This window comes from Mytilus edulis, chromosome 7, assembly GCF_963676685.1.
Source record: "Mytilus edulis chromosome 7, xbMytEdul2.2, whole genome shotgun sequence".
NCBI classification, from domain to species: Eukaryota; Metazoa; Mollusca; class Bivalvia; order Mytilida; family Mytilidae; genus Mytilus; species Mytilus edulis.
Genome location: NC_092350.1, coordinates 92,578,406 through 92,863,132, shown reverse-complemented (window position 1 = coordinate 92,863,132; position 284,727 = coordinate 92,578,406). Strand labels below are relative to the sequence as shown.

General features: G+C 32.2%; 6 protein-coding genes and 1 pseudogene across 6 annotated transcripts; 4 read left to right on the top strand and 3 right to left on the bottom strand.

Moving 5' to 3' along the window:
• The first annotated feature begins 30,469 nt into the window (after nucleotides 1-30,469).
• LOC139483509 (uncharacterized) lies at nucleotides 30,470-31,723 on the top strand. The gene has a single exon (XM_071267529.1). It carries the CDS (start codon nucleotides 30,470-30,472, stop codon nucleotides 31,721-31,723), a length of 1,254 nt encoding a protein of 417 aa, XP_071123630.1.
• A 40,762-nt stretch (nucleotides 31,724-72,485) lies between these two features.
• LOC139483508 (uncharacterized) lies at nucleotides 72,486-196,983 on the top strand. The gene is made up of 11 exons (XM_071267528.1): nucleotides 72,486-72,539; nucleotides 75,167-75,305; nucleotides 81,064-81,109; nucleotides 82,824-83,008; nucleotides 85,253-85,564; nucleotides 87,516-87,821; nucleotides 91,550-91,767; nucleotides 92,821-92,923; nucleotides 98,772-98,825; nucleotides 101,349-104,801; nucleotides 196,962-196,983. Exons 2-10 carry the CDS (start codon nucleotides 75,170-75,172, stop codon nucleotides 104,645-104,647), a joined length of 4,659 nt encoding a protein of 1,552 aa, XP_071123629.1. The 5' UTR covers nucleotides 72,486-72,539; nucleotides 75,167-75,169; the 3' UTR covers nucleotides 104,648-104,801; nucleotides 196,962-196,983.
• LOC139483506 (uncharacterized) lies at nucleotides 110,812-113,007 on the bottom strand. The gene has a single exon (XM_071267527.1). It carries the CDS (start codon nucleotides 113,005-113,007, stop codon nucleotides 110,812-110,814), a length of 2,196 nt encoding a protein of 731 aa, XP_071123628.1.
• LOC139483505 (membrane-associated tyrosine- and threonine-specific cdc2-inhibitory kinase-like) lies at nucleotides 133,711-155,554 on the bottom strand (annotated as a pseudogene).
• LOC139483504 (uncharacterized) lies at nucleotides 161,846-196,807 on the top strand. Its single transcript, XM_071267526.1, has 8 exons — nucleotides 161,846-161,945; nucleotides 163,526-163,947; nucleotides 164,283-164,402; nucleotides 169,228-169,396; nucleotides 170,765-170,961; nucleotides 174,877-174,904; nucleotides 190,048-190,101; nucleotides 194,301-196,807. The coding sequence occupies exons 1-8, from the start codon at nucleotides 161,846-161,848 to the stop codon at nucleotides 196,805-196,807; spliced, it is 3,597 nt and encodes a 1,198-aa protein (XP_071123627.1).
• A 15,319-nt stretch (nucleotides 196,984-212,302) lies between the features above and the next one.
• On the bottom strand, nucleotides 212,303-213,268 carry LOC139483503 (spindle assembly abnormal protein 6-like). Its single transcript, XM_071267525.1, has one exon. It carries the CDS (start codon nucleotides 213,266-213,268, stop codon nucleotides 212,303-212,305), a length of 966 nt encoding a protein of 321 aa, XP_071123626.1.
• Nucleotides 213,269-226,161: 12,893 nt separating this feature from the next.
• On the top strand, nucleotides 226,162-280,490 carry LOC139483502 (uncharacterized). Its single transcript, XM_071267524.1, has 14 exons — nucleotides 226,162-226,280; nucleotides 226,955-227,178; nucleotides 227,570-227,755; nucleotides 228,214-228,294; nucleotides 259,748-259,796; nucleotides 261,893-262,080; nucleotides 264,576-264,887; nucleotides 265,353-265,658; nucleotides 267,924-268,141; nucleotides 269,921-270,023; nucleotides 274,129-274,182; nucleotides 276,697-278,442; nucleotides 278,674-279,194; nucleotides 279,639-280,490. The coding sequence occupies exons 1-14, from the start codon at nucleotides 226,162-226,164 to the stop codon at nucleotides 280,488-280,490; spliced, it is 4,959 nt and encodes a 1,652-aa protein (XP_071123625.1).
• The last annotated feature ends 4,237 nt before the right edge of the window (nucleotides 280,491-284,727 follow it).

Genomic DNA, 284,727 nt, shown 5'->3' with positions numbered 1-284,727 from the left:
TTGGACATACAAAATTATGGGCCCCCCGCAAGACAGTCGCGGGAGGGGGCGGATAAAGAGAACTTTGGAAAACAGAGACAAACATCAAGAAACAAGGACTGAAACATAAAGCGGAAGAACCAGGAGACCGATACAATTTAGTGAACATTAAAGAGACTATTATAATTTATACAAATTGAGAAAGTGAACATCTATATTTTATTTATTACAAAAACATTAGTGAACAATACAGAGAATGTGATAATTTAATTAATGTAAACAAACTTTATTTTACACATTTTAATTTACATTTATAAAGTCATTTTCTAATTCAAAGTTAAGGAGGAATGTAATATCTGCGATTATTCTGGGAACGTCACGCACAAACCTTCGGGACAATTACTTGTTACGTAACGTCGCTACAGCGATACCAATTGTATATTTGTCAGCCATTATTAAATTACTATCTGAACCATCAAGTCTTACTCTGATCTTTCAGCAATCAGATCATATCACATAATTTTACTTTTGTTGATAGTTGTCTCATTGGCAATCATACCATACATTCTTATCTTTTCTTTGGTGGATAGTTTTCTCATTTGCCAACATACCCAATTTCCTAGTTTTACTTTGGTAGATAGTTTTCTTATTGGCAGTCATTTTTTTTATTTTGGTGGATAGTTGTCTTATATCCAATCATACCACCTCTCATTCTTATCACATGGCTGGATAATCTGATTGGCAATCAGATCATATCACATAATTTTACTTTTGTTGATAGTTGTCTAACTGGTAAATATATCCCATATCCGTAATTTTACTTTGATAGATAGTTGTGTCATTGGTAATCATATCCCATTTCCTTATTTAAACTTTGATGGATACTTGTTTCATTGAAAAGCTGTTTCTTTTGTAATTTTACCCAGATCTCCATCTTCGTTTTTTTTTTTATAAAATAATATACAATAAATGACAAGCAGAAAGCGTGCATCAGTATGTTATGCAAAATAATTAATGTTACGTAAAGATCTTTTTATATATATTTAGTATAGTTAATAATTCATATATATATTGATTTATGGAAAATCCCATATTTCCAAGCTTCCATTATATTGTATATAGATGCTAACAACATGGGATCTTTCATATCATTAGATCAGAACACATGTTTTATAGAAATCTTAGCAGAAGGTAAACATTAATAACCCATTTTTAAATTACCTCTGTTCAAGTGACCCCTTTTGATATATAAGTCACACTCAAATGTGATCAATACCAGCGTCTGTGTATACCTTTATATAGAAATGACCCTCTTGGATAGAAATTATGAATTATTGCTACATAATGATGGTTCATGTTCTACTCTGTATGCATGTCATCATATACACTGTACATGTATATATACTGGTAAACATATTTATGTATGTGCCTGTCCCAAGTCAGGAGCCTGTAATTCAGTGTTACATATTTTATTTTTTTTATTATTTTTTTTTTCGTTCATTTTTTTACATAAATAAGGCCGTTAGTTTTCTCGTTTGAATTGTTTTACATTGTCTTATCGGGGCCTTTTATAGCTGACTATGCGGTATGGGCTTTGTTCATTGTTGAAGGCTGTACGGTACCCTTTAGTTGTTAATGTTTGTGTCATTTTGGTCTTTTGTGGATAGTTGTCTCATTGTCAATCATACCACATCTTCTTTTTTATATATATATATGAGACTTATGCTTGCCTTTTTATTTCTGGCCTTGAAAATGTTGAAGTAATGAAACTTTCTAGTATAATTTTTGTACTTTGACTCTGAAATGAAGGAAAACAATCAGTCCCTTGCTTAACTGTTTCTAACCAAATTTCTAACTCTTAGTACTAAGTTGAGTTTTATGGCGGAAGCCCTGGTTTAGTGGTGTTATTGGAATACCGTAAGAATGTCTTATGTGTTACGTTCCAGTATTATAATATCATTTTATTATTTGTTTCATTTTTTGCTATGCATGCTGATTCTTGTTTTCTTCTCTACTTGTATTACATAATACGTTTTACCCAAACTGTACACGTGAAGCTGCAAAGGTACCAGAGCTTCGTGTAGATGTAAAAAATGTTAAATGAAGATGACAAAATATCTTGTAAAGTGTCTTTAAACAACCATGTCAACAAACCCTTGAATTTGTGAATATATAATTTACTAAAATTGACAGGTCATTGTTTTAATCAGTGGTACAACAAATGTTGTCGTTATGCAATGGTACTGATTCTTGTTTTTTGACATATCAGTAATTAACAAATTGGTATGTGGTGGAATTAATACGTTTGTTTTTTGACACAGTGTTATGCAATAGTATTAATTGGTTGTTTTTTTACATTAGTGATTCACAAAATCATGACATGATATTGATATATTTGTTTTTTTGGCATATCAGTGATTCACATTTGATGCAATTTAATTGATTATTTTGTCTTTTGATATATCAGTGATTCACGGTATGTTTTTGTCTGACGATATGGAAATGTATCATAGCAGAGATGGGTTTTGTCAGTGTCAACCGTTTTGAATAAACTGTCTTTTATTTTAGAAGAAAGCTGAGCTTGATACAATACTTTTTAATTTTAATTGAAGTTTTGAAGGTTTGGTAACTTTTTTATTTTAAATTATTAAAATGTAGTGTGTATTGAATTGATGATGTTTATTTAAAATTATTTATTTGTCAATATTGTCATTACTGTCAGACATACGTTACAAATTTGAGGTTTTGATTATATTTGTTTTCCCGGTGTTGTTAATAATATGTGATGTTTAGACATTTGCAAAGTAGTAGGAATACACATGTAACTAATTATTAATTGCTGTAAAAGAGGGACGAAAGATACCAGATGTAAATCATATATTTGGTAACCATATTGTAGAACTAAAAGATATTTATAAGAAAGATTTAAAGTGATATGAAATAACCATAAACTCCAAAGGCAAATATTCTTTTGTATATTTGTCCATGTCACATATTTTGTTTCTGAGTGTAAACAAGGAATTGAATTGAATTGATGAAATCGAGTCTTACGATACAGGAAAAATTTGATAGTAACACATAATATTTTACTTGTTCTGTTTCAAATTATATATTAAGCTTATTGAATATCGGTGTATGAAAACATCAGTGTCCTCAATTGAAATTTTTCATATTTTTCATATAGTGATCTTAAGATTATTTGGATTCTTATGTTGATCTTGGGAGATCATGGTAGACTTTCGTCTTAGCTTAGTAATTATACTGACTGTGTACTATAAATAAATCTCTTGAGAAAATTTGAATATATTTATAATTTATTATTTTAAGATATTTACTGATTTTTTGTATATTTTGTGTAATTTGAATTATATTTTGTTTACATTGTAAAAATATAAATACATGTATGTGTTGATATAGTTTGAGTCTGACAAAAAATAGGTATAATAAAAATATTTATCAGTATTTATTATTTGTTTGACCAAACCATTTTGGTAAATACTTTCAGATAGTGTCATCTTTGGTTGAACTGTTTATTTGTTAAAAGGACTATTTCAGAATGTGTCATCTTTATTTGATCTGTTAATTTTTGAAAGGAATCATTCAGATATTTGTCTTTAGTTGTTCTGTTAATTTGTCAATATGTCCATTCTCAGTAATTGTAATCTTTTGTTGATTTGTTAATTTAATAAAAGGACCATTTCAGAATGTGTCATCTTTGGTTGATCTATTAATTTGTTAACAGGGTCATTACAGATAGTGTCACATGTGTCAATCTGTTAATTTGTTAAAAAGGCAATTTAAATATGTGTCTTCGGTTACTATTTGAATTTGTTATAGGTTCATCATTTCAGATAGTGTCATCTTTAGTTGATCTATTCTATGTTGAAAGGGTCATATTGAATTGATATAATAATTTGTTAAGAGGATCGTTTCAGAAAGTGTCATCTTTAATTTATCTATTAATTTGTTAAAATGATCATTTCAGAGAGTGTTATCTTAAATTTATTTGTTAATTTGTTAAAGGGATCAACTCAGAAAGTATCACCTGTATCCTCTCTAATTTATATGTTAATTTGTTAAAAGATTATTTGAGAAAGTGTCATCTTTTGTTAATATGGAAATTTTTCTTTTTGCGACAAAAATGTCGGTTATTGATTTGGGGATGTACGGCAGGCGGCCGGGCAGCCGGGCAGTCGGGCGGGCGGGCGGGCGGGCGGGCGGGCGGGCGGCGGCAACCAAATGTTGTCCGTGCATTAACTCATGAACCGTTTAACCAAAGCTTTTAAAATTTTAATATGTTGTTACTGACAACAAAATGGAGGTCAAGTTCAATAATAACCCTTTTGACTTTTACGGTTCTGGGGTTATGGTTCTTGAAAGATTGAAAAATGGTGTTTCCAGTCCTGTCCGTGCATTAACTCATGAACCGTTTAACCAAAGCATTTAAAATTTTAATATGTTGTTATTGACAACAAAATGGAGGTCAAGTTCAATAATGACAATTTTGACTTTTACGGTTCCGGGGTTATGGTTCTTGAAAGATTGAAAAATGGCGTTTCCAGTCCTGTCCGTGCATTAACTCATGAACCGTTTAACCAAAGCATTTAAAATTTTAATATGTTGAAACTGACAACAAAATGGAGGTCAAGTTCAATAATGACCATTTTGACTTTTACGGTTCTAGAGTTATGGTTCTTGAAAGATTGAAAAATTGTGTTTCCAGTCCTGTCCGTGCATTAACTCATGAACCATTCAACCAAAGCTTTTAAAATTTTAATATGTTGTTACTGACAACAAAATGGAGGTCAAGTTCAATAATGACCATTTTGACTTTTACGGTTCTGAAGTTAAGGTTCTTGAAAGATTGAAAAATGGCGTTGCCAGTGCTGTCCGTGCATTAACTCATGAACCGTTCAACCAAAGTTTTTAAAATTTTAATATGTTGTTACTGACAACAAAACGGAGGTCAAGTTAAATAATGACGATTTTGACTAATACGGTTCTGGAGTTATGGTTCTTGAAAGATTGAAAAATTGTGTTACCAGTCATGTTGTTGCATTTACTCATGAACCATTCAACCAAAGCTTTTCAAATTTTAATATGTTGTTACTGATGACAAAATGGAGGTCAAGTTTGATATTGATGATTTTCACTTTAACCGTGCATCATTTATGGTTCTTGTAATATTGAAAAATGCCAGGACACGGATAAATATTAATTAATCCGGTTTGCTGTCGCTCTGACAGCCTCTTGTTTTTATTGATTTAAAAAGGACAATTTGTTGATTGTGTCATTTTTTGTTGTCTTTTGAATTGGTTAAAAGGATAATTTCAGATATGTGTCTTTGGTTGATATGTTAATTTGTTAAAAGGACTATTTCAGATAGTGTCAACTTTTGATGATATTTCATTTGTTAAATGGACCTTTTCAGAAAGTGGTAATTTTGATTGACCTATAAATTTGTTACAATGACCATTTTAGAAAATGTCATCTTTGGTTGATTTGTTAATTTGTTAAATTAACAATTTTTATATTTTTTGTTAACAAAATTTTTGACACTATCCCCCGGAAATACGTGAAAATTTAGAAAAAGACATTCATCATTTATTTAAACTTCAGGTAAATGATAGATCCCATTTTTAGTGAAGCTGCCAGGAAATTTAACTAGGATTGATGTATGATGAATAGTTGCCAGTGAGACAACTTTCCTTTAGAGACAAATGGGCTTGTTTAAAGGCTATTGTAGGCCAACGCCTGCGACAAAAGCCGTAGAATGCGAGACATAGGGGTATAAATCCGATTTCATTAAGGTGTTATGTAATTGTTTCATGCTTTATATTTTAAAGAAATGGATGCTTCAGAAACCATATATTATGAAATTTTCTACTGTCATGTGTTCATTTGCCTTGGCTTCATTTTCATGGTTCAGGAAGTACACCACTTATTAATGGCCCCATTGCTTTCTATGTTAAATTCCTCAATTTCGAGTGGTCACAGCTCTTTTATCTTAAGTTCAAATAAAGTGACAATCATTGCATGTCAAAGCAACACCTTCTGGTGTCCTGAACTGAATAAATCAACATACCTTACATTGCATATAAGAAAGAACTGGTTCCCTGAACGTACCCTCCTTTTTAAATTTCATGCCATTTTTTTATTATTCAAATTTATCAGTCAAAAATTGTTCTACACTGATCACCAGTCATGCAGCTTTCATTTGATACCAAAATTAATAAAATACTCTAAATATTTTGAAATTTATGTCCATGCGTAGGAACTATTTTGTGTTAAATATGTACTACTTTCTGGTATGTGCTTTCTGGCCGGGCCCGAATTAGTGGTGTTACACCTTCAGCGATTGCTTTTTTTTTTGTCATGCAAATTTCTCACATTTCATGTGTTTTGATATATGGGTTCCTTGCAAGGTCTACAATATCAATCAGACGGGGTTCAACTGACCTTGACCTCATTGCATAGATCAGTGATAAAGGTTACGGTTATGTTGCCTAGTCCGTAACTCAGAATCTATAAGCAATGGGTCAACTACATTTTGTATATTTGGTGTATGGCATGATTGTAGCATGTACAAACCTTACTGACAGATTTCATTCAACTTTGACTTCATTTTCATTGTTCTTTGGTCAATGCAGAGACATACAATGTCTCTGAACAATGTTATTTTTATCTGATTTCGTTCATTTGTCAGATACTATATATATAAGTAATAGATCAACTATATTAGGTGTAAAGACTGATTGTGAGATATATCTGTCTGTCTGGCAGTTTTCATCTGACTTTGATTTCATTTACATGCCAATGTCACATTCATATGTAATTCAAACTTTTAAGGCAAGACATTCCATCGGGTTTACTCTCGTTAGTTGATATATTATGATAACACCCTGTGAAATTAACTCCTCAGTATCTTGTCTTAGGGAGGGATAAATCATTCTTTGTAAAGAATCACACTGATTCAAACAAAAAATTCTCTGAAACCGATATTATCAAGATGCTTGATTTCTTGATTGACAACATATTTGTAACGTTCGCAGGACGTGTTTTTCAACAGACTGTCGGCATCCCAATGGGAACAAACTGTGCCCCTCTACTTGCCGACTTGTTTCTTTATTATTATGAGGCTGACTTCATGCAGGAACTTCTTAGGAAGAAAGATAAGAAGTTAGCAATATCCTTTAACTCTACTTTCCGCTATATAGATGACGTTCTTTCACTAAACAATTCAAAATTTGGCGACTATGTGGAACGCATCTATCCCATCGAACTAGAGATAAAGGATACTACAGATACAGTTAAGTCGGCTTCATATCTTGACTTGCATCTAGAAACTGACAATGAGGGTCGGTTGAAAACAAAACTTTACGACAAAAGAGATGATTTCAGCTTTCCAATTGTGAACTTTCCATTTCTAAGTAGCACCATTCCAGCAGCACCTGCATACGGGGTATATATCTCCCAATTGATACGATATTCCCGTGCTTGCATTTCCTATCATGATTTTCTTGATAGAGGGTTACTGCTCACAAGGAAGCTATTAAACCAAGAGTTCCAAATGGTGAAGTTGAAATCATCCCTTCGTAAATTTTACGGACGCCATCACGAGTTGGTTGACCGTTATGGAATAACCGTTTCACAAATGATATCGGATATGTTCCTTACGTCGTAACTACAATCCCCTTCCCTTTCATGAATGTGACCTACCGAATTAGACTATTTACCGGATTTGTAATCACATAAGCAACACGACGGGTGCCACATGTGGAGCAGGATCTGCTTACCCTTCCGGAGCACCTGAGATCACCCCTAGTTTTTGGTGGGGTTCGTGTTGTTTATTCTTTAGTTTTCTATGTTGTGTCATGTATTGTTTTTCTGTTTGTCTTTTTTTATTTTTAGCCATGGCGTTGTCAGTTTGTTTTAGATTTATGTGTTTGACTGTCCCTTTGGTATCTTTCGTTCCTCTTGAATCGCTTACAATGTAGCAAACACTAAACTAAGTGTGTTCTGATAGGCAATCGTGTAACCTTCAAGCGAATTATTTCATGAAACTGACATTATGTCGATTGCACGAAGAAAACAATATGATATGATAACTAATGTATAAGGCAAAACATGGCTTAGCTCCAGAATATTTGTCCATTTTTATTTTATCAGCTTCTGTAAACCAAAAAATGCTATACGAGATTTTCGTCTTCAGATAAATTTATAATTGCAAAACCTAATATAAGTCTATAGCTTCTCGTACAATGAACCAGCAGTATGGAATGCTCTTCCAAATACTATTTAAAATGTACATTAAATGCCGCTATATAAACAGTACTTTTAAGAAACATCACTAATCAGTACATTAAATGCCACTATATAAACAGTACTTTTAGAAAACATCACTAATCAGTACATTAAATGCCGCTATATAAACAGTACTTTTAGGAAACATCACTAATCAGTACATTAAATGCCGCTATATAAACAGTACTTTTAGGAAACATCACTAAACAGTACATTAAATGCCGCAAAATAAACAGTACTTTTAGGAAACATCACTATTCAGTACATTAATTTTTATATCATTTTCAGTAATGTTGAGAAATAGTTGTTTACAGTACTGAAAATTTCAGTCATTTTACAGTACTGAAAATTTCAGTCATTTTTCAGTACTGAAAATTTCAGTCATTTTTCAGTACTGAAAATTTTAGTCATTTTTCAGTACTGAAAATTTTAGTCATTTTTCAGTACTGAAAATTTTAGTCATTTTCAATACTAAACTTTTTGTCATCTTTAAGTACTTCTAAACATACAATATCAGGTCATTGTCAGAAAAATATATAATGTTTTTTTATTCTGCAAATAGTTCTGTTTATTTCATATAAAATATAGTAACACAGCTATATTGTGTACGATGTCAATTTCATCATGGAACACTTTCTCTACAATCAGGGGTCCATTAAGGGATGAAAATAAGTTTGACATTTGTGTTACGATTTGAATAGCTATCAATTTATTAATTTAAGTTGCAGTTTAAAAACAATATTAGGTCAATGTCAGAAAAAATATTTTTGTTTGTACTCCTCGCAAAAATGGGGAAGGGCTCAGTCTTCCCCAGTTTCTCAGCCTCATACAAAAAATATTACTGAAACTGAGAAACTGGGGAAGGACGAGATTTTACTGCGCCCTTCCCTTCCCCAGTTTTATTCGGAATACCAAAAAGTTTATATCTTTATGACATTGACCTAATATTGTTTTTATACTGCAACTTAAATTAAAACATTGATTTTTAAATCGTAACTATCATATATTTAAAATAGCATAAATATCAAATTTAGTATTATCCCTTGATGAACCTCTGATGGTAGAGAAAGTTTTCCATGATGAAATTGACATTGCACAAAATATAGAAATCAACGACAACAGAAGCCGAACATGAACGGTGTTTTAATCTTTTGCTGACGACAAATTCTAAATCTACTCAGGACCAGGATTCTTTAAGGTAAAAAGTTACGAAATATATCAAAGTATTTCACATTTGAGTATGGTGGTCCTGAAATCAAATAAGGTGTTCAAACTTGGGGTATTTTAGTTGGGTGCAAAACTATGGAAGGGAATATCCGCCAAAATTATACAATTCTTAATTTGTGAAATGGCATGCAATTTCTTATTCGTATAACATATGCAATTTCTTAGTAAAATGTCATTTCTTAATTTGTAAAATGTCATTTCTTAATTTGTAACATGTATTTTTTCCATCCGTTACACGAATTTCTACATTACTTGATTTGTGAAATGTAATTTCTTGATACATGTGTAAACACAATTTCTTAAATTGTAAACGTATTTTCTCCATTAGTTTCATGAATTTCTATGTTTCTTAATTTTTTAAATGTAGTCACTTTGTTTTAGTCACGTTTTGTGAGATCGCGTCTGTGTAATAGTTACCGCTGCCAGCCAAAGAGAAGTTGCGTTTCTAAAGAAAAATACAAGTTACAAATCAAGAAGTTTGACAAGTCAAAAGTTTTACAAATCTAGAATACAATAGCTGTGGAGCCATGTCAACTCGTACCTTCGCAAACTCGTACCCAATATTTACCAACGTGTATTTCTACCATAATATATCTCAACTTAAAAAATGAAACCCATTTTCACACATTTCAAGTATATTTAAATAATATTTATAATTCATTATGTAAAGTTTACGGAAGTGTTTCCCGATTTTTGTTTGGAAAAAAAATTATGAATATCTGGTGCCATCTAATACTTTCGAATAGACCTATTTTTTCAATAAATTGTGTGTCAGGTTATTTATTTTCAAACTACCACAGAACAAACCTTTGATTTTTGTGATTATCAAGGCTTAGTTATTTATTTTCAAAATCCTCCCCCCCCCCAGAATATCAAGTAGTCGTCCCCTTAGTAGGACACTATAAGGACAACTAGCTGGCTAAATAATAAACACACACGGACAATTACAGTAAGGGTTCGACCTTTTGTTATTCTAAGGATGGGAATGGGGCCGGCAGGAGGATCTTTTGCGAAATTTTTTATTCATGTTAAAGATTTAACTTGTCGTTAATCATGCCTATTTTTTCCAGCTCTTACCAGCCCACCATATTCATATTTAAAATACTCCTGCCACCTCCCCCTTTTAACCCAACAAATCAAATGATTTTCTCCTTATTGAACACGAGTTTAAATTGATTGTTTGTTAGTTGTTTGTTTTTAACGTCAAGCGACTAATATTTCATAAATGTTTAGACAAGACCCGAAACTAAAAGTCATGTATACAATATCATAACAAGTAAGAAGATGTGGTATGACTGCTAATTTGGCAACTATCAACTGAAGTTCATCGAAGTAGTATTATCAATTATAACCAACCGTGCGGCCTTAAAAAAGGACAAATATCCATACTGTATAAACGTTGTGCACGATGTTCCTACAACACGACGTTACACTAAAAATGCGGCGTCAAAGAGGTTTTTTTTTACTTTGATTAATTTTTTATTCGTTTTTTTATACGACCGCAAATTTTGAAAAAATTTTCGTCGTATATTGCTATCACGTTGGCGTCGGCGTCGTCGTCGTCGTCGTCGTCGTCGTCCGGCGTCCGAATACTTTTAGTTTTCGCACTCTAACTTTAGTAAAAGTGAATGGAAATCTATGAAATTTTAACACAAGGTTTATGACCACAAAAGGGAGGTTGGTATTGATTTTGGGAGTTTTGGTCCCAACATTTTAGGAATTAGGGGCCAAAAAGGGCCCAAATAAGCATTTTCTTGGTTTTCGCACTATAACTTTAGTTTAAGTTAATAGAAATCTATGAAATTTTGACACAAGGTTTATGACCACAAAAGAACGGTTGGGATTGATTTTGGGAGTTTTGGTCTCAACAGTTTAGGAATTAGGGGCCAAAAAAGGGCCCAAATAAGCATTATTCTTGTTTTCGCACAATAACATTAGTTTAAGTAAATAGAAATCAATGAAATTTAAACACAATGTTAATGACTACAAAAGGAAGGTTGGTATTGATTTTGGGAGTTTAGGTCCCAACAGTTTAGGAATTAGGGGCCAAAAAGGGACCCAAATAAGCATTTTTCTTGGTTTTCGCACCATAACGTTAGTATAAGTAAATAGAAATCTATGAAATTTAAACACAAGGTTTATGACCATAAAAGAAAGGTTGGGTTTGATTTTGGGAGTTTTGGTCCCAACATAATAAGGGGCCCAAAGGGTCCAAAATTAAACTTTTGTTTGATTTCATCAAAATTGAATAATTGGGGTTCTTTGATATGCTGAATCTAACTGTCATGACTGTGTATGTAGATTCTTAACTTTTGGTCCCGTTTTCAAATTGGTCTACATTAAGGTCCAAAGGGTCCAAAATTAAACTTAGTTTGATTTTGACAAAAAATGAATCAGTTAGGTTCTTTGATATGCTGAATCTAAAAATGTACTTAGATTCTTGATTATTGGCCCAGTTTTCAAGTTGGTCCAAATCGGGGTCCAAAATTAAACTTTGTTTGATTTCATCAAAAATTGAATAAATGGGGTTCTTTGATATTCCAAATCTAACTGTGTATGTAGATTCTTCATTTTAGGTCCTGTTTTCAAATTGGTCTACACTAAAGTCCAAAGGGTCCAAAATTAAACTTAGTCTGATTTTAACAAAAATTGAAATCTTGAAGTTCTTTGATATGCTGAATCCAAAAATGTACTTAGATTTTTTATTATGGGCCCAGTTTTCAAGTTGGTCCAAATCAGGATCTAAAATTATTATATTAAGTATTGTGTAATAGCAAGTCTTTTCAATTGCACAGTATTGCGCAATGGCAAGAAATATCTAATTGCACAATATTGTGAAATATCAAATTTTTTTTTAATTAGAGTTATCTTTCTTTGTCCAGAATAGTAAGCAAGAAATATCTAATTGCAAAATATTGTGCAATAGCAAGATTTTTTTTTAATTGGAGTTATCTTTCTTTGTCCAGAATCAACTTAAATCTTTGTTATATATACAATATACAATGTATATTCACTTTTTACTACCAACTGATAAATTAAAATAATCTTTACCATTCAGTGATAACAAGCAGTTTTTTTACATCTTAATATTTTATGATGAATTTAAATGAGTAGTTATTGTTGCAAACTCCATTAGAAATTTTAATTGAGATTAGTTTTGGAATAAGGGAAAGGGGGATGTGATTAAAAAAATTGGGTTCAATTTTTCTCATTTGAAATTTCATAAATAAAAAAGAAAATTTCTTCAAACATTTTTTTGAGAGGATTAATATTCAACAGCATAGTGAATTGCTCTAAGAGAAACAAAAATTTTAAGTTCATTAGAACACATTCATTCTGTGTCAGAAACCTATGCTGTGTCAACTATTTAATCACAATCCAAATTTAGAGCTGAATCCAGCTTGAATGTTGTGTCCATACTTGCCCTAACCGTTCAGGGTTCAACCTCTGCGGTCGTATAAAGCTACGCCCTGCGGAGCATCTGGTTTATTATTATAGTCACTGGCATACATTATTATCTAAGAAGAAAAACATATTTTTTTGCTGTATATTTATCTCATTTAAAAAAATTGCACAATTTACGTGGCGACGGGGTTTTTTTTTTTACCAAAAAAATTTATAAATCTTGTTTTTAGGACATTTTTTTATGATTGTTTTAATTAGATTTTTTTGTTAATGAATGGACCACCATTAATTATACATGTTTTATTCAGTTTTGGTTTGATATAGTCACTAGCGTTGTGTCAAATAAACTGGCGTAACTAAATTTTCTAATAAATTATCGTAAACTTTGTTTATGTAATCCAACATAAAAAAAAATGTGCTATATTCGACGGCAAATTGAATTGTTGTTTTGTAACTTCTTCATCATAATATCTCCTGAAGAAGTCCTGATTCATTTTTTTTGGACTATTCAACAGAATATATTCTGGAGATATACAGAAGAGACCAATAAAAAAAAATGTAAAAAACGCCCTAGGTCTGTACATGAAGAGACATCTATATCAGCAGTTGAGTACTAGTGCTAGTCGCAAGTATTTTTGGGGCTTGTCTGTCTGTCTGTTTACGGTCCTTGGACAGAAAATTCACTTAAATTATTTCCGCACTTTTGCATTATGCTTGACGATATTTACTTGATATTTGTTATATTCAATGTAGTTTAAAGAACAAGTTTAACCGATAGGCGACTATATATATTGCCATGCAATAGACAACTTTCGAGTTCGATGCATTTCCGTCAAAACTCTGGTTTTAGTGAACATCATTCGTACGTTTAGGGGCATCGTCACTTCCGTTCCAATGTTGAGCGAGTGGTTGCAAAACTACATTGCTTAATTGTACAAATTATTCGGCAAATAAAAATCCTCATAATTGACAATCAGCATTGCTGTCATAAGGTGACTATGATTAAGTACTTACAAAACAAACTTTATTTTTAGTTTATCCTGTATAATGACGATGATGAACGGTAATAGTGCTGGAAACAGGCAACCCCCTCTATCTAGTAAATGACGTCAAAAAGGCGTGCATAACTGACGGGTTTAATGCCTAATTTCACTTATTGACGCCGGTGGCGGATCCAGAGGGGGCGTAGAGGGCGTACACCCCCCTTTGCTTGGACTTTTTTTTTTGTAAAATGATTAATCAGACTTCGTGAATTTTGCCATTTCCTGTGTATTTCATTTTTATGCGACAATTCTTTACTTATAAAGATAATTTCGCTGGTATTTACTGATTGTGTCAAAGTCATGTGATTCTCTATGGTGGAGTTGACCAGTGCGTAAAAAAAACCGTCACTCAGTCATTTTGAAATTCAAACTACAGTAACACGTTGATTAGGCTGAGGATGACAACCATGCATGAAACCTTCAAAGCGACACAGATTTGACCAACAACGTAGTGACTTCTATTTCACTATTCAACCAAACAGAAAGTAAAACTCTATTACACTCTCATGAAAAAAATAATCCGCAGCAATATTATTTACCAACGAAAAAATGTTTAACCCCAAACGCCCCAGCCCTATTTTAAAATAACATGATAGTTTAAATTGACATAATAGCTGAATAATGATCCACATTCAGTATATTAAGCTCGCTCTGGATAGCTTGAAAGTCTAAGGTACGAACCATTTGAATTGAGGAGGCAGTCTAAGGTATTTGAGAGAAAAAAATCTGACTCTTTATTTTTGCATTAAATAAAAATCCTGGACGTATCTGGATTGAAAACAGTAATCTTATCAACTGTTTTGCTATTAGAAACGGAAATTTCCAACAGAATTATTTAGCATTAAATGAACATGATGAATAAAAAACGGGCGTATTTTTTTGAGGCCGGGGTTTGCATATCTGACCGGAATGTCTGTTTCGCCGAACTGTTATATTGAATACTTTTTTTCAAGACTGCAACCTGACTGCTGAGTGTGGCCTTTATCACGGTCTCCATTTATCGACCGTCATTCACAAATTCCTTGTCATTTCAGACTCATTCGTATCCTTTGGTTGATTTGGAACCCCTAACCTCCCTTAATTTTGTTGGGTGAAACATATCAACCAAACATTTAGATAAAAATTGCTTGTTTGGATTTTTTAACTCGTGTCGGTTGTATTCTAAATGTCATCCAATAGCCCGGTGTATTTCTTGTCCATAACAAGAAATATGTGAGGTTATGCTAACTTAACATACAACAAACGAGAATTTTCCATGTCTATTTTATTGACAAGTCTCACATCAAATATATCAGTGTTTATACTGCACTCGTTCTATTTGAGCAGTCAAAATGCGTTGACCGTATATTTCTATGTCATATACAGTCACTGACCTGATATCACTTTTCCTCATGAATATTTAAATAGAAATTGTCGAAATTATGTTTAATAATTCATACGACCTCTTTAACCTGTTCTTGTTTTTAATGTAAACAACGATGCCTTTAACGACTCAAACTTGTTTCTTTTGCAATTTTCGGGAAAACATATTTCAATTTTTAATATTTTTTTGTTTGCAACCTATAAATCATTATGTTTTATGTTTATTGTTGATATTTTAGTCTGCAACGAATTCGTTCACCATTGATTGCGGTAATGATGTACATTTCATCGTGTTTTATATTTCTCCGTCTGTGTGATATGAGGCCTTTTTAAAGGGGTATTTTTCCCAATATTTAAATAAAAAAAATAACATTAACACAATAAACAACAATTGAAAATGTTTTTTTTTTAGATTGCAGTATAAAGACAATAATAGTGCATTGACTTGACATATCAACGATATAAGGATTCGGCCCGAAACGGGGAAAATGCTCGGCACAGCCTCGCATTTCCCCGTTTCTAAGCCTCATCCTTATATCGTTGATATGTCAAGTCAATGCACTATTATTGTCTATATATAGCTTTGGATCCATACTCATGAACATTTTATGATAGACAATCAATAGGGAGAATACAACATAAAAAATGTCCAACTAAAAAATGTCCAACCCTTACACTTTACAGCAACTATAGAATATACATGCCCCACGCCAGGAACCATTTAAAAAGTGCATTTTACACTTATTTTATGTTTTTTAGCCAAAAAAGGTCCCAAAAACTTTTAAAACCTCGCCCCCCTTTTAAAATTTCTAGACACCCCACCCAGTATAGAACAATTTTGTCATGAAATTGTATCATTTGAAAGTATGCAAAGTGCATGCAGGTCATAATTTAATTTGTTGAATGATTTTTATACGACCGCAAAAATTTTAATTTTTTGGTCGTATATTGCTATCACGTTGGCGTCGGCGTCGTCGTCGTCGTCGTCGTCCGAATACTTTTAGTTTTCGCACTCTAACTTTAGTAAAAGGGAATAGAAATCAATGAAATTTTAACACAAGGTTTATGACCACAAAAGAAAGGTTAGGATTGATTTTGGGAGTTTTGGTCCTAACATTTTAGGAATTAAAGGGCCAAAAAGGGCCCAAATACGCATTTTCTTGGTTTTCGCACTATAACTTTAGTTTAAGTGAATAGAAATCAATGAAATTTTGACAAAAGGTTTATGACCACAAAAGGAAGGTTGGGATTGATTTTGGGAGTTTTGGTTCCAACAGTTTAGGAATTAAGGGCCAAAAAAGGGCCCAAATAAGCATTATTCTTGGTTTTCGCACAATAACTTTAGTATAAGTAAATAGAAATCAATGAAATTTTAACACAAGGTTTATGACCACAAAAGGAAGGTTGGGATTGATTTTTGGAGTTGAGGTCACAACAGTTTATGAATTAGGGGCCAAAAAGGGGCCCAAATAAGCATTATTTTTGGTTTTTGCACCATAACTTTAGTATAAGTAAATAGAAATCTATGAAATTTAAACACAAGGTTTATGACTATAAAAGGAAGGTTGGGTTTGATTTTGGGAGTTTTGGTCCTAACAGTTTAGGAATAAGGGGCCCAAAGGGTCCAAAATTGAACTTTGTGTGATTTCATCAAAAATTGAATAATTGGGGTTCTTTGATATGCCGAATCTAACTATGTATGTAGATTCTTAATTTTAGGTCCCATTTTCCAATTGGTCTACATTAAGGTCCAAAGGGTCCAAAATTAAACTAAGTTTGATTTTAACAAAAATTGAATCCTTGGGGTTCTTTGATATGCTGAATTTAAAAATGTACTTAGATTTTTAATTATTGGCCTAGTTTTCAAGTTGGTCTAAATGGGGGTCCAAAATTAAACTTTGTTTGATTTCATCAAAAATTGAATAAATGGGTTCTTTGATATGCCAAATCTAACTGTGTATGTAGATTCTTAATTTTTGGTCCAGTTTTCAAATTGGTCTACATTAAGGTCCAAAGGGTCCAAAATTAAACTAAGTTTGATTTTAACAAAAATTAAATTCTTGGGCTTATTTGATATGCTTTATCTAAATATGTACTTTGATTTTTGATTGTGGGCCCAGTTTTCAAGTTGGTCCAAATCAGGATTCCATATCAAGTATTGTGCAATAGCAAAAAATTTTCAATTGGAGTTATCTTTCTTTGTATAGAATAGTAGTTGATAATATATGTTGGAAATTTGCCAGACATGACTATGATGTCATTTTCTATTTTTATTTGCCAATAACTTTATGTAAATAACTTCATTGCAAATTTGCCAATATAAAATGTTGCTGATGAAGCTTTTTTTCCTTATCTTATCTAAAATGTTTTTAGATAATGTATGTTGGACATTTGCCAGACATGACTATGATGTCATTTTCTATTTTTATTTGCCAATAACTTTATGTAAATAACTTCATTGGAAATTTGCCAATATAAAATGTTGCTGATGAAGTTTTTTTTATTATTTTATACAATAAACAATGTATATTCACTTTTACTACCAACCAATCTTTACCATTCAGTGATAACAAGCACTTTATTTTACATTTTAATATTTTATGATGTATTTAAAAGAATAGTTATTGTTGCAAACTCCATTAGAAATTTGAATTGATATCAGTTTTGGAAAAAGGGAAACGGGCATGTGAAAAAAAAGGGGAGGGGGGTAAATTTTTCTCATTTCAGATTTCATAGATAAAAAGAAAATTTCTTCAAACATTTTTTGAGAGGATTAATATTCAACAGCATAGTGAATTTCTCAAAGGCAAAAAAAACCTTTTAAGTTCATTAGACCACATTCGTTCTGTGTCAGAAACCTATGCTGTGTCATGATCAACTATTTAATTTTAGATTTAAAAAGTTTGAAGAAGAAATCTTTAATTGATTTGTAAAATCTTGACATTTGTTTTGTGTAAAAAAAACCCATGTAATGTCAAAAATTTGATCACAATCCAAATTCAGAGCTGTATCACGCTTGAATGTTTTGTCCATACTTGTCCCAACTGTTCAGGGTTCGACCTTTGCGGTCGTATAAAGCTTCGCCCTGCGGAGCACCTGGTTTGTTTTTAAAGTAAATTTTATTCTTTCAACACTTTTTTAAATTGGCCCTTCTGTGACTAAAATTATCGGGAAATTGGCCCTACCTCAAATTTTATAAGTTAAGCCACAATGTAAACTATAGGTGATTTTTTATACGACCGCAACAAATTGTTTGGGATCGTATAATGGTATGACGTCGTCGTTGTCTGCGTCATCCGAAGATACATTGGTTTCCGGACAGTATCTTTAGGAAAGGAAAATAGATCTTTATAATTTTTTGTAGAAGGTTCAATACCACAAAAGGAAGGTTGGGTTCGACTTTGGGGATTGTGGTCCCAACCGTTTAGGAATTAGAGGCCCAAAAGGTGCCCAAAGCAAGCATTTTTCTAGTTTAAGGATAATAACTTGTGTAGTAGTATTTCAATTGCTCTGAAATTGTATCACAATGATAAAAACCACCAGTAGAAGGTTTAGATTAATTTGTGGGGTTATGGGTCCAAAGTTTAGGAATTAAGGGTCAAAAAGGGATCAAAAACAATCAAGACAATAACTTACAAGTGTGTAATTGTATGGAACTCTCTAAAATTGTACCACAATGTTCCATATAACATGGGGGATGCTGGTATTAAGTTTTGGATTAATTGCCCAAAATATGTAGGAATTAGGGAACAAAAAGGGACCAAAAAGAAGCATGTTTCTAGTTTCCAAACAATAACTTGTGTTTAAGTGAATGGATATCTCTGAAATTGTACTACAAGGTTCCATACTACAAAGGAAAAGATGAGATTGAATTTAAGGGTTATTGCTTAAGGGGGGGCAACAAGTTGGGAAAGGGGGGGTTTTTGTTTACATTTTTTTTAAGGGATTCTTTTTTTTTCAAAATTTTTGAACTTTCGAATTTTGAAAAGTTTCAGAAGAAATCTTCTATTGCACAGTATTGTGCAGTAGATTTTTTAGATCTTTGACCACATTTATTTTGTGACAAAAACCTTTATTATGTCACAAATTCGATCACAATCCAAATTCAGACAGTATCAAGCTTGAATATTGTGACCAAATTTGCCCCAACCGTTCAGGGTTAGGCCAATGCGGTCGTATAAAGTTGCGCACCCGCGGAGCACCTGGTTGTTGTTGAGGGACCCCCCTTTTTGGGAAAAAAATTGGTTGCTTAAATAGGGAATCACTGAAGCTTGACTGGAACGGGCCCCGTCTTAGGCAGTCAGTGGGCCCCACTTATCCACGTAATCATTGTCCGTTAACTTATCTAAAATTGTAAAAACTGTTTCTCCTCTAATATTCTTATGAGCTTAATTATTTTACCAAACTAGGGCACAAGAAATCTTCATAGGGATATCTAGATTGGACATTTTCTAAGGGGATCCACAGAACTGTGATGTTGACTTAAAAAGTGAGTATATTTATCAGTAAAATACAGAATTAAAAGAATATATATAGGTGTATAAAATACTCGTATATAAACTACGGTTTTTATATACTGATAATAAAATCAATGTTATACCAATAACAAAAATATCTACGTCATATATAGATCTTATTTAAGGGGTAAAATTGGTATAAACTTATTAGAAAATTTTTCTTGTTCTAGTTTATCATGGAGAATGCAATGATAAATTATAAATTACAAAAATTCCTTAATCTCACCATTGCACATGTCAGAAATGCGAAATATTTGGACTCATCTTTAAAATTCCTTAGTAATAACCCTGATTGGTAAGGTTACCGTAGTATTTGATTATTTTACGAAAATTGTACCCTGAATTTTATTTTTAGATTGCAGCAACAGAATGAAGAATTCCAAGAGTCTTTTCCCTGAGTAATTTGTTTCAAAGTTGATCAACAAATACAACTAAAATCCAGGATGCGAGTCATCGATGTACATGACATTGCTTGTCTTCTTGCTGTATTGTCGCGCCTGTGACATGCGAAAGATACAGATAACAATCCTACGGTGTAAGCTATTTGTATTGAGCCTGATATTTTATATGGTAATTGACTTGAACTGGAGGCTTCATACCTTGTGTACAGATGGCTTATACATGTATAACGAAAGTCTGTAGTGTGTCTGTTGGCCTTGACCTCATTTTCATTGTCAAGCAACTGCTTGAAAACAAATTTCTATTTTTGTTATGTTTATTTCTCACTTACCTATTAGTGAACTACCGAATTGGACTATAATTTACCGGGTTTGTAATAACACGGGTAACAGGATGGGTACTACATTTATATGTGGAGCAGGATCTGCATACCCTTCAGGAGCATCCGAGATCAAACCCATGGTGGGGTTCGTGTTGCTTAGTCATTAGTTTTTTATGTGTCTTGTGTACTATTATTTGTTTAATTTGCACAGGTCATTGGTCAATGTTAAATTTATGGTTCATTGGTCAATATGTAATTTTCATGGTTTTGTCTGTTTCTTGTTTAAGATATGGGAGACTTTTTTTCTAATTTTTTTTGTTTATTTATCACTAAAATTCAAACGACTGTGGTTTATCTCACATTGACTTCATTTTCATGGATCTTTGACAATGTGTGGTGTATGTGACACTTGTACTAAAACTCTATCAATGGACTATCAGCATAAAATAATTCGTGAATAGAAAAGCAGACGAGACGATTCAGCTTGAGCATTCTTGTTACATCTTATGTTATAAGTTATAAGTGAGACATTATTGGTTAGAGCTTACAAGACTGACTGATTGTTGAGGACCAAGAAATTTGAACAACAAGAAAGAAATAAAGAAAGGTTGTATAAAACATGCTCACTACAAAAAAGAAAACATATTTACTTTCTATATTATTATCTAAAATATGTTCAGTTACTGTTAAATTCATGTGAAGGCTCGATTCGTGTTCATTTCCCATAAAAAAAAATCATGTGATAGCTCGATTCACTTTAATTTCATAGGTAGAAAATTTGTCTGTAGTTTAGATAATTCTTTTACACTAACCGTGATTTTGAAAGTGCTTTAAGTCAAGGACAAAAAAAATGCAGTTTTTTGCAATTGAACACTCTTTTACTTGTAATGTAAAAGATGAAGAAAACCGAACTAGACTCCATATAGTAATAGACTGAAATATCTTTGGTAGAAGGGTTACTGTTTCGTGAGAATTTAACTAATATTTCTTTTTATATTTAGAATATGTATTTTAATTGGATTCTGCCATACTACCCTAAAAATTAGTCCAGCTTTTCATTCAAAATCTACTGCTGTCAAAATGTTTATGCTATATATATATTAAAACCACACAAAGAACAAAAAGAAGCAAAGTTCTATTTTCTTGCCGTTGAATAGAAAATATCAATGTTGTTCAAAATAAGAAATGTGGTTATAATTTTCAATGACAAATATAATTCACCAAAGTTTTAGTTAGATATACGCAATTGTAGTCAATTGTACGGCCTTGATAGATTGAGTAAAAGTCGCTATAAAAGGTTTAAACATGTGAAAAATGAATATGAAACAATTCATAGGAGAATTTTAACTGCCTAATGTATAACAAAACAATTTACAAACAACAAATATGACCGAAATGAACCAACCACAACCACTAGACTACAGGTTCCTGACTTGGTCCAAGGTTCATGTTATAAAAATATCTTGAAACGTGTGCTTATTCTTTTAAATTACTTTGAAATTATTACTGATAATAAACTGTCATGGTATCAGAAGGATCTTTTCTTTCTATGGGAGAAACGTGAACTATATTAAAGACTTCATTGCAATTCAAGTGCTACAAGAAAGTGTGAAAGAGCAACAGTTTTAATAAAGACGACTGCATATATAATCTACATTTTTAGTTCTATTAATAATTACATTAGATGTATGTTTCATTATAATACTTTATTCTGATTAGCTAACAGCACATCACGTGTTATTCCGTAAGCAATTGTATCACTCAATAAAACTTTTCATTCATGATAACACGTGGTCCCACAATAAAGTGTATATACAGGTGAATTAAATAAAAACAATATAAAATTCGTTTTTTCTTGATCATAGCTAAAAAAATGTAATTATAAGTATTGAATGCTTCTTTTTGTAACTTTATAGGGTTGTAAAAGCGTTGACCGTGCGTACATTTTTAGAATGAAGCGCTTCCGCGCTTCATACAAAATGTACTTCGGTCAACGCTTTTACACCCCAATAAATTTACAAAAAGAAGCATTCAATTCTTAAATAAAACAAGGAGATGTGGTATGCCTCCCAACTAACAACAACATAACAATAAAATTGAGAAAGGAAATGGTGAATATGTCAAAGCGACAACCACCCGACCATAGAGCAAACAACAGCCGAAGGCAACCAATGGGTCTTCAATGTAGCGAGAATTCCCGCACCCGTAGGTGTCCTTCAGCTGGCCCCTAAAATATGCATAATAGTACAGTGATAATGGACGTCATACTAAACTCCGAATTATACACAAGAAACTAAAATTTAAAATCATACAAGACTAACAAAGGCCAGAGGCTCCTGACTTGGGACAGGCGCAAAATTGCGGCGGGGTTAAACATGTTTATGAGATCTCAACCCTCCCCCTATACCTCTAGCCAATGTAGAAAAGTAAAAGAATAACAATACGCACATTAAAATTCAGTTCAAGAGAAGTCCGAGTCTGATGTCAAAAGATGTAACAAAAGAAAATAAATAAAATGACAATAATACATAAATAACAACAGACTACTAGCAGTTAACTGACATGCCAGCTCCAGACCTCAATTAAACTGATTGAAAGATTATGTCTTCATCATATGAATATCAGGTACAATCCCTCCCGTTAGGGGTTTAGTATCATACTATCATAAAATATATGAGAAGAACATAACCCGTGTCATGCCAACAACTGTTTTTTTTAGAAATAAATGTGTTTAGTTCCGATGCAAAGACCCTATCAGTGAATAAATGTTAAAGCCAAAATATGCAATCTTTAATGACCTGACAACAGTATCGTAATTATATCCCCTTTTAATAAGTCTATTTAAAGGTTTTGTTAGTTTCTGAGGAGAATACTGACATTTTTGTGCTTTATAAAGAATATTTCCATAAAATTTTGGATGTGAAATACCTGAACGTATAAGATGTCTGCATGTTGAGTTATATTTACGAATTATTTCCTTATACCGGTGATAATATTTAGTAAATGTTTTGACCAGTTTGTGATATCGAAAACCCTGGTGTAATAATTTTTCAGTAATACATAAATTTCTCTCGCTAAAATCTAATACATTGTTACATACACGAGCGAATCGTACAAGTTGAGATATATAAACACCATAAGATGGTGACAAGGGAACGTCACCATCTAAAAATGGATAATTAACAATAGGAAATGAAAAATCATCTCTTTTATCATAAATTTTTGTATTAAGCTTCCCGTTTATGATATAGATATCAAGATCGAGGAAAGGGCAGTGGTCATTGTTATCGTTAGCTTTATTTAGGATACTATATATATATATAACCATAATGTTCAACGTCAGCCGTCGACAAAATCGGTTCAACCCGCCACATTTATATGCACCTCTGCCCCAAGTCGGACAAAGTCATGTTATAGATATGTCTTTGTGCAGTTATACATTTAGTTTGATGAACGATATTCTGACATTGTGCTGTACATCTAGATGACATCTACTTTTTTTTGTCGCAGCTATTCAAAACTTCTTGTATGGTGTTGACTGCTTAATATTGAAGAACTGTATTGGTGACCTCTGTCTGATGGTTTTGTATTGTTGCTTATGTGATTGAATTTTACTGTCTATATGTCAGCTCCTTTTCCGTCTTTCACATGAATCAACAATAAAAACATCATTGCTCATGGAAAGCTGTAAAAGTCTACTTGATAACTAGTGAAACTAATCGTAAGGAAAATAACGCACTGATCTACGCCAAAAACATTGAATAACACAAATTATGACATACAACACATAACGACAATCAAAAATGAGAAGTCGTGGCTTGAAACAGGCACATAAAGAATGTTGTCATAAAGTTCATCAAAAGAATCCTCTTCAATGTATTAATGTGTTGATATGAAAGAATACATAAAGCCATGGAGTTTTAAAATAAAATACTTGTTTTTATCCCAAACCAACTTATGATATTTGTTGATGATTGATTGATTGTTGTTTGCTTTATGTCCAGTGGCAAATATTTCACGAAGGTTTAGGACGAGAACAAGTTAACAATAAATACAACAGGTACTAGTAGGTCTTGTAATAATAGATGCCCACCGGGATGATGATCGGGATGAATTTCGACTTCCACTGGAAAATAAAGGTATATTAGATAGGGACAGAAATTTTGCCATGCAACAGGAAGAGTTGTTGCAAGGGTTCTTAACGTGCAGAGATTTGTCACTCTCCTTACACGAGGCATTGGATTTAACCTCCCCATATGCATTCTGACAGGACGTAGCTGCAAACTTGATGCATCTTGCACAGCCAGACGGACGCCCCACTTTGGGAAGCTTTTTACTGCTGGTAGGAACAGGACCAAGTGACCATATTTCTATTACCAACTCCCCCTTGGGGCTTATGATGTTTGTGATAGCATAACCGAGTATTTTTTATCAGGTTTTGAATTTGACTACAACTTTCTGTACTTAAAATGATTGAATTTTCAGTACTGTAAAATAACTGAAATTTTCAGTACTGGAAAATGACTGAAATATACAGTACTGAAAAATGACTGAAATTTTGAGTACTGAAAAATGACTGAAATTTTCAGTACTGAAAAATGACTGAAATTTTCAGTACTGAAAAATGACTGAAATTTTTAGTACGGAAAAATGACTGAAATTTTCAGTACTGAAAACAACTTTTTCCCAACATTACTGAAAATGATATAAAAATTAATGTACTGAATAGTGATGTTTCCTAAAAGTACTGTTTATATAGAGGCATTTAATGTACTGTTTAGTGATGTTTCCTAAAAGTACTGTTTATATAGCGGCATTTAATGTACTGATTAGTGATGTTTTCTAAAAGTACTGTTTATATAGTGGCATTTAATGTACTGATTAGTGATGTTTCCTAAAAGTACTGTTTATATAGCGGCATTTAATGTACATGTAAATGCTAGTCAAATTGTTGGTAGTGTACAAATCTATGTACTTATAACATTACCATGATATTTGCACGGTATTTGTTTAACCAACGTTCATGTATTTATTTACGGAGTTTTATTTGTAATTCTGATACGACATTCTTTTAAAATTGAAATATTGCTTGTAGTTTTGATTCTATTATTTACTTTTTGTTCATATGTAAAAGTAAAAAAAATTATAAATAAAATGTTTGAAAGAAAGGCCAACATAGTAAGCTTAGTTATTACTAACACAATTCTATATTAATATTCTTGTAATTTTTTAAAATACATCAAATAACATAATTAGGAACCTAATCTTGATTTATATCTAATTTCTAGAAATTTACCTGTGAAGTCGCTTTTTGTGGCATTGATCTATTCGTGTTACAAACATACAGTTCGTAATTCTATTAAGCTGGTTTTACGTACTGTCCTAAATTAATTTTAGTTATTTGTTGTTATTCTTTGGTTTACATGTCGAAAAATACTATCATATTATTCATTCATGTGTGTTCTCTGAGTTTGGCGTTCTTTATTTTGTTTGTACTGTAATCCCGTCTTGAATGTTGTCATTGTAACGGTATATTTGACATTGCCATAAAGTGCAAACTTCGGATATCCACAAAAACAGGTTCAACCTACCAATTTATTTCTTAAAATGTCACGTACCAAGTAAGGAGTTAAGAAGAATTAAGTAAGGATTCGGAATTATAGGCTTACAGTTCTTCCTTCCTACTTTTCTTCGTACACTATATATATAGCTAGCACAGGTTTTGTTTAAGTTATGACATTGTCGGTCATATAAACTCTAAACATTCGTATGAGACTTTAGATTTCAAATATGCTTGCTTCGAACATCACTGATGAAACATTAATTTTCAATATGTGGATCTTGTGCATAAAATTGGTCTCGTTGATTTCAACGAAAATCTAACTCCGCCTAATACAAAGCCGGGATCACATTATGATCCTATCAAAATAAGAAGATGTGGTATGATTGACAATGAGACAACTCTCCACCAAAGACTAAATGATATAGATTTTACAATATTGGCAGTCTGTGTGTGCAAAGTCAAAGTCACTGCTGGATACGATGTTTTATAACTTTTTGTTTTGATATATGAATGGTATTGCAATACTTCTGAGCCTGACGCGTTGTTGCGTTTAGGTTGGGTTGTTGTGTAGTATGAATAAGGATATTGAAAGTGTGTTAGGTGTCCTAGAGGAAGACAATCGATTAACTACATACATGACATAATTGTTTCTTGTTTCTACATTTGTTACTCGTCACTAGTGTTGGAATGCATGGCTTTACTCCGCCTCATTTTTGCAATCGAAGTAGTTAATTACCGACTGAGATCTTCCAAAATACATGTCGTTCTTAGATAAGAGTCAGAGGTTTTTATACGACCGCAAAATGTTTTTTTCGTCGTATATTGGTATCATCGTCGTCCGAAGCCGGATGGTTTCCGGATGATAACTTTAGTATAAGTGAATAGAAATCATGTTTTTTAACATAAAGTTGATAAAGGAAGGTTTAGATGGATTTCGGGGGTTTAGGTGCCAACAGTTTAGAAACAACGGACCCACGGGTCAAAATATGTATTTTTCTAGATTTTAGACAATAAAAGAGGGACGAAAGATACCAAAGGGACAGTCAAACTCATAAATCTAAAACAAACTGACAACGCCATGGCTACAAATGAAAAAGACAAACAGAAAAACAATAGAACACATGACACAACATAGAACACTAAAGTTCGTTGATTGTGACCATTATCTGGCAGAAGCAGAAACAGAAACTGTTTAGGAATTAGGGGCCAAAAAGGGGCCAAAACAATACTTTTCTAATACTTTGTATAAATTGCCTATTTCTTGACCAATTTCAATGGGATTGCAATCTTGAATTCTTGGGGTTTATGAAATATGCTGAATCTAACCGTTAATCAAGTTATTGGAAATTTACCTTGTTTTTAATTGGTCCACATGAGGTCCAAAAGGGCCAAAATTATACTTTGTTTGATTTCACCAAAAATTGAATTATTAAATTCTTTGATATGCAGAATCTAACCATGTATTTAGATTTTTAATTTTGGTTCCCGTTTTCAGATAAGTCTCCATTTTGGTCTAAAGGGTCCAAAAATAAAACTTAAGTTTGATTTTAACAAAAATTGAATTATTGGTGTAATATTGTAACTTTCATTCATTCATAAATATCTATACAGTTTCAGAGTTCACGCACGTGTTGTGTTGATGGACATAGCAGAGAAGGTCGCGTCGTATTGCTTAATGTATTTGTGTTGATTACTTAGCTCGAGCATTATATTAAAGTATGTTAATCAGTTCATATGGCTTGTCTCTTAGTTAATATATATATGCTACCAACGTTAAAATTGGGGTTCATTGATATGCTGAATCAAACCATGTATTTAAATTTTTGATTAAGGGCCCGGTTTTCAAGTTGGTCCAAATTGGGGTCTAAAACTTATTATGGATATTGGACCATAATAGGTAAATTTGATTTTGTTATGTTCATTAGACCACATTCATTTTGTGTCAGAAACATACGATGTGTCAACTATTTAATCACAATCCAAATTCTATGCTGTATCAAGCTTGAATGTTGTGTCCATACATGCCTAAATTTTCATGATTCGACCTTTGAGGTCGTATAAAGCTGCGCCCTGTGGAGCATCTGGTTATTGTTGTCAATATAATTATTTCACTGCAAGAAAGTTCCGGCTTTGGGTTACATATAGGAAGAAGATTTTAAGGGTTTGTTTTGGAAGTAGATCCTGGACATCAACAATATCTCCACGATCACCTATACACTGATTCACGTATCTCTGAAAATCAACAGGATGAAAGGTGGCTAATCGTCAAAACAAGAACGAGATACATTATATGAACATTAGGAATTAAACTTAAAAAGAAACAAAAAGTCACTATTTTTTAACTAAAACTGGAAGTTAAAACCTCCGTAACCCGCACATATTCAGCATTTAGTATGACATGAAAACTAAAAAAGGGAATTCTTGAAGTTGAAATGGATAACATTGGATCTTATATATAAGAAGATGTGGTATGAGCGCCAATTATAGGTAAAAGTACATCATTCAACACGGAACCTTGGCTTTTACCAAACAGCAAGCTATAAAGGTCCCACAAATGGCTAGTGTAAAATAATTCAAACAGAAAAAACAACGATCTAATTAATTTAAAAAAAAGAAAAATAAAGAGAAACATTTATGAACATCATCAATAAACGGCAACCATTGCGCAGGCTCCTGACTTAATAAAGATGCAGAGGAGCATGAAAATGCAGCTGGTTTAAACGTGTTAACAGTCGCCAAACTTCACCCTAACCTGAGAAAGATGTGTTACATTACAACATAAAAAGACACATTTTAAAATATCAATTGAAACTGCTAAACTCGATCAAAAAGACATCAAAAAACAATTAAACATAAACTAAATGAATAAGTTTGAGTTATGCCATAATATCATGTTATACAATATTGAAGCGTATAGTTCATGTAGTTATAACACTCGATATGTAAATTATCTGCGTGTTGTTGTTACTATTTGTCTTTTTGTCATAGCACAGCCAGTTTGTCTTCGCTTTTATTTTTCTTTTAATATCTCTTTTGGTGTCTTTCGGCTCTCTTTTATTATTGACGATTTAATGGATATTGCAATATATATGTAAACATATACTGTTACAAAGGAGTAAACGAGTTCTCAGTCACTTACCAGACAAATGAATACATCATTGAAATAAAGATAAGTCAGATTATAACATATGGATTTCTTTACAAATACATCCTGTAGTTTTCACCGGTTTTTTTTTCCTATAAAAGTTTAATACTATTTATGTTTCTTTTTTTGCGTAAGATGTTATTATTTTCCATTATGGAAATAAGGGATTTGTTGCTTTGTGTATGAAGGTAGCAAACAAATTTCTTGTGATAAGAAGAAATTGATTTAATGCTAGGCTTATCTTACAGCTTTCTGATTCATCCTTAAAGACCAGTATATATACTCAGTGGCAGTCAGAGTGAAACAATAATCATTTCTCCTTTCTCGTGAACAATATGTTCATTTATGGAGGTACATTGACTGATTCAGTGGCAAATACTTCCAACAAACATGGGGAATGGATTTTTGTTTTTCCTACTTGGTTTACATGTTTTATGTGGAATTAATTCAAATGCATTAAGTAAGTTTATATATTTTTCGTTTCTTGATCCGGAATCTACCGACCTATTGGTTATGTATATTTCATTTTTGTTGATTCGGATTTCAAGAGACTATCAATAATGTATAATTAGTTTCTTGATTCGGAATATAAAAAAGTAAAAACACAAAAATACTGAACTCCGAGGAAAATTCAAAAAGGAAAGTCAAAAATCAAAAGGCAAAATCAAAAGTCCAAACACATCAAACGAATGGATAACAACTGTCATATTCCTGACTTGGTACAGGCATTTACTAATATAGAAAATGGTGAATTGAACCTGGTTTTATAGCTAGCTAAACCTCTCACTTATATGATAGTCGCATCAAATTCCATTACATTGTCAACGATGCGTGAACAATACAAACATACTCAAAGAGTAAAAATGTCAAAAATAGGGGTACAGCAGTCAACATTGTGTTATCATCTTAATCACTATAAAACAACAAATGTAACGAAGAAGCGAATAAAGGCATACATCATATTTAACATCCTCACTTGCTTATCTTAAACGATTTAATTTATAAATGTAAAGTCTACCCGTAAAGGATGGAAAATTTTCCAGCACTGGTGTAAAATTGCGCGTTTAAATTCGGACAGGTAGACATAAAATAATTTTGTCGTTCAAAGTATGACGGCATAAGGAACTGATAGACGGTGAAAATAGATTACAAGCCATACATATTCAACAAGGAGACAAACCAATATGTCTTATAAATGTATATATGCCATCAGATAGCAAAAATGCAGACATCGAATACAAAGACACATTGGCTCAAATTGATGAAATGATAGAGAAATATAAAGACACACACGAAATTATAGTATGTGGAGACATGAACGGGTCACTTGATAGAAGCTCGACACCTCATGATAAAATCCTAAAGACATTCTGCAAGGAAAAATGTATAGGAAATACTGAGAAATGCCCAGTAAAAGAGACATTTTATCACCAAAATGGTATGTCGAAAGGACAAATTGATTACTTCCTCTTCAAAAGTAACTCCGAAATCATTAACACAATCAGACAAATTGATGTCCTTGATACTGACCTAGAGAATACCTCGGACCATGTACCTGTTATCTTGACACTAAATAGTCAACTGAAAAAAGTCAGGGAAAAAGCAACAACTATCATAGCAAAACCTAAATGGACTGACTGCGACCATCAAATTTATAAGGAAGTCATCAATAAAGATCTACCAAAACTCATGCAAAAATCAAAAGGAATCATTGAGCAAGATATAAGAAATCTAGAAAAATTGCTACATAAAGCCGGAGAAGCAGCAATCTCAAAGTATAGAAGAAAAATCAAAATCAAATCAAAGGGAAAGGCGATATGGAATGAACAAATAGATAAGGCATCAAAGCAATCAAAAAATGCATATAAAGTATGGAGGCAACATGGAGCACCTCAAGAAAGAAGTAATGAGCTCAAAATCAAAATGACAGCTGCAAAGAGAATACTTCGAAAAGCACAAAGACAAACCTATGCCTCGCAGAGAGAATCAACAGCGGGAAAAATTATGAAAGCTTCAAATGCAGATACAAAACTTTTTTACAAGCTTATCAACATGCAAAGAAAAACACCACTTACTAATACCAAGATACTGAAACTAAATGAAAAGACTGCAGAAGATGGACCAAGCATAATGAACATCTGGCAAGAACATTTCCAACAACTAGCTACACCAACAATAGAGGAAAATTTTGACACTGAAAAACTAGAGCTAGTAGAAATACAAAACAATATAATAGAATCCATAGAAAGGGAAAAAGGTCAAGGCATAGATCTTGTTAATGTAAAGGAAGTAAATAAAGCTATAGAAAAACTTAAAGCAGGAAAAGCACCCGATGAAGATGGAATTTCGACATCTGCTAAATTTAATCTTAACATATTTGGATGTACCAATCTTCCTAAAGACAGGGATTCTAACACCAATCTTAAAGAAAGAAAAAGACAAAACATTACCATCTAGCTACAGAGGAATAACTGTAACTAAAACCTTTGTAAAAATATTACAAAGTATATTGAAGGATAGAGTTGACTCTGTATTTAACAACATACAAAACTCCCTGCAAAGAGGCTTTACAGAAGGAGTATCATTACTATGTGCAGCATTCCTCACATCAGAAGCAATCGAAGAAAGTAAGAAATTAAAGATACTGCTGATCTTAATAACTCTTGATGCAGAAAAGGCATTTGACAAGCTAAACCATGAAATACTATTCAACAAACTGTACCATTATGGAATAAAAGGAAAACTCTGGATATTACTGAGAAACTTGTATAAAGGAATGAGCATTAAGGTTAAATGGGAAGGGCAATGTACAGAAGATGTAATGGTGCTACAAGGAATTCAACAAGGTGCAAAACTATCTACAACGCTATATAAATGCTACAACAACGTCATACTGGATAGCATATTAAAAAGTGGACTTGGAGCATGTATTGGTGATATACAAGTCCCTGCGCCAACATGTGCCGATGACATTGCTGTTCTGGCAAATAGTACTGCAGATGCACAAGGAATATTAGACATAGTGCAACACCATACAAGCAGAGATCTAGTCAAAATCAATCCAACTAAATCTGAAGCTGTTCTATACAATGCAAAAGGCTCAAACATATCAACATTGCAATTTGAAGAAAATGACATCAATATAACCAATAAAACCAAACATCTAGGTATCAAAAGAAACGAGCAAAACCGTGCAAATATCTCAGAAAGAATAAGAACCGGTAGGGCAACAATATACAGCCTTCTTGGAGCTGGGTTACATGTCAGAAGGGGATGCTCACCCATGGTCACATACAAGCTATGGAGAACATATGCAGTACCAAGAAGCATATACGGACTTGAGGTGATGAACCTACTTGCAAAAGAAAAGGATATGCTAGAACTGGCAGAGAGAAAAATCCTCCGACAAATTCAAGGGCTTCCAAATAATACAGGAAATATGGCTGTCTATACCCTAGTAGGAGCAGAACCTATTGCCATCACATTAGACAAAAATGTACTTACCTTCTTCATGAATATTGTTCGAAATTCAGGAACCATAGAATGTGAAATTCTGCGCCGACAAATAGTATTTTCAGACCAAAGAGGAAAAGACTTTATCAACAGAGTAGAAAAAACTCTATCAAAATACAATTTGAAATCTAGCAGCTACTACATAGAAAATCCACTGAATAAAATCGAATGGAAAAGACTAGTAGGAATAAAGATCAAGGAATACTGGAAAAATGAATGTCATAATGAAAAAATGGAAAAAACATCACTTAAATACATAGAGATACAGAACAATCCATTAAATGAAGCTCACAATATATGGAAAAGTGTAAAAAACAATAGTAAAGATGTAAAGGCAGGAGAAATAAAAGCAAAAATAAGTACTCAAACGTACATATTCCAAGCCAAAAGAGCTAAGTTCGATCCGAAAGTTAACCCGATGTGTACAATCTGTGAAAAGGGAAATGAAGATCTAGAACATTTTATTCTACACTGCAAAGAATTAGAGCAAATAAGATCTAAATACTGCTCAAAAATTGAACTGACAATGGATGAAATTGATACCTCAACATACAAGAAGATCATACAACAAGGGAATTTACTGCAGCTCATAATGGACTGTACTAGCAAAGACATAAACTGTTACTCAACTGTGTATGAAAGCATTGAAACTCTGGCTAGAAATATGTGTTATGAGATTTTTGTGCTGCGCACAAAAAGAAAAAAAAAACTTGATCACAAGTACAGTATAAGCAAACTTTTTAAAATAAAACAGTTCATTACTAATAGTATATCATCTTACTATTTTATGACTTATAAGTACATGTAATTAAAAATAAATCTTCTCTTTTTAAAATTGTAAGATATCAGTTATAATTTAAAGAATAATGACAAAATCCCCATATAGTAAATTAAACTGTGAAGTAAATTTATGTATATATATTAGCTTAAATTTTTCCAAACCCCAACCATTTTACATAAGTCTTATAAAATATAATTTTCATTATAGTTCCCGATGTATTTATAGCACTCTTAACTAATAATTATAAGTAATTTTAATTTGAGACCATTTTAATTCTTATTTGTAAATATATGCAGTTGTCTCTTAAAATTTTCTTACAACCCAGCACATATGAATTATTATATATCTTTTAAAACTTTATGACGACAATCCTATGAATTAATTATGATATTTATCATCTAGTGATTATTATAACCTAATTCAGTCATCTGTATATAATTATTTGTTTCCTTATGTTTTAAGGTGTACATAGTTGCTAAAACTATACCCTTTGGGTAGTGCTCCACAATTAATGGAGGAATATACAAGAAACTGAACTGGCATACATAAATGCAGAGTCACGTAAAGTAGATATAACATAAAACAGACTTAACAGTAAAAGTAATAATAATAAATAAAATAATTGTGTGGTTCAAAGTATGACGGGATACACAAGTACAGAGTCACGTCAAATGTATATCATAAAAAACTGGCTTAACAGAAAAAGTAGTATTAATGAATAAATAGTTTTGTCATTCAAAGTATGGCAAGATCTATAAGTAAAAGTAATATTAATAAAAGAAATAATTTTGTCGTTCAAAGTATGATGTTTTACATAAGCCCAGAGTTACGTCAAATGAATATCTCAAAAAACTGACTTAACAGTAAAAGCAATATTAATAAAGACAAATAAAAGAATACCATAACACGTTATTAAGATGATAACCAGGTTAACGTCAGTACGCAAAATCTATACTTCAAGACCATCTTGTTTTATTTATGAAGTTGATACGGAATATTTATCAACAAGTTCCTGATACCTTCCGATGAACTTTTTTAGAAAAAGGACGAGACGTTCTTTGACATACCCCTGTTTTATCAACTTTCTGCTCAGACACTGGTGACGTTTTACAAAGTCTGAATAGGAGCTGCAAGCTCTTGAATACCGAATAAGTTGGGAAATGTATATTCCATATGCAGGTGAAGTTGGTATATTACAACTAAGGTGGGGGAAATTGATAATTTCAAAATTAAAATCATCTCGTTTGTCATAGATTCTGGTACTGAGATGACTGTGTATGTCAAATTCGAGGTATAAGTCTAAAAATTAGACAGAGGAAGCCGTGTCTGTTGTCTCTTTAATTTCTAGTTCTGGTGGGTATATAAATGGAATCCAATCAGAAAAGTTGGGATTGTTAATGGAAAGAACATCATCAATATATCTGAAAGTGAAATTAAATAACCTGGCTTCTTTGATCTTCTTGTTTTTGACAAGTGTATGAAGGAACTCCAATTCATATGAAAATAAGAAGTCGGCAAGGAGAGGCGCACAGTTCGTTCCCATGGGAATACCGACAATTTGTTGAAAAAGTCTACCTCCAAATTCAACAAATATGTTGTCAATAAGAGACTCCAGCATACTGATCACTTGTTCCTCTGTGTAGTATGTTTTACCCTTTTGTTCCTTATTAACAAAATATGCCTTATGGTATCCCAAAGTGATAAATTTATAGCGTATGCTACCATATGTATGATGAAAAGCATTGTGGATTATTTCTTTTAGAGGGTTTTTCAATTTCACATGGGGAATGGTTGTATACAAGGTTGAAAAATCAAAAGTTTTGATAGAACTAATTTCAGAAAAAGACCGAGATTTAAAATTATCCAGAAGTTCTTTTGAGTTTTTAAGAATCCACATATGGTTAATACCACTACGCGAGTAAACAGTTTCACAGTATATCTGAAGACCCTCTTTAACTGCGGACAGAATTTTAGTCAATCTGATGGACAATTCATCAGTAGAACATGCAGATGAGCCGGCAATGTACCGTTGTTTGTACGGAATTTTGTGAAGTTTATGTATCCAATACAAACAAGGTAAGTCCTCCGATTTGTTGTTCAATGCAATGTTCATAGAAGCCATGAAGGACTTATGATTCGCCAAAATCTCATCCTTGTCAAATGATATGTTTTTGTATGTGGGATTACTTGAGTGCTCATTTATTCCTAATTCTTTTATAAGACACTCGTAGTAATACGATTTACATATTAAGACAATATTATTTGAAGCTTTTTCCGCAGGAACAACAACATACTTATCTTGAAGAGATGATAGACATTTTACAGCCTATTTGTCACTGAAAATGGACTTAGGTCGATCATTCACACAGTTTTTCAACTTATGAATGCGACGTTTTACCAGAGACCTGACACTCGGAAATGTATACTTCATTTCTTAATTCGGAATCTACCGAACTTTCGGTTATTTATCTTTCATTTCTTGATTCAAAATTTACAGACTATCGGTTATGTATTGTTATATATGAATCTGATTATTTTGTTACTCGGATTTCGTCCTTGGGTAATATGATCTTAGCAGTTCTATATTAAAAGTTTTGACTGAGTCGAAAATGAATAATTTAGCCATCATGGTTATATTAAGTATCCAAAAATAGAAAGATTACAGATTCATCAACGAGTGAAACAATAAGTGCTCACATATTGTGAGAATGGACTACGTCTGAACAAGTCTTAAAGAAAGGTAATTTGCGTTTATTTAAAAAAAATAAGGCTCATCGATACAATGAATCAGATAAAAGGCAATTGGAATAACATTCTTTCAAATTAAAAAGAAGAATGATTTGAAATGTTTACTTGAAATTTTTGACACTCTTTTAAAGATATAATCGGTATACCTTTCCGGAGTTTAAGTTTTCATCGCTCTTGGCCTTCTAACTGTTTTTGATGCTAATGCCGCGAGTCTCATGAAGAAGATACTATCGCATGCACTAATATCCTGGTATCTTTAATGAAGTTTTAACTGACCACAGACTCATAACATTTTGTATATATACGCCAGATGACTTTTCTTTACTAAACATCACCACAAACCTTCAATACAATATACTAGTACATGCAAATCAAGGAATATCTTATCATTCTTCCAATTGATAAGATAATCCCGGGCTTGTTCTTTCTATCAAGATTTTCTTGATTTCCAAAATGGTGAAGTTAAAATCGTCTATCCGTAAATTTTACAGAAGCCATCACGAGTTGGTTGACCGTTATGGAATATCCGTGTCAATAACTAACTATAATCCCGTTCCCTTTTCACAAATATGAGACCTAACGAATAAAAAATTTACCGGGTTTAAAATAACATTAGCAACAAGACGGGTGGCACATCTAGAGCTCCTTAGATCACACCAGGTTTCTGGTGTCGTGTTGCTTAGTCGTTAGTGCTTTATGTTGTTTCTAGTTTTATTTTATTTGTCTGTTTGTCTTTTTCTGTTTTAGCGCGTTGTCAGTTTTTTTTTACATAGATGAGTTTGAGTGTTGTAAAAAACTCATATTTAATGCTTCCTCAACAAATGTACATATTGAAGACCTGTTGGTGACCCTCTGCTGTTGTTTTTTATTTGGTCGGGTTGTGGTCTCTTTGACACATTCCCCATTTCCATTCTCAATTTTATATATATGCAATGTAATGTAAACTAATGTGTTTTTCTGTATATCTTTGTCCAACTTAGGTGATACCAGAATGAAATAATATAATAATATAATAAAGTGTCCCTTTAGCCACTCTCTGATATACAAATGCTTGAATATGTGAATATATATTACTAAAACGAACACGAAAAGCACAAGCATTTTTAGCGAAGGTACATTTTGCCTAAACGTTTTGTATCTTTAGTTTTTAACTGCCATATATACAAGAGCGAGGCTAAGCTAGCTTTAAAACCAAGGTTTACCCAGCACTTTATTCGGAAATTGACAGTTCCAAGTCAGGAATAATGCAGTTGTTTATCGTTTGTTCCATTGCATTATACCGTTTGACTTTTGGCAGTTTTTATGGACTTTCCATTTTTATTTGTCTTTGTATACAAGTTGTATTTTTCTAAATAATTATTAATTTGTCGACAGAGAATTAGTTAGTGGTGTTTTTTAATGGTTGACACGTGGTCATTATAACTAGTCTTTAAAAAGTTTCCGGAATAAATATATTCAATACGGATGCAAATCACATTTAAGGACTGTTTTAATAAATCTGCTGGAGATGAAACGTAATTGGTTACCAATTATCAGTTTATTTTAATATTTTGTCTTTTTTGTTCTTTTTATAACTTATACCTCACACTGTCAACGTATATTTGTTCCACCTAACAAAAGTTCCATTGGAAACTTTGTTATAAACAATGTCATAATACCTGTTCCTGTTGGAACAAATATTCTATACCATTTATTCCGTTAGGAACATTTACTGTAATATTTATTCCAGTGGAAATATTATTCCAGAATATTGTTTCCATTTGGAACTAATGTTATGAAGGAACTTCTATTCCGTGACAACACAACAGTTTTCATCGAACACAAAAGATAACTGTTTAATCTTTGGTTTGAATTAACAATGTTTTGATGTTTCGCGCGTCTTGACCTTTTTTCTATCGACTGTATTCTGTTACCTCGATTCTTCTAACCTATTTTACATGTTTTTCACGGTTTTATCTGATTTTATTTTACAACTTGATTTTATTTGATTTAACGAAGAAAACAATCCAAATAAGTATTTATAATTTGAAATTCAATTTTCATTATCAATTCATGTCATTCTCTCTTGCAAGCTATACCACCAGAAGAGGATAATATAACATTATTTGGTAAGTACAAATTGTATAGTATTAAAAGTATGTCTAAGGAAAATACATCCAAACGTAAAACGAAACTTTGCTAAGCTATGAAAATAGACCAATATCGTTGCTGATTTAAGATGATCAATCGATTTCAACGATAAAAGTCAGTAAAATAGCAACTTCTAAGCGAGACAAATTAAAGAGTAACATCAGCTTTCCTTTTCACTTTGGCGCCTATATAAGTGCCTGATATTTAAAAACCCTGATACCACATTTGATTTCTATCTTAATTTTCAAAGTCAATGGATAAAAAGTAAGCATTTCAAATCACAAGTCGAAACAAGACAACCCATGGACAATAAGAACATGAAGGACAAAGACAACCCATGGACAATAAGAACATGAAGGACAAAGACAACCCATGGACAATAAGAACATGAAGGACAACCCATGTACAACAAGAACATGAAGGACAAATACCATTGCAGAACAAAATACTAATTCAAGTACAAATTGAGCAACACGATGATATCACATTACTGAAAAAAGTCATATAACAAAAATACCGAACTACGAGGAAAATTGTATACGGAAGTCGCTGAGCAAATTGTAAAATGTAAAGCGCAATCATATCAAACGAATAAATAACAACTGTCATATTCCTAACTGGCTATGAGTTGATATTTTTCAGCCTCTGTTGGTACCCGGGATAACCTTACGATACAAATTATTATGGAGGATGTAGACTGGTTCACAGCTGAAGCATACTGTAAAAAGAACGGATCATTCAACCAGCGAAGCCAGACTTTAGTGAAATATATAACTACATTTCTTAAAGGTCAAATATTTTGTGAGTACATTTTTCTCTCTCATGAATTTATATATTTTGTTAAAAGTGAACGTATTGACCTTTATCACTTGGTTATACCTGTAAATGGTTGCTTTGGTGGAACATAAGGCATCCATAGTAAAAAGGGCTCTGGAATTAGACTGAATATAGCATTATATATCAAGAACCTGTCATATGATATATAAACACATTAAAAGAAAATGCAGAAAAAAACAAGGAAAATTTTAATTACACAATGAGCATTGTTTACTTACACTAGTACCTTCAAAAGTTATAATGTTCATTTAGTAAATGCTTCCTACTATTCAAAGACAATAACGATCAAAACCAAGGGTAAACAAAGACTAAAAAAACCAAAGGACATTTACATCAACAGTTATGAATAATAACTAAGAAACAACACGAACTCCACTAAAAACCGGGTGTGAAATTATGTGCTCTGGAAGGGTAATCATTTCCTTTAAGGTATACGGCACCCGTCGTGTTATTTCTTTGTTCAGTTCGGTAATGATTCCAAATTGTGGAATCTGTATCTAAAGAACACCTGTATTAAGAGACCACTTTTGTCTTCTTTCTTGGATTGTCACTTAATACAAGTTTGACTGTATATATATCATGGTAACGGGAATCATACAGGTTTAACTGTATATATATCATGGTAATGGGAATCATACAGGTTTTACTGTATATATATATCATGGTAACGGGAATCATACAGGTTTAACTGTATAAATATATCATGGTAACGGGAATAACATCTTATAAGATCACCAGAACTTTGACATTTTTGTTTCTATTTTTAGCTTATCAGATCCATGGTTTGGGATTGGTATGATCAAAAATCATACTAATACAGATTTCTACAACGCAGATTGTGAATTATCAAATTTTTTTCCAGCTCTGAAAAATTTGAAAACCACTTCCAATGCTTATGAATGTATTGAAGCAGCCGCTAGTAACACAACTAACCTTATAGACGTCCGAAGTTGTAGGGAGAAACATCCATACATTTGTTATAAATCTGGACGTAATGTGTTGTAGGGGGCTAGTAACACAACTGACCTTATAGACGTCCGAAGTTGTAGGGAGAAACATCCATACATTTGTTATAAATCTGGAGGTAATGTGTTGTAGGGGCGCTAGTAACACAACTGACCTTATAGACGTCCGCAGTTGTAGGGAGAATAATCCATACATATGTTATAAGTCTGAAGGTAATGTGTTGTAGAGGGCGCTAGTAACACATCTGACCTTATAGACGTTCGAAGTTGTAGGGAAAGTCATCCATTTATATGTTATAAGTCTAAAGGTAATGCATTGTAGGTGCGTCTAGTAACATACCTGATCTTATAGACGTTCGAAGTTGTAGGGAGAATCATCCATACATATTCTATAAGTCTGAAGGAAATTTGTTGTAGGGGGCGCTGGTAACACAACTGACCTTTAAGACGTCCAAAGTTGTAGGGAGAATCATCCATACATATGTTACAAGTCTGAAGGTTATGTGTTGTAGGGTGCACTAGTAACACAACTGACCTGATAGCAGATTTATGGAGAAACATCCAAACATATGTTATAAGTCTGAAGGTAATGTGTTGTAAGGGGTGCTAGTAACACAACTGACCTTATAGACATTCAAAGTTGTAGGGAGAATCATCCATACATATGCTACAAGTCTGGAGGCTATGTGTTGTAGGGTGCACTAGTAACACAGCTGTCCTTATAGACGTTGTAGGGGAAAACATCCAAGCATATGTTATAAGTCTGAGGGTAATGTGTTGTAGGGGCGCTAGTAACACAACTGACCTTATAGACGTTCAAAGTTAAAGGGAGAATCATACATTCATATGTTATAAGTATGAAGGTAATGTATTGTAGGTGGCGCTAGTAACATACCTGATCTTATAGACGTTCGAAGTTGTAGGGAGAATCATCCATACATTTGTTATAAATCTGAAGGTAATGTGTTGTAGGGGGCGCTAGTAACACAACTGACCTTATAGACGTTCAAAGTTGTAGGGAGAATCATCCATAATTATGTTACAAGTCTGAAGGCTATGTGTTGTAGGGTGCACTAGTAACACAACTGACCTGATAAAAGATTTAGGGAGAAACATCAAACATATGTTATAAGTCTAAAGGCTATGTGTTGTAGGTTCCATTAGTAACACAACTGATCTTATAGAAGTTGTAGGAAGAAACATCCAAACATATGTTATAAGTCTGAAGGTAATGTGTTGTAAGGTGCTCTAGTAACACACCTTACCTTATAGAAGTTGTAGGGAGAAACATCCAAACCTATGTTATAAGTCTGAATGTAATGTCTTGTATTGGACGCTAGTTACTGATCTTTCAGATGTTCGAAGTTGTAGGGAGACTCATCTATACATATGTTACAAGTCTGGATGTAATGTTGCCGCTAGTAACATAACCGACCTTATATATGTCCGAAGTTGTAGGGAGAAACAACCAAACATATGTTACAAGTTCATTTGAACATTAATCAAAATGTGTTTTAGATATATAAGCATGAAGTGAAAAGTATTCCGACAATGTACGCACATATTTAACTTGGACTAACTTAGTCTAAGTATGTAGCTTTACCTCTGATATTTACAGAATATAAATATAATCTATCTTTATATCTTTATATTGAATACAATTTCCCAGTTATTCATGATATTCATGGGTGTATTCAGTAGATTTCTTTGATACTATTTATGAAAAGATTCCTGCAGTGTTTGTTTACATTAATTAATTTGAATTTTCTGCATTATAAGGTTATATAAGATTTGACCTCTACCTTTTATGAGAACATGTTTTTTTTTCTTTTCTTAGCGTAAATATTTTGTGCCATGCATTATCTTTATTTTTGAGTGTGAATTCACATCACTTTAAGACGTGTCACGGTACTTATCTATCATAAATTCATGTATTTGGTTTTGATGTTATATTTGTTATTCTCATAGGATTTTGTCTAATGATTAGTCCGTTTCTGTGTGTGTTACATTTTAATGTTGTGTCGTTGTTTTCTTCTTATATTTAATGCGTTTCCCTCAGTTTTAGTTTGTTACTCCGTTTTTGTTTTTTGTCCATTGATTTATGAGTTTTGAACAGCAGTTAACTACTGTTGCCTTTATTTAACAATGTGTCGTTTGTCGTAACAGGTTACATAAGTGAGATTACAGTGGTACATACTGCCTTCATCAAACCATCGGTGTCTGCACACGTCCAAATCTCAATACCAAAAGTTGGTTACAATACACATAACATCTGCATACAAAAATGTAGACTTGGATTTCAATATGTTGCTGCCATGTTTTACCATGACAACACTTTATGTTTTCTGATCAAAGACACTTCAGATGATTTTTATGCTGAACACATTGTGTATATATTGAGGACAAACGATAATATAACTTCCATTGTAATAGAGAAGGGGCGATGTAAGTAGATAGTATATGTTAATTGCAAATCATTTATACGATGTGTTGGTAGATCAATTCGCAGACGATTTTTTTAGTGGTCTTAGGTCTTTACATAAAAGTATAGTCTATTAGTTGTACCGATAGTGGATTCACATTTCGGGTAGTGTATGCATAGTAGTAGACACTAAGGGGAATTCCGTTCTGAATTTTCCTCGGATATTAGTATTTTTGTATTTTCACTTTTAACTTAATGACACACTTGATTTCGCTAATTAGGAGTTCAAACTATTCATTTCCCTCATTAAGGAGTTCATACGATTTATTTCCCTCATTCTGGAGTTCATACGATTCATTTCCCTCATTATGGAGTTCATACGATTAATTTCTCTCATTATGGAGTTCATACGATTCATTTCTCTCATTATGGAGTTCATACGATTCATTTGGTTTTTGTTTGTTGCTATGATTTGTCTCCTTAATCAATTTTGATGTTTAAGCCTCGATAAACTACAGTTGTCTATATAAGCCCATCTCCCGCTAAAAAAGCGGCATGTTTCTAATCGTTCTAGGGTGAAAATAAGGTCGACAAATGGATCATATCAAGGACACCGATTTAATCCAAGAAAGACATATTGCTTTTCAAATTTTTAAGAAGAATTTACTGATATTTCTAATTTCTGTTTCAGCAAGAATCACGATAATTAAACCAACAGAACAATATCTAAAGACGAATACATTTTCATGTGAGTAAAACGAATAAAAAAGTTGATTATCATTTTGAAACATGAGATGGATATTATACTTTATATAACGGGAAGAAACCGGAAGTATATCAACTTTAAAACATAATTTTGTCGTTCCATGTGATATTAAATAATGATTTACAATATTAATTCAGCTAATAAATCAATAAGTAATGCCAAGCGCCTGGTATGCGATGGAAGGCATAATATCAAAATGATATGAAACTATATTTTAAAGAACCAAAATAGATATTCAAAAAATCATCGGTGCAATAATGTATAATATTTGATATGAAACAAAACTTGTAGTTGAATGTCACTTGGAAAGTAAAAATTGTTAGCTTTTTAATATATTACGGAGAGATAAATCGTACTTTGTTAAAAATCACTGTGATTCAACATGTTCAAAGAAATAAATCAACAAATAATCGGCCTTCCCATGGGAACCACCTTCACTCCTCTAAGTGCCGACTTGCTCCATTATTCATATGAAGCTGACTTCAAACAGGAACTACTTTGGAAGAAAGAAGAGAAGTTAGCAGTATACAAATCTTCACTCGCTTTCCGCTAAATAAATTACATTCTCTCAATCAGACATGAGAAATGCATTGTAGTCAGCACTTTTTGTGCTGACATGAATTATCATTGATATGGTTATATTTACAAATTAACTGTTTACAAAATTTTGAATTTTTGGAAATACTAAGGCTTTTCTACCTCAGGCGTAGATTGCCCTTAGCTGTATTTGGCAAAACTTTTAGAAACTTTGGTCCTCAATACTCTTCAACTTAGTATTTTATTTTGTCTTTTTAACTTTTTTGGATTTGAGCGTCACTGATGAGTCTTTTGTAGACGAAACGCTCGTCTGTCGTAAATACAAAATTAAGTCCTGGTATCTATGATGAGTTTATTGTAATGCATTACATTTTTCCAAGTAATTGCATATAATGTGTAATGCAGCAATTTTTGTCATTTAATGCATTACCTGAAAAAAATAGTTGTGTTATTTCATTACATTGCATTATATGGCATTATTTTGTTCACATACTATATAAAAATATTTAACAGAATGTTTTAGATTCAGCTAAAGCAAATTTGTGTGTTAATTAAGAACATAATCATTTGGATAGTATTTTGTTTTTATTTGAAAAGCATCACTGTAAAAGTACTTAATTTTTGTTCAACCAATGCATTACCTGAAAAAAATAGTTGTGTTATTTCATTACATTGCATTATATGGCATTATTTTGTTCACATACTATATAAAAATATTTAACAGAATGTTTTAGATTCAGCTAAAGCAAATTTGTGTGTTAATTAAGAACATAATCATTTGGATAGTATTTTGTTTTTATTTGAAAAGCATCACTGTAAAAGTACTTAATTTTTGTTCAACCATCAACGGATACCTTGTCATGAGTAAATAACAGAAAAATTGACCATTGTCATAAAACACTAATTAGTTTGTTTTACAATCAATCTTTTCACCACTTTGAAACTGGGTCATGAATTAATCTCTTTGTTCATTATTTACTTAGGAAAGACATTATCGGTAAATATTTTGATTGGAATTAAATGAACTGTTTTTGTATTGCTATGAGTTACAATTAATGACAAAAATAAGCGAAGAGCCATCGAAACAACATCTGATAAACAAATTTAATAATACTTTTAGATATTTGGATGATATTTTGGCTCTCAATAATGACGACTTCAGTATGTATATTAAAGAAATTTATCCTGTTGAACTTACTTTAAATAAAGCTAATACTAACAATGACCTTTCCTCGATCTTGATATCTATATCACTAACGGAAAGCTGAATACTAAAATTTATCATAAAAGAGATGATTTTCATTTCCTATCGTTAATTATCCATTTTTAGATGGTGACGTTCCCTTGTCATCATCTTACGGTGTTTATATATCTCAACTTGTACGATTCGCTCGTGTATGTAACAATGTTTTCGATTTTAACGAGAGAAATCTATGTATTACTGAAAAATTATTACACCAGGGTTTTCGATATCACAAACTAGTCAAAACATTTACTAAATTTTATCATCGGTATAAGGACATCATTCGTAAATATAGCTCAACATGCAGACTTCATATACGTTCAGGTATTTCACATCCAATTTTTTATGGAAATATCCTTTATAAAGCACAAAGGTGTCAGTATTCACCTCAAAAAATAACAAAACCTTTGAATAGACTTATTAAGAAGGGATATAGTTACGATACTGTTGTCAGGTCATTAAAGATTGCATATTTTGGCGTTAATATTGATTCACATATAGGGTCTTTGCATCGGAACTAAACACATTTATTCAAAAACCAGTTGTTGGCATGACACGGGTTATGTTCTTCTCATATGTTATGATGGTATGATACTAAACCCCTAACGGGAAGGATTGTGCCTGATATTCATATGATGAAATCATAATCTTTCATTCAGTTTAATTGAAGTCTGGAGCTGACATGTCAGTTAACTGCTAGTAGTCTGTTGTTATTTATGTATTATTGTCATTTTGTTTATTTTCTTTGGTTAAATCTTCTGACATCAGACTCGGACTTCTCTTGAACTGAATTTTAATGTGCGTATTGTTGTGCGTTTACTTTTCTACATTGGCTAGAGGTATAAGGGGGGGGGGTTGTGATCTCTCAAACATGTTTAACCCCGCCGCATTTTTGCGCCTGTCCCAAGTCAGGAGCCTTTGTTAGTCTTGTATTATTTTAATTTTAGTTTCTTGTGTACAATTTGGAAATTAGTGTGGCGTTCATTATCACTGAACTAGTATATAGATATAGGAAGATGTGGTGTGAGTGCCAATGAGACTACTCTCCATCCAAATTACAATTTAAAAAGTAAACCATTATAGGTTAAAGTACGGCCTTCAACACGGAGCCTTGGCTCACAACGAACAACAAGCTATAAAGGGCCCCAAAATTACTAGTGTAAAACCATTCAAACGGGAAAACCAACGGTCTAATCTATATAAACAAAACGAGAAACGAGAAACACGTATATATTATTTAGGGGCCAGCTGAAGGACGCCTCCGAGTGCGGGAATTTTACGCTACATTGAAGACCTTTTGGTGACCTTCTGCTGTTGTTTTTTTCTATGGTCGGGTTGTTGTCTCTTTGGCACATTCCCCATTTCCATTCTCAATTTTATTTAAATGTATATTTATAAAAGTGAAGTAAACATAAGTTAAATTAAATATTAAACCTCCTCTTTTTTAGAGAAAAAACAGAGAAATATACCTTGAAATCCTCATGATTTTAAAATGCAGTAGTTGTATTGAAAAGACATTTTACATGATATGTATACTTAAGTTTTGATATGTATAAGGAACAGTTATTCGATATTCTATAATCTTTTGTGACTTCATGTTATTTTTTAAAATGTTTTGATTTTTCTCCTGTTAATGTTAACATTTACATATGTAATGTGTAATACAATGCATTACTTTGCAAAAGAAATAATGCATTAATTTGATAAAAAAATGGGAAAACAACACGTTTAATAATTTCAATGCGTCCGAAGCGCTTTTCTGGATTTATCTTCATCTGGAACGCTCAAAGTCAAACATTTGTAATTCGAGGATGTATAAGTACCGAAATCGTCTCTTCATTAATGATACAGACGCCATCACGAATGGTTTGACTTTTAATGGAATACTGGTGACGACGGATATGTTCCAGTTATTGCAACTACAATCCGGTCCCCTTTTCCCGAAAGTGGTTTATTAAATTGGAATTATCACCGGATTTGTACTAACATGAGCAACACGACGGGTGCACATGAATAGTAGAATTTGCTTACCCTTCCTGTGCACTAGAGATCATCTCCTGTTTTTGTTCCGTCTTTTGTTTTTGATGTTGTGATTTGAGTTATGTTATGTGTATACTTGACTTTTCTTTTTTAGTAACATTTGGCGTTGTCAGAGTATTTTAGAATTACGAGTTTAAATGTCAATCGTGTATCCTTTACTTTTCTTTATGATTATTTCATTTCATCAATGATACAAGTAAGACCAGACTCAAGATTTATGAATATGAAAATAAGAAGATTTTGTGTGATTGCCAATAAGACAAATTTCCGTACGACACTATAGATCTCCCTAAACCGTTCAACAATGGACAAACTCAACCGCAAGTCTTTTCCGAAACGTATGTTGATAAAAACCATTCGCACAGTTGGTTGAAGAGGTCAAACATTTCATTTCTAAAGTTTCATAGACCCCTTTTGAAATTTACCTTGCAGTTCGTTACTTAATTTGATCAACGGGGGCAAATTTTACTTCATTAGATGCATATCTCGACAATTAATGTCTCTTTCGTGATGCGCGATGCCAAAATCCTAAAGAAAATCCTAAGACTTATACACGTAAGAGAGCGTTGGTAATAAACACCAACAACAGAAATAACGTAAAGCATATAGTTCATTAATTAGTTATCAAAAGTACCAGGATTATAATTTTATACGCCAGACGCGCGTTTCGTCTACATAAGACTCATCAGTGACGCTCAGATCAAAATAGTTAAAAAGCCAAACAAATACAAAGTTGAAGAGCCTTAAATTGAGCATGTACATCTTAAACACTTGATAGATAAATAGAATAACGCCACTTGTGTGGCATTCGGCAAACAAACAGCGGAGACGAATTGAATGTACGTGGATGTGGGTAGTTTGGTGCACAATTATTTGCCTAAAATATAAGAAATAAAACATGGTTTCATTGCTCATAAACTTCCTACTTTATCTTGGCCTTTGTGACTACATTTTATTCAGGCGTTACTGATGTTAATTTTATAGACGAAACACGCGGTCTCGTAACCAAACTTTAAGCCTAGTATCGATTATGAGTTTAATTTAATTTATTTCGACACTAAATTAGCCGAAATAGTTATTTTCTCAATAACTCAATATGTAGACACATCCTGGGGTAATATCATGTGACAAGTTTAGCTTTCAGATCTTATGTTGTTGCATCGTGAACGTTAAAATTACAAAAGGTCATTTTTTCCAAAGAAGACCCACAAATACAGACCGGAAACACTATACCACTTCCTTCAAACAAATGTTAATAACGAAAAATAGATTTTTTCCCAAATTCGTTAGACATATCTTCACTTTTATTTCTGTTTGTTTTGATCACCCATTTTCATACATTTCAGAGGATTATCTAGCTATAAAACCAGGTTTAATCCTCTATTTTTTACAAAATTCATGTACAAAGTCAGGAATATGATAGTTGTTTACCAATCGTTTGAATTGATTTGAATGTTAGTTGTAAATGTTTTCGTTTTTAGTAGGTTTTGACACATCCTTACCGACGACAACTAAAGGTAATTTTGGCTAACTTAAAAACAATACAGAAATACAGAAATAGGCTAAACGTACCTTCATTACGACTATTTGTGGTTGAAAAATGGCAAGGAAATACAGAACCAGTTCATTCACATGACATATATGTATATGTTACAAACCGTATGAGTATTTGGACCGTACGTGTACGGTCTGGACCGTATGCGTACTTTTTCAAAATACTCATACGGTCGGACCGGACCGTACGCGTACGATCTGACTAACATTAGGAAAGTTGTCAAGTTTATTAAATACAAATGCATATAACAAATCAACATAGCTTAACTCCCAAAGAAATATTAAAGTTCAATTGTAATTAAAATAAAAACATTATATTCTAACTATTAAAACAATTCACGCTAATCAAATCTGGTAATCTCTTGTATTTAGCATGTCGATCAGTAATACGTTCACTGAAATTGAAGATATCGGAAGTAAACATAACGTGGCAGGACAATTGTTTTAGAATATTGAGCAACTTTATAAAAAAATATGCAAATGCAAAGGTTCATACATGAACTGCAAATATGTAAATGTAAAAACAAATCACGTTACTTGTGATAGCAAGTGTCACCTTGGGCGATAGTACCAAAATAAGATTCAGATATACAATTAAACAAAACATTTTATTTTAATTGTTCGTTTGTTCATTTTATCTATCTAATTGTAATAATATCAATTTGTAAAACTGAAATAAAGATTGTAATTAATGTTTACTAGAATTGGGAGATTTAAAGACGTATCGTATCCGTATCTGATACGTTGACGTACATAAACGTATATATGGGTTATTGCGTATAATTGATTATTTGTGTGTTTAGAAAGTACATGTATATTTGTGTTTTTTTTTTGTTTTTTGTTTGTTAGATGTCTTTCAGTCATTAGCACACTTTTTTATTACACGATAGTTTTCAATCGATTTATGTTTACTCGTTTATAACTAAACAGTCGATATTTAAACCTTGAAATGCCACTGCTGGTAGACGTTTCGTCTCCGAGGTTATCACCAACCCAGTAGTCAACATTTCGGTGTTGAAATGAATATCAATAATGTGGTCATTTTTATAAATTTCCTGTTTACAAAACATTGAATTTTACGAAAAACTAAGGATATTCTTATCCCAGGCATAGATTACCTTAGCCGAATTTGGCACAACTTTTTGGAATTTTGGATCCTCAATGCTCTTCAACTTTGAACCTGCTTGGCTTTATAAATATTTTGATATGAGCGTCACTGATGAGTCTTATGTAGATGAACCGCGCGTCTGGCGTACTTAATTATAATCTTGGTACCTTTGATAACTATTTACACCACTGGGTCGATGCCACTGCTGGTGGACGTTTCGTCCCCGAGGGTATCACCAGCCCAGTAGTCAACATTTCGGTGTTGACATGAATATCAATAATGAGGTCATTTTTAAAAATTTCCTGTTTACAAAACATTGAATTTTACGAAAAACTAAGGATTTTCTTATCCCAGGCATAGATTACCTTAGCCGTATTTGGCACAACTTTTTGGAATTTTGGATCCTCAATGCTCTTCAACTTTGAACCTGTTTGGCTTTATAAATATTTTGATATGAGCGTCACTGATGAGTCTTATGTAGACGAAACGCGCGTCTGGCGTACTAAATTATAATCCTGGTACCTTTGATAACTATATTAAGACATAAATTCAGTTCTCGGTGAAAAAAGACAAGTTAAGAAAAAGTATGAAAATAATGAATGTGCATGTAAACTCATAGAAAAAATTCAACGTTTAACCAAAAAGAGAATTTTTATTCAAACTATCAATTAGAGAATTAATGTTTTTCGATGAATGGAGCATGCTATAAGTGAATTGCTGTTTTAACTAACTAAACTCTTATGTCTTATGGTAGCATGCGATTTAATAATGAAATTCTTTTTAGGGTTGTGTCAGTTGTTGCGATGACAACAACAATATAGTCGGACAAATGACAGACAGACATACAGGACATTCACATTAAACCCTGTTCAACTTTGTAGCAAGGGATATAGTTAATTTAATTCTTATATATTTCTTTGTAGAACCTGAATGTGACTGCAGCAGTCAGTGCTTGTCATTACAAATACGCAACACCACACACAATTTCCCGCCATTACAAAGACTTGATAAAAAGATGCTATCATCATTTCGTAGGAAGCATACATGTGCCGACGATAATAGGATCTCATCGTTCGCGATTGGACTTTCTGCTGGCGTATGTCTGGCATTAGTATGCATAACCATTGTTTTGTTAGATGTTTTTACATATTGCATAGGACATTCGAAAATTAGATTAGGAGTTTCAAAGACGTATAGGTTGAGAAGATGTTTATTCTAAGTCCATGTACATTTCAACTACTTGGAATATCCATCGTGAAACCATGATATTTGTTGTTATAACTATGTTATAACTAAGAAGAATGCTTTATTTTCATTGATGTATGGGAAAGTCGAAAACTCATGGATAAAAATAGTGTTTGTGAAAGCTGTGTATATAAATGAAAATACAACAGACATGTTTATCATCAAGATCATCTTATGATCTTAAGACAACTTATACTTTTAACTGCTCATTTAGTCCAAATAGTTATGACGTCTTGCAAGGCTTTTTTTAAACTTTTTCGTGACGCCTTCCTTGGACTAACTGCTCATCATATTATTTTTCGTTTTGCACAAAATTCAACTTATTGGGATTCGATGTATTTTTATGCACGAGGACACAATATACCTGTTGCATATTTCAACTCCCTCGGGCAAAGTTGACCTCAGATACATTTGGCCATCTTTAAGTCCGTTTTGATCGAATACCTCTCCAAACTGTTAAGTCTAGACTTGGCTTTCAATTATTCGGCTTTGCCTGTTTCTGGTGAAAGTAAATCAGACAATCGCTTCGGACGCAGAAAAGTTATAACATGTTGTTTTAATATTTTGGATATTTCAAATACAATTAACAGACATAAATGTTATATCTGAGCTTGGTTATGATTTTTGATTTATGTTATTCTGCATTTGAAATATTCTTAAGATAGATAATAAAATTGAGAATGAAAAGGGGGAATGTGTTAAAGAGACAACAACCCGACCATAGAGCAGACAACAGCCGAAGGCAACCAATGAGTCGTCGATGCAGCGAGAAACTAGCTCCCACACACAGAGGAGTACTGCGGCGGGTTTTAACATGTTTTTTTAGAACTCCCCTTATACCGCTAGCCAATGTAGAAAAAACAAACTCAAAACAATACGCATAATTAAACTCGGTTTAAGAGAAGTCCGAGTCCAAAGTCAGAATAGGTAGCAAAAGAAACTGAACGAAATGACAATAATACATTAATTAACAAAGGAATACTAGCAGTTACTGACATGCCAGCTCCAAACCTCAATTAACTGATTGGTATCCCCAAAAAGGTTGCAAAAAAAAAATTAAGTCTATATATAAGTTCAATTCACCATAAACCTATAATCAAACAGAAAAAATTGAGTTCAGAAAGAAATGCACTATTTGGTTTCCCTCCATGTTTTGACATGCACCGGAAACTTGAGTTGTAATACAAGACTGGTACCTATAACAATAATGACATGTCTTAAAAAATAAATCATTTACTTAGTTTCATTAAGTTGCCATATATAAACATTAAAAAATGCCATTTAAAGAACCTTTGGCTGTATAATTAAAAATAACCCCACTATTAAAGCAGTAACCCTTTCTCAAAACAGGCAAAATTTGGAAATCAGTCAAGTCTTTACACTGATCTGTAAATCACATTTTAGCCTATTTTATGAATGTTTTCTTATTATTTGGATACTGTGAAGCTAGAAGAGTATTCTTATCTATTATTTTATTTTTTTCCTCCTGTTAGATTGAACCACATTCAATAGTTTACCCCTCTCCCTTTTTCAATGAAATTTACCCAAGTGGGCCTCTTGTTCAAGTCAAAATTGAAAAACTACCCAAAACTTTTTCATATTGAAGAATTTGCTACAATACAACTGTGTAAACACAAGAAAGACCATACTTTTCTCTTTTTTGACTATACTGGTCTTTATCTCATGGTTTTTAGACTGTACTTTACAAACCAATGCATATAAAATTTTAAATAAAATTCAAGAAAAAACAAAATGAATACTCAAGTTGGTGAAAAATCCTTGTCATGATGGATGGTTTTAGAAAAATTCTACTTTTTAAACAATTTTTTAACCAAAATATGGAACCATGCAGTGCCGCAGACAGGAAAAGAAGTATAGACTCATGAAAAATGAACATTTTGTGAAAATCTTTTCACCAAAATAGATATAGGAAGATGTGGTGTGAGTGCCAATGAGACAACTTTCCATCCAAATAACAATTTATAAAAGTAAACCATTATAGGTCAATGTACGGCCTTCAACACGGAGCCTTGGCTCACACCGAACAACAAGCTATAAAGGGACCCAAAACCAACGGTCTTATCTATATAAAAAGATAAGTTCATTTTATACATATTCAACCTAAATGTCAACAATTGAGCCATAAAAATAATAACCCTAAAGAAAACAAAAATACTTTTGTATGTAGCTGTCTCTTCAACTTTGCACTAATTTTCAATAAAACTGTGCAACTAGAAATTTCATCACAAGAAGAATATTTCATTGAGAAAAAAATCTTTCTATGTTTTTTTTATTGAAAATCATGCATGTAATACCATGAAATTCTCAAATTGCCTCAAACTGTTGTGCTTTATATCTATTAATACCTTTGAATGGTGTCTAGTATAAAACAGCATAATTATTACATATTTTCAGTTTTTCCAGTGTAACTTGATACCCCATGAATTTTTTTCTCTTAAAAAGTCCTTAAATCATAATGTTTTATCATTCTGGGCACACAAAAATCCCCATGAGCTTCTTCCTTGCAGTGAACATATAAAAAAAAATACCCTAAGCAGGTTGCAGTCTTGTAAACGACTGCTCCATAGACTTACCTGCAAAACAGCTGATCTTTGAAAACTTTCCTGGATTGATATTCCCAAAAAGATGCAAGATTTTTTTAAAGTCTATATATATATGTTTCAATTCAGCAAAACCTATAATCAAACAGAACAAATGCACTATTTTGTTTCCCTCAATGTCAATCTTCAATGACCTGCTAACAGTATTGTAACCATATCCCTTCTTGTTAAGTCTGTAAAAAGGTTTTGTTAGCTTTTGAGATGTATACATACATTTTTGTGCTCTTTCAAGAATATTGCCATAAAAGATTGAATGTGAAATACCTGAACATATAAGATGTCTACATGTTGAGTTATATTTAGGAATGATGTCATTGCAGCAGCTGCATTGTGATGGATAAATGATTAACAAATGTTACATTGTGGTTTTATGATTTACTATACTATCAACTGAATGCTTCTCCATCATTTTGAAAGAAATAGAAAAGTTAAATCAAGGTGGTTACTGGTAAAATCAATTGGTTTCCACGGTTTCGATAAATTTGATTGAACTAATACTGACTACATTCACAGAAAGAGTGAGCAAGCTAAAAGGCTTTGCCTGCATCATTCATTATAACTAAATTTGTATTGAAAGTCTGTTATATGAAGATTTGTCTACATGTATCAAATGAACTTCATTCTGTAATTCAGTGGTGTTCTTGTTTATTCTTTTGTACATAAATCACTAGTTTTCTTGTTTGAATTGATTTACATTTGTCATCTAAAAACCTTTTGAAGCTTATCTGTGGTATGAGTTTTGCTGATTAGTTGATATACAGTTGTTACTTTCTACAGCATTTTAGTTTCTGGTGGAGAGTTTTCTCGTCGCATTGCCAATCATACAACATTTTCTTATTTTCATATTAACTTTATTCGAAGTTCCATGTATCAGTATTATTACAGGCTTAGCAATTAGAAAAACAATGTATGAAGTTTAATTTCTTTATTGTGACATTCTGTTCTGGTCTATAAGTTAGAACACAAAGTGGTTTTACTGTTTATATGAAACAATATATCAATGGTTTGCCCTATTGCATTATAAGTTATCAGTAATCAGATGAAGGAACATTCAATGGTATTAGTAACTCAGTATTTACCACTGATAGTGAATCAATACAAAATCATACATTTTGATAACTGGTTAATTTACAAATTGTCAATATCCAGACTGCAACATAGCTAGGTTTGATATAATTTACCAGTATGGATAGTTTATGTACATTACTACTAAAAGTAACATATAATTTCCTACATCTGTTATATGCGATCAAATACAGAGATTTTTAAGCTTGAAGTGATTAAAGATTTTTAAAATAAACAATTTTCTGTGGATGAAGTTTTGCAATTTACACTTCCTATAGAAGAAAAACTTAATACTTCGTAAGAAACCTTAATTTATTTGACAAAACCATACAATTACTCAAGTCAATAGGACTTCTTTAATACTCAAAGTTTAAGAGAGAGAGTTCTATCATCAATCATAAAACTTTTAACATGTTCTCATCGGACGTTTACTTAAATAATCACAACTTCCATACCTCCTCTTTATAATACGATGTTTATCTTTATAATACAATGTTTATCGTTATAATACAATGTTTATCTTTGTAATACAATGTTTTATATATCCTCAATACAAATATCCTACACAGCCAATTTTGCATAGGTACTATTTTTGTATTTAAAATCTGTAGTACTGATTTTTACAGTACTTGATTTGTATTTAAAATTTTGGTTCAGAATAAAGGCAACAGTAGTATACCGATGTTCAAACTCATAAATCCATGGACAAAAAACAAAATCGGGGTAACAAACTAAAACTGAGGGAAGCGCATTAAATATAAGAGGAGAACAACGACACAACACTACAATGTAACACACACAGAAACGGACCAAGCAACAGACAAAATTCCACGAGAATAACAAATATAACATCAAAACCAAATACATGAATTTGGGATAGACAAGTACCGTGACACGTATGATACCAAAAGCGATCACAATATTCCATGCTTGAAAATCATAATTTTAAGAGATTTGAAATAGACATACTATCAAAATGATGAAAATGTAACGTTGTAACCAAAAATATGTAGTACTTAAATTTTCAAGTACAAATAACGTACTGTAAAATACAGGTACCTTAATATTACAATAATTTTAGAGTAACAAAATAATACTGAATATTAGAAGTAGATTTCCAGTACTACAGATTTTTGGTACTGACATAGTACCTATGCAAAAGTAGCTGTGTAGGTTCAAATTAAGAAGACCAGTATTCTTTATTTATCATTTACAGAACCATAGGACTAACTGGGTCAGTAGTAAATCTTCATTTATCATTTACAGAACCATAGAACTAACTGGGTCAGTAGTAAATCTTCATTTATCATTTACAGAACCATAGAACTAATTGAGTCAATAGTAAATCTTCATTTATCATTTACAGAACCATAGAACTAATTGAGTCAATAGTAAATCTTCATTTATCATTTACAGAACGATAGAACTAATGAGTCAATAGTAAATTTTTATGATATTGTAATTAATGTATTTATTTATGTTGGCCTGATTTGTATTGTGTGGCCTGATAGTTGTTTACAGAATAATTTTAGAATTGTGCAGTTTAGAAATCTCTGGAACAATTACAGAATGATTGGAACTTTCCAGAATGATCCTAATAAAAGATGCATTATATCAACTTCTACATTTTACTAGAAACTTCTGTTGTAACTTTCTAGGATGTTCCATTATAGACTGTTCTAGAATCTTCCATGACAAATATATATATATACAGACACTAAAGTTAAACTCACTCTTACTCTTGGACTTGGACTTAGACATCGATAGACATTAGCATTGACAGCATTTGGATTGACACTTTTATTCTAACAACAACCTAATACTGGATTGTGACCTTAATAGTGAACGTAATATTCAGATTGGATTCAAAAAGATATCCGGATACAGATAAAGATAAAAGATTGGACTCATATTTTGACAGTTAAATTGACAGTTATATTTGTGTAATACTTCTTGTAAACTTTTGTATAATAAATATTGTTAAATTTTGCTATTGATTTGTGTCTTTTGTTGTCTACAATTTAAAGGCGATTTCTGGCCGTAACAAAATCTTCATTTATAGTTTACAGAACCATAACTAACTGAGTAAATCTTTGATTCTCATAGTTTAAGAGGGTTTCATAATGAATCATAAATGAGAAAATACTACTTATGTACAAAGCGTCATTTTGGATCAAAAACCAATTGACAAAATCTGTAAATCCTAAATGAACTGAAAGCACTATTAAAGAAATGGGAATGGATTGCAATAAAAAAAAAATCCAATACAAGATTAACTGAAACATATAATTATTAAAGAAAAGGCACTGTATATGGTTGACATAACATCATTACACTACAGTCACACTAACCTTATGTATAATTTCTAAACACTTTGTTATATTTCATAATAATAAATAATTCATTAGTAATTATGCACCAATAATTATTACACAATTTATGTTAATTCCGATTATTGTTAAACCGTAACTGGTTGTTTGAAGCATCTGAGTGAAAACATGGTTCATAAAGATGTATTCTTTTTTTTTCTTCTTTTTTTTTGATAATATCTTTATTGCACTTTTCTTTGCTGTTGTTACAAATTACTCGACCTACAGCAGTTGGCCGAGTATCCCTGTGAATTAGTCACTGGATAACCAGGGAATTTATGCAGTGAATTCATATTTATAGATAGTTTGTCTGTTTTACAGTTCATGGTTATTACAAACATTTTACAAACTATATTGTTTCATGATTACGGAAAGTGTACAGTTTTGTCCGGTTTTGTTTCTAAAGATTAAAACTTTATGATCATTGACCTTTATTAACCTTTTTGATGAAAACCGTTGAGCTGGTTGATCAATTGTGCGGATTAATTTATACGTTTTATTGATACTCACGAACAACTTAAACTTAAGTTAAAAATTATATGTGGTAAGTTTCGACATTGTAAATGGAAATTCATATGATTAAGTGATAAAGTGTGTAATGAATGCGTTTTGAGACAAAATTCTGTACATTTTCACGAAGCATGCTGTTTTGGTTTATTACCACGTGTTCAGATATATTGTCAACTTTTGCTACATAAATTTTATACATGAAAATATTTTAAATCCAGCTATTCATGATCATATGTATCTTTTTACATCATTTAAAAATTTGCTGTTTTTAGCATTAATATATTTGTTAATTTCGTATGTGTTTAAAAATTCATTTAAGCGTCTATGCCTTTTTGTTTATAATTTGATATATGAGTACTTTTATGAACTGAATATATTAAGACAGTTAGGAAGAGATTATCATTATACATAGGATCATGTATTTTATAGCCCAGTACTACGGTTTTAAAATTAAAAATATGTGACCCAATTTTGATTTTGCTTACAAGTACATATATTTTCTTCCAAAATTCATGAAAGAATTGACATTTGAGAAAAAAAAGTGTTCGTAATCTTCAGTCAAGTTACACAAGTCACACATACTTGTTTCTTGTATGTGCCATTGTAGTAATAATTGTTTACATGGGAGGATGTAATGGAGTAATTTCCATCTTAACATTTTATATTTGTTATTTATTAAATAGGTAAACGTAAATTGAAGCACATTATTCATTGGAAAATCCTAGTGGTCTCTCATCATTTTTGTTATTTAAATGGTTATATATATCTTTGGATGACATATTTTCAATTAATTTTGATTTTTTTGTTTACAGTCAAGGACAAGTTTAATTTTGTTTTTATAGAAGTTTTCAAAGATTTGTCAGATCTTAATGTACTAACCCATTCTTTTGGAATACAATTTTTCAATTTTAAAAGTTCGGAGATCCAATAAGTTTTTGAGGTTAGTTTCTCCAATATTACTTTTTGTGATATGTGACCTTTTTGATCAATTATATCGTTAATGAAAATAATACCATCTTTTATCCAATTTAGGTAAACTAAACATTTTCCTTTAAATTTTATGTTTTTATTACCCCACAACATTTGCTGCCTAATATTTCTAAAATTTATGATAGGTGTATTACTTGATAGTGTATTATTTGCTTCGTACCAGCTCTTTAACATGTTCAAGTAAAATGAGGGTAGTATATTACTTAAATTAGGTAATGATTTTATGTTGTCAGGCATCATATGAAATATAAGGTTGTTTTTACCAAATTTATTGAAATAATATGTTGGAATGACTTTCCAATTAGCAAATTGTTTTTGCGGTTAATCGTTTAACCCATGAAATTTGTAATGCATTCAAAAAGTAATCAATGTCTGTCATTTTTAGACCTCCATTTGTGTAATCTTTGGTAAGTGTTGAACGTTTTACCTTTTCTTGTTTATTATTCCATATAAAATTGTATATGAGTTTTTTAAAATCTTTTATGTACATTTGGGGTATTGAAACAACCGAAGCTAAAAAAGTAAGATTAGGTAAAATAAGCGACTTAACAACTGTTATTCGACCTTTCATTGTTAAATTTCTTTTTTCCCAATTAAGTATTAATTTTTTTTACTGTTTCATTGTTTTTTTAATATTTAATTTGTCACATTCACTTTTATTTAATCCAAAGTAAACACCTAAACTTGTAAACTAAGATGTATTCTTAAACAGCAGCTTATAGGAACGCATGTCATAACAAAATGCACCTGGAAAATATTATCGACATTTTAAGGTGATCATAAAAAACAATAGAGTATATCATTATATACAAATGGTGAGCACTTTAACAGGTGTATATAATCAGCGGTTAAAGGACAGAGGAGAGAGAAGATAGTCATAACTTACATGATTTTAATTAGCATAGCATGTCTTATTTTAAGATAGAGGGATTTTTTAGTTAACAGCTGTCTAGTGGAGTTTCATGGCCTTGGACACATTTTATCAAATACAATTTGGTATGGCATAGAGGTTTAAACTTAGTACAAACAGTAATCAAGGTTGTAACTCAAATATCAGTTGTTGTTGGTTTTTTTTTATCAATAATTAATAATTAACACAATGGGGATAAAAGAAATATTAAGTGTAAAGAGATGAAACATATATCAATTAAACAGATATTTCAATTACGTCTTTAACAGTATTAGGGTTGTCAAATGAGTTATTTATGGATATTTAAAACAAAATTAAAGCAAAATGGATTATACATAAAAAAAATCAGTAATTCATCGATAACTTTGCAGTGATGGGGTTACTATAATTATATATGATCAACCTCTTAGCCTAAAACAGAGTGCATATAACAACGTGATGCCTTTAAGAGTGTGTAAGTTGTATGTATCTGATCCCTTGTCTAGGTCAAAACAAAGCCTTTAGAATTGGTAAATCAGATTCAGCAGTTTATTGATAGAATGACCCATAGTCATATCATAAATAAAGAGCCCTAACACCATTGGGTTGATTGTACTTGTTATATGGAGTAGCCCTAATAAGTTACATTCTCAAAATTGTCATCCAATGATATAAACAACAAATATAAAGTATACTATGTCAAGCAATGACTTTTAGATTATTTCAAATCTCTTATAAAAGTTATGATTTTCAAACATGAAATATTGTGATCACTGTTGGTATTATTCATGTACCAATATATTAAGTACAAATCAAGTACTGTAAAATACAGGTACCTAAATATTACGATGATTCCAAAGTAATAAAATAGTACTAATTATTAAAAGTAAATTTCCAGTATTACATATTTTAAGCACAAAAATAGTACCTATGCAAAAGTAGCTGAGATTAGGAGTTGCACAGTCATATAGGACGAATAATTCTTAATTTTTAGTCAATGTACGTTGCAACTTATCGGTATATTCAGCGTGTTGCCATGCTATTTGTCGTTTTGATATTTTATCACTAAGAAAACTGCCTTTCTTTCATTCAAGAATGGGGAAGTCGAAGACTCAAGACTAATGGGCAAATGAATTATTTGTAAAGCGTGACATGGGTATGTTCCAGCTTTCCAATTGTGAACTTTCCATTTCTACGTAGCAACATTCCAGCAGCCCCTGCATACGGTGTATATATCTCCCAATTGATACGATATTCCCGTGCTTGCATTTCCTATCATGATTTTCTTGATTGAGGGTTGTTGCTCATAAGGAAGCTAATAAATCAAGAGTGGAGCAGGACTTGCTTACCCTTCCGGAGCACCTGAGATCAACCCTAGTTTTTGGTGGAGTTCGTGTTGTTTATTCTTTAGTTTTCTATGTTGTGTCATGTGTACTATTGTTTGTCTGTTTGTTCTTATCATTTTTATCCATGGCGTTGTCAGTCTACTTTCGATTTATGAGTTTGACTGTCCAATTGGTATCTTTCGTCCCTCTTTAACTTAAATGAGACAAGTATATAGTACTGAATGATCCTCATTTTATTTAGTGATTTGCATAAAATACGATTTTTATTTTTATAAATGAAGATGAAGACACATTATACCAGTTGCATATTTCAAATACTACTGACAGCTAAAAATGTTTTAGAGATTAGCTATGGTTACTGATATATAATAATGAAATACATATTATACTTTTTTTGATAAATAAAATAAGTCACTACTCTCTAGAAATGGTTTAAAACGCCTCATTTCTCTTTCAATGGCAAATGCTATATTTTCATTTGTTTGACTGCGAAATTTTTAAAGTAGAAACAAATAAACTCATCATAGAAACCAGGAATGAAATTTCATATTCACGCCATACATTTTCCATACGTCTACAAAAGATTCATCATTGACGTTGGAATCAAATAATGTTTAAAAGCCATATTAAGTACGAGCTTGAGGTTCAAATCGTTCCATCGTCTTTTTTCGTTGACTACATTACTAACTGAATGCTACTGAAGCAAAATGGTTTTGAAAGTAAACGTTTGTGCGTTCTATGGTCACTCTCATGCTAGCAGACATTCAATAAACATCAGTAGGAATACATTCATCTTAACATTGCCCATGTCTCGGAACTAATTGGAAACATTTTTATCTCCTTCATAATTAACTATCTGATATGGTCATTATAATACTTCCGTGAATATTCTTAAAGTATTGCGAGGTTTTTATCAATGCAAATACTGCGAATCTGTGCGTACGCAAAATAATATGAACTAGCATTGTGATTTTTTTCATGAATCTCTATGCAGATGTTACTGAATTCGCGATGATTAAACTCTCATTTGTGTCCATTTTTCTAATAATTTCTGAATGTACAGTATCCTGTCTGGTGTGGCCATAATGATAATTGCGTCATAGTAAATCTGTTCGATATGGCGATACTTCACATTTTCGTTTGAGAGTCATATAAATCTTCCACTTGCATGAAAGTCGTTTATAGTTTATATGAATATAGCTACACCTGATAATTGGTAGCGTTGTTTTTTGCCTTATACTAAAACATGTAGTTTCAATATTCTTTACATTTATGTCTGTCTGTTTATTACTGAAATTTCACAGTAAATAAAAGAGTATCAATTAAAAGTATGACAATAAGTTCAGATGGACAATATTGCATCCAGACAATAAAAAAGATTTCTCCAGTTTAGTTCACATTTACGTGGTAAGTTCTCAGAAGAAAACTGCTGTAAACGGAAACAAATAGTTCTATAATAATTTAAAGAAGTCCCACATTGATGTTTTGAAATTTGAACCACTTTAACAAGTATGATAACTTTAAAAGTAAACGTTAAAACTAAGACTTAGCAATTTTCTTTTAATTATTTTAAAGCAAACATTTTTAACTTATTTTTATTTGTACGGGTTCAATGTCTCCTTTATTATAACATGCCCATTTATATAAATTTTGATGTTGATCAGTGAATTTAATATTTCAATTTTATATGCCATTTATTTTAAATCTGTTTGTTTTAGGATCTCATAACATGGGCTTTCATATTTTATTGTTAATACTTATATATGTGTATGAATATGTTGTAAAGCACTAAGGGTAATTTTTTATATTATATAATGCGCTGTTATAAATACTGTATAATACTCATAATAATAATAATAATAATAATAATAAATTGGTCTGTCAAGTTAGATAGTAATCGTCTGTTCTTTGCACGGTACAACTAGGACTGAATGTTGGTCTGTCAAGTTAGATAGTAATCGTTTGTTCTTTGTACGTTAAAACTAGGACTGAATGTTGGTCTGTTAAGTTAGATAGTAATCGTCTGTTCTTTACACGTTTAGATACAGGACTACGTTGAAACTAGTAATCGTCTGTTCTTTACACGTTGAAACTAGGACTGAATGTTGGTCTGTCAAGTTAGATATTAATCTTTGTTCTTTACTCGTTGAGACTAGGACTGAATGTTGGTCTGTTAAGTTAGATAGTAATCGTCTGTTCTTTACATGTTGAAACTAGGACTGAATGTTGGTCTGTCAAGTTAAATAGTAATCTTTGTTCTTTACACGTTGAAACTAGGACTGAATGTTGGTCTGTCAAGTAAGATAGTAATCGTCTGTTCTTTACATGTTGAAACTAGGACTGAATGTTGGTCTGTAAAGTTAGATAGAAACCGTCTGTTCTTAATACATAGATTACCTTACCTGTATATGGCAACACTTTTAGGAATTTTGGATCTCAATGCTCTTCAACGTCGTACTTTATTTGGCTTTTTTATAACTTTTTTGGATCGAGCGTCACTGATGAGTTTTGTGTAGACGAAACACGCGTCTTGCGTATATATAAAATTTAGTCCTGGTATCTATGATGAGTTTATTTACACGTTAAAACTAGGACTAAGTGTTGGCCTGTTAAGTTAGATAGTAATCGTCTGTTCTTTGCACGTTAAAAATAGGACTGAATGTTGGCCTGTTAAGTTAGATAGTAATCGTCTGCTCTTTACAGACTATAGTATAATTTAGGCTGACAGTTGGAACTTATCATTGTAACATTAACTGGAAAACCACTGAAATAGTTTCAACAAAGCCTTGGGATAATTTAATTGATTTAGTTTCTAACAATTTGATTATCATATCAGTCATTAAATAAAGCAGAAGACTCAATTTTTCAAACAATGATCTTGAGAACTACGTGAGAGTGAAATCCTGACAGGATCAACATACCCAAAAGGCTTTAGTACTTACTTTGGCAATGATATGAGTTCAAGAACAAATTATACTTTGTACCAAATTAGTTACTATACTAATTGAATCAAGAGATAAATTGTTCTGTTGAAGATTTTGCGGGAAAAAAAAATATAAATGTGTCACACTTTGTCTGAGACTTAGTTTCATTGAAAGATTTTCAACATAACGGTATGATATCCGGTTCTTTTTTAACAGAAGGAACACATTTTTTGTCTTTTCGAATAAAGTGTTCAGATGTACCCCATTATAAATCCATGAATTAATTATGGAAGGTTAATATAAAAAAGTAGATTTTGTATGATTGAGATTGAGACAACTCTCCATAAGAGACAACAATGACACAAATATCAACAACTATAGGTCACTGTACGGCCCTTAAAAATGAGCAAAGCCCATACCGCATAGTCTGCCCTTACCAGCAAATCGTTAAGGCTTTTGGGCCAGCGGAGAGCCTGTACAGATGGGTCTTGAAAGATCTCGTATAGTTTCGGATGTTTTACTACATCTTTCCAATTTTTCTTGGAAAATGTGTGATAATTTGTCAAATTAAGGAGGAGAAATAAAGGCATCAGTAGTATACTGCTGTTAAAAAGTCATTTATCAGCTGAGAGAAAACAAATCCTGGTTACGAACTAAAACCGAGAGAAACACGTCAACTATAAAAAAAGAACAACGAAACCACAGAAACACTGAAGTTCAATAAAAGGCACACGTCAATGCAACATACATCGAAGCGAACTATAAGATAACAACTGCCATTTTCCTGACTGGTCGCAGGACATTTAAAAAAAATGTGGGTTGATCCTGGTTTTGGGGCTAACCAAACCTCGCGTTTTTTATGGCAAAGTTGAATATACTACAAAAATGACAACATTGCATGACAGGAATGCAGTACAAATATATGGAGGAACATTCAGGACAGAAAAATGCATGCATAAATAACACCTAACAGTGCATTACGACATGTAAACCACAGAATAACAATACGTGAAATGATTTAGGACATTACACAAAAACAGAATTATATAATTACGAACTGTCCGTCACACGAATGTATCAACGCCACAAAAAAGTGACGTCGCAGGTAATTAAAAAATGTATATAAATCAAGATGAGGTTTGTAATTATTTTCTTTGATATTTTATAACAATTACAAGAATATCCATAAACATATAGAATTGTGTTAGTAATACGTTAATTAATCGCATTATATAGCTATGTCGGTATTTCTTCTGATTCTAACTGTTAAACAATTAAATCGTGTACATATACTTGCTTTACACTAAAATCATATTAATGAGCTGGGAGATTATTTATTATTACTTTAACATACGGATATAAAAAAGAATTACAACTACAAACGATAAGACATATAACAATATCCGATCAGAATTATAACATGTATACATACAACATCATAACTAAATAATATATGAATGTTGGTTAAAATATTCAGTGACATGTCTAATAGCAATGCGAATTCACACTCAGCAAAACATTCATATTCGGGCATAAGTCATGTTCGATACTTTAAAGATCAGACGACGTAAATCGTATATAACTATAACTTAAGACGTGGTAAAAAATATCTAAGTTAGTTTAGACACAGACACATCGAATGGATCAACTTATTCATGATGGTGTCCATAAAATATACGAAGTATCATTTTTAATCTTTCCTCCTTATTACTCATAACTTTGTTGAAACAATTTCTGTGTATAGAGGACACTCTTTTGTATTAAGTACGTGTGAACATGCAAGAACATAACGTTTCTACTGAGATATGAAGGGGCGGAGGGTAAGGGGAAATCAGAAATTCACGATTAAGAAGTTGAAATCGTCCCGTTCGTCGTAGATTTCAGTGTGAAGTCAACATAAACGGGACACTTTATTTGACGTTTGCAAGGGTGCGATAATAGAACACAGTTTACTAACCCACCCTTTATGTACATATTTTAAATCTTAAATCTTCAATTTCGAAATATTTAAAGGATCGTTCCAATTTTGTTTTTATAAAGATATATTTACAAACATAGAGGCAAATATTGTAACGTTGAGATGCATTGCATTTAAATACACATCCGGTCTTTTTGTAGGAACCATCCAGGTTACCCTCCCTATCTTGATTTTTCGTAGCACCTCTGTCTATTGACTTATAATGTCCCCTACAAGCATAATCCTCAAAAGAAAGAAAGTACATAAACACACAATCGTAGAATCAGATCGTCCTCGGTTTCACAATATGTAAAATGCAGCCAAGTTTTACATGGAAAGAGAGTATATAGGTTGATTTATATCTCCGATTTAGTAATTGGTTTATTCATAGAATAGAAAGGACTCCTAACAAGGGCTGTAAGATAGAAATTTAAGCCCTGTATTTGCATGTCCCGTGAAGTTAGAATGTACGTGAATTTAAAAATCTGATATTGAAGGTCTGTCAAAACAAATGTTTATTCTGGAAGAGAGCAGACTACTGTAAAAAAAAATGCGTGCATTATCTCATACTTTTAAGATCCGAACCATTCGAATTGACACAATAATGTGTATATGCTATGATACTACACCCATAGCTTAAATACTTTCGTATCGAAAGAGAATCAAGAAACGAAGTAATAGCTACGGTAAACAATTGATTAAATGCACTGGGAAATATTTGAAGTAAATATGTTTTATAAATCTTTAAATGTTTACGAAATCTAATACTACTACACTTAAATAACTTGGGTACAACATAACAAAAGAGCCTTGATGTTTATTCAATCGTTGATCCTTTAAATGAATAGACATTAGACAAATAGGTTGTGCGTAATGGATAATTAGTTAGTACACCTATCATTGTGTTACTGGAATTTTATATATCAAATTCGACCATATTGAAAGGATTGAGAATCATTTACTAACATCGTGTACATGTTCATATTAATGTTGATGAAAGTTCAAAAGATGTAAGTATGTCTACATTTTTATCACATAAGTTGATTTTAACAATTAAAATTAAATGAATGTCAGGGTGGTATATATTATTCCATTTAGATATGAAATACACAAAAGAATTAATAATTATCGTATATTGGCATTGATATGCCAGCACTATAATTTAACTATACGCTCCCCTCTAATACAGATGATGTCTTTTCGCTGACAAAAAACTCAGATACGGAATCATTCATATATTTACCTTTTCTAGAAAATTGCAAAGGTATGAATCTTATATAATTACAGAAAAGAGAATATCATATTTTTTTCAATTTTTAACTGTGCTACTTCTGTGTAGAAATATTTCATTAGATCACACATTTGCAGTATACATTTTCCAGTAAATATGATATTCTAGGGCTCATATTTTGTTATCATAATTTTCGTAACGGTTACTTTTTAAGTAAAAGCTATTGCATTCAGGGTTCCAAGTCCATGATAAAGTAGAAGTCATCCCTACGGGGGTCATACAGACGATAATATGATATGATTGACCGGTATGGACTATGTTTGTAAGATGGCCACATCCATAAACTACTTATCATACAACTTTCTCGACAGAGCGCAACATGTTTAGCATACTATAGTTATGCAACTGATATCACCGCGTTTTTATTTGGGATAAGAGTTGCTTATATTTAGCTTTCTATGTTATGTTACTTGTCTTTTCCTACATCATAATTTTTGGTTATAGTGTTTTCTTGTTTTCGTTCATTTTTCATATTTCAATTGTTCCTTTTTAATCAACTGTTTTAAATAATTCGTATTCCTTTATCCTCGAATTTGACATCAGCGATTTAAATTGATCCTTGAAATGTTAGCTACATAATCAACACGACGGATACAACATGTTCAGCAGGAGCTGCATACTTTACTTGAACACATTATATCAATAGATGTTTGATCTTGAAATGTTCTGAGCAGCTGAAATAGATAAATAAAAGTTACGAAAACTGCGGTGATGAGGATCGAGGTACATATACTTATAGAGTACAAAGACTGAAAATGGAAGAGTTAAGCTCTGTATTTTCATAAAACCTGGACAGTTTAAGTTGACAATCAATTGGCAGAACAGAATATTTGAAGAAAAGAAATTACATGCATATTTACATTTAGTCTGAATCTGTCGTTATTTTGTGCATACTTTTGAGAATGCAAACATCCGGCCATCAGACAAATACAATACATGCAATGAGAGCACAGGCACCCGCAAACAACTTACTCATCAATTTGTTGCAACATACAGTGGAGTAATAGTCATTTATTTAAGAGTGAATATGCACTGGAAAATATTAGGGGATAAATACATTTAAAGTTTTTCTAAATGTCCACAACAACTAATGCTTTGTTTAAATTCTTTTGGTGTTATAACATAAATTCATTGATGTTCATTCAGGCTTGTAACCTTAAATGAATAGAAGAGATACGATAATGGTCGATTATTTTGTAACACGATACACGGTTATGTAGCTAGAATTTTAAATTCTAAATTTGAAAAAAAATATTGAAAAGTTTAAAAATATTTTTCTTGTATATCAATATAAAGGAAAAATATAGGGAGCTCTAAGAACATATTTGTTATTTCTTTATCACATGACTAGATCTATGTATTTATATCAATTTCAAATATATCATTGTATTGTTGTAATAATATCTTTTGTTTTTGGTTGTGCATGCAACCAATGATTTGAAACTGCAATTACACGATAAATGAATTACATATTATTGTAAAGTATCAAAGTAAAAATACACACTCACATAAGTGACGAACAAACATCAGTGGGCTGTTTGTTGTGTAACCAATTCACAATTTTATTACCCGATTAATTTTTTTGATTTAAAAAAATAATGACAGCCGTAGATGAAACATGTATCAGTGTTATGTCATCTTCTGTGTCGACAGAACACATTTCATTTGTCGACAGAATATATTTCTTGTGTCGACAGAACACTTCTTGTTATTAAACGAGCGCATTTTTCGACTATAGCATATCATACTGTCTGTATGCCGTCAACCATTGTTATACCAATATGATATTCTCACATTATTCCATGGCAGGAAAAAGCATTACACAAACACATTTATCTCTATACTGGACAAGTAGTTCATATTGTCTTTAATATACATTTCATATAATTTCTTATAATTTTGTTTCATTGTTGATGTTTCCTTTCCAATTGCTTTCGGTCGGGTGGATATAAGGCTGGCGAAGAGTACCAATCCAATAAGAAAATAACAAACTGTCAAGTTTTTATATTAAAGGAAATAGACATGAAAAACTGGTCAGGAAATATTAAAATTTTATCGCATTTGAATATACCCTTTAGCAGCAACATACCATATGCCCCATCGTGCATATTTCTATTAAACAGTATATACTATGTATGTTTGTCAAAATGTTGACTCTAATCCAAATAATTCAAAGAGTCTTAATATGTAAAACAGGTAATGCATATATAAGAGGAGAGTTTGTACATCCCATCACGCTCTTTTTGTTTCAAGATAAATCATCGAATACCTGTTGAGTCATTTTAAACTTGCATTCATGAAATTCAGGTCATATTCGGATTTTTTTTTGTAATCGGCTTTCATTTGGAGTTTAATTCAGTTAAGTTTGAAACATTTGTTTTGCTAAAGCGAAAACAGTAGATTTTACAGACGATGAAATATCAAAATATATATAGTTTAAAATACAAATGTTCGTCATTGCCAACAACTAACAGGCTCAGTGGGCAAAATAAAAGAAAATAACAGTACAAACATATTGAAATAGGAATGTTACTCGTAGTCAATCTGTTGGATTACACAGTTGATCTATAAATGTACAAAATGAATAAACATACAAATAGATCATTCGAAGACCAATACCTTTGAAGGTAGTTTTTTAAATAACCAAAGTTAAAACTGATCTACGGAGATAAAATATAACCTTTTATATGTATCTGTTAACGTATCTAGTAATATTCTTTAGTCCTATTCTAAACTTTTATTTAATTCAATGTCATTGTCAAAATATCTTTGTTGTGATACCATCTATACATTCCATAATACTAGGAGACCAACACAAATTCTACCTTATTACAATGTAATTATCTGACACAATTGTAGGACAAAATAATTTTAACAATTATCAAAGTATTTGAAATGTTTAATTGTCCATATTCTATACATTAGGGGTAAAGTAAGGGTTGTTTAACATGATGTCGTGTGTCTCTTTAATTAATCTACGACACAAGCAAGTTGAGAAATATGGTGATTATGCACTTAAGCTAAACATCTCGTACATAAAAGTCAAGTGTAAAACTGCTACTAATTAACATATTGCTTTTCAGATTACCATGAATCCTAATAAAATCTTAAAATCATCAATATGTTTGCTTACGCACAGTAGCGGCACCGTGATATAGGCTGGCAAACATGTTATCAACATGTTTTTGATTTGTTCACCTCACAAGTCAAGTTTGAAAATCAATTACTCCTCATTTAAGATTAGCTGAATCTGTACAAAATCATTAGTTTTGTTTTTCCGTCATGATCAACGTTCTTGGAAAAAAGTATTACATTGAAATGTACCTTGCAAGAATATACTGCAGTGTAAGACATAGTGTTAGCATAGGTCATGAATCTAGTTTCGGTAAAATGACTTGTCGAGGTGAAAACAATGGAAAGCAATTTATACGAACCAATCAAATTCAAGTATGTGTAGATATTAGGGATGTTAAAAGATCTGAAATTTAATACTCAAGTACTCGGATAAATCTTTAACGTCCAAAAACTTTCGAGGTTACAAATAATCATTTCAAATAAACACTTCGGTGTTGACATATCAATAATGTGGTCATTTTGATAACTTTCCTGTTTACTAAACTTTGAATTTCTCGAAAAACTAAGGATTTTCTTATTCCAGGCATTTTTGGAATTTTGGATCCTCAATGCTCTTTATTTTTGTACTTGTTTAGCTTTATAAATACTTTGATATAAGCGTCCCTAATCAGTCTAGTGTAGACGAAACGCGCTTCTGGCGTACTAAATTATTATCCTGGTACCTTTGATAACTATTGTCCCTCTAAATAAGATGCTTGACTTGTTGGTTGACAACATATTTGTTACGTTTTGAGGTATACCTTACCTCTGAATAAGATGCTCGAATTGTTGGTTGACAACATATTTGTTACGTTTGGAGGTATACTTTACCTCTGAATAAGATACTTGACTTGTTCGTTGACAACATACATGTATTTGTTACGTTTGGAGGTATACTTTACCTCTGAATAAGATGCTCGACTTGTTGGTTGACAACATATTTGTTACGTTTGGAGGTATACTTTACCTCTGAATAAGATGCTTGACTTGTTGGTTGACAACATATTTGTTACGTTTTGAGATATACTTTACCTCTGAATAAGATACCTGACTTGTTGTTTGACAAAATATTTGTTACGTTTGGAGGTATACTTGAACTCTGAATAAGATGATCGACTTGTTGGTTGACAACATATTTGTTATGTTGATGGTATACTTTACCTCTGAATAAGATACTTGACATGTTAGTTAACATATTTGTTACGTTTGAAGGTATACTTTACCCCTGAATAAGATGCTCGACTTGTTGGTTGTTACCATATTTGTTACGTTTAGATGTATATTATCCCTCTAAAAAAGATGCTTGACTTGTTGGTTGACAACATATTTGTTACGTTTGGAGGTATATTTAACCTCTACATAAGAAGCTTGACTTGTTGGTTGACAACATATTTATTACGTTTGGATGTATATTGTCCCTCTAAATAAGATGCTTGACTTGTTGGTTGACAACATATTTGTTACGTTTCGATGTATATTTTACCTCTGAATAAGATGTTTGACTTGTTGGTTGACAACATATTTGTTACGTTTGAAGGTATACAGTATAAACGGATATATTTTTTTTACAAAATAAATAGTAAAGTTGTTCATACATAATAAAAATAAATAGTACTAAATAGAGAGATATAACCCTAAGTAAGTAATTTTTTTTGGAAATTCAAAATTTAATAAAGAAATTGTGTTTACTCAATCGCCTAAAACATTTGCTATACATGAAGTTTGTTTCACTTTCAGGAGAATGAATATTGTCCCTGTAATTAAGATGCTTGACATGTTGGTTGACAACATATTTGTTACGTTTGGAGGTATACTGTACCTCTGAAGAAGATGACAGCAAACTAGTTTTACCCTGCCCACATTTTAAGTTTCTCTATATGTCTGTCCCAAGTGTGGAGCTTGTAATTCAGTGGTTGTCATTTGCTGCTGTATATCATGTTTGTTTTGTATTCATTGTTTTGTACAATAGCTTATATAAGGCCCGATATAAGTTCATTAGTTGATGACATTAAATTAGTCCATTTATGTAGATAAGGCCAGATCCATTGAATTATTTTTCATTTGTCATTTCGAGGTCTTTTATTGTTGATTATGCGATATGAGTATTGTTCACTACCTTGCTTTCTTTGTAAACTTCTATATCATTTGTTCTCTGGTGGATTATCAGTTTCTTTTATAGGCAACCATACAATATATTCTTATCTTTATATGATAAATTCTGTATGCTTAAAAAATATAATAACAATTTGATTTCAGAGCAATGGTACAAGACAACCCAATGACCCGAATTATTTTCTGAACCTGACATGTAAGAAAGCTAATTTTATTCATATCATAATTATTTCATATATGTTATCACACACTGTATTGTATGACAATTGTATTCTGGAGGTGTGTTATAACAGACATTCTGCATGTGTTTGATAAAGCAATTTAGGTTTTCTATAGTGAAAACATTTTACAAATCCCAAATAAAGGGTTTATCAGATTCTTCATAATACAGGTTCATGTGTTTTGTTTCCTGTTCTAAGTCTGGAACATGTTATTCAGCGGTTGTCGTGTGTTGATGTGGTTCATAAGAGTTTTCGCTCTCTCGTTTTTTTATATAGTTTAGACCTTAGGGTTTCCTGTTTGAATGGATTTCCATGGTCATTGATAGAGCCCTTTATAGCTTGCTGCTCGGTGAGAGCAAAAGTAATGTGTTGGAGGCTTTACTTTGACCTATAATGGTTTACTTTTACAAATTGTGACCTTGAGGGAGAGCTGTCATTAGCCCTCATAACACAAATTATTACATCTATGAATGTTTGGAAACACTTTGGCCAATGTTATGGTCTATTAGAGTAAGGACAACATGGACCAAAGACTAGTGTGACAAAGATATTTCAACCAATTTGAAGACATTTCAGTTTGAAACCTATTAAGAACCATCCAAACGTCGTGTATTTTTACCAGATTTCAGACAACATTTAAATATGTATCTACCTGAAATTTACCCAAGGTTCTCAATAAGTAATCAGTGTTACAAATACCTACTATACCATTTTTTTTCTGATTATAGAATTGAATGGTTGATGGGTTCTGACCAGTGTCAAATATATCATGCTTCGCTCTCACCCCATATGGAATTTACTGATCCTGTATATATCAGGTCACTAACACACTATGTAACTAATAATAACCTGCTATCTAGACTGAAACCCTGGGCCGTATTGTAACATGCTAGCCCACCAGAATGACATAAAAGTCTGCAGGAAGAGCACACTATTATGATTCTGAGAAAACATTTAGGAGATAACTGTATTGTATTTTAAGCTCCGACGGCATCAATTGGGGATTTGACGGTCGCAAATTAAGTTTACTGGCGACGCGTTAGCGGAGACAGTAAACGGGTATTTGCGACCATCAAATCCCCAATTGATGCCGTCGAAGCTTAAAATACAATATTGTTATCTCCATTCTAATGAAACTGACTGAAAACAACGTTAAAACATGTATCTAAAGTTTGCCATAAGCCGTCTGCGCTTGCGCGTACGTCCCATAGCATCAATTGTCAATTGATGCCATGTAAATATGTGACGTTATCCAATCAAAATGAACGTTACAAATTAGTTGCATTAGAATCTTTCATCTTACATTTAAATGTGTATTAAGAAGTAACGAATAATAAAGACAGATATTCACTACTTTCCTATACAAATTTGATAGTTTATAGAAGAATACCTACCTGTACTTTAAAGCAATACTGTAAATATATTATATATATATATATATATATATATATATTTGGAGAATACAACCTCCTTTAATCAAACGTTTCTCACTACTAACCTTGGCATACATTTTTATAATGATTAAAATTTACCATAGTTCGTCTGTACATACACAGCTACTTATTCAAAGGTACAATTTCTGTACTAAAAATATGTAGTACTGGAAATTTACTACTATTTTGTTACTTTTAAACTATCGTAATGCTTAGGTACTTGTATTTTACAGTACATTTTTTGTACTTAATATTTTGGTACAGAAAAATATACCATTAGTGATCACAATATTCGAAAATCATAACTTTAAGAGAATTTAAATAGAAAAACTTTCAAAATGATAAAAATGTAATGGTTGTAACCAAAAATCTGTAGTACCTAAATTTCAAGTACAAACAAAGTACTGAAAAATACAGGTACAAAAGAGGGACGAAAGATACCAAAGGGACAGTCAAACTCATAAATCTAAAACAAACTGACAACGCCATGGCTAGAAATGAAAAAGACAAAAAGACAAACAATAGTACACATCACACAACATAGAAAACTAAAGAATAAACAACACGAACCCCAATCTTACAATAATTTGAAGTAACAAAATAGTTCTGAATATTAAAAGTAGATTTCCAGTACTACATATTTCTAGTTCAGAAACATTACCTATGCAAAAGTAGCTGTGTATGTTAGAGGCGTATGTCCCAAAATTGGTTTCAAATATGAGTTTGCATCAAATGTTATGAATAAACTATAATGCAATGTTTAATTAACAACAAAACATAGATAAAGATTGAATTTGGTGGCTTAACTTTTACTGTACTTTTACAAATGGAAACATTGCCGATTGTTTTTGTTTTTGTTCTCTAATTAAGTTTGCATCAAACAAATGTTAAGTAACGTATACACAATACTTATAACATTACCACAAAACACAGCTTAAGTACAAATTTGTGCAGTATCACATTTATCATTCTTGAGCTATGTCCCTTTATAATTAATCTTATCTGCAAGCGGGTGCATCATCTGTGTCTCATGGACACATTCCCCATTTATGTATCATTAACTCAATCTATCTATCAATGTGATGGTCAAGTTCGTGCAGTTTCTTTATTTCATAAAAGATACAAAGTCCAATATGTCATTGTTTTCTTGTCTACTTATTTTAATGCAGAAAATGTCAGAAGGTGAGAGAGACAAGGATTCGTCCCAAAAAAGTCGGACATATTTATTATCTAGTCCCGAGACAGTTGAGAGAGACAAGGATTCATCCCAATGTAGTAACACAGATTTATCACCAAGACCTGAGACAGGTATTTTTTTTAATTTTTTTGGCAAAAACAAAAAAAATTATTTTAAATTCAATAAAACAATTTCAAATATCCATCTGAGGAAACCGAAAAAAAAATCTCTGAAATACAATTATCATCAACATCAATGAGCTGTTTTGGATAGAAATTGACATTATGCAAATAAATATCAATACATCTGTTAACCTTTATTGTGTTGAAAAAAACCTCTACAGAATGTTTCGCTCTGACTGTTTGAAAATTAAGTTGATATGTTAGAACCCTACAAAACAGATCACAATTCATTTCGTGTTCAAATGTTTCAATCAAAGTCTTATAAATAATCAAACAAAATATCAGAAGATGTGGTATGATTGTCAAATGAAACAACTCTTAACAAAATACCAAATCACTTGGAAATTGATAACTATTATGACTAAGGTCACCATACGACCTTTAACAATAAGCAAATTCCATACTGCATAGTTAGTTATTAAAGGTCCAAAAATGAAAAATGTATACCAATTCAAACGAGAAAACTTAATGCCTGTACACATCCACTTGCATATAAAAGGCTGATTTCTACCAGATGCAGCCCATTGGTCAGTGTGTTCCTTGGAATATATTTTTTGTGAATTATATCTGAGTTCCCCAACAACCCTTCCACAAATCTGTCAAATCTACAAAACAAAACTAAGTAAACATAATCAATATAATTATCTAAATAATGATAGATATAGGGTGATATTGCTCAGAATGTTAAAATCTTTCTACATAACAGTTTTACAAAAACGTTTTAAAGTTGGGTTTTATTTTTACTCAACTGGTCCATTATGCCATCACTAGCTGTATGTCATTTTCAATTATGACATTCATACTTAAAAAGAAATCATTTTTTCCTTAAAAAATCTCATGAATTTTATTTTATTCTAACAAAAAGAGTAAATTGTGACCTTTTTAACTTGTTTTGGATTCGAGCGTCACTGATGAGTCTTTTGGAGACGAAACGCGTGTCTGACGTATGTATATAAAATGAGTTTATTGTACTAAACATTACTAAATGGATAACCTTTAGACTACAAACAATCTAATAATTTTTCCAATAAGATAATATAATTCTATAAAACAATTCAGGTGCCTCAAATTTGAGCTAAACTATACAATAAAATAAATTACAAAATTAAGCCCAGTAAATGATTAGAATTATTAGAATGATTAAAGTACATTTTAACTAAAAACATGGATAAACATTCAAACAAAGTAACATGATTATTAACCATGTTTACGTATTGATAAAATAAAATGAATTTGGAAGCCATTGTGACCTGGAGAAATTCAATAATGTTATAGTACTTGGTCTATGAGAGACAACTCCCGATCGATTTTATTACATATTTTTCTTTGCATCATTTTCAGACTTCATTGATATTTTCTAAAAGTTTCTTTCGTTTTATAATATGGTTACATATAATTTATCATTAATTGGCGAAAGTGACTCAGTATGAATAATGAATATTATGTAGTTTTATTTGTAGGTCGCACAGGATGATAAAATTTAAATGTGATTTTATTAGATATACGTTTAATTATTTATAGACATGCTAAAATCAGCTACTTCATTATGGAAGACTGATATTGTTTATACATGTTATATTTGACATTAACTTTAGATTTTTTATATTTCCGACTAACTTTTGGGTGTATCTTTATGCGTAAGATACATTTAAACGAATTTTGAAATATGAAATAACACTCACACAAAAAACATTTTAAGGCATATTTCGTTGTTATGTAATAATTTGAAAAGGAAATATTTCACAGCCTTTCCACCAAAAACTTTCAATTATTATCAATGTTTCAATTCTGTCGATCAATCATCAGAAAGGAGATAATTTAACTAGCTCTCACCTTGGTCTATGCGCATATTCAACAAAAGACACAATTGGATTAATTAGAAAATTGTATTTTGGTGATGGTGATGTGTTTGTAGATCTTGCTTTACTGGACATTCTTGCTACTTATAATTATCTTCATCTTAAATGAACTTGGTCCATTAGTTACAGAGGAAAATATTTTGTTAAAAAACAAAAATTTACAAAATTTATGAAAATTGTAAAAAATTGACTGTAAAGGGCTGTAACTCCTTAAGGGGTCAAATGACCATTTTTGTCATGTTGACTTATTTGTATATCTTACTTTGCTGAACATTATTGCTTTTTACAGTTTATCTCTATCTACAATAATATTCAAGATAATAACCAAAAACGGCAAAATTTCCTTAAAAATTACCGATTCAGTTCTCTATCTCTATCTACATTTTACCCTCTACGTTCTATTTTTAGCCATGGTGGCCATCTTGGTTGTTTGGCCGGGTCACGCCACACATTTTTTAAACTAGATACCCCAATGATGATTGTGTACACGTGTTGTTAAATTTGGCCCAGTAGTTTCAGAGGAGAAGATTTTTGTAAAAGATAACAAAAATTTATGAAAAATTGTAAAAAATTGACTGTAAAGGACAATAACTCCTTAAGGGGTCAACTGACCATTTTGGTTATTTGACTTATTTGTAGATCTCACTTTGCTGATCATTACTGATGTTTACAGTTTATCTCTATCTATGATAATATTTAAGATACATTGTATTAACCAAAAACTGCAAAATTTTCTTAAAATTGCCAATTCAGGGACAGCAACCCAACAACCGATTGTTCAATTTGTCTGAAAATTTCAGGGTAGCTAGATGTTCACTTCATAAACAATTTAACCCCGTCAGAATTGCTCTAAATGCTTCGGTTTCAGAGTTATAAGTCAAAATCTACATATTACCCCCTACATTCTATTTTTAGCCATGGTGGCCATCTTGGTTGTTCGGCCGGGTTACCCCACACATTTTTAAACTAGATACCCAAAGATGATTGTGTACACGTGTTGTTAAATTTGGACCAGTAGTTTCAGAGGAGAAGATTTTTGTAAAAGATTACAAAAATATACGAAAAAATTGGTAAAAATGACTGTAAAGGGCAATAACTCAATATGGGGTCAACTGACCATTTTGGTCATGTTATAGACTTATTTGTAGATCTTACTTTGCTGATCATTACTGCTGTTTACAGTTTATCTGATAATATTTAAGATATTAAACAAAAACTGCAAAATTTCCTTAAAATTGCCAATTCAGGGACAGCAACCCAACAACCGATTGTTCAATTTGTCTGAAAATTTCAGGGTAGCTAGATCTTGACTTGATAAATTTGTCAGATTTGCTCTGAATGGTTCGGTTTCAGAGTTATAAGCCAAAATCTACATTTTACCCCCTATGTTCTATTTTTAGCCATGATGGCCATCTTGGTTGGTTGGCTGGGTCAGGCCACACATTTTTTAAACTAGATACCCCAATGATGATCGTGTCCAAGTATTGTTAACTTTGGCCTAGTAGTCTTTTGTAAAAGATAACAAAACTTTACGAAAAATTGGTAAAAAATGATTATAAAGGGCAATAACTCCTTAAGGGGTCAATTGAACATTTGGTGATGTGTTTGTAGATCTTGCTTTACTGGACATTCTTGCTACTTATAATTATCTTCATCTTAAATGAACTTGGTCCATTAGTTACAGAGGAAAATATTTTGTTAAAAAACAAAAATTTACAAAATTTATGAAAATTGTAAAAAATTGACTGTAAAGGGCTGTAACTCCTTAAGGGGTCAAATGACCATTTTTGTCATGTTGACTTATTTGTATATCTTACTTTGCTGAACATTATTGCTTTTTACAGTTTATCTCTATCTACAATAATATTCAAGATAATAACCAAAAACGGCAAAATTTCCTTAAAAATTACCGATTCAGTTCTCTATCTCTATCAGCAACCCAACAACCGATTGTTCAATTTGTCTGAAAATTTCAGGGTAGCTAGATGTTCACTTCATAAACAATTTAACCCCGTCAGAATTGCTCTAAATGCTTCGGTTTCAGAGTAATAAGTCAAAATCTACATATTACCCCCTACATTCTATTTTTAGCCATGGTGGCCATCTTGGTTGTTCGGCCGGGTTACCCCACACATTTTTAAACTAGATACCCAAAGATGATTGTGTACACGTGTTGTTAAATTTGGACCAGTAGTTTCAGAGGAGAAGATTTTTGTAAAAGATTACAAAAATATACGAAAAAATTGGTAAAAATGACTGTAAAGGGCAATAACTCAATATGGGGTCAACTGACCATTTTGGTCATGTTATAGACTTATTTGTAGATCTTACTTTGCTGATCATTACTGCTGTTTACAGTTTATCTGATAATATTTAAGATATTAAACAAAAACTGCAAAATTTCCTTAAAATTGCCAATTCAGGGACAGCAACCCAACAACCGATTGTTCAATTTGTCTGAAAATTTCAGGGTAGCTAGATCTTGACTTGATAAATTTGTCAGATTTGCTCTGAATGGTTCGGTTTCAGAGTTATAAGCCAAAATCTACATTTTACCCCCTATGTTCTATTTTTAGCCATGATGGCCATCTTGGTTGGTTGGCCGGGTCAGGCCACACATTTTTTAAACTAGATACCCCAATGATGATCGTGTCCAAGTATTGTTAACTTTGGCCTAGTAGTCTTTTGTAAAAGATAACAAAAATTTACGAAAAATTGGTAAAAAATGATTATAAAGGGCAATAACTCCTTAAGGGGTCAATTGAACATTTGGTGATGTTAAATTATTTGTAGATCTTACTTTGCTGATCATTATTGCTGTGTACAGATTGTCTCTATCTATAATAGTATTCAAGATACTAAGCAAAAACTGCAAAATTTCCTTAAAATTGCCAATTCAGGGACAGCAACCCAACAACCTATTGTTCAATTTATCTGAAAATTTCAGGTTAGCTAGATCGTGACTTGATAAACAATTTAACCCTGTCAGATTTGCTCTAAATGCTTAGGTTTCAGAATTATAAGCCAAAATCTACATTTTACTATTTTTAACCATGGCGGCCATCTTGGTTGGTTGGCCGGATCACCCGACACATTTTTAAACTAGATACCCCAATGATGATTGTTGCCAAGTTTGGTTAAATTTGGCCCAGTAGTTTCAGAGGAGAAGATTTTTGTAAAAGTAAATGACGACGACGGACGCCAAGTGATGAGAAAAGCTCACTTGGCCTTTTAGGCCAGGTGAGCTAAAAAAAAAAAAAGAGAAAATGGGAATTGTTAAATTGTTAGATTTATATTTATTATACAAGTTCAATTATGAATTTAAGTACAATAACTGTTATGAACTGGATCTTTTGTATTGGCCCTGTTATAGACATTCCGTCAGCATTTTGACTTCCACTCTTAAAGTGTCAGTACAGCTTACCTCTAACCTATAACAGGCCCAATACTAAGTGAGGAACAGCCAAATGATTACACTAAAATATATGCCAACTAAATGATGGACATCAGTGTTCTTGAAAACTGGTGGTCTGGGATTTTGAGTGAATTGTTGGTTTTGATGCCGTGCTTATGTTCAGGTTTAATTATTTTTAGAGCCGTCTATTATCTAGGATATTAATATTTGAGAAGACTGGTACAGGTGCACTTGGATCAAAAAAAAATCGGAGTTACCCACCACACCCTTTCGTAGTCATAATGATAAACCTGCCAATTTACATCTGATCTAACTTGTCTGTATAAAGGCATGCGATGATAGTTGCTATCTTCTTCATTTGTTCTTGAGTTAACCTTGAGGCTAAAGTTATTATGTAGACATAAATAATATGCATGGTTGGATGTTTTTTCAGGAACTGCTCAAAGAAGGACACATTTTTCACCAATGGAAGAACCGTCGTAAGTTAGTTTACAACACAATTAATACATTCATTAAAGTCATATGATACTTTCATTTAAAAAAATAACTTTAAATGTCTCACTGTAAATAACTGGATGTTCTGCATAAACATGTTGTGTAAAAATGATGATATCAAGGTTTACAACTATGTATCGTTACATCCTTTATTAAATACACGGTAAGATAATTTGTGACCGGTTATACGCCTTTCTCCCGTAGGTAACCTCAGTGCTACATTATTTGTACGGCATGTAGAACAAAACCCACCACCACGAATGCACGAATATATGTACACTTTATATTGAATAATAATATCCACCACAGTGTTATAGTAATGCTGATTCATTAATTTGTATGGTATACAAATAGTAAATGATTGTGTGGAAGGAAAGTACAAATTCAAATACTAGTCAACATAAAATTGAGAATGGAAATGGAGAATGTGTCAAAAAGACAACAACCCGACCAAATGAAAAACAACAGCAGAGGGTCACCAACAGGTCTTCAATGTAGCGAGAAATTCCCGCACCCGGAGGCGTCCTTCAGCTGGCCCCTAAACAAATATATACTAGTCCAGTGATAATGAACGCCATACTAATTTCAAAATTGTACACAAGAAACTAAAATTAAAATAATACAAGACTAACAAAGGCCAGAGGCTCCTGACTTGGGACAGGCGCAAAAATGCGACGGGGTTAAACATGTTTGTGAGATCTCAACCCTCCCCCTATACCTCTAACCAATGTAGAAAAGTAAACGCATAACAATACGCACATTAAAATTCAGTTCAAGAGAAGTCCGAGTCTGATGTCAGAAGATGTAACCAAAGAAAATAAACAAAATGACAATAATACATAAATAACAACAGACTACTAGCAGTTAACTGACATGCCAGCTCCAGACTTCAATTAAACTGACTGAAAGATTATGATTTCATATTATTATCATTATACATATTAGAAGTTTCTTTGCTTGGAACAAATCATGAAACAACAAAACACCTCTAATAATTATTGTGTGTCTTGTCTACAGATAAAGTATATGAGGGCGAAATTTGGGCATGCTGTTTACTGCAGTGAGAAATGATGAGTCTGTGGAAAGGGCTTTTTAAGTCCTATGAGTTTCCTAATAATAAATCAATGATATTTGTAAATGTTTGAGCATTGCCATATCTCTTCTACGGAGATTTTTGGTCCCTCTTCTTTATTACTGGTACCTATAGATTATATTTTATCCCATATTCATAATCATTATAAAAATTGTGAAAGAAAATAGGGAATATATCAAAGATCAGGAACAATCCCAAGGCCACCAATGGGTATTCAACAAAGCAAGAAAATGTCGCACATTGACAGGCTTCAGCTCACCCCTATACATATACATGTATATTCTTATTTTCACTATTTTCTTTTATTATAATTCAAAAGAGCTGTAAGCACACCTCCTACTTTAGCATGTTTAGGCTAAATTGGCAATTTACCCTACCAACCCTCCATTTTTTTTGTCTTAATGACAGCCTATTGTAATTTTTAAATAGCACTGTGTGTCTGTTAAAGACAGAATGTTGCTATCCTAGACTCAATTTAAAAATAACAATAAAATAGAAAAAAAAATCTCTATTCTAAATACCTTTCCTTACTTGTTATAAGTTGTATCTGGAACCACACATACTATTTCATTTGGCCTTATATAAAAGTTACTCTGTATTTATAGAATACCAACAGAAGACCACCGATTACAAGCAGCCTATACTGTCCTTTATACTGTACCTAGGGCTATAGAACACTACATCGACAGAGGGTACAAAGGTGGTTTTCTCCAAGCTATCCTTGATCATAAAGATAAATTGAAGGACAAACTCCGATCAGAGGAATGGGATTTACTCAGCCAATTAATAGGTACATTACTAATCAAGCATGAGACTCATTAATAAGATATCAGGTTCTGATATACAGGACAGATAAAAAAAGTTGCAAAAGATGAGAATACTTTTAAGTAAGATGACATCCAACATTGTTAAACTAAATTATAATGTGCACATTATTAAGAAAATGAATGGTATTTACATGTCATTTATTATATTGAGTTTTACTGCAACTAAGTATATGCATTAGGCATAAGGTTTTACAACTGTCGTTCTGTATGTACGTCTGTCCCAAAGATGCAATTGGTTTCCATTCTCTACTTTTGCTTCAACCAAATGTTATGAAACTCATACTCAAGTGCTTATTATCACAAAATTACACAGATCAAGTTTGAATTTTGTGGCCTCATTTAACCATTCTAGAGTTATGCCCCTTGAAAATGGAAAAAAATGCATTTTTTTAGCTCACTTAGGACCAAGTGAGCTTTTCTCATCACTTCGCATCTGTCGTCTGTTGTCTGTAAACTTTTACAAAAACCTTCCCCTATGAAACTACTGGGCCAAATTTAACCAAACTGGCCACTATAATAATTAGGGTATCTAGTTTAAAAAATGTAGCCGATGACCCAGCCAACCAACCAAGATGGCTGCCATGGCTAAAAATAGAACATAGGGGTAAAATTTAGGTTTTGGCTTATATCTCTGAAACATAGGTAAAATTGTTTATCAGGTCAAGATCTATCTGTCCTGAAATATTCAGACAAATCGGACAACCTGTTGGGTTGCTGCCCCCGAATTATTAATTTTAAAGAAATTTTGCAGTTTTTGGTTATTATCTTGAATATTAAAAAAGATAGAGATAAACTGTAAACAGCAATAATGTTCAGCAAAGTAAGATCTACAAATAAGTCAAATGTTCAAAATTGTCAGTTGACCCCTAAAAGAGTTATTGCCCTTTAAAGTCGATTTTTACCCATTTTTCTAAAATTTTACTAATCTTTTTAAAAAATCTTCTCCTCTGAAACTGGGTGGCCAAATTTAACCAAATTTGGCCACATTTATCATTGGGGTATCTAGTTTAAAAATGTGTCCGATGACCCAGCCAACCAACCAAGATGGTCGCCATGGCTAAAAATAGAACATAGGGGGGAATGTAGATTTTGTCTTATATCTCTGAAACCAAATCTGATGTGAGTGGCTCAACTATTTATCAGGTCAAGATCTATCTCCCCTGAAATTTTCAGGTGAATCGGACAACCCGTTGTTGGGTTGCTGCTCCTGAATTGGGAATTTTAAGGAAATTTTTTTTAGTGTAATTTTGGTTATCATCTTCAATATTATTATAGATAGAGATAAACTGTAAACAGCAATAATGTTCAGCAAAGTAAGATCTACAAATAAGTCAAATGACCAAAATGGTTAGTTGACACCTTAAGGGGTTATTGTCCTTTACAGTCAATTTTAAACAATTTTTCGTAAAATTTTGTAACCTTTTACAAAAATCTTCTCGTCTGAAACTACTTGGCCACATATAACAAAACTTGGCCACAATCATCATTAGGGCATCGATGGAAAAAGATGTGACCATGCCTGCAAACAAAGATGGTTAACATGGCTCGTATTTCTTTAAAACCAAAGCATTTAAAGCAAATCTGATGAGGTTTAAGTTGTTCACAAGGGCAATATCTATCTGCCCTGAAATTTTCAGACCAATCAGGCAAGCCATCTTTTTGTCGCTACCCCTGAATTGTCAATTTTAAGAAACTTTTGCATCTTTGTTCTGATATCTCGAATATTAGTATAGAAAGAGATAAACTGTAAACAACAATAATGTACAGCAATGTAAGACCTACAAATAAGCCAAACATGATTAAAATGCTCAATTGACCCTTAAGGAGTTAATGCCCTCATATTCAATCTTAAACAATTTTCATAAACTGTGTGAAATTTTTGTAAATTTATACAAGATATTTTCCATTGTAATTACTGGGTTCATTATAGATAGATAGAGATAATTGTAAGCAGCAAGAATGTTCAGTAAAGTAAGACCTACAAACACATCACCATCACCAAAACACAATTTTGTCATGAATCCATCTATGTCCTTTGTTTAATATGTACATAGACCAAGGTGAGCGACACATGCTCTTAAAAGCCTCTAGTTAATATTTCCACTCTGCCAATGATTGTGTAAGTTCTGTGGTGATATTATAATGTACAAAATCATACATAACTATCTTTATCACCATGGTAACCACATGTTCTGTTTCTTTTCTAGTTCACCACAGATTGTACCATTTCTATGATAAGATAATACAAGACACTGTCCTAGATAAAGATGTCCTTGATAAACTGATATCCAAATGTATCCTTAGGATAGATGACAGAGAAGAGATAGAACACCATACCAGACAATCTGACCGCAACAAATGTATTTTAGACCTTCTATTTCAAAGACCACAAGAATCCTACTGTGTATTATTAGAAGTTCTTAAAGAGTCTCCTACTTGTCCTAGAGACCTGATAGAATGTATGGAATCTAGAACTATCCATCAAGAAGTTGATTCCCAGTCCATGATCAAGTCAAGTAGTGAGTACTTACTTTACATGTTGATTATTTGTAGGAATTTAACGCAGTGCTTTATTAAAACTTAAATGAGACAAAACTATAAAAAAAAATCGACCTCTATTTTTTATTCAGTATATTGGATTAACATTTAAGAATCACTGAAAGAAGGTTGGTATATATGTTACAGTGAATTTGTATAATCAGTGATTATGTAGAATCCCTGAAATTTTCAGGCATTATGTAGAATCACTGGCTGTTTAGGGATTATATATAATCACTACAATTGTCAGGGATTATGTATAATCACTAGAAAAAACGTCAGGGATTCTACATAATAACTGGAATGAAGAAATAGTTTTATTTATAAAGAAAATGAATAAAATTGAAATTACTTATTCTAGAAAATCACATAAAAGCATCATTATAAACTAAAATAAATTGTAAAATGTTAAGCACAATATATCAAAATGATAACCCATTTTTTTTAAATGTTAGGCACACTACTTGAAAATGTGAAACACATTATATCAAAATAATATGCTTCACATCTGTTATTACCACAATATCCACATTTTATAAAACCTTTTCCTGCACATATCGTATCAGATTTTAACGACACGCCTAAGTGAAATAAATATTTAGTGAAACATCTGAATGTACCCCCAAACAAAAGATGGGAATTTGCAACCTTGAACCGGTTCGAGCAAGAAAGATACCATGTTTTGTAGTCAGGCGATATCCTTTTTCAGTCTTTTTTTTAAACAATTGTCATTATGTTTTTCGGATTTCCCTTTGCTTTTTTACCATGTGGAATTGCTATGAGAATATTACACCAAATGCAAGCTTCCTCTAAAATGTGTTTCTATGTGTCAATCCTAAGTTCTGCCTGCTTTTCCTACATTTAGATGCCTAAGTTCTCACAGTTTTAATGTCTTGTTCATTTAAAGAAAAATAAAAACACACAAAACAGATGCTCCATAATCTTCTTCACCATTTGCTTTACATGTATCACAAATAACATGCTTTGTGGATTTAAAAATAGAGCATAAATAAGCTGTTAGTTTTCTCGTTTGAATTGTTTTACATTGTCATTTTTGGGCATTTTATAGCTGACTATGCAGTATGGCCTTTGCTCATTGTTGAAGGCCGTACGGTGACCTATATATGTTAATTTCTATGTCATTTTGGTCTCTTGTTGACAGTTGTCTCATAGGCAATAACACCACATCTTCTTTTTTACCTGAATATTCATTTGACGCTGGCTTTTAATAAACAAACAGTACATGTAAAGCCATTGCTATAAAGGGAATGTTGATATTATTAATTTTGATGTCTTCAACTTTATGTCGAAACCCTGTGTTGGTTATATCTTTTAGATCATCCTCTGTGTTAAAAAGCAAAATTATTTCATCTGGCAAGGAATAAATGAAAGAAAAAAATATAATTTGTCTATATTTTTTTTTTATCAAACAAAGGATCATTAAATTATTCATAATCCCTGAAATCATATTAGGGAATTTGTAGAATAATTATTAAAATATTCAGTGATTATGTAAAATCACTGGTCATTTTCAGGGATTATATATAATAACTAATGATTTAAGTGATTCTACATATTCCCTGAAAAATCAGGGATTCTACATAATTCCTGATTATACAAATTCACTGCAACATATATAGGGAAAACACTTTTACTGTTAAATGTATACAGTATAAAAATAATAAAAACACCAGTTCTTAGTAAGAAATCTTTAATGAATTTATATATTATATTTTATATTCACAGAATGCGTACAGTTACTGTAAAATACTTATAACGAGCTATGAAAACACAATTTATTAAAAAATGATAATTTGTAGTCATATGCATTTCAAGGAATTATTTCTACAGAAGATTTTTTACCTCGTATTTCTTCAAAAATAATTATGGTGACCTATACATATACAATAATGTTCATATATGTATATATAGTTACAGGGAACCATTCAGTCAGGTTACAAAAGAACTACCACCATCTGACTCAGAATTTATCTGATGTGAGAAATGTCATTGATTCATTAATAACAAATGGAGTTTTAGAACCCGACGACCAAGCAGATATAGCTTCCAGTGGAGTGCCAGCTGAAATGAATAGAAAGCTAATAGCTAAGATCAGAAGTGAACGAGATTATCTGTTCTTTCTGGAGGCTCTCAAAGAGGACCCTGGCAATGAAGAACTGGCATCTGACTTAGAATCAACTGATGTTAGCAAAGAGGAATTAAACCTTGTTCAAACAGGTTCGGTTATTTTATGACCTATTTATGAATTTACCATGCTACATAGAATGCACAACTGCAAGCATAATAAACATAAAATCATCTACAACTTCCAAGGGATTAGGGAGTAATTCTTATATACCACGGATAGGGTTTAAAACGGGAACAAGAAGGTTAAGTTGCTGCTTTACTTGGTCAACCGGTGAAATTTGCCAGGAGTGTTGATTACTGTAACTGGTTTACAGAAATGTGATGATGGTTTGATTTCAAAAGAGTAATTTTGGTTTTCCATACTTGCTGTATGGTATATTCATGAAAAGTTCATTTGTAATTTGAAAGTAATAGTATGTTGAGTAGGAACTTTAGTTTAAGGTATTTTTAAGGTGTATTCTTAAAAATTTGCCTGGATGGGTATATATATTAATATATTAATATGTTACATTTTTTCACTATAACTGTTTTTATTTTTTTTCCCATTGCTGCCTCAAATTTTGCAGGAAAATAACATATCTTACATTTGAAAAATATTAAATGACATTTATAAAAAGAAAATTCCATATGCATGTAGGCAGTAGTTATATACAGTTATTGCACTACTTATTCATTAGAAAACAACATATCATTGTGAAATTGAGAAAAGTAGTTTCTGTTAGTTCATAATCTCTTACGATGTTTTTTTTTTTTTTGGTGAAAATTGAAAAATATTCATTTCACAACATTATCAACTGGCATATTTTTGTACTCTTCATTTCCTGAAATCTCAATTATTTCAAGAGATATGTTTCTTGGAAATATTTGTTATATGAAAAATGCATCGTAAGGTCCCTTAATGGGTACAATTTTTGCCAGATGTTAATAAATTGATATCATTGGTTTAAAATAGCAATGTCTTAGACAAGTTTAGAAATCTGTACCAATTTCTCATGTTTCTGTTGAGCCTGCAACTTTTGTCACAAAAAGATCAACATAGGGATATTGATCCGGCGGCGTTGTTGGCAACAGCTTTAGTTTACATAACTTCTAAAATAGTATTATATTTTAGAGGCTAGAAGACCTGGATGCTTCATACTTTGTATGTAGATGCCTCATGATACAAAGTTTCAGTCTGTCACATGTTCATTGTCCTTGACTTTATTTTCATGGGTCAGTAACTACTTGAAGAACAGTTAAGATTTTTTGTAATGTTAATTTCTGTCTTATTATGAGTAATAGGATAACTTCTTTGATATGTACAAATATACCTAGCAAGGTCCTCATGCCTGTCTGACTGTTTTCACTTGACCAGGACCTCATTGTATGGATCAGTGAAAAAGGAAAAGTTTGGTGGGCAAGTCCATATATCAGATACTAAAAGCAATAGGTCTAGTATTTTTGGTGTATTAAAGGATTTTAAGGTGTACATGTCCAACTGGCAGGTGTCATCTGACCTTGACATTATTTTTATGATTTTTTTGTCTAATACTATATTTCGTGTATGGAAATATTTTCTGATGTACATGTCAGTCTTGCAGGTTTTATTTGCCATTGACCTCATGTTCATGGTTCATTGCTCAGTGTTAAGTTTTTATACGCCCGTCAAAATTTTGACGGGACGTATTATGGTATACAAATGTCCGGTGTCCGTCCGTCTGTCCGTCTGTCCGTCTGTCCGTCTGTCCGGCGTAAACATGTCGCACCGTAACTTGAGAACGACGTATCCAAATTTCATGAAACTTAATATAGTTGTTTCTTATGATGGTCAAATGATCTGTATACTTTTTGGTGAAAATAAGATTTAAACTTTTTGAGTTACGGCACTTTGTAACTAAAACAGGGGTGTGGTTTTTTTCACATGTCGCACCGTATCTCAAAAACGTTTCTTGATTATTGCTTAAAACTTTACACACTTCTTAGTTATATTAATCTTAATATCTGTATACTTTTTGGTGATGATTCAAAATTTCATTTTTGAGTTATTGAGTATTTTGTAAAAAAGGGGGAGGTTTTTTTTACATGTCGTGCCGTATCTCAAAAACCATTTATGATTATTGCTTAAAACTTTACACACTTCTTTGTTATATTAATCTAAAGATCTGTATACTTTTTGGTGATGACTCAAAATTTTATTTTTGAGTTATTGAGTATTTTGTAAAAAAGGGGAGGGTTTTTTTTACATGACGCGCCGTATCTCAAAAACAATTTATGATTATTGCTTGAAACTGTACACACTTCTTTGTTATACTAATTTAAAGATCTGTATACTTTTTGGTTTGATTCAAAATTTTATTTTAGTGATATTTGTAAAAAAAAAACAGGGTGTGGGGTTTCACATGTCCCGCCGTGTCTCAAAAACAATAAATGGTTATTGCTTAAAACTTCCTCAGAAACTATTTATGATTATTGCATACAACTTCCACACAAGACGTCGGGCGTATCATGCGCTCATGGCGCAGCTGTTTATTATGTTTTGGTGTGTTTTTCTTAAACTAATAATAAGCATTAGGTCAATTATAATTGTTGTATGGAAGGATGTTAAGCTGTCTGTCTTTCTGACAGGTGTCATCTGACCTTGACATAATTTTGGTGTTTCATTGGTCAATGTTTATTTATCTTGGTTATAAGTTTGTTTCTTAGAAACTATCAGCAATTAATACAACTATAGTTAGTGTATGGAATGATTGTAAGGTGTACATGTATTAATTTCTCCTTTGGTTTATAATCTGACCTTAACCTCATTTTCTTGGATCATGTTAATTACAGGAATTTCTTAGGAAGAAAGATAAGAAATAAGCAATATCCTTTAAAAATCTACTTTCCCCTATATAGATGGTGTTCTTTCACTAAATAATTCAAGATTTGGTGACTATGTTGAACGCATCTATCCAATCCAACTAGAGATAAAGGATACTACAGATACAGTTAAGGCGGCTTCATATCTTGACTTACATCTAGAAATTGTCAATGAGGGCCGGTTGACAACAAAACTTTACGACAAAAGAGATGATTTCAGCTCTCCAATTGTGAACTTTCCATTTCTAAGTAGCAACTTTCCAGCAGGACCTGCATACAGGGTATATGTCTCCCAATAGATACAATATTTCCGTGCTGCTCACAAGGAAGCTATTAAACCAAGAGTTCCAAATGGCGAAGTTGAAATCATCCCTTTGTAAATTTTACGGACGCCATCACGAGTTGGTTGACCGTTATGGAATAACCGTTTCACAAATGATATCGGATATGTTCCTTACGTTGTAACTACAATCCCCTTCCCTTTCATGAACGTGACCTACCGAATATGTTTATTTACCGGATTTGTTAACACATAAGCAAAACCATGGGTGCCACATGTGGAGCAGGATCTGCTTACCCTTTCAGAGCACCTTTGATCAAACCAAGTTTTTGGTGGGGTTTGTGTTGCTTATTCTTTCGTTTTCTATGTTGTGTCATGTGTCTGTTTGTCTTTTTCATTTTTAGCCATGCCGTTGTCAGTTTATTTTCAATTTATGAGTTTGACTGTCCCTCTGGTATCCTCTATTAATGCGACAGTTGTATAGTTAGGACTATCAACATAATATCAATGGTTAGTAAAAATGGTAAATTTCATTGTGTGCACACTTGTAACATTATAACATTTTTTGAATTTGTTTGGTCTCAAGCCTTCATAAATTCTAATAAATATTTATATTTCTGAAAGAACAAAAAATAATAAGTGCAACGAGTTGACATTGGAAGTCTGTTATTGTATTTTTATATATGTATTTTTAAAACAGCTACAGTTCCATCACTAACAAACAGACCAGGATTCCAGACACTGGTTATATTATTATCTATGGTTAAAGATGTACAGATTGCAAAAACAGAACCAGAGAGGCATGATACCAGTTTATCGGCAGACTTATATAGACTACAGTTTTGGTACAAAAAGATCATTAACATGACAACCATGGAATTACAGGAATATCAACAATTTGTTGAAACAACACAAGCAGTAAGTTTTTATTCTATGTATATTAAGTGTTTGTTTGGATGTAATCATTTGAAACACAACCTTGTCAATCTGTTAAAAAGATGAAGACATTAGTATTATGATTAAGAATTGACTGTAATATTTTTTCTGTCTATGAAGAAATAACATAAAAAATGTGGTGCAACTTTAGGTTGAATCAACCAAATGGTATGAAACTGATATGCAATTCTAATGACCACAACACACAGATCAAGTGTGAATTTTGGTGGCGTCACATTTACCATTTTAGAGCTATGCCTATTTACATACTGAAAAGTTACTGAATTGTTGCTTTCATTCTATAACTTTAGTTTGTCCCACCCAAATGATATGAAACTTATTTGCAGCGGAACTGTTGTTCTGTTGATAGTCTTGGACATTTACGAAGGGATGATTTCAACTTCACCATTTGTAACTCTGGTTTAATAGCTTCCTTGTGAGCAGTAACCCTCTATCAAGAAAATCATGTTTTTTTGTGGGGTTCGTGTTGTTTATTCTTTATTTACCACAAAACAAAGATCAAGTTTGAATTTTGGTGGGAAATTCACCATTCAAGAGTTATGCCTCTTTACAAATGGAAAATTTGCTGATTTTTTTGTTTCTGTATTTAACTATACAGTTTGTTTCTACCAAATTTTATGAAATATATACACAGTGCTAATTATGACACTTATACACAATGCTAATAGTGACACTAATACACAATGCTTATAATGACACTTATACACAATGCTAATTATGACACTTATACACAATGCTAATTATGATAAAACTTTGTTCGATTATGAATTTTGGTGGCATCAGATTTACTTTATAGGGTTGTGCCCCTTAACAAATGGAAAAATTGCTGAAACTCTTCGTTTCGAATCTCTATAATACTTATGTTTGTCTCTACTATGTATTATGATATGTATATATAATGCTTATTACCACAAAACTCAGTTAAAGTTCAAATATTGGTAGCATCACTTTTACAGTTCTTGAGTTATGTCCCTTTTAATCAGTTTTTATGATTTTTGTTTTGTTTGTAATCAGATTTTGATGAGAATGAGTGGCAAGAACAATCCTGATTATATAGAAATTAGATTGAGTCCTGTCCTGTGTAAGCAAGTTAAGAAGATTCTTGACCATTTAAAAGGTAATCTACGGATTTATTAAATATGACTGAATACATTATATGATACTTGGATCTTATTAAGAAGATATGTGATTACAAATAATTTATAAACCGTTTGTTTTAATATGAATTTCACTATTATTGACCAGCTTCTTGCAGATCCTGCTGGTATCCTATCCAAAAAATACTAAGACACAAGCTCTTAAATATAACAAAGAAAATTAAAAGTTCACTATATTGAAAATTGAAGTGAAGTTTCTCAGTCAATATATATATATATATATATATATCAAACGTCTGAATAATAGTCAACGATTTTTCCCACGTGGGAGCTGGATCGTTACAAGTAACGATACATGTACACAATAAAATAAATTATATAAACGACTAAAAAGTGTACATAACAACACCAATGATATAAAAAGGAACTATAAATGTAATTATTTATAAATATTTCGGATAACAGATACGAAGGATATCTGTTATCCGAAATATTTATAAATAATTACATTTATAGTTCCTTTTTATATCATTGGTGTTGTTATGTACACTTTTTAGGCGTTTATATAAGTACGTCTGAATCAGTGACAACTCTACAACAGATGTATCCATCGGATCGCCATCAATGATGGTGATCCATGGCCGTGTACATAATGTATATACAACTCGTCTAAACATCAACCCAACAATGTTAGATCTGTAAATTTGCTTTCGCAAATTTTTGGTTCTTCCCTCGCCGGGATTCGAACCCATGCTACTGTGATATCGTGACACCAAATCGCCTGCACTGCAGCCGTCCTGCTAGACCACACGACCACATGGGCTCTCAAAAAAGAGCTTTCGCTGGCCGTGTGTTACCTTTCCACGTCAGTTTTAATCTAGCGGCGTACTACAGTACATGATATATAAGGCATGAAGATGTTATTGTTACAGATCAGCTAAATTATCTATAGTAAAGGATCCTACAAATTAATGTAATATACAGTCACAGAAAAAAATTATATTTATAAGTACGTCTGAGTCAGTGACAACTCTACAACAGATGTATCCATCGGATCGCCATCAATGATGGTGATACATGGCCGTGTACATAATGTATATACAACTCATGTAAACATCAACCCAACAATGTTAGATCTGTAAATTTGCTTTTGCAAATTTTTGGTTCTTCCCTCGCCGGGATTCGAACCCTTGCTACTGTGATATCGTGACACCAAATCGCCTGCACTGCAGCCGTCCCGCTAGACCACACGACCACATGGGCTCTCAAAAAAGAGCTTTCGCTGGCCATGTGTTACCTTTCCACGTCAGTTTTAATCTAGCGGCGTACTACAGTACATGATATATAAGGCATGAAGATGTGGTCGTGTGGTCTAGATTGATTACATTTCACATCTGACAACTAAAACTGATAACATTTCATATTTGACAACTAAAACTGATTACATTTCACATCTGATAGCTAAATGTGATTACATTTCACATCTGACAACCAAAACTGATTGCATTTCATATCTGACAACTAAAACTGATTACATTTCACATCTGACAACCAAAACTTATTACATTTCACATCTGACAACCAAAACTGATTGCATTTCATATCTGACAACTAAAACTGATTGCATTTCATATCTGACAACCAAAACTGATTACATTTCATATCTGACAACCAAAACTGATTACATTTCATATCTGACAACCAAAACTGATTACATTTCATATCTGACAACTAAAACTGATTACATTTCATATCTGACAACCAAAACTGATTACATTTCATATCTGACAACTAAAACTGATTACATTTCACATCTGATAGCTAAATGTGATTACATTTCACATCTGACAACCAAAACTGATTGCATTTTACATCTGACAACTAAAATTGATTACATTTCATATCTGACAAGTAAAACTGATTACATTTCACATCTGATAGCTAAATGTGATTACATTTCACATCTGACAACCAAAACTGATTGCATTTCACATCTGACAACTAAAATTGATTACATTTCACATCCGACAACTACACTGCTACTTTTGCATAGGTACTATTTCTGTACTTAAAATCTGTAGTACTTGAAATATATGTGATTACATTTCATATCTGACAACCAAAACTGATTACATTTCATATCTGACAACTAAAACTGATTACATTTCATATCTGACAACTAAAACTGATTACATTTCACATCTGACAACTAAAACTGATTACATTTCATATCTGACAACTAAAACTGATTACATTTCATATCTGACAACCAAAACTGATTACATTTCACATCTGACAACCAAAACTGATTACATTTCATATCTGACAACTAAAACTGATTACATTTCATATCTGACAACTAAAACTGATTACATTTCACATCTGACAACTAAAACTGATTACATTTCATATCTGACAACTAAAACTGATTACATTTCATATCTGACAACTAAAACTGATTACATTTCATATCTGACAACTAAAACTGATTACATGTCACATCTGATAGCTAAATGTGATTACATTTCACATCTAACAACCAAAACTGATTGCATTTCACATCTGACAACTAAAATTGATTACATTTCACATCCGACAACTACACAGCTACTTTTGCATAGGTACTATTTCTGTACTTAAAATCTGTAGTACTTGAAATATACTTGTAATATATAGTATTATTTCTTTACTTTGAAATTATTGTAATATTTAGGTACTTGTATTCTTCAGTACTTGATTTGTACTCAAAATATTAGTACAAAAATGATGCCAACAACGATCACATATCCCATGTTTGAACATCATAACTTCATGACATTTGAAAAAGATAAACGGTCAAAATGCTGAAAATTTAACCGTGCAACCAAAAATCTGTAGTACTTAAATTTCAAGTACAAATCAATTACTGTAAAATACAGATACTAAAATATTACTATAATTCATAAGTAACATAATACTACTGAATTTCAGTTGCTAGATGTCAAATGTTATCAGTTTAAGTTGTCAGATGTCAAATGTTATCAGTTTTAGTTGTCAGATGTCAAATGTAATCAGTTTTAGTTGACTGGTATCAAATGTAATCAGTTTTAGTTGTCAGATGTGAAATGCAATCAGTTTTAGTTGTCAGATGTCAAATGCAATCAGTTTTAGTCGTCATATGTCAAATGTAATCAGTTTTAGTTGTCAGATGTCAAATGTAATCAGTTTTAGTTGTCAGATGTGAAATGCAATCAGTTTTAGTTTGGTGGTGTCAAATGTAATCAGTTTTAGTTGTCAGATGTGAAATGCAATCAGTTTTAGTTGGCTGGTGTCAAATGTAATCAGTTTTAGTTGTCAGATGTGAAAAGATGTTAAATGTAATCAGTTTTAGTTGTCAGATGTGAAAAGATGTTAAATGTAATCAGTTTTAGTTGTCAGATGTCAAATGTAATTAGTTTTAGTTGGCTGATGTCAAATGTAATAAGTTTTAGTTGTCAGAGCGCTTATAGTATTATGTTTATTAGATAGGCGCTATATAAAAGCTATGTAATAAATAAATAATGTCAAATGTTATCAGTTTTAATAGTCAGATGTGAATGCAATCATTTTAAGTTGGCTGGTGTCAAATGTAATCAGTGTAAGTTGTCAGATGTGAAATTTAATAAGTTTTAGTTGTTAGATGTCAAATGTAATCAGTTTTACTTGTCAGATGTCAAATGTAATCAATTTTAGTTTTTAGATGTCAAATGTAATAAGTTTTAGTTGTCAGATGTCAAATGTAATCAATTTTAGTTGTCAGATGTAATAAGTTTTAGTTGTTAGATGTCAAATGTAATCAGTTTTACTTGTCAGATGTCAAATGTAATCAATTTTAGTTTTTAGATGTCAAATGTAATAAGTTTTAGTTGTCAGATGTCAAATGTAATCAATTTTAGTTGTCAGATGTAATAAGTTTTAGTTGTTAGATGTCAAATGTAATCAGTTTTAGTTGTCAGATGTCAAATGTAATCAATTTTAGTTGTTAGATGTCAAATGCAATCAGATTGAGTTGGGTGATGTCAAATGTAATCAGTTTTAGATGTAAGATGTCAAATGTAATCAGTTTTAGTTGTCAGATGTCAAATGTTATCAATTTAAGTCGGCTAACTTTAAATTGCAATCATTTCTAGAAGGCTGATTTTAAATGCAATCAGTTTCAGAAGGCTTATTTTAAATGAAATCATTTTTAGTTTGCTGATTTTAAATTGAATCATTTTTTTTGGCAGATTTTAAATGCAATCAGTTTAAGTTGGCTGATGTCAAATGTAATCAGTTTTAGTAGTCAGATGTCAAATGCAATCAGTTTGAGTTGGGTGATGTCAAATGTAATCAGTTTTAGATGTAAGATGTCAAATGTAATCAGTTTTAGTAGTCAGATGTCAAATGCAATCAGTTTGAGTTGGGTGATGTCAAATGTAATCAGTTTTAGATGTAAGATGTCAAATGCAATCAGTTTTAGAAGGCTGATTTTAAATGAAATCATTTTTAGTTGTCAGATGTCAAATGTTATCAGTTTTATACAGCTACTTTTGCGTAGGTACTATTTATGTACTGTTTATGTACCACAAATCTTTAGTACTGGAAATCTTCTTTTAATATTCAGTAGTATTATGTTACTTATGATTTATAGTAATATTTTAGTATCTGTATTTTACAGTAATTGATTTGTACTTGAAATTTAAGTACTACAGATTTTTGGTTGCACGGTTAAATTTTCAGCATTTTGACCGTTTATCTTTTTCAAATGTCATGAAGTTATGATGTTCAAACATGGGATATGTGATCATTGTTGGCATCATTTTTGTACTAATATTTTGAGTACAAATCAAGTACTGAAAAATACAAGTACCTTAATATTACAATAATTTCAAAGTAAAGAAATAATACTATATATTACAAGTATATTTCAAGTACTACAGATTTTAAGTACAGAAATAGTACCTATGCAAAAGTAGCTGTGTAGTTGTCGGATGTGAAATGTAATCAATTTTAGTTGTCAGATGTGAAATGCAATCAATTTTAGTTGTCAGATGTGAAATGTAATCACATTTAGCTATCAGATGTGAAATGTAATCAGTTTTAGTTGTCAGATATGAAATGTAATCAATTTTAGTTGTCAGATGTGAAATGCAATCAGTTTTGGTTGTCAGATGTGAAATGTAATCACATTTAGCTATCAGATGTGAAATGTAATCAGTTTTAGTTGTCAGATATCAAATGTAATCAGTTTTGGTTGTCAGATATGAAATGCAATCAGTTTTGGTTGTCAGATGTGAAATGTAATCAGTTTTGGTTGTCAGATGTGAAATGTAATCAGTTTTAGTTGTCAGATGTGAAATGTAATCAGTTTTAGTTGTTAGATATGAAATGCAATCAGTTTTGGTTGTCAGATGTGAAATGTAATCAGTTTTAGTTGTCAGATATGAAATGTAATCAGTTTTAGTTGTCAGATGTGAAATGTAATCAATTTTAGTTGTCAGATGTGAAATGTAATCAGGATTAGTTGTCAGATGTCAATTGTAATCTATTTTAGTTGTCAGATGTCAAATGTTTTCAGTTTTGGATGCCTGATAGAAATGTTTTTAGTTTTAGATGCCTGATAGAAATGTTTCCAGTACCATACACCTGGTATAAATGTACATAGTAACAGATAGGTGATGTAACTGTAATCAGTATCAAAATTGTTATAAATGTTGGATGATTTGATGTATATGGAATAAGCATGTGATTCCATAATTTAACATGTAACCAGTACCAGTATTTAAGTAATATTAATATAACATTTGTGACTGCTGCTTGATAATTTTTATTAATTACTTTTTTTTAATAGTCTATATTTCATTATTCTAGAGAACAAGGAAAAAGAAACTGAAGAGGAAGAAGTTATCCCAAGGAATATAAGAGGTATGTTAATAGTTCATGTAGTGTTGATATTTTCTAACTTGACAATCAAAATGACAGCACTGATGCAAAGTATGGAAATTCTATTGCAGCATAACGGCCAAAATAAGTTTTTAATTTTATTCCAATAGTTAATATTGTAGATGGTTGAAGAGAGAAAAAATACATTAAAGTGATATTCAAACCAATAAAGCGATAAAATAATCTGACAATGCCGTGGCAACGAACAAAAACAATGAGAAGACAAATACCAATACACAACACGAACTGCATAACAAACACATTAAAAACCCTTAAGAAATCCAGTGGTAATTTCATGTGCTCAGGGAAGAGTAAAAGTGTTACACCTTATTTTGAAGAAATCCGTGGGTTGTTGTGCAGTTTTGATACGTCTACAAATCGATTACTGTGATGAATAATGCGCATGTGCCTGTTTGATGTAACATCGTTTCATGTGGCATGCCACTTCAGGAGTGATCATTCGGTGTGCCAGTATCTCTTAGACGAGTCTTAAGCCATGCAATAGTCATTCTATAAACATTAAAATGATTTGCCACCTGCACTTGAGTAATTCTTGCTGGGAACATACCAATAGCCCATTCTGTCTAATTTTGAAATAGACGTGGCATTGATTTACATGTAAAAGAGGGACAAAATATACCAGAGGGACAGACAAACTCGTAAATGGAAAATAAACTGACAACACCATGGCTAAAAATGAAAAACACAAACAAAAGTACACATGACACAACATAGAATAATAAAATAAAGAATAAGCCACATGAACCCCACCAAAAACTAGGGTTGATCTCAGGTGCTCCGGAAGAGTAGGCAGATCCTGCTATACATGTGGCACCCGTCGTGTTGCTTATGTGATAACAAATCCGGTAAATAGTCCTAATTTGGTAGGTCACATTCATGAAAGGGAAGGAGATTGTAGTTACGATGTAAGTTTCTCTATTTTCTAATGCGACCCTTTTGTTAACAATCGTGTTCCACAGAATTAATAACCAATAGGAAAACTTGATTCCATCTTTATATACATGTAATTTTTTTTTTAAATCTTTGAAATCAGAAAATAATATCACGTCATTTCCTATATTTTTACAAATGAGTAAATAAGGTTACTAGTTTTAATCTTGAAAATATTTGAAATCAATATATGTGATTTTTTTTCAAATTAAAAACCAATTTAATGTTTCTTTTTGTTTTTTACCTAGTATATATGACAATATGGATGAAATCGTCATTCTCCTTATTTTTTAAATTGTGTCTTATTCTTCTAAAACCGGTAATGATTGGTGATGTAACTCTCTTGAGCTTCTATGTTTGCTATCCATGTATGCTTTATCTGATATTCGGTCACTTTCTACATTGTTCTAAGTCTCCTAACTTTGAGATATATTTTTGTCTTTCAGTGATTCTCATAATATTATGGGCAATATCGTTATAAAAGGTACCAGGATTATAATTTAGTACGCCAGACACGCGTTTCGTCCATATAAGACTCATCAGTGTTTAAACATATGATTTGCTCAGTGTTAACTTGTATTTTTTTTCGAAAAAGGGAAATCTCTATTTATCTCTGTTTGCAACTTTAATGTATTAATAATAGAGGGTAAACATTATCAGTACATTTTGGTGCATCATGATAAAATGTACACTTCCTTTTTGAAGATAAGAATTCGACTGATTTTGAATCATGTTATTTTGGGATAAATGATAAATATTTCAGATCTCTGAAGAATCTCCATCAGGATATTTTGACGAATCAAAGTAAAATGTTAACCAATTTGACACTAATGGTAATGTTAAAATGACCGTTTGACGCCTGACAGTAAAGGGCATTTCTACCTTTATACTAGATTAAAGAAATAATTCATGGGGGCGTGAATATATCGTGATTTTACCACGGGTTGCCGTTGGCCCTTTATGCCAAATATTTTACCTTGAGCGATAGCGAAGAGTAACATATTAGCACAAAGGAACAACCCGTGGTGAAATCACGATATATTCAAGCCCCAATGAATTATTTCAAAATACAGCAATTGTTTTGGATTGAAGCGCTCTAGGTGAAGGCTTTATTTGCTGTTCCAATAAATAAACGCACTTTTGAATTGACACAAAAGAACGGAGCAAACTGAATAAGTGACATGCTTAAACTATTTACAATAACATATTTGTTTGAATGAATCTAATTGACAATTGTACTTATATGTCTTATAAGTATACACAAATTGCTTATATAACACATTTTAGCATCGTTGGTTACATTTCATTGTTTGTGATGATTTTCGAATTCACAAGCGTGTATTTTCACGTAAAATGCTGATATTCTGACTTCATAGTTCTATGACGTCAGGTAGCTCATTCATAAAAAAGCATATGACGTGGGAGTACGATCGGAACTGCCCAAACAATATATTTATATTTTACCACGGGTGTGTATTCAAAGCTTTTGATGGACGTTATGTTAGAATGTTGAATTGATTTTCTTTTATTGATAAGAATCATATATATTTTCAGAGCAGATAAAAGGTCAAATAGAAGACTGGGAACAGAAAGATAAGAAGTTTGTGTCAACAAGAGCCAGTGATTACGTCATGGAAACTGTACAGGACAACAGTTGTGTGACTTTAACTGCCCCAGCAGGAGTTGGGAAATCTTTTATCTGTAGACATACAGCGCTTGTTTTACAGAAGAAAGGATACAAAATAATACCAGTGGAATATCCAACAGAGATAAAGACTTATTATCAGCCTGGTAAACAGACTGTCTTCATTGTAGATGATATTTGTGGAAATTACACTGCCAACCAACAACAGATTAATAACTGGAAACAACTGTTACCTGTGATTGATAGAGTTATTGCAGACAAATGTTGTAAGATTATTGTATCTTGTAGGTTACAAGTCTATAAAGATGATAAGTTTAAGATATTAACACCTTTTAAATCTTGTGAATGTAACTTGGTATCAGATGAATTATGTCTTACATCTGATGAGAAAACAAAAATAGCAAAAACCTATATTGGAACAAATGTAAAAGATATTGATGATTTATCACAAAACAGTGATTTTTTTCCACTTTTATGCTACTTATATCATGAAAAAAAAAGTTCAGATATGAAAGATTTTTTCAGAAATCCTTTTGTGGTCTATAAAGATGAGCTAGACAGGTTAAGTGAGAATGGGGATGAAGGGAACTTTAAGATATGTAGTCTTGCTTTGTGTGTTCTCTTTAATAATCAGCTAGAAGAAAAATGGTTCCAGGGTAAAGCGACTGGTGAACAAAGACAGATCATAAATGACACATGTGAGGCTTGTGAGTTCAATAGTATACCAAAGGCAAAATTAAAGAAAGAACTTGACACTCTAGATGGTACATTTATATGTAAACAGAATGGAATTTATAGAACTGTACATGATAAACTGTTTGACTTTCTTGCTCATTACTTTGGTCAGAAAATGATTGAATGTTTGATAGATCATGGTGATAGTGATTTACTACATGAACGTTTTATTTGGCAGAAATCACCAGATGACATGAACAGTAACATAGACTTTATTATTGATATACCAGGTGATTATTTAAAATCATATCTACAAAGGTTGATAAAAGACTGGTCAGCAGGAAAGGTGTCAGATGTGTTTGATAACAATAATATGAAGGAATCATCATTCAGACAACAGTTATTACAGTACTTACAACAACTAGATGTATCACAACAAGTAACATTAGCCAGTACCAAGGATACAGTGAGACCAAAGGAGGAGGAGTATGGATCAGGTAATACTCCACTAATAGACGCTTGTTATGAAGGTTATCATGATATGGTAGAATGGCTGCTACATAATGATGTAGATGTGGATCAGAGTAAAGATGATGGGATTACTGGACTGTGCATGGCAAGTATTAAAGGACATACTGAAATAGTAAAGTTACTGTTAGAGAGGAATCCTAATGTTGATCTATGTAATAATGATGGCTGGAGTCCTCTGTATACAGCAAGTTCTAAAGGACATACTGATATAGTAAAGTTACTGTTAGAGAAGAATTCTAATGTAGATCTATGTAACAATAATGGCTTAAGTCCTCTGAATGCAGCAAGTCACGAAGGGCATACTGATATAGTAAAGTTACTGTTAGAGAAGAATCACAATGTAGATCTATGTAACAATGATGGCTGGAGTCCTCTGAATACAGCAAGTGATGAGGGACATACTGATATAGTAAAGTTACTGTTAGAGAAGAATCCCAATGTAGATCTATGTAATAATGATGGCTGGAGTCCTCTGTATACAGCAAGTTCTAAAGGACATACTGATATAGTAAAGTTACTGTTAGAGAAGAATCACAATGTAGATCTATGTAACAATGATGGCTGGAGTCCTCTGAAATCAGCAAGTACAGCAGGACATACTGATATAGTAAAGTTACTGTTAGAGAAGAATCCTAATGTAGATCTATGTAACAAGGATGGCTGGAGTCCTCTGAATTCAGCAAGTGCTAAAGGACATACTGAAATAGTAAAGTTACTGTTAGAGAAGAATTCTAATGTAGATCTATGTAACAATAATGGCTTTAGTCCTCTGAATGCAGCAAGTCACGAAGGGCATACTGATATAGTAAAGTTACTGTTAGAGAAGAATTCTAATGTAGATCTATGTAACAATAATGGCTTTAGTCCTCTGAATACAGCAAGTCAGGAAGGACATACTGAAATAGTAAAGTTACTGTTAGAGAAGAATTTTAATGTAGATCTATGTAACAAGAATGGCTGGAGTCCTCTGAATTTAGCAAGTGCTAAAGGACATACTGAAATAGTAAAGTTACTTTTAGAGAAGAATTCTAATGTAGATCTATGTAACAATAATGGCTTTAGTCCTCTGAATGCAGCAAGTCAGGAAGGACATACTGAAATAGTAAAGTTACTGTTAGAAAAGAATCCTAATGTAGATCTATGTAACAATGATGGCTGGAGTCCTCTGAATACAGCAAGTCAGGAAAGACATACTGATATAGTAAAGTTACTGTTAGAAAAGAATCCTAATGTAGATCTATATAACAATGATGGCTGGAGTCCTCTGAATACAGCAAGTGACGAAGGACATACTGATATAGTAAAGTTACTGTTAGAGAGGAATCTTAATGTTGATCTATGTAGCAATGATGGCTTTACACCATTGATCTCCTCGTGTATCAATTATCATACCAGTATAGTCCGGCTATTAATTAAACATAAACCAAACATTAATGCCCAGACATTTGATGGAGGTAATGCTTTATATTTCAGTGCACTGAATGGAAACATAGAGATAACAAAGTTACTGTTAGAGAACAATGCTGATTGTAATATCTGTATATACAGTAAAAAGGCATTAACAGATATATTCACTATTCAGCCAGGGTACACATTAGATAAAGGAAAACAATTAGTATTTGATAGCCTGGTAAATAATACATCATCACGTGTAACAGAATACGTGAGTAAGAAGTCGGTAGAGTATGCCTTTGATGTAGTAGCTGGTTGTTCTCCATTACATATAGCCTGTTTTATGGGTAGAATAGATGTAGTCCTTTGTCTTCTGGACCACACTGCTAACATTAACATGACAAAAGATGATGCCACCACACCATTATGGTATGCATGTGAAGTAGGACATGAGGATGTTGTACGTTTATTGTTAGATAAAGAAGCAGATACACAGATATGGAGACTTGATGAAAAATCACCTTTACAGATTGCTACGGATAATGGACATACATCTATAGTAATGATGTTAAAAAATCTCACAAATAAGGCGGAACCAAATTTTTCTTAACTCTTTTTCTTTGGTCAATGATTTTTAACTCTTTATCTCAGTTTTACACATACATGACAGTCATCTTTTCATATATACCTACCAGTTTGAAAATGATCATACATTACTGTAAATGCTCTTCGTTCGCTAGTATGATCTGTTATTTATTGAAAAGGTTGATATCTACTCCTGTTACACTACTCTACTCTGTTTTCTAATTTTACAACGCACATGCAGCTTATCGTTTTGTGTTTTCACCACCAGTCTATAGTGTTACCGGTATTCACACACACACACACATCTGGGGTTGGGGTCAACATAAATATTTTGGTACAAACGTCTGGTTTTTTTTAAATCACCCAATTAAACTCAGAAGTTATTGTCGTATAAATCACCTTACCGGTATACTATTTGTGCCTAAATTGCTTTTTGGTAGATAGTTGTCTCATTGACAATCATACCATACCTTCTTATCTTTTCTTTGGTGGATAGTTGTCTCATTGGCCAACATACCCAATCTCCTATTTCTACTTTGGTTAGTTTTCTTATTGGCAGTCATATTTTTATTTTGGTGGATAGTTGTCTAATATGCAGTCATACCACCTCTCATTCTTATCACATGACTGGATAATCTGATTGGCAATCGAATCATATCACCTAATTCTACTTTTGTTGATAATTGTCTAATTGGTAAATATATCCCATCTCCTTATTTTTACTTTGATGGATAGTTGTATAAAATGACAAGCAGAAAGCATGTAACATTATGTTAAACAAACTCACTATTGTTATGTATAGATATTTTTTTATATATATATAGTATAGTTTATACTACATTCATATTGATTTATGGGAAATCCCATATTTCCAAGCTTCCATTATAATGTTTATAGATGCTAACAACATGGGATCTTTCATATCATTAGATCAGAACACAGGTTTTATAGAATACTTAACAGAAGGTAAACATTTAGGAATAGCCCTCTAGAAATTACGAATTGTTGCTACATACAGTTGGTTCATGTTCTACTCTGTAGGTATGTCATCGTATATACTGTACATGTATATATACTGGTAAACATATATATGAGACTTATGCTTACCTTTATATTTCCGGCCTTGAAGTAATGAAACTTTCTAGTATAATTTTTGCACTCCGACTCTGAAATGAAGGAAAACAATCAGTCCTTTGCTCTAGTGTTTCTAACCAAATTTCTTACTCTTAGTACTGAGTTAAGTTTTATGGCCGAAGCCCTGGTTTAGTTGTGTTATTGGAATACCGTTAGAATGTCTTATGTGTTACATTCCAGATTTATAATGTCATTTTATTATATACATATTTTTGCTATACATGCTGATTTCTTATTTTCTTCTCTTCTTGTATTACATAATACGTTTTACCCAAACTGTACACAAGAAGCTGCAAACGTACCAGAGCTTCGTGCAGATGTGAAAAATGTTAAATGAAGATGACAAAATATCTTGTAAAGTGTCATTAAACAACCCTTGAATTTGTGAGTATATAATTTACTAAAATTGACGATCATTGTTTTAATCAGTGGTACAACAAGTGTTGTATTATGTAATGGTATTGATTGTTTTGTTCTTATGACATATCACAGGGACGGATCAAGCCATTTTAAAAAGGGGGGTTCCTAACCCATGACAAAAGGGGGTTCCAATTACATGTCCCCATTCAAATGCATTGATCGTCCCCAAAAAAAGGGGGAGTTCCAACCCCCGGAACCCCCCTCTGGATCCGCGCCTGTATCAGTGATGGATTTAATGCGTTTGTTATTTGACACAGTGTTATGAAATTGTATTGATTGCTTTGTTTTTGACATATCAATGATTACACTGTTATGCAATGGTATTAGTATTTTGTTCTTTGACATATCAGTGATTCAAAATGTTATGCTATGGTGGTGATTTTCATACGCCAGTTTACTGGACGTATTATTGTATAATGTTGTCTGTCCGTCTGTCATCAACATGTCAGACATTAACTCAAAATACTTAACCAATTTGCATGAAACTTAAGTGACTAGTTTATATCTAATAAGATAACCTCCTCTAAGATTTTCATTAATTTCTAATATGACTTTCAGGAGTTATTGAACCTTTTCTTTTTGAAAAAGCGACGGGCGTATGGTTTCTGTCTTTCAATATAGAAATGTAGCATAGCAGAGATGGGTTTGTGTTAGGTTTAACCTTTTTGGATTATTTAAGAAGGTAGCTAAGCTTTATAACCACATCTTTTAATTCCAATTGAAATTTTGATGGTTTGATGACTTTTTATTGCAAATATCTAAAATGTGTTGTGTATTGAATTTACGCTTTATTTTTTAGAATTGTTCATTTGTCAATGCTGTAATTACTGTTTGCATTTTTATAGACACACATAATATATTTGATGCTATGATTAGATTTGTTTTCCCTGTATTTTAAATATTATATGATGTGTATACAATTGAACAGGATGAGGAATACAAATGTATTAATATATTGCTGTAACTATCATGAATATGTACTGGAAAGATTCATATTAATATGAGATAACCATACATTCCAAGGAAAATACTTTTTGTCATACTTGTTATCATGTAACACATATGTTAAGTCTAAATGTAAATAACGAATTGAATTGAATTAATTAAATGTCTCGTTACATGTAGAACGACATATATCCTTTCGATTGTATAGGGTCTGTAGATCTTTATTTTTAGCCAAAATATAATGTTAGATTGGTAATGTTCTTAATTGTGATAAAGACCCTTATTTATTTTTAAATCTTTAAGTCTGTTTAGAAAAGAATTGGACAAATGTTTGGTAAGTCAATATTAATTAAATGTCATCAGACATGACAACTAAAAGACATATGCTTATTCCAATCTACGTTTGACTATACGCGTCTGGCGTACTAAATTATAATCCTGGTACCTTTGATAACTATTTGATTCAAAATAGAAGCAAACTTTAAAATATAACGTTGTAATGAATATTTTAGCATTTATGATAATGTGAACTGTCTTATCAAAAAGAAGTTCCCAAAATACAACACCCAATTTCGTCCACTACAAATCAAAATTCCAACAGATTACAACTGATATTTTGTCCCCATTGTGCTTCTCATTGGTATTTTTCCATGCATAAGGTTTTTATTCTAAATTAATTTTTAGTAGCTACATGTAGATAATGAATCAATTTACAATGTACCAAACACTAAATACGTGTGTACTGATAGGCAATAGTGTAACCTTCATGCGAATAATTTCATGAATTTGGTATTATGTCGATTACACAAAGAATACAATATGATAAAGCATTGTAAAAGGCAAAACATGCCTTAGCTCCAGAATATATGCCCAGTCATTTCTTATCAGCTTCTGTAAACCAAACCATATTATACGAGATTTTCGTCCGCAGATAAATTTATAATTGCAAAACCAAATATAAGTCTATAGCTTTTCGTACAGTGAACTAAAAGTATGGAATGCTCTTCCAAATACTATTTTAAAAAGCAAACACAGTTATAGGATTTAATATAACTACAAAACTATATACTTACAACATTACCATGAGATTTGTACTGTTATGCTATATACTTATACTTTATTGTTTTCAAATTGTATTGAGTGTTTATATTGTATTTAGTGTGAATTCTCATTGCTTAAAGACGTTACACGGTATTTGCTTAACCAGCGTTTATGTATTCCTGTCTTATCGCTTGTAGTTTTAAGTCTATTCTTTACTTTTTATTCATATGTAAAAGTAAAGATAATTATAATCACTCTGTTCATTTGTATGGTATAAGTTTAAAACAACTTTGTGCACAGGAATTATGTGGTTTATAAAGTTCGTTTCTGTGTTTGGTACATTTGAATGTTTTGTCGTCATTCTCTTGTATTTAATGCGTTTCCCTCCGTTTTAGTTTATGACCCGGATTTGGTTTTTTTCTATCGATTTATGAATTTTGAACATCGGTATAATACTGTTGCCTTTATTTAGATTTGGAAGAAATGCCGCCATAGAAAGTTGCACTATTACTGACACAACTCTATATTTATATTTAGTTTTTTTTTTTTTTAAATACATCAAATAACATAATTAGAAACCTAATCTTGATCTATTTCCAATTTCTAGAATTTACCTGTGAAGTTATTTTTTGTGGCATTGATCTATTCGTAAACATATATTTTAAAAACACACAGTACGTATTTCTATTAAGCTGGTTTTACGCACTGTTCTAAATTAATTTTAATTATTCGTTGTTATTCTTTGGTTTACATGTTGAAAAGTACTATCATATTATCAATGTATGTGTGTTCTCTGAGTTTGGCGTTCTTTGATTTATTTGTACTGTAATCCCGTCTTGAATGGTGTCAATGTAACGGTATATTTGACATTGCCATAAAGCGCAAACTTCGGATAGCCACAAAACCAGGTTCAACCCACCAATTTATTTCTTAAAATGTCACGTATCAAGTAAGGAACGAAGGAGAATTAAGTAAGGATTCGGAATTATAGGCTTGCAGTTCTTCTTTCCTACTTTTCTTTGTACACTATATATAGCTAGCAACAGGTTTTGATTAAGTTCTGACAATGACGGTCATATAAACTCTAAACGTTCGTATACGGCTTTAGATTTTAAATATGCTTGCTTCGAACATCACTGACGAAACATTAATTTTCCATATGTGAATCTTGTGCATAAAATTGGTCTAGTTGATTTCAACGAAAATCTAACTCAGCCTAATACAAAGCCGGGATCACATTATGATCCTATCAAAATAAGAAGATGTGGTATGATTGACAGTAAGACAACTCTCCACCAAAGACTAAATGATATAGAGTTTACAATATTGGCAGTCTGCGTGTGCAAAGTCAAAGTCACTGCCGGATTCGATGTTATATAACGTAGATGTTTGTTTGGAAGACATGAAGGGTATTGCAATACTTCTGAGTCTGACGCGACGTTGCGTTTAGGTTGGGTTGTTGTGTAGTATAAATGAGGATATTGAAAGGGTGTAAGGTGTCTTATAGGAAGACAATCGATTAACCACATACATGAAATAATTGGTTCCTGTTTCTACATTTGTTAATCTTCACTGGTGTTGGCATGCATGGTTTACTCCCCATCATTTTTGAAACAGAAGAAGTTAATTACCGACTGAGATCTTCAAAAAATATGTCTTTTTTAGATAAGACTCACGAGTTTTTGTACGACCGCAAAAACTAAAATACATTTGGTCGTATATTGGTATCACGTCGTCGTCGTCGTCGTCGTCAGCGTCGTCCGAAGACGGATGGATTCCGGATGATAACTTTAGTATAAGTAAATAGAAATCAAAAATGTTTTAATGTAAGGTTTATTATCACTACAGGAAGGTTGGGACTGATTTTGGGGGTTTTGGTCTCAACAGCTAAGCAACAAGGGGCCCAAAAGGGATAAAAAAAAGTATGTTTCTAGATTTCAGACAATTACTTGTGTGTAAGTGCATGGATCTTTTTGAAATTTTACCACAAGGTTCCATTCCAAAAAAGAAAGTTTGGATTAATTTTGGCGGTTATGGCCTAAACTGTTTAGGAATTAGGGACCAAAAAAGGGCCAAAAACAATACTTTTCTAATACTTTGTATAAATTGCTTATTTCTTGATCAATTTCAATTGGGTTGCATTCTTGAATTCTTGGGGTTATTAAAAATGCTGAATCCAACCGTTTATTAAGTTATTGGAAGTTGACCCCGTTTTTTAATTGGAACACATGCGGTCCAAAGGGTCCAAAATTAAACTTTGTGTGGAGGTTAAAAGTATGATATTTTCGCTAATATAAACAAACACGTCTGTTCAGCCATAACTTTTAATAACAACTCAAAGAGCCCACGGCGACGTCACTGAAGTCGCCAACGTCGCCAATGGTAATGTACAAACTTATGAACGTCGTAATCCCGCGGTAATCTCGACATACTGGGGGCCGCAAAAAGTGCAAATTATCTTTAATTTCACATTAACTGTCCATATTTGTAAATAAATCAAATTAAAAAAGTCTCTATCTCCATGAATGAACTAAATTGAATTAACTAAGTTCTTGTTCACATAAATGAAAAATTGAATTAACTTCGAAAGTCCTTTTTAAAATTGTTAAAGTTCTAGTCTTCTTCATCATTTTCGTCTACATTGGTTATTCACTTTCGTATTTTCTTCCGGACCTTGGCACTTGCTAATCGTCTAGATTGAGTACTTCTGTGTGTTGTGTTTAGAGAGGTTTTTATATCGTGTTCCTCTGGTTTGTGCGAAACAAGAATGCTTAATATGTTGGTACATATCAATGCGTTTTCGCTTTTGTCCCTTATTGAACCGGAAAGTAAGAAACCTAACTTTGACTTTACGGCGGTTGGACCATTTCCTCTTACGACTTCATTCTCGACTAAGTCCCAGTAGTAGTCTGGTCCGATTAATAACGATATTTCGAAAGACTCTTCCTGTGTTACTGGATGTGCTAACTTAAGTCCCCGTAAATAATTCAGTCCTCTGTTGATGTGGCGAATATTGTTCTGCAAAGGTACGGCAATCATTGGTACAATTAGAACGTGTATCGGTATTTTCTGTCCTGCATTTGATTCTACGAACACTGTTGATTTATCTAAATGTCGTACGTTTTTGTTTCTATCTCCAAATGACGATAATTGTAGAGTTTCAATTCCCTCTGTATGTAAATTAAGTTTTCTTGCTAAATCTTCGGTCACAAATGATCGTTGTGATCCCTCGTCAAAAAGTATATGGGTATCTATACATAAGTTGTCTGACCATACTGGTGCGACGGCAGTTTTCAAAAGTACATGCGTGCGTACGTCATTTGACGAGGAGTGTAGAATTGTAGTGTCCTCTTCTTTCTGATTTGTATCATTTACAATATTTACAGATGTCTGATTCAAATTTGGTGAGTTCTGTAAATGTCCATTGCTAATAGGAAAATTCGTATTCTGTGGGCTGTCATTTGAATTTTGCTGGATATGTCTGCTGGTGTCATTATCATGGGCAATGTTGCTGTTAAATGGGTTATCGGTACACAGACTTGTGTGATGTCTTTTATTGCAAATGCGGCAAAACTGATTTGAATAACATTCGTGTATACGGTGTGTACCTAGACAGTTGAAACACAATTGTTCGCGTTTTACAATATCCATGCGTGTTTCTAGATCAGATACATTCGTGCAATGCGCTGGTGCGTGTAAATCGTGACAGAATACACAAGGTTTATATTGCAAATTCTGGTGTGTATGTCTCCTATCTAGAGTTTGGTTTGGTGGTTTTATCCATTTTGTCCCGGTAAAGAAAGACGATGCACTTGGTAAATTGTTAGAAGTTTCAGTGTCTTGTCCCGCGTCAATTATGTTTATTTCATTGCAAATACTTTTCCGGAGGTCTCGTAATAACCAGTTTTCTGTTCCATGTTCACGGGCAAGGTTTTTTTTAATTTCTCCCGGTAATTTTTTCAAAATAATTGGTACAAGTAATGTTCCATACGAGTCTTGTGACTGGCCCAAAGATTCTAGCCCTCTGACGTAAGTTTCCATTTGATCATAGAATTGTCTCAAACTGATAAGATGGTTTCGTGGTGATGGAATTTCTAATAATGCTTGAATGTATGCTTGCGTGATTTTGTGTGTTTGTCCGAATCTCTCCTTCAATAAAATAATGGCGTCTGCGTAGTTTGCATTAGTAAGCGCAAAACCTGCTATGGTGCGTAATGCTTCATTCTGTAATTGTGCTTTGAGGTAATTAAATTTCTGGAAATCGGTCAATGAAGGGTTTAAATGTATAGCGCATTCATACGAATCCCAGAAAGTTTGCCACTCTAATATGTTCCCTGTGAATATCGGAAGTGTGAGTTTGGGTAAGTAATGATTCTGACTGCTTGCGGATGTATACGGATTTATATTAGTACTCACTGTGTTACTAGCTTGAGAGAACGGATTTTGGAACGGCTTCGTGCATGAATTTTCTGTGAGGTTTGCTGTGACGAACGGTTGATGTTCAACATTTAGTATTTGTGATGAAGTTTCGCTCTGACGTGACTGTGATGTGGTATGCGTGTCTTGAATAAAATTTCGTATGTGTCTGATTTTTGTTTCTAAATTTATACAATACTCATCTGAGTCTAGGATTTCATCTTCTATATCTTCTGCTTCCGTTAGGTTAAGTATCTGTTCGTTCAAGTTGTTCAATAACTTTTGCTTCTGGATAAGGTTGTCAAATGTTGCGGTTAATTCTTCTGGATCGAAATCTATATCATGCTTCGCTGCATCTATCTTTCGAATGAGTTTGGTAACAGCACTTCTGTTCCCGGATCGTATCGACTTGAGCTTCTTTAAATCCATTGGTCACGGTACCATAAATGTGGAGGTTAAAAGTATGATATTTTCGCTAATATAAACAAACACGTCTGTTCAGCCATATCTTTTAATAACAACTCAAAGAGCCCACGGCGACGTCACTGAAGTCGCCAACGTCGCCAATGGTAATGTACAAACTTATGAACGTCGTAATCCCGCGGTAATCTCGACACTTTGTTTGATTTAATCAAAAATTGAATTATTCAAGTTCTTTGATATGCAGAATCTAACCATGTATTTAGATTTTTAATTTTGGATCCCGTTTTTCAAGTTGGTCCAAATTGGGGTCCAACATTTATTATGGATATTGGACCATAATAGGTAATTTTTTATTTTTTTTATGTTCATTAGATCACATTCATTCTGTGTCAGAAACATATGTTGTGTCAACTATTTAATCCATAATCCAAATGCAGAACTGTACCAAGCTTGAATGGTGTGTCCATACGTGCCCCAACTGTTCAGGGTTCGACCTCTGAGGTCGTATAAAGCTGCGCCCTGCGGAGCATCTGGTTAATGTTGTCAATATAATTAATTCAAGGCAAGAAAGTCCCGGCTTTGGGTTACATATGGGAAGAAGATTATTAGGGTTTGTTTCGGAAGTAGATCCTGAACATCCAAAATATCTCCACGATCACCTATACACTGATTCACGTATCCCTGAAAATCAACAGGTTCACGAGAAAGTTGCATATGGCTAATCGCCAGAACAAGAACGAGATACATTATATGAACATTAGGAATGAAAGTTAAAAAAGAAACACAAACTCACTATTTTTTTAAACTAAAATCGGAAGTTAAAACATGCGTAACCCGCACATATTCAGCATCTTGTATTACATGAAAACTAAAAAGTGGAATTCTTGAAGTTGAAATGGTTAACATTAGATCAATATATACATAAGAAGATGTGGTATGAGCGCCAACGAGAATCCCTCAATTTCATGCCAAAATTTATAAAAAAAAAATCAATTATAGGTAAAAGTACATCATTCAACACGGAGCCTTGACTTATACCAAACAGCAAGCTATAAAGGTCCCATAAATGGCTAGTGTAAAATAATTCAAACAGAAAAAACAACGATCTAATTTATGTAAAACAAGAATGTGTCCATAGTACACGGATGCCCCACTCCCACTATCATTTTCTATGTTCAGTGGACCGTGAAATTGGGGTCAAAACTTTAATTTGGAGTTAAAATTAGAAAGATCATATCATTGGGAACATGTGTACTAAGTCTCAAGTTGATGTAACTTTAACTTCCTCAAAAACTACCTTGACCAAAAACTTTAACCTGAACTTTGCACTATCATTTTCTATGTTCAGTGGACCATGAAATTGGGGTCAAAACTATAATTTGGCATTAAAATTAGAAAGATCATATCATGGGGAACATGTGTATTAAGTTTCAAGTTGATTGGACTTCAGCTTCATCAAAAAATACCTCGACCAAAAACTTTAACCTGAAGCGAACGGACGCACAGACGGACGAACGAACGAACGGTACGACGAACGAACGAACGGACGAACGGAGGCACAGACCAAAAAACATAATGCCCCTCTACTATCGTAGGTGGGGCATAAAAAAACCAAAAAAAAACGAGAAACACCTATGAACAACATCAATAAACGACAATCATTGAGCAGGATCCTGACTTAATAAAGGTGCAGAGGTGCATGAAAATGCAGCTGGTTTAAACGTGTTAACAGTCGCCAAACTTCGCCCTAACCTGAGACAGTTGTGTTACATTACAACATAAAAAGACACACTTAGAATTATCAATTAAAATTGCTAAACCATATCAAAAGGACATAAAAAAAAAAAACCAATTAAGCATAAACTAAATGAATGAGTTTTATTGATACCATAATATAATGTTATACAATATTGAAGCGTATAGTTTGAATACTCGATATGTAAATTATCTGCGTGTTGTTACTATTTTTCTTTTTGTCATGGCACAGCCAGTTTGTTTTCGCTTTTATTTTGTTTAATATTTCTTTTTGTGTCTGTCGTCTCTCTTTAGAGATTGACGATTTAATGGATATTGCAATATATATTTACGACGTAAACATATGCCGTTACAATGGAGTTAAAGAGTTCTGTGTCACCGACCAGACAAATGAATACATCATTCAAATAAAGATAAGTCAGATTATAACATATAGATTTCTTTGTACTAATACATCCTGTAGTTTTCTTTGGTTTTTTTTCATATGAAGTTTAATACCATTTATGTTTCTTTCTTTTTTTGCGTGAGTAAGATGTTATCAATTTCCATTTGGGAAATAATTAAGGGATTTGTTGCTTTGTGTATGAAGGTAGCAAACAAATGTCTTGTGATAAGAGGAAATTGATTTAATGATAGGCTTATCTTACAGCTTTCTGTTTAATCTTTAAAGACCAGTATATATACTCAGTGGCAGTCAGAGTGAAAAAATAATCATTTCTCCTTTCTCGTGAACAATATGTTTATTTATGGAAGTGCATTGACTGATTCAGTGACGAATACTTCCAACAAACATGGGAAATGGATATTTGTTTTTTCTACTTGGTTTACATGTTTTATGTGGAATTAATTCAAATGCATTAAGTAAGTTTATATATTTTTCGTTTCTTGATCCGGAATCTGCCGACCTATTGGTTATGTATCTTTTATTTTTTTTGATTCGGATTTCAAGAGATTATCGATAATGTATAATTAGTTTCTTGATTCGGAATATAACTGACCCTCGGAAATGTATACTTCATTTCTTAATTCGGAATCTACCGAACTTTCGGTTATGTATCTTTCATTTCTTGATTCAAAATTTAACAGACTATCGGTAATGTATTATTATATATGAATCTGATTATTTTGTTACTCGGATTTCGTACTTGGGTAATATGATCTTAGCAGTTCTATATTAAACGTATTGACTGAGTCAAAAATGAATAATTTAGCCATCATGGTTATATTAAGTATCCAAAAATAGAAATATTACAGATTCATCAACGAGTGAAACAATAAGTGCTCACATATTGTGAGAATGGACTACGTTTGAACAAGTCTTAAAGAAAGGTAATTTGCGTTTATTTAAAAAAAAATAAGGCTCATCGATACAATGAATCAGATAAAGACATTCTTTCAAATTAAAAAGAAGAATGATTTGAAATGTTTACTTGAAATTTTTGACACTCTTTTAAAGATATAACCGGTATAACTTTTCGGAGATTTAGTTTTCATTGCGCTTGGCCTTCTAACTGTTTTTGATGTTAATGCCGCGATTCTCATGAAGAAGATACGCATGCACCGAACTAATATCCTGGTATCTATAATGAAGTTTTAACTGACCACAGACTCATAACATTTTGTATATATACGCCTGATGACTTTTCTTTACTAAACATCATCACAAACCTTCAATACAATATGCATGCAATTCAAATCAAGGAATATCTTATCATTCTCCAAATTGATAAGATAATCCCGGGCTTGTTCTTTCTATCAAGATTTTCTTGATTTCCAAAATGGTGAAGTTGAAATCGGCCATCCGTAAATTTTACGGAAGCCATCACGAGTTGGTTGACCGTTATGGAATATCCGTGTCAATAACTAACTACAATTCCGTTCCCTTTTCACAAATATGAGACCTAACGAATAAGAAATTTACCGGGTTTAAAATAGCATTAGCAACAAGACGGGTGGCACATCTAGAGCTCCTGAGATCACACCAGGTTTCTGGTGGGGTTCGTGTTGCTTATTCGTTAGTGCTTTATGTTGTTTCTAGTTTTATTTTGTTTGTCTGTTTGTCTTTTTCTGTTTTAGCGCGTTGTCAGTTTTTTTTTACATAGATGAGTTTGAGTGTTGTGAAAAACTCATATTTAATGCTTCCTCAACAAATGTACATATATATGCAATTTAATGTAAACTAATCTGTTTTTCTGTATACCTTTGTCCAACTTAGGTGATACCAGAATAAAATAATATAATAATATAATAAAGTGTCCCTTTAGCCCCTCTCTGATATACAAATGCTTGAATATGTGAATATATATTACTAAAACGAACACGAAAAGCACAAGCATTTTTAGCGAAGGTACATTTTGCCTAAGCGTTTTGTATTTTTAGTTTTTAACTGCCATATATACAAGAGCGAGGCTAAGCTAGCTTTAAAACCAAGGTTTACCCAGCACTTTATTCGGAAATTGACTGTTCCAAGTCAGGAATAATGCAGTTGTTTATCGTTTGTTCCATTGCATTATACCGTTTGACTTTTGGCAGTTTTTATGGACTTTCCATTTTTATTTGTCTTTGTATGCAAGTTGTGTTTTTGTAAATAATTATGAATTTGTCGACAGAGAATAAGTTAGTGGTGTTTTTGAATGGATGACACGTGGTCATTATTACTAGTCTAAAACAAGTCTCCGGAATAAATATCTTCAATACGCATGCAAATCACATTTAAGGACTGTTTTAATAAATCTGCTGGAGATGAAACGTAATTGGTTACCAAGTATCAGTTTATTTTAATATTTTGTCTTTTTTGTTCTTTTTATAAATTATACCTCACACAACAGTTTTCATCGAACACAAAAGGTAACTGTTCAATCTTTGGTTTGAATGAACAATGTTTTGATGTTTCGCGCGTCTTGACCTTTTTTCTATCGACCGTATTCTGTTACCTCGATATCTTCTAACCTATTTTACATGTTTTTCACGGTTTTATCTGATTTTATTTTACAACTTGATTTTATTTGATTTAACGAAGAAAACAATCCAAATAAGTATTTATAATTTGAAATTCAATTTTCATTATCAATTCATGCCATTCTCTCTTGCAAGCTATACCAGCAGAAGAGGATAATATATCATTATTTGGTAAGTACAAATTGTATAGTATTAAAAGTATGTCTAAGGAAAATACATCCATGAAGCTATGAAAATAGACCAATATCGTTGCTGATTTAAGATGATCAATCGATTTCAACGATAAAAGTCAGTAAAATAGCAACTTCTAAGCGAGACAAATTAAAGAGTAACATCAGCTTTCCTTTTCACTTTGGCGCCTATATAAGTGCCTGATATGTTAAAACCCTGATACCACATTTGATTTCTATCTTAAATTTCAAAGTCAATGGATAAAAAGTAAGCATTTCAAATCACAAGTCGAAACAAGACAACCCATGGACAATAAGAACATGAAGGACAATGACAACCCATGTACAATAAGAACATGAAGGACAACCCATGTACAATAAGAACATGAAGGACAAATACCATTGCAGAACAAAATACTAATTCAAGTACAAATTGAGCAACACGATGATATCACATTACTGAAAAAAGTCATATAACAAAAATACCGAACTACGAGGAAAAAAGTAAATTAAAGTCGCTGAGCAAATTGTAAAATGTAAAGCGCAATCATATCAAACGAATAAATAACAACTGTCATATTCCTGACTGGCTATGAGTTGATATTTTTCAGCCTCTGTTGGTACCCGGGATAACCTTACGATACAAATTATTATGGAGGATGTAGACTGGTTCACAGCTGAAGCATACTGTAAAAGAACGGATCATTCAACCAGCGAAGCCAGACTTTAGTGAAATATATAACTACATTTCTTAAAAGGTCAAATATTTTGTGAGTACATTTTTTTCTCTCATGAATTTATATATTTTGTTAAAATTGAACGTATTGACCTTTATCACTTGGTTATACCTGTAAATGGTTGCTTTGGTGGAACATAAGGCATTCATTGTAAAAGGGCTCTGGAATTAGACTGAATATAGCATTATATATCAAGAACCCTGTCATATGATGTATAAACACATTAAAAGAAAATGCAGAAAAAAAACCAAGGAAAATTTTAATTACACAATGAGCTTTGTTTACTTACACTAGTACCTTCAAAAGTTATAATGTACATTTATTAAATGTTTCCTACTATTCAAAGACAATAACGATCAAAACCAAGGGTAAACAAAGACTCAAAAAACCAAAGGACATTTACATCAACAGTTATTAAAATAACTAAGAAACAACACGAACTCCACTAAAAACCGGGTGTGAAATTATGTGCTCTGGACGTGTAATCATTTCCTGCAAGGTATACGGCACCCGTCGTGTTATTTCTTTGTTCAGTTCGGTAATGATTCCAAATTGTGGAATCTGTATCTAAAGAACACCTGTATTAAGTGACCACTTTTGTCTTCTTTCTTGGATTGTCACTTAATACAGGTTTGACTGTATACATATATCATGGTAACGGGAATAACATCTTATAAGATCACCAGAACTTTGACATTTTTGTTTCTATTTTTAGCTTATCAGATCCATGGTTTTGGATTGGTATGATCAAAAATCATACCAATACAGATTTCTACAACGCAGATTGTGAATTATCAATTTTTTTTCCAGCTCTGAAAAATTTGATAACCACTTCCAACGCTTATGAATGTATTGTAGCAGCCGCTAGTAACACAACTGACCTTATAGACGTCCGAAGTTGTAGGGAGAAACATCCATACATTTGTTATAAATCTGGAGGTAATGTGTTGTAGGGGCGCTAGTAACACAACTGACCTTACAGACGTCCGTAGTTGTAGGGAGAAACATTCATACATTTGTTATAAATCTGGAGGTAATGTGTTGTAGGGGCGCTAGTAACACAACTGACCTTATAGACGTCCGAAGTTGTAGGGAGAATAATCCATACATATGTTATAAGTCTGAAGGTAATGTGTTGTAGAGGGCGCTAGTAACACAACTGACCTTATAGACGTTCGAAGTTGTAGGGAAAATCATCCATTTATATGTTATAAGTCTAAAGGTAATGTATTGTAGGTGCGGCTAGTAACATACCTGATCTTATAGACGTTCGAAATTGTAGGGAGAATCATCCATACATATTCTATAAGTCTGAAGGAAATGTGTTGTAGGGGGCGCTAGTAACACAACTGACCTTTAAGACGTCAAAAGTTGTAGGGAGAATCATCCATACATATGTTACAAGTCTGAAGGCTATGTGTTGTAGGGTGCACTAGTAACACAGCTGACCTGATAGCAGATTTATTGAGAAACATCCAAACATATGTTATAAGTCTGAAGGCTATGTGTTGTGGGGTCCACTAGTAACACAACTGATCTTATAGAAGTTGTAGGAAGAAACATCCAAACATATGTTATAAGTCTGAAGGTAATGTGTTGTAAGGGGCTTTACCTCTGATATTTACAGAATATATATATAATCTATCTTTATATCTTTATATTGAATACAATTTCCCAGTTATTCATGATATTCATGATATTCATGGGTGTATTCAGTAAATTTCTCTGATACTATTTATGAAAAGATTCCTGCAGTGTTTGTGTACATTAATTAATTTGAATTTTCTGCATTATAAGGTTATATAAGATTTGACCTCTACCTTTTATGAGAACATGGTTTTTTTTTCTTTTTCTTAGCGTAAATATTTTGTGCCATGCATTATCTTTATTTTTGAGTGTGAATTCACATCACTATAAGACGTGTCACGGTACTTATCTATCATAAATTCATGTATTTGGTTTTGATGTTATACTTGTTATTCTCATATGATTTTATCTAATGATTAGTCCGTTTCTGTGTGTGTTACATTTTAATGTTGTGTCGTTGTTTTCTTCTTATATTTAATGCATTACCCTCAGTTTTAGTTAGCTACACCGTTTTTGTTTTTTGTCCTTTGATTTATGAGTTTGGAATAGCGGTATACTACTGTTACTGCCTTTATTTAACAATGCGTCGTTTGTCGTAACAGGTTACATAAGTGAGATTACAGTGATACATAATGCCTTCATCAAACCATTGGTGTCTGCAAACGTCCAAATTTCAATACCAAAAGTTGGTTACAATACACAAAACATCTGCATACAAAAATGTAGACTTGGATTTCAATATGTTGCTGCCATGTTTTACCATGACAACACTTCATGTTTTCTGATCAAAGACACTTCAGATGATTTTTATGCTGAACACATTGTGTATATATGGAGGACAAACGATAATATAACTTCCATTGTAAAAGAGAAGGGGCGGTGTAAGTAGATAGTATATGTTAATTGCAAATCATTTATACAATGTGTTGGTAGATCAACTCGCATGAGACATTTTTTAGTGGTCTTAGGTCTTTACATAAAAGTATAGTCTATTAGTTGTATCGAGTGTGGATTCACATTTCGAGTAATGTATGCATAGTAGTAGACACTAAGGGGAATTCCGTTCTGAATTTTCTTCGGATTTTAATATTTTTGTATTTTTACTTTTAACTTACTGACTCACTCGATTTCGCTCATTGTGGAGTTTATACAATTCATTTTCCTCATTAAGGAGTTCATACGATTCATTTCCCTCATTCTGGAGTTCATACGATTTATTTCTCTCATTATGGAGTTCATACGATTCATTTCCCTCATTATGGAGTTCATATGATTCATTTCCCTCACTATGGAGTTCATACGATTCATTTCTCTCATTATGGAGTTCATACGATTCATTTCTCTCATTATGGAGTTCATACGATTCATTTCCCTCATTATGGAGTTCATATGATTCATTTCCCTCACTATGGAGTTCATACGATTCATTTCTCTCAGTATGGAGTTCATACGATTCATTTGGTTTTTGTTTGTTGCTATGATTTGTCTCCTTAATCAATTTCGAGGTTTAAGCCTCGATAAACTACTGTTGTCTATATAAGCCCCATCTCCCGCTAAAAAACGGCATGTTGCTAATCGTTCTAGGGTGAAAATAAGGTCGACAAATGGATCATATCAAGGACACCGATTTAAGCCAAGAAATACATATTGTTTTTCAAGTTTTTAAGAAGAGTTTACTGATATTTCTAATTTCTGTTTCAGCTAGAATCACGATAATTAAACCAACAGAACCATATATAAAGACGAATACATTTTCATGTGAGTAAAACGAATAAAAAAGTTGATTATCATTTTTAAACATAAGACGGATATTATACTTTATATTACGGGATGAAACCGGAAGTATATCAACTTTAAAACATATTTTTGTCGTTCCATATGATATTAAATAATGATTTACAATATCAATTCAACTAATAAATCAAAACGTAATGCCAAGCGCCTGGTATGAGATGAAGGCATGATATCAAAATGATATGATACTATAGTTTAAAGAACCGAAACAGATATTCCAAAAATCATCGGTGCAATAATGTATAATATTTGATATGAAACAAAACTCCAGTTGAATGTCACTTGGAAAGTAAAATTTGTAAGCTTTTTAATATATTACGGAGGGATAAATTGTAATTTGTTAAAAATCACTCTGATTCAACATGTTCAAAGAAATAAATCAACAAATAATCGGCCTTCCCATGGGAACTAACTTGTTCCATTATTCATATGAGGCTGACTTCAAACAGGAACTACTTTGGAAGAAAGAAAAGAAGTTAGCAGTATACCTAACTTCACTCCCTTTCCGCTAAATAAATAACATTCTCTCAATCAGACATGGAGTAATACTAATTTGTAATTTAAATGCATTGTAATGCATTACATGTTTCCAAGTAATTGCATGTAATGTGTAATGTGGCAATTTTTGTCATTTAATGCATTACCTGAAAAAATAGTTGTGTTATTTCAAACATTACATTGCATTTCATGGCATTATTTTGTTGACATACTATATAAAAATCTTTAACAGAATGTTTGAGATTCAGCTAAAGCAGATTTGTGTATTAATTAAGAACATAATCATTTGTAGTCCGAGATAAATGAATAGATAAATGCCCGATTTATATAACTCCAAGGCCGTCATTCGGCATCAGAAGCGACGAAGCAGCGCATCTATTTTGGGTGGGCAAATATCCACTTTTTGATATGGAACGAACTCTGACGTCCCACGGCCCCAGCTTGTCTAACAAAACAGCCGTTGGACGTCAGAGTAATCTCGGACTAAATCATTTGGATAGTATTTTGTTTTTATTTGAAAAGCATCACTGTAAAAGTATTTTTGTAAAAGTATTTAATTTTTGTTCAACCATCAATCGATACCTTATCATGATTAAATAACAGGAACATTGACTTTTGGCATAAAACACTAATAAATATAGGAAGATGTGGTGTGAGGGCATAAAATACTAATAAGTTTGTTTTACAATCAATCTTTTCACCACTTTGAGTCTTGGTCATAAATTAATCTCTTTGTTCATATTTACTTAGGAAAGACAGTCGCAGTAAATATTTTTGATTGGAATTAAATGAACAAATGTATATTTATAAAAGTAAAGTAAACTTTAGTTAGATTAAATATTAAACCTCCTCTCTTTTTTAGAGATAAAACAGAGATATATACCTTGAAATCCTTATGATTTTAAAATGTAGTAGTTGTATTGAAAAGACATTTTACTTGATATATATACTTAAATTTTAATATGTATAAGGAACAGTTATTGCATATGCTATAATCATATGTGACTTCATGTTATTTTTTAAAAGTTTTGATTTTTTCTCCTCTTAATATTAACATTCACCAATGTAATGTGTAATACAATGCATTACTTTGCAAAAGTCATAATGCATTACTTAGATAAAAAAAATGAAAACAACACGTTTAATAATTTCAATGCGTCCGAAGCGCTTTTCTGGATTTACCTTCATCTGGAACGCTCAAAGTCAAACATTTGTAATCCGAGGATGTATAAATACCGAAACCGTTGAAGAGCTATATATTAAAAATACCTAAGATTGATAGCCAAATTCATTTAAAGTCAAGCCTGAGGGAGTTGAAACCTTAGTTTCTTAATGATTTCAAAATTTATAAATGCATGTAATTGTAATTGTAATTTAATGCATGGTTTTGTCAAATTAACTGTAATATAATGCATCATATTGCAATTAAATTCGCCCCAGGCCTGCTCTCAATAAAAAAAATCAAAATTTAGTTACTATCTTGAACACATCTTTCCTATCGAACTTGAGCTAAAGATTACAACAGATACATTTAAGTCTGCCTGATATCTTGACATGTTCATCTAAAAATTTACAAGAATGATCGGATGAAAAACAATTTACGACAAGAGAGGGTTTTTCTTTTCTATGTAACAACATTCCAGCAGCGCCTGCATATGGAGAATATACATCACAGTTAATACGATATTCCAGGGCTGGAATTTCCTATCATGATTTCCTGATATAGGGTTGCTGCTCACTAAAAGAGGGACGAAAGATACCAAAGGGACAGTCAAATCTATCAAACTAAGAGTTTCAAGTGATGAAGTTGAAATCGTCTCTTCGTTAATGTTACAGACGCCATCACGAATTGTTTGACCTTTAATGGAATACCGGCGGATATGTTCCAGTTGTTGCAACTACAATCCGGTCCCCTTTTCCCGAAAATGGTTTACAAAATTGGACTTATCACCGGATTTGTACTAACATGAGCAACACGACGGGTGCCACATGAACAGCAGAATTTGCTTACCCTTCCTGTGCACTAGAGATCATCTCCTGTTTTTGTTCCGTCTTTTGTTTTTGATGTTGTGATTTGAGTTATGTTATGTGTATGTTTGACTTTTGTTTTTTAGTAACATTTGGTGTTGTCAGTTTATTTTAGAATTACGAGTTTGAATAACAATTTTGTATCCTTTACTTCTCTTAATGATTATTTCATTTCATCAATGATACAAGTAAAACCAGACTCAAGTTTTATGAATATGAAAATAAGAAGATTTGGTGTGATTGCCAATAAGAAAGATTTCCGCAATACACTATAGATCTCCCTAAACCGTTCAACAATGGACAAACTCAACCGCAAGTCTTTTCTGAAACGTATATTGATAAAAACCATTCGCACAATTGGTTGAAGAGGTCACACATTTCATTTCTAAGGTTTCATAGACCCCTTTTGAAATTTACCATGCAGTTCGTTACTTAATTTGATATTGTTTAAACTACAACAATAACATCAACGGGGGCAAATTTTACTTCATTAGATGCATATTTCGACACTTAAAATGTCTCTTTCGTGATGCGCGATGCCAAAATCCTAAAGAAAATCCTAAGCCTTATACAAGTAAGAGAGCGCTGGTAATAAACACCAACAACAGAAATAACGTAAAACATATAGTTCATTAAATTGAGCATGCACATCTTAAACGCTTGATAGATAAATAGAATAACACCACTTGTGTGGCTTTCGGCAAACAAACAGCGGAGACGAACTGAATGTACGTGAATGTGGGTAGTTTGGTGCACAATTATTTGCCCAAGATATATGAAATAAAACATGGTTTCATTGCTCATACACTTCCTATTTTATTTTGGCCTTTTTAACTACATTTTATTCAGGCGTTACTGATGGTAATTTTGTAGACGAAACACGCGGTCTCGTAACCAAACTTTAAGCCTAGTATCGATTATGAGTTTAATTTAATTTATTTCGACACTAAATTAGCCGAAATAGTTATTTTCTCAATAACTCAATATGTAGACACATCCTGAGGTAATATCATGTGACAAGTAAAGCTTGCAGATCTTATGTTGTTGTATCATGTACGTTAAAATTACAAAAGGTCATTTTTTTTCCAAAGAAGACCCACAAATACAGACCGGAAACAATATACAACTTCCTTCATACAAATGTTAATAACGAAAAATAGATTTTTTCCCAAATTCGTTAGACATATCTTCACTACTATTTCTGTTTGTTTTGATCACCCATTTTCATACATTTCAGAGGAATATCTAGCTATAAAACCAGGTTTAATCCTCTATTTTCTACAGAATTCATGTACCAAGTCAGGAATATGATAGATGTTTACCAATCGTTTGAATTGATTTGAATGTTAGTTTTAAATGTTTTCGTTTTTTGTAGGTTTTGACACATCCTTACCGACTACAACTAAAGGTAATTTTGGCTAACTTAAAAACAGTACAAAAATACAGAAATAGGCTAAACGTACTTTTATTATGACTATTTGTGGTTGAAAAATGGCAAGGAAATACAGAACCAGTTCATTCACATGACATATATGTATATGTTCCAAACCGTATGAGTATTTGGACCGTACACGTACGGTCTGACTAACAATAAGAATGTTGTCAAGTTATTAGATACACATGCATATAACAAATCAACATAGCTTAACTCCCAAAGAAATATAAAAAGTTCAATTGTAATTAAAATAAAAACTTTATATTCTAACTATTAAAAAAATTCACGGCAATCAAATCTGTTATTCTTATGTATTTAGCATGCCGATTAGTAATACGTTCACTGAAATTGAAGATATCGGAAGTAAACATAACGTGGCAGGACAATTGTTTTAGAATATTGAGCAACTTTATAAAAAAATATGCAAATGCAAAGGTTCATACATGTAAATGTAAAAAATATCACGTTACTTGTGATAGCAAGTGTCACCTTGGGCGAGAGTACCAAAATAAGATTCAGATATACAATTAAACAAAACATTTTATTGCAGTTGTTCGTTTGTTCATTGTATCTATCTAATTGTAATAATATCAATTTGTAAAACTAAAATAAAGATTGTAATTAATGTTTACTAGAATTGGGACATTTAAAGACGTATCGTATCCGTATCTGATACGTTGACGTATATGAACGTATATATGGGTTATTGCATATAATTGATTATTTATGAGTTTAGAAAGTACATGTATATTTGTGTTTTTTGTTTGTTAGATGTCTTTCGGTCATTAGCACACTTTTTTATTACACGATAGTTTTCAATCGATTTATGTTTACTCGTTTATAACTTAACAAAAGGGGAAAGGGTGATAACAATTTTTGTTCTCTTTCATTTTAATGTTTGAAAAAAAACTATTGCCTGCTAATTCATAAATGTATAATAATTGGTATCAGTCATCAATCCGACTCTGCTGATGTTGAATGGTTCAGTCCCCATTTATCAGCAAATTTAAAGTGCGCGTATAAATATTATTAACGTTAAAAGTTATCAAAGGAAACAGGATTATAATTGAATACACCAGACGCGCATTTCGTCTACATAAGACTCATCAGTGACGCTCAAATCAAAATAGTTATAAAGCCAAACAAGTACCTTTATTTGTTTTATAATTCAACATCACGCCTAGATTATTCTACTGATTTAAATATCGAGTGTTAAAAAACATATACAAGTATATGGATTGACATGAAAAACACGTGATTGTTAAATGTGTGTAAATGTTGATAGCTTCTGTTTTCATAGTTTTATTACTACTGGACGTAAAACAACTAACAATCAATCAATCAAAATTGTGTTATAGGTAGTGTGAATATGTATCGTAGAAACATAACTTTTAGGGCAATACATGTAAAACTAGATTTAAAAATTCATGATTTTGGTATACAGTTATTAAAAGTGAAAGAGACAACGAAATGTCATCGTCCTTTCACTATATATGTTTTCAAACTCTTTGGCATATTCTCTCGATTGCTATATGTATTTTAACAATAAACAATAGATACGTTCAGATACGTCAACGTATCAGATACAGATACGATACGTCTTTAAATGTCCCACTTCTGTTTAAATGTAACCCAATGGCCATATGATCCAATAACATGTATGATCAGCACGTATTGGACCATACGCGTATACTCATACGGTCCGACCGTACGCGTATGGTCGGACCGTATACGAGTAGACGTATACGGTCCGGACCGTACGCGTACGGTCCAAATACTCATATGGTCTGGAACATATACATAAATCTTCAGTTCTCGGTGAAAATAGACAAGTTAAAAAAAAGTATGAAAATAATGAATGTGCATGTAAACTCATAGAAAAGATTCAACGTTTAACCAAAAAGAGAATTATTATTCAAACTATCAATTAGAGAATTAATGTTTTTCGATGAATGGAGCATGCTATTAGTGAATTACTGTTTTAACTAACTAAACTCTTATGTCTTATGGTAGCATGCGAATTAATAATGAAATTCGTTTTAGGATTGTGTCAGTTGTTGCGATGACAACAACAATATAGTCGGACAAATGTCAGACAGACGTACAGGACATTCAAATTAAACCCTGTTCAACTTTGTAGCAAGGGATATAGTTAATTTAATTCTTAAATATTTCTTTGTAGAACCTGAATGTGACTGCAGCAGTCAGTGCTTGTCATTACAAATACTCAACACCACACACAATTTCCCGCCATTACAAAGACTTGATAAAAAGACACTATCATCATTTCGTAGGAAGCATACATGTGCCGACGATAATAGGATCTCATCGTTCGCGATTGGACTATCTGCTGGTGTATGTCTGGCATTAGTATGCATAACCATTGTTTTGTTAGATGTTTTTACATATTGCATAGGACATTCGAAAATTAGATTAGGAGTTTCAAAGACGTATAGGTTGAGAAGATGTTAATTCTAAGTCCATGTACATTTCAACTACTTGGAATATCCATCGTGTAACCATGATATTTGTAGTTATAACTATGTCATAACTAAGAAGAATGCTTTATTTTCATCGAAAGTCGAAAACTCATGGATAAGCATAGTGTTTGTGAAAGCTGTGTATATAAATGAAAATACAACAGACATGTTTATCATCCAGATCATCTTATGATCTTAAGACAACTTATAGTGTGAACTTCTCATTTAGTCCAAATAGTTATGACGTCTTGCAAGGCTTTTTTTAAACTTTTTTGTGACGCCTTCCTTGGACTAACTGCTCATCATATTACTTTTCGTTTGCACAAAATTAAACTTATGGTGGGTTTCGATGTATTTTTATGCACGAGGACACAATATACCTGTTGCATATTTTAAATCCCTCGGGCAAAGTTGACCTCAGATACATTTGGCCATCGTTAGGTCCGTTTTGGTCCAATACCTCTCCAAACTGTTGTCTAGACTTGGCTTTCAATTATTCGGCTTTGCCTGTTTCTGGTGAAATTACATCAGACAATCGCTTCGGACGCATAAAAGTTATAACATGTTGTTTTTATATTTTGGATATTTCAAATACAATTAACAGAAATAAATGTCATATCTGAGCTTGGTTATGATTTTTGATTTATGTTATTCTGCATTTGAAATATTCTTAAGATAGATAATAAAATTGAGAATGAAAAGGGGGAATGTGTCAAAGAGACAACAACCCGACCATAGAGCAGACAACAGCCGAAGGCAACCAATGGGTCGTCGATGCAGCGAGAAACTAGCTCCCACACCAAGAGGAGTACTGCGGCGGGTTTTAGCATGTTTTTTTAGAACTCCCCCTATACCTCTAGCCAATGTAGAAAAAACAAACTCACATCAATACGCATAATTAAACTCGGTTTAAGAGAAGTCCGAGTCCAAAGTCAGAATAGGTAACAAAAGAAACTGAACGAAATGACAATAATACATAAATTAACAAAGGAATACTAGCAGTTACTGACATGCCAGCTCCAGACCTCAATTAACTGATTGATATCCCCCAAAAGATGCAAAAAAAATTTAAAGTCTATATATATTTTCTATTCTGGCAGCATAAACCTATAATCACACAGAAAAAATTGAGTTCAGAAAAAAATGGACTATTTTGTTTCCCTCCATGTTTTGCCATGCACCGGAAACTGAAGTTGTAATACAAGACTGGTACCTATATAACAATAATGACATGTCTTAAAAAAATAAATCATTTAATTAGTTTCATTAAATTGCCATATATGAACATAAAAAATGCCATTTAAAGAACTAGTTGGCTGTATAATTAAAAATAACCCCACTATTAAAGCAGTACCCCTTTCTCAAAACAGGCAAACTTTTGAAATCAGTCAAGTCTATACAATGATCTGTAAATCGCATTTTAGCCTATCTTTATGGATGTTTTCTTATTATTTGGATACTGTGAAGCTAGAAGAGTTTTCTTATCTATTATTTAATTTTTTCCTCCTGTTTGATTGAACCACATTCAATAGTTTACCCCTCCCCCTTTTTCAATGAAATTTACCCAAGTGGGCCTCTTGTTCAAGTCAAAATTGAAAAACTCCCCAAAATTTTTTCATATTGAAGAATTTGCTACAATACAACTGTCTGAACACAAGAAAGACCATACTTTTCTCTTTTTTTGACTATACTGGTCTTTATAAATGCGTACTATCTCATGGCTTTTAGACTGTACTTTACAAACCAATGCATATAAAATTTTAAATAAAATTCAAGAAAAAACAAAATGAATACTCAAGTTGATGTCTTTGGTAAGAATATTGATTACTTGTCACACCTAATCACAAAAATCCTTGTCATGATGGATGGTTTTAGAAAAATTCTACTTTTTAAACAATTTTTTAACCAAAATATGGAACCATGCAGTGCCGCAGACAGGAAAAGAAGTATAGACTCATGAAAAATGAACATTTTGTGAAAATCTTTTCACCAAAATAGATATAGAAAGATGTGGTGTGAGTGCCAATGAGACAACTCTCCATCCAAATAACAATTTATAAAAGTAAACCATTATAGGTCAATGTACGGCCTTCAACACGGAGCCTTGGCTCACACCGAACAACAAGCTATAAAGGGCCCCAAAACCAACGGTCTTATCTATATAAAAAAATAAGTTCATTTTATACATATTCAACCTAAATGTCAACAATTGAGCCATAAAAATAATAACCCTAAAGAAAAAAAAAACTTTTGTATGTAGCTGTCTTTTCAACTTTGCACTAATTTTCAACAAAACTGAGCAACTAGAATTTTCATCACAAGAAGATTTCACTGAGAAAAAAATCTTTCTATGTTCTTTTTAATTGAAAATCATGTATGTAATACCATGAAAATCTCAATTTGCCTCAAACTGTTTTATATCTATTAATACTTTTAAATGGTGTCTAGTATAAAACAGCATAATTATTACATAATTTCAGTTTTTCAGTGTAACTTGATACCCCAGGATTTATTTCTCTTAAAAATTCCTTAAATCATGTTTTATCATTCTGGGCACACAAAAATCCACATGAGCTTTCCCCGAGGGTATCACCAGCCCAGTAGTCAGCACTTTTGCGCTGACATGAATTATCAATGATATGATTATATTTATAAATTAACTGTTTACAAAATTTTGAATTTTTGAAATACTAAGGCTTTTCTACCTCAGGCATAGATTACCTTAGCTGTATTTGGCAAAACTTTTTGGAATTTTGGTCCTCAATGCTCTTCAACTTCGTAAATCATTTGGCCTTTTCAACTCTTTTGGATTCGAGTGTCACTGATGAGTCTTTTGTAGACGAAACGCGCGTCTGGCGTATATACAAAATTTAGTCCTGGTATCTATGATGAGATTATTTTTCTTTCTTGCAGTGAACATATGAAAAAAATACCCTATGCAGGTTGCAGTCTTGTAATTGACTGCTCCATAGGCTTACATGCAAAACAGCTGATCTTTGAAAACTTTCCTGGATTGATATCCCCCAAAAGATGCAAGATTTTTTTAAAGTCTATATATATGTTTCAATTCAGCAAAAACCTATAATCAAACAGAAAAAATTTAGTTCAGAATTGTTTTTTTTAGAAAAAATGCACTATTTTGTTTCCCTCAATGTTTTGACATGCACCAGAAACTGGAGTTGTAATACAAGACTGGTACCTAAAGCCAGAATATGCAATCTTCATTGGACGTTAACAGGATCATAACTATATCCCTTCTTAATAAGTCAGCTGTTAAAAGGTTTTGTTAGCTTTTGAGATGAATGCAGACATTTTTGTGCTCTGTAAAGAATATTACCATAAAAGATTGGATATGAAATACCTGAACGTATAAGATGTCTACATGTTGAGTTATATTTAGGAATGACACCTTGCAGCTGCAGTGTACTATACTATCAACTGAATGCTTCTCCATCATTTTGAAAGAAATAGAAAAGTTAAATCATGGTGGTAACTGGTCAAATCAATTGGTTTCCATAGTTTTGATAAAACTAATACCGACCACAGCTTAACAAAACTAGAGGCTCTAAAGAGCCTGTGTCGCTCACCTTGGTCTATGTGAATATTAAACAATGGACACAGATGGATTCATGACAAAATTTTGTTTTGGTGATGGTGATGTGTTTGTAGATCTTACTTTACAAAACATTCTTGCTGCTTACAATTATCTTTATCTATAACAGTACTTTCTGTGGAAAATGTTATTGAAAATTTTAAATTTTAAGAAAATTGTTAAAAATTGACTATTAAGGGCAATAACTCCTAAAGTGGTCAACTGACCATTTTAATCATGTTGACTTATTTGTAGATCTTACTTTGCTGAACATTATTGCTGTTTACAGTTTATCTCTATCTATAATATTATTCAACATAATAACCAAAAACAGCAAAATTTCCTTAAAATTACCATTTCAGGGGCAGCAACCCAACAACGGAATGTTCGATTCATCTGAAAATTTCAGGGCAGATAGATGTTGACCTGATGAACAATTTTACCTCATGTCAGATTTGCTCAAAATGCTTTGGTTTTTGAGTTATAAGCCAAAAACTGCATTTTACCCCTATGTTCTATTTTTAGCCATGGCGGCCATCTTGGTTGGTTGGCCGGGGCACCGGACACATTTTTTAAACTAGATACCCCAATGATGATTATGGCCAAGTTTGGTTAAATTTGGCCCAGTAGTTTCAGAGGAGAAGATTTTTCTAAAAGATCACTAAGATTTACGAAAAATGGTTAAAAATTGACTATAAAGGGCAATAACTCCTAAAGTGGTCAACTGACCATTCTGGTCATGTTGACTTATTTGTAGATCTTACTTTGCTGAACATTATTGCTGTTTACAGTTTATTTCTATCTATAATAATATTCAAGATAATAACCAAAAACAGCAAAATTTCCTTAAAATTACCATTTCAGGGGCAGCAACCCAACAACAGAATGTCCGATTCATCTGAAAATTTCAGGGCAGATAAATCTTGACCTGATGAACAATTTTACCTCATGTCAGATTTGCTCTAAATGCTTTGGTTTTTGAGTTATAAGCCAAAAACTGCATTTTACCCCGATGTTCTATTTTTAGCCATGACGGCCATCTTGGTTGGTTGGCCGGGGCACCGGACACTTTTTTTTAAACTAGATACCCCAATGATGATTGTGGCCAAGTTTGGTTAAATTTGGCCCAGTAGTTTCAGAGGAGATTTTTGTAAAAGTTAACCCAGGTCGACGATGGACGATGACGGACGCCAAGTGATGAGAAAAGCTCACTTGGCCCTTTGGGCCAGGTGAGCTAAAAAGTGAACAAGCTGAAAGGCTTTGCCTGCATCATTCATTATAACTAAATTTGTATTAAAGTCTGTATGAAGATTTTTCTACATGTATCAAATGAACTTCATTCTGTAATTCAGTGGTTGTCATTTGTTGTTGTTTATAAATTGTGTTCTTGTTTATTGTTTTGTACATAAATCAAGGTCACTAGTTTTCTTGTTTGCATTGTTTTACATTTGTCATCTTGAAACCCTTTGAAGCTTACCTGTGGTATAAGTTTTGCTGATCGTTGAAGGCCTTGACTTGATATACAGTTATTACTTTCTACAGCATTTTGGTTTCTGGTGGAGAGTTTTCTCGTCGCATTGCCATTCATACAACATTTTCTTATTTTCATATTAACTTTATTCGAAGTTCCATGTATCAGTATTATTACAGGCTTAGCAATAAGGAATACAATGTATGAAGTTTAATTTCTTTATTGTAACATTCTGTTCTGGGCTATAATTAAGAACACAAAGTGGTTTTACTGTTTACATTAAACAATATATCAATGGCTTGCCCTATTGCATTATAAGTTATCTGTAATCAGGTGAAGGAACATTCAATGGTATTAGTAACTCAGTCTTTTTCACTGAGAGTGCATCAATACAAAATCATACATTTTGATAACTAGCTAATTTACAAATTGTCAATATCCATGTTGTAACATACATGTAGCTAGGTTTGGTATAATTTACCAGTATGGATAGTTTATGTACATTACTACTAAAAGTAACATATAATTTCCTACATCTATTATATGCAATCAAATACAGAGAATTTTTAAGCCTGAAGTGTTTTAAAGATTTTTAAAATCAACAATTTTCTGGGCATGACGTTTTGCAAATTACACTTCCTATAGAAAAAAACTTAATACTTGTAATTAACCTACCTAAATTTGACAAAACCAAAAAATTACTCAAGTCAATAGGACTTCTCTGATTCTCACAGTTTAAGAGGGTTCTATCATGAATCATAAAACTTTTAAACATGGTCTCATCAGTATGTCTACTTAGATAATCTCAACTTGCTTACCTCCTCTTTGTAATACAATGTTTTTCTTTATAATACAAATATCCTAAGTTCAAATTAATCTTTATTTTTCATTTACAAAACCATAGAACTAATTGAGTCAATAGTAAATCTTTGATTCTTATAGTTTAAAAGGGTTCCATAATGAAACACAAATGAGAAAATACTACTTATGTACAAAACGTCATTTTGGATCAAAAACCAATTAACAAAATCTGTGAATCCTGAATGAACTGAAAGCACTATTAAGAAAGTTGAATGGATTGCTATAAAAAAAAATCAAATACAACTTTAACTGAAATACATAATTATTAAAGAAAAAGCACTGTATATGGTTGACATAACATCACTATTTTATGGTTTTATTACACTGCGGTCACACTAACCTCATGTATAATTTATCAACATTTTTTTTTCATTTCATAACAATAAATAATTCATAAGGGCTATTCCAGAAAAAAATGTATGGTGGTGGGGGGGGGGATTGGGGGGTTGGAAGGCACATTGTATTAATAATACATGGGTGATGGGTATCATAGCAACTTTACACTCTATAATGCAATATAATTCTCAATTACAATTGCCTGGGTGGCGGGTGCTGACAACAACTGCCTTCCAACCCCCCCATACATTTTTTTCTGGAATAGCCTTAAGTAAATATGCACCAAGAATTATAACACAATTTATGTTAATTCTGATTATTATTAAGCCATAGCTGGTTGCTACAAGTATCTGAGTGGAAGACATACTTCATAAAGATGTATTCTTAAACAGCAGCTTATAAGAACACATGACAACAAAATACACCTGACGTAGATATTTTATGCTGATCATAAAAAAAACAATACAATATATCATTATATACAAATGGTGAGCACTTTAATAGGATTATATAATCAGCAGTTAAAAGGGGAGAGAGAGAAAAGGAAAAGGGAATAAAAGAAATATTAAGTTTAAAGAGATGAAACATAAATCAATCAAAAGATATTTTGATTAAGTTTTAACAGTATTAGGGTTGTCAAATGAGTTATTTATGGATTTTAAGAAAAATTAAAACAAAATGGATTACACATAAAACAATTGCAGTAATTCATTGATAACTTTGCATTGATGGAGTTGCTATATTTATATGTGAACAATCTCTTACCCTAAAACAGAGGGTAAATTACAACATGCTGCCCTTTAGAGTGTGCAAGTTGTATGGATTTCATCCCTTGTCTAGGTCAAAACAAAGCCTTTAAAATTGGTAAATCAGATTCAGCAGTTTTAATGATAGAAAGATCCATATTCATATCATAAATAAAGAGCCCCTCCACCATTGGGTTGATTATACTTTTTATATGGAGTAGCTCTAATAAGAAACATATTCTCAAAATTGTCATCCAATGCTATTGAAAACAAATATAAAGTATACTACGTCAAGTAATGATATTCTTTACATTTAACTTTAATACAAACATTTCTCTCATTACATATCATCATTACATGAATAATAACAGAACAATTATTAAAAAAAACCTATGAAATATAGAATACAAGTGGTTTACAAAATCATTGCTGCATCAGATTTCTTCCTGAATAACATTCACTTAAGTCAGCGTTCCATTTTAGCAGAAATTCCACTTTTCAACAATATATTCTTTTGTCCTTGTCAAATATGGCAATGTGATTTACATTTTAACAATTAGTCTTTTATCATGTTTACAGTGATGTGATTATAAAATTTATCATACATCAATATAACGATCTGTCTTCAAATCAATATTCAATCAGTCTTTGAATCAACATAACATCAATATTACGATCTGTCTTCAAATCAATATTCAATCAGTCTTTGAATCAACATAACATCAATATTACGATCTGTCTTCAAATCAATATTCAATCTGTCTTTGAATCAACATAACATCAATATTACGATCTGTCTTCAAATCAATATTCAATCAGTCTTTGAATCAACATAACATCAATATTACGATCAATCTTCATCACTGGCTGCTTCAAACATCTGAAATCAATAATTTACAATAAGTACTTCAATTCTTAAACACTCTTTTCAGTAACAATGAACATTCAACTTTGTACTTGTTTGGCTTTTTAACTATTTTAATCTGAGTGTCACTGATGAGTCTTATGTAGACGAAACGTGCGTCTGGCATACTAAATTATAATCCTTGTACCTTTGAAAACTTTTACTATATATCTCAGTTATCTCACACTTATAAATATGTATAACAGTGCATGTTTGTGTATATTTAATTTTGTTGTTTTACCAAATAGGTATAGGAAGATGTGGTATGAGTGAAAATGAGACAACTCTCCATCCAAATAACAATTTATTAAAGTAAACAATTATAGGTCAAGGTACGGACTTCCACACGGAGCCTTGGCTCACATCAAACAACAAGCTCTAAAGGGCCCCAAAATAACAAGTGTAAAACCATTAAAACAGAAAAACCAACGGTCTAATCTATATGAAAAAACATATACAAGTCAGTATTCAAGTCTAAGGAAAATTTGCAACTCGTTGAACATTAAATTTTGTGATTCGCTTGAAATTCACTAAAATTGGAATCCTAACAAATAATCAAGAATCCTTGTGGCTGATCCAGGAGGGTTCTGGGGTTGAAGCCACCCTTTTTTTTTTGGACCATAAATGCATTTGAATGGGGACATATAGTTGGAACCCCCCCCCCTCCTTTGTTCTGGGTTGGCAACCCCCCTTTTTGAAATGGCTGGATCAGCCCTAAATTCACAGTATAACAGTATAATTGTTTTTTGCATAATACATTTTTGTAAGTTAGGGATTAGATAATACATATATTGTCCAAATGTCAGAGGGGAACATTCAAAAACAGATTCACATTATTCGCACCACAAATCATTTGAAGCGAGTTTTATTGTTATGAATTTCTGTGTTATTATAAAGTACAATTCTGTTGATAACAAATGACCATCTGGTATTTACGTTTGATGACTGAAGCTTAACTATGATGTCAGATGGTTAAAGTGCCAAAGATAAAAAAGGTTTTATGGATACTTCTATCTATCACTGTTCTGTTTACTTTGCATAAGAATGGAGATAACCATATTAAGCTTACCCTACATATAAAAACTCTTTGACAAACAACTTTGTTCTTTTTAATTTACAGACCTCATATTTTAAAGTAGTTTGAGTAAAGAACTGTATATTTAACATGTTAAACTTGTAACTACTGCAACTCATTATAAAACTCTTGGTGTATGATGAATTTAGTTCACTAAATCATACCAGTTACATTTTTTGTTACAAGCTGTAAAACAGTTGTGTATAGATCTTAAACATTCAGGCTCTCTCAAGTTTACACAACTAACGACTGATTGATTGTAACAGTATGCAATGTTTTAATGATTTTGAGAATTGCCTTTTGAGTTGGCATGTAACTTACATTCATTAAATTCCTTGGGCCAATACAAGGTTTTGCCAGTTCTTCTGTGTCCAGTAAGCCATCTTTACTACTGTTTAATGTTGGTGTTGTACATCGTTCTTCATCAAAACTAGACTCAAAACTGGTGTTTGGACTGGATAATTTCCTGTTAATACATTTCATACTTATTTCAAGCTATTCAAGTGCTTAAATAACTAAATAATGTTCAATTGCCAGAATATCAATTTTATTTAACTTCAATCTTTTTGGAACCAGTGAAGTACTGGAGAAATATGTGATGGAATTATGTTTTCGGGTGTTCAAATTAACATTTGGTACTGGAAGGTCCAGGACCTTTGACACTCCAAACTGCAAGATCCACAACATAAATTCAAGGGACTACTTTACTTGAAATATTTCATAAACTAGTAAGATACAAAATTACGGTGCTTTTTGTGTTAGGTTAGCTTGTTTCATTGTCAGTGTCACTGTTGTATAACATGTTAAATGATAAGTGTAATTGTCTTGTATATTATGAATTTAAAAGAAAAATAAAGTGGTGAGATTTGGAAAAAAAGTGCTCACTCAAGGCACTACAATGTTTGGTTTTTAGGATAACATAAAGAGTTATATGTATCTCTTTTTATTTTGTTCAGTTCATATTCAATTTTCGAGTATACATTTAAAGTAACAGTCCAAATTTAAAGCTGTTTAAGTGTATTATATCTAGTTGCACTATTATATTAGTTCCTCTGTGAAAAAATAAGAAACTTCCAGAATGTTACTGGGCCTTCAAAATTGAGAAGAAATCACCTCGTGGAAATGAGTAATATATTTACACTATGAAAAATATTTACATGTAATTTCAACATAGAATAAGTCACATTTATTAATGATCATGATCAAGAAAATTAATGTCACATTTAATTGGATTTTCACATGAAAATTTGTGAACTAAAAGTAATTTTGAGTTTCTGTATAAAATATTTATATCTCCTGCTTTTTCTTTCTGTTCCATATACATGATATATCTTTTCAAATCTAGTGTTTATATTTCATCATCATAAATATAGATGTATTTATTTTGTGTTTTATCAGCCAACCCGTATGTGCCTGTCCCAAGTCAGGAGCCTGTAAATCAGTGGTTGTCGTTTGTTTATGTGTTACATATTTGTTTTTCGTTCAGTTTTTTACATACATAAGGCCGTTAGTTTTCTCGTTTGAAGTGTTTTACATTGTCTTATTGGGGCCTTTTATAGCTGACTATTTGGTATGGGCTTTGCTCATTGTTGAAGGCCGTACGGTGACCTATAGTTGTTAATGTCTGTGTCATTTTGGTCTTTTGTGGATAGTTGTCTCATTGGCAATCATACCACATCTTCTTCTTTATATCTTATCCACACCTGGAATCTGATCCTGTATTATAAAAGTCTTCATTTCCGGTTTATGGCTGCATTCTGTTCAATGTTCGTTTTGTTGGTCAGATACGATTTTACTTAGATTTGCAACAACTTGTTGACAATTTTCAGTATAAAGCTAGCGGTTGAACAAAATAAACATCACTTTCATGAATAATGAAGATGAAAATAAATTTTGAGATCGTTTGAAAATTTTTGCAAAGTTAATTTTTATTTTATTTCCTATGAAAGGTCCGTCGGATGTAGCTAGTAACCAAAACGAAAGTCTGATTGCAAAAGATGGAAGGTTGCGGACCTCGGACCACCGGTTTTTACCATCAGGAAATGCTCACATTTAACAAAATCATTGTCAAGCTGAAGACCAAATTTGAAAACGATCAGATCTATTGTACCTTCGAAAAATTGTGACTAAAATATGGACAAAAAGTTGAGAGCATATGACCCTGGAGTGGAACTATAATAATTTGATAAGATGTTAACTCATTCTATAAGCCTACCTAATTCTGCCTGGTAAAACTGGTGATGAGCTCATTGGTGCAGACATAAAACCTATAGACCTATGGCGTATGGCTGGAGTGGTGAACGCATGTCTTGGCATTGGTCGACTGAAAATATATATATACATAGTTAATGATTAGGCTGGAGTGGTGAATGCATGTCTTGGCATTGGTCAACTGAAAATATATATATATACATAATTAATGATTAGGCTGGAGTGGTGAAGGCATGTCTTGGCATTGGTCGACTTAAAATATATATATACATTATGAATCATTAGGCTGGAGTGGTGAAGGCATGTCTTGGCATTGGTCGACTGAAAATATATATATACATTATGAATCATTAGGCTGGAGTGGTGAAGGCATGTCTTGGCATTGGTCGACTGAAAATATATATATACATAGTTAATGATTAAGCTGGAGTGGTGAAGGCATGTCTTGGCATTGGTCGACTGAAAATATATATATACATAGTTAATGATTAGGCTGGAGTGGTGAAGGCATGTCTTGGCATTGGTCGACTGAAAATATATATATACATAGTTAATGATTAGGCTGGAGTGGTGAAGGCATGTCTTGGCATTGGTCGACTGAAAATATATATATACATAGTTAATGATTAGGCTGGAGTGGTGAAGGCATGTCTTGGCATTGGTCGACTGAAAATATATATATACATAGTTAATGATTAGGCTGGAGTGGTGAAGGCATGTCTTGGCATTGGTCGACTGAAAATATATATATATACATAATTAATGATTAGGCTGGAGTGGTGAAGGCATGTCTTGGCATTGGTCGACTGAAAATATATATATACATAATTAATGATTAGGCTGGAGTGGTGAAGGCATGTCTTGGCATTGGTCGACTGAAAATATATATATACATAATTAATGATTAGGCTGGAGTGGTGAAGGCATGTCTTGGCATTGGTCGACTGAAAATATATATATACATTATGAATCATTAGGCTGGAGTGGTGAAGGCATGTCTTGGCATTGGTCGACTGAAAATATATATATACATAATTAATGATTAGGCTGGAGTGGTGAAGGCATGTCTTGGCATTGGTCGACTGAAAATATATATATACATTATGAATCATTAGGCTGGAGTGGTGAAGGCATGTCTTGGCATTGGTCGACTGAAAATATATATATACATAGTTAATGATTAGGCTGGAGTGGTGAAGGCATGTCTTGGCATTGGTCGACTGAAAATATATATATACATTATGAATGATTAGGCTGGAGTGGTGAAGGCATGTCTTGGCATTGGTCGACTGAAAAAATATATATACATAATTAATGATTAGGCTGGGCTGGCTAGATTGCTCTCCTCCAGGCTATGCCAGAAATACTGATTTTACAAAAGGCAAAAATATAAATGTCCTTTTCCTGCATTACTCCTTACCTAAAGTTTCATGCACACTTGTTGGTGAACTGTTAAAATTGCTTATCATAAAATTTAGAAATAATTTTTAATCAAGAGAATGTGTCTCTTTCGTTCAAAGCTCCAATTACTTGTCTGGATTTGGAATGCATTTATTCATAAAAACCAAACTATATGGAACCTGCCAGATGTAATAATTACCTAAGCCTGTTCTTGTTTATATAATAAAAATGACTTTCATAGATGTGAAATCAAATATGACTATCTATAGACAACAAGGGAGATTATTGAAATTGTGTTAAAGCTGACTATGAGGTGTGTGTTTTGCTCAATGTTGAAGATTGTATGGTTGGCAATTATACCACATCTTCTAATTTTTATAAGTACCATGCACAGATTCTCTTCATTAAAAAAAAACCCACAAAAGACAAAAATTGATACTGACACCTTATCTCTCACAATTTACTAGTCAAAGTGCTTGAGGGCACTGAACAGTAAAGATTGCTTAAATTTATCAGTGAGAAGTAAAATCAAATATTGCATTGGTTGTTGTTGATTTAACAGCTATTTTAGACAAAGGAACATAACTCCAATTTTTAATGATGAGGTTAACAATTACACAATTTGTATTTTTAAAACAGATATTAGATTTCTGCACCTTGCAAAAGTTCTGTAATTTCCTTGAAAAGTGAAACATCATTTTGTGCCTTCAATATTATGAGCATACATTACATCGATAAATTTCTGGAAATGTTCATGGATAGTATGTATAGAATGTTATGATCAATGCACTGTATTTTGTGTACCAAAAAAAGGTAGTGATCAGCCTTGGAACAATTAAATATCAAGTCAGTTTCATAAGGTTTTGATTGCAATCTTAACCTAAAATCTAGCATATTTTGGAGATAATTTCTTACCTTGGCATTATAAATTCTGACGAGAAACCATCACTTGATGAAGAACTATCTAATGGAGCACCAACTGAGTTGTTATGAATACTAATGTCATCCTCAAAACAGTCATCTTAAAATAGAAACAAAATTTAACTTCTTTTTTTATATTTACAGAAAATGGAGCCATGGTCAACCATGGTCCATACAGTTAATAACCATGTCTGTTGTTTATCAATTATGGACTTCTGATGAGGTCAATACGTTATATATGACCCTGTTCAGATTGTATTGACCTAGAATGAAATCCGAGTGTCAATATAGTCTAACAGGTCCATATATAACGTACCGACTGAGTGAAAGTCCTTAATTTATATATTACATAATTATGTAAGTAATTTAATAGGAAAATAGTGTTCAATGTTCTTTCAGTGTAGTTTTAAATTGTATTTGGCTAGAGTTATAACATGTTATTGAAAATAAAACAAAATCATAGCTAGTTGCATAAGCTTTCTTCTACTCTTAGCGTTTGCATTTAACATAAAATCGAGAGGCTACCCTGAGCTATAACTGGTATATTACCTACCATCAGAAATACTATGATCGAGAGGATACCCTGAGCTATAACTGGTACCTACCATCAGAAATACTATGATCAAGAGGATACCCTGAGCTATAACTGGTATTATGACTACTTGAACTAGGCACTTGTCTTTCCCTGATCTTTTTTACAGGGAAGCTGAACACACTGGTTATCATGAACACAAATTGTAAGAGACGAAAGAACATGGCTTTAATGGAATTTATCTGAAAATATACAAAAGAAACAATAGTTACAGCTGAAAGAACATGGCTTTCATGGAGTTAATCTGAAAATATACAAAAGTAGTAATTGTTACATACAAAAGAAACAAAGCTTTATTAGAGTTTTAAAATCACATAATAAATAAATAAAAGTACTAACAACTTTAATTATTTTTCCATAGGCGGTAACGGTAACGTTTTTTCCTGTAGCTCAGTCCATATTGTAAACTTGGATATGTATGACAGCTTGTTAAGAAGCTGTGACATTTTCACATATGTGGTTAAATTTTCTGGTTACCAAGTGAAATTACTTTTCCGTAAATTAGTAAACCCTGAACATCCTTTTGTGATGCGGCACCTTGTGGTAAAAAATCCCCTTTTTAACACAATAAGTTCATTAAACATTTAATACTTTGAACATACTTGATAGCTCCATAGTTTTTACACATTTATTGTATGTTCCTCTACTTTCCTAATCACAACAAATGGTTCAGCTCAGTCATTTGTAAAAAATAGAAACATGTCCAATATCACTACACAGAGATTTTTTGTTTACACACAACTTTTGAGTTCCTTCTTTTGAGGTGCATTAGGGATATTGACCCAACTGTCGAAGATGAAAAAACAAAAATTTGAAGGAGAAAATCTTTAAAAACAAGAATGTGTCCCCAGTACACTGATGCCTCATCCGCACTATCATTTTCTATGTTTAATGGACCCTGAAAATGGGGGAAAATCTCTAATTTGGCATTAAGATTAGAAATATTATATCACATGTATCATAGGGAACATGTATACTAAGTTTCAAGTTGATTGGACTTCAATTTCATCAAAAACGTCCTCGATCAAAAACTTTAACCTGGGACAAATGGACGGACGGACGCACAGCCCAGAAAACATAATGACCATAAATGGGACATCAAAAATAATTAATGACTTGTTAGACATGAGCAGACTTACTCACTGTCTACCAGAAAACAAACAAGGCAGAATTGTGTTGGATAAAAAAAACACAACACTTTTTGAAGTGGGAAGGTCAGCATCTGAAAACATTGTATTTCTCCAAGGCCTTCGTCTCCTTTTCTCTGTAAGACATTTTTGAATGTTTATAACAAGATACTTACAACACTTTTCATCACATATTCTCTTCTTCTTCTTTTCCACATCTAAAAAAGATTATAATTTACAAATTTGATTAAATGAACGTAACAATGGCTACTTTTTACAAGAGTGCACACGCTGAAATGTCTCGCCATCTATACTAATCATTAATATTATGTTGATAGTCCTAGGTATAAAGCTAAGCTTTATTACAACTGTCACATAAATAACATTAACCAAGATAACTAAACAAAGACCAATGAACCTTAAAAATGAGGTCAAAGTCAGATGAAACATGCCAGGCAGACATGTACAGCTAACAATGCTTCTATACAACATATATAGTTGACCCATTACTTATAGTTTAAGAAAAATAGACCAAAACACAAAAACTTAACACTGTGCAATGAACCGTGAAAATGAGGTCAGGGTCAAATAAAACCTGCGTGACTGACAAAGATCATAAAATATTTCCATACACCAAATATAGTTGACCTATGGCATATAGTATTAGATAAAAAGCCCAAAACTCAAAAACTTAACTTTGACCACTGAACCATGAAAATGAGGTCAGGGTCACATGACATCTGCCCGCTAGATATGTACACCTTACAATCATTCCATACAACAAATATAGTAGACCTATTGCATATAGTATGAGAAAAAAAGACCAAAACACAAAAATTTAACTATAACCACTGAACCATGAAAATGAGGTCAAGGTCAGATGACACCTGCCAGTTGGACATGTACACCTTACAGTCCTTCCATACACCGAATATACTAGCCCTATTGCTTATAGTATATGAGATATGGACTTGACCACCAAAACTTAACCTTGTTCACTGATCCATGAAATGAGGTCGAGGTCAAGTGAAAACTGTCTGACAGACATGAGGACCTTGCAAGGTACGCACATATCAAATATAGTTATCCTTTTACTTATAATAAGAGAGAATTCAACATTACAAAAAATTTGATCTTTTTTTTCAAGTGGTCACTGAACCATGAAAATGAGGTCAAGGACATTGGACATGTGACTGACGGAGACTTCGTAACATGAAGCATCTATATACAAAGTATGAAGTATCCAGGTCTTCTACCTTCTAAAATATAAAGCTTTTAAGAAGTGAGCTAACACCGCCGCCGCCGTAGCCGGATCACTATCCCTATGTCAAGCTTTCTGCAACAAAAGTTGCAGGCTCGACAAAATACTAGTTTATATTGATAAGGCATTAATAAAGGAATGCCTGACCTCATTTTCATGAGGTCAGGATCACATGACATCTGCCCGCTAGATATGTACACCTTACAATCATTCCATACAACAAATATAGTAGACCTATTGCATATAGTATGAGAAAAAAAGACCAAAACACAAAAATTTAACTATAACCACTGAACCATGAAAATGAGGTCAAGGTCAGATGACACCTGCCAGTTGGACATGTACACCTTACAGTCCTTCCACACACCGAATATACTAGCCCTATTGCTTATAGTATATGAGATATGGACTTGACCACCAAAACTTAACCTTGTTCACTGATCCATGAAATGAGGTCGAGGTCAAGTGAAAACTGTCTGACAGACATGAGGACCTTGCAAGGTACGCACATATCAAATATAGTTATCCTTTTACTTATAATAAGAGAGAATTCAACATTACAAAAAATTTGAACTTTTTTTTCAAGTGGTCACTGAACCATGAAAATGAGGTCAAGGACATTGGACATGTGACTGACGGAGACTTCGTAACATGAAGCATCTATATACAAAGTATGAAGTATCCAGGTCTTCTACCTTCTAAAATATAAAGCTTTTAAGAAGTGAGCTAACGCCGCCGCCGCCGTAGCCGGATCACTATCCCTATGTCAAGCTTTCTGCAACAAAATTTACAGGCTCGACAAAATACTAGTTTATATTGATAAGGCATTAATAAAGGAATCGAAAGAGCAAAAAATATATATATAGGTCAGGCCAAAAAAAAAAAATAGGTGTGTTTCCGGTCGCCCGACCGACCCTTATTTTTTGGCGCCGACCCTAACTTTTTTTTCCTGGAAAAAAAAAAAAAAAAAAAAATCGGATTTTTTTCGTTTTTTTCCGGAAACGGTTTTTGTTTAGTATAGCCTTTGAATGGCATCTTTTAAACGTTTGATAACTACCTACCAACCCTAATTTTTTGGGGCATGCAACAGGAAACACACCTATTTTTTTTTTTGGCCTCACCAATGCTTGTTTTCGAGATATGAGCCATTGAAATTTTGGCTGGAAAATATTCTCTCTTGACTTTTCATAGCTTTATCATTGACAAGTTAAAGTTTTCAAAAACTGTTAAAAAGTAATTAAAAATTGATAAGACTTTTACAGATTGCTTATCATTATACATGTTATAGAATTTTAAAAAAAAAATTGGGGTCACCGGGCAAATTTTTTCAAGGCATGCAAATGGATAAAACCAGAGGATTCCGAAAAACTGACAAAAAATCCAAAACATGACAAGCCAGCTTCCTTAAAATTTACTGACATTGATTAAACTTTTAAAATTAAAATTAATTTCATGCTATCTAAAAGTCAGTTAAATTAAAACATACACTGATACATGGATGGTACCAAAGGAAGGCAACTTAAAATTGGAGTAACTACCAATAGAAGGAGGCCTACATAAACTTGTACCACATATTTCAGACCTATCCAAATTATTCATGTTACCTTTCTTGGTCCAACGTATATTTTTATAGAACAGTCATTTTGATCAACTATGCATACTATCACTCATTTTGAATTTTCTTGAATAAATTAATTTGAATGTTCAAATTAAAATATAGAATTAAAACATAAAATATTACAACAATTAAGACATGAATATTTATTATCATTATCTCTTTACCAAGATGGAAAAGGTAATACTAAATGTAATGCCTGCTTACCCTTCTAACATAAGGAAATGCTAATACTTGGTCTACTGTAGGACGACTTCTAGGATCAGGATCCAACATTTGACGTATCACATATTTTAGATCAAAAGATTTATCTGCAATTACACAATTTACTATATTGCCATCACAAATTTACCAAATCTATATTCTTATTTTCAAATACACTTATGTCTGGTCATGTGTCTTCTATTCAACATTATAACATATTGATGGTTTACAATGAACTGATGTCAACATTCTAAAATAAATACAAAGTTGTGGTATGAGTGCCAAAGAGACATCTCTCCTTCCAAGTCTAATCTATATAAATATAAAAAACAATAAAAGAGAAACACCCATGAATCACACTAAAAACAACCATTGACCAGCAGGCAGGAATTGAAATTAAAATTACGAAAAATAGGCTAGAAATGGTTAAGCGCGAAATAAAGTATCCCTAAAATAAGTTTGTTGATGTCGATATTGTAATGTATTGATGCCAAGTTCTCCTGGTGGTTATCTCTCCAACACAAAGAACTAAGATAAGAACATGTTAATTTGATGTAATATGGATATCATCTACACATGTTTTAACCTGTACTATGGAGTCTAGAACTTGGCATATGGTGAAAATTTTTGCTTCACGCTGAAAGCCTCACTGGGACACCGAGATGAATAACAGGTATTAAACAAAGAACTGCTACATTAATGTTTTTTTTTCTAAACACCAGATATATCCTTTTTCAACTCCATCATGTTTAAAATTAGATAAATGAACTAAAACAAATTGTGAATGTGCTTTGTAAAAGTCTATTCTCAGACTCGACTGTATATTTTGATATGATACTGCTGAATTCTAAAGTGTTGTCAAATATTTGTTAACTGGGAGTTTGGCATGACATCCATTTCTGCTGAACAAGCATATATTATTGTTAACGGACCAGCTGAAACCTGCCTCCTGGTGGAGGAATTTTCTTGTTTGATAAAGATCCATTGGTCGCCTTCTGTTGTTTTCTGCTCTATGGTTGGGTTGTTGTCTCTTTGACATATTCCCTGTTCCCATTCTAAGTTTGTATAGTAAAGTAACCTTAGAATACTCTTTTCTTACCTCTTAGAAATTCTTCTGGAATATATATAGTACCTGACCGGAGTAAATGCCAGCCTTCCTCTCCTCTTGGGAGGTCAAGGTCACCAGCTAGTTCTAGGGCAGCCATTCCCAAACTAAAAATAAAGATTCCACTTTCATTCATTGCTGTCTTGAAACCTTATTTGGTTGTGTATAATCTGCATGTTTTAACCCAAAATATGTAGTTGGTACAGGGGTGCGGACTAAACATAACTTTAGACGGTTTTAGATTTTCAAATATCCTTTTTTCTTCATCATGTTCATTATTGTATAGTTTAGAAGTTGATTACATTTTTTTGTTCATTTATTAAAGTATAATCAAGAATGGTCAAAAACATTTCATAGTAATTATAGTACAACCAGATAACATCTACCATTAAAAATCGTAGAATGACAAACAACTCATGAAAAAGACTTAGAACATGTGGAACATGTACAAAATATAGTTGGGTATACATGTCAAGACAAGTTAGAAATTATTATTAAGTTTTAGAATGTCATCTGACACAAAAATTAACCCCAAAACTATATAAAACAAGAATGTGTCCATAGAACACAGATGCCCAACTCGCACTACCATTTTCTATGTTTAGTGGACTGTGAAATTGAGGTAAAAACTCTTAATCTGGCATTTAAATTAGAAAGATCATATAATAGGGAACATGTATACCAAGTTTCAAGTTAATCAATGTTGATTGGACTTCAACTTCATCAAAAACTACCTTGACCAAAAACTTTAACCAGAAATTTGCACTATCATTTTCTATGTTCAGTAAACCATGAAATTGGGGTCAAAACTCTTATTTGGCATTAAATTTAGAAAGATCGTATCAAAGGGCACTTGTGAACTAAATTTCAAGTTGATTGGACTTCAAGTTCATCAAAAACTACCTTGATTAAAAACTTTAACCTGAAGCTAAACAGACGGACAAATGGAACAGCTGGTCGGACAGACAGACAAACAGATAGACGAACAGACGTGCAGACAAGAAAATATAATACCCCTCTACTATCATAGGTTGGGCATAAAAAACAGTCACAGCCACAAAACATAACTGAATTTATCTGATATCTTATTTAAAATGCGTCAGCAGGTTTAGTCATTTACCTGAATACACCGGTAGTTTAATAATTTACCTGAGTACACCAGTAGGTTATATAGTAAATTACCTGAATACATCAGTAGGTTTAGTAATTTACCTGAATACACAGTAGGTTTTAGTAATTTACCTGAATACATCAGCAGGTTTAGTAATTTACCTGAATACATCAGCAGGTTTACTAATTTACCTGAATGCATCAGAGGTTTAGTAATTTACCTGTATACATCAGTAGGTTTAGTTATTTACCTGAATACATCAGCAGGTTTAATAATTTACCTGAATACATCAGCAGGTTTAGTAATTTACCTGAATACATCAGGTTTAGTAAATTACCGGAATACATTAGGTTAAGTAATTTACCTGAATACACCAGCAGGTTTAGTTATTTACCTGACATACCAGCAGGTTTAGTAATTTACCTAACTACATTAGGTTAAATAATTTACCTGAATACACCAGCAGGTTTAGTAATTTACCTGAATACACCAGATTTAATAATTTACCTGAATACATCAGCAGGTTTACCAAATTTGCCATCCATCAGCTCGGGTGCTATATACTTTGGATCCCCTTCCTGGGCCTCAGATAAATCACTTCCCTATAACAAAAGAATTTAATAATGGGAGATAACATTAATCTCCTGATGTATTTAGTAATTGACATACATATCACATTTACCGTCATTTTGGATATCAAAAAAATGTTTGTTTACTAGTCCTAGAAAATTAACTCTGAAGTACAGACAGAACTATATATTGAGAGTGTAAAGCAGCATCATAAGGGTTTGTGTTGCTCAGTCTATAGTTTTCTGTTGTGTATTATTGTTTGCCTTTTGTTCTACTTCTCTTTCAGCTTTTGCGTCATCAGTTTATTTTTCGACTTGTGAGTTTAATGTCCCTCTGGGATCTTTCCCCTCTTTTTTTAATTCAGCAGATGCACTTTTAGTTACCATGAGAGTGCACAACATCATCATTTGTGTGTACAATGAGTGAGATTGAAATAAATGGGGAATGTGTCCATGGGTCATGTCCCCGCATGCATATATGAAGGGACATATAACTGAAAACCATAAAAGATAAATTTTGTTCTTGATCCGAGTTTTGTAGTAAAAAGCATTGTGAATAAGTTTCATAATATTTGGTTGAGGCATCATTAAGTTAGAGAACGAAAACTTCAGCATTTTTTTCCATTTGTAAAGAGGCATAAAATTCGAAGTTTAGTATGACGTCCATTATCTCAGAACTAGTATACATATTTGTTAAGGGGCAAGGTGAAGGTCGCCTCTGGGTGAAGGAGTTTCTAGCTACATTGGAGACCCATTGGTGGCCTTCGCTTGTTGTCTCCTCTATGGTTGTGTTGTTGTCGCTTTGACACATTCCCCATCTCCATTCTCAATTTTATATCTCTAAAGCAGTAATTTTGAGCATTAAAACATAATGCCCAATCAACTACGGCGGGGGATAAAAAGGGGGAGTTGAGATTTAACAAACATGTTTGACCCTCATAGCTGTGTACAATGATGTAGTACTAGGAGGTGTGATTGTCACGCTGAAGGCCATGGTTAACACTGAAGTGCCATGGTCTGTTTGCTAGTGAGGGATAGTCTGTTTGATACATGCTAATCCTATACCTTTGATACATCCAGAACCAGACCATGTAAATCTTTAATACCGTATAGGGGGTTATTTCTGCAGAGTGTAAATTTTCGCAGATGGAACAAAATCGCCTAAATAAAATCTGCCAATTTAAAAGTGTTCATGAAAAGGTATAGATAAAAGTTTTGAATTTGCCAAAATAATTACAGCCAAATTTTCTCGTATACCTTATTCCATGAAAATTGTGAAATTTTACACCTGTGAAAAAAATGGCTATACGGTACTATACTATACCTTTGATACATCCAGAACCAGACCAAAGTCTCCAAGTTTACAAATGTTATCATATGATATAAATATATTCTCAGGTTTAATATCCATGTGAACCAGGTTATGATCATGTAAATGTTTTACAGCCTGAAAATATATAAAATGTGTTCATTTTACAACCAGTCTATCACTGTTTTACAGCCTGAAAATATATAAAATATTTTCATTTTACTACCAGTCTATATAAAATATGTTCATTTTACTACCAGTCTATGTTCTCTCATTATATAGCAGAGTTAACCACAAAATCCTTAAAGATAACAAGTTTTCTGATCAGATTTACACAACATGACCAGTTATTTATGCTTGCTTGCAAATGTGTTTATTTTCCAGTTTGATTGTTTTTTCACTAGTTATTTTTGGGGCACTTTATAGCTTGCTGTTCAGTGTGCCAAGGCTCCATGTTGAAGATCGTACTTTGATCTATAATTGTTTACTTTTATAAATTGTGACTTGGATTGAGAGTTGTCTCATAAGCAATCGTACCAAAAAATCTTCTTATATCTATAAGATAGTATGTTTGATATTCCAAATGGTCATACAATTATTCCACCCTATTTTGTTCAGTATTATAACAAATTTGAGCTGAAATAGGATTTGCATTCTAATGAATAACACAACAAAAATACCTTCTTTTTTTTTAAATTTGGAAAGACAATTATATTTACAGGTCAATGATCAAAATAATGGTCAGTCAGGAGGTGCAAGGTAACAAATATATTTGGCCCAACCTTGATATAATTACTAAGTGTACATTTTATTTCTATTCAATTTTGAAGAATTTTCATCAACCATCAAACTCATCATTCTTTAATTTCTTTGTATTTCAAACAAAATAAAATTTTGAGTTTGACCAATTTGTTGTTGCTTATGTCCATCCAATTCTTGTAATTTCAATGCTATATGCCATGTATAGACATATTTTATAATTGGTTGCTGCATGTACATAGGACTACTCATCTTAAATATTTTTCTTTTCCAACTCTGAACAACAGATCTTCAAAGATTATTAGATACTGTTTAAAGGGGAATAACTCTTACATATTTATTGATTGTCTCTTCTATCAATTTTTCTCTGGCATATCCATGCCCCAACTATTAATTGTTCTATTGTGATGTATTTTATTTTCATATGGAGATGAGTGTGTCATACTTATAATTTTAAGTATTCCAGCATTATAAATACACAGTAAACATTGGAATGCCTTAGATATTGAAGCCAATAATTCTCACCATTAATAAATCCACTAAGAAGTTCCAGATTCCCTCTTCTAACATCTCGTGGTGCTGATCTGTGTATTCTGAAAAACTGAATTACAAAAAGTCAACATTAAATCAGGAAAAATGCATCATATTATATGTCAAGTTTAAATCTGATACAGATGGATAGATATCTATACAAGAACGTGATGCAGTGATCAGAGCTGATCTATATATTAATTGTTCTATCTAACCTGTCTTGGTGCACCACCTTAGGTTTTGTCTTTGGCCCCTTATGTATTCTATATATGACATGGTTAAGTTTAGTTACAACAATATATGGGCCTTCACAATTATTTTGTAACTTTGGACACAATCCTTTTGATACGACGAGGATTTTGCAACCATACTGGATCTCCTGCTTTTTTTTTTTCTTTTTTTTTTTTTCTTTCTTTTTTTTTATGTATTTTATTTTTTAACTTCTCTCTGTAACATTTGTACTTGCATGGTTTTATGATAATAAACTATCTAATCTAATCTAATTATTAAGTCATACATAGTACATAGGAAAGGCACCTTTAACATTGTGTAACCATCTGTAAGAGTACTTACAGATTTCACTAAGATGTATATGTACATTGTACTAAAATGTCTTCACCAATAATTCAGCATCTAGATTTGTATTGTTTTCTCTGGATTCAGTGTATGGTTTCGAGGCACAGAACAAATATATAATGCCTTAATTTATAGTCTGTGTATAACATTTGTGTAACTTGGTTGTTGTCTTATGACTTTATATATTCCAGGTTTTTTTTAATAACTCTTGTAGAAATGTGTCTGTGACAAATAATTTTTTGTTTCCAAAAATCCAATATTTTTTTGTTATGTTTGTTTACTTTATCAGTGTTCTAGCCAGTATTGAAAAGGGCAGGGTGCTAATCAGAAAAAGGGCAATTTTACGCATGAATGTCATTGAAAAAAGGCCAATTTTACGTGTAAATTTATTTTAGACTATAAATATAATTTTCAAAATATTTATTTTTGAAGTGCATTCAAGTGAAAATAATTTCAATTAATATTCTAATATGCATTTGTGTTCAATTTGTTTTATACTTAATCTTTTTACGAAATGAAACATATATTTAAGTAATTATGTGAACAGGTGATAAATAAGGGGAAGTAATCAAATTGTTTGTCAAAATTTTTTGAAATTCACAAATTATTTATAACGCTAAGGTAATTGGTGTTAATTAACAATGTGTTTGACAACAAAGCTGCCAGGTGAAGCCATACTATAAATGGGTCACTTAATTTGACAGTTTGAACAGGTAGCTGAACTTCCTGTTCATGGAACAATTAGGATTTTACTGGTATTTTAAGGCAGAAAAATGCCGATGTTTCAGTGATACAAAAACAGCAGGGTGTCGATGAACGACAGAAAAAAGGCACGGACATAAATGAAAAAGGACGGTGCTTTGCGCTGTTCAAACGTTGTAGCTAGAACACTGTTAATCATCTTTAAACAATTTCTTATATTCTTGATTTTTTTTGCACAAGTGAAGTAATGCAGTCTTCACAATAAACTTTATCAGCCACATGCCCAAAGTTGTTGATGTTGGTTTATGTCTGTTTTTGTTTTGTTGTTGTTAATTGTTTTGTTATGAATTAAATACATGCCGTTAGTTTTCTCAATTTAATTGTTTTATAATTTCAGTTGTATATAGTTTCTTACAGTCACATCATTTGAACTATGGTGGTAAATAATATCTACTTCTTCTTATATTAGAGTAACCCCTATAGACTTGTACCTTATTTTACAGAGTTCAGCCTGTATATAATAATCGTTGACTTTCTTCCCATGCCCTGTAGAATGTAACACAGTTAGGATGAGGAGGCAGTGTCTCATGCTTGGCTACTTCTTCTAACTTCCTCCTTCTACAAAATAGCAATGTTATCTTAATGTTTAGTAAATCATTGTAAATATTTGAAAGATGATCATTCACTGTTGTTATATTTGTATTGCTGTTCTCTTCAAAGGTTTTGAAAAGAAATTTGTCTACAGAACTTTTGACTAAGTCTGAAAATGTGTCAGTCCAAAATATATTTTCATTAGTCCAATTCTTTATTTCTACCTTAATATTCACAACCCAACCCTTTTGACATTTGGACTGACATGGAACATATGTCTGACATTTCAAAATTTGTCAGTCAAATGATTATTACTGACACTTTTCAAGAACTGTAACTGGACATGTTATTTTTCACATTTTATTTTGCTTCAGCTTTCTAACCAAAATCTAAGCTCAAGGTCACACAATTAAAAGCAAGGTTAAAAGGTTCAAGGTTGACCAGAGGATTACTTGTCTGTTTTGTTTATTTGATATTGACACGCAAAATATGCTAGTTATACTAAATATCCTATAACCAATGAAGTACCTGTCAGCATCACCCTTGAATCTTTCATGGGACCTCTTCACAGCATACAGTTTACCATCTTCTTTACTTTTGACTTTATTTATACACCTGTAAGTACATATTAAAATGAATTAAAGGACAGTTATGGTACATGTCAAGACAGAAAAATAACAACTAAATAAATAAAAAGACATCAAGGTCAACTTTGTTTTAGGAGATATCATTAAAAGTAACAAGGTTTAAAAATACTGGTTTTAACAAGCTACTGCTGTTGTTTTTTCTATGGTCGGGTTGTTGTCTCTTTGACACATTCCCCATTTCCATTCAATTTTACGATATACTACTTTTTCTGTCCATCTCTTTAACATTCTTAGCAGACTTTGTGAAATCTTTTTTTTCCTGGTCGGTGGACCTTTGAGAAAATCTGTTAAACCTATATTATTTCTAAAGCAAAATACCAATTGAATCGTTCCTGTTCAAAATGTTTGTGATCAAATCCTTCAGATCACCTCTTGTTGAAAACTCTGATTGCTAGTCTCTCTTAGTGTTCCATTTGTTTGTTTATTACTCAACTGATTAAACATTTTAAAATGTTCTACTAATTCTGCTCAATAAACAGAAACTAGTTTTATAAATTAAAGTTACATTAATTTGCCCTGACAAAAACAAACATTACATATAACATGTATAACATCATTCTGTTTTCCACACATGCATGATTTTAAAATGCAACTCTAATTACCAGCATTTAAAATGGTACATACTATGCAGAATGAGCTTTGCTCATTGTTGAAGGCTGTACAGTAACCTATAGTTGTTAATTTCTGTGTCATTTGGTCACTTGTGAGTAGTTTCATAAGCAATCCTACCACATCTTCTTTTTCATATTGCAGTATTGATAGCCAACTGTTCATACCTCCAATGCTGATGACCTGATTTCTCATGTTTAGAAAGTAGACCTACCTCTCCAAATGATCCAATACCAATCTTGCATATAATTTCAAACTCTTGCTCAAAATACAGATTTCTATCATTGTTACTTGAGTTACCAAGGAAAGCTGTGGAAATATTAAGGTTACCATAATGTTGAATGTTTTGGTTGTAAATAAATAGAGAACTGCAACAATGTGTCACGATTAACCAGACTGATGCAGACTTTATATTTATTTTACTATCAATAATAAAAAATGCTCAGCAGGGCGCATTTTGATATGATTGCAGAGGTTGAACCCTGAACAGTTGGGGCAAATATGAACACAACATTCAAGCTTGATTCTTCATACAGGTCTGAATTTGGATTGTGATTAAATAGTTGACACAGAGTATGTTTCTGACACAGAATGAAGAACTTAAATTTTTTAAATTGGACATTTACCTATTATGGTCCAATATCCAAAATCTAAATACATGATTAGATTCGGAAAAGAATAGAATAGAATAGAATATTTTTTATTTCCCAAATTACAGGGCCCATAAAGGGCATAAAATCAGATACAATTGATTTACATAATTGGTAACAACAACAATAATAGAGGCATATATATACATATATGTTTGGAATATAAGCATTGGTCAGAATCAAGCTAAAAACCACATATATATTGTGAATAAAATATTAATAAAAATATCAAAGAACCCCAAGAATTCAATGTTTGATGAAATCAAACGAAGTTTAATTTTGGACCCTTTTGACCACTATGTGGACCAATTTGATAATTGGCTCAAAATCAAAAATCTAAATTATGTTTAGATTCAGCATATCAAACAACCCCAAGAACCCCATATATATTTGGAATATAAGCATTGGTCAGAATCAAGCTAAAAAACACATATCTATTGTGAATAAAAGAATAATAAAAATATCAAAGAACCCCAAGAATTCAATGTTTGTTAAAATCAAACTAAGTTTAATTTTGGACCCTTTCAACCTTTATGTAGACCAATTTGAAAACGATACCAATAATTTAAAATCTAAATACACAGTAAGATTCAGCATATCAAAGAACCCAAATAATTAATTGTTTTATGATTACAAACAAACTTTAATTTTTGACCCTGATTTGTACCAACTTGAAAACTGGGCCCATTATCAATCAAAGAGCTGAAGAGCTCTGAGGGAAAAGACGGCCATTGTTTCAATTTTTAGGGGGGTATCTTTTGATAGTCTACATACAAAGAATGAGCAAAAGAACAGCTAGAACATATAGAAAGGCTGACAATAATGAAACTTATTGTTGTTTATTGTTATTTCATTTCCTTAGTCAAGAATTCATCATAGAGACAATTTGAACCAATGAGATCTGCACCTTCTAAATCAAAACATTTGATTAAAGTTGGGAGTTAATTATCTAAAATTCAATTGAATTTAACAACTACTACAATATATTTTAGAATTTTAATTATGTACAACTGAACGGCAGGCTAAGACCATTCTCAATTTTTTGTGACAGTATTCTCAAGAAAGTGAGGACTGAAAAATCTATTCAGTTTCAATTTTCCATTGATTAAGTTCCCAGTTACAACTCTCATCACAGGGATACATGTACTTATAAAATCAAATATGATTGATATAAGCTGTGTGAAGTTTGTTTCCAGATCCCACATTTTGATATATCTGTAAAATTCATGAATAAATAGCTTTAAACAACAAAAAGCAATATTTAAAATTTTTTTTTTTTTTAAATGACTACTACAATAATTATGTTGGTACGCAAAATTATTTTTTAATTGATGACTACTTATCATATATATACTTGATATGACATTTTTAGTGTTCATATACATTAACTTTCATTTTAGTGGGTAATTACTTATCAATTGAGGTGCTCCTTAATTGGAGAAAGATTCTAAAAACATAACTTTACAGAAAGAATGAAAACTGCAGTTGCTCTCCCCAATCTCATAGGTATAAACTACAAAAAGCAACATTTAATTTTTTTTAATTTTTTTTTTTAACCATTTCAATAATTATGTTGATACACATTTTGTTTTTATATAGAAGACTACTTATCATATACTAAATGTCACATTTTAAATGTTTAGAAACATTTACTTTGATTTTAGTGTAAAATTACTCATCAATTGAGGTGCTCCTGGAGGAAGATTCTTAAAACAGAACTTTACAGAAACAATGAAAACTGCCGTTTCTCTCCCCAATCTCATGAATCCCCATTGACATTGTTTACCGCGAAAGTTGACCTACATATTATCTGATTATAGCCTCAGATTAAAGCATTGCATGTTGGTGTGTGAATCATCTACACTACAGCAAACATCATTAGGTTTATATGATTTTTATAATGAATAAAGGATAACCCTGTGTAGTGTGGCATTCCAACAATGACGTCACTAGGTTAGATATATATAGAATATTTCGTAATACTGATTTTTTCCAGACTGTAAAAGAAACGTATATAGTGTAAGGGAAAGCTCAATATGGACCATAATATGCTATTGGGCTCGTTTCCTATAACGATAGAAAAGTGATAAAAATGTGTATTACTGTAAGTTGTAACTACATCTAAAGATGCCTTTATTTTTATCAACAAACAAGTGTATGCTACTCTTCCCTAGAAAAAAAATTGAAATTGACAAATTTCAAAGATTATACGACAGTATTTATGTGTTGTTTCTCGCGTTACTTTTCGCTTCCGAAGTGCATAACGCTGACTGATTTATAGATAATCGTCACCGGCAAATTCGTAACTTTTGCTTTCAAATAATAAAGAACATCGACCAATAAGAATAGTCAGAAGAAAATGCCGAGAACTATAAGTATTTCTGTAGCAGGTGTAAGAAAGCTAGCGTTACTTTGGTTTCCAATTTCGTAACGCAAATTTTAGATGATGTAATCTGCTTTGTTGTAATAGAATTCTTTATAACAATATGCAAATATGAACTCTCGCGAGATGTTCAAACAGGTAAATCAGAGATGATTTACATTCTAGTTTTGTTCTTCGTAATAATTAAGTTAGAAAATGACGTTATCGTTATGCGTTACATTTCAAACAAAACAGAAGTCCAGTTATTTCCTGTTTTTTATTAAAATTGTTTTTGTCGTTGAGTTCTAATCATTTCCGGTCATACGTGAAACATGTGACTAACATGTGATCACGCCCTTACGGCCGGATGTATGAAATACTAGGTCTAAACATTGTTTTTGTTTCCAACGGGATGTTAGCAAACATAATCTGTAGACTTGTTTCGTCTTGTTTAAAAAAGGAAAATACAATTTTCAAAGAGATTGCACCGGGGGTCTATTGTTTTTCCTATGTGCAATGAAATACTCAACACCATAATTCCCAAAGTAGAAAGTATACTCAATGATCGCCTACTAACATACGTTTCATCGGATCATACGGCCGACGAACCCATTAATCCGTCACATGTATTATTTAGCAGATGAATCAGGACGCTACTGTATTGCGGACTTGGAGAATGTATTTTACAACCAGGAGCCAAAGACACTATGCATATATCAGTAACAAGACAAACGAAGTTTCTATCAAATTTCATAATAACATGAATAAGATGGAAACAGGAATAATTAACTTGGCCTACGGAACATTACCGATACACTGGTTGAAATACACAGAACATCAATGTCGGATATGTGTGTCAGATTCATGACAATGTATCAAGAGTAGAATGGACATTGCTGTAATTGACAAATTAGTTGACAGCAAAGATGGACTTGCACGATCAGCCATAATGGAACAAAAAATGGTGTGACATCTAGACCAATCAGTAAACTTCATAAATCAAAACGTATATTCTTTTGATGTTAAAAAACAATAGTTTAGTGTGTGGCGATGAAGAAAAAAGACAGGGACTGTCGCGAGTTGAATGTTAATTGTGAAAAGTGAGGGTAAATATTTGATTATCATATGGAAATCTAAGTGAATAACCATGGCCTTTTTAACTAATACTACATAGAGACTTTACAGTTTTAATATATTTTCTCAGAGCTTTTATCATTAAGCTTGTCAACACTTTTATTTATTGTTAAGAAATTAATTGGTGGTGTGTTGGAAGTAACGCATAAACGTAACGTTCTCGTTCCGCTAATTTTGACGTTTTGAGATTATAACTTAAAAAATAATACATGTTATAGACGCCTTTGTTATTGTTAGCAGTTACGGTTGCCCGATTAACCCACTAAACGATACCTTCTGATTATAGTAACACAAATATCAATAAGATCAATATAGACAATGTAATATTTAATTACTTCAGGTTTTGATAACTTGATAACAGTGGACATACGCCAGATTTTTCTACAGATCTGGAGTAATGTTTCAGATAGACTGTATATGAATTGATAGGTAATGTCAAATACGGTACAAAACATTTGTAAATTCTAGTAAAGATAATTTGTTGTATATATGTATGCATTAAAGTATGCATTCAACTTACAATTAAAAATTAGATTTAAAATTGACATTTTTCAAAAAAAATGTAAGTAGCTGAATACGTTTTCATGATATCGAATTATGAATTAGTTTTGATAATTATCACTAAGTTTATACAGAGTTATCTATCTTAAACTTATAAGTACATTTATAGTTTACATGGAAATTTTGTAAATATTTATTTCAATCACATATGGTCGTCTGAATAAAAGTCAAATAAATTCAAAAACGTTGTGCCAAATACAGCTAAGGTAATCCATTACGTAACCTTAGCTTGTAGTTATTTATTATATATGTGTAACTAAGCCCGAAGAAGCATGCATTTGCAATGACTACCAGCGTCACTAGGGAACTTTGATCAGCGTCTGAGAAGAAATCAAAACTATATGATGATCCTTGATAACAACGGAATCCGTACGGAATTTCGTCATCACCAAATCCGGAAACTGATTATTGACGTATATAAAAATAACATTCTTTTACATTGACGACACCTTATACTCCTGTGAATTACTATGAGTGCACAATAACAAAGACACATCTAGGTTTATTCAAGCGGGTATCCTTTTAATAAAAACACAAAAGACAATAAGTGTACGCCATCGATTGTGTAGTCCCTCAATACACTGGTATGTAGCTGGAATTTTAAATTTTACGGAAGTTTTTGAATTGTATTACCTGTTTTAAAAAAGATTATTAGAGCCTGGTGTAAGTACTTTTTCTTCACTTTAATGTGTCCAAAGGTCGTCTATGCTTTAACGTAACTTAATAACACAAAGAATGATTATGACATATTGACATTAAGATTGTAATACATTTTTTTTTGTAATTGCATATGGAAAACGTGTGAGAGATATACATTTTGTAGAGAGAAAGATATAGAAAACACAAGAGTGAATGAGAGAGAGGGATAGATTTACAATTTTACAATAATTCATTCTTATCAACATCTTATGCTTTTGTATTCAACATTTTGATCTAAAGAGTACCTATTTAAATGATATTGCAAAAACATTGTTAAATCTTAATATGTTTATCGTCATAAGATGTTACATTTAAATTACGGTCTAACGTAACGAACATAGTTGGATCGATAATTGTTCACAAATGAATACGGCAAATCATTGTGTTGATGAATAACAAACATGAAAGAAAAAAAGAAGGAAAAAAGACAACCAACGGTCCACACAACTTTATCATTAAGACAGAAGACTGAGCTTCAACTACCATAACCGAAGTGCTGTGATAGTATCAGTGCTTCACTGAAAACATGCTTTCTGTTAGTCATGACAGTAATTAATCCAGTTAAATTATGCCTGGTTATGTCAAAATCAATAAATGGTGTACATGTCTGTCTGGTATATAAAGTCACAATTAAGGTAAGGTGACTGTGTACAAGTCTGCATGACAAAGGAATTTGTATGTGTATTTCCGACTTTGTAATGTCTCAATCCAGAAAGTGTACATGTCTGTCTGACGAAGAAAGGAGTTTATGTCTTTCTGACATGTATTTATGACAATCAAATAAAGTTGTAGATGTGTGTCTGAAATGTTATGTCACAATCAAGGACAGGTGTACTTGTCTATTTGACATAAAAGTTAAATTCAGTATTATGCTAACTAATAACAATGCTAAGAAACAATCACATATACCTCTCTTAGCCCTTTAAGTTGCAAGCTAAAACATATTCCATATGATATCAATATACATACAACATTTTTGTAATCTCTTAACTCTTTGAAGATGAATAATATCATGTATATTAAATCATATTTTGATTGTCATTTCGGTCTCTTCTTTTAATGTGTCATTCTTTTTGTTAGTTTTGCAGTTGTTAGTTTAGAAAAGGTTCTAAAACTAAAAAAAAATACTGAATAGACCAATGGAAGTGTAGGATATATCGAAATAAAAGAATGACTGAAGCTATAGAATCAAGGCCGTTGAAGCGAAAAATCCCACCTGATTTACAGAGAGAGGTAGAGAAAATACAGAGTAAAGTACCCAGGATTATAGGTATATAACAGACTTTTGAACTATCGCCTTCTTTATTTTGAAAAATTTCGGTCAGTAGCCTCTTTTTTTTAATTTCTGTTTTTGTAGATTATTTTCAAAAACTGGAGAATATATATATTCTGACTATTAAAAGTGTTTGTTAAAAAAAAAAACCAAAGATACAGTTGTTAGATAAGAATCATATAATTGGAATGAGCTAATGAACAATCATATAAATGAAATAAGAGGTTGGGTCAACATCATTGAAACAGCAACCCTGCAGCATATATCTAAAATGTATTATAATTTTTAACTTTATATTACCGGGATCAGTACAAAACACTTAGGCATATGCACAAAGACAACCACTGTTGAGAATAACCCCTTAGAATGTGCCAAAATTAACTCTTTTTGTAGGGACTGAAGTCCTACGCAACCCTAGAGATACCAAAATTTAAACGACCAGAGTGTATGATATCATTTTATCAGGAAATTTAAATTACGATAGAAAATTACTTAAATAAAGGAAGCGTATTGTTGAATTCTTTTTTTAAAGGCAGATATCTTTTTAAACAATCACTCTAAATAATGTAGGTGTTGATAACGAAGTTTTGATAACTTAAATTAACTGAATTTGCTATCAAGAATTTAGAGACAATTATCATCTGCACATTTGATTTTCTAAACAGTAAAAATTACAAGCACATATTATTCATATTTATGATGATTCATATCAAATTTCATATCATAATAACTCGATCTCAATCTATTTGAAAATTTCAAATCTAAAAACATACGGGCTAGCTAAATTACCATTAAATTGGACATAATTCAATAGTTTAGACTACAGATTCCAAATTAATTGATAATAACAGCATGATATATCCGACTAGTAAAAATATATGAAATAGAAATAAAAAAGCACAAAATATAAATATGATCTGTAATTATGTCAGCCGAACTCTGGAAATTGTATGATTATCTAATGGTCAATAACTTCATGGTAATAATAAGCTCGGATCAATCTTTCAAATGTTAAGAATAATTGTCCAAGACAGTCATGAAACATGGCAGCTGATGAGTTATAGTCTACCTGTGCACTTCTGTGAGCCTTTAATTACATCTCAACACTCATTCCCTTTTAACTTTCATATTTGAAATAATAAAGGTGACAAAAAGAATATACACTACATATTATGCCTATCATTGTCTTTGTATATGAATACAATATTAGAATTGATATGCATTTGTTCAGACGCGCGAAATTGTTTTCTTCAAAAATTAAGATGATGACTGCTGTACCTATATTTTGACTATTTTATTTATCATATCTGTTTAGTTCACGCATCATTGTAAATATAACGGATTTGATGAGACTGTCGTACAAAGTGAGAGGTTTAGTGCTATAAAACTAGGTTTAATCCACCATTTTCTACATTTGAAAATGCCTGTACCATGTCAAGGATAGGACAGTTGTTGTCCATGCGTTTTTGATGTGTTTAGTTATTTGATTTGCCATGTGATTATGGATTTTCCAATTTGATTTTCCTCTGAGTTCAGTATTATTGTGAATTAACTTTTTGTTATACTTTTATTTTAAGACCCTGTAGATGATTTAGATGACAGTAAAAAGAGATGGTTAGTTGTGGGTATTTGTCTTCATACCATCATATCTCCAGTACTGAGGAACTATATTGTGCCTATAATTACAAAACTTTGTTACACCCTTGTCAGATTATACAACATTGAAAAGCAAACGTATAGACATTATCTAAAGACATATGGTCCTACCAAAATAGAACTAAATTATGAAGCAATTAATAGCAACAAAGCTAATCATAAAAGGAAAATAGCATTATATGATTACCGAGTCAGGAGTGCGGTTGATTTATCCCGATTGTTCCTTCAAACACATATGGCACACTTTACAGCATTTGATGACTCATGTGACTCATCTGCTCTGCTTGGAATTATTATAAACATTGACCGATTTCCAGCAGTTGTACAGTTTGATGCTCAAATGGTAAGCATACCAAATAGTTTAAACCCCATGCTATATTAAACAAGAAATGTCAACACTTTTTGGTCACTTTTACTTGCACTACATCCCTTACCTTACCTTATAAAATATGGACATCCTTCACCTGAACAGGACTTGCACTACATCCAGTGTCATGAACATGGACATCATTTCTAAACAAGTCTGGTAGAGAATGTCCATGTATATGGTACTAGTTCAGGTAAAAATGTTCATTTGTTTAATAAAGGATGAAATGCAAAACCAGTTGAGGTAAATAATGTCCAAGCATACGATACAGTATGCAATTTAGGTAACGGATTTCTATGATTATGAAACAGAATGGAGTTCAAGACATGTTCAGGTTTAAAAGAGACCAGGAGATTGGAATATCAGTAAAGGAAAGTAAAGTAGAAAAAGCAAGAAAAATATTTACTGTAACCGTGGAAATTTTCTTTACTGTAAAGGAGTTCATGTATTAAGTACACGATACAAACATATTTTGTAAGTTTAGAAGTGTCAGGTTAAAGTATAGTTATATCAAAATCTCCTCGGAAACCACTGGACCCATTTTATCACAACTTTTGACAGAATGATCCTTGTGATGAATATAATGAATTTAACAAACTTGTCCGCTGTGATTTTGAATAAAACATAAGAGTTAAGGGGGTTCGCGGGTCTAAATCATTTATATAGGCTTTCTCTATATTTTTCTATAAACGAACTTTATCTTATAGTTAATAGAAAAATAAAATAAAAAAATGGGGTCACCGTTCATTTGCGCTCACAATCTGCCTTCGAAAGAAGCATACATCTTTGTAAAAGTGTTTTTTTTACCTGTTGAACTAATAGGAGAAATAAAGGTAATATCGAAATAAAAAAAGAAATTTATTACAGAAATCGCTAAAATTTTACAATAATTTAGTTTAAGTACAGCATATATCGAAATTATATTAAAAAATATAGGTCACCAATGAGTTAAAGAAATATTTCAATTTCAAAGCCAAAAAATGGCATTTTTCCACCGAAGGGAGATCATTTGGAACTTTTTCAATGATGTTTACATTTTAAAAGTCATCTGGGGCCAACACGAATTAATTGTTTTGGATGTTTTTTGTACCATATGATTAAGTAACAACTCAAAAGGTAATAAATAAAATTTGTAATGAAAAACAAATGTTAATTTTTTTCTGAAATTTTTATACCCTCGAGCCTCCTTAAATGTAAATAATTGACAGAAGAATCTTCATTTATAATTTAAAACATTACACACAGCCTTAGTGATTCTTTCGGTATAGTGATAACCTCGTTTAATTTTAGATGTCGTTATTTCGATCTATTTCCAAAACCAAAAAACTGGAACACTGTATAAATTGTATATATGCTACATGTTCTCTTATAATGTCGTATACTAGCAAATGGAATTGAGAAAAAAAAGCAAAGGCTTTAGGACAAGGAGTCATTTTATTAACCCTATCGCTAATCCCTGCTGACCCGGCCGCTTGAACTTTCGATGTATACCACAATCACTTTTCCATTGTGGCGTCAGATATTTTGTTTTATGACGTCAAAATTTTACGGGAACCTGTGTGATATCCTGTAATGGCGGACAAGTAGCGATATAGTGTATATTCCTGTTAACCTTGTTAATTTGTGAACTAGAAAATAAAATATCTGGATCAGCTTGTTTTTCTAGGACAAAATTTATATAACACGTGTTTGCTCTTCTTGCTTACATGTCTTAACAACAAGGTATTGTATATTTTGAATTATTATTAAAATCAAACTTTTTTTTATGTCATTTAAATCATCAGTAGTAATCATACATTAATCATAATTCATCTTCACGAACATAATTTTTGGGTTTCGTTGGTATAGGATAACAATCACATTACATGCATAAAAAATGCACATTTTCTTTAGATTTTTTTTTGTATGCTGAAATAATATGCCAAAATCAAGAATGTAAAGCAGTTAACATGTTTAACCATATTTTTTGGGGGGTATGTTTCATTTTTATTTCAAATGTCAGCTTTTGTAATCACTTTGCGTCCGTCTTCATTCCACCCGTGTTTCTTAAACTGCTCATTGGATTGAAACAAAAATTGTCCACTTTATGTACAGGATGTCCACTATAAAGTGTCTTATGTTTGTCAAGGTTCAATCAACATGTCCATTAAAAGATGAGTTTAGCTTTCCATCTGTGAACTTTCCGTTTCTAAGTAGCAACATTCCAGCAGCACCTTCATACGGGGTATATATCTCCCAATTGATACGATATTCCCGTGCTTGCATTTCCTATCATGATTTTCTTGATAGAGGGTTGCTACTCACAAGGAAGCTATAAAACCAAGAGTTCGAAATGTTGAAGTTGAAATAATCCCTTCGTAAATTTTACAGACGCCACCACGAGTGCTTGATGACCGTTATGGAATAACCGTATCACAAATGATATCGGATATGTTCCTTACGTCGAAACTACAATCCCCTTCCCTTTCATGAATGTGACCTTCCGAATTAAACTATTTACCGGATTTGTTATTACATAAGCAACACGACGGGTGCCACATGTGGAGCAGGATCTGCTTACCCTTCCGGAGCACCTGAGATCACCCCTAGTTTTTGGTGGGGTTCGTGTTCCTAATTCTTTAGTTTTCTATGGTGTGTCATGTGTACTATTGTTTGTCAGTTGGTCTTTTTAATTTTTAGCCATGACGTTGATAGTTTGACTGTCCCTCTGGTATCTGTCGTCCCTCCCTTGTCTAAGAATAAATCAAAGAGATAAAATAAAAGTTTTGAGCAATATCTTTTTAACTATTGAAATTTATGAAAACTGACGAGTGTCAAAATGCTCAGCATAACAAGTTTTATCCAGCCTTTTAAAAAAAAATGTCTATATGTTTTGGAGTACTTAGTAATTGCTCCAGAGATTTGATTGTTGATTATTTTGGCATTTCCTTGCACTGTTTGAAAAAACAATAGGAGCTTAGTAAAAAGAGGAAAAACAAAAAATCATCAGCATGACTCAATATATCCATCTTGTAAATGAAGGGGAAAGGAGTAAGACCCCTTTTTGGCCCCAAAATATAGCAGTTTTACAAAATTGTTAAAATGTAAACTTTTAGTTATTTATTGGACAGTAGAATGCTTCTGCTACATAAATATGGGCTGTTTTTGACAATACAATACACATATATCGGGTACTAGCACCATTAAGTCGTGCTAAATTACTGAAATCTTCACAATTCTAGCATTTTAGTTAAATTTTAGACAGTTTTCGTGTGAAACGAAAGTGGCCGCATTCGTGTTCATCCTTAATATTGAAATGTAAGTTGTATTTTATGATAATACATAACATATATAAAGGTTGAGGATGAACACGGATGCGGCCACTTTCATTTTTGACAAAAATCATCTGAAAAGTGACATTTTTCGGCATATTTGGTAGATTTTTCATATTTGAGCTTAAATCGGGTTGTTTTTAATGACTAAATCAGTTAAAATCTTTCAAATAAATTAATTGATTCAAATGAAATAGACACTTAAGTGTTTAAAAAGTGGTCAAAATCTTTCGTAAGATGAACCTGAAATTTGAGGCCAAAATCGGTCCTTACCGGACCTACTCCTTTATCTACTTTTTAGGTAATTACCCCTGACATATCTAAAACTCCTATGTTTATCAGTTGTTAGCTGTGACCGTGAAATCCATATGAGCTAGATAAAAAGTCAAAAACTGTAAAAAGAATCAACACAAGATGAATTTACCCTAAAAAATTGGAGGAAAATGTGACGACCTGCTTTAGAGCTGTTATCGTTAAAAAATTAAGATTTAGGGTACAAGTGTTAATTCCAAAAGTTATTAACGCGACCATATCTGTTAATCTTTTCGGGAGTTATTGCCTCTGACCATGTTCATTTTTTCAAATTTTTTGCGGAGGTTTCTCTTTTTTAGCTCACCTGGCCCAAAGGGCCAAGTGAGCTTTTCTCATCACTTGGCGTCCGGCGTCCGTCGTCGTCCGTCGTCATTAACTTTTACAAAAATCTTCTCCTCTAAAACTACTAAGCCAAATTAATCCAAACTTGGCCACAATCATCTTTGGGGTATCTAGTTTAAAAAATGTGTGGCGTGATCCGGTCAACCAACCAAGATGGCCGTCACGGCTAAAAATAGAACATAGGGGTAAAATGCAGTTTTTGGCTTATAACTCAAAAACCAAAGCATTTAGAGGAAATCTGATGTGGGGTAAAAATGTTTATCAGGTCAAGATCTATCTGCCCTGAAATTTTCAAATGAATCGGTCAACCCGTTGTTGGGTTGCTGCCCCTGAATTGGTAATTTTGAGGAAATTTTGCTGTTTTTGGTTATTATCTTGAATATTATTATAGATAGAGATAAACTGTAAACAGCAATAATGTTCATCAAAGTAAAATTTACAAATAAGTAAACATGACCGAAATGGTCAGTTGACCCCTTTAGGAGTTATTGCCCTTTATAGTCAATTTTTAACCATTTTTCGAAAATCTTAGTTATCTTTTACAAAAATCTTCTCCTCTGAAACTACTGGGCCACATTAATTCAAACTTGGCCACAATCATCTTTTAGGTACCTTGTTTAAAAAATGTGTCCGATGACCTCGCCATCCAACAAAGATGGCCAACACGGCTAAAAATAGAACAGGGGTAAAATATAGTTTTTTGCTTATAACTCTGAAACCAAATCATTTAGAGGAAATCTGACAAAGAGTTAAATTGTTAATCAAGTCAATATATATCTGCCCTGAAATATTCAAATGAATTGGACAACCGGTTGTTGGGTTGCTGCCCTCCAATTGGTAATTTTTAAAGAAATTTTGCTGTTTTTGGTTATTATCTTGAATACTATTATAGATAGCGATAAACTGTAAACAGCAATAATGTTCATCAAAGTAAGATCTACAAATAAGTCAACATGACCTAAATGGTCAATTGACCCCTTAAGGAGTTATTGCCCTTTATAGTCAATGTTTAACAATTTTCATTAATTTGGTAAATTTATGTAAATTTTTACCAAATATTTTTCTCTGTTACTAATAGGCAAAGTTCATTATAGATATAATTGTAAGAAGCAAGAACGTTCAGTAAAGTAAGAACTTCAAACACATCACCATCACCAAAATACAATTTTGTCATGAATCCATTTGTGTCCTTTGTTTAATATGCACATAGAGCCTCTAGTTTGGATTGTTTACAAAATGTTCCTTTTGATTGATACAGTTATATGAAGTTGACAGAAATTTCTTTTTTTAGATTCGATCAGACATACGTAATTCCTGGGCACATTGTGACTTTACAGAATGGACTTCTACAAAATATGTAAATTCTTTCCAACTAATGAGAAAACTTATTAGCAACCTAAGGCTGAGTATTATAGATGAAAACAGAATCATGGGGGAGATAAACCGATGGGAATTAAATGGTAAATATAGTGTACCATATACATGTTGTCTGATTGTTGTCTGCTTGACATTTAACCTACTGGATTTTTTGTTTGTTTTGTTTTATAAAGACATTTCATATCATAACTACACAATAAAGTATAATAACAACAATACTAAATTCCAAGGAAAATTCAAAACGGAAACTATATCATCAAAGGGAAAAATCATAAGTTCAAAACATCAATTGAATGGAAAACAAAAAGTCAATGATAGATTAATATAAAGAAAGTACGTTTGGTTTTTATTGGAATGTCGATTGTTTGTTAAAAACACGTCCTTTAAACGTAACAAGTTTGCTGTCAAGAAATTAATCATCTTGATAACGTCAGTTTCAGAGAATATGTTTTGTTCTGAATCAGATTAATTTTCTTCAAAATATGATTTATCACTCCCTAAGACAGGATACTTGAAACAAAGCAAGACCAAATCTTTCAAAGTTTGTAATAGGAAATACTTGTGTAGAAAATGATGTCGCGTCACTATAACATTGATTTTAGGCTTAAACTGCTGATATAATTGATATTAATAATTTAGAAACAGGTCTCGTGGAGTACATACAGACTCATCAATGTATCGTTATGTGTAAGGACACTTGTGTAGTTTTGTTAGTGAAATCACATTATGACATGACAAATATATAAAGCACAAAATAAACTGTTCTCTTTTATAGAGTGTATTTACACTATTTTTTTCAGATAAGGGTGAAGGTTGATATATATTAAAACGTTTAAACACGCTGCATTTGTTTGCACCTATCCAAGCCAAAAATTTGATGTTCAATTGTTTTCGTTTTTTGATGTGGTTCATAAGTGTTTCTGGTTTCTCGTGTTTCATTTACTTAAGAACGTTAGTTTTCTCGTTTAAACGGTTTATCGCGACTCAAAATGATTTACTTTTAAAACTTGTGACTTGGATAAAGAGTTGTTTCATTTGCACTCATATCACATCTTCTTATATCTACTGACACGAATCACAGAATAAGAAATCCATGAAATCAATATTGTTGTGCCCAAATCACAATAAACACTAAAGTAATTGCTGGTACATGACTTGCTAAACACAGAACGATATGCAACAACAGAATCTCAGATAATCATAGAACGTAATATATACTGGTAAAAAAAAGGAAACAACTGTCCACAAAAGAGAAAATGACACAAACATTGACAGCTATAGGTGACCGTACGGTTTTTAAAATGAGCGAAGCCCATACCAGACAGTCACCAGAAAAGTCCCCGAAGTCCCTAAAATATAACAATGCAAACGGGAAAACTAACTGTTAGCATTCTTTTATATACCGAAAATGCAAACTTTAAGGAATATAAAAGCCAATCTTATATTTACAGGTCAGAATTTTTTGAGTTTAACAAAACTTGGATTAGAAATAGTAGGTGAAATACGTCAACAGACAATCATTCTGAGTAAATATGTGCATACATTGTGTACAGAGGCAGATAGTCAATTTACCATAGTTAAAACAGAGCTAACAGGATTGGAAAGTGGCTTACAGGAAATGACTGAAAGGATTGAAAATTTAGAAAGTGTGAGTAACATTTGAAAAAATATGCAACTATATAGCCTCACTCTTTCTTTTCTTTTCTTTTTTTTTCTTTTGGTACCTCATTTATAAAAAATTTAAAGAAGGATGAGAGGAATTACATCAGTTTAAAGTTTTCTGATTGGGGGTGAACAAATCTTTATACTGTGCTACCTTAAAAAATTCTTAATTTTCAGAAACATGTTTTTTTTATTATAAATGTCAGCAAACTTTTAAAAAAAATTGTAACATGCTATTATTTTCCACCCAAGACAATAAACGTATTCTTGTGATACTTTGTTAAAAAAAATCGCAAATATTAAGAACATTTTTAGAGTAGAGTGTCAAAGAAATTAATAAAGATATGTAGATATAAGTGAGTCTTCAAAATGTTGTAAAAAAAGATACTTATCGATAAAAAAAATTAACTTAAAAAAATATTTTTTGCTATGATTTAAACAAATATTGATAATGACGTTTATGCTATTTTATAAAATTTTCCTATGATCTTACTGACTAATAATTTCCTTTCTCAGCACAGTAGAATGATACGAAAAAATATCAATACATTTTCCTTTGCAATGATCTCGCTGAAAATGTTAGTGTCGATGGACTAGCTGTGCTAAAAGAATTTTGGATCATTTATAAGTTTCAAAGTGACATATTGATATTGATACAAGAGTCTTAATTGTCATTGTTGTTGAACAAATTCGTCTGATCTTGAAAAGCCAATTGTGGCTTATCTCTATTTTCCCATTTTCTATCCCTATATCTTTTGAAAGGACAGTTTCTGCTCATTTGACCCATTTAATTACAGGTAATACAAGAAACTAGGCTATTATTTGCTGATTTGTTGCCAAATCTTTTTATTTGGTGTCTCCTAGGATCGTCTAAAATTACCATTTCCCTTTTTTAAGATCGTATCCTTGTTTTAATTCTTCAATTGCAAGCGGATGTTCTTTTCACAACTCTTCTAATCCAGATGTCAGCTCAAAATGAGTCACGTACTGATCTGATTTCCTGTATGATTACAAGGTTTCAGTAGTTTCCTCATCTGTTCTGTCTTTGCCTGCATTTTGAAATTTGACTAAGCTAATTCCTGAATGTGAACCTCATACACTACTGATTGGTATACCATCCATTTGATATAGTGTACCATATTGAAACAGTCCAGCAACTTTGATATTTTGACTCTAGAGTATGCTAGTGTCTACACACGAGATGCATACTATTAGATGTTTTCTTTGTGGCCCTGTTTAATAAACTCCAAATTGGTCCTATATGTCTCTGGTGAATTGTGATCCTCCAATCTCTAAGACATGTATATGTTTTTATTGCTGAGTATGAACGCAGTCACTAACTAGCTAACGTTTACCAGGGCTTCATCTCTTAGACAATTTACTTGTCTGTCGTTGGACCAACTGAACCTGCTATAATATTACATTAACTGTTCCATTGTGTTCTGTTTATAAATCCACGAATTTATATGCTTCTATGATATAACTGTGAAATAATTGTATTCCGTCGTCGTCGTAACCTTTGACAAAAATCTTCTTTCCTGAAACTACAGGTCCTAACTGAACCAAAATTGGCCACAATCACCATTAGGGTAATAAGTTTTAAAATGTTTCCAATGACGCCAATCACCAAACAAGTTGGCTACAAATATAACATAGGTTTAAAATAAAGGTTTTTTTTAAATTATTGGTAGGAAGCTGAATGCACCTTCTCCATATATATAGATATCATTTTTATTTTTTGCACCGCCAATATCATTATTTAAATGTTTTTATGAGCTTACTGCACTTCTGTATTGTGCTGCGTGCAGTTTATAACAGTATATTGTAGAAACCTAACGGCACTCCATTTACAAAATAAGTTTCCTAGTGTGTTCCATACATATTAATATTTCTATAAGTAGACCTGCCGAAATTCTTGAGGTGACAGAAACACATTTTTCTTACTTAATAACGTGCAAGTGCATACAAATTTTTCAAAAAGACCTGTTAGACTAAATTCTGAACAATGTTCTTTAATATTGTTTCTTATCCCACATTATCTACTTTTTTCGGATGGACAGGTAAATTTTGCACCCTATTACAGACTTATTGCATCAAACTTGGTTAATAACTGACAAGGAAATCTTTCAAAATCATCTACTTAAATCCCTTGCACCTTGAATAAACAACAACAGAACCTATCCTTATTATCAAAATTTTGACACTTTGCAGTGTCCTTAAAAAACCACCTGTTTTAACATTGGAAAACGAAATGAAAATGTATAGCATAGCCGTCAACCCTAGGTTTTTCATGTCAAACAAAGGAAAACATTGATTGTTACATATCAATGTAGACAATGAAAGTATAATTGTGTAATGCAAGCTTAATATGTTAAATCATTTTGATTGTTACTTCCTAGTGACGTGACAAAATAATCAAAGTCTTTTAATAATAATTTTCTACATGGGAAAATGACACATATTTTAAAAACTGATATTTGCCACTTGAAACGTGAGTACTTAACTGCTGCAACCATTGTCGCAATTTCCGCTTTTTGCTAAGTTTTCAAATATATACGACGGATACTTTCAAAAAAAGTATTATATCTAAAGTGTTGTATGTGGTTAATAGTAAATGCTAGTAGCGAAAATGAATACTCCGTTGTACAATATATATATTAATTACGGCACAATGATACAATGTACAGAATAAACTATCGGAATAATTGTTACAAGTAATTAAAAGGTATTCAAAAGATATGCCTCTATTTTAAGTTGCCGTTTAAATTTGCATTAATAGACGGAGCTAATATAAATATAATGTATGGTTAATTGTATAGACCATGCTAGGCATACAGCTCTATTCGCTGCTTCTGATCGCTAAGAAGGAAACCACCGTGGAGCTTTACCGTGTAAAACAGTAAAGACTACTGCACTACACCTATACCAGTAGTAAATATTCCAAGGAGAAATAAAAATGAAACAACAAACGCGTCCTCAACTCATTCGTAAGGCTAATTAGGTCCGGTGATACATGTATAAGTATAAAGTAAATTTCATTTTAGCTAATGCTTCCTCGGTAGTTTTTTTTTTATCCATATTAAGAATATTAACCAAACGGCTTCGTTTTGAAAAGCACGTACATGACGTAATTGTGCTAATTTTGACTTTTTTAATCACATGATAACTAAAATGCGAAACGTACGCTTTTAGCACATTTGAAAGTAAAAGAAATTATCAATAAATACATAAGATCATATCTAAAACTATTAAAATACAAAATTGACACGAAAACATTACTTTGAAACCACCAGTTTACAGTCACAACAGCATCAATGAGACAGCCCCTCACATTAAAAGGAACCACATGACTTCTAGGGGAGCAACAATGAACCAGTATCGATGTTTTATCAATTTTGAAATCATGTTGAATGCATATAAGTCGTGAATAAATTTAACAGATCACACATGAAGATCTACCATTAAAATGTCAACAAACCATTAACTTAATAATATCACGAAACAAAAACTGCTGAGGTCCTTGACATCCTAAATGTTCCTTAATATATGTTTGTGCTGAGCTAGCTCATTAGCGCTTCGGACGCAATAACTTATTAAACGTGTTGTTTTCCATTTTTTTAATATCAACACTGCTCCCGTTTCAATTTCTATCAGTCCACTAACGAAACATAAATAGAGAAACAGATTTAGTTTGATTGGCCCGTGACATATGTTTACCGTTTTCAAAAAGACCTCTACTGAAACACCTCCAAATACATACTTAACTCAACAGCTAAAATGACTTCCTCAAGTCATATACATTTTGTGAATTAGCTTTGTAAGTTCAGTTCTTACTGCTGATATTAAGCCTACATTTGTATTGTATGAAACATTTGATAAATGTTCAAATCTTTTGTTTTAGAGAACTAGGGATCATGAGGTGAAATTGAGTGAGTATCGCAGTTTTAAATAGCATTTACATTTTCATATAGTATTAAAGGCATTTTTGTAGGGCTTTCGAATTTTGTCGAGGTGGCGGGACGTCGTCAATATTTAAGTTTAATCTATGGTTTGGGTTTTTAGAGACATCCATAATTAAATTTGTCAAACCTTCATTGAAATGTTAAAAAAATAGTCAGAAGCTTTTTTAAGATCAAACGACAGTATCCAGAATCTAATTTTTAAAATATTGTTTTTGTCAGATTATTCTGCATTGTTTTATAAACGGACTAATGTTCTTCGTTTACATTGAGATACAGTCACGGGCTATATTTCATAGTTATCAAAGGTACAAGGATTATAATTTTGTACGCCAGACGCGCGTTTCGTCTACATAAGACTCATCAGTGACGCTCATATCAAAATATTTATAAAGCCAAACAAGTACAAATATAGATGTAACAAAACTTTGACAGGGGTCTTTTTATGATTTAAAGATAATGTTCGAATCAAAATTTTGCAATGTACTTTTTTCATTAATCACTATTTTACTGATAAGTGGACTCTGTTTTTCTGGGTTTTTTTAACATAAACATACAGTCTCAGCTTACATTTGTTTGACATCAATTAGTTCATTAAACATTCATTATCTATATGAAGATAATGCACGAATGTTTTGCTGTTTTTCCGTCGAAAACGAGTATTGAAAATGTTCGTATGAGTATTTGTTGTTTGTGTGTATTTGTTCGTGGTGGTTTTTTTTTTCTTTTTTTTTGGGGGGGGGAGGTGGGGGAGGGGAACTGATTGTTTGTCATTCTTTAAGGTGTAGACTAAAAAAAAAAAAGAAAAAAAAATGTTTCCTTACACATCCCCACCCCTAATGAAAGAAAATTACCACAATTAACTATTTATTAATTTTTATATCTGATCTGGTCTATACCATTTCTCAAGAAAGGGTTTCAATATAGATGAGTTATCAAGATAATAGCCAATTAAACAACAAAACGCTGAAGAGCTTAAATTTCCCAGTAACGGACATTAACTATAAAGTATATTCAGACACATTCCACTATTTGTTTTTCTTGAATCTATTTAAGTTTTCAGGATGAACGCAACATATTAAAAGCCGCTGCTGTAAATCTTCACTTAGAAAAATTCAAAATAGAACTCTCTATCTGTAAGAGAAAAACAGGTCTCAGTACACAATAAATACATGCATGGTTTTATGTTCATGTAGACAACAATTTTATTAAAATATGAAGGCTAAAATTGCATTGTCTGAAGTAATATTTATTAGGACATAACGTAAACTGAAGTATTGACAGAACAGTGTAACCAAAGCTTAGACAGATGATCTGTACATCATATATTTATCACATTTGTGTGACACCAACTCTAGTGTGGACAGGAACACATGTATTTCCTTGTTCGACTTTGATTAAAATAAAAATTAGCATGTTTTTTTTTTTTAATTTTATTATTGTTTTACCCTTCATTTTAAATGGAACAAACTCTTTCGTATCTCTTCATAACTAGATAAAATATTTTTCAATGAATTTGAAATAAAACATTTACAAAAAGAAATGCCCTCCCCCCTCTCACCCCAAAACAAGTCAGCCCTGTTTACTTGAGTCGAGAGGTGTATATATGACCGGCTTCCCACGAAACCTTTTATTTTGCGGGTTTCTGTCTAGTGATTTCGCGGTAGTATGTTCGTATCGTGTGCGGGAGGTCGTGGGTTCCAACAGCAGCCGGATCAAAACCAAAGACTATAAAATTGATATTTTCTGCCTTTCTGCTAAGCACTCAAATTTTAGAAAAAAGAGCAAAGTTTGTCGGATCGGGATCAGAAAAATGTTTTCGGGTAAGATGACATGTCTTCTTTTGGACTGTTACCTTGTGAACTAGCATGATAAAAATCTAGCTCAGGGTGTCGTTTTAGTAAAAAGTAGTGTTCATATTAATATCACATGAACATGTTATCGAACGAATATGCATATTGATGTACCCCTGGGCGTAAATCATCCATCCATGATCATCTATAGTCGAAGCTGTGAAATATATGCACGCAAATATGATAAAAGCTGCACATTCCATATTTCCTTTAATCCATTTCGGATGCAAGGGAAGGGTGCTCAGTGTAAGTAGTCGAACCACTGTATCACTACCCTGTCAACACTTAGGTTGTGAGTTTCGAACCCACTTGTGGCAGGTAAGTTCGACTCCAATCTTAATTGACCAGAATTGTCAGTTTCCCTACTGAAGGACAGTGGGGTCTCTCCGAACACTTCCGCTTCCTCCACTAACATTAACTCACCGCCATGAATTATCATGATAGTGTTGAAAGAGGCGTCAAATAACATCAATCAACAAATAAATCAATCAATCTTCCATACCGGTAGAATTATGACCTCTAAATATATATATATATTCATTCTCAGAAAGTGAAAGTAAGACATCAGTACAAAGATAACAATGATAACTATTTTCAATATATACAAATCAAGAGCGAAAAGTTTTAAACGTCCCTAGCCAGGAGGACACATCCACATGTTTATATTTTTTTAATAAGTGAACAAAGCTTCTTCAGAACTGGATTTCGAGAAATCGACATCAGGTCAGAAAATTTAGCTATACCATAAAATAGGAAGATAAATACTCTTTTACATTTTTGGTCGAAAATAGTACACATACATTCAAATATATAGTGAATTTGTCGATTGTTTAATTGATGGCAAAACTAGTTTTGTGACAATATCAGATGTAATTTTTACCATCTAACAAACGAGGTACAAACCTGCAAAGGTAAACTTTATCTCTTTTAAATCCCAACCATTTATCAAACGATAGCTACATATTTGAGCTGGATTATTCGTTACGCAGAAGCAGATCGGTATCAATTGATCATAACAACGATTTAAACACATCTTCGACATCATATAATGAAGTAAACCAAATATATGAGATAACAAGCACATAATATAATGACACAACCACATCATATAAAGATGTTAGCGCATAGTATAAGGGATACTGCACATCATATAATGATATGTGCACATCATATAATTATATTTGCATCTTCTAAAAGTATATTTGCACATCATATCAGGATCTTTGCACATAATATAAGTACATTTGCACATCATCTAAGAATGTTTGAACATTATATAAGAATGTTTGCAAATCATATAAGTACATTTTCACATCATAATGTGATGAAATTAGTTCACCTGTTTTATTTAACTATGGTACAACTTATCATAACCTTTATCATATTAAAACACTGGCGTGCGAACTCGTTTAATTTGAAAATTGAACAGTTGTCTGGTTGCGGTTGTGTTTGTTTAAATTGCTATTGGAATTTATAACATTTAGAATCAGGAACGGACAGCATGTGGTAAGCAAACCAGGAAATATTCTGTTAAGTAGTTATATTAATAAGGGCCGTCATTCAAACGTTTTCGCAATAAGGGTTAGGTATTCTACAATACACAGGCGGAGCAGGCCAGATAGTACACATGATAGCGGTGCACAGGATAGTAGTGCATAGGTATAATATTGCAAAGATTTTGGATAGTGCATAGGTTAACACTGATTGCTGCTGGACACATAAGGCCTGTTTAACACATTGCTTGTTGGTGACAGGCCAAATTAACAGTTTAAAGATAGATATCTGAGGGACGTTGCATCTTCAAATATCCAAGGGTAAACTCTGGTACGATACCAATAAGTCACTTCACCGAGTACGTGACAATATAAGTATATTTACACATCATATAAGTATATATGCGATCATAAACGTATATTTGCACATCATATAAGGATATTATTGCACATCATATAATGACAAGTGCACATCATATAAAGCTAAATGCATATCATATAATGAAAATGTTCATTACAACACAGTTTTGGTATTCCATAATAATTACCAAAATATCCCTTCTGAATACATGGAATAGGTCTGTGTAAAGTTTTGTGTAGTTTTTTAGGTTAAAGCCGCATTTTAGTGCTTTGTGTAGGATATTACTGTAAAAGACTGATGTGAAATAACTGAACGTATAAGATATCTGCATGTTTATTTATATTTACGAATGGCGTTCTTGTACAAAAAAATAGATTGTGTCGATAGAATTTAGTATATTATTCGTCAGTTATACAGAGATTAATTCGTTAAAATCAAATACGTTGATACATACACGAGCGAATTAAACAAGTTGAGATATATAAACACACTGACATTATGATAAAAGAATGTCACCATCAAACAACGGATTATTAACAATAGGAAATTGAAAATCATCTCTTTTATCATTTATTGTGGTATTAAGGGGGTACAGAACACCTAAGAAAAGATAACTCTTACTCATAGTCTGATGTAATATGCAAGCTTTAAAAAAACCATAATCAGAATGTTAACATTATTGCTAACAACAGAGACATAATAGGGAAATTTCAAAGTGAAATAAATTTACCAAAAGGGGACCAGGACGTTAGAAAAGGAGGGAAACAGAAAGAACCATAACTGTTTTCGTTTTTTACTTGGCAATGCCTAGGTATCAAAAGTCTAAGGATGCTACCATTTTATTTTATTGGGGGAGGGCTAGGATTAAAACTTTTGTCCTGGAATTGTTTTTAGTTGTTATTATTGATCATCATTGTCCTACATTTTTATTTTTCATTCTTTACGGACCTGCAATTTTCATTAATTTATCCTGAAATTGTTTACATAAATTGTCATCCTGCTTGTTATGTCAAATTACTGATCCTACCTTTGTTTTCTCAAAAGCCTGTCTTGCCTTTGTTTAAATTTCATTTAAGCTTCCTTCATCAATATAACTTTAACCAAATAAATGAATAAATCATGGACAATTATATAATCAATCTGTTCCTAGATCTTTTACCAAATTAATTAAAATCAAAACTGAGTGACTCCACAATACTTTTTTTCAAAACCATACATGTACATTGTAGTTTTTAATGAAATACACTATGATGGGCTTAGTTATACATGTTAAACATAGAGTAATGTAAAATGTGGGACAAACAATTTATAATTTTAAAATTGCTGGCATAATTTTTTTTAAAGTGCAATTGAATATTTTATTACACAATTTATAGTCATGTAAAAAGTTAGAAGATACCGAGGGGGTATTCAACCACCAGTGCATCATTTACATGTCACGGAACAAAGACAAAAAGAAGAAAAAAACATCCGATTCTTTCCACAAAACACTACGCATATTTATGCATTCTTACATTCATCTGAATAAAAATAAATACTACATCTTTCTAGTAGCTTTTTTCAACCTTTATCCTGACAGGTGTAGAAAATAAACGGGTGTCTTCTATTCCGTCCGCAATTTTAGGGAAAGTAAAGTCTATATATAGAATCATGGTTGAAACTGAAATTACACATGTATGATATAAATATAACATGTTATTTTTGCTTCATCAAATTTAAATTTCGAAGGGATAGCAAATGTTGTTATAATTTCTTTACTTGTGCTTTTGTCATTTTTGTGTATCTTTCCGATTTTTTTTTAATGCAATTTTGAAATAAATATAAAAAAGAAAGTGTGGTGTTATTGCAAGTGAAAGTGATTTTTTTTTTTCTCAAGTCTCAATTCAAGATTATTTCTGAATAGAGAAATCATTTACTATAATAATAAGGAGCCCAAAAAATAATGTAAAACTTGTAACTGCAGTGCTTTTATTTAAAAACCAGTTGTATTTAATTTTCACAACCTCTGCAGAAATAAGAAAAAAAGTTCTATGTTAAACGAACTTGATTTCATAGTATAAGGATTTTGCACAGTCAGCTCTAATTCATCTCTCATGAGCCGTGTGGTTCTTTGCAACAATGGTTTTGTCGTTAAGTTTTGAAATGTATATTTTTTAATCTGTAAGAATGGAAGGTATTGTTTTACCCCTGTCCGTCTGTCCTTCTGTCCGTCCCATTATAGGTTTATAGTTGTATGGTCGATTAAGACTTGTATTATCTGAACTTTTTAAATGAACGCCTCATGATGATACATCCACATGCCAAAGGCCTACGTCAAAAGGCGAATAAGTTATGACCTATATGGTCGTGTTTTTCACGAAAAAACAACAACATTAAGTTGAACTTGAGGACACATTTGAAGATCACACAAAGATCATCATGATGCAAAACAATTAACCCCATGATGATACAACACTGTGCGGGACTAATTTGCAATTCCAGAATTGGCAAATCTGTCTTTGTCGGTTTACAAGATATCAAAAATATTTTTTGACAAAGTGATAGATAATCAAAAAAATTAAATTTCCCCATATGTCCCAATATGTCACCGTTGTCATTGTTGTCACCACAGCTGCTTAAAAGTACATTTCCCATGGGAAATTTAAAAATTCCCATGGGAATATTCGATGGTCCCATGGGATAAGTTAAAGTTCCCATCGGAAAAAGTACTCTTCCCGTGGGAATTTTAAAAATTCCCATCGGAACTTTACAGTTCCCATGGGAAAAGAAGAATACAGAGAGTTCCTATGGGAATTTAACTTTTCCGATGGGAACAGTTTATCTTCCCATGGGAACAATTTTTCTTCTCAATGAAACAAATATTTTATGTATGGAACATGTTTTCCGTTTGATTGTTTTTCTCCTAGAAAAATAAAAATTTGTTGAAAATACAGGATTAATAGTAATTTATTGCAGTATGCAGGTTTTCTACAAAATTTCAAGAAGGTTTCGTATCTAAAGTTGATCTCAACATACAACTTCCACAAAAACCCTGATTATCCAGTTAAATATGAAGCCATGACAATAATAAGTTGTGCGAGTGTGTTGTGAATACAAAATATTCTTTTTTTCTATTATTAAACTTATTGGAAAATAGATAATAAATGTTTGACAACTTTTTTCCGGTGCTTAGAAATACCACAATTTTTTTTTTCATTTTTTTTTTTACAAAATACAAGACCCATAAAACAAAACACTATACCATGATAACATGCTGAGATAATATTCATCTACAATCTGTATACACGTGTCTGATTAACGGGTTCTGGTTAAATGAACATGAATTTCGATCGATAACACACAGCTGACGATCAATAGAGTGTGGTACGTGTCGTTAAAACATCTACATGGTAATTACTAAAGATGTGATTATATAATTTGGAACTATTTTTTTAATTTAAAATAACATAGCCAGCTTTTATATTCCATGTCCTTTGTGACACCTGTATCATCACATCATGTTCATAGTGCGTTTTATCGAGGTTGTCCTTGGTGGTATTTCTACGGACGTCTTTATTTCAATATTCCTTTCGTATTATATTGTGTATAGACAGTTTATGTAGATGAATAACAAGAACAGAAAAAAGTAAATTGAAGTCAGACTATTAGTCTCCGTTTTATTGTTTTAATAAAAAAATTAACATTGACATGGATTAGTGATTTCTGTGATTATGCATGAACAAGTATTAAACGTACAAAATAGAAATACATGTAATACAAACAATAAACAAAAACGAAAATGTAATATAATATTTTTGTAATATGAATTTGCGTGAAAAGCAGGCATTCAGAATTTTAATTGTATGTGAAGTTCTGAATCTTTGTGTAATTCTGATATAAGATTGCACAGATTTAAAAATTGCTTAACTTTGCTGAAATGTATAAGGTCACCGTGAACAGCCAATACAAGCTCAATTGGTATAACCAGAGACATATATACACATATGTATATATGTCTCTGGTATAACATATCTATTTAAAAAAAAAAGCAATATTTATCTTGCTACATTGTGAAAAGGGCACTCGAAGAAATTGTAAATACAATCCTCAACAGCATGGCTACAGCTGCATACGGGATTTAGATTAATATTAACACAGATCTGCATACTTCTGAACCATGAATGATATTAAGTTTTCAAACACTACAACTAAAGAAGAAGGATGGCTGTTTTTATATTTCAGGAAGTCCATATGTCGGAGTTTAAAATTCCACTCAATAAAAATAGATTGGGGAATAAGATGTTTTGGCTATATCTAGTCTATGACGCGGGGTATTACATAGTTGTTACTAATTCGTAAACCATAATTTAATTTGACCAATAATTGGAAGCATTAAATCGCAGAGATAATCAAGGGCAGTCTCTTTATGTAAAGAATATAACACAATGAAATTTCTTGACTTTCTTCTGTATACTAGCAATTTCCGGCTTATTTCGAAAAATGTAGCTTAACGACTGACATATGTATGTATATTCCATAATTAGTATAATTTCTTTATTATGTTACTGTATATTTCAAGTTTTCAAGTAAATATTGGCGAATTAATTGAGAGCAATTTCTTTTATGGATTCTCTCATATATAGTAAGAAAGAAATCTTAATTAACTAGCGGTGTGTTCCGTGTAAAATTGTTTCCAATATTCTAATTTGTTCACATTTTTTTTTCTATCTTGGACTAATATACATTTATAATTTTTTTTATGTCCGAGTATTTATATAATACCTTTTTTTCAATTCCTTAACTTGACCATCCGCATGGTTAAAGATATTCTTGCCAGAGGCACTGTGAGGTGACACTTCCAGGTATTCGAGCGATTTCCTGTCGGGCTTACACACTTTTATTACACGTAGTGCAGGTTTACGCACCGCACCGCCTGCTGGGCAGTGTACGCGCGGGCGGTAATTTGGAACTTTATTTTAAAAATTATCTTTTATAATATACATCATGTGTACGTTGATATACTATATATCGTGTAGTCAATTTTATATACAACAAGTTGTGTATGAAATACATTTCTCGTGCAATGCAGAATGATATTTAATTCCAACAAAAGATTTGAGGAATGAACAATTTATTGAGATACTTTCCATCGGTAAAATTTGAAAAGTGAAAGTGTGTACTGCTAATATTAATGAATATTTCAAAACATTTAAATATTGATTCACAAAAATGAACGCACTTGTCGATCGTTGGTTTAGAAAGATAGAAAGATTCGGAACTAAAGATAGTCACATTTAAAAATATATTTTGAATAAAAGACAAAAACCGCCAGAACAGATCTGATTTAAATCCAGGGTCCGTAAATGCACAATGGTACTTAAGTTTAGATTTGATCGGAACGGACGGATTTTTCTACATGTTCTACAATAAATTTGTACGCCGATTGAATATTGTTTAATGCATACATGTATATGTCCAGATCTAGATTGAACTTGCTTTGCTTCGTCGAAAGTATGAATATAGAAAAATCATAGATTTATATTTTAACTAGACCGTTCTGGAACAGATAAAAAAATCATCACAATTGTTTTACTGTGAGTTATTTTGAGCATGTATAACATCCACATGCAAAATATCAAAGGCCTAGTTTAAAAGGCGAAAAAAATTATGGCCATTATGTATTTTTTTAATAGATTGTGCTCTCTTTTAATGAACCAAAATTGAGGGCGGGGCATATTTTAAACTTTAATACCAAAAAATCAAACGGTTAAATTTATAAAAACTTTTGCAAGAACACCCGACTAGTATAGCACTCCAAATGCTTAGTTTTTTTAAACGACACATGTTTTAAAAAAAAAAGAAAATTCTTCATCAAATATTAGAAGCACAGCCCTTTTAAAGTTCGGGCAACAAATTAAATTTAAAAAAAAACTTACAAGAAAAGGGAATCAGTGAACTAATATTCGCCTTAGTTATCATTATTAACTATGCTTTTGTCAACTTAGGATTAAATTTTTAAAATGTTAACATGTTAAACCCTATACCCATATTTCTGAAACTTCCAAATTTGGCTGGTACTATCATGTAAAAGATGCCATATTTGACTTACCAAATCTTCTAAACCTATGGTTCAAATCTTTTAAAAATGTTTACAAGATGTTTAGGTTGGTCTAGTTTATTAACGAAAGTAAATTCCGAAAAGTTAAAAAAAATTCTACTATAATAATGAATGTGAAGCACAATTTAGAGCTTTAAAACACCATACTAGGAAATTGTGTAAAAAACCATGCAACAAGCAACTAAGATTAGAAGTTATGTCCAAAAAAAAGGTAATAATAAATTGATACGGAAAAACTATAGACAAGTTAGAAATAAAATGCAGACACAAATTTTGGAATCAAATAATTCTTCAGATGAGTGTTGGGAAACAGTTCAACTTTAAAGGAAAAAAAATTGAATGATCCTAGTTCAAACATTCAAGCTAAAGTATGGTTTCAAAAATCTAATGAATACTACCCATGACAAAAGTTCTGATTTCAAATCATGTACTGATGATAATTTGTTGAATAATTGTAACCAAAATTTAAATGTTAGGATAACTGCAGAGGACGTGCTTCTTGCTATGAAAGCCTTGAAAAATAAGAAATTATGTGTTGAAAATATCTTGTACTATGAACGTCAACATGTATGTTAAATTATTCAAATTAATTCTTTTTACTGGTATATATCCTTCTAAATGGAGAGAAAATTACATTAAACCAGTATTCAAAGGAGGGTGTTTTAGTCACCCCTCAATCTACAGAGGCATAGCACTTTCTAGCTGCTTAGGAAAATTTTTCTCAAGAGTTTTATATAACCGTTGAGAAAAGTATTCAGAAACTAATAATATTATTTGTCGTGAACAGATTGGATTCAAAAAAAGGATGCAGAACTAGTGATCACATTCTTACTTTAAAAACTATTATTGATAAAGCTTTTAAATCAAACAAAAGAATAAATGCATGTTTTATTGATTTAAAAAAAAAGCTTTTGCACAAACTTGCTGAATATAACATAAATGGACCATTCTTTAATATTCTAAAAGATATGTACAAAGAAGTTTTATTTGCAGTTAAAGTCATTGAAGGCATTACTTATATGTTCCCTCCCACAGTTTGAGTAAAACAAGGTTGCATTCTAAGCCCTACCTTATTTTTTTTATATATAAATGATTTGACCTCAATACAATGTTTGATAACACATGTGATCCTGTAACATTACATGACATAAAATTGTCTAGTCTTTTATATGCTGATGACTAAGTATTAATATCAGAATCTTCAGAAGGTTTTCAAAATTGTCTAAACAAGTTAAATACTTATTGTGAAAAATAGAACTTGACTGTCAATCTTGACAAGACAAAACAATGATATTAAATAAAAGTGGTAAAAAAACTTACTAAAGACAAGTTTGTATTGAATAATAAAGTAATTGAATGTTGCACAGAATATAAATATTTAGGTATACTATTCAAGCCATCAGGAATTTTCACTAAATTTAAATGCTGTAAATCTCCTCTGTAAAAAAGCTTCTAAGGCATTGTTTTGTATAAATAAAATACTCTTCTCAGATAAGATGGATGTTTTTTTCCCATATGACACTGCTTAATTCCTGTGTTAGCCCAATATTACTGTATTGTAGTGAGATACGGTCGCAAAATATTGTGAAGAAAAACAAAACTCTTGAATCTCAATACTTTTATGGAATCAGTAAAACTCCAGATCAAATTTTCGAAAGGTCTTCTAAATGTTAATTCAAAGGCAGAAAATACATCTGTATTAGCTGAATTGGGAATGTACCCTATTGGTATACAAGCCCTTAAGTCTTCTGTAGGATTTTGGTTACATATTATAAAGTCAAATGAAAATGATTCTTATTATAATGTTTATAAAGCTAACAAGCAGTTAAATTATGGATTTGCTTCAAAAGTTAAAATGCTACTTTAAAATTTCAAAATTGAATTTCACTCATGTTTGGGAAAATCAATGTACCTTTTCTAAAAAAAATGATTACTTTTAGCCGTCGAAAAAAGCTCAATGAAAACTGCATTATGTTTTGAAAACTTGTCTCTCTGATGATGATAATTCAATAAATGGAAATAAACTAAGAACCTACAGAAAATTTAAATTAAAGTATGAACTAGAAAAGTACCTTTTATTTAATTTAGATAAAAAAGTTACAAAAAATTATCATAACATGTTCAGAAATTAATAAAACTAGGATCAAAATGTTTAATGAAATTGCTAGTATTGTCCCCAGTTTTAATTCAATGAGTGAAGAAAACAAATTCGATTTTATATTTTCCTGCGAAGAATGTGATATTTTACTTATTATTGTTAACTATAAGTGAAATGTATGCTGAAGTCGTTATTATTTAGAACAAATTTATAATCCAAATATCTAATTAGTTATCAAAGGTACCAGGATTATAATTTAATACGTCAAACGCGCGTTTCGTCTACATAAGACTTATCAGTGACGTTCAGATAAAAATACTTATAAAGCCAAACAAATACAAAATGAAGAGCAGTGAGGACCAAAAACTCCAAATAGTTGTGCCAAATACTGCTAAGGTAATCTATTCCTGGGATAAGAAAATCCTTAGTTTTTCCAAAACTTCAAAGTTGTGTAACAGGAAAATTAAAATGACCATATAATTGATATTCATGTAAACACCGAAGTGATGACTACTGTGTTGGTGATACCCACGGGGGCGAAACGTCAACCAGCAGTGGCATCGACCTAGTGGTGTAAATAGACTTCAAAGGTACCAGGATTATAATCTAATACGCCAGACACGCGTTTCGTCTAAATAACACTCATCAGTGACGCTCAGATTAAAATAGTTATAAAGCCAAACAAGTACATAGTTGAAAAGTAGTGAGGACCAAAAACAGCTAAGGTAATCCATCCTTGGAATAAGAAAATCCTCATTTTGTCGAAAAATTCAAAGTTTTGTAAATCTATTAAAATTACCAAATAATTGATATTCATGTCAACACCGTAGTGTTGACTACTAGACTGGTGAAACCTCCACCAGCAGTGGCATCGACCCAGTGGTGTAAAAAGTGTTAATAATTTTTAACCGGATTTTTGTGACAAAAATGTCGGTTATTGATTTGGGGATGTACGGCGGGCGGCCGGGCGGTCGGGCGGCCGCGCAGTCGGGCGGCCGGGCAGTCGGGCAGTCGGGCGGTCGGGCGGGCGGCAATCAAATGTTGTCCGTGCATTAACTCATGAACTGTTCAGCCAAAGCTTTTAAAATTTTAATATGTTGTTACTGACAACTACATGAAGGTCAAGTTTAATAATGGCGATTTTGACTTTTACCGTTCAGGAGTTATGGTTCTTGAAAGATTGAAAAATGGAGTTTTCAGTCGTGTCCGTGCATTTACGCATGAACTGTTCTACCAAAGCTTCCCAAATTTTAATATGTTGTTACTGATGACAAAATGGAGGTCAAGTTCAATATTGACGATTTTGACCTTTACCGTTCAGGAGTTATGGTTCTTGAAAGATTGAAAAATGGTGTTTCCAGTCGTGTCCGTGCATTTTCTCATGAACCATTCAACCAAAGCTTTTGAAATTTTTATATGTTGTTACTGATGACAAAATAGAGGTCAAGTTCAATAATGACGATTTTGACTTCTACCGTTCAGGCGTTATGGTTCTTGAAAGATTGTTAAATGGCGTTTCCATTCACGTTGTTGCATTTACTCATGAACCATTCAATCTAAGCTTTTCAAATTTTAATATATTGATACTGATGACAAAATGGAGGTCAAATTTGATATTGACGATTTTCACTTTCACCATTCATCAGTAATGGTTCTTGTGATATTGCCAGGACACAAATAAATATTAATAAATCCGGTTTGCTGTCGTTGTGACAGCCTCTTGTTTAAATCAGATGTTGTTTAATCGATTGGTCATATGATTAAAGTCATACATCATAACAATACAGAAACAGGTCCACAAAAAGTGGTGCACAGTAATTCCCAATGGAAGTTCCGATAATTTGACTATATACGGAATCTCTATAACGGACAAACATGTTATCTTGTGGAAATTTAAGGGCAGTTAAAGTATTAAAGCAGTTCCGATAGACAGAGTTCTTTTGCTTAATGTTACTGAAAATGACTTAAAAGAGTTTGAACATGTATATATTTTCTTTCTGATAATAAAATCATCATAGATTCCGGGATTAAAATTGTATATTTACGCCAGACGCTTCGTCTACAAAAGACTCATCAGTGACGCTCGAATCAAAAACAATTTAAAGGCCAAATAAATAACGAACTTTTCAAATGTTCATTTAATGAGGTATGTGTTTGCTGTCTTAAAAAGATTATAAGGCTAAGTGATATATAGGGTAGAAAAATTAAAACTTTGAATAGATTCGAAATCAACAACATAAGAATGCATCTTATCAAGTACTTCCAACAAAATTATTACACCTCGAAAGGAATGTTTTTCACTAAAGGCTTTATTTGAACAATATTAATGTATTGCCAATTTTAAAATTTACCTAGTTCACTAGAAAGTGTAATAGATAGTTATTGAGTAGAAAAACGGCTTGGAGACTAATAAATTCTATAATTGTAAGGCATTTTGTACAGCTTCGGAAGTCAGTACATAGTTGAAACTTTCATAATAATAATTTTCTCCGTGTAAAGAACTAGCTAGAAGTGTGTGGGTGATACAGATGTCATTTTCTTAAAAAGGAGTCATAATGCATGTTAGTAAATTCGTAATTTCCTTTTGCAGAACATCAATGTAAAATTTACGTCAAACAATAATAATATCATTAGCAGCTCTATCAGCCAGGACAAAAACAAATTTTTTGGCGAGTTCAATTAGCGTATGTTTGGTTCTAGTAATGGGCCTATCATTGTTATTGTTAGGAGGAAAATTTTCTTTAAAATGTGTTATACGTATACCAGATATGCTCATTATTGAATAAAAACAAACTTATACATTTCTTGTCAACCTGTTTTTCGTTTTATCCAGTAAGAGCAGTAAATACTTAGTGAGCCATGAATGATGTTACGACACTCATTTCAATTCATAATTGACGAGGTACAATATTTAGGTTATATCCTTAGGAATGATTTCATCTCTCGGTCACAAACGATATTAATGTATCCTGTTTTAACATGGGATATGTGGCCATATAGGTATTCGAAATTACAGTAATTTCATATCGTAGGTGTATTGTTACTGATATTTACATCTTTACACACTCCGCTGTAGTTAAACACATATTGCCGGGTAGATTTTTTATGAAGTGCTTATTATAATATTGAATGTTATTATGATATAGAATAAACATTTCAGAAAGCGTTTGAAATATTGTATAACTGAATACTTTTTTTTTTCTTATTTCAGGAAACCTGGAAATGCAAAAGCAAGTTGAAGATCCTATTCCGAAAAATATTCGGGGTATTGATATTTTGACCTCACTTAAATGGTAGATGGTCATGCAAGCCTATCACATATCAGTCAAATCACCTGTTTAGTTCACCTAAAACAATGGGTTGAATGACCTATTGCTATCTCGGGGTGTCCATTTATCGCCTGTTAACTTTTACAAAAATCTTCTTCTCTGAAACTATTGTGTCAAATAGAATTAAACGTGGTCATGAACAACCTTCTGTATATAGTTTGAGAAAGATGATTCGCTGATCAAACTTGAAACATAATCTTTTCCTGTGACCTAAAAGTGTGATGATCAAGGGAAAACGCTTGGTCCACTACTACAGTGGTTACTCGTTATATTTTGGTGCAATAACATTGGTGTAATCAGTAAAAAAACAGATAACTGCAAAAAAAGTGTATTATCGTCTTATCTTATTTGAAAACATCTGGGAAAATGAGAAAAGGTTTGAATTTATGACCTTTCCACATTCATTCATATCAAAATTATAAGACACCTGCTTTTTAAAAATCATTGTTTCTGAATGAGGATTGTTTTAACCAATTTTCAAATAGTGTATATTACATTTGTAACAGCCAAGTTGATGACTATACTTAATAGACATAAAAAAACATTATTATTGAAACCATGAATAAACTTCCTATATGAGTTTCTTCGGATTTGGTAAACATTTTATTATCCTGGTCTTTTTTTCCTGAAAGCTATAATCGACAGGCATACATTGTAAACAGCAAAAGAGATTAGTAATAGTATATACGTGATTTGCAAAAAAAACTAGTGCAGAAAAATAGAATTGAGACCTTCGAGGTATGACTTTTCTAATATTAAGATTTAATTCTTATTTCATCAATTCTACCTTTTTGTAGATAACAAAAACTGTACAACGCAAACATATTCAGCAAAGTAAGATCTAAAAATTAGTCAACATGACCGAAAATTTATCTGGGAATTGCCCTTAACAGTCAAATCTAAAACAAATTGTTAGTTTATTGTATAGGTACTTCGGGTCAGGATAATTATTTTCTGACTTTCTTTTTTCCCAAAATCCGTTATTTTAGCGTTTTCTTTTACCTTTAATAACATTCGGAACATTTGTTGCAGGTAAACGGATTTATAATTGTCGCTCATACAATACTTTCATCAATTAAGATACAAAATACGACAGCACGAGGAGCACAATTAATCCGTTATGTCAAAAGACGTCGATTTTTGTTAAGTGCCGGACTTTAAAAGAAATGTTTGCGAAAAGGAGTCATGTCATATCCAAAGAAAATAAATTTGAATTGGGATTCTTCTTAATTTGGATTCTTCTAGGAATTGGTATTCTTCTTAGAATTAAGATTTTTTTATTAGAATTGGAATTTTTCTTAGAATTTGGATTCTTCTTAAAATTTGAATTCTTCTTAGAATTCAGGTTATAGGTAATGTATGAAGTGAGTTACCTTCTCTTTCTTTATAAACATCAGTGACCGCTGAAGGTAGTAAACTTGGAATTGATAGTAATGGAAAATACAAGTTATGATTAGTATATGTATGTTCAATTTAACAGTTAAATGCGAAAATAATTGAAATTATTTGAAAAAAAAATAACGGTTTATTGAAAAAAGGGGAGGGCTAAATAAGTGTCTTAACCCTAAGTACCTATGATTAATTACAGAAACTGTAATAGTTAAAGCGATACTTTGAATGCCTAAAATGTTCATAGAAATAAGATCTACAAGCAAGTTATAATACAACTTTAAAATTTTGATGGATTCAGTCGAGGATTATGCCAGGCAATGGGCTAAGCGCGAGAAGGAAGACGTAGACACTCTTTCCGAATGGATTAAGGCAGTGAGGTCGTTGATACAAATCAGAATTAAGAAACTGAATGGGTCCATCAATGCCCATGCTACGTCAATCTTTAAAGACCCAAATGTTGCAAAACACCTATCCGACCTCCATGACAAATATGTTGTTGTCCCTGCAGATAAAGCCCCAAATAACATCGTTTTTGTGTGTAAAAGTCACTACATCAACTGCTTGATAAACGAATTAGGTATTGACAATTCACTTGGTAACTCAACATATACCCTCACGACACTTACCAAAGAGGAAATCCTGGATAATCATAGGTCTGTTCTATGTTCCTTTGGAATTTCAACCAAAGATAAAGAACTGGATCTTCCATCACTGTATTGGATACCTAAACTACATAAGTGTCCTTACAAACAACGGTATATTGCTGGGTCTTCCAAGTGCTCCACGAAACCTCTTTCTAAATTATTAACATCTATTTTATCAGCAATCAAAGACGGGCTTCAAAGTTATTGTGAAACTGCCTATTCTAGAGGTGGCGTGAATCAGATGTGGATACTTAAAAATTCAAAAGATCTTTTAGAGTACATACAATCTAATCTCTTTCATTTTGTAACAGTATTAAAACATTTGACTTTTCTACCCTGTACACAAGTATTCCACATTCCAAACTAAAAGACAAATTGAAAGAGTTGATATTACTTTGCTTCATAAAAAAGAATGGCCAACGTAGATACAAGTATCTTGTCTTAGGGAGGGATAAATCCTACTTTGTAAAGAATCACTCTGATTCAAACAAAAAATTCTCTGAAACTGATATTATCAAGATGCTTGATTTCTTGATTGACAACATATTTGTTACGTTCGGAGGACGTGTTTTTCAACAGACTGTCGGCATTCCAATGGGAACAAACTGTGCCCCTCTACTCGCCGACTTGTTTCTTTATTTATTATTATGAGGCTGACTTCATGCAGGAACTTCTTAGGAAGAAAGATAAGAAGTTAGCAATATACTTTAACTCTACTTTCCGCTATATAGATGATGTTCTTTCACTAAATAATTCAAAATTTGGTGACTATGTGGAACGCATCTATCCAATCGAACTAGAGATAAAGGATACTACAGATACAGTTAAGTCGGCTTCATATCTTGACTTACATCTAGAAATTGACAATGAGGGTCGGTTGAAAACAAAACTTTACGACAAAAGAGATGATTTCAGCTTTCCAATTGTGAACTTTCCATTTCTAAGTAGCAACATTCCAGCAGCACCTGCATACGGGGTATATATCTCCCAATTGATACGATATTCCCGTGCTTGCATTTCCTATCATGATTTTCTTGATAGAGGTTTGCTGCTCACAAGGAAGCTATTAAACCAAGAGTTCCAAATGGTGAAGTTGAAATCATCCCTTCGTAAATTTTACGGACGCCATCACGAGTTGGTTGACCGTTATGGAATAACCGTTTCACAAATGATATCGGATATGTTCCTTACGTCGTTACTACAATCCCCTTCCCTTTCATGAATATGACCTACCGAATTAGACTATTTACCGGATTTGTAATCACTTAAGCAACACGACGGATGCCACATGTGGAGCAGGATCTGCTTACCCTTCCGGAGCACCTGAGATCACCCCTAGTTTTTGGTGGGGTTCGTGTTGTTTATTCTTTAGTTTTCTATGTTGTGTCGTGTGTACTATTGTTTTTCTGTTTGTCTTTTTTATTTTTAGCCATGGCGTTGTCAGTTTGTTTTAGATTTATGAGTTTGACTGTCCCTTTGGTATCTTTCGTCCCTCTTATAATAGTTTTAATCATCAATTGAACCTTTTATGCCATTTATGACCGTATTGCACTGAAAACAATTTTGTTTTTTTTTTGGTGTTATTTGACAGATACTGAGACAATTTGATTGCAAATGTGTTCAACAAAATAAGATCTACAAACAAATCAGCATCATACCAAAATCAATAGTTTACCCCGTATTGGACTAATTGCATATGAAAGACGATGTGTACCCATATTTGCGTTTTACGCAGAAACTATAAGCAGCAAACATTTTCACTAACGATTTACAAAAAGATATATAGGTCAGCATGGGAGTCATACTATATTTAACCCTTATAAGTAACTGCCTATTTATATTAAGTAAAAATGAAGTTAATTTTACACTATTTAACAACTATTTTATAATCTCATGATAGAAATGTTTGAAAATTATTTATCTTTTAACTAGAGAGGCTATAGACAATGTTTTATAGTCTAAACTTTTAGGCATATTTTTTTTGTTTAAGACTTGCTTGTTTGACTGACAACATAGCCTCTGAATCTACTAGTTTATAAAACTAATTAATAACAGATTGCTGAAAAAAAATTTAATTTAATTATACGTATATTTTTCAGAGCAGATAAAAGGACAATTAGAAGACTGGGAAAAGAAAGATAAGATGTTTGTCTCTACCAGAGCCAGTGATTATGTCATCGAATCTGTACAAGGCAATACTTGTGTGACTTTAACTGCCCCAGCAGGAGTTGGGAAATCTTTTATCTGTAGGCATACAGCACTTTTTTTACAGAAGAAAGGATACAACATAATACCTGTATATGCCCCAACAGACATTAGAGATTATTATCAGCCTGGAAAACAGACAGTCTTCATTGTAGATGATATTTGTGGAAATTACACTGCCAACCAACAACAGATTGATAACTGGAAACAATTATTACCTGTAATTAACACAATTGTTGCAGACAAATGTTGTAAGATTATTGTATCTTGTAGGTTACAAATCTATAAAGATGATAAGTTTAAGATATTAACACCTTTTAAATCTTGTGAATGTAACTTGGTATCAGATGAATTATGTCTTACATCTGATGAGAAAACAAATATAGCAAAAACCTATATTGGTACAAATGTAAAAGATATTAATGATTTGTCGCAAGATTGTGAATTTTTTCCACTTTTATGTTCCTTATATCTTGAAACAAAAAATGCAGATATGAAAGAATTTTTCAAAAATCCTTTTGTTGTCTATAGAAGGGAACTAGACAGGTTAAATGAGTATGGTGATGAAGGGAACTATAAGTTATGTAGTCTTGCATTATGTGTTCTCTTTAATAATGATTTGAAAGAAAATTGGTTTCAGGGTAAACTGACAGTCGAACAGCGGCATGTCATAGAAGACATATGTGAGGTTTTTGGAATCAACAGAAGTACATCAAAGAAAAAACTAAAGAAAGCACTTGAGACCCTAGATGGTACATTTATCTGTAAAACGAATGGTATTTATAGAACTGTACATGATAAACTGTTTGACTTCCTTGCTCATTACTTTGGTCAGCAAATGATTGAAAGTTTAATAGACCATATTGACAGTGATTTACTGCATGAACGTTTTAAATGGCAGACATTATCAGATGACATAAACAGTAACATAGAATTCATCATTGAAATACCAGATGATTATTTAGAATCATATCTACAAAGGTTGATAAAAGACTGGTCAGCAGGAAAGGTGTCAGATGTGTTTGATAACAATAATATGAAGGAATCTTCATTCCGACAACAGTTATTACAGTACTTACTACAACTAGATGTATCACAACAAATAACATTAGCCAGTACCAAGGATACAGTGAGACCAAAGGAGGAGTATGGATCAGGTAATACTCCACTAATAGATACTTGTTATGAAGGTTATCATGATATGGTAGAATGGCTGCTACATAATGATGTAGGTGTGGATCAGTGTAAAGATGATGGGGGTACTGGACTGATCATGGCAAGTGCTAAAGGACATACTGAAATAGTAAAGTTACTGTTAGAGAAGAATCCTAATGTAGATCTATGTGACAATGATGGCTGGAGTCCTCTGAAATCAGCAAGTGATGAGGGACATACTGATATAGTAAAGTTACTGTTAGAGAAAAATCCTAATGTAGATCTATGTAACAACGATGGCTGGAGTCCTCTGAATTCAGCAATTGATGAAGGACATACTGAAATAGTAAAGTTACTGTTAGAAAAGAATCCTAATGTAGATCTATGTAACAACGATGGCTGGAGTCCTCTGAATTCAGCAAGTACTAAAGGACATACTGATATAGTAAAGTTACTGTTAGAGAAGAATCCTAATGTAGATCTATGTGACAACGATGGCTGGAGTCCTCTGAATTCAGCAAGTGCTAAAGGTTATACTGAAATAGTAAAGTTACTGTTAGAGAAGAATCCTAATGTTGATCTATGTAACAATGATGGTTTTACACCATTGATCTCCTCGTGTACCAATTACCATACCAGTATAGTCCGGCTATTAATTAAACATGAAGCAAACATTAATGCTCAGACATTTGATGGAGGTAATGCTTTATATTTTTGTGCATTGGTTGGAAGCATAGAGATAACACAGATACTATTAGAGAATAATGCTGATTGTAATATCTGTATCAATAGTAAAAAGGCTATAAGAGATATATTCACTATTCAGCCAGGGTACACATTAGATAAAGGAAAACAATTATTATTTGATAGCCTGGTAAATAATACATCATCACGTGTAACAGAATACGTGAGTAAGAAGTCGGTAGAGTATGCCTTTGATGTAGTAGCTGGTTGTTCTCCATTACATATAGCCTGTTTTATGGGTAGAAAAGATGTCGTCCTTTGTCTTCTGGACCACAATGCTAACATTAACATGACAAAAGAGGATGGCACTACACCATTATGTTATGCATGTGAAGTAGGACATGAGGATATTGTATGTTTATTGTTAGATAACGGAGCAGATACACAGATATTGAGACTTGGTGGGAAATCCCCTTTACAGATTGCTACGGATAATGGACAGACATCTATAGTAATGATGTTAACAAATCTCACAAATAAGGAGGAACAAAATTTTTCTTAACTCTTTTTCTTTGGTCAATGATTTTTTAACTCTTTATCTCACTTTGCACAAACCGGCCAGTCATCTTTTCATATATACCTACCAGTTTGAAAATGATCATACATTACTGTAAATGCTTTTCGTTCGCTAGTATGATCTGTTATATATTGAAAAGGTTTGATATCTACTCCTATTACACATTTTTCTACTCTGTTTCTTATTTTTACAACGCACATGCAGCTTATCTTTTTGTGTTTTCACCACCAGTCTATAGTGATACTGGTATTTACACAAACACATCTGGGGGCGGGGTCAACATGCACATTTAGGTAAAAACGTGTTTTTTTTTTAAATCATCCAATTCAACTCACAATTTATTGTCATATAAATCACCTTACCAGTATACTATGTGTGCAAAAATTGCTTTTTGGTAGATAGTTGTCTCATTGGCAATCATACCATACCTTCTTATCTTTTCTTTGATGGATAGTTGTCTCATTGGCCAACATACCCCATCTCCTATTTTTACTTTGGTGGATTAGTTTTCTTATTGGCAATCAAATTTTTATTTTGGTGGATAGTTTTCTAATATGCAATCATACCACATCTCATTCTTATCACATGACTGGATAATCTGGTTGGCATTCAGATCATATCACATAATTTTACTTTTGTTGATAGTTGTCTAATTGGTAAATATATCCCATATCCGTAATTTTACTTTGATAGATAGTTGTGTCATTGGTAATCATATCCCATTTCCTTATTTAAACTTTGATGGATACTTGTTTCATTGAAAAGCTGTTTCTTTTGTAATTTTACCCAGATCTCCATCTTCTTTTTTTTTTTTTTGTAAAAAAAACATAATATACAATAAATGACAAGCAGAAAGCGTGCATCAGTATGTTATGCAAAATAATTAATGTTACGTATAGATCTTTTTATATATATTTAGTATAGTTAATAATTCATATATATTGATTTATGGAAAATCCCATATTTCCAAGCTTCCATTATATTGTATATATATGCTAACAACATGGGATCTTTCATATCATTAGATCAGAACACATGTTTTATAGAAATCTTAGCAGAAGGTAAACATTAATAACCCATTTTTAAATTACCTTTGTTCAAGTGACCCCTTTTGATATATACACATGGAAAAAAGTATTGCAAGTACACCAAATTGAAATTGAAATTAAAAAAACACTCTTTACTTTTGTGGGATATAATTTGGTAAAATAGAATTAGTTAAACATTATTTAAGTTTCACCTGAGTTTAATCAATAAATATCGACTCGATAATTTTTTTATCTGCACATGCAGCTACTGTACCCGTAAACAGCAAAACAGTTGTTTTTATCCTCATTGTTTTCAACCCTTTAAATAACAAAATTTCTAAAGTTATGTGATTGACACCATATAATGAGTCCTTGTGAACTCTTAGCTGCAGCAAGATGGCAGATTATCAGCATAAGGGTAGCAGGGAGGTCGCTGTAAAAACTGCACGTATTGTTGGTCATCACCATTTCACTATAAGTCGATTTGAGAATAAATCAGGCAATAAACGCTGTTAAAGACATTCCGAGATAATGAAGACCCCCTATACCATTTGCTAAAGAAAATCAAGCATAATGAAGGTTGGTCAGAAGGAAACCCATTGCATACAAGACAATCCTAAAAAGAGAGTGGTGGCCATACAAGAGCCTTTTAACAAGAACTGTTCGAGATCGACTCATCGCTACTGGTTATCGTGCGATAAGACCATTTCAGAGACCTTTGCTAACGAACAGACACACAGTTTTCCGTATCCAATGTAGTGCAGAGCTCGCCAAAGTTGGAAATTAGCATCGTGGAGGAAGATCCAATGTTCAAATGGAATTCGGTTCATCTTCCTCGGCACGATCGTAGCCCGGATTTCAACCATATCGAGCATATTTGGGACACTATTGGGCGGAAAGTGCGCGAAAGGACACCCCAGTTCAAACACATCATGAAATAAACAATGCCCTTCATCAGAAATGGTTGCTTCTACCTTAGCAACAAATTAGTCGATTTATGGCAGGAATCGGAAGACGTTTAGATGCGGTTATCCGTTTGAATAGAGGCTGCGCACAAAGTACAAATTCTTTGGCGTATAACGATCAACCATGATGTGAACAGTCATCTAAGGATTAATTTTGAAATGTCTGACATTGTAATGTTCGACTACAGTAAAAGTTGTAAAATGCATTTTTTTGTACAAAAAACACTCCATTTTGGTATTAAAATTGTGGTTATATAAATCATTTTTTTTCAAACATTTTTTGTTCGTTTCAATGCCAATGTTATCATAAACTATGTTTCAATAATATTATACACATATTTTATTATATTTCATCCAAAAAAAGAGAATGATTTTTCAAGTTTTAAAAAATCAAGGTGTTGCAATACTTTTTTCCATTCGTATATAAGTCACACTCAAATGTGATCAATACCAGCGTCTGTGTATACCTTCATATAGAAATGACCCTCTTGGATAGAAATTATGAATTATTGCTACATAATGTTGGTTCATGTTCTACTCTGTATGCATGTCATCATATACACTGTACATGTATATATACTGGTAAACATATTTATGTATGTGCCTGTCCCAAGTCAGGAGCCTGTAATTCAGTGTTACATATTTTATTTTTTTTATTATTTTTTTTTTCGTTCATTTTTTTACATAAATAAGGCCGTTAGTTTTCTCGTTTGAATTGTTTTACATTGTCTTATCGGGGCCTTTTATAGCTGACTATGCGGTATGGGCTTTGTTCATTGTTGAAGGCTGTACGGTACCCTTTAGTTGTTAATGTTTGTGTCATTTTGGTCTTTTGTGGATAGTTGTCTCATTGTCAATCATACCACATCTTCTTTTTTATATATATATATGAGACTTATGCTTGCCTTTTTATTTCTGGCCTTGAAAATGTTGAAGTAATGAAACTTTCTAGTATAATTTTTGTACTTTGACTCTGAAATGAAGGAAAACAATCAGTCCCTTGCTTAACTGTTTCTAACCAAATTTCTAACTCTTAGTACTAAGTTGAGTTTTATGGCGGAAGCCCTGGTTTAGTGGTGTTATTGGAATACCGTAAGAATGTCTTATGTGTTACGTTCCAGTATTATAATATCATTTTATTATTTGTTTCATTTTTTGCTATGCATGCTGATTCTTGTTTTCTTCTCTACTTGTATTACATAATACGTTTTACCCAAACTGTACACGTGAAGCTGCAAAGGTACCAGAGCTTCGTGTAGATGTAAAAAATGTTAAATGAAGATGACAAAATATCTTGTAAAGTGTCTTTAAACAACCATGTCAACAAACCCTTGAATTTGTGAATATATAATTTACTAAAATTGACAGGTCATTGTTTTAATCAGTGGTACAACAAATGTTGTCGTTATGCAATGGTACTGATTCTTGTTTTTTGACATATCAGTAATTAACAAATTGGTATGTGGTAGAATTAATACGTTTGTTTTTTGACACAGTGTTATGTAATGGTATTAATTGGTTGTTTTTTTACATTAGTGATTCACAAAATCATGACATGATATTGATTTATTTGTTTTTTGGCATATTAGTGATTCACATTTGATGCAATTTAATTGATTATTTTGTCTTTTGATATATCAGTGATTCACGGTATGTTTTTGTCTGACGATATGGAAATGTATCATAGCAGAGATGGGTTTTGTCAGTGTCAACCGTTTTGAATAAACTGTCTTTTATTTTAGAAGGAAGCTGAGCTTGATACAATACTTTTTAATTTTAATTGAAATTTTGAAGGTTTGGTAACTTTTTTATTTTAAATTTTTAAAATGTAGTGTGTATTGAATTTATGATGTTTATTTAAAATTGTTTATTTGTCAATATTGTCATTACTGTCAGACATACGTTACAAATTTGAGTTTTTGATTATATTTGTTTTCCCGGTGTTGTTAATAATATGTGATGTTTAAGTTTGCAAAGTAGTAGGAATACACAAGTAACTAATTATTAATTGCTGTAAAAGAGGGACGAAAGATACCAGATGTAAATCATATATTTGGTAAACATATTGTAGAACTAAAAGATATTTATAAGAAAGATTTAAAGTGATATTAAATAACCATAAACCCCAAGGCAAATATTCTTTTGTATATTTGTCTATGTCACATATTTTGTTTCTGAGTGTAAACAAGGAATTGAATTGATGAAATTGAGTCTTACGATACAGGAAAAATTTGATAGTAACACATAATATTTTACTTGTTCTGTTTCAAATTATATATTAAGCTCATTGAATATCGGTGTATGAAAACATCAGTGTTCTCAATTGAAATTTTTCATATAGTTCATATAGTGATCTTAAGATTATTTGGATTCTTATGTTGATCTTGGGAGATCATGGTAGACCTTCGTCTTAGCTTAGTAATTATACTGACTGTGTACTATAAATAAATCTCTTGAGAAAATTTGAATATATTTATAATTTATAATTTTAAGATACATACTGATTTTTTGTATATTTTGTGTAATTTGAATTATATTTTGTTTACATTGTAAAAATATAAATACATGTATGTGTTGATATAGTTTGAGTCTGACAAAAAATAGGTATAATAAAAATATTTATCAGTATTTATTATTTGTTTGACCAAACCATTTTGGTAAATACTTTCAGATAGTGTCATCTTTGGTTGAACTGTCTATTTGTTAAAAGGACTATTTCAGAATGTGTCATCTTTATTTGATCTGTTAATTTTTGAAAGGGATCATTCTAATATTTGTCTTTAGTTGGTCTGTTAATTTGTCAATATGTCCATTCTCAAAAATTGTAATCTTTTGTTGATCTGTTAATTTAATAAAAGGACCATTTCAGAATGTGTCATCTTTGGTTGATCTATTAATTTGTTAACAGGGTCATTACAGATAGTGTCACATGTGTCAATCTGTTAATTTGTTAAAAGGCAATTTAAATATGTGCCTTCGGTTACTATTTTAATTTGTTATAGGTTCATCATTTCAGATAGTGTCGTCTTTAGTTGATCTATTCTATGTTGAAAGGATCATATTGAAATGATTTGTTAAGAGAATCATTTCAGAAAGTGTCATCTTTAATTGATCTATTAATTTGTTAAAATGATCATTTCAGAGAGTGTTATCATAAATTTATTTGTAAATTTGTTAAAGGGATCAACTCAGAAAGTATCATCTGTATCCTCTCTAATTTATATGTTAATTTGTTAAAAGATCATTTGAGAAAGTGTCATCTTTTGTTAATATGGAAATTTTTCTTTAAGGACCATTTCAGAAAGTATCATCTATTGGTTGATTTTTAACCGGATTTTTGTGAAAAAAGTGTCGGTTATTGATTTGGGGATGTACGGCGGGCGGGCGGGCTTGCGGCGGTAACCAAATGTTGTCCGTGCATTAACTCATGAACCGTTTAACCAAAGCTTTTAAAATTTTAATATGTTGTTACTGACAACAAAATGGAGGTCAAGTTCAATAATGACCATTTTGACTTTTACGGTTCTGGAGTTAAGGTTCTTGAAAGATTGAAAAATGGCGTTTCCAGTCCTGTCCGTGCATTAACTCATGAACCGTTTAACCAAAGCTTTTAAAATTTTAATATGTTGTTACTGACAACAAAATGGAGGTCAAGTTCAATAATGACTATTTTAACTTTTACGGTTCTGGAGTTATAGTTCTTGAAAGATTGAAAAATGGCGTTTCCAGTCCTGTCCGTGCATTAACTCATGAACCGTTTAACCAAAGCATTTAAAATTTTAATACAAATGTATGTTGTTACTGACAACAAAATGGAGGTCAAGTTCAATAATGACCATTTTGACTTTTAGGGTTCTAGAGTTATGGTTCTTGAAAGATTGAAAAATGGCGTTTCCAGTCCTGTCCGTGCATTAACTCATGAACCGTTCAACCAAAGCTTTTAAAATCTTAATATGTTGTTACTGACAACAAAATGGAGGTTAAGTTCAATAATGACCATTTTAACTTTTACGGTTCTGGAGTTATAGTTCTTGAAAGATTGAAAAATGGCGTTTCCAGTCCTGTCCGTGCATTAACTCATGAACCGTTTAACCAAAGCATTTAAAATTTTAATACAAATGTATGTTGTTACTGACAACAAAATGGAGGTCAAGTTCAATAATGACCATTTTGACTTTTAGGGTTCTAGAGTTATGGTTCTTGAAAGATTGAAAAATGGCGTTTCCAGTCCTGTCCGTGCATTAACTGATGAACTGTTCAACCAAAGCTTTTAAAATTTTAAAATGTTGTTACTGACAACAAAATGGAGGTCAAGTTCAATAATGACTATTTTGACTTTTACGGTTCTGGAGTTAAAGGTTCTTGAAAGATTGAAAAATGGCGTTGTCAGTCCTGTCCGTGCATTAACTCATGAACCGTTCAACCAAAGCTTTTAAAATTTTAATATGTTGTTACTGACAACAAAACGGAGGTCAAGTTTAATAATGACGATTTTGACTTATACGGTTCTGGAGTTATGGTTCTTGAAATATTGAAAAATTGTGTTACCAGTCATGTTGTTGCATTTACTCATGAACCATTCAACCAAAGCTTTTCAAATTTTAATATGATGTTACTGATGACAAAATGGAGGTCAAGTTTGATATTGATAATTTTCACTTTAACCGTGCATCATTTATGGTTCTTGTTATATTGAAAAATGCCAGGACACGGATAAATATTAATTAATCCGGTTTGCTGTCGCTCTGACAGCCTCTTGTTTTTAACCGGATTTTTGTGACAAAAATGTCGGTTATTGATTTGGGGATGTACGGCGGGCGGGCGGTCGGGCGGGCGGTCGGTCGGTCGGGCGGGCGGGAATCAAATGTTGTCCGTGCATTAACTCATGAACCGTTCAACCAAAGCTTTTAAAATTTCAATATGTTGTTACTGACAACTAAATGAAGGTCAAGTTCAATAATGGCGATTTTGACTTTTACCGTTCAGGAGTTATGGTTCTTGAAAGATTGAAAAATGGAGTTTCCAGTCGTGTCCCTGCATTTACGCATGAACTGTTCTACCTAAGCTTTCCAAATTTTAATATGTTGTTACTGATGACAAAATGGAGATCAAGTCCAATAATTGCGATTTTGACTTTTACCGTTCAGGAGTTATGGTTCTTGAAAGATTGAAAAATGGAGTTTCCAGTCGTGTCCGTGCATTTACGCATGAACTGTTCTACCTAAGCTTCCCAAATTTTAATATGTTGTTACTGATGACAAAATGGAGGTCAAGTTTAATAATGACGATTTTGACTTTTACTGTTCAGGAGTTATGGTTCTTGAAAGATTGAAAAATGGTGTTTCCAGTCGTGTTCGTGCATTTATGCATGAACTGTTTTACCAAAGCTTCCCAAATTTTAATATGTTGTTACTGATGACAAAATAGAGGTCAAGTTCAATAATGACGATTTTGACTTTTACCGTTCAGGAGTTATGGTTCTTGAAAGATTGAAAAATGGTGTTTCCAGTCGTGTCCGTGCATTTTCTCATGAACCATTCAACCAAAGCTTTTGAAATTTTTATATGTTGTTACTGATGGCAAATTAGAGGTCAAGTTCAATAATGACGATTTTGACTTTTACCGTTCAGGAGTTATGGTTCTTGAAAGATTGTGAAATGGCGTTTCCATTCACGTTGTTGCATTTACTCATGAACCATTCAATCTAAGCTTTTCAAATTTTAAGATGTTGATACTGATGACAAATGGAGGTCAAATTTGATATTGACGATTTTCACTTTCACCATTAATCAGTAATGGTTCTTGTGATATTGCCAGGACACAAATAAATATTAATAAATCCGGTTTGCTGTCGTTGTGACAGCCTCTTGTTATTTATTTAAAAAGGACAATTTGTTGATTGTGTCATTTTTTGTTGCCTTTTGAATTGGTTAAAAGGATCATTTCAGATATGTGTCTTTGGTTGATATGTTAATTGGTTAAAAGGACCATTTCAGATTGTGTCATTTTTGTTTGATATGTTAAATTTTTTAAAAGGACTATTGCAGATAGTGTCAACTTTTGATGATATTTCATTTGTTAAATTGACCTTTTCAGAAAGTGGTAATTTTGATTGACCTATAAATTTGTTACAAGGACCATTTTAGAAAATGTCATCTTTGGTTGATTTGTTAATTTGTTAAATTAACAATTTTTAGATTTTTTATTAACAAAATTTTGAACACTATCCCCCGGAAATACGTGAAAATTTAGAAAAAGACATTCATCATTTATTTAAACTTCAGGTAAATGGTAGATCCCATTTTTAGTGGAGCTGCCAGGAAATTTAACTAGGATTGCTGTATGATGAAAAGTTGCCAGTGAGACAACTTTCCTTTAGAGACAAATGGGCTTGTTTAAATGCAATTGTAGGCCAACGTTGTGTTTCGCCTGCGACAAAAGCCGTAGAATGCGAGACATAGGGGTATAAATCCGATTTCATTAAGGCGTTATGTAATTGTTTCATGCTTTATATTTTAAAGAAATGGATGCTTCAGAAACCATATATTATGAAATTTTCTACTGTCATGTGTTCATTTGCCTTGACTTCATTTTCATGGTTCAGGAAGTACACCACTAATTAATGGCCCCATTGCTTTCTATGTTAAATTCCTCAATTTCGAGTGGTCACAGCTCTTTTATCTTAAGTTCAAATGAAGTGACAATCATTGCATGTCAAAGCAACACCTTCTGGTGTCCTGTACTGAAAAAATCAACATACCTTACATTGCATATAAGAAAGAACTGGTTCCCGGAACTTTCGGATGTACAAAACAGGTACTTTCGATCTGACAAAAAGGCAAAATGTACCCTCCTTTTTAAATTTTATGCCATTTTTTTATTATTCAAATGTATCAGTCAAAAATTGTTCTACAATGATCACCAGTCATGCAGCTTTCATTTGATACCAAAATTAATAAAATACTCTAAATATTTTGAAAGTTATGTCCATGCGTAGGAACTATTTTGTGTTAAATATGTACTACTTTCTGGTATGTGCTTTCTGGCCGGGCCCGCATTAGTGGTGTTACACCTTCAGCGATTGCTTTTTTTTTTTTGTCATTCAAATTTCTCACATTTTATGTGTTTTGATATATGGGTTCCTTGCAAGGTCTACAATATCAATCAGACGGGGTTCAACTGACCTTGACCTCATTGCATAGATCAGTGATAAAGGTTACGGTTATGTTGCCTAGTCCGTAACTCAGAAACTATAAGCAATGGGTCAACTACATTTTGTATATTTGGTGTATGGCATGATTGTAGCATGTACAAACCTTACTGACAGATTTCATTCAACTTTAACTTCATTTTCATTGTTCTTTGGTCAATGCATAGACATACAATGTCTCTGAACAATGTTATTTTTATCTGATTTCGTTCATTTGTCAGATACTATATATATAAGTAATAGGTCAACTATATTAGGTGTAAAAACTGATTGTTAGATATATCTGTCTGTCTGGCAGTTTTCATCTGACTTTGATTTCATTTACATGCCAATGTCACATTCATATGTAATTCAAACTTTTAAGGCAAGACATTCAATCGGGTTTACTCTCATAAGTTGATATATTATGATAACACCCTGTGAAATTAACTCCTCAGAGGGGATGGAAATCCTATTGATTTTGGTTCATGAGGTCAAATGTCATTTTTTATGTTTAATTTACATAGACTGTAAGAAAAAAGGAAGAGTGGTATGATTGTCATTGAGAAAACTATTCAACCGTTGCCAAAATAATGTGGATGAATGCAACTGTTGGTCAACATAAAATTAGATTTTGTTAAACATTTATGGTTAACGGATTATGTCAATGAACCATATATAAATATAAGAACTGCGAACTGGTTTATTTATTTTCCTATTTATTTTTTTAATATTTATATCTGCACATGTACACATTATTGTTTGCGCCTAAATATAAGAAGATATGTTTTTTAGTGCCATGAGACAATGTTCTCTCCATCCAAGTCACAATTTATAAAAGTAAACCATAAAAGGTCTAAGTACGGTCTTCAACACGGAGCCTTGGCTCTCACCGAACAGCAAGTTAGAAAAGGTCCCCAAAATTACTAGTGTAGAACAAATCAAACAGGAAAATCAATTGTCTAATCTATATAAATAAACAGCTGCGCCATGAGCGCATGATACGCCCGACGTCTTGTGTGGAAGTTTTATGCAATAATCATAAATAGTTTCTGAGGAAGTTTTAAGCAATAACCATTTATTGTTTTTGAGACACGGCGGGACATGTGAACCCCCCCCCCCCCCCCCCCCCCCACCCTGTTTTTTTTTTTTTTAGAAAAGTTACTAAGATAAAATTTTGAATCAAACCAAAAAGTATACAGATCTTTAAATTAGTATAACAAAGAAGTGTGTACAGTTTCAAGCAATAACCATAAATTGTTTTTGAGATATGGCGCAACATGTAAAAAAAAACCTCCCCCTTTTTTACAAAACACTCAATAACTCAAAAATAAAATTTTGAATCATCACCAAAAAAGTATACAGATCTTTAGATTAATATAACAAAGTAGTGTGTAAAGTTTTAAACAATAATCATAAATCGTTTTTGAGATACGGCACGACATGTAAAAAACCCCTCCCCCTTTTTTACAAAATACTCAATAACTCAAAAATGAAATTTTGAATCATCACCAAAAAGTATACAGATCTTTAGATTAATATAACAAAGAAGTGTGTAAAGTTTTAAGCTATAATCATAAATCATTTTTGAGATACGGCGCGACATGTAAAACAAAACCTCCCCCTTTTTTACAAAATACTCAAAAACTCAAAAATGAAATTTTGAATCATCACCAAAAAGTATACATATATTAAGATTAATATAACTAAGAAGTGTGTAAAGTTTTAAGCAATAATCAAGAAAAGTTTTTGAGATACGGTGCGACATGTGAAAAAAAACACACCCCTGCTTTAGTTACAAAGTGCCGTAACTCAAAAAGTTTAAATCTTATTTTCACCAAAAAGTATACAGATCATTTGACCATCATAAGAAACAACTATATTAAGTTTCATGAAATTTGGATAAGTCGTTCTCAAGTTACGGTGCGACATGTTTACGCCGGACAGACAGACAGACGGACGGACAGACGGACGGACACCGGACATTTGTATACCATAATACGTCCCGTCAAAATTTTGACGTGCGTATAAAAACGAGAAATGAGAAACACAACATCAACAAACCATCCCCACTGAACATTATTGATTTGTCAATTTGTTAGTAAACGTGATTCAATAATGTTTAATAGGATAAGGAAGACCAGTATTGCACACCTATAATACTGACATCTTGGGGAAAAGTTCATTCCAAATGTACCTTGAGTCAGGATAACTTGCCTTGGAGTGATAAAGTCCCATATTGAGTTAATGTCACAAGTCAAATGTCAACATCAAAATAGGACAATATTAGTTTGCCAATGATGTAATTTAAATCATCTGTCAAAACTACACTAATCATAGCTTCTAAATGCACCGTTACCTGTAAAACGACCTATATCAGTAAATCTTAATATTCAGCAAATATCTGATGTTAGATTGATAAAGCTCTGATTCCTTTCACGGATTTGGCCATACTTGTTGGACCTTTTGGATTATAGCTCTTCATCTTTTATATAAGCCTTGGATTTCAAATATTTTGGCCACGAGCATCACTGAAGAGATTGTTTAATTAAAATTTGCTGTTACAAAATATTAGAAATTATTATAAATTAAGGAATGTATCTCCCTCATGCAAAGCTCTGATTCCTTTCACGGATTTGGCTATACTTTTTGGACCTTTTGGATTATAGCTCTTCATCTTTTATATAAGCTTTGGATTTCACATATTTTGGCCACGAGCATCACTGAAGAGACATGTATTGTCGAAATGCGCATCTGTGTGGCGAAATCAGACTAACACGGAATTCTTTAATATCTTTAATCCAATAACTAACAGTTATTTACAGTATGTACAGTTAATAAATACCACATTGGAATAATCCGTCTTTTTCTTTTTAATTCAACTGATAATACTTCTATACTTCTGTTACTACTATTTTTACAATGATCATTATCCATAAAAAACCTTAACTTATATACTAAAATCATAAGAACATTCTAAATCTAGAACAAACTATAATTAACTAGAGAAATGGGAAATAATCTATTTTTAGTAACAGGGTAAATTCCGGAATTTGCCAACACTTTCTTGAACATAAATATACACAAGTACTTTCACTATCCATCTAGAATATTCTAGTATGATTCATTTACTATAATTAAAAGAACAATGTAATTTTATATACACAATGTCAAAATAAAAGTCCAATCGCAACACTCCAGAGGCCAAAGAAAGCCATCATGATTCCAACTGTTCTTGTATCTTCTTCATTTCTGTTCGGGCTGCTTGTCTTTGTGTTCTCTCTCGTGTAGTACTAGTATTGTCATTTATCAACTCAGTATCCTTTTCCGTATCTGAGTTTTTTAAGTCCTCATTTAACTCCTCACATTCTATAGGATATAGCATATTCAGAGCTCGGTTTAAATTCTTCTTATTAGGTAGCATAACTTTACCAGATCTTATTTGACCATCTCGGCTGACTATTAATTGACATATACGGCTAATTTTCCAACTTTTATGTGGAAGGTTGTCCTTTATTAACACTACACCAATCTTTGCTGGAGTGTTGCACTCAATTCTTCCATTTTCCATTTGGAGTGAGGTGACAAAATTACTAAAAGTGTTTTCATCGTCTGATGGATATCGAAATTCTTTTGTTCCAATATTTTCCAAGTTCAAGGAATCTTCTATTAAAGGCTTGATTTGCAGGCATGTATCAATTGTAGAGTGGAGACAGCATAGATAATAAACTATTTACAGTCATCGTCATTTTGTTCTCTCTTTCTTCATCACTTAATTGTGACCTTCCTGTAAGGCCTAAATTAAAATATTGTTTGTTTGCCCTTTACCGACCGACCCTATGAATTCGTTCCGACTGAAAATCTTTTATTTGTATTTCCCGGCAATATTTTATTTTATTTTTTTTCTTCGTTCCTACCGAAAATCTTATATTTGTATTTACCGCTCAAAACTTTTTTAACGGAATCCTCGGGATTTATCTTCCTCGTACAGTGTTTAGTCCGTTTGGTATCACTAGAGCGTTTGACACGAACACGTGCATTTAGAGATTCAAAGCATTGTTTTGAAATCGATGTCGAAAGTTTTAAAATCATGACGAATATTGCCCTGTGTGTCTTTATACTTGAAGAGCAGGGTTCATTAAGAATAAGTTTGTCCAAAACAAAATTATCAACGTGTGTACAAAATTTTTTGTAAACGGACGGTGTATCTTATGTAGGGAGGACTTTGCTGATCAGGAGATCAGGATGATAATGATGCCTTCGACCAGCTTTGGCATATTATTTATATCTGACATGAACCAAAAGGCCTGTAAAGGGGAGAATAATTGGCAGTAAAATCGCCAAGTTTTTCCTTATAGACCATTTATAACGGCAATGTAAAATACGTGACAAGTGAGTTTCAAGTCTTGAAGCATTTTTATAGGAAACACCGGCCCACAGGAAAATTTAAACACTCGAGGGTTGAAAGTAAAATAAGACAAATGCTTAGTTTTAGCTCTTCTAACTGGTTGCAAAACGATGATGGCGGGAAATGGACTACCGGGCAGTGGATTTATATTCTAATCAAATTTTCTTTTTATTTCACAGATATGGCTCTGGTATTCTAATGACTTTCCATAAGTATAGAAAGTCCCTGTTTAAGTTCAAATTTTGATAAAATTGTTAGTATGTGAATAAAACATGCTATAGGTTGCACATTGTAAATACAGGTGATTCAGATAATTAATATTTTTGTCATACTGGTTACCAGATATGATCTCTCATGTTTCATCTCCTAGAGACATGATTTGGGATTGGTCACCATATACCGTCAAATTGAAATATGTGGAAAATATAAGGTCGAGGTAAGGGTACGTAGTAAAGACTTTTAGTGTAAGTTAAAACTCTAAAAAGTTCCAGGCATATAAACATTGAAAATATGCCACATAGTCCTTTATTTTTATATTTGAAGAAAAAAGGTAGCAGTGCATATGCATTAACTTCACTTTCTATATTTTTTTCAAAACCTCCTAGGACTATTATACTAAATTAAATAATCCCAGAAACTTCATAGTAAAAGCATACTTAAACAAATGCAATACAGACAACAATGATATCCTGCAGATTTTGTATCTATAAAATAAAATATTATACCTACCCACCTACCCATGACAAAAAATGTACCGAGTCAAATTATTTTTTAGAAAATAAAAATAAAATATTTTACCTACCTACCTACCCTGTTTCAAAAAATAGGGTCGGAAAAGGGCAAACAAACAATATTTTAATTTAGGCCTAAGGATCCATCCTAGCTTAGAGCCAAGTAGATAAAGCCCTTGTTGAATTTCTATTTTCTGTGGCAATATGATATCCAAATAATAATCATTTCCGATAAGAATCTCTATTGTTGAACTTTCTAAGCAACTGGACAGTGTGTCAGCAAGTTGCAGATTATTACATAAGTATTTCACATTTTCACATACATCCATTTGTAAAGGTGTTCTTAGTATTGATCCTGTTATCTTAGGAACAACATTAGCATCAATGAGCATACAAACTCCATCTTTTAGTCTGATCTTTAATGACACCTTTTGTGTTCTTAATGTTTTTGGCTTATCTGTACCACATGTTACAAGTGTTATCTCCTCTGTAGCTTTCTTCTTCAGGTTTAATCTCTTGGCCAAATTTTCTGTTATATATGTTCGCTGAGATCCGGAGTCCATTAGTAGTCTTACTACTTCTGTTTCATTAACTTCTATATTTGACACAGTTGTTTGAGCTGTCTGCATCAAAACTATATCTCCGGAGGACAACAAGCTATTCTCAGGTACGTTCTCTTCACTTGAAGCTATTTCACAAATTTCATCAGCTAGATGTGAAACTTCTTTCTGTTGAGAGGGAATTTTCATTGGGCATAGACTTCTATGGTGACCCTTTCTCTGTTTGCAATGATAGCATGCTTTTTCAAATTTACAGTCTCTACTAACATGTCCTGGTTTCAAGCATGTATAACAACTACCCTTGATTTTCTGCTTCCTGTCTTCAATTGTACTGAACTTTCTGCACTCATCACTCCAATGGTGTCCATCACAATATCGTCAAACCATTGAATTTCCACTGCCTGAGTTTTTTCCAAATGGCTTTATTGTCATCAGAGCTTCTGCAGATAAGTGTTTTCTTGGTTGAAAATTACTGTTGTTCGACTGGATTTTAGACTGCTGTTTTTCTTTAGAACTGGGACCAGTATGTGTTTCCTTATACTGACTTTCTGCAGCTTCCCTAGCAGTTATGTAAGTATTGAAAAACTGTTTTAACTTCCCTACTGTCCATCTTTCATTGTTACCTTTCTGTATTTCAATTTGATAAGGACTTCCTTTGGTAGCTTAGATGTTATCATCGAGATGAATACATCTTGGGTTACATCTTGATGCATTGCGTCCAAACTACGTAAGTGTCGTTCCAAGTCATCATAAAGTCTACGTAAATGTGTAGTTTGATTTGAAGCTGACTGAAGGTTTATTAAATCTGAATAGTGCTTGCTGACAACAGATTGAACATTTCCAAATCTTTCCTTTAGTATTGAAATTGCTACATCGTAATTTTCATGGGAGAGCGTTAAGCCAGATATAGCAGAATTAGCTGTTCCAAAAAGTTTGCTTTTCAAGTAATTTAATTTCTCTATTTTTGTCAAGCTTTGATTTGTGTGCACTGCTGCTTCAAATGAATCCCAAAATTCTGTCCATTTTAACTTATCTCCATTGTACGAAACTAGGTCTAATTTAGGAAGTTTAACTGCACTTACTGTTGAAGGTTGACTTTTCCTCTGTAATTCTTGGAGTTGTAACTGTTGAAACTGTAATATCTGTTCTTGCATTTGTGTCTGTAATTGTAATAAATGCTCCACCTTGTGGTCCGTGGCCGATTCTGTTTTCTTAGTATCTGTAATTTTATCCTGAATTTCTTCCTCGAATATTTTTAATTCGTCTAAGCGCTGTGTTACACCGTCAAGCAATTTAAAATATATTTCACTTGCCTTTGTAAATTTTACAATTTCACCTTCTTTATCTTCTTTTTCCTCTAATATAAGTGAAATTTCTTTCATACTATCTTCAAGTGTTGCTGCAAAATCCTTTAATCGTCTCTCTGCTGATAAAACTTGCCTTAATTGTGTTGTCACATTTTCATCTTGAATCCCTTGTGCTATTATATCTCCACTTTTATCTAATTCTTTAGCTAACAAATTATTGTACCTTGTACAGAGTCCTTTCAAATATGAGACTGCCATCTTTTCTGTGGTTACTTCTTTTCCGTGTTCTTTATAAATTTCTTTTTCTGTAACTCCTGGGTTCCGGCACCATACAATGTGTCGAAATCAGACTAACACGGAATCCTTTAATATCTTTAATCGAATAACTAACTGTTATTTACAGTATGTACAGTTAATAAATACCACATTGGAATAATCCGTCTTTTTCTTTCTAATTCAACTGATAATACTTCTATACTTCTGTTACTACTATTTTTACAATGATCATTATCCATAAAAAACCTTAACTTATACTAAAATCATAATAACATTCTAAATCTAGAACAAACTATAATTAACTAGAGCAATGGGAAATAATCTATTTTTAGTAACAGGGTAAATTCCGGAATTTGCCAACACTTTCTTGAACATAAATATAACACAAGTACTTTCACTATCCATCTAGAATATTCTAGTATGATTCATTTACTATAATTAAAAGAACAATGTAATTTTATATACACAATGTCAAAATAAAAGTCCAATCGCAACAATCTGGTGCAAGAAAATTGGTACCGTTAATTTTATAACTACCACTTGATCGATGCCTCTGCTGGTGGACTATTAGTCCCCGAGGGTATCACCAGCCCAGTAGCCAGTACTTCGGTACTGGCATCATACGGATTTTTTGTGTTATTAAAATTTGCTGTTACAAAATATTAGAAATTATTATAAATTAAGGAATAAATCTCCCTCATGCAAAGCTCTGATTCCTTTCACGGATTTGTCTATACTTTTTGGACCTTTTGGATTATAGCTCTTCGTCTTTTATATAAGCTTTGGATTTCAAATATTTTGGCCACGAGCATCACTGAAGAGACATGTATTGTCGAAATGCGCATCTGGTGCAAGAAAATTGGTACCGTTAATTTTATTGATAATGTTTTTAATGGTGATAAAGGCTCGTATTCCGTTTAAGGTCCATAAGCCTTACCAATTTATAGAAAAGAATTTGACATATGCTTGCTTATTCAATGTTAATTAAATGTCAGCAGACAAGACGGTTAAAAGACATATGCTCATTCCAAGCTACGTTTGGCTATATTTGATCCAGTTAGAACCAAACTTTAAAATATCCCGTTGTAAGGTATATTTTAGAATGTATGATAAAGTGTATTATTAAAACAATACAGTCACAGTCTTCATTTAAATAAGTTCCCCACATACACAACCCAATTTCATCCACAACATATCAAAATCCCTGCAGATTACAACTGATATTTTGTCCCTATTGGTATTTTTCCATGCATACGGTTGATTTTTTTTCTAAATTATTAAATTTTTAGTAGCTTCATGTAAATATTGAATCGCTTACAATGTAGCAAACACTAAACTAAGTGTGTTCTGATAGGCAATCGTGTAACCTTCAAGCGAATTATTTCATGAAACTGACATTATGTCGATTGCACGAAGAAAACAATATGATATGATTACTAATGTATAAGGCAAAACATGGCTTAGCTCCAGAATATGTGTCAATTCTTATTTTATCAGCTTCTGTAAACCAAAAAATACTATACGAGATTTTCGTTTTCAGATAAATTTATAATTGCAAAACCTAATATAAGTCTATAGCTTCTCGTACAATGAACCAACAGTATGGAATGCTCTTCCAAATACCATTTAAAAAAGTAAACACAGTTATAGGATTTAAATATAACTACAAATCTATGTACTAATAACATTACCATGATATTTGCACGGTATTTGTTTAACCAACGTTCATGTATTTATTTACGGAGTTTTATTTATAATTCTGATACGATATTCTTTTGCGTATTATTGCTTGTAGTTTTGATTTTATTATTTACTTTTTGTTCATATGTAAAAGTAAAGAAAATTATAAATAAAATGTTTGAAAGAAAGGCCAACATAGTAAGTTTAGTTATTACTAACACAATTCTATATTAATATTCTTGTAATTTTTTAATATACATCAAATAACATAATTAGGAACCTAATCTTGATTATATCTAATTTTTAGAAATTTATCTGTGAAGTCGCTTTTTGTGGCATTGATTTATTCGTGTTACAAACATACAGTTCGTAATTCTATTAAGCTGGTTTTGCGTACTGTCCTAAATTAATTTTAGTTATTTGTTGTTATTCTTTGGTTTACATGTCGAAAAGTACTATCATATTATTCATTTTTGTGTGTTCTCTGAGTTTGGCGTTCTTTATTTTGTTTGTACTGTAATCCCGTCTTGAATGTTGTCATTGTAACGGTATATTTGACATTGCCATAAAGTGCAAACTTCGGATATCCACAAAAACAGGTTCAACCTACATGTACCAATTTATTTCTTAAAATGTCACGTACCAAGTAAGGAGTTAAGGAGAATTAAGTAAGGATTCGGAATTATAGGCTTACAGTTCTTCCTTCCTACTTTTCTTCGTACACTATATATATAGCTAGCAACAGGTTTTGATTAAGTTATGACATTGACGGTCATATAAACTCTAAAAATTCGTATGACGCTTTAGATTTTAAATATGCTTGCCTCGAACATCACTGATGAAACATTAATTTTCAATATGTGGATCTTGTGCATAAAATTGGTCTCGTTGATTTCAACGAAAATATAACTCCGCCTAATACAAAGCCGGGATCACATTATGATCCTATCAAAATAGGAAAATGTGGTATGATTGACAATGAGACAACTCTCCACCAAAGACTAAATGATATAGATTTTACAATATTGGCAGTCTGTGTGTGCAAAGTCAAAGTCACTGCTGGATACGATGTTTTATAACTTAGATTTTTGTTTTGATACATGAAGGGTATTGCAATACTTCTGAGCCTGACGCGTTGTTGCGTTTAGGTTGGGTTGTTGTGTAGTATAAATAAGGATATTGAAAGTGTGTTAGGTGTCCTAGAGGAAGACAATCGATTTACTACATACATGACATAATTGTTTCTTGTTTCTACATTTGTTACTCGTCACTAGTGTTGGAATGCATGGCTTTACTCCCCCTCATTTTTGCAACCGAAGTAGTTAATTACCGACTGAGATCTTCCAAAATACATGTCGTTCTTAGATAAGAGTCAGAGGTTTTTATACGACCGCAAAAGTTTTTGGTCGTATATTGGTATCATCGTCGTCCGAAACAGGATGGTTTCCGGATGATAACTTTAGTATAAGTGAATAGAAATCATGTTTTTTAACATAAAGTTGATAAGGGAAGGTTTGGATGGATTTCGGGGGTTTAGGTGCCAACAGTTAAGAAACAACGGACCCACGGGTCAAAATATGTATTTTTCTAGTTTTGAGACAATAAAAGAGGGACGAAAGATATCAAAGGGACAGTCAAACTCATAAATCTAAAACAAATTGACAACGCCATGGCTAAAAATCAAAAAGAAAAACAGAAAAACAATAGAACACATGACACAACATAGAAAACTAAAGTTCGTTGATTGTGGCCATTATCCTGCAGAAACAGAAGCAGAAACTGTTTAGGAATTAGGGGCCAAAAAGGGGCCAAAACAATACTTTTCAAATACTTTGTATAAATTGCCTATTTCTTGACCAATTTCAATGGGATTGCAATCTTGAATTCTTGGGGTTTATGAAATATGCTGAATCTAACCGTTAATCAAGTTAATGGAAATTTACCTTGTTTTTAATTGGTCCACATGAGGTCCAAAAGGGCCAAAATTATACTTTGTTTGATAATATACCAAAAATTGAATTATTAAATTCTTTGATATGCAGAATCTAACCATGTATTTAGATTTTTAATTTTGGTTCCCGTTTTCAGATAAGTCTCCATTTTGGTCTAAAGGGTCAAAAATAAAACTTAAGTTTGATTTTAACAAAAAATGAATTATTTGTGTAATATTGTAACTTTCATTCATTAATAAATATCTATACAGTTCAGAGTTCACGCACGTGTTGTGTTGATGGACATAGCAGATAAGGTCGCGTCGTATTGCTTTATGTATTTGTGTTGATTACTTAGCTCGAGCATTATATTAAAGTATGTTAATCAGTACATATGGCTTGTCTCTTAGTTAATATATATAGGCTACCAACGTTACAATTGGGGTTCATTGATATGCTGAATCAAACCATGTATTTAAATTTTTGATTAAGGGCCCGGTTTTCAAGTTGGTTCAAATTGGGGTCCAAAACTTATTATGGATATTGGACCATAATAGGTAAATTTGATTTTGTTATGTTCATTAGACCACATTCATTCTGTGTCAGAAACATACGCTGTGTCTACTATTTAATCACAATCCAAATTCAAAGCTGTATCAAGCTTGAATGTTGTGTCCATACATGCCCAAACTGTTCAGGATTCGACCTCTGAGGTCGTATGAAGCTGCGCCCTGTGGAGCATCTGGTTATTGTTGTCAATATAATTAATTCACTGCAAGAAAGTTCCGTCTTTGGTTTACATATAGGAAGAAGATTTTAAGGGTTTGTTTCGGAAGTAGATCCTGGACATCAAAAATATCTCCACGATCACCTATACTTTGATTCACGTATCTCTGAAAATCAACAGGATGAAAGGTGGCTTATCGTCAGAACAAGAACGAGATACATTATATGAACATTAGGAATTAAACTTAAAAAGAAACAAAAAGTCACTATTTTTTAACTAAAACCGGAAGTTAAAACCTCCGTAACCCGCACATATTCAGCATTTAGTATAACATAAAAACTAAAAAAGGGAATTCTTGAAGTTGAAATGGATAACATTGGATCTTATATTTAAGAAGATGTGGTATGAGCGGGAACGAGACATCCCTCATTCCATGCCAAAATGTATTAAAAAAATATCAATTATAGGTAAAAGTACATCATTCAACACGGAACCTTGGCTTTTACCAAACAGCAAGCTATAAAGGTCCTACAAATGGCTAGTGTAAAATAATTCAAACAGAAAAAACAACGATCTAATTAATATAAAAAAAAGAAAAATAAAGAGAAACACTTATGAACAACTTCAATAAACGACAACCATTGCGCAGGCTCCTGACTTAATAAAGATGCAGAGGTGTATGAACATGCAGCTGGTTTAAACGTGTTAGCAGTCGCCAAACTTCACCCTAACCTGAGAAATTGTGTTACATTACAACATTAAAAGACACATTTTAAAATATCAATTGAAACTGCTAAACTCGATCAAAAAGACATCAAAAAACAATTAAACATAAACTAAATGAATAAGTTTGAGTTATGCCATAATATCATGTTATACAATATTGAAGCGTATAGTTCATGTAGTTAAAACATCCGATATGTAAATTATCTGCGTGTTGTTACTATTTTTCTTTTTGTCATGGCACAGCCAGTTTGTTTTCGCTTTTATTTTGTTTAATATTTCTTTTTGTGTCTGTCGTCTCTCTTTAGAGATTGACGATTTAATGGATATTGCAATATATATTTACGACGTAAACATATGCCGTTACAATGGAGTTAAAGAGTTCTATGTCACTGACCAGACAAATGAATACATCATTCAAATAAAGATAAGTCAGATTATAACATATATATTTCTTTGCTAATACATCCTGTAGTTTTCATTGGTTTTTTTTTTCATATGAAGTTTAATACCATTTATGTTTCTTCTTTTTTGCGTGAGTAAGATGTTATCAATTTCCATTTGGGAAATAATTAAGGGATTTTTTGCTTTGTGTATGAAGGTAGAAAACAAATGTCTTGTGATAATAAGAAATTGATTTAATGCTAGTCTTATCTTACAGCTTTCTGTTTCATCTTTAATGACCAGTGTATACTCAGTGGCAGTCAGAGTGACACAATAACCATTTCTCCTTTCTCGTGAACAATATGTTCATTTATGGAAGTGCATTGACTGATTCAGTGGCAAATACTTCCAACAAACATGGAAAATGGATATTTTTTTTTCCTACTTGGTTTACATGTTTTATGTGGAATTAATTCAAATGCATTAAGTAAGTTTATATATTTTTCGTTTCTTGATCCGGAATCTACCGACCTATTGGTTATGTATCTTTTATTTGTGTTGATTCGGATTTCAAGAGACTATCAATAATGTATAATTAGTTTCTTGATTCGGAATAAAAAAAAGTAAAAACACAAAAATACTGAACTCCGAGGAAAATTCAAAAAGGAAAGTCCAAAATCAAAAGGCAAAATCAAAAGTCCAAACACATCAAACGAATGGATAACAACTGTCATATTCCTGACTTGGTACAGGCATTTTCTAATGTAGAAAATGGTGAATTGAACCTGGTTTTATAGCTAAACCTCTCACTTATATGACAGTCGCATCAAATTCCATTACATTGTCAACGATGCGTGAACAAAACAAACATACTCAAAGAGTAAAAATGTCAAAAATAGGGGTACAACAGTCAACATTGTGTTATCATCTTAATCACTATAAAAACAACAAATGTAACAAAGAAGCATAAAAAGGCATACATCATATTTAACATCCTCATTTTGCTTATCTTATACGATTTAATTTATAAATGTAAAGTCTACCCGTAAAGGATGGACAATTTTCCAGCACTGGTGAAAAATTGCGCGTTTGAAATTCGGACAGGTAGACATAAAATAATTTTGTCGTTCAAAATATGACGGCATACATAAATGCAAAGTCACGTAAAGTAGATATAACATAAAACAGACTTAACAGTAAAAGTAATAATAATAAATAAAATAATTGTGTGGTTCAAAGTATGACGGGATACACAAGTACAGAGTCACGTCAAATGTATATCATAAAAAACTGGCTTAACAGAAAAAGTAGTATTAATGAATAAAATAGTTTTGTCATTCGAAGTATGGCAAGATCTATAAGTAAAAGTAATATTAATAAATGAAATTATTTTGTCGTTCAAAGTATGATGTTTTACATAAGCCCAGAGTTACGTCAAATGAATATCTCAAAAAACTGACTTAACAGTAAAAGTAATATTAATAAAGACAAATAAAAGAATACTATAACACGTTATTAAGATGATAATCAACGTCAGTACGCAAAATCTATACTTCAAGACCATCTTGTTTTATTTGTGAAGTTGATACGGAATATTTATCAACAAGTTCTTGGTACCTTCCGATGAACTTTTTTAGAAAAAGGACGAGACGTTCTTTGACATACCCCTGTTTTATCAACTTTCTGCTCAGACACTGGTGACGTTTTACAAAGTCTGAATAGGAGCTGCAAGCTCTTGAATACCGAATAAGTTGGGAAATGTATATTCCATATGCAGGTGAAGTTGGTATATTACAACTAAGGTGGGGGAAATTGATAATTTCAAAATTAAAATGTCTCATTTGTCATAGATTCTGGTACTGAGATGACTGTGTATGTCAAATTCGAGGTATAAGTCTAAATATGAGGCGGAGGAAGCCGTGTCTGTTGTCTCTTTAATTTCTAGTTCTGGTGGGTATATAAATGGAATCCAACCAGAAATGGAAAGAACATCATCAATATATCTGAAAGTGAAATTAAATAACCTGGCTTCTTTGATCTTCTTGTTTTTGACAAGTGTCTGAAGGAATACGATTCATATGAAAATAAGAAGAGGTCGGCAAGGAGAGGCGCACAGTTCGTTCCCATAGGAATGCCGACAATTTGTTGAAAAAGTCTACCTCCAAATTCAACAAATATGTTGTCAATAAGAAACTCCAGCATACTGATCACTTGTTCCTCTGTGTAGTATGTTTTACCCTTTTGTTCCTTATTAACAAAATATGACTTATGGTATCCCAAAGTGATAAATTTATAGCGTATGCTACCATATTTATGATGAAAAGCATTGTGGATTATTTCTGTTAGACGGTTTTTCAATTTCACATGGGGAATGGTTGTATACAAGGTTGAAAAATCAAAAGTTTTGATAGAACTAATTTCAGAAAAAGACCGAGATTTAAAATTATCCAGAAGTTCTTTTGAGTTTTAAAGAATCAACATATGGTTAATACCACTACGCGAGTAAACAGTTTCACAGTATATCTGAAGACCCTCTTAAACTGCGGACAGAATTTTAGTCAATCTTATGGACAATTCATTAGTAGAACATGCAGATGAGCCGGCAATGTACCGTTGTTTGTACGGAGTTTTGTGAAGTTTAGGTATCCAATACAAATAAGGTAAGTCCTCCGATTTGTTGTTCAATGCAATGTTCATAGAAGCCATGAAGGACTTATGATTCGCCAAAAGCTCATCCTTGTCAAATGATATGTTTTTGTATGTGGGATTACCTGAGTGCTCATTTATTCCTAATTCTTTTATAAGACACTCGTAGTAATACGATTTACATATTAAGACCATATTATTTGAAGCTTTGTCCGCAGGAACAACAACATACTTATCTTGAAGAGATGATAGACATTTTACAGCCTCTTTGTCACTGAAAATGGACTTAGGTCGATCATTCACACAGTTTTTCAACTTACGAATGCGACGTTTTACCAGAGACCTGACCCTCGGAAATGTATACTTCATTTCTTAATTCGGAATCTACCGAACTTTCGGTTATTTATCTTCCATTTCTTGATTCAAAATTTAACAGACTATCGGTTATGTATTGTTATATATGAATCTGATTATTTTGTTACTCGGATTTCGTCCTTGGGTAATATGATCTTAGCAGTTCTATATTAAACGTATTGACTGAGTCAAAAATTAATAATTTAGCCATCATGGTATATTAAGTATCAAAAAATAGATATATTACAGATTCATCAACGAGTGAAACGATAAGTGCTCACATATTGTGAGAATGGACTACGTTTGAACAAATCTTAAAGAAAGGTAATTTGCGTTTATTTACAAAAAAATAAGGCTCATCGATACAATGAATCAGATAAAGGCAATTGGAATAACATTCTTTCAAATTAAAAATAAGAATGATTTGAAATGTTTACTTGAAATTTTTGACATTCTTTTAAAGATATAACCGGTATACCTTTCCGGAGATTTAGTTTTCATTGCTCTTGGCCTACTAACTGTTTTTGATGTTAATGCCGCGAGTCTTATGAAGAAGATACGCATGCACCAAACTAATATCCTGGTATCTTTAATGAAGTTTTAACTGACCACAGACTCATAACATTTTGTATATATACGCCTGATGACTTTTCTTTACCATACATCATCACAAACCTTCAATACAATATAGATGCAAATCAAGGAATATCTTATCATTCTCCCAATTGATAAGATAATCCCGGGCTTGTTCTTTCCAAAATGGTGTAGTTGAAATCGTCCATCCGTAAATTTTACGGAAGTCATCACGAGTTGGTTGACCGTTATGGAATATAAATAAAGGCAACAGTACCGCTGTTCAAACTCATAAATCCATGGACACAAAACAAAATCGGGGTAACAAACCAAAACTGAGGGAAACGCATAAATATAAGAGGAGAACAACGACACAACATTACAATGTAACTAACACACACAGAAACGGACCAAGCATCAGACAAAATCCCACGAGAATAACAAATATAACATCAAAACCAAATACATGAATTTGGGATAGACAAGTACCGTGACACGTCTTATCGCAATGTCAATTTACACTCAAAAATAAGAGAAAACAAACGACGCAACGTTAAATTGTAACACACACAAAAACGAACTATAACAATGGCCATATTCCTGACTTGGTACAGGACATTTTTAAAGGAAAAAATGGTGGGTTGAACCTGGTTTTGTGGCATGCCAAACCACGCACTTTAATGGCAATGTTAAATATAACATAGAAATGACAACATAATATTACAGGACTACAATACAAATAAATAGGAAAACGTATTAGACAAAGAAACACATGATTAATGAATAACAAAAAGCATCAGGTTTAAAATTTAATACGCCAAAAACGCGCCTCGTTCACACAAGACTCACTAGTGACGCCCAGATATAAAAGATCGAAAGCGAAAAAAAGTACAAAGTTGTACAGCACTGAAGATCAAAAGTTGAAAAAGGTTGTGTCAAATACGGCTAAGTTTATATGCTAGGGATAAGAACATACTTATTATTTAGAACAATTAATGCTATTGCAAACAGTAAATTTTATCAAATGAATATAACAGATATACATAATGAAACTGAAGTATTAACTCATTACATAAAACAAACACGAATACATAATGAATGACCAACACAGAATAGACACACCCGACTCAGTACAGGCCTCAACGCAGTAAATTATGAAAATTACGTCACATACGATGGTGAAAAGGCATTATGCCATTTCTGAAACAGCAGAAAAATTACGTCACATATGAAAAACTATATCTCAAAAGTAAGATAGAATTAGGATTGATTAAAGATTAAAATAGAACTAAATACTGATATTGCATTTATATATATGCAGTTTGTTATGAATCCAACTTCAAACGTAAATTATCGTACAGATTATGTTGACCAAAATAAAATCTAATAAATGACGGCGGTGATTAATTTTTGTTTCCATAACACATAAATATAATAGAAAAGACGTCAACACATTTACAAAATCCGATGAGAATTACAAATATAACATTAAACATTTAAACTAAATACATGAATTTGGGATAGACAAGTACCGTGACACGTCTTATAATAATGCGAATTCACACTCAGCAAAACAGTCACAATCGGGAATAAGTCACGTTTGGTAATTAAAAGATTAGACGACATAATGACAAACCACAATCTACCATGTGGTAAAAATGTCCTAAGCTAGTTTGGTTATAACGTATAGTGTGAACAAGCACGTGAATAACGTATCAATTGTGATATGTAAACACCATACGAAGGGGCAGATGGTATGTTACTGCTGAGAAATGGGAAATTGATAATTGGGAAGTTGAAATCGTCCCGTTTGTCATAGATTTTCGTGTGAAGTCGTCCGAATATCCGTGTCAATAACTAACTACAATCCCGTTCCCTTTTCACAAATATAAGACCTAACGAATAAGAAATTTACCGGGTTTAAAATAGCATTAGCAACAAGACGGGTGGCACATCTAGAGCTCCTGAGATCACAACAGGTTTCTGGTGGGGTTCGTGTTGCTTAGTCGTTAGTGCTTTATGTTGTTTCTAGTTTTATTTTGTTTGTCTGTTTGTCTTTTTCTGTTTTAGCGCGTTGTCAGGTTTTTTTTTACATAGATGAGTTTGAGTGTTGTGAAAAACTCATATTTAATGCTTCCTCAACAAATGTACATATATATGCAATTTAATGTAAACTAATGTGTTTTTCTGTATACCTTTGTCCAACTTAGGTGATACCAGAATAAAATAATATAATAATATAATAAAGTGTCCCTTTAGCCCCTCTCTGATATACAAATGCTTGAATATGTGAATATATATTACTAAAACGAACACGAAAAGCACAAGCATTTTTAGCGAAGGTACATTTTGCCTAAGCGTTTTGTATCTTTAGTTTTTAACTGCCATATATACAATGCGAGGCTAAGCTAGCTTTAAAACCAAGGTTTACCCAGCACTTTATTCGGAAATTGACTGTTCCAAGTCAGGAATAATGCAGTTGTTTATCGTTTGTTCCATTGCATTATACCGTTTGACTTTTGGCAGTTTTTATGGACTTTCCATTTTTATTTGTCTTTGTATACAAGTTGCATTTTTGTAAATAATTATTAATTTGTCGACAGAGAATTAGTTAGTGGTGTTTTTGAATGGATGACACGTGGTCATTATTACTAGTCTAAAACAAGTCTCCGGAATAAATATCTTCAATACGCATGCAAATCACATTTAAGGACTGTTTTAATAAATCTGCTGGAGACGAAACGTAATTGGTTACCAAGTATCATATTATTTTAATATTTTGTCTTTTTTGTTCTTTTTATAAATTATACCTCACACAACAGTTTTCATCGAACACAAAAGGTAACTGTTCAATCTTTGGTTTGAATGAACAATGTTTTGATGTTTCGCGCGTCTTGACCTTTTTTCTATCGACCTTATTCTGTTACCTCGATATCTTCTAACCTATTTTACATGTTTTTCACGGTTTTATCTGATTTTATTTTACAACTTGATTTTATTTGATTTAACGAAGAAAACAATCCAAATAAGTATTTATAATTTGAAATTCAATTTTCGTTATCAATTCATGTAATTCTCTCTTGCAAGCTATACCACCAGAAGAGGATAATATAACATTATTTGGTAAGTACAAATTGTATAGTATTAAAAGTATGTCTAAGGAAAATACATCCAAACGTAAAACGAAAATTTGCTAAGCTATGAAAATAGACCAATATCGTTGCTGATTTAAGATGATCAATCGATTTCAACGATAAAAGTCAGTGAAATAGCAACTTCTAAGCGAGACAAATTAAAGAGTAACATCAGCTTTCCTTTTCACTTTGGCGCCTATATAAGTGTCTGATATTTTAAAACCCTGATACCACATTTGATTTCTATCTTAATTTTCAAAGTCAATGGATAAAAAGTAAGCATTTCAAATCACAAGTCGAAACAAGACAACCCATGGACAATAAGAACATGAAGGACAAAGACAACCCATGGACAATAAGAACATGAAGGACAAAGACAACCCATGGACAATAAGAACATGAAGGACAACCCATGTACAACAAGAACATGAAGGACAACCCATGTACAATAAGAACATGAAGGACAAATACCATTGCAGAACAAAATACTAATTCAAGTACAAATTGAGCAACAAGATGATATCAAATTACTGAAAAAAGTCATATAACAAAAATACCGAACTACGAGGAAAAAAGTAAACGGAAGTCGCTGAGCAAATTGTAAAATGTAAAGCGCAATCATATCAAACGAATAAATAACAACTGTCATATTCCTGACTGGCTATGAGTTGATATTTTTCAGCCTCTGTTGGTACCAGGGATAACCTTACGATACAAATTATTATGGAGGATGTAGACTGGTTCACAGCTGAAGCATACTGTAAAAAGAACGGATCATTCAACCAGCGAAGCCAGACTTTAGTGAAATATATAACTACATTTCTTAAAAGGTTAAATATTTTGTGAGTACATTTTTCTCTCTCATGAATTTATATATTTTGTTAAAAGTGAACGTATTGACCTTTATCATTTGGTTATACCTGTAAATGGTTGCTTTAGTGGAACATAAGGCATCCATTGTAAAAGGGCTCTGGAATTAGACTGAATATAACATTATATATCAAGAACCCTGTCATATGATGTATAAACACATTAAAAGAAAATGCAGAAAAAAACAAGGAAAATTTCAATTACACAATGAGCATTGTTTACTTAAACTAGTACCTTCAAAAGTTATAATGTACATTTATTAAATGCTTCCTACTATTCAAAGACAATAACGATCAAAACCAAGGGTAAACAAAGACTCAAAAAACCAAAGGACATTTACATCAACAGTTATAAATAATAACTAAGAAACAACACGCACTCCACTAAAAACCGGGTGTGAAATTATGTGCTCTGGAAGGGTAATCATTTCCTGCAAGGTATACGGCACCCGTCGTGTTATTTCTTTGTTCAGTTCGGTTCCAAATTGTGGAATCTGTATCTAAAGAACACCTGTATTAAGAGACCACTTTTGTCTTCTGTCTTGGATTGTCACTTAATACAGGTTTGACTGTATACATATATCATGGTAACGGGAATATCATCTTATAAGATCACCAGAATTTGACATTTTTGTTTCTATTTTTAGCTTATCAGATCCATGGTTTTGGATTGGTATGATCAAAAATCATACCAATACAGATTTCTACAACGCAGATTGTGAATTATCAAAATTTTTTCCAGCTCTGAAAAATTTGATAACCACTTCCAACGCTTATGAATGTATTGTAGCAGCCGCTAGTAACACAACTGACCTTATAGACGTCCGAACTTGTAGGGAGAAACATCCATACATTTGTTATAAATCTGGAGGTAATGTGTTGTAGGGGCGCTAGAAACACAACTGACCTTATAGACGTCAGTAGTTGTAGGGAGAAACATCCATACATTTGTTATAAATCTGGAGGTAATGTGTTGTAGGGGCGCTAGTAACACAACTGACCTTATAGACGTCCGAAGTTGTAGGGAGAAACATCCATACATTTGTTATAAATCTGGAGGTAATGTGTTGTAGGGGCGCTAGTAACACAACTGACCTTATAGACGTCCGTAGTTGTAGGGAGAATAATCCATACATATGTTATAAGTCTGAAGGTAATGTGTTGTAGAGGGCGCTAGTAACATATCTGACCTTATAGACGTTCAAAGTTGTAGGGAAAATCATCCATTTATATGTTATAAGTCTGAAGGTAATGTATTGTAGGTGCGGCTAGTAACATACCTGATCTTATAGACGTTCGAAGTTGTAGGGAGAATCATCCATACATATTCTATAAGTCAGAAGGAAATGTGTTGATGGGGGCGCTAGTAACACAACTAACCTTAAAGACGTCCAAAGTTGTAGGGAGAATCATCCATACATATGTTACAAGTCTGAAGGCTATGTGTTGTAGGGTGCACTAGTAACACAACTGACCTGATAGCAGATTTATGGAGAAACATCCAAACATATGTTATAAGTCTGAAGGCTATGTGTTGTGGGGTCCACTAGTAACACAACCGATCTTATAGAAGTTGTAGGAAGAAACATCCAAACATATGTTATAAGTCTGAAGGTAATGTGTTGTAAGGGGCGCTAGTAACACAACTGACCTTATAGACGTTCAAAGTTGTAGGGAGAATCATCCATACATATGTTACAAGTCTGGAGGCTATGTGTTGTAGGGTGCACTAGTAACACAGCTGACCTTATAGAAGTTGTAGGGAGAAACATCCAAACATATGTTATAAGTCTGAGGGTAATGTGTTGTAGGGGGCGCTAGTAACACAACTGGCCTTATAGACGTTCAAAGTTAAAGGGAGAATCATCCATTCATATGTTATAAGTATGAAGGTAATGTATTGTAGGTGGCGCTAGTAACATACTTGATCTTATAGATGTTCGAAGTTGTAGGGAGAATCATCCATACATTTGTTATAAGTCTGAAGGTAATGTGTTGTAGGGGGCGCTAGTAACACAACTGACCTTATAGACGTTCAAAGTTGTAGGGAGAATCATCCATACATATGTTACAAGTCTGAAGGCTATGTGTTGTAGGGTGCACTAGTAACACAACTGACCTGATAAAAGATTTAGGGAGAAACATCAAACATATGCTATAAGTCTAAAGGCTATGTGTTGTAGGGTCCACTAGTAACACAACTGATCTTATAGAAGTTGTAGGAAGAAACATCCAAACATATGTTATAAGTCTGAAGGTAATGTGTTGTAAGGTGCGCTAGTAACACACCTTACCTTATAGAAGTTGTAGGGAGAAACATCCAAACATATGTTATAAGTCTGAATGTAATGTCTTGTAGGGGACGCTAGTTACTGATCTTTCAGATGTTCGAAGTTGTAGGGAGACTCATCTATACATATGTTACAAGTCTGGATGTAATGTTGCCGCTAGTAACATAACCGACCTTATATATGTCCGAAGTTGTAGGGAGAAACAACTAAACGTATGTTACAAGTTCATTTGAACATTAATCAAAATGTGTTTTAGATATATAAGCATGAAGTGAAAAGTATTCCGACAATGTACGCACATATTTAACTTGGACTAACTTAGTCTAAGTATGTAGCTTTACCTCTGATATTTACAGAATATATATATAATCTTATCTTTATATTGAATACAATTTCCCAGTTATTCATGATATTCATGGGTGTATTCAGTAGATTTCTTTGATACTATTTATGAAAAGATTCCTGCAGTGTTTGTTTACATAAATTAATTTGAATTTTCTGCATTATTAGTTATATAAGATTTGACCTCTACCTTTTATGAGAACATGGTTTTTTTCTTTTCTTAGCGTAAATATTTTGTGGCATGCATTATCTTTATTTTTGAGTGTGAATTCACATCACTATAAGACGTGTCACGGTACTTATCTATCATAAATTCATGTATTTGGTTTTGATGTTATGTTATTCTCATAGGATTTTGTCTCATGATTAGTCCGTTTCTGTGTGTGTTACATTTTAATGTTGTGTCGTTGTTTTCTTCTTATATTTAATGCGTTTCCCTCAGTTTTAGTTTGTTACTCCGTTTTTGTTTTTTGTTCATTGATTTATGAGTTTTGAACAGCAGTTTACTACTGTTGCCTTTATTTAACAATGTGTCGTTTGTCGTAACAGGTTACATAAGTGAGATTACAGTGGTACATAATGCCTTCATCAAACCATCGGTGTCTGCAAACGTCCAAATCTCAATACCAAAAGTTGGTTACAATACACAAAACATCTGCATACAAAAATGTAGACTTGGATTTCAATATGTTGCTGCCATGTTTTACCATGACAACACTTCATGTTTTCTGATCAAAGACACTTCAGATGATTTTTATGCTGAACACATTGTGTATATATGGAGGACAAACGATAATATAACTTCCATTGTAAAAGAGAAGGGCCGATGTAAGTAGATAGTATATGTTAATTGCATATCATTTATACGATGTGTTGGTAGATCAACTCGCATGCGACATTTTTTAGTGGTCTGAGGTCTTTACCTTAAAGTATAGTCTATTTGTTGTACTGAGTGTGGATTCACATGTCGAGTAATGTATGTATCATGTGTATTGTAGTAGAAACTAAGGGGAATTCCGTTCTGAATTTTCCTCGGATTTTAGTATTTTTGTATTTTTACTTTTAACTTACTGACGCACTCGATTTCGCTCATTATGGAGTTCGTACAATTCATTTTCCTAATTAAGGAGTTCATACGAATCATTTTCCTCATTCTGGAGTTCATACGATTCTGTTCTATCATTATGTAGTTCAAACGTTTCATTTCCCTCATTATGGAGTTCACACGATTCATTTCCCTCATTATGGAGTTCATACGATTCATTTCCCTCATTATGGAGTTCATACGATTCGTTTCGCTCATTTTGGAGTTCATACGATTCATTTCTCTCATTATGGAGTTCATACGATTCATTTCGCTCATTATGGAGTTCATACGATTCATTTCGCTCATTATGGAGTTCATATGATTCATTTCGCTCAGTATGGAGTTCATACGATTCATTTGGTTTTTGTTTGTTGCTATGATTTGTCTCCGTAATCAATTTCGAGGTTTAAGCCTCGATAAACTACTGTTGTCTATATTAGCCCATCTCCCGCTAAAAACGACATGTTGCTAATCGTTCTAGGGTGAAAATAAGGTCGACAAATGGATCATATCAAGGACACCGATTTAAGCCAAGAAATACATATTGTTTTTCAAGTTTTTAAGAAGAATTTACTGATATTTCTAATTTCTGTTTCAGCTAGAATCACGATAATTAAACCAACAGAACAATATATAAAGACGAATACATTTTCATGTGAGTAAAACGAATAAAAAAGTTGATTATCGTTTTTAAACATAAGATGGATATTATACTTTATATTACGGGATGAAACCGGAAGTATATCAATTTTAAAACATATTTTTGTCGTTCCATATGAAATTAAATAAGGATTTACAATCTCAATTCAGGTAATACATCAATAAGTAATGCCAAGCGCCTGGTATGAGATGAAGGCATGGTGTCAAAATCATATGAAACTATATTTTAAAGAACCAAAATAGATATTCAAAATCATCGAAGCAATAATGTATAATGAAACAAAACTTGAAGTTGAATGTCACTTGGAAAGTAAAATTTGTAAGCTTTTTTAATATATTACGGAGAGTTAAATCTTACTTTGTTAAAAATCACTCTGATTCAACATGTTCAAAGAAATAAATCAACAAATAATCGGTCTTCCCTTGGGAACTAACTTCACTCCTCTAAGTGCCCACTTGTTCCATTATTCATATGAGGCTGACTTCAAACAGGAACTACTTTGGAAGAAAGAAGAGAAGTTAGCAGTATACCTAACTTCACTCGCTTTCCGCTAAATAAATGACATTCTCTCAATTAGACATGGGGTAATACTAATTTGTAATTGAAATGCATTGTAATACATTACACGTTTCCAAGTAATTGCATGTAATGTGTAATGCAGCAATTTTTGTCATTTAATGCATTACCTGAAAAAATAGTTGTGTTATTTCATGCATTACATTGCATTACATGGCATTATTTTGTTCACATACTATATAAAAATCTTTAACAGAATGTTTGAGATTCAGCTAAAGCAGATTTGTGTATTAATTAAGAACATAATCATTTGGATAGTATTTTGTTTTTATTTGAAAAGCATCACGTACTGTAAAAGTATTTCTGTAATAGTATTTAATTTTTGTTCAACCATCAATGGATACATTGTCATGATTAAATAACAGGAAAATTGACTTTTGGCATAAAACACTAATTAGTTTGTTTTACAATCAATCTTTTCACCACTTTGAGACTTGGTCATAAATTAATCTCTTTGTTCATTATTTACGTAGGAAAGACAGTCTCAGTAAATATTTTTGATTGGAATTAAATGAACAAATATATATTTATAAAAGTGAAGTAAACATTAGTTAAATTAAATATTAAACCTCCTCTTTTTTTTTTAGAGAAAAAACAGAGATATATACATTGAAATCCTTATGACTTTAAAATGTAGTAAGTGTATTGAAAAGACATTTTACTTGATACATATACTTAAATTTTAAAATGTATAAGGAACGGTGATTGCATATGCTATAATCTTTTGTGACTTCATGTTATTTTTTAAAATGTTTTGATTTTTTCTCCTCTTAATATTTACATTTACAAATGTAATGTGTAATGCAATGCCTTACTTTGCAAAAGTAATAATGCATTACTTTGATAAAAAAAAATGAAAACAATACGTTTAATAATTTCAATGCGTCCGAAGCGCTTTTCTGGATTTACCTTCATCTGGAACGCTCAAAGTCAGACTTTTGAAATCCGACGATGTATAAGTACCGAAACCGTTGAAGAGCTATATAAAAAAAATACCTACAATTGATAGCCAAATTCATTTAAAGTCAAACCTGAGGGAGTTGAAACATTAGTTTCTTAATGATTTCCAAATTTATAAATGCATGTAATTGTAATTGTAATTTAATGCATGGTTTTTAGGGGCCAGCTGAAGGACACCTACGGGTGCGGGAATTATCGCTACATTGAAGACCCACTGGTGGCCTTCGGCTGTTGTCTGCTCTATCATCGGGTTGTTGTCGCTTTGACATATTCCCCATTTCCTTTCTCAATTTTATTTTGTCAACGTAATTGTAATATAATGCATTATATTGCAATTAAATTCGCCCCAGCTCTCAATAAATAAATCAAAATTTAGTTACTATCTTGAACACATCTTTCCCATCGAACTTGAGCTAAAGATTACAGCAGATACATTTAAGTCTGTCTGATATCTTGACATGTTCATCTAAAAATTGACAAGAATGATCGGATGAAAAACAATTTACGACAAGAGAGGGTTTTTCTTTTCTATGTAACAACATTCCAGCAGCGCCTGTATTTGGAGTATATACATCACAGTTGATACGATATTCCAGGGCTGGAATTCCATATCATGATTTCCTGATATAGGGTTGCTGCTCACTAAGACGCTATCAAACTAAGAGTTTCAAGTGATGAAGTTGAAATCGTCTCTTCGTTAATTTTACAGACGCCATCACGAATTGTTTGACCTTTTGTGGAATACAGGTGACGACAGATATGTTCCAGTTGTTGTAACTACAATCTGGTCCCCTTTTCCCGAAAGTGGTTTATAAAATTGGACTTATCACCGGATTTGTACTAACATGAACAAGACGACGGGTGCCACATGAACAGCAGAATTTGTTTACCCTTCCTGTGCACTAGAGATCATCTCCTGTTTTTGTTCCGTCTTATGTTTTTGATGTTGTGATTTGAGTAATGTTATGTGTATGTTTGACTTTTCTTTTTTAGTAACATTTGGCGTTGTCAGTTTATTTTACAATTACGAGTTTGAATGTCAATTTTGTATCCTTTACTTCTCTTTATCATTATTTCATTTCATCAATGATACAAATAAGACCAGACTCAAGTTTTATGAATATGAAAATAAGAAGATTTGGTGTGATTGCCAATAAGAAAAATTTCCGCAAGACACTAACCGTTCAACAATGGACAAACTCAACCGTATGTCTTTTCCGAAACGTATGTTGATAAAAACCATTCGCACAGTTGGCTGACGAGGTCAAACAATTCATTTCTAAGGTTTCATAGACATTTACCCTTTTGAAATTTACCTTGCAGTTCGGTACTTAATTTGATATTGTTTAAACTACAATAACATCAACGGGGGCAAATTTTACTTCATTAGATGCATATCTAGACAACTAATGTCTCTTTCGTGATGCGCGATGCTAAAATCCTAAAGAAAATCCTAAGCCTTATACAAGTAAGAGAGTGCTGGTAATAAACTCCAACAACAGAAATACCGTAAAACATAGAGTTCATTAAAATGAGCATGCACATTTTAAACGCTTGATAGATAAATAGAATAACGCCACTTGTGTGGCTTTCGGCAAACAAACAGCGGAGACGAACTGAATGTACGTGAATGTGGGTAGTTTGGTGCACAATTATTTGCCCAAGATATATGAAATAAAACATGGTTTCATTGATCATAAACTTTCTACTTTATCTTGGCCTTTGTGACTACATTTTATTCAGCCATTACTGATGGTAATTTTGTAGACGAATCACGCGGTCTGGTATCCAAACTTTAAGCCTAGTATCGATTATGAGTTTAATTTAATTTATTTCAACACTAAATTAGCCAAAATAGTTATTTTCTCAATAACTCAATATGTAGACACATCCTGAGGTAATATCATGTGACATGTTTAGCTTTCAGATCTTATGTTGTTGTATCATGTACGTTAAAATTACAAAAAGTCATTTTTTTTAAAAGAAGACCCACAAATACAGACCGGAAACACTATACCACTTCCTTCATACAAATGTTAATAACGAAAAATAGATTTTTTCCCAAATTCGTTAGACATATCTTCACTACTATTTCTGTTTGTTTTGTTCACCCATTTTCATACATTTCAGAGGATTATCTAGCTATAAAACCAGGTTTAATCCTCTATTTTCTACAGAATTCATGTACCAAGTCAGGAATATGATAGTTGTTTACCAATCGTTTGAATTGATTTGAATCTTAGTTGTAAATGTTTTCGTTTTTTGTAGGTTTTGACACATTCTTACCGACGACAACTAAAGGTAATTTTGGCTAACTTAAAAACAGTACAAAAATACAAAAATAGGCTAAACGTACCTTTATTACGCCTATTTGTGGTTGAAAAATGGCAAGGAAATACAGAACCAGTTCATTCACATGACATATATGTATATGTTCCAAACCGTATGAGTATTTGGACCGTACGCGTACGGTCTGGCCCGTATGCGTACTTTTTCAAAATACTCATACGATCGGACCGTACGCATACGGTCTGACTAACATTAAGAAGGTTGTCAAGTTTATTAGATACAAATGCATATAACAAATCAACATAACTTAACTCCCAAAGAAATATAAAAAGTTCAAGTGTAATTAAAATAAAAACTTTATATTCTAACTATTACAAAAAATTCACGATAATCAAATCTGTTAATCTCTTGTATTTAGCATGTCGATCAGTAATACGTTCACTGAAATTGAAGATATCGGAGGTAAACATAACGTGGCAGGACAATTGTTTTATAATATTTAGCAACTTTATAAAAAACAAATGCAAATGCAAAGGTTCATACATGAACTGCAAACATGTGAATGTAAAAAATATCAAGTTACTTGTGATATCAAAGTGTCACCTTGGGCGAGAGTACCAAAATAAGATTTAGATATACAATTAAACAAAACAAAATAATTTCAATTGTTCGTTTATTCATTTTATCCGTCTAATTGTAATAAAAACAATTGGTAAAACTAAGTTAAAGATTGAAATTAATGTTTACTAGAAGTGGGACATTTAAAGACGTATCGTATCCGTATCTGATACGTTGATGTATATGAACGTATAATGGGTTATTGCGTATAATTGACTATTTATGTGTTTAGAAATTACATGTTTATATGGGTTTCTTGAAGGCCGTACGGTGACCTATGGTTGTTAATGTCTGTGTCATTTTGGTCTTTTGTGGATAGTTGTCTCATTGGCAATCATACCACATCTTCTTTTTTATATTTTTTTATATTTTTTGATTTTTTGTTTGTTAGATGTCTTTCGGTCATTAGCACACTTTTTTTATTACACGATAGTTTTCAATCAATTTATGTTTACTCGTTTATAACTTTACACTCGATATTTAAACCTTGAATCATCACTTTTAAGACAGAAATTTAAATAAAACCCCTGAAAAATGCTAATGATTGAGTAAAAAACTGTGATAAAAATTGCGAGAACAGGAAAAAGAGAGGAAACAAAAGGGAAAAGAGTGATGACAATTTTTGTTTTCTTTTATTTTTAATGTTTGAAAAAAACTATTGCCTGCTAATTCATAAATGTATTATTATTGGTATCAGTCGATCATTAATCCGACTCTGCTGATGTTGAAAGGTTCAGACCCCATTTATCAGCAAATTTAAAGTGAGCGTATAAATATTGTTAACGTTAAAAAGGTACCAGGATTATAATTAAATACACCAGACGCGCGTTTCGTCTACATAAGACTCATCAGTGGCGCTCAGATCAAAATAGTTATAAAGCCAAACAAATACCTTTATTTGTTTTATAATTCAACTTCACGCCTAGGTTATTCTACTGATTTAAACATCGAGTGTTAAAAACATATACAAGTATATGGATTGATACGAAAAACACTTGATTGTTAAAAAAAAATGTGTGTAAATGTTAGCTTCTGTTTTCATAGTTGTGTTACTACTGGACGTTAAGCAACTAACAATCAATCAATCAAAATTGTGTAATAGGTAGTGTGAATATGTATCGTAGAAACATAACTTTTAGGGCAATACATGTAAAGCTAGATTTAAAAATTCATGATTTTGGTATACAGTTATTAAAAGTGAAAGAGACAACGAAATGTCATCGTCCTTTCACTATGTTTTCCAACTCTTTGGCATATTCTCTCGATTGCTATATGTATTTTAACAATAATTAATAGATACGTTTAGATACGTCAACGTATCAGATACAGATACGATACTTCTTCAAATGTCCCACTTCTGTTTAAATGTAACCCATATGATCCAATAACATGTATGGTCAGCACGTATTGGACCATACGCGTATACTCATACGGTCCGACCGTACGCGTATGGTCGGACCGTATACGAGTATACGTATACGTTCCGGACCGTACGCGTACGGTCCAAATACTCATATGGTCTGGAACATATACATAAATCTTCAGTTCTCGGTGAAAATAGACAAGTTAAAAAAAAGTATGAAAATAATGAATGTGCATGTAAACTCATAGAAAAGATTCAACGTTTAACCAAAAAGAGAATTATTATTCAAACTATCAATTAGAGAATTAATGTTTTTCGATGAATGGAGCATGCTATAAGTGAATTGCTGTTTTAACTAACTAAACTCTTATGTCTTATGGTAGCATGCGAATTAATAATGAAATTCTTTTTAGGGTTGTGTCAGTTGTTGCGATGACAACAACAATATAGTCGGACAAATGACAGACAGACGTACAGGACATTCAAATTAAACCCTGTTCAACTTTGTACAATATAGTTAATTTAATGCTTAAACATTTCTTTGTAGAACCTGAATGTGACTGCAGCAGTCAATGCTTGTCATTACAAATACTCAACACCACACACAATTTCCCGCCATTACAAAGACTTGATAAAAAGACACTATCATCATTTCGTAGGAAGCATACATGTGCCGACGATAATAGGATCTCATCGTTCGCGATTGGACTTTCTGCTGGCGTATGTCTGGCATTAGTATGCATAACCATTGTTTTGTTAGATGTTTTTACATATTGCATAGGACATTCGAAAATTAGATTAGGAGTTTCAAAGACGTATAGGTTGAAAAGATGTTAATTCTAAGTCCAAGTCGTGTAACCATGATATTTGTAGTTATAACTATGTCATAACTAAGAAGAATGCTTTATTTTCATTGATGTATGGGAAAGTCGAAAACTCATGGATAAGCATAGTGTTTGTGAAAGCTGTGTATATAAATGAAAATACAACAGACATGGTTATCATCCAGATCATCTTATGATCTTAAGACAACTTAAAGTTTGAACTGCTCATTTAGTCCAAGGCTTTTTTTTAACTTTTTTGTGACGCCTTCCTTGGACTAACTGCTCATCATATTATTTTTCGTTTGCACAAAATTAAACTTATGGTATGTTTCGATGTATTTTTTTATGCACGAGGACACAATATACCTGTTGCATATTTTAACTCCCTCGGGCAAAGTTGACCTCATATACATTTGGCCATCGTTAGGTCCGTTTTTATCGAATACCTCTCCAAACTGTTAAGTCTAGACTTGGCTTTCAATTATTCGGCTTTGCCTGTTACTGGTGAAAGTACATCTGACAATCGCTTCGGACGCATAACAGTTATAACATGTTGTTTTTATATTTTGGATATTTCAAATACAATTAACAGAAATAAATGTCATATCTGAGCTTGGTTATGATTTTTGATTTATGTTATTCTGCATTTGAAATATTCTTAAGATAGATAATAAAATTGAGAATGAAAAGGGGGAATGTGTCAAAGAGACAACAACCCGACCATAGAGCAGACAACAGCCGAAGGCAACTAATGGGTCGTCGATGCAGCGAGAAACTAGCTCCCACACCATACCTCTAGCCAATGTAGAAAAAACAAACTCACAACAATACGCATAATTAAACTCGGTTTAAGAGAAGTCCGAGTCCAAAGTCAGAATAGGTAACAAAAGAAACTGAACGAAATGACAATAAAACATAAATGAACAAAGGAATACTAGCAGTTACTGACATGCCAGCTCCAGACCTCAATTTACTGATTGATATCCCCCAAAAGATGCAAAAAAATTTAAAATCTATATATGAGTTTCTATTCAGCATAAACCTATAATCAAACAGAAAAAAATGAGTTCAGAAAAAAATGAACTATTTTGTTTCCCTCCATGTTTTGCCATGCACCGGAAACTGGAGTTGCAATACAAGACTGGTACCTATAACAATAATGACATGTCTTAAAAAATAAATCATTTAATTAGTTTCATTAAATTGCCATATATGAACATAAAAAATGCCATTTAAAGAACTATTTGGCTGTATAATTAAAAATAACCCCACTATTAAAGCAGTACCCCTTTCTCAAAACAGGCAAAATTTTGAAATCAGTCAAGTCTATACAATGATCTGTAAATCGCATTTTAGCCTATCTTTATGGATGTTTTCTTATTATTTGGATACTGTGAAGCTAGAAGAGTATTCTTATCTATTATTTTATTTTTTTTCTCCTGTTTGATTGAACCATATTCAATAGTTTACCCCTCCCCCTTTTTTCAATGAAATTTACCCAAGTGGGCCTCTTGTTCAAGTCAAAATTGAAAAACTACCTAAAACTTTTTCATATTGAAGAATTTGCTACAATACAACTGTCTGAAAACAAGAAAGACCATACTTTTCTCTTTTTTGACTATACTGGTCTTTATAAATGCGTACTATCTCATGGTTTTTAGACTGTACTTTACAAACCAATGCATATACAATTTTAAATAAAATTCAAGAAAAAACAAAATGAATACTCAAGTTGGTGTCTTTGGTAAGAATATTGATAACTTGTCACACCTAATCACAAAACTCCTTGTCATGATGGATGGTTTTAGAAAAATTCTACTTTTTAAACAATTTTTTAACCAAAATATGGAACCATGCAGTGCCGCAGACAGGAAAAGAAGTATAGACTCATGAAAAATTAACATTTTTGAAAATCTGTTCACCAAAATAGATATAGGAAGATGTGGTGTGAGTGCCAATGAGACAACTCTCAATCCAAATAACAATTGATAAAAGTAAACCATTATAGGTCAATGCACGGCCTTCAACACGGAGCCTTGGCTCTCACCGAACAACAAGCTATAAAGGGCCCCAAAATTACTGGTATAAAACTATTCAAAAGGGAAAACCAACGGTCTAATCTATATAAAAAAATAAGTTCATTTTATACACATTCAACCTAAATGTCAACAATTGAGCCATAAAAATAATAATCCTAAAGAAAAACAAATACTTTTGTATGTAGCTGTCTCTTCAACTTTGCACTAATTTTCAATAAAACTGTGCAACTAGAATTTTCATCACAAGAAGAACTCATACATTTTGACAACTAGTTAATTTACAAAATGTCAATATCCATGCTGTAACATAGCTATGGTATAATTTACCAGATATTTTATGTACATTACTACTAAAAGTAACATATAATTTGAGACATCTATTATATGCAATCAAATACAAAGATTTTTTTAAGCCTGGAGTGTTTAAAGATGTTTAAAATTAACGATTTTCTGTGCATGAAGTTTTACAAATTACACTTCCTATAGAAAAACAACTAAATACTTTGTTCGAAACCTACATTGATTTGAAAAAAACCCACAAAATTACTCCAGTCAATAAGATTTCTTTGATTCTCACAGTTTAAAAGGGTTCTATCATGAATCAGATATCTTATAAACAGATTGATAGCATTTTCACATGGTCTCATTAGTTTGGTTACTTAGATTAACACAACGTGTGAAATATAGCTTGCTTTTCTCCTCAACAAATATATTAGCATACATGTAATCTACAGTTTTCCATTTACAGAACCATAGAATTGATTGAATCTGAATTCTTTGATTCTTACAATTTTTAAAAGATAATTCTACAATGATCAAATACTATTTCTAAACAAAAAACCATCTGGGAAAAAAGTGAGAAACAAAATCTATGAATCTTCAATAAACTGTAAGCACTATCAAAAACATGTGAATTGTTCAACATAAAAAAAACAAAAAAAGAACCCAAAGATTAATAGAAATACATAATGGCAAAAAAAAAAAATAACGTTAATATATAAAGATATTGTATAACGTTCAGTATAGAGATCAGAATTGAGGAAAATAGGTAAGCAAAACACTTATCATAGATACCAGGTTTATATTTGCGCAAGACACCCGTCTGCAAATGACTCATCAGTGTCGCTCAAATAAAACATTTCGAAAAGTTTTGCAGAATAAAGCTAAGGTAATATAGTCCTGAGGCAGAAAAGCCTTAGTATTTCAAATTTATAAGTTTTGTAAACTGATAAAATTATAATTACGATCATATAAATGATAATCCATGTCAACACCTAACCTCCAATGGAAGGACTGAGGACGAATTAAGAAGAGGAATATAACCTCTTGTGAAGCAATTAGAGAAAAATGAAGGTAACATAAACTCCAGTGTAGGGATGATTTAGGACGAACTTAGTAGGTAACACACCTCCGATGAAGGGTTTTAGAAACGTAGTAAGCAGGAATATAAAAATCAGTGTAGGGATAAGGTATTTATGTTCAGAATAATGACAGGCAAACAGATCATCTACTTTAAATTCATTTTTATTCGTTGTATACCAATTTTCGTTGGTTTCGTTGGTACAGGTGAACCACGAATTCAAATGTTCAACTAATGTCATATTTTCAATAGGCTTTGTATACGGAGATTGGCTAAACCACGAAATCAAGTATCCACGAATATGCAAGTTTTCAGCAATCCACCAAAATTGATACCCACGAAAATAAATGAATCCACAGTACATTCTAAAAAATGATGCCGTCATTCAAGTAACATATATTAAATCAGAACTGACAACGTAATAACAAAACATAAAAAATCAATAAACATCCCTTAAATATGTTTGTTGATCCTAAATTCACTTAAAACGACAGTGACTATATCATGGTAGTCGGAATTTGTTGGTGAAATAAACGAAGAAACAGTTGAAACTACAAATTCTGTATGTATGTGTCTGTCCCAAGTCAGGAGCCTGTTATTCAGTAGTTATCGTCTGTTGGTGTGTTAAATGTACCTAGATATAAGAAGAGGAGGTATGAGTGTCAATGAGACAACTCTCAATCCTAGTCACAACTAATAAAAGTAAACCATTATAGGTCAAAGTACGGTTTTCAACACGGAGCCTTGGCTCTCACCGAACAGCAAGCTATCAAAGGCTTATGATATTACTTGTGTATAACCATTTAGACGGGAAAACTAACGGTCTAATCTTTATAAAAAAAACGAGAAACACTTATGAACAATATCAACAAACGACAACTTCTGATCATCAGTTTCCTGACTTATCACAGTAGCAAACAATTGCAGCGGGTTTATACAACCCATAATTGAAAAATATAAGGGACACACCACATGCACGCATTTTATTGTACATATATTAGTCCATTAGCTTTCTCGTTGGTATTGTTTTACATTTGTCTTTGGGGTCTGTTGTAGCTTTCTTTGTGGTTTGGTCTTTGCTAGAAAAAATGGCCCTACGGTGACCTACATTTGTCAATTTATGTGGTATTTGGTCTTTTGTGGAGAGTTGTCTCATTGACAATCACATCTTCTTTTTTATAATGTGAAAATAATTAGGATCAAGCAGTCAAAACAATGTTCTTTGAAGTCTGGAGCTGGCATGTCAGTTAACTGCTAGTAGTCTGTTGTTATTTATGTATTATTGTCATTTTGTTTATTTTCTTTGGTTACATCTTCTGACATCAGACTCGGATTTCTCTTTAACTGAATTTTAATGTGCGTATTGTTATGCGTTTACTTTACTCATTGGTTAGAGGTATAGGGGGAGGGTTGAGATCCACAAACATGTTTAACCCCGCCGCATTTTTGCGCCTGTCCCAAGTCAGGAGCCTCTGGCCTTTGTTAGTCTTGTATTATTATAATTTTAGTTTCTTGTGTACAATTTGGAAATTAGTATGGCGTTCATTATCACTGGACTAGTATATATTTGTTTAGGGGCCAGCTGAAGGACGCCTCCGGGTGCGGGAATTTCTCGCTACATTGAAGACCTGTTGGTGACCCTCTACTGTTGTTTTTTATTTGGTCGGGTTGTTGTCTCTTTGACACATTCCCCATTTCCATTCTCAATTTTATTCTATTTCCGTTTGTTTACGTCAACTACCAAATGTTCTACATACCATTCATTAAAGACTCATATATAGTCATGTTATCATAATCGAGAAGGTTCTACATAAAATAGTAGTTGCTGATGCCCTGCTGTGTTATCAGGGAGACAATAGTTTACTTATGTACAAATTTAGTTAGTAGATCAAAACAATGAATTAATTAAATTTCAAAAAGCAGTAAGACCAGGTGCGTCGACAAGGTGAGCAGTGGCAGATCCAGTGGGAGGGTTCCGGGGGGTTTAAACCCCCTTTTTTCTGACGATCAATGTATTTGAAATAGGACTTATAGTTGAAACCACCTTCTATCCTGGGTTAGGAGCCCCGCTTGTATAAATGGCTGGATCCGTCCCTGGTTAGTGTCGCCAAACAAGTACAAATTTGAAGAGCATTAGAGACCCAAAATTCTAAAAAGTTGTTAACAAATCATGCTTCTTTATAATTTTAACCTGATAATGCAGCAGCAGTACTATATTTTGATTTCAAAATAGTAAATATTTTTATTTTTTTGTACTTTTTAATGTAAAAGTAATGTCATAATGTACAAGTGTCCATTTTTACTAGTGTTTTCTAGTTTGAACACATCCCATACTGTAATATCTATGTTAGATCACATTTATCAACAAGTTCCAAGATACCAAAAATATGATTTGATAAATTCTAGCTACCAAGACAGGATCTTCAATCGTATTTTCTGACCTTCAAGCTGTAAATTATAATATAATGTAATTTTAGTATGGTTGACATTTATTTCTGTTAAAATGGAAGAAACATATTTTCTGGAAAAAGTCATCAAGTAAATTTGAAATATAAATAATCTTTCTGTTTTGTTAGTTTAAGAACTTAGTTCAGTCACTGTAGACACTGGTGCAGTTAATTTTAAACTGTTCAGATTTAAAAATTAAAGGTAATTTATTTATCATTTCAGCTTGCAGGATCCGTTTTTTTTTTTTTTTTGCATTGATGCTTTTAATTTATAAAAAAAAATGGTTGCAAAAAGAAGAAAAATTGTATAACTAGATATACAATCATTTCAATCTGTTCTGCTATATGTGAGTTACCAAAATCTTTCGAAGAAAATGTAAATACAATATACGAATTAAGCAGATTTGATGATTTCTTCCTGTCATTGCTTTCTATCCTTTTCTTATATATATAAGTAAAAACAATCTATTGATGTCAAAGATTCAATGAATAAACACCCTTTATTATGGAAAGTTTACTTAAGATTCTTTCCTTATTTGTACATTGCATAAAGTTCAATCAATGAATGACGACAGTTACTTGGAATTTTATCATGACATTTTGTTCTGTATGTTAGAAAAGTTTAACTAGAGGTTGCCTATATTGATTATGTTATGTTTTCTGATTTTTAACAAAACACAAAATATATGATTTACTCAATAATATAGAATGCCAAAAATAAAATAGTTTAATGTTTTATTGCTCTAGTGAATAAGGGTTGTATAGATATATATGAGTTGCATTGATGCATTTATGTTTCACAACTTGTTAGGAATAATTATTTCATCAATCTACAATCATTCCAATATAGTTAATATCCAATGATGTAGGTCACACGTATAGAAGATCATTTGGATACATTACACAAAGATATTACAGTATGGGACGTATCTTTCTTTTGCTATAATTTTTGGTCCTTTTTTGTTTATATCTCTTCCTAATTTTGATAAGCTTTGTATTTCAAATATTTTGGCCTTGAGCATTACTGAAGAGACATTGATTGTCGAAATGCGCATCTGGTGCTGAAAAAATTGCACTGTTTATGTTATAACACTAAATGAACGTAGCCCGATATCTCATTCTGTAATGTTGGGTTGTAAATGTCTGATAAGACAACTAATTTCATAACTAAATTTTACCGTAGCTAAAAGTGTATCAATATACAAGTACATGTTAAAGTCATATGAAACCTCAAATTAAAAAAAAATCATGCATATGCTTTTTTATAACTAAATGGATAGTTTTCATCATACAACTTATGTACATATACTTTTTTCTGAGGAAAATTCTTTAATTTGTCCACATTTAGAAGAAGTTTACTTATTTGTAATTGCTTGCTTCCAGGAAGCAATTTGCCGACATATTTTCCGTATGCATAGTGACCTGAGCTTGACCCTCCTCGTAAAAATCCGGTGATCACAATACGAATGGATCTGTCATTAAAATAAACAATTATCTGACTGTACATGTTAAACACGTGCTCAATACCCATGCTTTTTTGGTATTTGTTTACTATAAGGGGACAATCGGTAAACTTCGGCTTCAAAACACGGCATTTAATGAGCAGCCTTATTTGTTAAATCATAACAGACAGAAAGAAAATAAAATTGACGATCATACGATATATTTGCGTAAAACATGATAATATCGTGCACAGAGGACTACGTTTATGATATATACATGCGTTGGTTTAAGAATTGGATAAACAATATTTTTCACCATTCGCTCGATTCATATGACTTTAACATAATAATTCATATGCTGTTAGTCTATAAACCAAACCTGTTCAAGATGACAAACAGTTGCTGCATCGCCATGCTAAAAGTGAAATAACGAAAAAAACTGAACTACAAGTAAATTCAAATCGAAAAGTTTCTTATCAAATGGCAAAATCAAAACATCAAGCACATCAAACGAATCCAAAACAACTGAATGTGTACACCTAAGAGGATTTAGAGCTTGGCATTTTATTTTTACACCCATCCATTAGGGAACAGATTTTTTTAGTATTCTGATGATAATTAGTTGTTTTTATGGTTAGATTGCTGTCCCACTGGCTAATACACAACATTCCTAATATTACATGTTACTGTTACGTTTTTTTTTAGAAATGAGATGAAATAATGTTTTAGAGCTTTAACATTGTTGGGATTGTTTGATCTTGAAACTAGATAAACAAAAATAATTACCACATAAAATTAGCCTAAACGTATAATTGCACACGAAACTGATAGTATTATTTTAATCAAAAGATATCATTGATTCCGAAAGAATAACCACATATGTGATACACTATCTTTGATAACACTCATTATCACTTTGTGTGTAAAGGTATTCACGCGGCCAAATTTGTGATGAATTAATCAAAGAGAAAAGGTAAGCTTTTGTTTTGTTTTAAAAACAATATAAGGTTGTTTCAAAAAAAAAAATAAAACCTGATATTTCGAAGCTTGCATATTAGTACTTAACATTTTCAAACAAATCATGTTTAAGACATTAGAAACATTCAGGTTAGCCTCCTCTCTTTCTCATGAGATAATAAGCCGAAGCTTTTTAAAGTTGCCTGTAAAGGGCCGAGGAATTGGTGGAATTGAGTATATCAACATTTGTTTATATGCAAATACATGTACTTGAAAAATTATGAGTTGACAATGAACCCTATTGTCACAGATCATAAAAATAAGCAAAGGGAAATAATCAACATCAACACAAAGTATCGTCTTTGATATATTTGTAAAGGCCAATTAGGCGACAATTTCTTGTGATCATTCTACAGTCTTCGACCTAGAATTTATACAATAAGGATCTTAGAACTGTAACTCGACAAACTGGCATTCTATGTGATGAGTTTTGTTACAACATAATCTCTCTTTTTTTATAACTTTGAATAGTTATGGTAGTACATCTGTTCAATACTTTAATTTTAAAATATTGCAAGGTCATTAGTATTCAAGTCTGAAAAACATGATCAATGCAACATTTCTCGTTTAATTGTACAGGTTGTGCATTCATACTACTTATATATCACTGTCACATAATAAGAGGTTGTGCAGAATTGTAACCAAACTTGTTCTGTTCATAGTTAGAAACAGGATTTCCCCTGGGTCAATTATTTATTTCGCCACCTCTTTCCCCAAAGCAATACATTTTTCTTTTTAAATTTTCCTTTGTTCTACCCCTTCCCCCTACATAGGACAATTTTTCCTCAATGTTATTTATGAATATTCTCTCAAATCTATCTAAGAGTTTACATTATAATGAATAAACAATAAAAAGTAAAATCACAAATATACTTACAGGAAAGTCAATAATCACATTTACCTAAAAAAAAAGAACTATTTTTTAACTTAAAAGGGGGAAAATTTTTAACAACTTTTCTAAAAGAGGAGGCCACTTACCTTTAATGATTAAGAAGACATAAGTCGAGGAATATTACAAATTTTTTGGACATGTTTTGACCATATAATACCAGAAAGATGTAGAGTTCTTCAGGAAAGTATGTGCCATTCTGTTTTAAGACGTGGTTTTTACAACAACACAAAAGCTTTCATCACTTGAAATTGATCCTTCATTTAAGGTGCAGTCATTACATTGAAAGGTTACATTCATTCGAGGGGTTGTTCTCAAACTTTTGCATAGACTTCTTCATAACGACAGTTTTCTTTTCTAGACCATCGTAAATGAAAAAGTTAAGAAGTAAAACTATGCTTGATACACGTCGTGTCACTCAAACGACTTTAAAGTACTCTCTCAAATTAATTATCTATATCAAAGTCAAGGGATAATGTTTTTTATCGGAGATTTTTCTTGCGTTTGAACATCTTCCGTCATAACAACAGTTTTATGTCCTGGACTATCATTAAAAGAAGGAGAGGAAAGATTTGCTTCGAACACGTGCGTCGCAAAGTGGCAAATAAATCTTTAATGTGACATATGACGGACGCAATTAAACCATATCATTTTGTTAAACCGTACAATCGAAACCTTTATAAATTAGTCCTTTGTTGTCGATTGCTATAAAAATGCAATCAGTTGATTATTGATTTTCTGTCAAAATCAAGAAGTTCAAGGTCAATTCCGAATATTGTCTAATGAGATAAAGTCCGAGAAACCCGAAAAAAGAAATTAAACAAGATGGAGGAAAATAATTCGTTATATATATTTCTTTCGCCAAATTCTTTCGCAAATGACGATTTTAATCGCCACATTTATTATTTTTTCGCAAATTGCAAAAAAATCCACCGCCAGTTGAAACCTTGTTAGAAACCAGTAGATCAGTGGTTCCTTGTCAAATACAAGATCACCAAAGAATTCAAATTTAATTCAACATTCAAATATATTGATGATGGTTTTTTTTTTAATCATCAGTACATATTTTTGTTTACATGCTAAAATATTGATCAGGTCAATTTGTTTTTTTGTTCTACAAATATTTTTGATTCAAATGATAGCTAAGGAAACTATTTGCAAGGATTTTTTGTATAAAAACGTTTAATGATATTGTTATCTTTTGATTTTTGTTTTTCCAAGATATTGATGACAACACCAACTATGATTTCTGTAAAAAGGATTTTTGTTTTATTTATTCATCTTACTGTATATTCCTAATTTTAAAGAGAGACAAAATATATTAAAGGAACATTCAAGTTTTAAAATCGGAAATAGATCGACAAAGTCTTGGTAAAAAAAGACGAAGAAATGTTGTCACAGAGAACATGTGCGGTCAGGTGTGTTTTATGTTAAAAATATGCAATTTCGCCTTCAAAATTCAAAAATTATCATATTCATATCTGCTGTCCAAATAGTATGACGGGTTTAAAATGCTGGAATTTTATCTTCAATGGCTCCCTGCAAAGACCTGAAAAATTATTACACCAGGGTTTTCGATATCACAAACTAGTCAAAACATTTACTAAATCTTATTATCGGTATAAAGACATCATTCGTAAATATAGCTCAACATGCAGACTTCTAATACGTTCAGGTATTTCACATCCAATTTTTTATGGAAATATTCTTTATAAAGCACAAAGGCGTCAATATTCACCTCAGAAACTCACAAAACCTTTGAATAGACTTATTAAGAAGGGATATAATTACGATACTGTTGTCAAGTCATTAAAGATTGCATATTTTGGCGTTAATATTGAGTCACTGATAAGGTCTTTGCATCGGAACTAAACACATTTATTCTAAAAACAGTTGTTGGCATGACACGGGCTATGTTCTTCTCATATATATTATGATGGAATGATACTAAACCCCTAACGGGAAGGATTGTGCCTGATGTTCATATGATAAAATCATAATCTTTCAGTCAGTTTAATTGAAGTCTGGAGCTGGCATGTCAGTTAACTGCTAGTAGTCTGTTGTTATTTATGTATTATTGTCATTTTGTTTATTTTCTTTGGTTACATCTTCTGACATCAGACTCGGACTTCTATTAAACTGAATTTTAATATGCGTATAGTTATGCGTTTACTTTTCTACATTGGTTAGAGGTATAGGGGGAGGGTTGAGATCTCACAAACATGTTTGACCCCGCCGCATTTTTGCGCCTGTCCCAAGTCAGGAGCCTCTGGCCTTTGTTAGTCTTGTATTATTTTAATTTTAGTTTCTTGTGTACAATTTGGAAATTAGTATAGCGTTCATTCTCACTGGACTAGTATATATTTGTTTAGGGGCCAGCTGAAGGACGCCTCCGGGTGCGGGAATATCTCGCTACATTGACGACCTATTGGTGACCCTCTACTGTTGTTTTTTTTTTTTGGTCGGGTTGTTGTCTCTTTGACACATTCCCCATTTCCATTCTCAATTTTACCATTACAGCCATTTATTTTGTAGCATACGTACATACACATGATACATATACAACAACTAAATTGTAAAGTCTGCTTTTGTGATAACCATGTTTTTGTACTGAATTGTATTAATCTAAAACGGGAGCTTCCCAAGGCAAGCAAATTCTAACAGCGGTTGGAGTCTTTTAATGAATAATTTAACTTTATTACAACTTTACATATCTTATTCATGTGAAGCTATCAACTGTATACACTGAAACTTTTCCAAAGGGGTTACAGAAAATAACTCGAACATATATCGTCACTGCAAATACATTGAATAATTCTTAAAAAAATAAAATCATGAAACCAATCATGTTGGCAAAGTCCCTTAATAGGTGACACTTATATTGTTATAGCATTAATTTGAGTTTTTATTTAATCCTATTCGTATGTTTAAAAAAAAACTGTTACAAATAACAAACGCTTTTGTGCTGGTATTGACATGGGTGTAAATAAACCAATCATAGATACCATAATTAAAATTTCAAATTGACGTCAGACGCGTGTTTCGTCTACAAAAGACTCATCAGTGACCAAAAACTTCCTAAAAGTTTTGCCACATACAGCTAAAGTAATGATATGTTTATATCTCCACCAATGAATTGTCATAAATTTGATAAGCATGTAATGTATACAGAATAATAACCCTTACTAATCTTTAGTACATGGACAAATATGACATATAAACAATTCGAACACATATTTTATGATCTGTCTTGTAATTTTATGACAAATACATTATTAACACGAACAGTTCTAGATATAACTATGGACATTAACCTTCCTATATAATGTACTATCAAATCAAATAAGATATTAACTGTTACAACATGTTACTGTAAACAGTTACATAGATAATGATTTGATAAAACTACGTACTAGTCTCCCGATACTACACCATGGTATAAACACATTTCAAGATATGAACTTAATAAATGTACTAATGAGTTTATTGACAGACTTTGATAGACTTCGTACTAATACTGATTATGAATAGGACATCTTGTCGTTTGTTTAGCTTCAAGTATTCACTTGGTTTAGAATAGACATAAATCAAATTAAAAAAAACTTAATTAAGGCCAATGGTAAACAACACTATGATTATTTCAATGAAACTAAGAGTTGAGCTCCTTGTTATTTACAAATTTGACGCCTTAGATTACTACGTTTTTTTTAAATTAAAATTAAGGATGTTTGCTACTCTGTTAAAAAATAACAAGCTTTTTAAAAGACTGTTATAAATTGATAGTATATAAATAAAGAAACTAAAAAAGTAGACAAAAATGGAGGGTCCGTGTGCTAGTTTTCGAGATATAAGCCATTGAAAATTTGACGGGAAATAATTCTCTCCAGATTTTTCATATATTTAATATTGGCACCTTATCTGTTTCAAAAACTATGAAAAAATAACAAGAATTCTAGAAAATTTGAAATATGGCTTTTCAAACTTTATGTAATAAAATTATGAAAAGAAAAGTAGGGGTTAGTGGGCAAATTTTTTTCATGACAATACATGGATAAAACCAGAGGATTCCGAAATCTGGCAAAAAATAAAAAAATGGAGGAGCAAACATCCTTAAGAAATAAGTCATGGGGGCTTGAATATATACTGATTTCACGAAGGGTTGGCCCTTTGTGATTAGTATTTTACCACGAGCGATAGCGAAGGTAAAATATCGACATTCAAGCCCGCATGACTTATTTGTTAAGTTAGGGTTTTAAAAACTCTTACTCACAAATTTGACATACTTCGGACTTATACTCTGATTCTCGTTTTTTTTATACAGATCAGACCGTTGGTTTTCCCGTTTAAATGGTTTTACACTAGTCTTGTAATTTTGGGCCCTTTATAGCTTGTTGTTCGGTGTGAGCCAATACTCCGTGTTGAAAGCCGTACCTTGACCTATCATGGTTTACTTTTAAAAATTGTAATTTGGATGGAAAATTGTCTCATTTGCACTCATACCACATCATCCTTTATCTATTTTATTCAATTTGTGAGTTAATCACCCCTGTGTGCACATCAATAAAATGTGTTTGATCGTATGATGATTTGGCAATGAACCCTATTGTCACAGATCATAAAAATTAGCAAAGGGACAATATCAACATAAATAAAAAAAGTATTGTCTTTGATATATTTGCAAAGGCTAATCAGCGACAATTTCTTTTGATCAAACTACAGCCTCCGACCTAGAATATATAGTGATCAAAGGTACCAGGATTATAATTTAATTTATACAATAAGGATCTTATACTGTAACTCGACAAACTGTCATTCTATGTGATGAGTTTTGTTACAACATAATCTCTCTCTTTTTATAACTTTGAATAGTTATGGTAGTACATCTGTTCAATACTTATATTTTAAAATATTGCAAGGTCATTAGTATTCAAGTCTGAAAAGCATGATCAATGCAAAATTTCCGGTTTAATTGTACAGGTTGTGCATTCATAACACTTATATATACAATTGTCATATAATAAGAGGTTGTGCAGAATTGTCAACAAGCGTGTCATGTTCTTAGCTAGAAACCAGTATTTCCAAATACAAGATGATCACAGAATTCAGATAGCCTAATTCAACATTCAAATATTCAAACATTCAAATATTCTGATGATGATGATGTTTTTTGAGGAATCATCAGTACATATTTGTTGACATGTTATAATATTGATCAGGTCAATTTGTACTGCAAATTGGTTTTTTTTCAAATGATAGCTGGGAAAACTAGTTGCAAGGATTTTTTGTTTAAAAGTGTTTGATGATATTATTATCCTTTGATTTTTGTATTTACAATATATTGCATTGATGATAACAAAAACTATAATTTAAAAAAAAATAGATTTTTGTTTTTCATTTATTCATTTTACTGTATATGCATATTTAAAAAGAGAGACAACATATATTAAAGGGACATTCAAGTTCTTAAGTCGAAACAATACTGACAACGCCATGGCTAAAAAAAGAGATAAATTAATAGAGACGAAGAAATGTTTTCACGGAGAACATGTGCGGTCATATGTGTTTTAAGTCTAGAGTATGCAACTATGCCTTTTAAACCTAACGTGCTATTTATAAATCATCATATTCATATCTGCTGTGCAAATAGTGTGACCCGTTTGAAATGCTGGAATTTGATCTTCAATGCCTCTCGGCAAAGACCATTACAATTATTCATTTTGTAGCATGCGTATATATATAAAATTAATGAACAATTTCACTTTATAACACCTAAATATCTTATTCATGTGAAACTATCAACTGTATAAACTGAAACTTTTAAAATATTTTACATGATATTTACTTTCTCTTTTCCAAAAGGGAGACATAATATAACTCGTAAAGAAGGACGAAAGATAGCAAAGGGACAGTCAAACTCATAAATCAAAAATAAACTGACAAGGCCATGGCTAAAAATGAAAAAGACAAACAGTAGTACACATGACACAACATAGAAAACTAAAGAATAAACAACACGAACCCCACCAAAAACTAACGGTAATCTCCGGTGCTTCGGAAGGGTAAGCAAACTCTGCTCCAAATGTAGCACCTGTTGTGTTGCTTATGTGATAACATATCCGGTAAATAGTCTAATTCGGTAGGTCACATTCATGAAAGGAAAGGGGATTGTAGTTACGACGTAAGGAACATATCCGATATAATTTGTGAAACGGTTATTCCATAACGGTCAACCAACTCGTGATGGCGGCCGTAAAATTTACGAAGGGATGATTTCAATTTTACCATGTGTTACTCTTGGTTTTCATAGCTTTCTTGTGAGCGGCAACCCTCTATCAAGAAAATCATGATAGGAAATGCAACACGGGAATATCATATCAATAGGGGGATATATACCCCGTATGCAGGTGCTGCTTGAATGTTGCTACTTAGAAATGAAAATTTAACAATTGGACAGCTGAAATCATTTCTTTTGTCGTAAAATTTTGTTTTCAACCGACCCTCATTGTCAATTTCTAGATGTAAGTTTAGATATGAGTCCGACTCAACTGTATCTGTAGTATCCTTTATTTATAGTTCGATAGGATAGATGCGTTCCACATAGTCAACAAATTTTGAATTGTTTAGTGAAAGAACCTCATCTATATAGTGGAAAGTAAAGTTAAAGGATAACGCTAACTTCTTATCTTTCTTCCTAAGAAGTTCTTGCATGAAGTCAGCCTCACAGTAATAAAGAAACAAGTCGAAAATAAACTCATCATAGATACCAGGACTAAATTCTGTACATACGCCAGACGCGCGTTTCGTCAACAAAAGACTCATCAGAGACGTTCGAATCCAAAAAAGTTAAAAAGGTTAAATAAAATACGAAGTTGAAGACCATTGAGGACCAGAATATATATCATCACTGCACATATATTGAATAATTCGTAGAAAATCAAATCATGAAGACAAAGTCGATTAAAAGTTAATACTTATTTGGTTAGCATTAATTTTAATGTTTATTTACTCATATTCGTTGCAAATAACAAACGCTTTGTGTTGGTATTGGCATGTGTGTTGTATGGTTAACTTTTTTTCAATCTCCAACAATGAATTGTCATAAATTTGATACCCCATTAATGTATACATAATATTTCCCCTTACTAATCTTTAGTACAAGGAAATATAATATATCAAACATTCGAACACATATCACTCTTGTAATCTTATTACACATACAGTATTAACGCGAACATCTCTAGATATAACTATGGACATTGACCTACCTATATAATGTACTATCAAAACAAATAAGATATCAGCTGATACAACATGCTACTGTAAACAGTAACGTAGATAATGGTATGATAATATTACATGTACTGGTCTCCCGTCACAACAATACATTTCAAGATATATGATATATGTGAAAATCAGTTTATTGACCGACTTTAATAGACTTCTTACTAATACTGATTATGAATAGGACTTCTTGTCGTTTGTTGTTTAGCTTCTAATATTTCTTTGGTTTAGAATAGAAATAATGGGGCCTTCAATTAATTCTGATTGTACCACGGGTTGGATCTTTATGGTAAATATTTGTTTACGAGCGAAAGTGAGGGGTAAAATGTCGGCATTAAGGGCAAACATTCCAAAATTTTACTAGGATAAAACAAAATGTTCTTTTATTGTACTTGAATGATATGTTTATTTTCGAAAAATTATCTAAACCTTGTTACATGTGTATAAAACAAAGAAAACAACATTGTTCCAAATCAAATGCAAACAAAAAATGGTGATTGCATCATATCTTCAGTAAATATTTCTTAATTTATACATTACTTTGAATTAAAAAATAACAAATCCGGCAATTCCTATCAATGTTAGACAATTAGTATGTACTTTATCAGTTGTTTTATCAACAAATGTTTAGAAGATTGCATATACCCTTTCTCAGTAACGGCGATTAACACGCGAATTTGGTAGTGTTTGCATATTTTGTTGAAGAGTTTTTGTATGTCCTTCTTGTTCGCCTTAGTCATGTTTTCATATACTTTTCTTCGTTTTTTTGTTTTGAGACTGTGTTCTATTTATTTTCTTCTTTCTTTTAACAAAAGAAAATAAAACCAGGTTCAAAGCTAAGCTTTAAAAAGACAACAAAACTTAAAACTTCGATATTGGTGCCAGATATAAAAATTAGACATCAAGCTTTACGCCAGGATTATAATTTAGTAAGCCAGACACGCGTTTCGTCTACATGAGACTCATCAGTGACGCTCATATCAAAATATTTATATGGCCAAACACGTACAAAGTTGAAGAGCATTGAGGATTCAAAATTCAAAAAGTTGTGCCAAATACGGCTTAGGAAATCTTTGCTCTGGATAAGAAAATCCTTAGTTTTTCGAAAAATTTAAAGTTTTGTAAATAGGAAATTTACAACAATGACCACATTATTGATATTCATGTCAACAACGAAATGTTGACTACTGGGCTGGTGATATCCATTTTTTTAAAAATAATTAGTAGTTAGTGGCTTTGTAACTGCATGTTCTCTCAGATCAGAATTTTGTCTTTTTGTTGTTGAATTATACAAATATACCCGGCCACGTCTACTCTGTATTTCTGTTAGATGTATTTCCACTTGTATCCATCTAATGAGTTAAGTCTTTTCAATCTGATTTTTATAGTTTGTTTTTATGTTGTACTGTTACATCACTGTCCAAGCTAAAATGGGGGGGGGGGGATCCTCTAACATTTTTAACTACAACACATTCTGTATGTATGTGTGTGCCTGTCCCATGTCAAGAGCCTGTAATGCAGTGGATACCTTTTATGTTTTGTAACATATTTGTTTTTTGTGTTTTTTGTACATAAATTAGGCCGTTAGTTTTCTCCTTGGAAAGTGTTTTATATGTGTCATTTCAAAGCCTTTTATAGATGACTATGCGGTATGGGCATTTTTGAAGGCCGTACAGTAATCTATAGTTGTTACTTTCTGTGTCATTTAGTATCTTGTGGAGAGTTGTCTTGTGGCCAACCATACCACATCTTCTTTTTTTATCTATAGTGTTAGTCTAAATTTTGTCAGATTCTTTTAGCACATATTGTTTACATTCATAAATAACATTTGTTGTCATGTCAACTAATATACCTTATGATTGCAGTGAGATATTTGTACCATAAGAAACCCAAGTAAAACAATTACGAAATAAGTGAGATATTCACCACATGTCGCTGTTATATCAAAAACAGAGTGTCAAATGCAAACTGTATATCCACAACAAATAATTTGAGGTCAGACGAAATAAAACAAATTAAAAACTGAATAAACGCTACCACAATATTCTTTTCTCACAATTATATATATTTTTTTTAAATACAATAGTTTTATTATGAACAAATATATACTTATTGTTCTGGCATGCGGAACATTTACAGTGGCTATTTTATTATATATTCCATTTCTTTAGTCAATGCATGATGCAATATAAGCAACCAAGAAAAAAAACTGTATCCTTAAAGGCCGCTGCATAATTCTATATCCGCCATGTATGTGTAAGACGTCATGTCATTAATACCAGTCCCGCTAATACTCGGGGTAACTGATTGGAATGTCGCTGGGGTTACGCTTTACAATGCTTTTTATATAATTTAGATTTCGTAACTCGCAACTGGACTTTCATAATTTGCATCTCTACTTTATTGACTCGGAGCTTGCAACTCAACGATATAGACCCTCCCAATTGTCAGTGTGTTCCTTGGAATATATCGTTTATGAATTATATCTGAGTTTCTCAACAACCCATCGACAAGGCTGCCAATTCTACAAAAAACGTATACGTCTAACAAATCAGTAAAATTTCCAAATTTTAATAGATAGAAAATGATATTGCTCAGAATGTCAAAATGTACATAACCGTTTTACCAAACGTTTTATTATTTTGGTCTATTTTTTTTCAACTGGTGTATAAGGCAATCTCTCGCTATCTGGTATTTTCCATTTAGACAGTCATACTTATACAGAAATGTTTTGCTTGTTTTTGCTTTTTTTTTGTAAAACATAAAGACTGCATTGTATTCGATGGGTTATCTAGACTGCAAGCAAAACTGTACATTTTTTTCCAATGTTGCATTAAGTGCATGTTGTTTATATCGAGCATTTTTCAAGTTCAACCATTCTTGTAGGTTGCACAGGTTGATGATATTCAAAAAGAAGTGACATCAATGTGATTATATTTAAAAGGTTGAATAGATGAATGATACGATCAAATTGGCAGATATAATACAAAAGAAAGCCTTATTGTTAATACGAAACAAAAGTAGGGTAGGTCCACCACTAATAATTGTAGATATAGTCTCCCCATGAAATATTTGCGTCAGGTATAATGTATTTGACCAGTCCGGCTTCTTGTCCCTCCGTCCATTACTTCCGTCCTGTGTTTGTCATCGCAACTCCTCTGAAACCACACAAATGTATACATAATCAGGACATAGTCAGATGAAGCATATTGACAGGAATTTATGATTCTTTTTATTTCCGGACCCTTTGCAATTATTGGCATCAATACTAAAATACAACAGTTTGTAATCACAACTGCCCTGACAACATACGAAAAAAAATCTAAAAACCTTTATAGATAATAGAGACATACTATGTACATGATGTAGACCTGCATTTCGACAGGATAATATGATTATTTATTTTCTAGGAGTCATGTCTATTTAAACTTAGAATGTGGTTTAAATATATGTGCGATAGGGACGTTAAAGTACGATGGTCACGCTAAAGTGCGATGGTCTACACTCAAGTACGATTCCTCCATCAGCTAAAGTCCTATGGTCTGCGAAAGTATAGACGTGAGAAACGTAGTTGGATTATGACGTTAACAGTCGTTTATACAAACCAAACATAAACATGCCGAAAGATGAAATAAAGAATAAAAGCGAACAGATGCATATTAAGCTCGACCAACAACCCCGTTTCTCTCGTATTCAAATCAAAGCTTGTAAAAATAAATTTTATTATCGACAAACTAGATTTCACAAAAAGACTTTAAATTTTTTTTTAACATTAATGCCCTTGAACCTTACTCTATTGCTCCATCGTACTTTAGCGTGCTGAACCATCGCACTTTAGCAAACAAACAACCATCGTACTTTAGAGTGAGACACCACCGTACTTTAGCGTAGACCATCGCACTTTAGCGTGACCATCGCACTTTAGAGTACCATCGCATTTTAGAATCCTACATATATCATGTATATACTACTGCAAAAAGTAAAATCACCGAGGAAAATTCGAAACGGAAAGTCACTCATCAGATGGTAAAACTAAATGATAAAACACATCAAACGAATGGACAACTGTCATATTGCTGACTTGGAACATGCATTTTCAAATGAATTAATGGTGGATTGAACCTGGTTTTATAGCGCTACACCTCTCACTTGTATGCTAGTCGCATCGAAATCCTTTATCTTTACAACGATGCGTTAACAAAACAGACATGATAGGTAAAATAGTCAAAGTATGGGTACAGCAGTCATCACTCTGTTACAATCTTAAAACAAACAAATTTTTAACACAAAAGCAACAATTTTGTCATTGGAACTCCTCTGAAACCATAGTATACAACTTCAGTTAATGAAACTTTGAAAACAATAAGGACATACTATGTAGATGTGCATATTGACAGTAAATTATGATTCAATTTATTTTCTAAGAGGTTCATTTGCCTAAATATTGTCATCTCAACTCCTTTGAAATGTAAATTTTTCTCAGTATAATTTTGTCGAGGTTATGACTTTTTGAACTTATAAATATCTAGTGAGATTTTGTTTGACCATTGACACAGAGGGGGCATGGGGTGTGGGAGCTTTCTTCCCATGGTTCTTTTATTGAGCTTGAGAAGACTGATAGAGGGTACGTAGATCATAGTGTTGTAGATGTAAGGAGCTGAGACAACCTTTACACGACCTTTTTGAATATTTTTAGAATAAAAAATACATAACCTATCAAATATTTTGTGACATGTATATCCACAGCTATCATACAAACGATATTTTATAAGAGATAAATAGATTTGAAACACATCTGACGCATTTCAACAGGATCTGATTTTGATAGTATTTGTAAAATAGCCACCAAATATTTTATTACTTTCAGGGACTGGTGACTTGAATAGCAGCCTTGTCGGTTATGTCATTCTAATTATATATTATTAAGTGGTAAATACTATAGTTCGACAATTCAAATTATCTTAGAACTCAAAGATAGAAAATATTAAATGAGGAAACAAACAAAAAATTGAATATACAAATGAATTAATTATTAGTGTTATTTTGTCACGAGTTGATTGATTTTTGATTATCTACTTATTTGATTAGTACTTTGTTTAGTCAATTGCCAATGGGCATTTTAAATGAATTAAAGTAGAAAATGTAAGCATGTTTATCATGTATGAATGTTTTTATGCATTTACCATTTGCTTTGATGCGACATTATCGACAATGTGTTGACAACTTCTATTGTTGTATGTTGTAAGAGGAGTGACATAAAAGAGTTTATTTTACATGACAGAAATTATCGGTTTTTATTTTAATTGGGAAATCACAGAAATTATTTCAAACACTGTTATGTATAGATTATCGGGTTTTCTACACAGTGATATCGTAAAATATCAGGCGACGCGAGCCACAATGTGAACCTTTTTGGCGAGTGAGCGTAGCAAGCGAGCTAAAAAGTTCCACATTGTGTCGAGCGGCTGACATTTTACGATATCTATACGAAGAAAACCTGATTATCTTTTTATCGTTCTATTACTGGTCGTTTCTTTCTCCCTAGACAGATTTACGCTTGACAAAAGCAAGCTTGATAACGTCTCCTCTCGCATTATGACGTCGCTGATAACTTCTCCTCTCACATTGTGACGACGCTGATAATGCCTGGTCTCGTTTTGAAGTCTTGATACGAGAATTACGGAGCAACAGAGCAGGGTGATATAGGCGGAGGAAAGGACGATAAAATAACTTATCACAGTAGATCATCAAAACCACTCAACGCTTACAAGTAATCAACCCTACCCCAGTACCCAAGCAGAATATGGATAACACTGACAAATTGTATATGATCAAACTTCTCTTTTTAACTCATTTGATGGTACTTGTAAATTGATATTAGTTTTTTTTTCTTGAGTTACCTTTATTGGAAAGTTATTATGTAAAACCTAAAAAAATGCATTTATTTTTTTAAGGAAAAGTTCATAGACAAAGGTCACCTTATCCAGCAATGGAAGGACAGCAGTAAGTAAATAACAGCCGTGCACAATTTATAAAACTTTCATGGCTAGTTGGATGTCAAAACAGGTCTTAGATAGACTGATTTTCTTAAAGTAAATAATTGGATGTTCTAAAATAGATATAGGAAGATGTGGTGTGAGTGCCAATGAGACAACTCTCCATACAAATAACAATTTAAAAAGTAAACCATTATAGGTTAAAGTACGGCCTTCAACACGGAGCTTTGGCTCACACCGAACAACAAGCTATAAAGGGCCCCAAAATTACTAGTGTAAAACCATTCAAACGGGAAAACCAACGGTCTAATCTATATAAACAAAACGAGAAACGAGAAACACGTATATATTACATAAACAAACGACAACTACTGTACATCAGATTCCTGACTTAGGACAGGTGCAAACATTTGCAGCGGGATTAAACGTTTTAATGGATCCAAACCTTCTCCCTTTTTCTGAAACAATAGCATAACATCACAACAAAGAAAAACATACGATAAAATATCAATTGGCAGACTTAACTCAATCAAAAAACGTATGATTAAACAATGAACGAATAAATTTGATCTGCGATATCTGAATACAAATGCACAGTTAATTAAATATTAGAGACAAACATTCATGACCAAAAAGCTAACAAACAAATTCAAACGCAGGACATGACTGAGAAATATTTAACCAATCAATGTTAACTTTAGAAAAAAAACGGTTTTTTTTTTAAATAATCTTGAAGTTTATACAAATGTTGTAAGAATAAGTGAAAAATTGAAGATATTACAAATAATCAAAGCTTGTGTACATACAAGATCCATATAAATAAAAAATAACAAAAAAGCATTATAAACAGTATCATCAGGTCGAATTAACAAGAAAGTACGATTTGAGAGTACTCGCAGTTACTGACAGCTAGTTAAAAGCCAAAACCAATTAATAATAAAAAATCATGCATCAGAGACTAAAATCGACTAAAACACATCACAGGGATTTAGTATTTTAACGTCATCAATAGTCAAAGAAGACATGACTTGTGCAATGCCAAAAATAAATGTATCGACAGGTAGTAGTATAGTGAAGAGCGACTTCTATAGAAATAAAAGTTAACGTGTCTGTGTCTCTATACATCTCGCCTCAAAAGATAATGAAATTTAGTTATGTTTTAATTTGCTAATGACAATATCAATATTAGTGCCAATGTGAACTATATTCAGAGATCTTATTACAATATTGGTACGATAACCCTTACTTATAAGTTTGTTTAAAGGTTCGATGAGTTTACAAGGATCACATAGTGATTTCCTCGCTTTAAGTACAATATTACCATAAAATTTAGGATGTGAAATACCATTTTTAATAAGCTTTCTACAGGTATAGCCAAATTTACAAATCAAATTTTTGTATCTATGAAAGAATTTAGTAAAAGTTTTAAGTAATTTATGGTATCGAAATCCCTGACACAACAATTTACCAGTGATGCATTGATTACGTTCGTTAAAATCTATGACATCAGAACACACACGGGCAAACCGAACGAGTTGCGATATATAAACACCGTATGATGGAGCCAAAGGCACATCGCCGTCTAAAAAAGGAAAATTAACAATAGGAAATGAAAAATCGTCTCTTTTGTCGTAAATTTTAGTGTGAAGTTTCCCGTTTGAAATTGAAATGTCTAAATCTAGAAAAGGAAAACTGCTGCTGTTTATGTTAGATTTAGTTAAAGTAAGTTCGTTTGGGTAAATTTCTGAAGTATATTTAGAGAACTCTGGATTATTCAACGAAAAAATATCATCCAGATAACGGTAGGTATTTTTGAATGTATCAACCTAAATGTTGTGTTTAAATTGTGATATCGAGGTTAACAAAAATGCATCTTAATATCCCATATTTGATATAAATTTGATACACAGTGTGCTTGTGACAGGTTATACGCCTTTTCTCAATATCGAATTTAGCACTCTGTGTATCTAATATTAAATACTTTTATATTGCAACAGTACAACAAACTATAAATATGATTATCAGTTTGTAATATATATCCTTAATTTTCCTATTTTTTTTTATCACAATTCAAAACTTACAACATTCTACATAATTTAGTAGAATACCAACAGAAGAAGACAGCCGATTACAGGCAGCATATACTCTCCTCTATACAGTACCTAGGGCTATTGAACAACACATCGACAAAGAGTACAAAGGTGGTTTTCTCCAAGCTATTCGTGATTACAAAGATCAACTAAAGACTAAACTCAGATCAGAAGAATGGGATTTACTCAGCCAGTTCATAGGTATATTACTAATCTAGCATGAGACTCATTTATAAGATAACAGATAAAAATATAAAGACAAACTCAGATCAGAGGAATGGGATTTACTCAGCCAATAAATAGGTACTTTAATTATCTCGATTTAGACTCATTCATAAGATATCAGGTCATAATATAAAGACAAACTCAGATCAGAGGAATGGGAAAGGTACATTACTTTTCTAAATTGAGACTCATTCATAAGATAACAGATAATAATATAAAGAACGGATAAAAAGTTGACAAAAGTTGAGAATACATAAATAAGATGACAGTTAAATAGAGAGTAAACTCACTCTACCTAAATCTTGATGTACAAATCATTAAAAACATTCTAAATAAAAGCAAATTATCTATAATTTTGGTAACCCCATGTATTAAAAATTGATAAACATAAAAGAAATGGAAACTGACAAAATGTTCATTTTAGGGTAACATTATCGAAAAGTGGTTTGAGCTTCATAAGACGAAAACTCTTTCCTGTTTAGTACTTTTTCAATGGTATTAAAAAAAATTATAATGTCATCCGTCACTCGTCCATCCTTGTCGTCCGTTTACTTTTACAAAATCTTCTTGAGGAATCTTGTTTTAATAACTGTGTTTGATTGCCCTGTTTACTGACCGACATGGCTGACAGGGTTAAAAATAAAACATAGGGGTAAAATTCAAGTTTTGTCTATTATAATGAAAATCAATAGAAATAAAAAAAATCTGACAAGGGAAAATGTTCTCATTGTTGAGCTCTACAAATTGTCCATTGAGGCGTTATTGCTAAATTTTACCATTGTTTTCGTGTTTGCCTTTGCTCTTGAAAACAATCATAGGTAGGGAGAAACTATAAATTGGAAAATGATCAGCAGTACCAGTTCTGCATATAAATGCCATGATCAAAATTATCAGTTAACTCCTTATTAAAGTTATTTCTCTTTGATGACATTTTTGCCTGATAACGTATATTTTAAACAATAATACTTTAATCATTTTAAAGAGCAAAAATGTATATGTAAGACATAATCACCAATTAAGACAATCAAAATATAGAAATTGTCTTAATACTACTTATTGGATTATTGCCCTTAAAATAAACTTTTACCATTTGTTCGTGCCTTACCTAATATGACGAAAATTGTTATCGATATATAGTAACTTAATAATCAACAATGTAATAAAAAATGTATATCAAGAAAATATCTAAAATAAAGTCAAATGTGGTCGATATATCTATAGCAGTGATTGCCATTAAATGAGGATTGGTTTTACCCTCTTTTGTGTTTTGAGCAAAACACTAAAGAAAATAGAGGTAAATTAATCAGATTAAATTACCAGCATTATAAGATAAACAAAAAAAAAAACAACAGAGATTATTGTCATGAATTCTATTCCCATCTACAATTTAGGAGTGTCTTTTGTTGAATATGCATATATAGACCAAGTTGAGAGACTCAGGCTATTTAGAGGCTCTGGTTTTATTTGCTATAATATACCATCAAATTCACTGTTTACATATCTAACCTAAAGTAGTGAGTGCCCATTTTGAATTGCTTGAACCAGCAAATATTTAATTACTATAATATGATAGAAACGGCAACGTTACACATACCTCTAACACTCCACATTGAAAGGATTTTATCCAAATTCCAGACCTCGGAATATTCAAATTCATAAGATGAATTCATACTTACTATGCCACGGCAACTAAAAAGATCAAAAGACAAATATTCACTTGAATGTGTTAAACTGATCATAGTAATTGCAGTTACGACAATCCTAACATGGCGGAGCCAAAAACAAGAAAAATCGTCTTTTTCTAATTTTATCCGTGTATACACGTTGTTTTCAAAAATAACTGAGCAGTTAGGTTGATGTTAAGAGTATTGTTGTGTGTGTGGGTGTTTTCTAAGTGTCATATGTGGCCTTGTTTCAGAAATAGTAGCCATCGAGATTTTACGGAAGATCCTCGTAACTCTAAGAACTTTATTTGATATGATAATCGTATCTTGATTATTAGAAAGTCGTATATTGGTCATGATGATAGTAACTTATCAGTGATAATCGTAACTTCCTTTACATGCTGATGGGGATGGCGACTATATATAAATTGTGTTTGAATGTTTGATAGTGTGGCTAGAATTAGTGACTAATTCATTAATGTACTTTTTGCTTTGTAGATGTATTCTTTATACTTTTCAAGTTATAATTTACAATAAATTTTCATCATGATAACAAGGAGAGGCAAACATTTTCCATGTTAAAACATTGTTAACGGAAACATTAATGTATACATTACGTTATTTGTTTAGTAAAGCTGTGATTTTGGTCACGTTATCTTATTATTCTTTGAACTATTTACCATCTCTTTCCCTTTTTTTCATGGTTCACTTTAATGAACATTGCAAGCTGTTAATGAAAACTATAATGATTAAATTACGTTATTATCTAAATCACCATGGTAACCACATATTCTGTTTCCTTTCTAGTTCATCACAGATTGTACCATTTCTATGACAAGATAATACAAGACACCATTTTGGATAAGGGCGTCCTTGATAAATTAATATCCAAATGTATCCTTGGGATAGATGACAGAGCAGAAATAGAACATCATGCCAGAAAATCTGACCGTAACAAATGTATCTTAGAACTTCTTATTCAAAGAACACAAGATCCATACAGTGTATTATTAGAAGTTATTAAAGAGTCTCCTACTTGTCCTAAAGACCTGATAGAATGTATGGATGGTAAAACTACCCATCAAGAAGTTGTTTCACATTCCATAATTAAGTCAAGTAGTAAGTACTTACTTTACACTTTGATTATTTGTAGGAAATAAACGCAGTGTTTTATTAACACTTAAATGAGACAAAACTATAAATAAAATAAAAATAATTGACCCCCATTTTTTTTTACTTCAGTGTATTGGATTCACATTTAAGAAACACTGAAAAAAGGTTGGTATATAGAGAAAGCACTTTTACTGTTAAATGTATACGGTACAGTATAAATTAACGAAAACACCAGTGTTTTAAGCCTTAGTAACAAATGAATTTATATACCATATATTCACAGAATGGTTACAGTTACTGAAAGCAAATTTAAATTACTTAACCTGCTATGAAAACACAATTAATTCAAAAAAACAATAATTGGTAGTCATATGCATTTCATGGAATTATTTCTACAAAAGTTTTTTTGACCTCATGATTATGAAACATATATACCTATACCTTTTAAAATAATGTTGACACATGTTATAGTTACAGGGAACCATTCAGTCAGGTTACAAAAGAACTACCACCATCTGACTCAGAATTTATCTGATATAAGAAATGTCATTGATTCATTAATATCAAAGGGAGTTTTAGAACCCGATGACCATGAAGAAATAGTTTCCAGTGGAGTTTCAGCTGAAATGAATAGAAAGCTAATAGCTAAGATCAGAAGTGAAAGAGAATATCTGTCCTTTCTGGAGGCTCTCAAGGAGGACTCTGGCAATGAAGAACTGGCATCTGACTTAGAATCAACTGATGTTAGCAAAGAGGAATTAAACCTTGTTCAAGCAGGTTCGGTTATTTTATGACCTATTTATGAATTTACCATGCTACATAGAATGCACAACTGCAAGCATAATAAACATAAAATCATCTACAACTTCCAAGGGATTAGGGAGTAATTCTTATAGACCACGGATAGGGTTTAAGAAGGGAACAAGAAGGTAAAGTTTCTGCTTTACTTGGTCAACCGGTGAAATTTGCCAGGAGTGTTGATTACTGTAACTGGTTTACAGAAATGTGATGATGGTTTGATTTCAAAAGAGTAATAGCAATGTCTTGGACAAGTTTAGAATTCAGTACCAATTTCTCATGTTTCTGTTGAGCCTGCAACTTTTGTCACAGAAAGATCAACATAGAGATATTGATCAGGCGGCGTCGTTGGCAACAGCTTTACATAACTTCTAAAATAGTATTATATTTTAGAGACTAGAAGACCTGGATGCTTCATACTTTGTATGTAGATGCCTTATGATACAAAGTTTCAGTCTGTCACATGTTCATTGTCCTTAGCTTTATTTTCATGGTTCAGTAACTACTTGAAGAACAGTTAAGATTTTTTGTAATGTTAATTTCTGTCTTATTATGAGTAATAGGATAACTTCTTTGGTATGTACAAATATACCTAGCAAGGTCCTCATGCCTGTCTGACTGTTTTCACTTGACCAGGACCTCATTGTATGGATCAGTGAAAAAGGAAAAGTTTGGTGGGCAAGTCCATATATCAGATACTAAAAGCAATAGGTCTAGTATTCTTGGTGTATTAAAGGATTTTAAGGTGTACATGTCCAACTGGCAGGTGTCATCTGACCTTGACATTATTTTTATGATTTTTTTGTCTAATACTATATTTCGTGTATGGAAATATTTTCTGATGTACATGTCAGTCTTGCAGGTTTTATTTGCCATTGACCTCATGTTCATGGTTCATTGCTCAGTGTTAAGTTTTTATGTTTTGGTGTGTTTTTCTTAAACTAATAATAAGCATTAGGTCAATTATAATTGTTGTATGGAAGGATTTTAAGCTGTCTGTCTTTCTGGCAGGTATCATCTGACCTTGACATAATTTTGGTGTTTCATTGGTCAATGTTTATTTATCTTGGTTATAAGTTTGTTTCTTAGACACTATCAGCAATTAGTTTAACTTTAGTTAGTGTATTGAATGATTGTAAGGTGTACATGTATTCATTTCTCCTTTGGTTTATAATATGACCTTAACCTCATTTTCTTGGATCATGTTAATTACAGGAACTTCTTAGGAAGAAAGATAAGAAATAAGCAATATCCTTTAAAAATCTACTTCCCCCTATATAGATGATGTTCTTTCACTAAATAATTCAAAATTTGGTGACTATGTTGAACGCATCCATCCCATCCAACTAGAGATAAAGGATACAGTTAAGGCGGCTTCATATCTTGACTTACATCTAGAAATTGACAATGAGGGCCGGTTGAAAACAAAACTTTACGACTAAAGAGATGATTTCAGCTTTCCAATTGTAAACTTTCCATTTCTAAGTAGCAACTTTCCAGCAGTACCTGCATACGGGGTATATGTCTCCCAATAGATACAATATTTCCCTGCTTGCATTTCCTATCATGATTTTCTTGATAGAGGGTTGCTGCTCACAAGGAAGCTGTAAAACCAAGAGTTCCAAATGGTGAAGTTGAAATCATTCCTTCGTAAATTTTACAGACGCCATCACGAGTTGGTTAACTGTTATGGAATAACCGTTTCAGAAATGATATCAGATATGTTCCTTACGTCGTAAATACAATACCCTTCCCTTTCATGAATGTGACCTACCGAATTAGATTATTTACCGGATTTGTTAACACATAGGCAAAACCATGGGTGCCACATGTGGAGCAGGATCTGCTTACCCTTCCAGAGCACCTATGATCAAACCAAGTTTTTGGTTGGGTTTGTGTTGCTTATTCTTTCGTTTTCTATGTTGTGTCATGTGTCTGTTTGTCTTTTTCATTTTTAGCCATGCCGTTGTCAGTTTATTTTCGATTTATGAGTTTGACTGTCCCTCTGGTATCCTCTATTAATGCGACAGTTGTATAGTTAGGACTATCAACATAATATCAATGGTTAGTAAAAATGGTAAATTTCATTGTGTGCACACTTGTAACATTATAACATTTTTTGAATTTGTTTGGTCTCAATTAAGCCTTCATAAATTCTAATAAATATTTATAACTTTGAAAGAACAAAAAATAATAAGTGCAACGAGTTGACATTGGAAGTCTGTTATTGTATTTTTAAAACAGCTACAGTTCCATCACTAACAAACAGACCAGGATTCCAGACACTGGTTACATTATTATCTATGGTTAAAGATGTACAGATTGCAAAAACAGAACCAGAGAGGCATGATACCAGTTTATCGGCAGCCTTATATAGAATACAGTTTTGGTACAAAAAGATCATTAACATGACAACCATGGAATTACAGGAATATCAACAATTTGTTGAAACAACACAAGCAGTAAGTTTTTATTCTATGTATATTAAGTGTTTGTTTGGATGTAATCATTTGAAACACAACCTTGTCAATCTGTTAAAAAGATGAAGACATTAGTATTATGATTAAGAATTGACTGTAATATTTTTTCTGTCTATGAAGAAATAACATAAAAAATGTGGTGCACACTGAATAACACGCGTAGCGGGTTATTTAACAGTGTGCACCACAATTTTTTATGTTATTTCGAATAGACAGAAAAAATAATACAGTCATTTCTTATAATTTGATTCTAAATTCCATTTTAAACTGTAGAAAACCATGAAAAAACGTTGATGACTTCACGGTCACATGACTAAATTATGTCTATGGGCTCATTACAAAATAACGTCAGCCAATCAGAAGACGCGTTACATCCAAAATTAAATTATTATATGATTACTATAACCTTTATTAAAATAAAGATGATCTCTTGTGGACAGAATTCAAAGGGAAGTTGTGAAGTATTGCCATCATTCTGTCCCCAACCTTTTAAAATTTTTGTAGATTGAGATAGTAGTTGATTTTTGGAATAATATTTGATTCTGTTAATTGAAAAACGTCATCTCGAATGATTGCGGTTGTTAGTTTTAAAATTTCAACCAAAACATGGTACCAATTTTACTTAACGGTGACTATAATATATAATTACTATACTCTTTATTAAAAGAAAGATGATCTCTTGTGGACAGAATTCAAAGGGAAGTTGTGAGGTATTGCCATCATTTTGTCCTCAACCTTTTAACATTTTTGAAAATTGAAGGTCCATCTAACTTCTTTGCTACCCAACCTTTTATAATGATAAGATACCATGTCCCTATGTCAGTTCGTCTGTCTGTCCCAAAATTGGTTTCCGTTCTCGAACTTTAGGTTGAATCAACCAAATGGTATGAAACTGATATGCAATTCTAATGACCACAACACACAGATCAAGTGTGAATTTTGGTGGCGTCACATTTACCATTTTAGAGCTATGCCTATTTACATACTGAAAAGTTACTGAATTGTTGCTTTCATTCTATAACTTTAGTTTGTCCCACCCAAGTCCCACCCAAATGATATGAAACTTATTTGCAGCGGAACTGTTGTTCTGTTGATAGTCTTGGACATTTACGAAGGGATGATTTCAACTTCACCATTTGAAACTCTGGTTTAATAGCTTCCTTGTGAGCAGTAACCCTCTATCAAGAAAATCATGTTTTTTGTGGGGTTCGTGTTGTTTATTCTTTATTTACCACAAAACAAAGATCAAGTTTGAATTTTGGTGGCAAATTCACCATTCAAGAGTTATGCCTCTTTACAAATGGAAAATTTGCTGAATTTTTTGTTTCTGTATTTAACTATACAGTTTGTTTCTACCAAATTTTATGAAATATATACACAGTGCTAATTATGACACTTATACACAATGCTAATTGTGACACTAATACACAATGCTAATAATGACACTTATACACAATGCTAATTATGACACTTATACACAATGCTAATTATGATAAAACTTTGTTCGATTATGAATTTTGGTAGCATCAGATTTACTTTATAGGGTTGTGCCCCTTAACAAATGGAAAAATTGCTGAAACTCTTCGTTTCGAATCTCTATAATACTTATGTTTGTCTCTACTATGTATTATGATATGTATATATAATGCTTATTACCACAAAACTCAGTTAAAGTTCAAATATTGGTAGCATCACTTTTACAGTTCTTGAGTTATGTCCCTTTAAATCAGTTTTTATGATTTTTGTTTTGTTTGTAATCAGATTTTGATGAGAATGAGTGGCAAGAACAATCCTGATTATATAGAAATTAGATTGAGTCCTGTCCTGTGTAAGCAAGTTAAGAAGATTCTTGACCATTTAAAAGGTAATCTACGGATTTATTAAATATGACTGAATACATTATATGATACTTGGATCTTATTAAGAAGATATGTGATTACAAATAATTTATAAACCGTTTGTTTTAATATGAATTTCACTATTATTGACCAGCTTCTTGCAGATCCTGCTGGTATCCTATCCAAAAAATACTAGGACACAAGCTCTTAAATATAACAAAGAAAATTAAAAGTTCACTATATTGAAAATTGAAGTGAAGTTTCTCAGTCAATATATATATATATATATCAAACGTCTGAATAATAGTCAACGATTTTTCCCACGTGGGAGCTGGATCGTTACAAGTAACAATACATGTACACAATAAAATAAATTATATAAACGCCTAAAAAGTGTACATAACAACACCAATGATATAAAAAGGAACTATAAATGTAATTATTTATAAATATTTCGGATAACAGATACGAAGGATATCTGTTATCCGAAATATTTATAAATAATTACATTTATAGTTCCTTTTTATATCATTGGTGTTGTTATGTACACTTTTTAGGCGTTTATATATATATATATATATATATATATAAGTACGTCTGAGTCAGTGACAACTCTACAACAGATGTATCCATCGGATCGCCATCAATGATGGTGATACATGGCCGTGTACATAATGTATATACAACTCGTCTAAACATCAACCCAACAATGTTAGATCTGTAAATTTGCTTTCGCAAATTTTTGGTTCTTCCCTCGCCGGGATTCGAACCCATGCTACTGTGATATCGTGACACCAAATCGCCTGCACTGCAGCCGTCCTGCTAGACCACACGACCACCTGGGCTCTCAAAAAAGAGCTTTCGCTGGCCGTGTGTTACCTTTCCACGTCAGTTTTAATCTAGCGGCGTACTACAGTACATGATATATAAGGCATGAAGATGTTATTGTTACAGATCAGCTAAATTATCTATAGTAAAGGATCCTACAAATTAATGTAATATACAGTCACAGAAAATAATTATATTTATAAGTACGTCTGAGTCAGTGACAACTCTACAACAGATGTATTCATAAGTAACATAATACTACTGAAGATTTCAGTTGCTAGATATCAAATGTTATCAGTTTTAGTTGTCAGATGTCAAATGTTATCAGTTTCAGTTGCTAGATGTCAAATGTTATCAATTTTAGTTGTCAGATGTCAAATGTAATCAGTTTTAGTTGTCAGATGTGAAATGTATTAAGTTTTAGTTGCTAGATGTCAAATGTTATCAGTTTTAGTTGTCAGATGTCAAATGTATTCAGTTTTAGTTGTCAAATGTCAAATGTAATCAGTTTTAGTTGTCAGATGTCAGATGTCAAATGTAATAAGTTTTAGTTGTCAGATGTCAAATGTAATCAATTTCAGTTGTCAGATGTAATAAGTTTTAGTTGTTAGATGTCAAATGTAATCAGTTTTAGTTGTTAGATGTCAAATGCAATCAGGTTGAGTTGGGTGATGTCAAATGTAATCAGTTCTAGATGTAAGATGTCAAATGTAATCAGTTTTAGTTGTCAGATGTCAAATGTTATCAATTTAAGTCTGCTAACTTTAAATTGCAATCATTTCTAGAAGGCTGATTTTAAATGCAATCAGTTTCAGAAGGCTTATTTTAAATGAAATCATTTTTAGTTTGCTGATTTTAAATTGAATCATTTTTTTTGGCAGATTTTAAATGCAATCAGTTTAAGTTGGCTGATGTCAAATGTAATCAGTTTTAGTAGTCAGATGTCAAATGCAATCAGTTTGATTTGGCTGATGTCAAATGTAATCAGTTTTAGTAGTCAGATGTCAAATGTAATCAGTTTTAGTAGTCAGATGTCAAATGCAATCAGTTTGAGTTGGGTGATGTCAAATGTTATCAGTTTTAGATGTAAGATGTCAAATGCAATCAGTTTTAGAAGGCTGATTTTATTTAGTTGTCAGATGTCAAATGTTATCAGTTTTATACAGCTACTTTTGCATAGGTACTATTTATGTACTATTTATGTACCACAAATCTGTAGTACTGGAAATCTTCTTTTAATATTCAGTAGTATTATGTTACTTATGAATTATAGTAATATTTTAGTATCTGTATTTTACAGTAATTGATTTGTATTTGAAATTTAAGTACTACAGATTTTTGGTTGCACGGTTAAATTTTCAGCATTTTGACCGTTTATCTTTTTCAAATGTCATGAAGTTATGATGTTCAAACATGGGATATGTGATCATTGTTGGCATCATTTTTGTACTAATATTTTGAGTACAAATCAAGTACTGAAATATACAAGTACCTAAATATTACAATAATTTCAAAGTAAAGAAATAATACTATATATTACAAGTATATTTCAAGTACTACAGATTTTAAGTACAGAAATAGTACCTATGCAAAAGTATCTGTGTAGTTGTCGGATGTGAAATGTAATCAATTTTAGTTGTCAGATGTGAAATGCAATCAGTTTTGGTTGTCAGATGTGAAATGTAATCAGTTTTGGTTGTCAGATGTGAAATGTAATCAGTTTTGGTTGTCAGATATGAAATGCAATCAGTTTTGGTTGTCAGATGTGAAATGTAATCAGTTTTGGTTGTCAGATGTGAAATGTAATCAGTTTTGGTTGTCAGATGTGAAATGTAATCAGTTTTAGTTGTCAGATATGAAATGCAATCAGTTTTGGTTGTCAGATGTGAAATGCAATCAGTTTTGGTTGTCAGATGTGAAATGTAATCAGTTTTAGTTGTCAGATATGAAATGCAATCAGTTTTGGTTGTCAGATGTGAAATGCAATCAGTTTTGGTTGTCAGATGTGAAATGTAATCAGTTTTAGTTGTCAGATATGAAATGCAATCAGTTTTGGTTGTCATATTTGAAATGCAATTAGTTTTGGTTGTCAGATGTGAAATGTAATCAGTTTTGGTTGTCAGATGTGAAATGCAATCTGTTTTAGTTGTCAGATGTGAAATGTAATCAGTTTTGGTTGTCAGATGTGAAATGTAATCAGTTGTGGTTGTCAGATGTGAAATGCAATCAGTTTTAGTTGTCAGATGTGAAATGCAATCAGTTTTGGTTGTCAGATGTGAAATGTAATCAGTTTTGGTTGTCAGATGTGAAATGCAATCAGTTTTGGTTGTCATATGTGAAATGTAATCACATTTAGCTATCAGATGTGAAATGTAATCAGTTTTAGTTGTCAGATATGAAATGCAATCAGTTTTGGTTGTCAGATGTGAAATGTAATCAGTTTTAGTTGTCAGATATGAAATGTAATCAGTTTTAGTGGTCAGATATGAAATGCAATCAGTTTTGGTTGTCAGATGTGAAATGCAATCAGTTTTGGTTGTCAGATGTGAAATGTAATCACATTTAGCTATCAGATGTGAAATGTAATCAGTTTTGGTTGTCAGATGTGAAATGTAATCAGTTTTAGTTGTCAGATGTGAAATGTAATCAGTTTTGGTTGTCAGATATGAAATGTAATCAGTTTTAGTTGTCAGATGTGAAATGTAATCAGTTTTGGTTGTCAGATGTGAAATGTAATCAGTTTTGGTTGTCAGATGTGAAATGTAATCCGTTTTAGTTGTCAGATATGAAATGCAATCAGTTTTGGTTGTCATATGTGAAATGTAATCAATTTTAGTTGTCAGATGTGAAATGTAATCAGTTTTAGTTGTCAGATATGAAATGTAATCAGTTTTAGTTGTCAGATGTGAAATGTAATCAATTTTAGTTGTCAGATGTGAAATGTAATCAGGATTAGTTGTCAGATGTCAATTGTAATCTATTTTAGTTGTCAGATGTCAAATGTTTTCAGTTTTGGATGCCTGATAGAAATGTTTTTAGTTTTAGATGCCTGATAGAAATGTTTCCAGTACCATACACCTGGTATAAATGTACATAGTAACAGATAGGTGATGTAACTGTAATCAGTATCAAAATTGTTATAAATGTTGGATGATTTGATGTATATGGAATAAGCATGTGATTCCATAATTTAACATGTAACCAGTACCAGTATTTAATTAATATTAATATAACATTTGTGACTGCTGCTTGATAATTTTTATTAATTACTTTTTTTTAATAGTCTATATTTCATTATTCTAGAGAACAAGGAAAAAGAAACTGAAGAGGAAGAAGTTATCCCAAGGAATATAAGAGGTATGTTAATAGTTCATGTAGTGTTGATATTTTCTAACTTGACAATCAAAATGACAGCACTGATGCAAAGTATGGAAATTCTATTGCAGCATAACGGCCAAAATAAGTTTTTAATTTTATTCCAATAGTTAATATTGTAGATGGTTGAAGAGAGAAAAAATACATTAAAGTGATATTCAAACCAATAAAGCGATAAAATAATCTGACAATGCCATGGCAACGAACAAAAACAATGAGAAGACAAATACCAATACACAACACGAACTGCATAACAAACACATTAAAAACCCTTAAGAAATCCAGTGGTAATTTCATGTGCTCAGGGAAGAGTAAAAGTGTTACACCTTATTTTTGAAGAAATCCGTGGGTTGTTGTGCAGTTTTGATACGTCTACAAATCGATTACTGTGATGAATAATGCGCATGTGCCTGTTTGATGTAACATCGTTTCATGTGGCATGCCACTTCAGGAGTGATCATTCGGTGTGCCAGTATCTCTTAGACGAGTCTTAAGCCATGCAATAGTCATTCTATAAACATTAAAATGATTTGCCACCTGCACTTGAGTAATTCTTGCTGGGAACATACCAATAGCCCATTCTGTCTAATTTTGAAATAGACGTGGCATTGATTTACATGTAAAAGAGGGACAAAATATACCAGAGGGACATACAAACTCGTAAATGGAAAATAAACTGACAACACCATGGCTTAAAATGAAAAACACAAACAAAAGTACACATGACACAACATAGAATAATAAAATAAAGAATAAGCCACATGAACCCCACCAAAAACTAGGGTTGATCTCAGGTGCTCCGGAAGAGTAGGCAGATCCTGCTATACATGTGGCACCCGTCGTGTTGCTTATGTGATAACAAATCCGGTAAATAGTCCTAATTTGGTAGGTCACATTCATGAAAGGGAAGGGGATTGTAGTTACGATGTAAGTTTCTCTATTTTCTAATGCGACCCTTTTGTTAACAATCGTGTTCCACAGAATTAATAACCAATAGGAAAACTTGATTCCATCTCTATATACATCTAATTTTTTTTTAAATCTTTGAAATCAGAAAATAATATCACGTCATTTCCTAGATTATTACAAATGAGTAAATAAGGTTACTAGTTTTAATTTTGATAATATTTGAAATCAATATATGTGATTTTTTTTCAAATTAAAAACCAATTTAACGTTTCTTTTTGTTTTTTACCTAGTATATATGACAATATGGATGAAATCGTCATTCTCCTTATTTTTTAAATTGTGTCTTATTCTTCTAAAACCGGTAATGATTGGTGATGTAACTCTCTTGAGCTTCTATGTTTGCTATCCATGTATGCTTTATCTGATATTCGGTCACTTTCTAAGTCTCCTAACTTTGAGATATTTTTTTGTCTTTCAGTGATTCTCATAATATTATGGGCAATATCGGTATAAAAGGTACCAGGATTATAATTTAGTACGCCAGACACGCGTTTCGTCTATATAAGACTCATCAGTGTTTAAACATATGATTTGCTCAGTGTTAACTTGTATTATTTTTCGAAAAAGGGAAATCTCTATTTATCTCTGTTTGCAACTTTAATGTATTAATAATAGAGGGTAAACATTATCAGTACATTTTGGTGCATCATGATAAAATGTACACTTCCTTTTTGAAGATAAGAATTCAACTGATTTTGAATCATGTTATTTTGGGATAAATGATAAATATTTCAGATCTCTGAAGAATCTCCATCAGGATATTTTGACGAATCAAAGTAAAATGTTAACCAATTTGACACTAATGGTAATGTTAAAATGACCGTTTGACGCCTGACAGTAAAGGGCATTTCTACCTTTATACTAGATTAAAGAAATAATTCATGGGGGCGTGAATATATCGTGATTTTACCACGGGTTGACGTTGGCCCTTTATGCCAAATATTTTACCTTGAGCGATAGCGAAGAGTAACATATTAGCACAAAGGGACAACCCGTGGTGAAATCACGATATATTTAAGCCCCAATGAATTATTTCAAAATGCAGCAATTGTTTTGGATTGAAGCGCTCTAGGTGAAGGCTTTATTTGCTGTTCCAATAAATAAACACACTTTTGAATTGACACAAAAGAACGGAGCAAACTGAATATTAGTGACATGCTTAAACTATTTACAATAAAATATTTGTTTGAATGAATCTAATTGACAATTGTACTTATATGTCTTATAAGTATACACAAATTGCTTATATAACACATTTTAGCATTGTTGGTTACATTTCATTGTTTGTGATGATTTTCGAATTCACAAGCGTGTATTTTCACGTAAAATCTGATATTCTGACTTCATAGTTCTGTGACGTCAGGTAGCTCATTCATAAAAAAGCATATGACGTGGGAGTACGATCGGAACTGCCCAAACAATATATTTATATTTTACCACGGGTGTGTATTCAAAGCTTTTGATGGACGTTATGTTAGAATGTTGAATTGATTTTCTTTTATTGATAAGAATCATATATATTTTCAGAGCAGATAAAAGGTCAAATAGAAGACTGGGAACAGAAAGATAAGAAGTTTGTGTCAACAAGAGCCAGTGATTACGTCATGGAAACTGTACAGGACAACAGTTGTGTGACTTTAACTGCCCCAGCAGGAGTTGGGAAATCTTTTATCCGTAGACATACAGCGCTTGTTTTACAGAAGAAAGGATACAAAATAATACCAGTGGAATATCCAACAGAGATAAAGACTTATTATCAGCCTGGTAAACAGACTGTCTTCATTGTAGATGATATTTGTGGAAATTACACTGCCAACCAACAACAGATTGATAGCTGGAAACAACTGTTACCTGTGATTGACAGAGTTATTGCAGACAAATGTTGTAAGATTATTGTATCTTGTAGGTTACAAGTCTATAAAGATGATAAGTTTAAGATATTAACACCTTTTAAATCTTGTGAATGTAACTTGGTATCAGATGAATTATGTCTTACATCTGATGAGAAAACAAAAATAGCAAAAAACTATATTGGAACAAATGTAAAAGATATTGATGATTTATCACAAAACAGTGATTTTTTTCCACTTTTATGCTACTTATATCATGAAAAAAAAAGTTCAGATATGAAAGATTTTTTCAGAAATCCTTTTGTGGTCTATAAAGATGAGCTAGACAGGTTAAGTGAGAATGGGGATGAAGGGAACTTTAAGATATGTAGTCTTGCTTTGTGTGTTCTCTTTAATAATCAGCTAGAAGAAAAATGGTTCCAGGGTAAAGCGACTGATGAACAAAGACAGATCATAAATGACACATGTGAGGCTTGTGAGTTCAATAGTATACCAAAGGTAAAATTAAAGAAAGAACTTGACACTCTAGATGGTACATTTATATGTAAACAGAATGGAATTTATAGAACTGTACATGATAAACTGTTTGACTTTCTTGCTCATTACTTTGGTCAGAAAATGATTGAATGTTTGATAGATCATGGTGATAGTGATTTACTACATGAACGTTTTATTTGGCAGAAATCACCAGATGACATGAACAGTAACATAGACTTTATTATTGATATACCAGGTGATTATTTAAAATCATATCTACAAAGGTTGATAAAAGACTGGTCAGCAGGAAAGGTGTCAGATGTGTTTGATAACAATAATATGAGAGAATCATCATTCAGACAACAGTTATTACAGTACTTACAACAACTAGATGTATCACAACAAGTAACATTAGCCAGTACCAAGGATACAGTGAGACCAAAAGAGGACGAGTTTGGATCAGGTAATACTCCACTAATAGATAATTGTTATGAAGGTTATCATGATATGGTAGAATGGCTGCTACATAATGATGTAGATGTGGATCAGTGTAAAGATGATGGGATTACTGGACTGTACATGGCAAGTCAAGAAGGCCATATTGATATAGTAAAGTTACTGTTAGAGAAAAATCCTAATGTAGATCTATGTAACAATGATGGCTGGAGTCCTCTGAATACAGCAAGTGATAAAGGACATACTGATATAGTAAAGTTACTGTTAGAGAAGAATCCTAATGTTGATCTATGTGACAATTATGGCTGGAGTCCTCTGAAATCAGCAAGTGATAAAGGACATACTGATATAGTAAAGTTACTGTTAGAGAAAAATCCTAATGTTGATCTATGTGACAATTATGGCTGGAGTCCTCTGAAATCAGCAAGTGATAAAGGACATACTGATATAGTAAAGTTACTGTTAGAGAAAAATCCTAATGTAGATCTATGTAACAATGATGGCTGGAGTCCTCTGAATTCAGCAAGTGATGAGGGACATACTGATATAGTAAAGTTACTGTTAGAGAAGAATCCTGATGTTGATCTATGTAACAATGATGGCAGGAGTCCTCTGAATTCAGCAAGTGCTAAAGGACATACTGATATAGTAAAGTTATTGTTAGAGAAGAATCCTAATGTAGATCTATGTAACAATGATGGCTGGAGTCCTCTGAATACAGCAAGTGATAAAGGACATACTGATATAGTAAAGTTACTGTTAGAGAAGAATCCTAATGTAGATCTATGTAACAATAAAGGATGGAGTCCTCTGAATTCAGCAATTAATAGAGGACATACTGATATAGTAAAGTTACTGTTAGCGAATGATCCTAATGTAGATCTATGTAACAAGGATGGCTGGAGTCCTCTGATTACAGCAAGTGTTAAAGGACATACAGATATAGTAAAGTTACTGTTAGAGAAGAATCCTAATGTAGATCTATGTGACAATTATGGCTGGAGTCCTCTGAAATCAGCAAGTGATAAAGGACATACTGATATAGTAAAGTTACTGTTAGAGAAGAATCCTAATGTAGATCTATGTAACAATGATGGCTGGAGTCCTCTGAAATCAGCAAGTGATAAAGGACATACTGATATAGTAAAGTTACTGTTAGAGAAGAATCCTAATGTAGATCTATGTAGCAATAATGGCTGGAGTCCTCTGAATACAGCAAGTGACGAAGGACATACTGATATAGTAAAGTTACTGTTAGAGAAGGATCCTAATGTAGATCTATGTAACAAGAATGGCTGGAGTCCTCTGAATTCAGCAAGTGATAAAGGACATACTGATATAGTAAAGTTACTGTTAGAGAAGAATCCTAATGTAGATCTATGTAACAATGATGGCTGGAGTCCTCTGAATACAGCAAGTGATAAAGGACATACTGATATAGTAAAGTTACTGTTAGAGAAGAATCCTAATGTAGATCTATGTAACAATGATGGCTGGAGTCCTCTGAATACAGCAAGTGATAAAGGACATACTGATATAGTAAAGTTACTGTTAGAGAAAAATCCTAATGTAGATCTATGTAACAATGATGGCTGGAGTCCTCTGAATACAGCAAGTGATAAAGGACATACTGATATAGTAAAGTTACTGTTAGAGAAAAATCCTAATGTAGATCTATGTAACAAGAATGGCTGGAGTCCTCTGAATAAAGCAAGTGATAAAGGACATACTGATATAGTAAAGTTACTGTTAGAGAAGAATCCTAATGTAGATCTATGTAACAATGATGGCTGGAGTCCTCTGAAATCAGCAAGTGATAAAGGACATACTGATATAGTAAAGTTACTGTTAGAGAAGAATCCTAATGTTGATCTATGTAACAATAAAGGCTTTACACCATTGATCTCCTCATGTATCAATAACCATACCAGTATAGTTCTGCTGTTAATTCAACATAAAGCAGACATTAATGCTCAGACATATGATGGCGGTAATGCTTTATATTTCAGTGCATTTAATGGAAACATAGAGATTACACAAGTACTGTTAGAGAACAATGCTGACTGTAATATCGGTATCCATAGTAAACAGTCTATTACAGATACATTAAATAACCATCCAAGTAATACATTAGACGAAGAAAAACAAGAGTTATTTGATAGTCTTGTAAAGAGTACATCATCACGTGTAACAGAATACGTCAGTAATAAGTCAGTAGATTATGCCTTTGATGTAGTAGCGGGTTCTTCTCCATTACACATAGCCTGTTTTATGGGTAGAAAAGATGTCGTCCTTTGTTTTTTGGACCACTATGCTAACATTAACCTGACAAAAGAGGACGGCACCACACCATTATGTTATGCATGTGAAGTAGGCCATGCGGATATTGTACGTTTATTGTTAGATAAAGGAGCAGATACACAGATATGTAGACTTGATGGGAAATCTCCTTTACAGATTGCTAAGGATAATGGACATACATCTATAGTAATGATGTTTACAAATCTCACAAATAAGGCGAAACCAATTTTTTCTTAACTCTCTTTCTTTGGTCAATGATTTTTAACTCTTTATCTCAGTTTTACACAAACATTCATATATACATACCATTCTGAACATAATCATACATTACTGTTAATGCTTTTCGCTAGTATGATCTGTTATTTATTGAAAAGGTTTGATATCTACTCCTGTTACACTACTCTTCTCTGTTTCTTATTTTACAACGCAAATGTAGCTTATCGTTTTGTGTTTTCACCACCAGTCTTTAGTGATACCGGTATTCACACACACAAACACACGCATCTGGGGTAGGGGTCATCATAAACATTTTGGTACAAACGTCTGTTTTTTTTTTTAATCACCCAATTCAACTCAAAAGTTATTGTCATATAAATCACCTTACCGGTATACTATTTGTGCCTAAATTGCTTTTTGGTAGATAGTTGTCTCATTGGCAATTATACCATACCTTCTTATCTTTTTTTTGGTGGATAGTTTTCTCATTGGCCAACATACCCCATCTTCTTATGTTTTCTTTGGTTAGTTTTCTTATTGGCAATTATTTTTTTATTTTGGTGGATAATTGTTTAATATCTAATCATACCACCTCTCATTCTTATCACATGGCTGGATAATCTGGTTGGCAATCAGATCATATCACATAATTTTACTTTTGTTGATAGTTGTCTAATTGGTAAATATATCCCATATCCGTAATTTTACTTTGATAGATAGTTGTGTCATTGGTAATCATATCCCATTTCCTTATTTAAACTTTGATAGATACTTGTTTCATTGAAAAGCTGTTTCTTTTGTAATATTACCCAGATCTCCATCTTCTTTTTTTTTTTATATAAAAAAAACATAATATACAATAAATGACAAGCAGAAAGCGTGCATCAGTATGTTATGCAAAATAATTAATGTAACGTATAGATCTTTTTATATATATTTAGTATAGTTAATAATTCATATATATTGATTTATGGAAAATCCCATATTTCCAAGCTTCCATTATATTGTATATAGATGCTAACAACATGGGATCTTTCATATCATTAGATCAGAACACATGTTTTATAGAAATCTTAGCAGAAGGTAAACATTAATAACCAATTTTTAAATTACCTCTGTTCAAGTGTCCCCTTTTGATATATAAGTCACACTCAAATGTGATCAATACCAGCGTCTGTGTATACCTTCATATAGAAATAACCCTCTTGGATAGAAATTATGAATTATTGCTACATAATGTTGGTTCATGTTCTACACTGTAGGTATGTCATCATATACACTGTACATGTATATATACTGGTAAACATATTTATGTATGTGCCTGTCCCAAGTCAGGAGCCTGTAATTCAGTGGTTCGTTTATTTGTTTTTTTTTTTTATTATTTTTTTTTTTCGTTCATTTTTTTACATAAATAAGGCCGTTAGTTTTCTCGTTTGAATAGTTTTACATTGTCTTATCGGGGCCTTTTATAGCTGACTATGCGGTATGGGCTTTGCTCATTGTTGAAGGCCGTACGGTGACCTTTAGTTGTTAATGTTTGTGTCATTTTGGTCTTTTGTGGATAGTTGTCTCATTGGCAATCATACCACATCTTCTTTTTTATATATATATATGAGACTTATGCTTGCCTTTTTATTTCTGGCCTTGAAAATGTTGAAGTAATGAAACTTTCTAGTATAATTTTTGTACTTTGACTCTGAAATGAAGGAAAACAATCAGTCCCTTGCTTTACTGTTTCAAACCAAATTTCTAACTCTTAGTACTAAGTTAAGTTTTATGGCAGAAGCCCTGGTCTAGTTGTGTTATTGGAATACCGTAAGAATGTCTTATGTGTTACTTTCCAGTATTATAATATCATTTTATTATTTGTTTCATTTTTTGCTATGCATGCTGATTCTTGTTTTCTTCTCTACTTGTATTACATAATACGTTTTACCCAAACTGTACACAAGAAGCTGCAAACGTACCAGAGCGTCATGCAGATGTAAAACATGTTAAATGAAGATGACAAAATATCTTGTAAAGTGTCTTTAAACAACCATGTCAACAAACCCTTGAATTTGTGAATATATAATTTACTAAAATTGACAGGTCATTGTTTTAATCAGTGGTACAACAAATGTTGTCGTTATGCAATGGTACTGATTCTTGTTTTTTGACATATCAGTAATTAACAAATTGGTATGTGGTGGAATTAATACGTTTGTTTTTTGATACAGTTTTATGCAATGGTATTAATTGGTTGTTTTTTTACATTAGTGATTCACAAAATCATGATATGATATTGATTTATTTGTTTTGTTGGCATATCAGTGATTCACATTTGATGCAATTTAATTGATTATTTTGTCTTTTGATATATCAGTGATTCACGGTATGTTTTTGTCTGACGATATGGAAATGTATCATAGCAGAGATGTCTTTTATTTTAGAAGAAAGCTGAGCTTGATACAATACTTTTTAATTTTAATTGAAGTTTTGAAGGATTGGTAACTTTTATATTTTAAATCATTAAAATGTAGTGTGTATTGAATTTATGATGTTTATTTAAAATTGTTTATTTGTCAATATTGTCATTACTGTCAGACATACGTTACAAATTTGAGTTTTTGATTATATTTGTTTTCCCGGTGTTGTTAATAATATGTGATGTTTAGACATTTGCAAAGTAGTAGGAATACACATGTAACTAATTATTAATTGCTGTAAAAGAGGGACGAAAGATATTAGATGTAAATCATATATTTGGTAACCATATTGTAGAACTAAAAGATATTTATAAGAAAGATTTAAAGTGATATGAAATAAGCATAAACCCTAAGGCAAATAGTCTTTTGTATATTTGTCCATGTCACATATTTTGTTTTTGAGTGTAAACAAGGAATTGAATTGAATTGATGAAATCGAGTCTTACGATACAGGAAAAATTTGATAGTAACACATAATATTTTACTTGTTCTGTTTCAAATTATATATTAAGCTTATTGAATATCGGTGTATGAAAACATCAGTGTTCTCAATGGAAATTTTTCATATTTTTCATATAGTGATCTTAAGATTATTTGGATTCTTATGTTGAACTTGGGAGATCATGGTAGACCTTCGTCTTAGCATAGTAATTATACTGACTGTGTACTATAAATAAATCTCTTGAGAAAATTTGAATATATTTATAATTTATAATTTTAAGATATATACTGATTTTTTGTATATTTTGTGTAATTTAAATTATATTTTGTTTACATTGTAAAAATATAAATACATGTATGTGTTGATATAGTTTGAGTCTGACAAAAAATAGGTATAATAAAAATATTTATCAGTATTTATTATTTGTTTGACCAAACCATTTTGTTAAATACTTTCAGATAGTGTCATCTTTGGTTGAACTGTTTATTTGTTGAAAGGACTATTTCAGAATGTGTCATCTTTATTTGATCTGTTAATTTTTGAAAGGGATCATTCTAATATTTGTCTTTAGTTGGTCTGTTAATTTGTCAATATGTCCATTCTCAGTAATTGTAATCTTTTGTTGATCTGTTAATTTAATAAAAGGACCATTTCAGAATGTGTCATCTTTGGTTGATCTATTAATTTGTTAACATGGTCATTACAGATAGTGTCACATGTGTCAATCTGTTAATTTGTTAAAAAGGCAATTTAAATATGTGTCTTCGGTTACTATTTAAATTTGTTATAGGTTCATCATTTCAGAAAGTGTCTTATTTAGTTGATCTATTCTATGTTGAAAGGATCATATTGAATTGATATAATAATTTGTTAAGAGGATCATTTCAGAAAGTGTCATCTTTAATTAATCTATTAATTTGTTAAAATGATCATTTCGGAGAGTGTTATCTTAAATTTATTTGTTAATTTGTTAAAGGGATCAACTCAGAAAGTATCATCTGTATCCTCTCTAATTTATATGTTAATTTGTTAAAAGATCATTTGAGAAAGTGTCATCTTTTGTTAATATGGAAATTTTTCTTAAAGGACCATTTCAGAAAGTATTATCTATTGGTTGATTTTTAACCGGATTTTTGTGACAAAAATGTTGGTTATTGATTTGGGGATGTACGGCGGGTGGGCGGGCGGGCGGCGGCAACCAAATGTTGTCCGTGCATTAACTCATGAACCGTTTAACCAAAGCTTTTAAAATTTTAATATGTTGTTACTGACAACAAAATGGAGGTTAAGTTCAATAATGACCATTTTGACTTTTACGGTTCTGGAGTTATGGTTCTTGAAAGATTGA

What these genes read in the sequence shown, in the direction of transcription:
- LOC139483509 (XM_071267529.1), top strand. Translation starts at nt 30,470, where the DNA reads ATGCCATCAGATAGCAAAAATGCAGACATCGAATACAAAGACACATTG.
- LOC139483508 (XM_071267528.1), top strand. Translation starts at nt 75,170, where the DNA reads ATGTCAGAAGGTGAGAGAGACAAGGATTCGTCCCAAAAAAGTCGGACA. An exon ending in ATCACCAAGACCTGAGACAG is followed by an intron (nt 75,306 to 81,063) that starts GTATTTTTTTTA and finishes ATGTTTTTTCAG; the next exon opens with GAACTGCTCAAAGAAGGACA. An exon ending in GTCCATGATCAAGTCAAGTA is followed by an intron (nt 85,565 to 87,515) that starts GTGAGTACTTAC and finishes ATGTATATATAG; the next exon opens with TTACAGGGAACCATTCAGTC.
- LOC139483506 (XM_071267527.1), bottom strand. Translation starts at nt 113,007, where the DNA reads ATGGATTTAAAGAAGCTCAAGTCGATACGATCCGGGAACAGAAGTGCT.
- LOC139483504 (XM_071267526.1), top strand. Translation starts at nt 161,846, where the DNA reads ATGACTGAAGCTATAGAATCAAGGCCGTTGAAGCGAAAAATCCCACCT. An exon ending in GGATTGAAAATTTAGAAAGT is followed by an intron (nt 170,962 to 174,876) that starts GTGAGTAACATT and finishes CTTTTGTTTTAG; the next exon opens with AGAACTAGGGATCATGAGGT. An exon ending in TATTCCGAAAAATATTCGGG is followed by an intron (nt 190,102 to 194,300) that starts GTATTGATATTT and finishes TATATTTTTCAG; the next exon opens with AGCAGATAAAAGGACAATTA.
- LOC139483503 (XM_071267525.1), bottom strand. Translation starts at nt 213,268, where the DNA reads ATGGCAGTCTCATATTTGAAAGGACTCTGTACAAGGTACAATAATTTG.
- LOC139483502 (XM_071267524.1), top strand. Translation starts at nt 226,162, where the DNA reads ATGGAGGATGTAGACTGGTTCACAGCTGAAGCATACTGTAAAAAGAAC. An exon ending in GATTCTTGACCATTTAAAAG is followed by an intron (nt 270,024 to 274,128) that starts GTAATCTACGGA and finishes TCATTATTCTAG; the next exon opens with AGAACAAGGAAAAAGAAACT. An exon ending in TATCCCAAGGAATATAAGAG is followed by an intron (nt 274,183 to 276,696) that starts GTATGTTAATAG and finishes ATATATTTTCAG; the next exon opens with AGCAGATAAAAGGTCAAATA.